At 57.7% G+C, this 266,089-nt stretch overlaps 20 protein-coding genes, 2 long non-coding RNA genes and 2 other non-coding genes across 82 annotated transcripts in view; 10 read left to right on the top strand and 14 right to left on the bottom strand.

The window, feature by feature from the left end:
- E4F1 (E4F transcription factor 1) overlaps nt 1-3,905 on the bottom strand; it is a 10,023-nt gene extending 6,118 nt beyond the window's left edge. For 5 of the 10 annotated variants that reach the window (XR_010836422.1, XR_010836423.1, XM_067012586.1 and 2 more), the window contains exons 1-3: nt 3,698-3,894; nt 1,110-1,258; nt 20-125 (exon numbers count right to left, since the gene is read on the bottom strand). Coding sequence is in view for 7 of the 10 variants with exons in the window: in XM_067012586.1 (XP_066868687.1) it covers nt 20-125; nt 1,110-1,258; nt 3,698-3,851 (409 nt within the window). In the remaining 3 variants the exon portion in view is untranslated. Of the gene's footprint in view, nt 1-19; nt 126-1,109; nt 1,259-1,900; nt 2,020-3,697 lie in introns of all 10 variants that reach the window. The other 5 variants (XM_067012584.1, XM_067012590.1, XM_059037123.2 and 2 more) reach the window with 5 other exon arrangements.
- A 5,514-nt stretch (nt 3,906-9,419) lies between these two features.
- On the top strand, nt 9,420-12,404 carry PGP (phosphoglycolate phosphatase). The gene is made up of 2 exons (XM_059037128.2): nt 9,420-10,267; nt 10,367-12,404. Exons 1-2 carry the CDS (start codon nt 9,628-9,630, stop codon nt 10,690-10,692), a joined length of 966 nt encoding a protein of 321 aa, XP_058893111.1. The 5' UTR covers nt 9,420-9,627; the 3' UTR covers nt 10,693-12,404.
- Nucleotides 12,405-12,497: 93 nt separating this feature from the next.
- BRICD5 (BRICHOS domain containing 5) lies at nt 12,498-15,259 on the top strand. Its single transcript, XM_067013008.1, is given in 5 exon segments — nt 12,498-13,790; nt 13,996-14,151; nt 14,226-14,327; nt 14,542-14,784; nt 14,787-15,259. Coding segments are annotated over 5 exon segments (744 nt in total). The 5' UTR covers nt 12,498-13,655; the 3' UTR covers nt 14,895-15,259.
- On the bottom strand, nt 14,859-25,597 carry MLST8 (MTOR associated protein, LST8 homolog). 8 transcript variants are annotated; one of them, XM_067013007.1, is made up of 12 exons: nt 25,472-25,516; nt 18,871-18,909; nt 18,579-18,661; nt 18,147-18,349; nt 17,970-18,021; nt 17,723-17,885; nt 17,202-17,277; nt 16,967-17,119; nt 16,288-16,428; nt 15,924-16,048; nt 15,595-15,758; nt 14,859-15,501 (listed from the first exon to the last, which is right to left on the bottom strand). In XM_067013007.1, the coding sequence occupies exons 4-12, from the start codon at nt 18,273-18,275 to the stop codon at nt 15,383-15,385; spliced, it is 1,122 nt and encodes a 373-aa protein (XP_066869108.1). In that variant the 5' UTR covers nt 18,276-18,349; nt 18,579-18,661; nt 18,871-18,909; nt 25,472-25,516; the 3' UTR covers nt 14,859-15,382. The 8 variants fall into 8 exon arrangements, with proteins under 8 accessions (XP_066869108.1, XP_066869105.1, XP_066869102.1 ...); XM_067013004.1 differs by lacking the exon at nt 16,288-16,428 and having other exon boundaries at nt 25,472-25,563; XM_067013001.1 differs by lacking the exon at nt 18,579-18,661 and having other exon boundaries at nt 25,472-25,489.
- Nucleotides 18,720-23,493, top strand: LOC136792566 (uncharacterized). The gene is made up of 3 exons (XR_010836518.1): nt 18,720-19,213; nt 21,664-21,826; nt 23,198-23,493. It is a non-coding gene; the product is annotated as an uncharacterized lncRNA (long non-coding RNA).
- LOC136792567 (uncharacterized) lies at nt 23,489-24,843 on the top strand. Its single transcript, XR_010836519.1, has 3 exons — nt 23,489-23,550; nt 23,932-24,053; nt 24,404-24,843. It is a non-coding gene; the product is annotated as an uncharacterized lncRNA (long non-coding RNA).
- Nucleotides 24,924-43,463, top strand: CASKIN1 (CASK interacting protein 1). Of its 3 annotated transcripts, none has more exons than XM_067013000.1 (20): nt 24,924-25,214; nt 31,229-31,280; nt 31,388-31,485; nt 31,693-31,838; nt 31,929-32,024; nt 32,144-32,274; nt 32,680-32,836; nt 32,918-33,026; nt 33,129-33,211; nt 33,377-33,494; nt 34,516-34,617; nt 34,722-34,810; nt 34,886-34,970; nt 35,056-35,147; nt 35,931-36,041; nt 36,120-36,221; nt 37,648-37,786; nt 37,865-39,916; nt 40,615-41,020; nt 41,348-43,463. In XM_067013000.1, exons 1-20 carry the CDS (start codon nt 25,121-25,123, stop codon nt 41,445-41,447), a joined length of 4,362 nt encoding a protein of 1,453 aa, XP_066869101.1. In that variant the 5' UTR covers nt 24,924-25,120; the 3' UTR covers nt 41,448-43,463. The 3 variants fall into 3 exon arrangements, with proteins under 3 accessions (XP_066869101.1, XP_066869099.1, XP_058892440.1); XM_067012998.1 differs by having other exon boundaries at nt 33,117-33,211; XM_059036457.2 differs by having other exon boundaries at nt 24,925-25,214; nt 32,728-32,836; nt 33,117-33,211.
- Nucleotides 43,464-43,688: 225 nt separating this feature from the next.
- Nucleotides 43,689-62,388, bottom strand: TRAF7 (TNF receptor associated factor 7). 7 transcript variants are annotated; one of them, XM_059037543.2, is made up of 21 exons: nt 62,187-62,388; nt 54,736-54,854; nt 54,422-54,479; nt 52,805-52,896; nt 49,735-49,851; nt 49,150-49,242; nt 48,949-48,982; nt 48,102-48,285; nt 47,867-48,001; nt 46,991-47,208; nt 46,836-46,909; nt 46,561-46,609; nt 46,347-46,474; nt 46,068-46,150; nt 45,353-45,392; nt 45,135-45,251; nt 44,927-45,049; nt 44,654-44,773; nt 44,436-44,567; nt 44,236-44,355; nt 43,689-44,064 (listed from the first exon to the last, which is right to left on the bottom strand). In XM_059037543.2, the coding sequence occupies exons 2-21, from the start codon at nt 54,814-54,816 to the stop codon at nt 44,050-44,052; spliced, it is 2,013 nt and encodes a 670-aa protein (XP_058893526.1). In that variant the 5' UTR covers nt 54,817-54,854; nt 62,187-62,388; the 3' UTR covers nt 43,689-44,049. The 7 variants fall into 7 exon arrangements, with proteins under 7 accessions (XP_058893526.1, XP_058893530.1, XP_066869095.1 ...); XM_059037547.2 differs by having other exon boundaries at nt 47,873-48,001; nt 62,187-62,372; XM_067012994.1 differs by lacking the exon at nt 62,187-62,388 and adding an exon at nt 55,179-55,338.
- A 583-nt stretch (nt 62,389-62,971) lies between these two features.
- Nucleotides 62,972-63,054, top strand: LOC131741957 (small nucleolar RNA SNORD60). The gene has a single exon (XR_009331304.1). It is a non-coding gene; the product is annotated as a small nucleolar RNA SNORD60 (small nucleolar RNA).
- An 8,289-nt stretch (nt 63,055-71,343) lies between these two features.
- On the bottom strand, nt 71,344-77,473 carry RAB26 (RAB26, member RAS oncogene family). 6 transcript variants are annotated; one of them, XM_059036739.2, is made up of 9 exons: nt 77,114-77,473; nt 75,936-76,046; nt 73,515-73,556; nt 73,356-73,422; nt 73,119-73,171; nt 72,707-72,772; nt 72,550-72,606; nt 72,383-72,459; nt 71,344-72,281 (listed from the first exon to the last, which is right to left on the bottom strand). In XM_059036739.2, exons 1-9 carry the CDS (start codon nt 77,306-77,308, stop codon nt 72,179-72,181), a joined length of 771 nt encoding a protein of 256 aa, XP_058892722.1. In that variant the 5' UTR covers nt 77,309-77,473; the 3' UTR covers nt 71,344-72,178. The 6 variants fall into 6 exon arrangements, with proteins under 6 accessions (XP_058892722.1, XP_066868709.1, XP_066868710.1 ...); XM_067012608.1 differs by having other exon boundaries at nt 72,383-72,480; nt 73,119-73,198; nt 77,114-77,472; XM_067012609.1 differs by having other exon boundaries at nt 73,119-73,198; nt 77,114-77,472.
- A 7,685-nt stretch (nt 77,474-85,158) lies between these two features.
- LOC131740502 (large ribosomal subunit protein eL42-like) lies at nt 85,159-85,476 on the bottom strand. The gene has a single exon (XM_059036385.2). It carries the CDS (start codon nt 85,474-85,476, stop codon nt 85,159-85,161), a length of 318 nt encoding a protein of 105 aa, XP_058892368.1.
- A 7,533-nt stretch (nt 85,477-93,009) lies between these two features.
- On the top strand, nt 93,010-140,948 carry PKD1 (polycystin 1, transient receptor potential channel interacting). 4 transcript variants are annotated; one of them, XM_067012822.1, is made up of 47 exons: nt 93,010-93,425; nt 109,626-109,697; nt 109,818-109,889; nt 109,975-110,144; nt 110,491-111,162; nt 111,261-111,444; nt 112,606-112,826; nt 113,164-113,279; nt 113,912-114,038; nt 114,383-114,630; nt 115,118-115,873; nt 116,728-116,859; nt 117,058-117,233; nt 117,463-117,596; nt 118,248-121,867; nt 122,094-122,243; nt 123,906-124,049; nt 124,138-124,417; nt 124,489-124,702; nt 124,786-124,957; nt 125,275-125,427; nt 126,146-126,290; nt 126,457-127,077; nt 127,346-127,502; nt 127,678-127,930; nt 128,034-128,229; nt 129,828-129,998; nt 130,078-130,221; nt 130,317-130,527; nt 130,628-130,754; nt 131,802-131,918; nt 132,000-132,049; nt 132,260-132,444; nt 132,528-132,621; nt 135,030-135,119; nt 135,517-135,629; nt 135,711-135,913; nt 135,989-136,183; nt 136,597-136,736; nt 137,140-137,252; nt 137,510-137,657; nt 137,783-137,908; nt 138,177-138,351; nt 138,440-138,730; nt 138,805-138,939; nt 139,015-139,320; nt 139,416-140,948. In XM_067012822.1, exons 1-47 carry the CDS (start codon nt 93,211-93,213, stop codon nt 139,887-139,889), a joined length of 13,008 nt encoding a protein of 4,335 aa, XP_066868923.1. In that variant the 5' UTR covers nt 93,010-93,210; the 3' UTR covers nt 139,890-140,948. The 4 variants fall into 4 exon arrangements, with proteins under 4 accessions (XP_066868923.1, XP_066868925.1, XP_058892354.1 ...); XM_067012824.1 differs by lacking the exon at nt 124,489-124,702 and having other exon boundaries at nt 124,773-124,957; XM_059036371.2 differs by lacking the exon at nt 135,030-135,119.
- TRNAE-UUC (transfer RNA glutamic acid (anticodon UUC)) lies at nt 132,998-133,069 on the bottom strand. Its single transcript has one exon. It is a non-coding gene; the product is annotated as a tRNA-Glu (tRNA).
- Nucleotides 140,949-140,950: 2 nt separating the features above from the next.
- TSC2 (TSC complex subunit 2) lies at nt 140,951-178,633 on the bottom strand. Of its 16 annotated transcripts, none has more exons than XM_059036375.2 (42): nt 178,513-178,621; nt 177,822-177,988; nt 176,687-176,773; nt 174,944-175,054; nt 174,002-174,146; nt 172,862-172,979; nt 172,406-172,454; nt 171,863-171,988; nt 171,460-171,533; nt 170,276-170,402; nt 169,319-169,462; nt 168,306-168,443; nt 167,296-167,399; nt 166,786-166,867; nt 165,521-165,676; nt 164,910-165,026; nt 161,185-161,307; nt 160,311-160,417; nt 159,965-160,115; nt 158,351-158,473; nt 157,727-157,861; nt 156,120-156,309; nt 155,169-155,262; nt 154,865-154,967; nt 154,508-154,602; nt 153,231-153,359; nt 151,637-151,801; nt 151,335-151,487; nt 151,084-151,196; nt 150,308-150,523; nt 148,769-148,972; nt 147,980-148,048; nt 146,596-146,726; nt 145,150-145,646; nt 144,809-144,884; nt 144,458-144,544; nt 143,343-143,529; nt 143,003-143,142; nt 141,819-141,897; nt 141,658-141,749; nt 141,482-141,580; nt 140,951-141,337 (listed from the first exon to the last, which is right to left on the bottom strand). In XM_059036375.2, the coding sequence occupies exons 2-42, from the start codon at nt 177,957-177,959 to the stop codon at nt 141,167-141,169; spliced, it is 5,445 nt and encodes a 1,814-aa protein (XP_058892358.1). In that variant the 5' UTR covers nt 177,960-177,988; nt 178,513-178,621; the 3' UTR covers nt 140,951-141,166. The 16 variants fall into 16 exon arrangements, with proteins under 16 accessions (XP_058892358.1, XP_058892359.1, XP_066868929.1 ...); XM_059036376.2 differs by having other exon boundaries at nt 151,637-151,798; XM_067012828.1 differs by lacking the exon at nt 141,819-141,897.
- Nucleotides 178,634-178,639: 6 nt separating this feature from the next.
- On the top strand, nt 178,640-184,690 carry NTHL1 (nth like DNA glycosylase 1). Its single transcript, XM_059036384.2, has 6 exons — nt 178,640-178,833; nt 180,080-180,318; nt 180,857-181,027; nt 181,938-182,097; nt 184,286-184,391; nt 184,472-184,690. Exons 1-6 carry the CDS (start codon nt 178,695-178,697, stop codon nt 184,593-184,595), a joined length of 939 nt encoding a protein of 312 aa, XP_058892367.1. The 5' UTR covers nt 178,640-178,694; the 3' UTR covers nt 184,596-184,690.
- Nucleotides 184,691-185,382: 692 nt separating this feature from the next.
- NHERF2 (NHERF family PDZ scaffold protein 2) lies at nt 185,383-196,773 on the bottom strand. 6 transcript variants are annotated; one of them, XM_059037908.2, is made up of 7 exons: nt 196,382-196,771; nt 193,694-193,894; nt 187,829-188,008; nt 187,323-187,476; nt 187,202-187,245; nt 186,772-186,834; nt 185,383-186,539 (listed from the first exon to the last, which is right to left on the bottom strand). In XM_059037908.2, the coding sequence occupies exons 1-7, from the start codon at nt 196,592-196,594 to the stop codon at nt 186,381-186,383; spliced, it is 1,014 nt and encodes a 337-aa protein (XP_058893891.1). In that variant the 5' UTR covers nt 196,595-196,771; the 3' UTR covers nt 185,383-186,380. The 6 variants fall into 6 exon arrangements, with proteins under 6 accessions (XP_058893891.1, XP_058893892.1, XP_058893893.2 ...); XM_059037909.2 differs by lacking the exon at nt 186,772-186,834 and having other exon boundaries at nt 196,382-196,773; XM_059037910.2 differs by lacking the exons at nt 193,694-193,894; nt 196,382-196,771 and adding an exon at nt 190,517-190,999.
- A 5,036-nt stretch (nt 196,774-201,809) lies between these two features.
- On the bottom strand, nt 201,810-202,798 carry NPW (neuropeptide W). The gene is made up of 2 exons (XM_067012582.1): nt 202,224-202,798; nt 201,810-201,991 (listed from the first exon to the last, which is right to left on the bottom strand). The coding sequence occupies exons 1-2, from the start codon at nt 202,706-202,708 to the stop codon at nt 201,907-201,909; spliced, it is 570 nt and encodes a 189-aa protein (XP_066868683.1). The 5' UTR covers nt 202,709-202,798; the 3' UTR covers nt 201,810-201,906.
- A 6,998-nt stretch (nt 202,799-209,796) lies between these two features.
- LOC136792520 (zinc finger protein 726-like) lies at nt 209,797-211,636 on the bottom strand. Its single transcript, XM_067012581.1, is given in 2 exon segments — nt 209,797-210,498; nt 210,500-211,636. Coding segments are annotated over 2 exon segments (1,839 nt in total).
- A 2,044-nt stretch (nt 211,637-213,680) lies between these two features.
- ZNF598 (zinc finger protein 598, E3 ubiquitin ligase) lies at nt 213,681-225,351 on the top strand. 3 transcript variants are annotated; one of them, XM_059038236.2, is made up of 12 exons: nt 213,681-213,913; nt 219,076-219,188; nt 219,871-220,000; nt 220,332-220,543; nt 220,623-220,840; nt 221,345-221,453; nt 222,073-222,278; nt 222,484-222,568; nt 222,676-223,454; nt 223,979-224,129; nt 224,245-224,389; nt 224,478-225,351. In XM_059038236.2, exons 1-12 carry the CDS (start codon nt 213,695-213,697, stop codon nt 224,829-224,831), a joined length of 2,721 nt encoding a protein of 906 aa, XP_058894219.1. In that variant the 5' UTR covers nt 213,681-213,694; the 3' UTR covers nt 224,832-225,351. The 3 variants fall into 3 exon arrangements, with proteins under 3 accessions (XP_058894219.1, XP_058894218.1, XP_066868681.1); XM_059038235.2 differs by having other exon boundaries at nt 221,345-221,462; XM_067012580.1 differs by lacking the exon at nt 219,871-220,000 and having other exon boundaries at nt 213,816-213,913; nt 221,345-221,462.
- Nucleotides 225,352-227,239: 1,888 nt separating this feature from the next.
- On the bottom strand, nt 227,240-231,565 carry SYNGR3 (synaptogyrin 3). Its single transcript, XM_059038270.2, has 4 exons — nt 231,327-231,565; nt 229,190-229,427; nt 228,797-228,939; nt 227,240-228,716 (listed from the first exon to the last, which is right to left on the bottom strand). Exons 1-4 carry the CDS (start codon nt 231,423-231,425, stop codon nt 228,507-228,509), a joined length of 690 nt encoding a protein of 229 aa, XP_058894253.1. The 5' UTR covers nt 231,426-231,565; the 3' UTR covers nt 227,240-228,506.
- A 3,597-nt stretch (nt 231,566-235,162) lies between these two features.
- Nucleotides 235,163-238,164, bottom strand: GFER (growth factor, augmenter of liver regeneration). The gene is made up of 3 exons (XM_059038271.2): nt 237,373-238,164; nt 236,825-237,021; nt 235,163-235,896 (listed from the first exon to the last, which is right to left on the bottom strand). The coding sequence occupies exons 1-3, from the start codon at nt 237,631-237,633 to the stop codon at nt 235,734-235,736; spliced, it is 621 nt and encodes a 206-aa protein (XP_058894254.1). The 5' UTR covers nt 237,634-238,164; the 3' UTR covers nt 235,163-235,733.
- Nucleotides 238,165-240,369: 2,205 nt separating this feature from the next.
- Nucleotides 240,370-242,902, top strand: NOXO1 (NADPH oxidase organizer 1). The gene is made up of 8 exons (XM_059038262.2): nt 240,370-240,543; nt 240,638-240,718; nt 240,900-240,975; nt 241,075-241,252; nt 241,425-241,606; nt 241,706-241,819; nt 242,446-242,563; nt 242,644-242,902. Exons 1-8 carry the CDS (start codon nt 240,478-240,480, stop codon nt 242,900-242,902), a joined length of 1,074 nt encoding a protein of 357 aa, XP_058894245.1. The 5' UTR covers nt 240,370-240,477.
- Nucleotides 242,903-243,255: 353 nt separating this feature from the next.
- On the bottom strand, nt 243,256-249,538 carry TBL3 (transducin beta like 3). 5 transcript variants are annotated; one of them, XM_067012748.1, is made up of 22 exons: nt 249,424-249,538; nt 247,881-247,932; nt 247,705-247,800; nt 247,570-247,617; nt 247,324-247,465; nt 247,150-247,234; nt 246,894-247,064; nt 246,734-246,809; nt 246,568-246,661; nt 246,301-246,482; nt 246,066-246,243; nt 245,907-245,965; nt 245,719-245,822; nt 245,097-245,244; nt 244,781-245,011; nt 244,640-244,710; nt 244,400-244,556; nt 244,262-244,320; nt 243,905-244,008; nt 243,729-243,800; nt 243,482-243,640; nt 243,256-243,398 (listed from the first exon to the last, which is right to left on the bottom strand). In XM_067012748.1, exons 1-22 carry the CDS (start codon nt 249,462-249,464, stop codon nt 243,289-243,291), a joined length of 2,439 nt encoding a protein of 812 aa, XP_066868849.1. In that variant the 5' UTR covers nt 249,465-249,538; the 3' UTR covers nt 243,256-243,288. The 5 variants fall into 5 exon arrangements, with proteins under 5 accessions (XP_066868849.1, XP_058894232.1, XP_066868852.1 ...); XM_059038249.2 differs by having other exon boundaries at nt 246,066-246,207; XM_067012751.1 differs by having other exon boundaries at nt 246,066-246,207; nt 246,894-247,014; nt 249,424-249,520.
- A 942-nt stretch (nt 249,539-250,480) lies between these two features.
- Nucleotides 250,481-252,176, bottom strand: RNF151 (ring finger protein 151). Its single transcript, XM_059038276.1, has 3 exons — nt 252,118-252,176; nt 251,693-251,789; nt 250,481-250,948 (listed from the first exon to the last, which is right to left on the bottom strand). The coding sequence occupies exons 1-3, from the start codon at nt 252,174-252,176 to the stop codon at nt 250,481-250,483; spliced, it is 624 nt and encodes a 207-aa protein (XP_058894259.1).
- Between the last annotated feature and the right edge of the window lie 13,913 nt (nt 252,177-266,089).

Raw genomic sequence — 266,089 nt, 5'->3', positions numbered from 1 at the left:
TGGGGCCAAACCAGCTTACCGACAATGTCAGGAGCATGGCTGATGTCTGCCGTGAGAGCAGCTGCCTCCACCACGATGTGGGCCACAGTGATGGGCTCCTCTGACCCTGCTGCTGCTGGCTCCACCTGCCATTGGGTGACAGGGGACAGAGGAGACTCGTCTCCAGGGCTTCAGAGCTCGGGTTTATGTCCATGTAGGATGGCTGGGGTGGGGCCTCTCATCTCCCCCAACGGACCACTGCTCTGAGCCTGACTCCCAGCCTGAACCCTCCACCCCAAGCCCAGGCGTCGGCCCCATCACTCTAATGCCTCCAGCCACCAAGGGCCCCATGCGGAGCCCTGAGACTCCAGGATGAAGTGACTAGAAGCTCCAGCTTGAGGCTCAGCTGGCTCTGCAGAGATGAAGGTGAGCACCTCCACCTACAGCCCAGCCAGGTGATCGGGGGAAAGGACCCCCAGGGATGTGGGGCCGGGGGCCTTCTGGAGAAGAGGACACCTCTGGGAGGGGCAGGAAAAGAGCACAGAGTCAGAGTGAGACAATTCTGGGCCCACTCCTCTGGACCACTCCCGGGGTGACCAGAGGCACCTGACTTCTCTTGGAGTCTCCTTTCCCACTTCCATAGGACGAGGATGACAAAAGAGCACCCAACCCACAGAGGTGCCGTGGGCTTCAGTAGGACTGTGCGTGTACAGCCCGAGTACACGTCAAGTGCAACAAAGTTGACCATTTTTATGACAGAGTTGTGGGATCCACGGAGCCACACTTTGTGGGATCCCCTGGAACCATATGTACAGGACAGGAGACAAAAGGTCAAAAGCCACCATGATATCCCTAAGCCAGGACAGGCCCTCAGGCTTCAAGAAAGGAGGGACCCCAGGCCCCAACTGTGCAGGCTTCAGCCAGAGGCTGCTGAGAGGGCCCGTATCCCAGGCCATCCGGGAAAGCCCAGAGCACTGCCAGGAGTCCCCCACCCACAGCCGGATGCCTGCCCTCTGCCCACCCCAGTGGCACAGGTCTGTCTCGACATGCCTCCACCTCCTCATCCTGCTGTCCGCCGAGGGGCGGGGTGGAGGGCATGCACGTGTGCAATGGCAGTAGGGGGATGCTACCTCCTGACCCAGCAGCGCAGCAGCAGTGGTGGCAGGCAGGGCCTCCTGGGGCACCCGCTGGCAGACCTTCTGGAGCTTGTGCTGAACAAAGTCCTCCAAGGCGGTGAACTCCGCCTGGCAGCGGCCACATCGGTGCACATCATCCTCATCTGCAATGAGCCTGCAGTCAGTGGGGCTTGGGAGGGATTCCAGCCCCAGGCAGACGCACCCAAGGGTGGCATCAGAACCAGAGGCGCCTTCCCCAGCCCTCCCAAAGGGGCTGAGAACACTCTTGGGAGCCCAGGGTGCCAGGCCGCTTCTCCGGAGGTCTGCAGCAGTGCCCACCCTAGGAAGAGCAGCATCCAGCAGGGGATAACCCTGACCATACACTTAGGCTGTAGGGATCCAAAGCCCCTACTTCACAGATGAGGGGAGAGAGGCCCAGGCAGCAGCTTGGAGGCAGAGGGATTCAGCCAAGCTGGTTTGGGGACAGTGGAAGACCAGGGTTTAAGACTGTTGGGGTTTGCATGTGCCCTTGGGCACCTAGTAACCAGGTCTGGGTCTGTTTCTTTATCTGTAAAATGGGCCGACTCAGTGTGTGTGTACAGGCTCTAGCTGAGAGGCCAGTCCTCAGCAAACATGGGAGAGGTGGGGCACCCTCACCCATGACCACTCTTTTCTCACTCTGACTTCGTGCTTCACTGGTTCCAAACAGGCAGCACCTCCCTACTCTGGCGAAGGCGCGCAGGGTGGGACTTCCCAGAGGGGTTCCACACCCCAGGGCCATGGGCCACCACACCTGAGCCCCTCACCATCTGGGCTGACCAGCCAGTGCCTGCCCCAGGTCCTGCAGAAGAGACTTCAGGCTCACTGAGTCCCCTACTGTGTGCTGGGCATCTTACTGGGGCCATCAGCAAATCCGGCCAGCACCCTAAGGAAATAGAAGTGACTATTCCCTCTCTAGAAAAACAACCTGAGATTCAAGGTCACCCAGCTGATGAGTGTTGGGGCCAGAACCTGAACTTGAGGGTCTACCCCAGACACCCTGCTGTTTACCCCAAGGGATGGGGAGATGCTCCTTCTGCTTTCATAAAAGTCTGCCAGTTCCCACCACCTCAGTGCAGTCCCACATCAAGGTCAAACCCAGGCCTGGAGGACAGAAGGAGCCCAGTTTATATCTATTGGATTAATGAGCAAAGGGCCAAACCACAGCCGAGACTCACAGAAGGCCACCTGACAGAGGGCGGTCCCCTCCAGATGGTTCACAGTCACAAGCCAAGCACTGAGGTGACTGTAACCTCCTAACCCTCCCACCCCACTGCCCAAGTCTGACTCAGCATCAGCGTGTTGCCATTGAAGGAATCCCCACCACAGAAGGGGACACACCCAGCCCCTGTAACACTGAGTGAGATAAGGCCCTGGGCAAGCCCAGCAGGGCACAGCAACCTCCAAAGAGACCCCTCTGCAGGTAGCACGGCCCCCCATGCCAAGCTACCTACCCAGGCTGGAATAAGGAGCAAGAAATGATGTACTGAGTATTACAAATCCTGTGGGGACAAAGACCACCACCCCGATATCACCACCAACCCCCTCCTGCCCGGCCCAGTCTAAAGCTTCCTGGGACAAGCTCAGAGGGTAGAGACCATAATTCTGTCTCCAAAAGCTATCAGTGCCCCTGTGTGTCCCCAGAACTGTTCTCAGAGATTCAAATACATCCTCTATTTTGATTCTCATCACCATCCTATGAGGCAGCAGAACCCAGAAGTTAAGAGTGGGTTGAGGAGTCACACAATCCTGGTATCCAACAAGTCCTTGGTAATTACTAGCTGGGTGACCTGGTCACTTTCACATCTTTGAACCTCAATTTTCCTCATCCACAAAATGGGAATAATAATAGTAATAATAATAATAATAATAATAATAATGGCACCTAGGGCTGGCTTGAGAATGAAAAAGGCTGATGCATGGTAAGTGCTCGATACATTATCCTGAACAATAGCATCCCTATTCTGTAAGGGAAAATGGAGGCTCAGAGAGGTATGTGGTTACCTGCCCAGGATCAAACAGCTAGAAAGTGGCAGGTCTGGGACAGAGCTGGCTGCAGCTTTCCAGCACTGGGCTCTGCTGCCTCCCCCCAGGTGCTGGAAAGACCCGAGGCCCCGCCCTCCCGGAGCCTCCTGTCACACCCCGGCCAAGGCCCCAGTGGCCCTTCAGGTGAAGTGGGAGGGGGCGCGGAGGAGGGCAGGGCCCTGTCGAGACTGGGAGGCGGAGGGGGGCAGGGCCGCTGGCCTGAGGGCGGGACAGGCAGTGGAGGCGATTGCCGAGGTCTACACTGACAGCCCCGGTGGCTTGGACACAGGTGAGTATCCACGGGTGGGCACTGGGGCCCACGGGGGTGATGGGCGCCCCGCCAGGGTTAGGCCTGAGGGTTTGAGGAAACCGGGGGGCTCGTGGAAGGCTCTGAGGGGTCCCGTGGGGACCTGTGAGGTCTGCAAGGAACCGGGCCTGTGAGGGTCTGTCGCGCCAGCAGCTGAGGCCGTCGGGGCCTCCACCAGCCAAGCTGAGCCGTCCCCACCCTGGCCGCTCCCGGCCCCGTCCGGCCCTGTTACCTTCCTCGCTAAAGGGCGCCGGGAGGCCGAGGAAGCCACCGGGGGCCAAGGCCGCCGCCGCCGCGACCCCGCCCTCGCCCGCTTCCTGCCCGGCTTCGGCCTGGGCTTCTGCCGTATGCGCGGCCGTTACCCGCACTGCCATCGCGCCCTCCATGTCGCAACGCGCCGCAGGAAGATGGCGGATTTACGACCGTGTCGTCATAACAACGGGCCGCGCCAAGGCTAGCGAGAAGACGGGAGGAGGGCGATGGGGCGGTGCCAGGGTGGGTTTGATTGGCAGGAGGAGGGGGCGGAGCCCGAGGGTGTGGCCTGGAACTGCAGAGGCGGGGCCAAGCTCAGGAAGAGAAGAGACGGGGCGAGACTGCTGGGAGTGCTGTAGTCACGGTAGAGGACTGAGAGGAGGAGGCGCGGGGCCTGGGAGGGCCCGCTGGGCGTGGCTGGGGCTGGGTTCCGGCAGCTCCTTCAAGGCTCTAGCGAACTGGCGGCGCCAACTGATCGGCCCTGAGCCGGTGCTGCCGCCGCAGGTACCCAACCGCGATCCGAGCTCGAGTAGGCCGCTGCCAGGACACCGCCCCAGCTCGGACCAGTAGAGTGGTGCTCGCTGCCCGCACCCGACCCCCTCGGGTGGCAGAACCTCCCCTGATGGTTGACCCAGTCACAGGGGAAAACCAGAGTTGGGAATGGCTCATGGGTAGCTTCACTAACCCTTTCATTCTTTATTTTATTTTTTTTTAACTTTATTTATTTGTATTTTTGTCTGCGTTGGGTCTTCGTTGCTGTGTGTGGGCTTTCTCTGGTTGCGGTGGGCGGGGGCTACTCGTCATTGCGGTGCGCGGGCTTCTCACTGCAGTGGCTTCTCTTGTTGTGGAGTGCGGGCTCTAGCCGTGCCGGCTTCAGTAGTTGTGGCACGCGAGCTCTAGATATCAGGCTCAGTAGTTGTGGCGCACGGGATTAGTTGCTCCACAGCATGTGGGATCTTTCCGGGCCAGGGCTCGAACCCGTGTCCCCTGCATTGGCAGGTGGACTCGTAACCACTGTGCCACCAGGGAAGCCCAACCCTTTCATTCTTTTGTATAGTTTTCAAGTTGTGGTAAGTACACATAAAAATTACCGTTAGTAACAGTACATTCACAATGTTGTGCAACTATCACCAACATGTAGTTAGAGAACGTTGTCATCATTCCAAAAGGAAACCTGTACGCATTTAGCAGTCACTCCCCATTCTCCCCTCCCCCCAGCCCCTAGCAAACCACTTTCTTTCTCTGTGGATTTGCATTTTCTGGACATTTCATATAAACAGAATTATACACGTCGTCTTTTTCATCTGGTTTCTTTCACTTTAGTATGATGTTTTTGAGGTTTATCCAGGTTGTAGCATGCAGCAGTACTTCATTCCTTTTTGTGGCTGAATAATATTCCATTATATGAGTAGACTGATTTTCATTTTGCACATTTGGGTTGTTTCCACCTAATCTACGATTGTAAATAGTGCCGCTATGAACATGTACATACAGATTCTTTTGATTCTTTTTAAGGTAGTATTAATTCTTTGAAGCTAAGTGCATTATAGGATTTTCTCATTTAAGATACCAATCATCCCCATTTTGAAGAAGAAACTGAGGCACAGAACTGATGGAACACTTGCCCAAGGGCAGACCAAAAATCTAACCCAGGTCTTTCCAGAGTCATGGGCTAGAAACCCACAGGTCCTGCTCTCCCAGCTTGGTTATTCTCTGTGGCTCAGCCCAGTGCTAGATTCCAAAGACTCAGGTGAATCAGACCCAATTCCCTCCAGGAAGGCCAATCTCCGGGGAAGACCAAGCATGGACACAAGGGCCTGGACAGAGAGTGGGCAGCTCTGCCCTGGGAAGGACACCAGCAGAGATTGTCTCCATGCTGGGGCTGCCCAGCTAAGGAACTGAGGACCCTTAGCCTGTCAGGAGCTGGGATGTGTGAGGCACAGATTGGATCACCAGAAGTCAGGCCGGGGTAAAAATGGGGCTGCTTTCTACAGGGGGCTTGCTCACCATTGCAGGCATTTAAGCAGAGAGTGACAGCATTTCAGAAGGATCCTCCTGACTGCTGTGCAGGAAAGGAAGATCTAGGATGGACAGTCTCTTGAGAGGGACAAACAGGCGGAGAAGCAGGTGGGTACTTATGGAGCAGGAGGGATCTAGGGGGCACCTGGGAAGAGAGGACCAGGAGGACACCTCACTTGAGGATGTGTGGGGGAGTGATGGGAAAGCCAGCATCAGAGAGGAAGAAGAAGACCACCAGAGAAATGGAGTGGGGGTGGATTTCAAAGACAGAGCACAGCCTGGGTGTGGATGGACATGAGGAGGAGCTGGCCCAGGGGAGACAGACAACCTGCCCTCCTCCATGCTCCAGAGCCTATGGGACAGAGTTGTCAGGGACGGGCCAGGGCTCCTACCTGGTTATTCCCTGGGGGTCAGAAAAGGGAATCCTGGCCCAGTGAGCTCTAGGCCCCACCTCAGCTGAAGCCCAGGCAGACCAGCAGCAACAGGAGTGGGCCTGAGGTCACTGGAAGGCAGAGTGGCCGGGGCAGGCCTTCTCCCTTCCCCAAAGTCCTCCTTCCGCCAGATGGCCTCCTTTCCCACCCTGCCCTCAGCATGGGCTCCAGCTGCACACTGTGTGTTTGATAGTCAATAATGGCTTCTCTGTGGCCAGAGCCTGACAGGAACTCCATCATCATTTATGATGGCTACTCAATCTCCCTTCCTTGTATGTACTTAAATCTATTCAACCAATCCCATGTTGAAGATTATTTAGGTTTCATCCAATTTTTTTTTTTGCCACTTCAGTCCTTTTTCCTTTTTTTTTTAAGGGGTTGTTGTTGTTGTTGTTTTGTTTTGTTTTGGCCACGCCGTGCAGCTTGTAGGATCTTGGTTCCCCAACCAGGGATTGAACCCATGCCTTTGGCAGTGAAACTTCGGAGTCCTAACCACTGGACTACCAGGGAATTCCCTTCAGTCCTTTTTCAATGACACCCTTTTTTGCTGTGAAAACATTTTCAATGGCTATTGGTATTTTCTAATACAGTTCAAATCCATGCAATGCTGTGAAGATTAGTGTCCTTGTACCACCTAAGTCCACGCCCCACTCCACCTGTGGTCCAGCTTCCTCATTGGGAGGACCCTGGTGCTATCCATTCACAGGTATATAATGAGCACCTACTGTGTGTCAGGGACACAAAGCGATTGATCATGCTGTGCTCCTCTCCCATCCAGATGCATGGCATCTTGTCCCAGGACAGTCCTCCCCAATAAAGGGCACCGTCCTTTCCAGCCTCCTTCAGGACCTTGTCCACAGCCATCCCCTCTCTTGATACTGGCCGTTCCATCTCTCCCACTATGCCAGCTCAGACTCTACAACCTACAGGGGATGTTAAACCAAACAGAGCTCAGCTTTGGGGTCAGCTGAGTTTAATCCAAACTCTGCATTGTCCAGCTGGTGACTCTCTGTGGCTCAGTTTCCTCATCTGTAAATGGGGACACTAATTGTCTCTGCCTCTCAGGGCTGTCCTGTGATTCTGACAAGGTAATGCAGGTAAGGAGCAGCACTCAGTACCTAGATGCTAACTGAGTGCCCAGTAAACCAAGGCAACCGGGCAAGTATTGCACCAGGCAGCCCACGGCTGGACAGAGCAGTGTTTTCTCATTCTGGACAGTGAGCCACATACACTGAATGTTTCTGGGTGGTAAAGCAGGATTTGTGATCTTCTGTCAAATCCAGTTCTTCCCAGGGTCAGTCGGCTCCACCAACAAAACTGAGTGGGAAGACACAGGGAGGAAGGTTCTGCTCCCCTCCTGGATAGTGAGTGCGCCAGGCAGGAACACTGCATATCCTGCCCTCGTGGCCATGGCCCCTGCCCTCCAGGGGTTTCCAGGCCAGCCAAGACCAAAGAACAGGCTGAAGCTAAACAATCAGGGCCTTAAGGGTACTGAGGTTACTGGCTTTACCTCATGGGTTTGGGGGTGAGGGGGGTCCAGAGTAGACATTATGGAGACTTGGGGCCCAAGAGAGGAGCAGGGATTTGACACGCTATGAGTTGGAGGTCTGGATCGCCTGTCACAGGGTAAGCGCTCAGGAAGCTGGGGCCTGCTATTCTGCCACCTGGCCCTCGTGAAAGTAATGAGGAGAAACATACACCTACTCTATGAACTGCCAATTCCACTCCTAAGTATATATCCAAGAGAAATGAGGGCCCACATCCACAAGTGAGTGTGTAGGAACAAGAACCTTCATAGGGACATTATTTACAATAGCTCCAAACTTGAAGCGACCGAAATGTCCATCACCTGGAGAAAAATCAGGGGAGTATGTTCTTACAGTGACCCGTGTGGCAATTAAAAAAAAAAACCAAAAACAGAAGAATGGATTTCACAGATATTATGTTGATCCAAAAGAAGCAAGACTCAGAGGAGTACACAGGGTAAGGTCCTGTAAGAGATGGTCTAGAACAGGCAAAGGTGGCTATGACTCACTCTATGGTGACAGAAGTCAGAAAAGCAGTTCGGGGAGGGGTAACCGCTATGGACTGGATAGTGACTTGAGGGAACTTTCTGGAGTGATGGAAATATTCTATACCTTGATCTGGGGTATGATTTTTATATACATATATAAATTTATTTATTGTTGGGTCTTCGTTGCTGCATGTGGGCTTTCTCTAGTGTCGAGCAGGGGCTACTCTTCATTGCGGTACGTGGGCTTCTCATTGCGGTGGCTTCTCTTGTTGCAGAGCACAGGCTCTAAGCACGCAGGCTCCAGTAGCGGTGGCACGGGGGCTCTAGAACGCAGGCTCAATAGTTGTGGCGCACGGGCTTAGTTGCTCCGTGGCATGTGGGATCTTCCCGGACTAGGGCTCAAACCCGTGTCCCCTGCATTGGCAGGTGGATTCTTAACCACTGCGCCACCAGGGAAGTCCTGGGCTATGTTTACACATGCATAACAGGGATTAAAAGTTCCATCAAGCTGCACACTTAAAATTTATGCACTTTACTGTATGTTACGCCTCCATAAAAGTTAATAATACCTAATTATGATGATAATAGCGACCAATTGTTGAGTGCTGTGTTCTAGGCACTACTGCCCTTCTCTTAGACCCTAATGCCACTGTCTTGTAATTACTCGTCCACATGACCACCAAGGCACAAGGAAAGCGTTTTTGTGAACGACTGGAAATGAGAACGCGACGCTTGTTGGGAAGGAGCCTGGGGCTGGCTCTCAGGAATGGTCGTAGTCGGCACACGCGCAGACACTATCCGGAGTGTGTCCACGGCAGAGGGCACAGCCCAGCGCCGCCCTGGCAAAGGTGCGGACGTGATTCCGGCCCAAAAGGGGACCGCGGCACGCCCCTCCTGCCGCGGTGCTGCGGAGAGCCCTGCTACCCCGCTAGCAAGACCGGAGACAAGCCAGCCAATCAGCAGCCGGCTCGGCCGGTGTGGGGGTGGGGTTGCAGGTCCCTGGATTAAGGGCCTCCGTCACCTAGGCTGACCAAGAACCTCCAATGGGCGAGCTGCCCCGCGGCAGCCAATGAACAGCAGGCTTACGTCCTGCGCCGACTCTCCGGCTCCTCCGCCGAATTTCCGCAGTGAGTGTCCCACGCAGAATGCCGTTTGGCTCCCTGCCAGCCAATCACCGCCCCGGTGATTGGCGCCCCGCCTAGGGCCTGACAGCCAATTGGCGCCCCGCCTAGGGCCTGACAGCCAATGGCCGCCTGCCTGCCCGCGTCGGAGCGCGAAGGACCGCGCTTCTGCAGCCCGCGGGAGGCGGGGGCGGATTGGCGCAGGCGGTGTCCAATGGGCGGCAAGTGCGAGGCGCGTGGCCAATGAGTGCGCCGGGGGCGGGGCGGGTGCGGCGGCGGGCGGCTGCGAGGAAGAGCTGGCGGTCGGTGGCGGCTGCGGCGGGCCATGGCGGAGGTGGAGGCCGGCGGCGACGAGGGCCGCTGCGTGCGGCTGAATGCCGAGCGGGCCCAGGAGCTGCTGGCCGACGTGGACACGGTGCTGTTCGACTGCGACGGCGTGCTGTGGCGTGGTGAGACGGCGGTCCCTGGCGCGCCCGAGACCCTGACAGCTCTGCGGGCCCGCGGCAAGCGCCTCGGCTTCATCACCAACAACAGCAGCAAGACCCGCGAGGCCTACGCCGAGAAGCTGCGGCGCCTGGGCTTCGGCGGCCCGACGGGGCCTGGCGCCGGCAGCGAGGTCTTCGGCACGGCCTACTGCACCGCGCTTTACCTGCGCCAGCGCCTGACCGGTCCGCCGGCCCCCAAGGCCTACGTGCTGGGCAGCGTGGCCCTGGCCGCCGAGCTGGAAGCCGTGGGCGTCTCCTGCGTGGGCGTGGGGCCCGAGCCACTGCAGGGCGACGGCCCCAGCGCCTGGCTGGATGAGCCCCTGGAGCCTGATGTGCGCGCCGTCGTAGTGGGCTTCGACCCGCACTTCAGCTACATGAAGCTCACGAAGGCCTTGCGCTACCTGCAGCAGCCCGGCTGCCTGCTCGTGGGCACCAACATGGACAACCGGCTCCCACTGGAGAACGGCCGCTTCATCGCGGGTCTGTGGGCCCCGGGGGAGGGAGGCTGGAGGGCGAGCGACGGGTGCCTCCCGGCCTCTGACCCCCGGCACTCTCCTCCTCTCCTTCTCCGCCCCGCAGGTACCGGCTGTCTGGTCCGAGCCGTGGAGATGGCCGCGCAGCGTCAAGCCGACATCATAGGGAAGCCCAGCCGCTTCATCTTCGACTGCGTGTCCCAGGAATATAGCATCAACCCGGAGCGCACCATCATGGTGGGTGATCGCCTGGACACAGACATCCTCCTGGGCGTCACTTGTGGTCTGAAGACCATCCTGACCCTCACTGGGGTCTCCACTCTACGGGATGTGAAGAGTAATCAGGAAAGTGACTGCTTGTCTAAGAAGAAAATGGTCCCTGACTTTTATGTTGACAGCATAGCCGACCTTTTGCCTGCCCTTCAAGGTTAAAGATTTAGTGTCTTTAATCTCCAGAATAAAAAAAATTGAAAATCACCCAAATTAATAGGTGGGGCTTAAGCATCACTCAGCTAGGTGGCTTCAAGTTTGCTTACTTGGAGTTAAGCAAAGGTACTAGTTGTTAACCTTGTAAGTAAATGTTTGGGGGGCGATTTTTATAAATGCTTATATTTTAAGATGCACTTTTAAGCTTGGAGGGCATTGTGGGGGTCCTGGGCCTTAGGTGCCAATTGGTCTTGCTGTTGGGTTCAGCATATGGATTCAGGTAACCTCGGGGCCTGCTAATGGGACTGAGGTGGGTCTAGGGGTGTCATGTACTTTATTGAAAATTTCAGGGATCTGGGGGAGGAGGGGCTGATTATTTTGACTGTTGTGAGAAACCCAGGGCCCCTTCTGTGTGGTCATCAGCAGAGGAGCCTACTGCTGCCTCAGCCCCTCACCTGCAGGTTGGGAGTGGAGGAAAGGGCTGGTCTCAGGTGGTGTCTCCCTGTCCATGGGGTGTGGGGTGCTGCCCTTACCACCACCCCACACTTCCTTAAAAACCACTCTGATGTTACAATTGAGTGTATGTTCCGTTTTAGATACCCAGGGCTGCAATTCCTCATGCACAATTGTGCAGTTCTGTAAACTCAGCCTGGCTAAACTTCATCTTTTCCAAATGTGCATATAAACCCAGGTGACTTGGACTGAGCATATTGTTTGCTGAGCGCCAGGAGGGTATGAATGCCTTCGTTGAACTCTGGGCTGCTGTGCAGGGAGCTGAGAAGCATTGGTACCAAAAGTTTTTTTAACTTTTGAACAACTTTGTCAAGTGGCGGAATTGAACCGTAAGCGTGTCGATTAATAGCTGTGCTCTGTCTTGTAGGGAAAATCCCACTGAAGAAGTCTCCGTGCCCCGCAGCCAGCAGTATGGCCAAAGGCATGTGCTGGCTAAAGAATGCTTGTCACCCAAGGCTCCCTCTGGGTAGAGAAGGAAAGAGGTGTCCCTCAAAACAGGAAGTCTTTTTACAGAGCATCCAGTAATTTCCTGTCTTGGTGGGGATGGGTGTCATATGTCAGTGGTCCATGAGGCCACCTATTTTGACCCTGGAGTCCCTTGTTAGTTTCCATCTGGAGGACTGGCAGGATCCACTGGCTAGCCAAGGATTTTTGGCAGGGGGGCGTGGCCTTTTCTGCCTGTTCCCTAAGTTGCTGACCTTTGAAAATAGTCCTGATAAGCAGACTCTTTGGCCGCACTTGTAGGGTAGGGCCTGGGAAGCTGTTCCTTTTGGCCGACTCCTTCCTGGTGCCTCGCCCTGCACCCAGTGGCATCTGCCCAGAGCCTGTGACTTTTTTCCTAGCCCCAGGGTCACAGTGCTCCTTCACTCACTCTCATAAGAGTGCTCAGAGCAATAAAGGGTGTCCTGAGCCTCCAGCTCCCCCCAGGCCTGGGTGTCTGGGGTTCGGACTCTGCCGTGGGCAACACAAGGGCAGCAGGTGCCTGTGAGGGTGGTGCTGACGTTGGCTCTGCGAGGTCGGCTCAAGGTGGGTCAGGATATTGAGCAGGCCTGTCAGGGCGTTGTCACCCACACCAGGAACACACGGCGGGTGCAGCAGCCAGCAACACCTCCTTATTCTGGGCGGTGGCCCGGGAGCCCTGTGCATCTTGTCTACACCCCATTGCACTGTGTGAACCCAAAGGTGTATTAAACTCTCAAACCCCAGCTGACTCTAGTGTTCCTCGCTCTCGCCTGGACAGCAGCCTTCACACAGAGGGTGCAGCTCTCTCACCACAGCCAGGCAGTGGAGAGGGCAGCAGGGCCGGGTACACTCAGTACAAGGCCATTCTGGGATTCCAGTTTTGAGAGTTGGGACACTGACCACAGCAACTCCACCCCACCTCAGGCCCACTGCAGAGAGTCAGGTTCTGAAGAATCAGGAAAAACAAGGCACAAAACCAGAGTATGAAAGGGCCATGGGGTGAAGCTGGTGAAGGAATGCACTTCCTGAAAGCTGCCAGTGCTGGGGGCAACTAACTTGGGTTCCGCAGCGTCAAGCAGCTAGAAATGCACGGCACCAGTCAGAGAAAGCCACGGTGGGCAGGGCACGGGTCAGTGGACATGAGGCTGACCAAACCATCCTGGGGTGTGCAGGAGATTTCAGGAAGCTGCCCTCACTGCAGTGGAGCCTCCTGTAAGCCATGCTGGTCTCAGGCAGGCACCTGGGGGGGTGCCCTGTGTTGCTGGGGGTGGGAAGCAGCTCAGCTGTGGTGCATGGGGAGGAAAGGGAAGTGGCACAGGGTCCCATGCCTGTCATTCATGAAACAGGCACTTGATGGTCTTCTGTGTGCCAGGCCCTGTATCCAGTCCTGGGAGTGTAGAGGTAACCCTAAAGACTAGAAACAGGCTTCTTTAGGAAAAATTAAATCTGCCCCCAACTAGACTCACTATTTAAAGTGGGCCAGGCCTGAGCTGCCCTCTATGCCAGCTGCTGGGTCCTGACTTCCACAGTGGCCACGCTTTCATGCCCTCCCATGCCCATGTGCTCTCTGGTCTGCACAGGCCAGGTGTTGGGAGAGCCAGGCACAGTGACGAGCAGCCTCCCCAGGTGACCTGTCTCTGACCCGGATATTAGGTAGCTGGGCTGGGGAGGAGGCAGGGGGGTCAGGAGGGGAAGGGGCCAGGATGATTGTTTGACTCATCGGAGGTGTCCTGAGGTTTCCCGGGCTGCAGCAGACAATCAGCGCATTGTCACCAGGGCTGCATCATGGAGCAGGGGAGCTGCTGGGCCGAGAGCCCCAGGTCTGGACCTGTCAGGGTGAGTGCCTCCCACCACTTGGTGCCCTCTCCTTGGACAAAGACCCAGGGTCTGTCCTGCAGGGGCAGGAGAAGCGTCCACCTCCCATACCTCCTCAGCCCCTTCCTTCTCTGAGCCAGCCTGTTGCCTGGTCTCCACTCCAGGCCCCACTGACTGCAATGTGCCTCCACGTGAAGACCAAGCCCTGCCACGGGGGCTGGAGAGCTCCTGGCCTGCTATTGCTGCTGCTGGCACTGGCCACTGGTGGGGCCGTGGCTGGAGGGCTTCTTGGCTTCGCTCACAGCCCTCTCAAGGTGAGGCCCCCTCTGGACCCGGGCAGGGCACAGACAGTGGGGAGGAGAAGGAGACCAGCATAGCCCACCTCTCCAGTGGAGCCAGGGCTCGGAGCAGACAGCAGGAGCACCAGAGGGGTGGCGGGGTTAGAAGCCTCGCAGCAGGGCTGGGAGAGTCGGGGGCTGCTCCAGCCTGGCCAGCTGAGCTCCTGCTTCCCACTCTTAGCCACTGCTATAGACGCTCCGTCTGACCCTCCCGAGCCCCAGGGTGCCCTGGTCCAACCAAACCGAACAGGTGGACGTGGCCCAGAACATGGCAACCATCAGGGTGACTCCAGCTCAGAGCAACCACAGCTGGGCAGTGCTGTTCGACGGGCAGAGCGTGAGTGGCCTGGGGAGGGGTGGGGGCGGGGGTGGATGTTCAGGTGGCCCTGCCTCACCTGCCTGCCTTCCCAGGGTTGTGTCTGTTACCGCCCCTCAGAGCACCGGGCCTGCTTCCTCCGCCTGATGGAACCCCGAGACCGCGAGACCCTGCAGCTGCTGGTGAACACCTCTTGGGTAAGGAGCCTCCAGCCAGGGGCCAGACAAAGGGTCCTGTGTGTGGCCTGGGCCCGGGGCAGGATGGGGCTCCAGTTTCAGGGGAACAGAAGCTCTATCTTCCTTTGGTTGAGGCTGCTGACAAGAGCCAGGGCAGGGCTGGCATAATGCCAGCATGTCCAGGGACACGTCGGCCCAACCCAGTCAGGGGCAGTGCGAGTGTCCTTCTCTGCAGCCCCAAAGGACTCGCAGCACCAGCCAGGACCCCCACTATGCCGAGGAGCTGCTGGCAGTGCTTGGGAGCCATGAGGTGGACCCTGCCCAGGTGGGGGCTTCCGTGCGGAACCTTTGTGCAAAGACCCCCATTTACTGGGCCCGACGAGCAGAGAGTGAGTTGGGGCAGGCTGTGCGGAGGGGCCTGGGATCCCGCAGGACAGTTGGTGGCGGGGTGGGGAAGGAGTCCTTTGGGGATCATGGAGGGCCCTCCCCCCAGGGCCCCAGAGGCAGCGGCTGATCTACCTATGCATCGACATCTGCTTCCCAAGCAACATCTGCATGTCCGTCTGCTTTTATTACCTCCCGGACTAAGCCCTTACAGCGCAGCCCCTCAGGCCAGCCAGCTGGCCGGTGCAATCACCAGTCCACGGAGGGTAGCCACTGGCAGGGCTAATAAACAACTCAACCTGGCCGTGATGGTGTCCTCTGTGGCCTCGGGACGCGAAACAGTGGCAGGGAGGGGAAGGAGGAGGCACTGGCTTGGGGTTGGGCACCAGCCTCGGATCCCCCTCAGCGGCTCTAGACCCTGTGGGTCCAGAATTTCTGAAGGGAATGCAAGCTGCCTAGGGTGGGCCTCCTGAGCCTCCTCACATCCTTGTAAGCAACCGGGGCTGAGAGAGTCCCAGGGTGGACCAGCCTGGCCAGTCTAGTCTGGCCAGGGACCAGGGTAGGTCAGTCAGGTCCAGCGAGCCTAGGATGGTAGAGGCCAGCCCATAGGGTGTCACTCTGATCTGGGCAGCTGAACAGACATCCAGCTGGTGCCACCTGGACAGCTGCCTGCAATCCCGAGGGGACACAGGTTAGCCCAGCACACTGTCATTGAAGGCCAAGCAGACAACAGCTTTCTGGTGGCCGCCGTACTCTCTCTTGATCTCTCCCGTCTCCACGCACCACAGCCGGGCCAGGTTGTCAGAGGAAGCTGCAGGGAGGGAGAGCATGGGTAGCAGCTCAGAGTGCAGCCCCAGGCCGGGCCAACAGGGGCGGGGAGGCAGGGCAGGCGGGCGGGACTCACCAGTGACTATGTACTGGGAGTCCCCCGAGAAGGCGCAGCCCCACATCCAGCCTCGGGACGACTCTCCAGGGTTGCTGCTCTTGATGCTCAGCTCCGTCATCAGGGAAAAGTTGGACGTCCTCCAAATCTTGCACGTCTGGTCAGCCGAGCAGGTAGCGAGGAGCCTGGGGGTGGGTGTGAGCATGGCAGGGGTGTCATCAACGGCCACTCCCATCCTGTACCCCCTTGCCATCCTCCAAGCAGGCCCAATGCATTAGGCCTCCAGCCCCAGGCACACTGCCTCCCCGCAGCCATGCAAGGGCTCCCGGCCCCCCAGGCCCTGCACACACGTGGAGTCTGGGCTGAAGCGGCACTGCAGGGCGTAGCGGGTGTGTGCTGGGATCTTGGTCTTGGGGATGAGCTGTGTCACCTCGTCACCAATGCCCCCAGTCAGGTTCCAGACATAGCAGTTCCCCTGTGGGGTAGAAGGGAAGTCATGGGAGGCCCGGAGCCTCTGGTCTGACAGGTGGGGAAGGATGCCCTGGCGGCAAGACCTAGATCCAGGGGCTGCCATCCAACGTTGTGGCTGTGCACAAGGATCTGGGGGCCAGGGGACATGTGACAGGCACATCTGGCCCTGCCTGCAGGGAGCACCTGGGTGACTTGGCCCCAACCAAGGGCCATACCTGATGAGCTGAGGGCAGGAGGCCATACCTGCCCTTCCTGAAGGATGCTGCTGGCCAACAAGAATGTGAAGAACAAGATGAGAGGAGGGCACCCAGATAGAGGGAACAGCAGGGCAAAGGCTTGGAAGTGGGCGGTCTGGGGATGTCGGGAACAACTGATTTGCTGAGACTGAATGGACATTAAAGGAAGAAAATGAGGCTGGATAGGAATCCAGGGGTCAAATCACTGTCCTGAGGCCCTGGTAAGGAACCTAGGGCATCTTGCAGTTCACCCAGGGGAAGGACACAGTCAGGCTGGTACTACTGGAGGATGCTCTGGTAGCAGAGGGAAAATGGGTTAGGGGCAGGGGAAGGTCACAGAGGAAGGAAGGAGGTCAGAGAGGCTGCAACCACTGTCGGGAGAGACAAGGGAAACTTGGACCAGGAGGAGACAAGGAGGAGAGAGGGAAACGGACAACTGGAAAGACTCTGGAGATGGAGGTGACTGGACTGCTGGGTGGGCTATGGCAGGTAGCGAGAGGCAACATCAGGAGTGATACCCAGATTTCTGGCTTTGGTGGCTGGGTCAACTGGAGCCCAGGACGGGGAAGCAGGACTGTGGGGGGAGGGGAGGAGCCAGAGGGACATGTGAGGAATAAGCCCACCTTCAGGGAATAAGGGAGGTAAGGGGCTGGGAGCCAAGCTGCACACCCGTCCCTGGGACTCACAGTGCTATTGACCGCAGCCATGTAGCTGGCATCAGGGTCGATGTGGGCCGATGTGATAGAGACCTCAGGCTCCGGGATCAGCTGCTCGTTGTGGTCAGTTTTCAAGTCCCAGATGTGGATGGCGCCACTCTGGTCACCCACAATGAGTTCTGCCTGAGGTGCAGGAGAGGTGAGGTGGGGCAGGACCCCTGCCCGCCAAAGCCCCAGGGTGCCCAGCCCTCTGCTTCCCCCTCACCTGGTTGGGGTGCAGGCACACACAGTTAATGGGCGCATTCACCTGGAAGATCCGCTGACACTGCAGGTTCCGGGACCTTCGAGGTGGGGGACACACTCTGTCTATAGTGGATGCCATTGGTACTCCACCGAAAGGCCCTTTCCCTGGACACTTATCTTGTCTCTCTACGATGGGAGCTGTCTCATAGGAAATACTTGAGAGGTTTGGCCCTCCCCAGGGGCGGCCTGAAGCCAATAACTGACCCAGAGGGGCATAAAGGGTGGCCCCTTGTCTCAAGGCAGGGCTCACTGTTTGATGCAGTTCATTCCAGAGCCACCTATTGGATCAGGCTGAGGCTCTGCTCATCTCTGTGGGTCTTCATCCCTGCCCTATCTTTCCTTACTTGCCCTCAATAAGTCACCTGCACAGAAAACCCCGTCTCAGCCTCTGCTTGGAGGGGACCTGACCTAAGACAGTCTCCCAGCCTGGCCCTCACCCCCACACACCCAGGCAGCAGACCCCTCCTGCCCAGTACCCCACACCTGAGGTCCCAGATGCGGGCGGTGCAGTCCTCCCCACCAGTGTACATCCAGCGGCCGTCCTCGTGGAAGCCCACAGACGCGATGTTCTTGTTGACCCCATCATAGCTGATGATGGGGTTGGGGTTATTGGAGTTGAGATCATACATGCGAATGTGCTGGTAACCTAGGGGCACGGGCCAAACTGAAGTGTGGCTGCGCCTAGATGGACCTATGAGAAATCAGGGGTTGGGGTCAAGGGTATAGGTACCTGCAGCAGCAATCATGCTGCGGTCAGGTGTGATCTCCAGCGCGTTCACCTGCTGGGTCTGTTAAGGAGGATAACAAACAGAGCCCATCCTTCCCACCGAAGGCCTTTGCCCAGACTGTTATCACTACCAGGCATCCTGCCTAGCACCACCTGCCCCAACTCCACAGTGGAGGATACGGAGTCCTGGTGCTGCACCGTTCGCGTACAGATCCCGCTGTGTGCCTGCCAGAACCGCACCGTGTGGTCATAGCCTGCAGTGGCCAAGATGACGGGGTCACTGCCCACCGTACCTGGAGACGTGTTCATGGTGTGGCTGCTTGAAAGACTTGGATCTACACAGGGTCCTAGATCTGACCGGCAGGGGTCAGAGATCAGAGCATCTGGAGAAGAGAGAGTTGTGCAGTGTTTAGAGAATACCCTCTATGTCCTAAACAGGTTACAACAGATTACTCGGTGCTAAAAAATAAAATCATCCCCATTTTAGATATGGGGAAACTGAGGCTCAGAGAGGTTCAGGGATACGCGTGACACCCGGTGAAGGACAGCGCCGAGCTCCAAGGCGCATGCTCCATTCCCCGCCCCAAGAACCCTGCCGGAACGCCACCCTACCCGCGGCCAGCAGGGGACAGTCACGTCCGGGGCGCCACTCCGCAGCAGGGCCGGGCTGCGCATGCGCAGCGAGGCGGACAGGCCTGAGGGGAAAGCCAGAACACTACGGCTGCGCATGTGTAGCAGGCCGGTGGCTGGACCTAATGGGCGGGGGCGCTTTCTGGCTGGACCCTAGAGCTCCCCGGTGCTCCGTCGACCACCCTGACTCCGTCCCGCTGAGCCAGCTTCCCCCGGGCGCGGTCTCCCGGCCACTGAAAGCCGCTTCCCAGCCCTCGCCCCGCGGCCTCCGTACCTTACTTGCTGCTCTGCGTTCCGCCACGGTCCAGGACGCCTAGCGGAGCCGGAGCAAGTCGATAGAGGCCGAGACCGAGCGTAGAGTTATCGATGAGCCATTAGAGAGACAGCAAGAGGAGTAAGGGGAGCAGGGACGGGGGAGGAGACTAGAGTTCTGGGGCAGGGGGCTCCTCAATTTGGGCCTCTGCGGTATCGGGCGGCGCCGGTGGACGAAAGCAGCGACCCCAGCCTTCTCCCCACTCGGGCACATCACCCTTCTGAGACCCATTCTCCAGGCCGCGTTGCACCATCCACTCCGTCCCATCCATCCCCTGATTCCCACGCGGGGCTAGGATTCCCAGGTAAATTATAGGACATCCAGTTGCATATGAATTCAGATAAGCAACATGTTTTGTTTTGCTAAGTATAAGTATATCCCAAATATTGCATGGGATATACTTACACTAAAAAGTTCTTCGTTGCCTAGGTGAAATTCAAATGTAGCTAGTTGTCCTGTGGTTTTATTTGCTAGATCAGGCAACCCTACTCTGGTCCCTTTCAGGACTGTCCAGCCAGGGTCTGACCCTTGGGTCCCCTCACTAATTCCAGTGACCCCTCAAAAACTGGGGTCCCTCTTGCCGCTTTTTCCATCCAGCCTTCCCACACTCTACACACGTGGCCTCATCTTCAAAAAAGAGAGTCCTTGAGACAGGCTCTCCCATGGTTTCTTCCCACCATGCTTATAAATGCAGCTGCACCCCGCCTTCCTTCCTCGGGCCCCGTGATCAAGGCCATGTCCTCTGCCTATCCACCCAGGCCCTGGGTCCCAGGAACCTTCCTTCCTGTACCTTCCCCACCTCCCCTCTTTCCTTCCCCTCAGCATTTCAACACCATAAAACAACTCAAAACTCTTTTTCCAGCCTGCTCTCTTTCAAAGATCCGTTCTCACTTCTCACTCACTGCTTGACCCTCTGTCATGTCTTTTACTCCCAGCTCTCCAGTGAAAATTTCACGAGGTCCCTGGCCATCTCACATTGCCATACCCAGTGGATACTTTTCCTTCTGCATCTCGCCACATCTGTCTGCACAGTGGCTGACAGCACTGCTCCTAGAAAACTCCCGTGACCACCACCCAGCTTCTTGCCCTGCACTCAGTCTCTTTCTCTGCCTTACCCTAAAGGCTGGTGGCCTCCAGAGTTCCTGTCTCTACACTATCCCTGGGGGCTCTTGCCCACTCTTCAGGGCTTTCAGTACCATCCCTGGTCCGGGGCCTTTCCACCCTGTCTCCAGCTCACATCCGGCTCCCTGTTTGACGTTTTCCATTGAAGGCCCCATGGACACCACTTTCCACGGCCAAGACGGTTCATGATGGACCTGCCCCCAAAGGCTTCCCCTTCTGTGTGCAGTGCCCACCCATGTATGACAGTGAGGCAAGATGGGCCACCACTCCCTCTCCCGGAACAGCCTCCCCACACCCACTCCTGCCCCCTCCAGGCTGTCCTTCACATTACAGAGTGGTCTTCTAAAAACCTAAGTCTGACCCCTGTTAGAAGACTGCAGGGGTCCCCCGTTACCCTCCAGACTCCTGGGCCCAGCCCTTGCCAACCCTGCGGCTTCTCTTTCTCTCCGCTCCACAAGCAATGAGTGAACAAAAGTCTCAGAATTCACTACACCCTCTCAATGCTTGCCCACACCTAGGATGCTTCACCTCTACCTCTTCAACTGCTGAACTCCTGTGGGTTTTTTTTGTTTTGGTTTGTTTTTTTTGCGGTACACGGGCCTCTCGCTGTTGCGGAGCCGGACGCACAGGCTCAGCGGCCATGGCTCACGGGACCAGCCGCTCCGCGGCATGTGGGATTTTCCTGGACCGGGGCACAAACTCCTGTTTTTTTTCAGGACTTTTCATAGCATTTTGAGAGCTTATTCTGTATGGGGGGCTATACTGGGTGTTTTGTTTTAATTGAGGTGAAATTCACATTACATGAAAGTAACCATTTTAACTGAACAATCCAGTGGCACTTAGTACCTTCACAGTTGTGCAAACACCACTTCTATCTAGTTCCAGAACATTTCCATCATCCTCAAAGAACCCCGTTTCCCCCACCGCCAGTTAAGAACTCACTCGCCATCCCCCCACCCCACCCCCCCTCAGCCCCTGGCAACCAGTAATCTGCTTTCTGTCTCTATGGATTTACCTCTTCTGGACATTTCATATAAATGAAATCCTACAACAGGCCTTTTGTGTCTGGCTATTTTCACTGAGCATAACATTTTCAAGGTTCATCCAGGTTGTAGCCTGTGTCAGTATTTCATTCCTTTTTATGGCTGAATAATATTCCATTGTGTGGATGGACCCCATTTTATTTATCTATTCATCTGTTCATTGATGGAAACTTGAGTTGTTTCCATTTCTTAGCTATTACGAATGAAATTTTCTGTACAAGTATCCCTTTGAGTACACGTTTTAATTTTTCTTGGGTATATACTAGGAGTGGAATAGCTGCATCATGTGGTAATTCCATGTTTAACTTTTCGAGGAACTGCCAAACTATTCTGAGCATTTTACCCACATTCTGCATTGGGTCCTCGCAATAACCCTGCCAAGGAGGAACCACCCCCTATTTTGGAGGCAAGAAAACTGAGGCTCAGAGATGTAGAGTCATGTATCCAAAGGCACGTGTCTAGAACATGGCAGAACCCATCCTGCTGGGCTCATCCCTCCCCTGATCTCAGCCCCTTCTGGCTGAGGTGACTACTTCCCAGGCAACCCCTGCACCTCATACATCCTCTTTATCTTCTTCTCTACGTACAGGAGCTCCCCAGGGCAGCTCCACCAGGCTCAGAGACAGCTCTGGGGAGTGGCAGATGTATATGTGGGCTTGGAAGCCTGGGAGAGGAAGAGCCCTGTGAACCCTAGCACCTGAAGGATGTCCAGAGCAGGATAAACCCTGAGAGCCTGAGAGCGGGAGAGAGAGGTGAGACCAAAGGAGGCCTGGAAGACTCAGCCAGATGTCTGTGGGGTATCTGTGGCCCAGGGGGGCAAGTCCTGAGCTGTCTGCCTTTTTGTGGGGACTCTGGGTGGAGGGTTGCACATGTCCCATGCCTATGGGTAACTGAGAGACCAGGCCAGGCTCCATGCCCAGCCTGAGCAGCCCCAGCATCTCTGCTGGGCAGGAAGGGGAGATAGGACCCATGGTTGTTGATCCCTTCTTATGTACCAAGCATCAGCTGAGCACTTTACAGAGGTGGCATCTTTGAGAAGATGGGAACCTTGGCAGCTATCATGCTTCATGCTCCCAGCAGCCCGTGAGGAGGGTACATTTGTCATCCCCATTTTATACTTAAGGGGCTGGGCATCAGGGCTCCGGGGGTCTGGGAGGGGTACCAGGGAGCCCCTGAGCGGGTGCACAGCTGGTGGACAGGAGCAGGGGTTGCGCTGCTGCCGGGGGAAGGGGGAAGTTGCCATGCATCTGGGAAGGGGGCCAGCCCAGGCTGCAGTGAAGCAGCAGCCAGCTCTACTCCAGGCTGAGCCTCAGCAATTCTGCTGGCTCAGCCGCCCCTCTTCCTGGGATCGTCCTCGGAGGCCTGACTTCCTGGAGGCTGCCCAAGTCCCACACCTCTGTATCCTCATCTCCCCAGCCAGAGTGGATGGCCTGCTGTGCTGCCCCCACCCCCAGGCTGGGGGGACCCCAGGAAGATTCACATCTCTGTTAACAGATGGACCCTTCCATCAGCCTTGGACTGCAGGCAGAGCTGCTGACCCATTTTACAGATAAGGCAGCTGAGCGTAGGGAGCTTGTCCCAGGTTCACTGGGCTGGCGGGTAGCTGATCTAGAATTCCTGACTCCTCCTAGGGCGTTAGCCTCACTTACCAGGATGAACTAGTAGACTCTGTATGGCTTTCTTCCCAGGTCTGTCCTCCAGAGGGTGGACCACACAGTTGCCCAAGCCTAGGTCTGAGGAGTGACTAAGGGCTACCTGTTTGTTGGGTAGAGTTGGAGCTGGAGATGGAAGTGGGCAGAGAATGGAGGTGAGGTAGCTGGAGGCAGGGGCCAGTTCATTTCCCAGAGCTATGCGATAATTCGAAACTAGAACTTGGCCTTTCAGTTCATGATGAAGGTGTATTTGTCAAGGTAGAATGACAGAATATATTTTATTTAACACATTATTAGCATGATTTATAACATCTGAATAGTTAGACATTTGGTGTGTGGGCCTCTGTTTGTACTCTTGCCCCAGGACCTGAAAATGTTAGGCTCAGGACAGAGTGGTTTGCCTTAGTCAGCCAAAACATGAATATAATGGTAAGGATAATAACTCTTTTTCTGTTTTGTTTTGTTTTGTAGTGTTTCCTGTGTGCTGGGCACACTGCTTGGCTCTGCAGACACGAAGATGAATAAAATGCAACTGCTACCCAGATGGCCCAGGTAGGGAGGCCCAAGAATATCACAATATCCATAGAAGCTATTTGCTGAGAACTTACTAAGTTCTGTGAGGTGCTTTATGGATAGCATCACAGTTAATCCTCAAATAATCTACTGGGATGTATCATTCCCCCATTTTATGGAGGGGGAACTGAGACTCAGAAAGACAAAGTGACTGGAAAAACAAACCTGGTAAGAGGCAGATCTGGGACAAATGAAGAGGCCGATGTGGGTTCAAATCTCAGACTCATGACCTGGAGACTCTGGGACCTCAGGTGAGTCACTTGACTTTTCTGAGCCTCACTTTCTTCATTTGTAAAACGGGCACAGTAAATCCAAGCTCATCTATGAAGTGACCAGCATGGTGCCTGACCCAGCAGGTGCCCAGGAACTGGTCACCATAAAGGGTGGGGGGAAGGGCCCTTGTGTTTAGGGACCCCTGTGGGAGCCCAGCACACTGGGAGGTATAGTCTTGCTCCCTAAATTTCACAGAAGAGCCCACGGAGGGGACTGACCAGCTGTCCAGGTCAGGGAATCCCAGTGCCTGCTGCTTGCCCTCCTCCACACTCTGGCCACCTTCTTACTGGACCAGCTTGATGGCCTGGGCCATAGGGAGATGAGGGGGTCCAGCCATCATATGTGTGAACCTTTCCAAGGTTCTAACAACCTTGCCTGGTTGGGATGATGATCTGCCCCTCCCTGCAAATGAGGAAACTGAACCTGAGCCGGGACACAGACCCCAACTAGTCTGTCTCTAGAATGCTGCAGCCATGACAAGGTGAGGACCGGAGGCTAAGGCCCAGGAGGTCAGAAGGGAGAGACCTCTGGGTGTGTGGGGGGTTGGGCGGGGGAGGGTTAGTGTCAAGCAGGACAGTACCCTGTGGGGCTGCCAGAATCTGTGCCTGGAGTCTGGGGGGTAAGCAGGCTTCTGTGGGGTTCAGATTGCTCCTGGGCAGGGCTGTGACCCTATTGGTGCTGCGAATGGGGGGACTGAAACCCCCTGGGTGGTGGACCTGAAGAGTTAACAGGCGGGGGGCGGCCCGGGAGCGGGCATGAAGGTGCAGTTGCGGGATGGGGAGGGCGGGTTCCCTGACACCGAATTCATTATTGGGAGATTCCTCTTCACAGTTCCTCGACACCTCCCACGGGAACCACGGGCCAGAAATGTCTGACAGCCCCTGGCGGGCCGGCTTCTGTGCCGCCGATGCCCGGGTATCTACATGCCCGGGTCCCCGCCCGCCCACTGCCTGAGTCCCTCCTTCCGTGGGTCCCGCAGCCTCTGGAAGCCTCTCTCAGGCTCTGCCTGGCGCCGCCACCGAGTCAGAGCTCAGTGTCCGGCCCCCCGGCGGCTGCTGTCCCTAGCCCCTGGCGGTCGCCGGGGCCACGGGGTGTCCGCAGAGGTCGGGCCTGAGCCGCGCGGCCCGCACGTGGGGAGGGGGCGTCTCGGGAGGACGGGTCCTAATGTAGGGGCGGAGCCAAGGAGTCGGGCGCGCGGCCGGCGCGGGCGCACCGAGGTCAGCGGCCGCAGAAGGGGGACCCAGGCGTCCGGGAGGCAGCGCCAGGTGCCGCGCCCCCGCCCCGCTCCCGCCGCCGCCGGCCCCCGCCCCGCTCCCGCCGCCGCCGGCCTCCGCCCCCGGGCCGCCCCCCGCCCGTGACGCGCTCCCCGCCCCCTCCGCGCCGGGAGCCCGAGCCCGAGCTGGAGCCCGAGGACAGCGAGGGGCGCGGGCGGCGGAGGAGGCTGCGGGGGAGGGAGGAGGATGCGGCGGGTGCCGTGGGGCCGCCGCCGCCTCTAAGCCGCGCCGAGCGCACGGAGCTCAGCCGCGTCGCTGCGGCCCCGGTCGCGCCATGGGGAAGGAGCAGGAACTGGTGCAGGCGGTGAAGGCGGAGGACGTGGGGACCGCGCAGAGGCTGCTGCAGAGGCCGCGGCCCGGAAAGGCCAGTGAGTGCGGGGGGTACGGGGGGCGCGGGGAGCGGGCGCGAGCCGCGGCGCGCCCCGGGGCGGTCTCCAGCGCCGAGCCCCCCACCTCACCCGGTGCAGGGCTGGATGGGGGATGCTGTCGGGTCCCCGGGGGCGGGGCGGGGCCAGCAGCGCCCAGACCCTCCGTCCGCGCCCCCAGCTGCCAGCACTGAAGGAGGGGCTGCATCGAGCGCCAGGCCGTCACCCGAGCCCCCCAGCGGTCACCTGGCGGCACCCACCTTCCAGGCCGCAGGCATTCGCATCCCTTTCTCCTGCCTCCGTTCCCCTCCCTTCCCGGGCTTCGGGCTGACAGCTGGAGGTCTCTTCTGGGCCTTTAAAGGGCGAGGCAGATTCCCCCCAACGCCATGGAGAGAGGGAGGGGCCTCTTGCGGTAAGGGGAGACCACAGGGCTGACAGTCTCTGTCAGACCCCCTTCCCACCCCATGTTTAATAACATGCTTAGTAGGGAAGGGGGGGGGTGGCAGGACCATGCTGGGGGTGTGGCTGTCCAGGCATGGCCGGCTGGGGGCCATTTACTGAAGGGGGAGCAGAGGCCCAAGGTCGCCCAGCCCAGGGCAGGCTGAGTTCGAGGCAGGTGCAGACCCTGGTCCTCTCTGGCTTCCCTGCTGGAAAACGAGACGGGTGGGAGGGGGTCTCCCACTGGCCAACCTGAGTTTGTTCTGTGGGGGTCCCAGGGGATGATTGGAAGCTTGGCGCCCTGATCCCAGCACTCATCCCAGCTCAGCCTGGAGCCTCCCCCGGGGACCCTGGAGATGGATGGATGGGCGTGTGGACCAGCCGCCTGTGTGACTGCGCACGTATGGCCGTGTCAGTGTGTCAGGGCACCTGTGCGGGCACAGGCAGGGCTCTGCTGGGTAGCAGGTGGGGTCTGCATGCCCCGACTCCCCATGCCACCCCCTGGGACTGTATGTAAGCCAGGGAGGTACCCTCCCCACTCTCCAGGGGAGATACTGAGAACTGAGACAGCCTCTGGGGCAGGTGGGGGTAGGTTCTTGAGCCCCAGGAGGACCCCTCCCACTGCAGCCCCTGCCTGGCCTCTACTATTTGCTCTGTGCAAGTAAAGAATTGCACATCTGTGCCTTGCAAGCACACATACACAGGTGGGCCCTGCCTTCCACACCGGAGGCCCAGGGGTAGTCTGCCAGTTAGGGCTGGCTTCAGGGCCTCGGGGTTCAGAAAGGGAGGGCTTTCAGGCAGAGGCAACCTCAGCTGAGCCTCAAAAGCAGGCTCAGGGATTGAGAGGTGGAAGGCAAGGCAAAGGCTTCCACCTAGTGGCCATCCGACCTTGGGCACAGGCATCTCCAGTCTCTGGGCTTCAGTCTCCTCATCTGTAGGATGGGGACGTTTGTGGTCCCTGCCTTGTAGCATTGTTGTAAGAACAACAAGTACATGCATGAAGCCCAGGCACTTAGTAAGTGCTCCGGTAGTGATAACTTTGGCCATTTCCTAGATGGCCCAGGGTGGTGTGCCGAGGAAGTGGGGAGCATCAGATTTGGGGACTCCTCCCCCTTCTACTCTGGCCATCCAGGGGAGGTGTGGGGACCTTTACCTCAACCTGTGTCTCCGCCTGGATCTCTATATTTGCCCCTGCATGGCCTGGTCTCCGGGTAGGAGACACACCTGCCCTGGAACCCGAATCTGGGCTCTCTGACTCACAGGGGCAGGCATAATAAATCAGATGGAGAAATCCCTCCATGAATTAGCTCGGTTGTCATGGCAACACTGGCCTGCTTTGGAGTAAGATGTATTTTGATTCAGCAAAGTACAGCTGGAGTTTGGGCCATGGGGTAGGGGGCATCCAGCGGTGCTCCCTGGGGCCCCCAACTCCAGAGATGTTCCCACAATTCTTGTTTCCACAGTCTCCTCCCTGTGCTGACACCTTCCCTTCACCCCACACCCCAGTGACACCCCAGGCTCTGTCAGCACCCCTATCCTGCCTGAAGGGAGCCTCCACTTACATGCACAGGCACCGTCACCCTTAGCAGTAATCCTTGAAGTGAAGAAGAGACTGCTAGGGAGGGAAAATACTGGGGTGGAGGCTGGCCTTCTGGGGTGTGGGCAGACACCCTGCCCTTCCTTCTGGCCCAACCTCCCCCTTCTTCCATTTCACTGAAGACTACGGCCAGCGCTCCTGTGCTCACTCACCTTGGCCCACTAAGAGTTCCTTCCAGCGTCTGGCTCAGAGCTGCCTGCCCTGGGGGATTTGAGAGGGTGCCTTTCTATGCTGGAGGCCACAGGGCTTAGCCAATCTGAGGTGGGAGCGGAGGAGGCAAGACCACATCCCTGTAGGGGACAGATGTGGCTCTGTGGACATGGCCTGTGGGTGGCTTCAGTGGTTGGAGGAGCATCTGGGCAGAGGGGTGGAGGGAGGCCACAAGGGTAGAGTGGAAAAGGGTCTGTGGTGGGCTCCCCCCAGGGCCTCTGCAGGTGGAGTTTGGAGGTGACTTCAAAGGTAGGGGTAGTATCAGGAGAGCAGTTACAGGGCTGGGGTGATAGGAGACCGGAGAGCCCAAGTCATGGGGGTGGTCATGGGCAAGGCATATGCACTATGAATGATGGCAATCTGTAGGACTTAGTGCCCTCATGGAAAAGGGAAAGGGGCTCCTGGGGCCTTCAGCTTATCCCCACTTGCCCTCTTCTCTCCCACCTACCCAGGCCCTTGAAGCTGTGCTCTGCTCCAGCTTCATTCAGGGCACCTATCTCCATGAGGTGCAGCCCCCCAGCCCCAGGCAGGCTGCAGTTCTGGGACCTTCCCGGGTGTCCACTGTCCCCATGGGAATTGGGGGTGCTCCAAGACCTCAAGCCCCCCTTCATCCAATTCCAGCACTATTCCTCTTTGAGGAGACCAGTGGCCGGGAGTGGGGGGTGGAGATGAACTTAGCAAGATGCTCCTTCTCCTATGGGGAGTGATCCCCTTCTGGATGGAGACACCCTCTCCCCACTGGTGTCTGTGTCACTTCCTGCGTCTCAACCTCCAGCCCCTCTGAGATTTCAGCACCTGCAGCTGTGACTGGGCGAGCGGGTGGGCCTGGCCTCGGGCTCCACTCCGAGCACCTGGCTCCGTAGATGCCTGGGCACCCTGGCTGCAGGAGGGTGGAGAGTGAGCTGGTCTGGGAAGTCTTGAGGGGAGAAGCTGAGAACTGGCTACATGGGAACTAAGAAGGGTGGGGGGCAGCAGACATTAGAGTTGGGGGGCAGAGCCTTCTGGTGGGGGAATGTGCTGAGTGTGGGCTTGAGCAAGGCAGGGGTGCTGGGGGACAGCGATGCCTGGGCTCCCTTCAGCTTCACGACAAAGGACCGTGGCAGGCCTGGCCACATAATCCACAGAGCCCAGCGCAAAATGAAAATGGTGTGGGGGGTGACTTGTCCAAAAAAATAATAGGACTTCCCTGGTGGTCCAGTGGTTAAGACTCCACGCTTCCACTGCAGCAGGCACGGGTTCAATCCCTGGTTGGGGAAGTTCCTCATGCCACAAGATGGGGCCAAAAAAAACCCCCCAAAACAAAAAATAACAATCTCGCCACAGCAGAGCATCCAGCCAGGTGTGGGGCTCTTCTGAGTGGCTGCACAGGTGACACACTTGAAGCCGGCCCTGGCAGATGGACAGAGTATGTGGGATGAGGGTACAGTTCAATCACCAATTAGCACCGTGTGTGCACCTGGCACTGTTTTAGCCACCAAGGATACGGCAGTGAGCAAAATAGATAAAAACCATTGTCCTCTTGGAGCTTGTAATTTAGTGATGGAGATGGACAATAAACAAGATAAATGGTGGTATGGGGGCTAAAGAGAAAAATACAGCAGACACGAGATGGAAAGGGGATTACCGTTTTATTTATTATTTATTTTTTATTTTTTGGCCACACTGTACAGCTTGCAGGATCTTAGTTCCCCAACCAGGGACTGAACCTGGGCCATGGCAGTGAAAGTGCCGAGTCCTAACCACTGGACCACCAGGAAACTCCCAGGGGATTACCGTTTTAGATGGGGAAGGAGGCTTTGATAAGCAGGTCTTAGATAGAGACCTGAAGGACATGAAGAGGGAATAATGGGGATAATTCAGGGAACAATGGCACACGCACGCGCACACACACACACACACACACACACACTGCACGTGCAAAGGCGCTGTGGCAGGGGAGACAGGTGTGTTGGAGTGCCATCAAGGAGGCTCAGGTGGCTGGAACAGGGGTGAGGAGGAAGTCGAAGTGAAAGGAGGACTACATCATACAGGGCCATTGTCCGGCTTTGGCCTCCAACCCCAGTGAGACAGGAGCAATGGGACCGGACCCATGTTCTAACGGGGTCTCCCTGACCTCAATGGGTATGGAGGATGGACTGGAGGGGACAGGGTGGAAGTGGAGATGCCAGGGAGAGGTGATGGCAGTGGTCCTTCGAGGGACGCTGGCCTGGCCCAGGGTGGTGATGATGGTGCTTGTGAGAAAGGGTAGGATTCCAGGTGTGCTTTGAAAGTATCTTGAAAGTAGAGCCAACAGCATTGACCGATGGAGAAGATATAAGGGCTCAAGAAAGGACCCAGGGCTGCCTCCAAGGTTTTGCCCTGGACCACCACGGGGAAGGAGGGGTGGCACTGCTGCCAACGTAGACAGCCGTTAGCATCAGCCAAGTGTCTGAGGCAGGGGGGAGGGGCAGGGGAGTGGAGACGCCTCTCATCCTGGAGCCTCAGCTCTTTGGCTCTTCACTGGAGAAGCCCTTCACTGGGGAGTGTGGGGTGGGATTCCTATAGGGCTAGTATTAGGAACTGCCACGTGCTGAGCCAACTCTGTGCCAGACCCTTCATGTGTTGTCTGGAGGTGCCCTTAGGCCTGTGAGGCTGGCCCTGTTAGACCCTTCGAGCTCACAGCCAAGGCCTCAGGGCTAGTAAGGGGCAGAGGGAGGATTTGAATTCAGGCCTGTCTGACTTTGTGGGCTTTGTGGGCCATTGGGGGACCCACACCCTACATCCAAAAGCTGAGAACCGAGGCTGGAGCAGCCAGGGCTGCTGTGGGTCACAGAGCAGGCCCTGCAGCAGCCCCTCTGTGACTCGACTCCCTCAGCCCCCTGCCCCCATCCCTGTCCTGAGCCTGGACAAAGGGGCTTCTGTCCTGCCAGCCCCTCCCTCACAGAGTGACTGACCCACAAATGGTTTATGTAACCGTGGCCCAGACAGGCAGGGGATTGGCCCAAGTCCGGCTGGACCTGAGCCCACGGGGAGAGCATCGGTGGGCTCCCCTCCTTTGGCAGGCGGCTGGTGGAGGCCAGGACTGGGGATGCCCCGAGAGGAGACTGGGGCCCCCAAGGGAGGGCTGGAGCCCCTTGGGCTTCAGGCGGGCTGACCCTGGAGCCTGCACATGCCCCCATAGATGAGGGGGCCATTGTAATGTGGTTGCTTGGAGGCACTGGCCCACTTGCCTGCCTCCCCATCCTTCCCTGCCAAATGGGGCTCATCTACACAGGCCAGGCCCGGGGCTGGGAGTTGGGGGAGGCTGAACCCTGGAAATGCAGATCTTCCCCAGAGATACCCCCATTTCCGGGTGTTCTAGCCTTCCTGGGCCACCCCCGTCCCCATCTGGGTCCTTCTGAGACAGATTGGGCTGGCTCTCTCCCTCCCACCATTGGCAGATGCTCAGCCAGCGTCTCAAGGGAGGAGGGTTCATGTGCACATGTGTGTGCCTGTGTGGGTGCAGAGCCCTGGCTTCTGTTCGCAGGCAGGGACAGGCCCTGTGAACCTCCCAACGTCTTAGTTCAGTGGGAAACCAAGGGCCAAAAGCTGGTACCTGATGCTGAGTGCCGGAAACAGGGTTGAATGAATGAACATTTCTAGACTAAAGACCTAGATAGCTTTGGCTCTGAGCCTGCCAGGGAGTTAGCCAGCTGCTCTCTGCCTGCTCTCTGTCTAGAGGGGGCTGGGATCCAGGTAGGCCTCAGTAGGGGCTGGACAGAGCCTTCCTCACCATGTCTCCTTCCCACCCCAGAGCTCCTGGGCTCCACCAAGAAGATCAATGTCAATTTCCAAGACCCAGATGGGTGAGTTCTCAGCCCAGGGAGATGTCAGTCTGGTATGGGGGTCAAAGACTCCTGGGGAAGGCAGGGTGCCTGGCTCCTTGCCCATACATGTCTGTCACCTGTCCCAGCTTTTCTGCCCTGCACCACGCGGCCCTGAATGGCAACACGGAATTGATCACCCTGCTGCTGGAGGCCCAGGCTGCTGTGGACATTAAGGACAACAAAGGCAAGGCCTGTCAGGGACCTCAGAGCCAGAGGCAGGGGGTCAAGGTCAGAAGTGGGGTCCCTGGAGGCCAGGATGGTCCCTCAACTGAGGTCTCAGCCCCGGGTCTTGGTCTGGGTTGAGGCAGGTTCTCATGGGATCAGCGTCGTAGAAGTCAGGGTTGGGTTCAGGATCAGGGGCTAGCTCCCAACTGCGCCCCCCTGCCCCCAGGCATGCGGCCGCTACACTATGCGGCCTGGCAGGGCCGGAAGGAGCCCATGAAGCTGGTGCTGAAGGCCGGCTCAGCAGTGAATGTCCCATCTGATGAGGGCCACATCCCCCTGCACTTGGCGGCCCAGCATGGTCACTACGACGTGGTAAGGACCGCCTCAAGGGTGACAGGGTGCCTGGGGCAGAATAAGCCCAACGGATGCATTGGGCCTGACCACGCCCTGTGGTCCCTGCAGTCTGAGATGCTGCTCCAGCACCAGTCCAACCCGTGCATGGTGGACAACTCGGGGAAGACGCCCCTGGACCTTGCCTGTGAGTTCGGCCGCGTTGGGGTAAGTCTCCCCAGGGAGCTGAGTGGGACTCCAACTTCTTCTCCTGGGGTGGGAGTGGGAGACAAACTGCAGCTCCCCACTCCATTCCTGGGCCCCCCTACTCTGACCCCTCCTTCCAGGTGGTCCAGCTGCTCCTGAGTAGCAACATGTGTGCAGCCTTGCTAGAGCCCCGGCCAGGGGACACCACCGACCCCAATGGCACCAGCCCCCTGCACCTGGCTGCCAAGAATGGCCACATCGACATCATCAGGTATGGCCGTGGGGGTGGGGGGTAAGGGGCACCCAGCCTTGGGGTTCCTGCTCCTGGCTTGGCAATAAGACAGGAGCAGCCAGGGAGCCGTGGGGATGTGGTCAGGTCTCTGGATACGAAGCATGCCTCAAGCCGCCCTCATAAAGGATATACTGGAGGGGGCTGGGGAGTTGTCTTCTGTAGCCCCACAGCCTGTGCCACTTGCTGGGTGACCTTGAGGAGACTCTAAACTTCTGTGAGCCTCAGTTTCCCCATTCTTAAAGTGGGCATCGCAGCACTGCCAACACTAGGATGAGATAAGAGTGTGAAGGGTTAACACAGGGAGGGGTTGTCGGGGATGTGGGACAGGGTAAGCTCATCCTCAGCCCCCAGGAACTGGAGCCCGGCTTGGGTGTGCTGGGGCAGAGGGCTCTCTGTGCAGGGCCCTGCCTGCTCCTCCTACCTCCCCGTCAGACTCCTCCTCCAAGCTGGCATTGACATTAACCGCCAGACCAAGTCTGGCACTGCCCTGCACGAGGCCGCACTCTGTGGGAAGACGGAAGTGGTTCGGCTGCTGCTTGATGTGAGTTAGGGGCCAGAGGAAGCTGGGGTCAAGTGGGGGTGTAGAGGGCTCCTGAGAGTCCTCACTCTCTGGCACATATAGAGCGGGATCAATGCCCACGTGAGGAATACCTACAGCCAGACGGCCCTGGACATCGTGCACCAATTCACCACCTCCCAGGCCAGCAAGGAGATCAAGCAGCTGCTGCGAGGTGGGCCCGGGTGGGGCAGGGGGGCAGGGGTGGGGCCTGGGCCAGGCTGGCTCACAGGACTGGGGGGTCTGCCACCTCCTGTGTCCCCAGAGGCCTCGGCAGCCCTGCAGGTCCGGGCGACCAAGGATTATTGCAACAATTACGACCTGACCAGCCTCAACGTGAAAGCTGGGGACATTATCACAGTAAGGATGGCCTGGAGCTGCTGGAACAGGGATGAATGGGACCTGGGATGCTCCCCACAACACCCGGCAGCAACTGGGGGGTCTGAGCAGGAGGCCAAGGCCACCCACCCACTTGACATGGAGGGGTGTTGCCCTGAGCATGCTCCCTCCACCGTATCTGGCCAGGTCCTCGAGCAGAATCCAGACGGCCGGTGGAAAGGCTGTATCCATGACAACAGGACAGGCAATGACCGTGTGGGCTACTTCCCGTCCTCCCTGGGTGAGGCCATCGTCAAGCGAGCAGGCAAGTCCCACCCAGGGATGGGCTTGCAGGCCAGAAGGAAGCAGGTGCACGGCGTTTTGGGTGGCAGGGCAAGGATTGTCAGCTCTAGCCATTGCTAGGTGTGGGGTCCAGAGTGTGTCCTGCCAGCTGTCTCCTCATCAGCGTCCCCAGACCCACTCGTTCATGTATTCAACAGACATTGCATGCCAGGCACTAGGAATAGATGGTATCCCAGATGGACGTCATTCTTGCTTCCAAGGAGCTTGCCCTCGGGGAGGGAGGGGAAAAGGGAACAGTGAAATAAATGTGGAAGGAAACGTACCAACCAGTGACACAGAGATTGCAGATGGAGATCCACTTTAGACAAGTGTGGACAGAGAAGGCCCTGAGAAGTGGGAGGGGCTGGCCACAGGCAGAGCATTCCAGGCAGCAGGAACCACACGTGCAAAGGTACTGAAGCAGGACAGAGTGTGACTGTGTAAGGGTCCAAAGGAGCCCAGTGTGGCTGACTTGGTGACAGAGAGAGAGGAGGCGCAGGATGAGGCCATAGGGCCATGGAATGGCTTCAGATGGGGGACTGGTGTGATTGGTTTACCCCACAGAGAGGATATGGAGATTGACAGCCCGGGTGAGAGGGCAGAGGGGGGCCAGTTAGGAGGTGTGCTCAATCCACCCAAGGTCATCTAGTTCCCTGGGATGAGGAGCCTGTACCCAGGCTCCTGGGGGCCTCCTCCCTCCCACTGCTCCCCAGGCACAGAGGGGTTTGCACCCTCCTGCAATTCCCTACTCCCACCTACAGGACCACAGGATAGCCTGGCCTGCGCCCCTCTCTGCCATGCTCTCCTTCTCTCAAATGTCCAAGGTTGGGAAGGGCCTTCTGAGGGTCCCTCAGCTTCTTGAAGACAGGGCAGGAGGAGGCTGTACTGACCCCCCAGGCACGTGTGTGTCCAGCCTCTGCTCTGCGCAGACTTGGGGGACAGGCTAGGGGATGCCCCAGGCCTGGGCCAGTCCAGGATTCAGGGAGACTGTGCTTGGCCCACAGGTTCCCGAGCAGGTGCCGAACCAAGCCCACCCCAGGGAGGCAGCTCAGCAGGGCCCTCTGCACCCCCCGAGGAGATCTGGGTGCTGAGGAAGCCATTTGCAGGTAGGTGGGGGCCTCTGGAGGGCAGTGGCGGTGGCACTTCTGCAAGGCAGCACCTGGGCTCTGCAGGGCTGGCACTAGCTGATGCTGCTCCCTCCTGCTGGCAGGCGGGGACCGCAGTGGCAGCTTGAGCAGTGTGACCAGTGGCCGGAGCAGCGGGGGCCACACCCTGCACGCAGGCTCTGAAGGGGTCAAGGTAGGTGAGTTGGTGGCAGGACCGGATGGCCTGTGTCTAGAGCAGCACTGGCCAGCCGGCCTGTCTGGGTTGCAGCTCCTGGCCACGGTGCTCTCCCAGAAGTCTGTCTCTGACTCCAGCCCCGGGGACAGCCCTGTCAAGCCTCCGGAGGGCTCTTCAGGTAAGAGCAAGGACACAGCACTGCTGGCCTGGCCGGGAGGTGGCCCCCGGGCAGCCATTGCCCCACCACACCCTCTTGTCCCCAGGTGCCACCCGGTCCCAGACTCCAGTGACCCATGCTGGGCAGGTCTATGGGGAGCAGCCACCCAAGAAGGTGGAGACAGCATCGGAGGGCAAGGTACAAGGCCTGGGCCGGCTGCAGGTGGAGGGGCGCCCAGGGCAGCCTGCCTGGCTTGGCTGCAGCGCAGCCAGGGCCCTTGACAGGAACGGCCCGTCCTTTTGTTGGTCTGTCAGTCTGTGTGTGTAGCTGTTGTCTCTTGTACACGCTGTGCGTGTAAGCTAGTGTGTCTAGGAAGTATGACACAGATGTGAGGTGAGTGGGGGGTGTGTTTATGTGTGGCTGGTGTGATTGTGATGCGGGCACATGTGCGCATGTGTGTGCGTGTGGAATGGCATGGATGTGAGACGAGCCAAGGTGTGTATGTGGGTGAGATAGGTCCTGTGTGCATGCACCTGCGTGCTAGGGCGGGCGTGAGCTGCTGGCTGAGTCCTCCTGCATTCCTCTGGGTAGAGCCCACCTTCTGGGGCATAGAGGGGCAGCACTAAATTGCCCTGCCTGAGGCCCCATTCTCAGAGCCCCTCACACGGGGCCACACTGCAGGGTGTCCCTGGTCCAGGAATGGGGGGGACGGTCAGGGAGGCCTGTGATGTGGACAGCGGTTGGACCCTCCTGGTGGAGATCACAGAAGGAGGCCGAGGTGCTGGACGATGCTCAGGAGAGCGGCACCCAGGACCACAGAGCGAGAGGAGCACCCGGGCCAGGCTGACGGGGCCCAGCGGACAGCAGATGGCGCTGAATGGTCTTCAGCTGAGCAGAGAAGGAGGCGCTGCGGTGGCTGGGGTGCATGCCTGGCGGGGGAGCAGGCAGGCGAGCCTGCAGCAGGTGCCTTGTGTCTTCCAGGGCGCCGAAGCTGTCAGCCAGTGGCTTGCCACGTTCCAGCTGCAGCTCTACGCCCCCAACTTCACCAGCGCCGGCTATGACCTGCCCACCATCAGCCGCATGACCCCTGAGGTGAGCTGCTCGAAGGCTGTCTACCAGCTGACCCAGAGATGGGCCAACCTTCTGCTAATGGACCTCTCCTCCACCTAGGACCTCACGGCAATCGGGGTCACCAAGCCAGGCCACCGGAAGAAGATCACTGCAGAGATCACCAGCCTGAGCATCCCTGACTGGCTACCTGAGCACAAACCCGTAAGGCCCCCTGCACCCCAGTGGCCAGTCCCAGGATGGGCAAACAGACAGACAGACAGCCTGCCTCCCTGGCTACAGCCCACCCCTGCCCTCCAGGCAGTCCAGAGAGAGGAGAGCAGAGGATGACCTCTGTTTGTCCATCAGGGGCACTGGGGCCCACCTCCCTGGGGCAGGGGCAGGGGCAGGGACAGGGGCAGTGGTGACCGCCTCTGAGGGCTGTCAGGGCAAGGGGAGCCTGAAGCCTGGAGAGTCCCCATCTCCACTACGTGCTCCACACTCAGGCGGCCACACAGGGACACTGGAGCCACCCGGCACCCCACAGCACTGCCCATCACACACACACCCAGACACTGCAGGGGGCCGTGGGAATGGGATGTGCTTGCACCCAGGCACATGTATGGGGAAGACGCCTGTGTGTGCTTTGGGTACACAGCATGCGTACGCTAAATACATTCAAGGCGCCCACTGGTGACTGCACACACTGGCTGACAGCCACACCAGCCGCGGCCAGTGCTGTCACAAACAGTCACTCTGTGGTGGGACAGGCTCTGGGCTGGGAGAAGGTGGGCCCGGGGCCTGTCACATCCATGCTGCCTCTCTGGGCCTTGCGCTGTGCTTCAGGCTCCCACCCATCTGTGAGGGAGATGCCATGGCCACCGAGAGCCCCAGGGCTGTGGGTTGGTGACAGGTGGGTTTGTGCTCATCCACTCTGCCTCACTCCACTCAGTCAGTGGCTCAGGGGTCCTTCCAGCCAGCACGTATGGGTCCCAGGGGCTTCACTTTGCTTGTGCACCCAAGGAGGTGACCGAGTGTGTTGTGTTGGTGCATAAGTGACATCCAGCTGGGAGTATGGACAGGTGGATGCCACTCAGGGAGCCACCAGTGGTTCTGGGTGAAGACCATCACGGATATTTGCCAGGCGTGTGACGAGGCTGTGTGACGTGTGCCTGATGCTGGTGGGGAAGTGGTGAGAGGGCGCGAGCGTGATTCAGAGGGGTGTCAGTGCCCGTGGATGGCTGGGATGCAGGGTGTGTGTATACACGTATCTGGTCGGTGGTGCTGTGTGTCTGTGTCCATGACGTGTGTGGTGTGTCCACGTGGATGCTGTCCCCATAGCTGCCTGGGCAGGTGAGGAAGCGCATTCTTCCACCGGAAGTGCATTCTTCTCCCTCCCCCAAGGGGTATCCTGAGGAGAGAGTCGCCCCTCTGTGTGTGTTTGCATATGTTCGCAAGTGTGTGTGAGCTGGCCTTGGGCTCCTGTCAAGGCTGCACTGTCTCCAAAGCTGACGCCGCCTCGGGCCTGTCTGTTTGTCCTTCCGTCTCTCTGTGCCAGGCTGGCCCGGTGCCCTCTCCTCTGACAGCTCTGACTAATAGGCAGGGTGTGGGCAGCCAGCTTGGGCTGCCCTCTGTGTCCCCTGCTCCATAGGCTAATCTTGCCGTGTGGCTGTCCATGATTGGCCTGGCTCAGTACTACAAGGTGCTGGTGGACAACGGCTACGAGAACATCGACTTCATCACTGACATCACTTGGGAAGATCTGCAGGAGATCGGCATCACCAAGCTGGGTGAGGCCCCACCCCGCCCCCACTGCCTCCTGGTCCTCACCACCCTCCCTGGCCTGACCTGCCCCCCACCCCACTCAGGACACCAGAAGAAGTTGATGCTGGCAGTGAGGAAACTGGCAGAGCTGCAGAAGGCAGAGTACGCCAAGTATGAGGGGGGACCCCTGCGCCGGAAGGTACCACAGTCACTTGAAGTGATGGCCATCGAGTCACCACCCCCACCCGAGCCTGCCCCGGCTGACTGCCAGTCTCCTAAGATGACCACCTTCCAGGACAGTGAGCTCAGCGGTGAGCTGCAGGCTGCCCTGACGGGCCCGGCTGAAGGGGCTGCCACTGCCGCTGCCCCTGCCCCTACTGAGAAGCCCTCCAACCACCTGCCACCCACCCCAAGGGCTTCCATGCGGCAGGAGCCCAGCCTGGGTGGGCGGGCACGGCACATGAGCAGTTCTCAGGAGCTGCTGGGCGACGGGCCCCCAGGGCCTGGCAGCCCCATGTCACGAAGCCAGGAGTACCTGCTGGAGGAGGGGCCAGCCCTGGGTACCCCCACCAAGGAGGCCCGGCCCAGCCGCCACGGCCACAGCGTCAAGCGGGCCAGTGTGCCCCCAGTGCCTGGCAAGCCGCGGCAAGTCCTTCCACCAGGTACCAGCCATTTCACACCCCCCCAGACTCCCACAAAAGCCCGGCCAGGCTCCCCGCAAGCCCTGGGGGGACCTCATGGCCCAGCCCTAGCCACAGCCAAGGTGAAGCCCACCCCACAGCTGCTGCCACCAATGGAGCGACCCATGTCACCTCGCTCGCTGCCTCAGTCACCCACACACCGTGGCTTTGCCTACGTGCTGCCCCAACCCGTGGAGAGCGAGGCAGGGTCGGCTGCTCCAGGGCCTGCACCTGTGGCCTTGCCTGCACCTGTGCCCACGCTGTGCCTGCCCCCTGAGGCCGACGTGGAGCCAGGGCGGCCCAAGAAGCGCGCCCACAGCCTGAATCGCTACGCAGCGTCCGACAGCGAGCCGGAGCGGGACGAGCTGCTGGTGCCGGCCACCGCGGGACCCTATGCCACAGTCCAGCGGCGCGTGGGCCGCAGCCACTCAGTGCGGGCACCCGCTGGCGCTGACAAGAACGTCAACCGCAGCCAGTCGTTCGCTGTGCGGCCGCGAAAGAAGGGGCCTCCCCCACCCCCGCCCAAGCGCTCCAGCTCAGCCATGGCCAGTGCCAACCTAGCTGATGAGTCAGTGCCAGGTGCGGAGACCGAGGGGGCTGGGACTGAGGACGGCCGGCTGGGGGTCCGGGCACAACGCCGGCGGGCTAGTGACCTGGCTGGCAGCGTGGACACAGGAAGCGCTGGTAGCGTGAAGAGCATTGCAGCCATGCTCGAGCTGTCGTCCATTGGGGGTGGGGGCCGGGCGGCCCGCAGGCCCCCTGAGGGCCACCCCATGCTTCGCCCTGCCAGCCCGGAGCCGGGCCGGGTGGCCACGGTGTTGGCCTCGGTGAAGCACAAGGAGGCCATTGGGCCTGACGGTGAGGTGGTGAACCGGCGCCGCACACTGAGTGGGCCTGTCACGGGACTTCTGGCCACTGCTCGCCGGGGTCTGGGAGAGCCAGGGGGGCCTGCAGATCACTGCCACTTAGTGGAAGATGGCGCTACCCGGCAGCGGCCTCGAGGTCCAGCCAAGGGTGAGGCGGGTGTGGAGGGCCCACCACTGGCCAGGGTGGAGGCCAGTGCCACGCTCAAGAGGCGCATCCGAGCCAAGCAGAGCCAGCAGGAGAACGTCAAGTTCATCCTCACTGAGTCCGATACGGTCAAGCGCCGGCCCAAGGCCAAGGAAAGGGAGGCAGGTCCCGAGCCTCCCCTACCACCGCTGTCCGTGTACCAGAATGGAACAGGCACCGTGCGCCGCCGTCCGGCCTCTGAGCAGGCTGGGCCCCCAGAGCTGCCCCCGCCACCGCCACCAGCTGAGCCCCCACCCTCTGATCTGTTGCACCTGCCCCCGCTGCCCCCGCCAGACAGTGATGCCCGGAAGCTGGCCAAGCCACCTGTCTCTCCCAAGCCCATTCTGGCTCAGCCCGTGCCCAAGATCCAGGGTTCACCCACACCTGCCTCCAAGAAGGTGCCACTGCCAGGTCCTGGCAGCCCAGGTAGGTTCAGGGAGCCAGCTGGGAAAGGACCCTCCTCCAGCTCCCCATGCCATGGTCTGAGGGGTTTTCCACTTCTTGGATTTAATGAAGGCCAGGTGGAGTGGGGTGGGAAAGTATCCTCAGACCCTCTCGTCCATCCACCCACTGGACCACTCCACCAATGAGAGCTGAGACAAGGGTGGATGGATGATCCTTACATTCCTCAGTGAAGGAGACACAGAAACCCATGAATAGCAGCACCTGTGGAAGGAGGACAGGCCCACGATGCTGAAAGACTAAAGGAGGATTCTGACTTGGCTGTAAAATGACCCAAGCACAGGAGGGAGGGGAGAGGCTTCCAGGCAGAAGGATCAGAGGTGCAAAGGCCCTGTGGCATTCAAGCAACAGAAGGGCCGGTGGCTGCAACAGGCCACACCTGGAGGGGAATGGAGGTGGGGTGCGGACCAGGCGGGGTTTGGAAGCAGTGACTCAAGCAGGCCTGCACAGGGAAGCACGCCCCCGGCAGCCTCAAGGAGGCGGGGGGGGGGGGGGGCGGGGGAGGCGCGGAGGGCTGGAGCTGGAACCCGGCCGGCAGTGCAAAGGGCGTTATCTCTAATCCCGGGTTCAAGGCAGGGCGCTTGGGCAGGGCTTGTGCCAGGATGGGTACCGCGCGCGCCGCGCAACCTCCCACCCCGGTGCGACTCTCCTCCTCCCCGCAGAGGTGAAGCGTGCCCATGGCACGCCGCCGCCCGTGTCTCCCAAGCCGCCGCCACCGCCCACGGCGCCCAAGCCGGCCAAGGCAGCGGCGGGACTGCAGTCGGGCAGCGCCAGCCCGTCGCCCTCGCCGGCACGCCAGCCGCCTGCTGCCCTCACCAAGCCCGCCAGCACGCCGCCCTCGCTGAGTGCCAGCCCGGCCAGGCCCCCGTCCCCCGGTATGCCCGCGCTGCACGTGCCCGCCAAGCCGCCGCGCGCTGCCGCAGCGGCAGCCGGGCCCCCCGCCGCGCCCGACGGCGCCTCGCCGGGGGACAGCGCAAGGCAGAAGCTTGAGGAGACTAGCGCGTGCCTGGCGGCGGCGCTGCAAGCCGTAGAAGAGAAGATCCGGCAGGAGGACGCGCAAGGCTCGCGGTAGGTGCAGGACCCGGTCCGGCGTGGGCGTAGATAGGTGGAGGTCTGTGCGCCCCCGCGGCTGGTGCACACCTGGAGGCTGCCCTGCGAGGGCGGGGCCGAGTCGCGCCGGGCCCGGTCTGGCGTGGGCGGGGCTCTACGAGCTGCCCCAGCCCCGGACAGAGGATACTGTGAGTGGGCCGGGGGCGGAGCGGGGTAGACGTCATGGGGAGGGCGTGGACTGATCCGGTCCCGCCCCTTAAGGGGGCGCGGCCTCCGCGAGGGGCGGGACATGGGGGCTGGAAGTTTTGAGCCGACCCAGCCCGTTCACGCTGCGCCCGCTCCCAGCCCTTCGGCCCCCGAGGAGAAGAGCACCGGCAGCATCCTGGACGACATTGGCAGCATGTTTGACGACCTGGCCGACCAGCTGGACGCCATGTTGGAGTGACGCGGCCGCCCAAGTTGGGCCCACCCCCGCCGCCTGGGCTCCGGCCCGCACACTGACCTTTACCTCAGGATGGGTACCTCCGGGGGCGGCGCGAGCGGGCAGGGCGGTGGACCAAGGGGGAGGGGCGCAGGGGGCAGCCTGCTAGGCGGCCGTGGGCACGAGGCGGGGGTGGGCCGTCCTGTCCAGCCCCCGCACAAGCACAACTCCTGCCCCTGGGCCCAGCTTGGAGGACTGCCTGGTTGGGGGACCCAAGGGCTCTGGGCAGATGCTGCTGCCTCGTGGGTGCCCTTCCTTATCTGCTGCTCCCTGTGCAATAACTGCTGGGCCACCTGCCCACCCACCACCAGGCTCTGCTCGCTGTGGGTGGAGGAGGGGAAACTCCTGAACCCCCTGCCCTGAGTCCAGGTTGGGTCCACCCTGGGAGGCAGCGGGAGGGGGGCAGCTGCTGTAGTCCCCTCCCCAATCTGTGGCAGAGCACAGGCCTATGCCCAGCACAGAACTGCCCATTGGGGACCTCTGCCAGCCACTCCAGCGCAGCACAAGGGGCTGGGGTTGGGCCCCCTGCCCCACTGTACCCCACTCCCTGAATATAAGCTATCGAAGAGTATTAATTTATTGGGAATAAGCTAAGGCAGATTTCCCCAGAGAAACAAAAAGTTATAACTTTAACAAATATATATTTAAAGAAAGAAAAAATATTATTGATTCTATAGAAAACCATTTACCAACTGCAAGGACGCTGGAGTCTAGCTCAAGACAAAAGCTGTTAGAGGCCCCGGCCATCTGTCTGTCTATCCTTCCCTCCCTCTGTCCAGGAGTGGCCAGACCCCTGGGCCCAGTAGCACAAACAGGAGGCTGGGGTCTGGGGGAGGGGTCTGTGCTCCGCCAGGGCCTCCCTTCTGCTCTCTCTCCTAACTTCTCTGCATCTGAAGAACTTGAAGGATGTGCCTTGCTCGCCGCTGGGCTGTGTCATCCACGCCGTGGAGACAGTGGGGAGGGCTCTGCCTCTCCCATGGGTGCTGGTGCCTCTCCCCTGGGCTTCAGGGGAGCTGTGTGCACAGCGTGGTGAACGTGGGTGCGTCAGTTGGGTGACAGCAGTGGGTGAAGGGCATGCATGCCAGGCTGCGTGTGGTGCGTGTGAGGGTGTGCCCAATCCTCCCTCCTTGGGGCCTTGAGCTGGCCCTGCGCAGCCAGCCTACCCCCGCTCCAGTTCCCAGACGCTCTGCTCATGGTCTGAGGCTGTGTCGTGTGGTCGTTCTCGCCTTCTCTCCCTCCGTCTCCCTCTTCCGAAAAGTACTGACTGGGCTCCTCTATCGTGTTTGCTGATCCACATGTGTTGGGCACAACTTTGACATTTCTTAACAAAAAAGAGAATTTAAAAGCACCGGGGCTTTCCTGGTGGCGCAGTGGTTGAGAATCCGCCTGCCAATGCAGGGGACACGGGTTCGTGCCCCGGTCCGGGAAGATCCCACATGCCGCAGAGTGGCTGGGCCCGTGAGCCATGGCCGCTGAGCCTGTGCATCTGGAGCCTGAGCTCCACAACGGGAGAGGCCACAACAGTGAGAGGCCCGCGTACCACACACACACACACACACACACACACACACACACACACACACACGCGGGAGAGGCCACAACAGTGAGAGGCCCGCGTACCACACACACACACACACACACACACACACACACACACACACACACACACACACACACACACACGCGGGAGAGGCCACAACAGTGAGAGGCCCGCGTACCACACACACACACACACACACACACACACACCGCCGAAAACCAGCGATTGTGATTCGGGTGGGCTGAGGGAGTCTGCCAAGGTGGTGCCTGGGTGTGTGGGGCCCCTTCCAGTGGTCATGTGCTGGCACATCCCCGGGTGGGTGGGCCTGGTCAGCTACCTGGCTGCTCCTCAGTGGGTGGCCCAGGCCAGGGCCAGCATGTGGGGAGGGGGGTTCCGGGCAGGAAGCTACTGTCAGCTGTCAATAAACAGCAGAATATGGAGCTGCCTGGCTCACTTTTTTGGGGTATGTACATTGGGGCAAGTGGGGGGCTAGCCGGTTCCTGACAGGGAGGAGAAGTCACCAAGAGTGTACATCCTGGGGATGTCAACAGGAGCCTCCTGTGGTCCCTGCCCAGCTTCCCTCCCACTGGCTGCTGGTGCCTGTGCTCCCCCCAGTGTCCTCTGATGGCCTCTTCCTCCCCCTGATGACCATCCCCACTCAAAGCCACAGTCTGTGCAGCTTTTATTTCAATCAGGAAGTAATCAAATTTATATACAGTCTAAAAACAGTAGAAAAGGTGAGTAAAAAGGCCCACAGTCCATCTGGAGTGGGGATGGAGGGTGGCCCTGGTGAGCGTCGTACCTGGCACCCAGACGGGCTGGGCACTGTCCTGGCAGTGACGATGACAAGGCCAAGCAGAGGGAGGCTCACTGGGCGCAGGGCAGGGAGGGCACCGTCTGCCTGGCTGAGTCTGCCTGCCTGTTCCCATGGGGCAGGCAGAGACCCCAAGACCAGCCCTGTGGCTCGCCAGACTTGGACAGGCCTAGGTCAGGCCCAGAGGAAGCCAAGACCTGGCCTGGATTCTGTTAGCAAGTCCACACCTGCAGGGGAAAGGCTCTGTTTCAGGTGCCCCTTTGGCCATCCAGCCCCAGAGCTAGCTGCCGTCCATACCTGCCCTTCACTGCCCACTGCCCAGGGCAGCTAGATCCCAACTCCCTCGCCCCCGCTCCCCCCATGCAGCCCCTTTGGATGGCCTGAGCCAAGGCACTGACCTTCACGGTGCTGTCCACAGCTCCTGAGAAGAGCCGGCCCCGGGACACAGCCAGCGCAGTCACACTGCCCTGGTGACGCAGCAGAGTCTGCGTGCAGATCATGTTGTCCATACTCCAGACCTGGGGGCACATGGGACATGAGGACTGCCCAGGCCTGGCACCCGCCCTGAGCCTCCCACCGTCGGTAGGCCAGCTCGCACCCTGAGAGACCGGTCATAGGATGCGCTGAAGACTTTGGTCTGGTCTGGCGTTGAGATGACCGCCAGGGCATACACAGTGCCAACGTGTCCTGTCAGGGTCCGCACCTGCTCCTTAGACTCAATGTCCCACACCTGAGGGGGCGGCACAGGCAGGTCAGAGACACAGATGGGGAAGACGGGCCCAGAGTCAGACCCTGCCCCTTGGCATCCACTCTTACGTGGATGAGGTTCTCATAGGTGCCACAGACAATGTGGTGATTCGTCACGGCAATAGAGTAGACGCTGCCGCCAGATGTCTGTAGGACGTGGATGCAGTCGAGGGTCCGGATGTCCCAGATCTATGGGCAAGTGCGTGCCACTTGGTCCCAGGCCAGGTGCCTCATCCCCTGGGCCTCTCAGCAGCCCACCCACCACCCAGGGTGCATGTGAGGGTCTCCCCACGCCGGCAGTGTGGGGGCAGGGCAGATGGAGCTGGCATAGGGAGGGTGCACCTTGATTGTCTGGTAGGAGCCGCTGTACAGGTAGCTCTGGGCGGCCACCAGGGCCCGTACCCAGTGGTTGAGGCCGGTGAGCTCCTTCTTCAGCTTCAGCTCGGTGCCCACAATGTCCCACACCTGTGGGAGAGGCCATGAGCACAGGCCTGGGGGGCAGGCACCGGCACCCTGCCACCCCGTACACACATACACCACCTTGCCTGACCTTGATGGCCTTCAGGGAGCCGCTGAAGAGCATGTTGTGTGAGGAGACCAGCGTGCACACTGGGTTGTCGTGGGCCCGGATCGTGTTCACCTTCTGCAGGTTTTGGATGTCCCAAACCTGGCGGGAGGGAGGAAGGGAAGCCTTAGGCCCTGGCTGAGCCCAGGCTCCAGTGGCACAGGGAGCCTGGGGGTCCCAGCCCACCCACCAGCCCCACTCACGATGATGGTGCAGTCGGCTGAGCCGCTGTAGAGCTTGCACCTGGAGAAGCAAAGCCAAGGTGTCAGGGTGTGAGAAGCCAGTACCCTCGCTAACAATGCCCTGGCCAGGCTGGGGGAGCACTGGCCACTGGGAATCTGCAGCCTGGGCCATTGCCAGGATCACTGCTGAGCCCAGCCTCGGTTTTCCTGTCTCAGTGAGGGGACCTTGGAAGTGGAGGCCCAGCCCCATGCCTGCCTGGCAAGCATCTGACAGCTGAGCTGGGAGGTAATTACCCCTGTTAGTGTTGCTGGCAGTCAAGCTGTTGCTTCCTGTGAGCCAGCATCTCTCTCTCATACACACACACTCACACACTCACGCCCACAACACGAAGCTTCATGACACAAGACAGGAGGGAAGGTCTAGAAGGGGCACCCTGGGAGTGAGGGGGTGGCCAGGCAGGCTTCTCTGTGGTGCTGTGCCCCGGGCTCTGGCTGCCTGAGGCTCTCCAGGGCCAAGGCTCTGCTCTGTGAATGTACAGCTTCAGAGATGGAAGGCCCACATGCTGCCACCTATGATTCAGCCCTGCTCAGGGTCGAGGGCGTCTCCCAGGAGGAGCAGACAGAGCCACTCTAGGACATGTGCAGCCACGGACTCAAGCTCACAGTCCACAGGACCTCCCATCCCCGGCTCCACATGGGCCCTGTGGCCTGTGGACACACGTGTGCCTGCACTCACCCCTGGATGCAGAGTGCCAGCACAATGCCATCATGACCCTCCAGCGTCTTCTGGCACTTGTAGGTGGTACACGTGTCCCACACCTGCAGAGACCAGGATCAGGGCAGGTCCCAGCAGGGTCAGCCAGGTGGCAGGGGGCACCATGGCAGGAATGACGTGAGCATGGGGGGAGGGGAGAAAGCCCCATCCATGGGCAGGCCTGGAGCCAGCAGAGGCTGGTGTGCAATGCCCACCCCTGCCCCACCAGGCTGCCAAGCCCCTAGGCAGGACCCTACCCACCTTGATGGTCTTGTCAGAGGAGCCGCTGAAGAGCAGGTCCCCCATTGAGTAGACGCAGAGACACCAGACGGGGCCCTGGTGACCCACAAAAGTTCCTTTGCACTTGAAGATCTGCTGCGGATCGTAGGCTGCAGAGAGATGGGGGAACTGGTGATGGGAGAACTGGAGGGGGCTTCGGGGATGGCAGCGGGAGCGGCAGTGGGCCCATACTCACATCCTAGGATGCCCATGTTCAGCCGTGCATTGATGTGGGACAGCTCGTCCTGTGAGGCCAAGAGTAGAGCAGAGGGTGGGGTGGGCAGGGCTCCACAGCCCTCCATGGCCCCAGGCCCGAGCTCTGCCAGGGCAGGGCAGATGCAGCAACAGCCCTCCCAGCACAGACACCTAATCATAAGTGGGAACAAGCCTCCTGCTGGGACCCAAGTTGAGAGATGGTCTTGTGTCCCCCACCCCACCCCACCTCCCTGCATCTGGCCCCTGCCCGCTCACATTCAACATGGACGCGTCCCTCCGGAACTCCATGAGGTCCTCGCTGAGCTTGCTCTGGTTTTCATCCAGGACATCTGTGTAGCAGGGACCAGGAGAAGGGTGTCAGGAACCAGGAGGAGGGGTGCACCCCTGCCACCTCTGGGCCAGGCTCTCACCGAACTTGAGCTCCAGACTCTTCTCCAGCTGGTCAATCTTCTCTGAGAGCTTGCCCAGCATGGAACGCAGGAAGGCGATCTCCTGGTCCTTCTGGGCCAGCGCCACATGCATCTCGTGGAAGCGGTCATCCGTCTGCTGCAGGAACTCCTTCAGGCCCTCGAAGCGGCAGGTCTCCAAGTGCGTCTCATACGTGTCCTGGTTTCCAATGAACGTGCACCTGGAGGGACAGGACAGCTGCCCTGCCCACCTGCTCAACTGCCTGCCCAGTTGGGCCCTTTCCTTTGCCTCCCCAACCCCAAGAATCTCTCTCAAATCCCACTTCTGTGCCCACTGCAGCCCCAATGGGCCACCATCCTCTGCATACCTGCATGCCCACCAACCCACCTACCCATCCTGCTTCTACGCAGCAATCCAGTCACTTCACTCCTGCTCAGAGCTCTTCAAGGGCTCCTCCACCACCTCACCAGCTTCCACCCTAAGAGCCAGCTGCTGCTTCTCCCACCCCCAACTCCCCTCTGCTCTCAACTCTGCCAGCTGCCGGAAGCCCTCACCCAGGTCTTTGCCTGGCTCGTGCCCACGCATGCATTCGTTGTCAGCTCGTGCCTTCCCCAACCACCCGCAGCTCCCTGACCGCTCCGTCCCCCATGTTCCCATGGTGCGCAGGTCTCCTCAGCACCTGTACCTCAGTTTGTAATTACACAGACGATGATGTGGTTCCCGCTAAGGTCGTCTCCCCAGAGCCCGGCAGACAGGCGGATCTCAACCAAGGTTTGCTGAAGGAGGGACCGTGAATGCCAGCCCAGGCCCACTCCCCACCTCGGGTCCACCCACCCCCACCCCGGGGCAGCCCCGTGCGCCCACCCCCGCCCACTCACCCGTACTTGGAGTGGGGACACTTGATGTGCTCGCACTCCTTGAGATGTGCCTCCAAGTTCATCTTGAGAAGGGGCGGGCAGCTGGGGTTGTTGGGGCACCGCACAGGCCTGTAGTCACAGCTGCCCTCGTGGTCCCTGGGGGAGGTGGGACGTGGGGCGGGGGGCTGAGTCCCCAGGGGCACCGGTTCTCAGTACCCCTGGGGGGTGGGGACTGGGGATGGAGGGGGGCACTTACTTCCGGGCGCTGAGCTTGATGGTGAAGGGACACCCTCGGGGGTCCACCTCAAAGACAGTGGGCTTCCCGCCCCCCACTGCCCGACAACCGTGCCTGCAGTGGATGAAGAGCTCGCCAATCTGCTCAGCCACCGCGATGTTGTTCACCACCACCGTCAGCTTGGCATTGTCCACGGGACACTTCTCTGGGGGGGAGGGCATGCTGACCCCACAGCCCACCTGGCCACCATCTCCCATGGCAGCCCTGCCCTGGGCACTGTGGCCAGGCTGCTCTGGGGAGACCATTCCCTGGTGGGCGGCAGGCCTGTAACACGCTCCCCCAGCTGGGTGGGCTGAGCCTCTGTCAGGGGCCTAATCCACCCGTCTATCTTCCCCTCTGGGGCGCCCGGAACAGGAAAGGGTGCACGGCTGGGCCACCAAGAATGACCACTGGGTGAGCAGGTGGTGGCAGAGGCCTCTCAGTTGACCCGAGAGTCTGGGGCAGGGCCAAGAGAGCTGGGGACAGAGCATGGTGAGGGCCAGTCCTGGGCCAGCACTAAGGCCTGAGACGGTGAGGCCAGCAGCCTTGACAGCAGGGGCAGCGTCCAAGAGAGTGGGTGCTGTGCCCAGAAGGCCCACCCACACCCACCGTGGGGCGGGCTCTAAGCTGTCGTGCTAGTCAAGGTCTTGAGCCTGGCCTGAACCTGGCCCGAGCAGTCACCCAGGAACCACTGCCGCAGGAGGACTAGGGAGAAGTGGCTGTGCAGCCAGGGTCTCCATCAGTGCTGGGCCCAGGCTGGACCTCCCAGGAGGGACCTCCCCACCGCTGAGGAATAAAGGTGGCCGAGCCTAGGCTGAGAGGGCCTTACCTGACTTCAAGGCGCATCTTCGACAGAAGGTGTGCTGTGGAGAAAACAGGCGGATTGGGGTGTGGCTGCAGAGCTGCCCCCACCCCGTGCCCACTGCAAAGGGCACCTGCTGGGCGGCCAGACCAGGCCTGTGAGCGAGGCCAAGGCTCCCCATGAAAGGGGCCTCATGGTGATGCACAGGTCGGGGAGGAGCAGCCTCACCCCACACGTGGTGATCACAGGGTCCTTGAACACACTGCAGCAGAGCTGGCAGCAAAGCTTCACCGAGGGCTGCTCGGCAAACACCAGCGGCTCCTAGAACAGGCAGGGCTGGGTGAGGGTGGGGCCTGGGACTGCAGACATGGGTGCGGGTATCCAGGGCACCCAGCCCCTTCCCCTGAGGGCCTGGCCTGCCCTCTTGGGGTGGAAGCACCTCGGCCAGGGTGTGTCCTGAGAGGAGGAGTCCGCTGAAGCCTAGGGCTGGGCCTGAGCTCCAGCAGACCTGAGCAGGAAGGATCCCTCCAGCCATGCCCTCACCCCATGACACCTACCCTCTCCCTGGGACAGAGACTAGAAAGGGCCCCACATGGGACCAGCCTTTCATTCCCAAAGCTGATGCCTGGGCAGCCCCTGGGGTGGGGAGTGAGAAGAACGTGACTGGGGGACCCAGCCCAGCCCCCCACGTCCCTGACATGGACCCGTGCAGATCAGGGGCCCCGATCAGGGTCTGAGGGGAAGGTGCCCCCACTGCCCCAGGATGGGGAGGGTCCCTTGGAGTCTGCACCGAGCCTTCCCGGCCACACCTACCGGCTCCTCCTCCTCCTCGGGCAGCGAGAACGTGGAGCGCAGGGACATGCTGGACTCCGAGTGCAGGGAGCGGACGGAGATGGCCGAGTCAGAGCGGCGTGGGGTGCTGATGGGGGGCTGCGGGGAGACAGGCGGCCGTCAGCTGGCTGGAGGGCCGGGCTTGGAACCCCGTCCCAGTGGGCGCCCACTTAGCCCACAGCCCGTGTGCGCGGGGAGCCGGTGTGACGCCCAGGCCCCGCCTGCCTGGCAGTCCTGGCCCTGTGGTTGGGACGCCTGCTCAAATCTGCCAACTTTCTTTGTGTAAATGGAGAGACTTCCTGCTATTCAATTCTACGAGGACACGCTCAGCTTGCTTCCTGCTTCCCGTGAGGGAATGTAGGCCACAAAGGGGACACCTCCACCAGCCAATCCCGCGGCGGGGGTGGCCATGGCCCCCAGACTGCTGGAAGGAAGGGGGTGGAAGGCTGGCCATGGGAAGCTGCAGGGCTTCAGGTGCCCGCCGGGCTCAGCCACCCGCCTGGCCGTCCTGGCCGGGGATGCTAGCCCAGGCCAGTGAGGATCCCTGTGAGGAGGCGGGGATACCCCCACCAAACCCCAGCCAAGCTTCTGAGAGCAGGAGGGGGGCCATGGGTACTCATCTCTGCCTGAGCCACCAGAAACACGGATCTGGGGGAGTGCCAGGGCAAGGGGTACTGTCCCTTCCTCCCCTCTGGGCTTGGAACTCTCCAGAAGAGATACTCCAAGAGCAATCGCTCCCCATGCTCTTCCCCTCCTGCCCTGAAGCTTCATTCATGAGCCATAAACCTCCTGCCACCACCCCCAGCCCACCTGTTCCCTCTAGGTCCCAGCCACTCTGGGACCTGGCTGCCTCTGTCTAAGCCTCTGTGGGTGTGGGGACTGTTGGAATGATCCCCTCCCCGCCAGCCCGGGGTGTGGGACCCACCGCGGGCAGAGGGAGGCTGGCCGAGCAGTTCCAGGGCCCGGCTTCCCCGAGTGGGTGCAGCAGAAATCAGTGTCCCCAGCATGCCCGCAGACAGGGACCTCCCTCACCAGGGCAGCGCCCACCTCCCATCACAGCATCTCAAGTGGCATGTTTGCATGGAAACGCCACATGAGGAACAAGAGGGGAAATCAGAAAAAGTGAGTCAAATTATCCCCAGGGCAGCGATGGAAACCAGAGGGTGAGAGCAGGTCCAGATAGGATCTGGGCTAAGCATACGGGACCTGGCCTGGCTCTGTTCTCCCCTGCCCCCCAAGCCCCCTATCCCCCTGCCCGCCTGCCCCTTGCAGGGCTCCCATTCCTCCTGAGTGAAGGGTCTGTGGCTGCCAGGCCTGGGCTGGGGGCAGGGTAGCTGGCCCTAAAGTATAGGGCCTGGGGGAAGACCCGGCTCCCCAGGGCAAACAGAGGGGGCAGCCTGTGGGGGCCAAACATCCAACAGAGATGGTGCCCAGGTGGCTGCGACTCAGGGCCCTCACAGCACACACCTACCTCCTTAGAGCCACCAAAACCCAAGGATTCCAGAAACCATAGGCATGGGGAATTCACTTCCTTCAAGGCCCAGCTGGGCAGGCAAGCCTTCTTTTCCCAGCCTCATTCCGTGGGCAGGTCACAGGTCCCGGAGACCGAGGCAGGCAGAGCCCAAGGGAGGGGGAGCTCGTGCTTAGGGAGGGCCTAGTGCAGTGCTGGGCACACAAATGTGTTTGTCTGAATAATTAAAAATACTTTTTAGGCTTCCCTGGTGGCACAGTGGTTGAGAGTCCGCCTGCCGATGCAGGGGATGCAGGTTCATGCCCTGGTCCGGGAAGACCCCACATGCTGTGGAGCGGCTGGGCCTGTGAGCCATGGCCGCTGAGCCTGCGCGTCCAGAGCCTGTGCTCCGCAACAGGAGAGGCCACAACAGTGAGAGGCCCGCGTACCACAAAAAAAAAAAACAAAAAAAACTTTTTTTCTCTCTATTAAATAGGAAACAAAGGCCTGGCTGCCCAGCATGAGGAGAAGCCTTCAGTGCTGGGAGGCTAGAAGGGCTGGAGCACTGGCCGGGGGCCGTCGGGGGCTCTGAGGGAAAGCAGAAAGCAGGCACAGGAGAGGTGAGTGACAGTGGGAGGGTGCTCGTGTCCCACCCCCATCAGCTGGGCCAGCCTTCGCTTCCTGCAGCAGTCCCAGAGCTGGGCGAGGACCGACAAACAAGGAATGGCCACTGTGACCCTGGCCACATGGCCTGGGCACTGACAGCCAGCTCCAACTCTGACCCGAAGCCCTTCCTCACTGACCCCAGCCTAGGCCTGTCCATCTTTCCCCACCTGCTGAACCCTGTCTCCCTCGTTAGGAACCCCAGACTTGGGGCCTCTGCCTTTACCCGGCAACCCACCCATTCATCCTCTGCTCAGCAACAGAGGAAGCTTTAAAAATGGGGATATGGGAACCTCCCTGGTGGCGCAGTGGTTAAGAATCTGCCTGCCAATGCAGGGGACACAGGTTTGAGCCCTGGTCCGGGAAGATCCCACATGCCGTGGAGCAACTAAGCCCATGTGCCACAACTACTGAGCCTGCACCCTAGAGCCGTGAGCCACAACTACTGAAGCCTGCACGCCCTAGAGCCCGTGCTCCACAACAAGAGAAGCCACCGCAATGAGAAGCCTGTGCACCGCAAAGAAGAGTAGCCCCCACTCGCCACAACTAAAGCCCACCTGCAGCAATGAAAACCCAACGCAGCCAAAAATAAATTTAAAAAAATATATGGGGATCTGACCTTGTTACCCTCCCGAATGAAACTTCTGTGGCTCCCACCCCCACAAGATGGAGCCAAACTTGCCTCTTTTCAGCCTGCAGGCACCACACCCTCTGGCTCAGCCACCCTCACCAGTGCCTCTCTCTGGAAACCCAGCCATGGGTGCTTAGGCCTCAGGGTGTCGCACATGCTGGGCTCGACACCAGCTCGCTTCACCCTCAGACCTGAGCTTGCGGCTGAGCCTCCACCTTCAGCTCCTGGGCCCTGGGCACCTGGAGGGAGGGCATGGTGGGAGGCAGGATCTGGAGGGGTGGGGAGGGGGAAGCGAGGCGCAGACCTACCATGCTGTCCTCCTCATCCCGCGGGGAATAGGCGAGGGAGCTGGAGGAAGAGGGCGTCCTGCGGTGCTGTTTGTATGTGCTGGTCCCATCGGCTGCGAAGAAAAGAGGGCTGAGATGCTGTGAGCAGGGCCGTGCGGGGAGGCCTGACCACCGTGGCAGGCAGTGGGCTCCTTCACAGATGGGCCAGGCAGGGGCGGAGGCTGGGCTGGGGGTTGTGGTTGCCTCCCCAGGTCTAACCAGTGCCTGCAGCTCACCCGCAGGGCTCAGCCTGCCCTGGACAGTCCCAGCGCTAAGCCCAGAAGCTCCCAGCCCCAGCCCTGCCACCCACAGGCAGAGAGGTCTGAGGCCCCTCAGCTGGTACGTGGTGGGGCCAGGATGGCAGCCTGGTGGTCTATGTCTCCTCTCTGCCCACCTCCTCCCCTGGTGCGGCCAGAATCTGCCGCAGGCCCACTTGGCCTCCTACAGGGAAGGCTGCTGAAGGCATGGCCCTCGTCCTCCTGCACATCACCCCGGCTGCCCAGAGAAGGCACTGGTCAGGGGTCCACGTGGGAACAGGAGCCAGCCTCACAGGCCCTGAAGGCAGTAGCCAGAGGCCTACAATGGCCAACACTGGTCTCAGGCCCCAGCCAGGGCCAGATGTCACAACAACCAGCCCCAAAGGCCTGGTTCATGATCCAGGCTTCAAATGGCTGCCCTGTGACTGGGCCTCAGTTTCTCTGTCTATAATGAGAAGGGCTGGGCGAGGCAACTGTTCATGCCTGGTCACTGGCTCTGACCATCCCTGACACTGAGGGAGTTGCTGGGTTGGCCACGGGCGAGACAGGCCCCCATTACTCTGCCCGGGAGCTTTTGACTGACACGACAGAGTGCTACATGGTTTTTAACGGTAGATAAGAAATTAAAGAACAATTACTCGGGTGATGCAATTAGGGGGTATGTATATTTGCTTTTTCCTCAGAAAAGAACATCTAAGAAAAAAAGAGGGCTCTTTCCCAGCCCCCGAGGGGGTCACCCAGCAGTAAAAAGGAGCCTGTGTGAGCAGATGTCCATGGTGGCCTGGTGACCCCACCGAAAAGTGTATCCAGAAGATACCGTGGAAAAGCAATTAAAAACTAATTAGCAGCTGGTGTTCTCCTACGAGGAGCAGAGTCCTGAAAAGGCAGAAGAACACACACTGCTCCCCAGAAGCACCAGTCCTGACAGGAGTGGCACAATGCCCTCATGTCTTCGGGAAGGAGGCTGTGCCCTCATGGTCTAGTTCCTCACCGCCTCCCAGAAAACACAGTGCTGAGGGCTCAACCATGGGACCAGAGTCGGGAAAGGATCCTGTGAGTACTTCTTATCACCTCCCCATGCCCAGCCTGTCCCCAGTCCTGACCTTTCAGAGCCTGCTAGAAGCCTGGGTGGGATGAGTCAGGGGTCACTTGATAAAGGACAGGTGTGCAAAGTGGTGCCGGAGAAGTCGGGCAGCCCACCCCAGAGATGCGGCAGGCGAGGCCCCAGGAGGCAGGTGCAGGAGGATGTGGGGGTGTGGGAGGAGGATGCGGCAGTGGAACAGGAGGGAGCAGGATGGGGGACTCCTGCCCAGCCCACGCTGGCCTGGGCTCACAGGCTCACCTTTTGTGATGGTGGTGACAGCCGAAAAGGCGGGCCCAAAGGTCGTTTCCATTCTGGTCTGGAGAGAGAACAGATGAGACTTGGCCTTGACCCCAGCGAGGATGTGGATACACACGGACATGAGCTGACATGCTTTCCCACTAACGAGTCCACATGCGTGCATATACTCGGACATGCCAACCACACACACGGCATGGCCCACCCAAGGGACCTCCAGGTAGGGAGAGGACTGCTCTGGAAGCTCTTCTGGGGCCTTGGGTATGTGGGGTGTGCACAGAGGCAGACCCTTCCCCGAGGGTGTCTGTCCCCCTTACCCCGGTGGCGGCGTCTGGGGTAGGAAGGTTGCTAGGCCCCCCGGAGAAGCGGTTGTAGCGGGCGCTCTTGCCCGAGCTCATGCTCTAGAGAGGCATCTAAGGTCCTCGGGCAGCGTCCCCTATGGGTGGAGCACAAATGAAGGGCTTTGGAGATGGTGGCCAAGCCCCTGTCGGTTGGTGGGGCCGCTCCACAGAGGCAGGCCCCCTCTGGCCAGTCCACCACAGGGCACGCTTCAGTCTCTCTCCACCACCGATCCCAACAAGGGCAGGTCCATGCGGGCAAAGTCCCTTCCCCTCCCTCCCGTCCCAGGTGTGCACAGGCCAGAGGAAAGGAGGAGACCCTGGGTGCAAGCAGGCAGCTGACATTCAGTTCTACCTTGCTTTAAGGCTTAACACTTTGGAAAAGCCCACCAGCTCCACCCCAGAGCTGGAGAGCCCCTCACCCCTGCTCTGTCTGCTCCTCTGGGTCCGAGGTCTGAATGTCCCTGTGGCCAAGGCTGGGTATACACAGCAGGACAAAGCCACAGGCCTGTTTCCTTCCAGGGCAGGTGTGGTCAGGCCGAAGCCGCCTGGTCTGCAGGATGTCGGGGATGCTGGCCATGCCTGCAGAGAACCTGTGGGGGATGTACCTGGAGCCCAGCCCCTCACCAGCCTCATCACATGCAGAAAGCCCCTTCGGGCGGGGGAGGAGCGAAGAGCTCCGACTCTTGACCTTGTGCAGGTCACCCACTCCAGGAACAAAGGGTGCCCCAGTGTGACCCAGTCTCAAGGGCTGGGGTGGCAGGGAGAAGGCACAGTGGGAATCATCCCAGGTCTCTGGTGACTCCCACCCAAGAAGAGAGGAGCTAGATGGGCCCTGAGAGAGCTAGCCAGGCCCAGGTGTACCCACAGAGTAGGAAGAGATTAGAAAGAAAAGGAGACCCAGTCAGCAGCTCACACTAGGATGGGACCCCAGGGAGAGCTGCTCCATTCCCAAGACAGCGCCCACCCTGTGGTGGGCTTATCAGCAGGCACCCCCTGGGAGCGGTCTTCCCCATGTCAGGACCCTCAACAGTCTGTAGCCAGGAGCACAGTCTCCCCCTGCAGCAGTCAGCTGTGTTGAGAGCCACGAGACCAGCGGCTTGAAGCCAAGCTCCCCACGGGGAGGAAGGCCACACGCTCAGGACTGCTGTCAACAGGCCCACTTGAGTTCTCCACCTCAGGACACCCCCAGCAGCATCCCCTGGACTGTGGGCTCATTGCCTGGAGCCTGGCCCAGCCATTAGACCAGCATCAGGAACTGCTCTAGGAGGTCAGGCTCATCTTGCTCCTGGGGCCGCGTGGCAGGCAGGGGCCCACGCTGTGGTCTGGAGTTCTGCAGGACTGTGAGGCTCCAGGGGGGAAGGGCTGTTAAGCTCCCCACACTGTGGGAGAAGGCGGGAGATGGTCTCTGCCCCCTACTGTGAGTCCAGCAGAGAGCAACTGTACAGTCCGGCTGGTTCTGGCACCTTCCACACCAGGTTCTCCTGACCTGGACCATCTAGTGACATCCATGCCCCACCCCCCCATGGCCAAGCAGTGTGACGTGGGGCCCACCCAATGGTCCCCCAACCCGGCCTGCAGGTCTGCAGGGAGGGGGTAGGCTCTCAAGCATACCCCGCCCTCTGCACTGTGCTCCCAAGCTGCCCACCCCTTCAAATGCCACCTGCACGCCACCCTCCCAAACTTTGAGGCTCAGGCATTGACAGAGTGGCTCTTGGCCCCTGCAGTTGGCATTGCCATGAGGCACCACCCCCACAGGGCTCTGAGCCCCTATGGGTCTGGCTAGATAGGGGATCCTGAGAGCTTGGCCAAAGCCCCCCGGTCCTGCCCACCACTCTCCCTGCTGTGACTCAAGGGGCTTGGCTGCCTGCCCCAGCCCAGGCTCTCTGGTGGCTTGTCCTCTCAGGGGAGAGACAAGGGCTCCTGAGAGTGGGCAGCACCAGGCCCTCAGGCAGAGGGGTGAAAGGGGCTTGTCCAGAGGCCCACCTCCAGCCCGGCTGTGAGTCTGCACGCTAAGCAGGAAGTCTTGGGGGCTGCCCTGCTTGGTGTAAGGACACTGGCTGTGGTGAGGCCCAGGTGAGGCCCAGACAGTGGAGAGTGGGAGCTCCAAGACTCGTCGCATCAGCATGAAAAGCTCCGCCCTTTGGGGAAACCCAGGGTTGGCTCCAGCCTTAGCACCACGGGGGCGGAAGTAGGAGGTGTCACAGGGAGGCCACTGGCTGACACTGACCTGGATTTTACAATTCATCTGCTCCTTCCAGTGCAAGCTCCCAGGGCCAAGAAGCCAGCTGCTGGTTTCAGCAAGCGGCACCCATGGTCCGGGTGGCCAGGACCACAGCAGGTGCTCCCCCAGGACCTCAGCCAGCCCGCTGCCCACCCCCCTTCGGTGCCGGGTGCCCAAGTGCCTGTTGCTGCAGCCTGGGAGAGCTGGCGTCTGGCTGTCCTGCACTCTGAAGTGAAGTAAACAGAAAGGCATGCAGGGCCCGCAGGGCAAAATGCAAATCAGGCCGAAAAGTCTGCAGACAGCCAATAGCGGTCAGGCCCTCAGTGATGACATAGGACCCGGTAGGGGACGTACAAGACTGGCCCCGAGAACCAAGCTGAGTGAGGGAAGGAGGGAGGAAACCATTTCCCGGTTCACAGGGTGTGCAGCCCCAGCCCTGGACAGCGGGGTGGGGGGAAGATCCTGCTCGCCCCTCCCACCCGGAACCAGAACCAGAGATTGCATCCAGAGCATCTCGGAATTGAGCAAGATGCCCTCCGCCTGCCCTCAGGCTGGTCCCTGGGGGCTGCATTTCGCAATAATAGTCTTCCCCAGTATCCTCTGGCTCTGGAGGCCAAAACCCCAGAAACGCAACAGCACATGCAGCACTCCCCTGGCTGGGGCTACAGAGAGGCTGGGCTCAGCCCTCCTGGGGGTGTGCCCTGGCCCCCCAGGGGAGGAGGTCTCTTCCCCACCCCACAGTCAGCCTGAGGCTCTTAGGCAGGCAGGAAGTTGTCAACTAGAGCAAGTATCCTCAGCCAACCCAGAGCCTAACCCAGAGCCTGGCCTCTCTCAAACTGGGAAAAGCCTTGGGATGGGCCAACTAGGGAGACCTGGGGTTGGGGAGGGTGAGAAAGGGCTTCCCCTCAGTCCTTCCCCACTCCCTGCCAAGTCCCCACACCTCCTGTTCCCAGGTGCCTCAGCAGAGCCCAGGGGAGGGACTCAGGGATTCTATCCCAGAAAGAGAAAAGCCCCCAGGTCCTGATGGAAATGGGGCTGTCCACCTTGGATATGGCTGATGGGAGAGTGGGACCTATGGATGCTTAGGGTCCGTGCAGGAGCAGCCCATCCCCTGCCTCGCCTGAGCCAAGGGTCAAGACCCAGGGGTCTTTGTCCACCCACATCCATGTCTAAGGGGCTCCTGGGGCCTGTGGTGCACTCACCACCCAATGAGGAACCAGAGATCTGCCCAGAACGCCCCAGCCCCTGCACTTCTCCACCACAGCCCCTCTTCAGGAAAGCCCCTCACCAGCCCCCTTCTCTGAGCAGCCTGCGCAGGAGGGCAGGCCAGCTCCATCGGGGCCCCTCCTCAGCCTGTCCCCTGGAGGGAGCCCAAAGGGATCTTCTGGGGCCTCACCCTCAGGATTGTGGGACATGACCCCCCTTTTCCTTAGGAAGTACCCAGAGGGGGTGTGGGTTAGGCATGGTCCCGTGGCTGGCAGCCAGTGGAGCGGCGGCCTAGGCTGGCCATGCCAGAGCTGGGGGCAGTGGGGTAGCCAGACGAGGCCAAGCCCCACCTCAAGGCAGCTCCTCTGATAGCCCTAGGCAGCAGATGTGATGGGGTTCCCTGAACAGCACATGCTGAGCCAGCAAGGGGGTGGACTGCCCTATAAATGTCATCAGGCCACACATTTGGCACCGACTGCCCCAGGGAGGAGCGTGGTTGGCTCAGGAAACCTCGGTCCTTCCTGCCACGGCACTGTGGGTGGCCAGCTGGCTGGACTGTGGCTGGAGCTCCAGGTGCAGCCCCTGGCATCACCTGCAGACCGCACAGCCCCCCAGTAAGCCCTTCCCTGGGCCCCCAGGCCCAAGCCCAGGCCAGGCTGCCAAATCCTATAGACACAGGCCTGGTTGCCATAGCAAAGCCACACACACTTCCCCTGGCTGTTTCCTGGAGTCCCCTTCATATGCCTTTTCCATCCCAAACAGGAAGGGTGTGATGCTGGGAACCCACTCAGCAGGCCCTGATCTGAGGTCTGCTCTGCCTCCCTTCCCTCCCAGCACTCAGCCCAGACCTTTGCCCTCACCTTGCTATCCTTCCCTCGGTATCCACAGCCCGGACTCCCCAGAGGTTTCAAAGCTGCCTGCCTAGACACCTGCTGTGACCTCCCCTCCCAAGGGCTCTGCCCCCTTGCACCCTCCACCCAGCCTCCTGGCCTTTCCTGTCCAGGTCCAGCCTTTCCAGCCTCCCTGGCCCCCTGTGCTAGAGGGAGGGAGTCTCTCCTGCTCTGTGGCCTGGCCTTAACCCCCACTTGGCAATGGGAATGGCTTCCCTTCCCCAGTGCCCTTGGGGCCAGCCTCATCTCCCCATCCTTTTTTTCCCACATCTGATGGCCATGTATGAGGTGGGAACCTGGCCCAGCCTGGGGGACATCCAGAGGGCTTCCTGGAGGAAGGGGTTGGCCAGATCCAGAGCAGGGAGAGAATGTTCTGGGAACAGGTGGTATTCATTCCCCCTATCTCAGTGTCTGGCTGCAGGGCCACTTTTTCCTGTCCACACCTTCCCTCCACTTCAGTGCCCATCCTAGCTTCGACTGCAGGGGCGGAACTGGGAAGCATGTCCCTAAATTAGTGGATCTAAACTCATGGAAACAGGCCCTGGGCCTCCGCCCAAGAGCCAAGTAGCCAGCAGTGCCCGGGCCCAGTCTGCACCTCCAGGCTCCCTTGGCCGTTTTCTCATCGCTCCCTGCGTGGCTTCTGTCTCCTGGGCTTCCTCCTTCTTGCTCCCCTGTAGAAGTCAGGAAGGGCACACAGTCCCTGGGCCAGATCTGGGTCTGGAGGTGACCGGGAGCATGGAGGGCAGAGGTCTGGCCCAGCCCACTCCTCCGTCTAGCCCTCGTGATCCAGCCCTCTGGCACATTCCTCCAGTCTTGGTGTCTGCTGGGCTGCTCCTTCCCCGCTGGGTGCCCTCCCTAGGTGCTCCTGGGATTGTTCACCCCTCCAAAAGGCTTCCAGACAGCCCGCCTTCCTCTGCCTACGGCGGCCAAGGGCCAGGTGTGCACAGTGACGTCAGCACCCCCCCAATGCCCACCTCCTACTTCGCCTGCTCCACCTGACTCCACACTCCTCCGGGGAGCAACCATACCTCTTCTGCCCCACAGCCAGTGTACAGCGGACACTGAAGGCATCTGTTGAGAGGGGTTGGTGGGTCCATCTTCATGGGTCTGAGTCAGAGGTCTTAAGTCCTAGGTGCCCACCCACAAGTGCCAGACTCAGACCTGAGTTCAAATTCTGCTTCTGCCACTTAATAGGTGTGCGACTCTGGGCAAGTTATTTGCCTGCCAGGTCCTCGGATTTCTCACCTATTAAATGGAGTGGATGTACCCAAGTCTGGAAGGAACTGTGAGAGATGCCATGTGAGTTAACAGTGAAGGCTCCACTGACATCAGCTCCTCCCTGAAAACTGAAAATGGAAGCCAAGAGGCCACACCGGACACAGACAGCCAGCGAGGGGTCACGGCCAAGGCTGACCAAAGCCCTGTTCCTTCTGCTTCCTCTGTTGCCGCAGGCAAACTGAGGAGCTCCACCTTGCAAGTAAGCCAGCCCCTCCCCAAGCCATGCCAGCTAGCGGCCAAATTACCATGTCTGGGCTGCCGAAGCCTCCCAAGCGGCTCAGGCCCTTCAACTCCATCTTCTTCCATTTCCCAAACTGTCCATTCCTTTGTCCAGCCAACTGGCTAAGGTTCACATCCACTGCAGGCCAGGCCCTACGCTCCTTCCCAGCCTGTCTCTTTCAGCCAGACTGCCCTTTTCCCTGCTCTCCCCCAGAGGGAGGTTCTGGCTTCCTGAAGATAGTACTGCTATAGGATGCAGGCACCTTGAGACACAGGGCCTGGGGTTTCTATGGAGTAACTTGAATGCGCAGAGCAGTGAAAATGGGAATTTATGACGGAGCGGGGGAAGGGGTGTGGGAAGGGAGGGGCCCAAGAAAAGGAATGAGGAAGAGAGAGGCCACATAGTTGGCAAAGGCCAGGGGGTGGGCAGGCCCCGCCTGTGTGAGTGTGGGGAGGGGTCTGAGGGATAGAAGGGTGTGCTGACAGGCTGGGCAGCATAGAGCTCTAAGCAAGGGACACAGCAAAGTAGGATGGCACCCCTCCCCCCTAGAGCAGGGTGCGATCCAGCAGGACCCCAGACTCATCCGCAGCTGACCACCCTTACCTGGCTCAAGCAAACCAGGCCTGGGCAGCCAGACCCAGTGAGAACTAGGAGAGGAGGGCCCCAACCCACACTCCTCTGCACACAAGCCAGCCTCCTCACTCTCCTACTTCCCCACTGAAGCCAGCAGTCCATCCTCCACTCACAACCAGAGGCTCTTTACTAGTCTTAGATCTGATGCCCTCTCTCCTGTGCTTAAGTCCTCCAACAGCCTCCCTTGTAAGCACAATACAATCCCCATCCTGCACTCTGGTGTGTCTTCACCAATTCACCTCTCACGACGTTGCCAGTACCCGCTGGTGTACGCTGAGCTTCCTCACCCTGGGCCTTTGCACATCTTGCTACCTCTGCCCAAAAAGCTCTTCCAGCAACTTTCCAGGATGGGATGCTCACTGTAGGTGCCCCCTCCCCAAGGCATTCGGTACTCTCTTTCTCAATACCTTGCTTCTTTTTTTCATAGCACCTATTACAAATCCCCATGACTGTGTCTGGATATTGTCAATCCCGCGCCCCTCTCTAGTTCACCCGTTCTCAAAGGGGGTACGCTTGGAAATGTCTGGAAACATTTTTGGTTGTCACCTCGGGGGTGGGGGACGTTACTGGTATCTAGTGGGTGGACACCAGGGATACTGCTCAACACCCTACAAGGCACAGCAGGGAATGATGGGCACGAAGTATCAAGAGTGGCGAGGTTGACAAACCCTGCTAGGAGAACTGGGATCATGCTCTCCGCAGTCTCCCCGCGCCTACGACACTGCTGGGCACCCGGCGGCGATCAGTAAACGCAGGAAGAAGGAATGAATAAAGGAGAGAATGGAGAAAGGGAGTGAGTGACGGACCAGCTGACAGACAGACGGACTGACGGGGGAGACCCCGGAGCGTCTCAGCCCCGCCCCCCAGGCCCGACCCATTCCCCAGACACCAACACGCCGGCCCTCCGCCCCTCCGCGCGGGCCCAAGGCGCGAGCCCCAGGCGCGAGCCCCAGGCCCGGCACGCCACTAGGACACTCACCCGCCCGTGGCCGCTCGGGAACCGCAGCGCCACCCTCCCGCTTCATCGTGCCCCCTCTACCGTTGGCCGGGAAAGGGACAGGACGTTCGAGCCGGAAGCGCTCGGGCGCTGTGCCCGCCGGGATTTGCAGTTCCCTGGCTCTCGGGGCCCGAGGCGGACGCCTTACTCGAGGCTCTTCAGAAACTACGACTTCCGGCGGCTCAGATGTTGCGGGGCGGGGTTGGTGGCTTCAGAATCACTCTATGTTGCAGATCGGACTCTGATTGGCTATGTATATCCGTCGCTCACAGTTAAGTTCAATGGCCTCTGCAAAAGGGTGGAGCTTCGGATGTCTGGTCCGGGAGATCGCCCCCAAAAGAAATGTCAAGGCTCGATTGGTGGAGACTTGGAGAGTAGAGAAAGGAGCGTATCAGCGGTGAAGAGAGGAGGTACTTCCGCTAGGATTGCCCAATCGCAGAGGTGGAGCAGTTTCTATAAAAGCTTGAGTCTCAGGATCGTCCGTTCTTTCCAGATCAAGTACGAGGTTGGTACGGTTGTTCTTCCTTGTTCCTTACGCCACGGTTGAGGGAGCAACCGGGCCCGGAGGGGGTTGGGGAAGTGGCCCAAACCTGCCAGCCAACCTAGCCCCCGGGTCCAGCCTCCGCCTGAGACACATCTTGGTCCTCGGCATTCTACACGTTTCTGCTTCCCCCTCCCCCCAGTTCTGCCGGGAAGTCGGAATCTCCAGATCTGCTTCTCTGTATAGGTAAGGCTGGGCTGGGCCTGGTTTCCCAAATTCAGTTCCGAGCCTGTGATGAATTGCTTTAATTTCTGACACCTCGTATGAAAACTGCACGCGCAGTCTGATTATTTTGCAAGACTGAGGCTTTAGGGTGCACCCCCTTGATGGAAGGGCCTGGGGGGTGAAAACAGGTCTTGCCGGAAATGGCAGGATTGGGCATCTGTCTGCATTTGGGCGGTTTCTGACTTTCAGGACTGTCGGTGATCCGGCTGGAGACCTTGAGGTAAATCAGCATCAGTCTAGGGGCTTTGGTGCCCTGACTCGGATCCCTGGATTCAAGGTAGATCGCGGGCCTTGCCCAGCTGCAGCTGGAGACTGCTGGCTTCTCCCTCCCTCTGCCTCTCTTCTTTTCTAAGGCTTCTCTCTTTGGCGGGAAGCTGGGATTTTGCGCCATTTGGGGAAAGGATTTCTTGAACCTCATTCCTAAACTGCTCCCGCAACATTGCTAAATCCAATGCTATGTCGGGTAGAATTCACAGGACTCCTTAGGTTTTATTTTTGTTACCAAGAAAGCAGGGTGGGTGAGTGACTTTGGACTCTTCTGTTGCCTAGTCTCCTATCGCATCATCTACCGACTCCTTTGCCCTCGTGCCACCTTCGATTGAGCCCAACTCCAGTAATCCCACTATGCAGCTCCTGTAATCAGAGACCTGGGGAATCAGAGAACCCTCCCGTTATTCTAGACAGTCTTCTCTTAACCACATCCCAACTCGTAAGGGGGAAACAGCCCTTTCTACTCTACAAGCACCTGTACTTCTCTGGATTCCCTTGGCCAATCACAAACTCTTCTTCCCTATGCCCTTCTGTACCCAGCGATACCCCAGGTTGAAAATGCTGGTCCTGCTGGAGTAAGCCATAGTGGAACTTCCTATCACCTAGGTTCAGGGAGAATATGCCCACTTAGGGAAGTGGCAGATGGCAAAGGCACAATCAAGAGTACATGCACCCTTCTTAACTGATTTAGTCCAATGCAAACAAAGACTGGGCCAATTTTCTGAAGACCCTAGTAGGTTCACGGGGGATTTCAAACCCTAACCCTGGCCCTGGATTTAACTTGGAAAGACGTCCAAATGGTCTTACCTACATGCTGTACCCATGAGGAGAAGCAGAGGATATGGGCAGCAGCACAGGTGTATGCTGACCAGTTTGCCAGGGACCAGTCCAACATTTATGTTGTTCGGGACGCAGTCCCAAATCATATAAGCCCATTTGGGATTATAATTGCCTGGGGGGGAAAGGCCAGACATCACAAGGTCCAATGCCTATTAGAAGGAATGAGAAGGTGCATTTGGAAGCCAGTCAACAATGAAAAGGTCAAGAAAGTGACCCAAGAGGAAGAAGAAAGCGCTGTTCTCTCTGAGGGACAGCTTGTGGAGGCTTTTTAGGAAATTTGCTAACAGATCTCTGCTCCCAAGGGTCAGTCTCTGCTGCCCTTGATATTAGGCAAAAGCTCCAACAAAAGTTAGTTAGGCCCACAAACTCCCAGAGGTGGCCTTTGGAATATGTAATAATGGAGATCAAACTGAGGAAGAGAATAGAACTCAACATGGAAAAAGGCAGGCCAAGGCTCAAGCTAAACTGATAGCTGTTGCTGTCAGCCATGCCTTGCAACCTCAGGGCAACCCAAAGGGGGCAAAAAGGTTCAACCATCAGTCCGGAGGCGAGACCAAGGGGGAATGCTTCAAATGCAAGTCACCTGGCCATTGGGCCCATGAGTACCAGAAGACACTCCCGGGCCTTGCCCAGTCTGCAAACAGACCAGTAATTGGAGATGGGTCTGCCCTTGGTCCCCAAGGGGAATGGGGGCTCTTGCTCCTGAGATGGCCATGCTGGATGACTGAAGCAGCCCAGGGATTCTGGCAGCTCCCCCCACCCCGCCCCCACAAGATGTCTATCTCCCTTGAGGAGCCCCTGGTGGCAGATAAGATCAATTTTTTTTTTTTTTTGCGATACACGGGCCTCTCACTGTTGTGACCTTCTCTTCTCCCATTGCGGAGCACAGGCTCCGGACTCGCAGGCTCAGTGACCATGGCTCACGGGCCCAGCCGCTTCGCGGCATGTGGGATCCTCCCGGACCAGGGCACGAACCCATGTCCCCTGCATCGGCAGGCGGACTCTCAACCACTGCGCCACCAGGGAAGCCCAAGATCAATTTTTAAAATTGTTAACAGGAACCACTTACTCTGCCCTGATTTCTCACGCTGGGCCTCTTTCCTCTAAAAGCTGCAGTGACTGGTGTCAATGGAAAGCCTTGTACCTTTCACTTCACTGGGGCTCTCACTTGCTATTTTGAACATGCCTTTTTAGTTTTGTCCTACCCCACTACTAGGGAGAGATCTTCTGGGCTCCCTCAAGGCGATATTACTGTTAGGAGGCCCCAAGCAGAGCAGCCCCTTATCTTAACCCTGGCTAAGGTAGATCAACACAAGAGCAAGGGCTTGTTCCCAGCCATATTCTACAAGCAGTGAACCCTGCAGCAAACTGGACAAAGGAGTCCCTAGGAGGGCCATAAATGCCCAACCTGCAGAAACTAGACTTAAGCCAGAAGCTGCTTACCCTAACCAGAGACAGTACCCCATTAGGTTCGAGGCAAAAAAGGGGTTACAACCCCTCATACATAAATTCTTAAAATATGGCCTCTTGGTTCCCTGTCAGTCTCAATGCAATATTCCTATTCTGTCAGTTAGCCTAATGGGGGGATGGATATAGGATGGTGCAAGACCTCAGCAGTAAAAGAGGCAGTAGTTCCTATACTCCCCCTTGTGGCCAATCCTTATAAGATACTACCCCAAGTCCTTGAAAACGCTAAATGGTTGACTGTTCTCAACCTCAAGGATGCCTTCTTTTACATCCCAGTTCATCCCTCATATTATCTGTTTGCCTTCGAGTGGACTAACCCCCACTCGGGCCAGATGCAACAATACACCTGGACAAAACAACCTACCACGGGTTTGGGGGCAGCTCACAATGTTTGCCCAGGCCCTAGGAAAGGAACCAAGGGAAATAGGTCTAAAAGGGGCTATGCTACAGTATGCAGATGATATATTAACATATAGCCCCACCGTGGAGGCTCAAGTGAGAACATCATTGAAGTTCTTAATTTTCTTGAGGTCCAGGGTTACAGGATCTCCCAGAAAAAGGCAGAAATCTCAATGGAACAAGTTAAATACGTGGGACACATTATAAACCCTGGAAGTAGACAGCTGTCGCAAGATAGAAAACGAGTATGTTAGGCCTAAGTGCCCCAAAGACGTTTCTTTTTACCTTTTTACAAAGGTAAAAAGGCAGGGTTTTGCTGACTCTGGATCTCCCAGGGTTTGGGCTAATGTCTGAGCTCCTATATGAAGCCATTAAAAGCCCAGATTCAGAACCATTACTTTGGGCTGAGGAACACAGGAAAAGGCTTTTAACAGTATCACACAGGTCCTCATTAAAGCTCCTGCTCTGAGTCTCCTCAATTTTAAAAAGCCATTCATTTTGTATGTGGCTGAAAAGCAGGGGACCTAAAAGAAGTTCTAATCCCCTAAAAGCTCTGTGGGTCGTCAAAGAAACTAGAAGTTCCTCAGCCAATAGGCTATTTTTTCACACAACTAGATGATGTGTCCTAAGGTTGGCCTGGCTGCTTTCGGCCAGCAGCTGCCACTATCAGTGGAAGAAGCTAACAAGCTTACCTTGGACAGCCACCTGGACCTTTGGAAGTCCACACCCCCGCCCCCCAACATCAAGTACAAAGGATTCTAGAGATCAAAGGCCACTGAACTAAGTACCAGTGTTTACTTCTTGACTCCCCAGAGGTAATCCTCAAAACTCCCAACACAGGCTTCCTTGGTGGCGCAGTGGTTGAGAGTCCGCCTGCCAATGCAAGGGACACGGGTTCGTGCCCCGGTCCGGGAAGATCCCACATGCCGCGGAATGGCCAGACCCGTGAGCCATGGCTGCTGAGCCTGCATGTCCAGAACCTGTGCTCTGCAACGGGAGAGGCCCACGTACTGCAAAAAAAACCTCCCAACACAGAAAAATGGAACCCTCTTACACTGTTGGTGGGGATGTAAGTTGGTGCAGCCACTATGGAAAACGGTATGGAGGTTCCTAAAACTACAGTTGCCATAGTATCCTGCAATTCCACTCCTGGGCATAATACCCAGACAAAACTAATTTGAGAAGATACATGCATCCCAGTGTTCACTGCAGCACTATTTGCAATAACCAAGATTCAGAAACAACCTAAATGTCCAGTAGAGTAGTGGATAAAGATGTAGATATATGCAATGGAATACTACGCAGCCATTAAAAAGAATGAAATAATGCCATTTGCAGCAACATGGATGGACCTAGAAATACTAAGTGAAGTGAGTCAGACATACCATATGATATCATTTATTTGTGGAATCCAAACTACAACACAAAGGAACATGTGAAACAAAAACAGACTCAGAAAAGACTTGTGGTTGCCTGGGGGAGGGAAGAACTAGGAGTTTGGGGGGAAGGAAAAATTATAAACCTATATACAGGCTCTAAATATGCCTACCTCGTTCTACATGCCAATGAGCTATATGGAAAGAGGACTTGAATGCAAAAAATTCCTCTGTAAAGTATGGGGCTGAGATCTCACAGAGGCAGCTCAAAAACCAGACAAATCAAGTAACAGTCATTCATTGCCATGGACACCAAAAGGGAATCTCCCAAATTATCAAAGGGAACAACAGGGCAGATGGAGAAGCAGAGAAAGCAGTCCTGATACAACAAATGACATTAATCTCATCCCTTACCCCTTCTAACATGCCCAGGTACTCCTGAGGAAACCTGGGAACAAGAAATAGGGTGAACTAAGGGAACAGAAGGCTGGTGGCGCATCAAAAATTGCTTTTTCTGACCAATGGAAAATTCAAGGGCTACATGATTTTTCTCCATCTGGGGAAGGATACTGTGTCTACAGTGGTTTTCTGCCTTTTAACGAGAAAATGACTCCCAGATATAATAAAAGGGTTACTCGAGCCTGTGCCCTCTACCACCCATAAATAAGGGGGCCATTTCAAGGCCCCCCCCCCCCTTTATGAGCCCAGTCCAGCAATGTGGGCCTTAGCCAGGAGAGGACTGGCAAATGGATTTCACTCAGATGGCCTCTTTCCAGAGCTTCAGATATTAATCTTTGTGGGTAGTTTTACTGGATGGGTGGAGGCCTTTCCCCCTAGGACAGAAAAGGCAACTGAAATGGCTAGAGCACTTCTGAAGGAAATTATCCTTAGGTTTGGGTTGCCCTGACACCTCCAGATTGACAGTGGACCTTCAATTCATAGCAGAGGTTACCCAAAAGACCCTAGGAAATAGATACTACCTTTATTTGTCCTGTAGACCTCAGTCCTCAGGAAAGGTGGAACAGACCAATCATACCCTAAAGAAAACCTTGGGTAAGCTCTTGTCAGGAAATATCAAAACCTGATAATAGCAGGTGGTGCCACCTGCTGCCAGCAACTCTTAAGCGTTGGGGCAGCCCCTAAAACAACTAGGTTGAGCCCCTTTGAAATGACATGGTAGGCTATTCCTCACCCTGGACATGGTAACCGCCTTAGAAACCCAGGCACACCTTAAATACATTATTAACCTGGGCCAGGTCTGAAGGGCTATTCAAGAATATGGAAACAGTTCAGCTCTCCCCAGATAACAGCCCCAGTTACTCCATTGTAAACCCTGGGTACTGGGTGCTCTTAAAGACCTGGAAAAATGAGTCCCCTGGTGACCAGCTACTCCCAAAGCAAAAGAGTCTTTATCAAGTTTTGCTAAGCACCCCTACAGCGGTTAAGCTTCATGGAGTCACTAGTTGGGTCCATCTACCCAGAATTAAACCTACTTCCACTGATTTGTTACAGGAACCTGAAGACCCACATCACAGCTATTCCTGTGAACCTGCCCAAGACCTCAAATACTTATTCAGGAGGGTGATCCCCAAGCCAAGTGACAACCGCATTGATAAGTAAACTCTCACTTTGACATTAATTTCTTTGGGGCTCTCCGGGTAACAAAAGCAAGATAAGTGACAGTAGGCTGGGAGTCTGTATTTGCTACTGGGCTCTTGTTTACTGCAGGATTTCTTTTAATGCTACTTGCATTCCGGTTGCTTCCTAAATTAGAACTCTGATTGATGTCATTATTAAGTTATTAGTCACCCTAACTTTTCTCCCCCTCCTTTGGGGATTCATGTCAGGGGAGTGAGGATCCAACGCAGTAGTAAATCTCTCAAGAATTATTGCTCAGGGAGAGAATCTGTCTCAGTGCTGGGTCTACCATCCCAATCCTCAAAGGAATGCCTATAAGCTTAAAGAACTAAGCTACACACCCAGTAATGACCTTGAACTTACTCTGGCTGAAGGTCCTGCAACCCCTGCTCCCCTCAGAGTCCACATCCAGCTCTTGGCATAGCTTCCATGCCTGGAAGCTTCCCTCTTGTTAGTGCATCCAGCACACAAAGCTCCCCCCATCAAAACATATTTGTCTTCTACTCTGTCATAAAGGTAACTCATCTTGCTGTCCATGCCAGAAGCCTGGAACTAAATTCTGCAATACACCAGCAGTTAACATCACCACCATTACCCCTAATTTTAATTGCAAAGACCAAACAGGCAACGCCACCCATTGGTTCCTCCAAGATCAGCTGGTCAGTGGGATGTGTGTCTCCTGGACAGGCCTGGCGCTAAGTGTCTAGCACACATCTTCCCCACACGTGGTACATGTTTTTTGCCTCTCCCAAAGCCTTCGAAAAGACTCATACACGTTTATTCAGTGGTGGGATTCTCTCCTCCAACTGTACTGGAACCCCCCCCCCCTTGGGCGGACTCTACTAAAGTGGTTTAATTCCACAACAGTACTGTCAGGCATGTGCCCCTCCCAGACATCTACTCCTTTGTGGTCCAGGTGCAAACTGACTGTCCTCTTCAAAAAACCCCAATTCCTCTTTCCCTTTCTTGGGATTAGCTGTGGCCTTTCCTTGTATAGACAGTGCTCTGTTTACAGGGCATGTAACGCTAGGCCAACTGAGTAACCAAACAAACCCAGGTATTGCCATCTATAACATCACCCACCCCTGGGGCAAAAGGGCAGTTGGTCTCCTTTCGGCAGGAAATGGAGCTGCCATTGCTTTGGTGGCCCCTTGGGGAGGCTTTGTTTATCATGAAGTGGTGCTCCACAATTTTTCAGATGCCCTGTCCTGAGTGAATCCACAGGGAATGCACTCACCAGACTCTCATTGTCTCTAAGTTCCTTGGCTACTAAAGTGATGGCTAATAGACTGGCCTTGGACTTCCTCCTAGCCGAACAAGGAGGAGTATGTGCAGTTTATCAATGAGACATGTTGCACCTACATCAATAACACTGGGTTAGTAGAAGAGGACATCAAGAAAATGTGACCACGCCAAATGGCTTCATTCCTTCAGACAGGGTAACCCAAGTGCTGACTAGACTGCAGTTAAGGAGATGTTACCAAGTGTGATCTGGTTCTTACCCCCTGCTTGGGCCTCTAGTTGCCATAATCCTTTTACTGAACTTTGGCCCCTGCCTCTTTAATCTGCTTGTTAAGTTTGCTTCCAGGTTGCAACAATTCCACATCAAGATGATGGTGATACAGGGATTCCAGCCATTCCCTGACATAGATCCTACTGGAATAACAGCAGAAGTCACCCTGGGGCCCCTGGACAAGACAGGGTGAGAGTTCCGTGGCCCCAATTAGGTAGGGTCCACAAGCCCAGTGCCAGCCTGAAGAAGCTACAGAAGACAGACCTCCACCCCTCATCCTGCCAATAAAGAGTTCTTGGGGTCCACGTCACTTGGGAAATTTGAGGTAAGAGATAGGTGGCTGAGCAGCTGCAACCATTCTCCTGCTGACACTTCAAGATAAGGTACTAGCAGGAGCTTTGGGCCCTGACTGGGTGGAAGACAAAGCGACTACAGTTTCCTCATTCTTGTGGTCAAGGGGATTTTCCAGCCCAACACATCTGTTTCACAGTCTTGGTCTCTTCTGGATTCTTGGTCTCATTGGATTCTTTCCTCAAAGAAGACATCTGTAAGTCTCTGAAGTGCTTAGCAATAAAGCAAAGGTGGTAAGTTGATTGGAGCACACGTGTCTTTATTTTCATGCCTGTTTGTACCCCAGAGGATTCCATGGGACGACTGGGTCATCCCTGGGCAGTCTCAGGGGCAGAGCATGAAAATGGAAGTTCACGCCAGTGACTTTCCACCTATTTGGACCACCTTCTCTGTTTTTACCTGTAAGGATAGGTTTTCTTGTGTACCTTTGCCTTGGGGTGGGTGGTGAACTCTTAATTCCTCTGATTCCTCACTAACAGTCCCTGAGCATTGCTTTCTTTCAATGGACAAGGCAGGCACTCCAGAAAACACAACTTTATTCACTAGGACTGGAAACAAAAGCTCTCAATCAAAACACTGACTTCAAGATTTTAGTACAAGGTGGAGTACCCTGCCCACCCCCCTGGCTTGACCTTGCCAAGCCCAGGCCCTGTATCAGCCTGCTGAGATGGTAGCCTGGTCAACAGGCGAGGGCTGGCAGTCCTGGTTTGCCTGACATTTTTGTGGCTTCCCACATTGTATTCACTGCATTACAAAGCCACAGCCTTGGCATCCTCCAAGGTAACATGAAAGACCTTGTTGATGTTTGAACCAGGGCCTCCTGGTGGGGGGGCTAGGCAGCTCTGGTCCTTGGGGCACAGATGCATGATGTGATTCGCGGTGAAGCCCTCTGCCCCAGGTGTGGGCAGGGGGCAACGTGTGCAGCTGCAGACATGGCTTTCTAGGTGTTTAGGCACTGTACACGTGGTGCGGGCACTGCAGCCCAGCCTGGAAGCTGGGCGTGCCCAGGAGGGGGTGGCAGAGCACCGTGGTCCAGAGGACCAGGCGCCTGGCAGTCTATACATCGTTGGGTAGCCCTCCTGTGTAGAAGTTGGTTGCTCTTCTGTGAAGACCTTGGGGGCACGGCCCTCAGGCAGCAGCAGGTGAAGGAGGGCTGCAGACCCTCTGGCTTCCTGAAGCCTGTTTGTTGGGACTGAGGCTCTGGATGGCTGCCCAGATGAGGGAAGGGCAAGGTTCAGCCTGGGATTCCTAGAAACAGACACCCTGGGACTGGCTGCTGGGTGGTGAAGTCAGGGATGTGTAGACTCTATCCAGTCTTCCAGGAGAACACCCTGGTGGCCGTCCCCAGCCAGGTTCAGGGTTTGCAGCAGGAGTGCCCCCGGCCCTCCCTCTTGACGTAGTCGTCCAGCTGAAAGCGAGGCTCACTGGGAGTTTTCATGCAGCGCTGCTTCAACTCCCTGTGGGGCAGAAATGACCATGGAATAGGGTGATCTGTACCCCCAACAAGGGGATTCAGACGCTGGGTCTGGAGGTCTTCCTGATAACTGCCAGGACTTACTTTGCTATGGCCATGAAAGCCAAGTCCACATTGAGGCCCGTCTTGGCGCTGGTCTCCATGAACGGCAGCCCATACTCCTGCAAACAGCCGTTGGCCACCTAGTGAGGACAGCTCAGGCCCTGCAGCCCCAGGAGCACTCTCTGGCTGCCCACCCAACCGCAGCTCACCTTGGCCAGCTTCTCCCCATCGTCCCTTTTCACCACACGCTCCTGGGCAGAGTCCACCTGGCACAGGAGTCTTGGTGAGAGTTGGCCCCAGCTCACTCCCCTGCCACCCTCCACCCTCTGTAGAGCCAGGGTAGATGAGACAGGCTGGGGTGCCCACCTTGTTCCCCAGCAGCATGAGTACCACGTTATGCTGGGCATACTCCTGGATCTCTGTCAGCCAGGCCTGTGGGGGGAGAGCTGAGGACAAGCTGGAGGCTGGGGCTCCTGGCATCCCTTGCCCCCCTCCAGAGCACACCCCACAGTGCCTGTCAGTGTCTGGCTAACAGGAGGGCCCCTGAACTAGTGCTCCCCACGTGCCGTGCAGGGGTGATCCATCAGGTACCTTATCTAAGGAGTTGGGCTGGTGGACTAGGTCTCCCCGGCCCCCTTCAGCTCACTCTCAACCTGAGTCACTGTACTTGGGTCCTCAGAATTCTCTGGGACCCTGATGCCATCTGTGCCTGAGGGAGGCTGGGGATGGAGTCAGGCCCCATCTCCCTGTCTCCGCCACCAGGAAGGAAGCCACTGACCTGGATGCTGTCGAAGGAGGCCTTGTTGGTGATGTCATAGAGCAGCAGCAGTGCTGGGGGCAGAGGGCCAGTGAGGACACCTGCAGAGCCCACAGTGGCTCCCCATCACCCTCACCCTCATGCATCGCACCCTTCACACTTCTGCCCACTCACACCCAGGGTGCCCTTCTCCAAGCAGAAGCCTAGGGAGTATGGCCCCAACTCCCTGGAGCTAGGTTACAGTGCCCATGAGCTCACCATGAGCGTCTCGGTAGTAGGCATGGGTGACGCTGCGGAACCTTTCCTGGCCAGCCGTGTCCCAGATCTGCAGCAAGGGCATAGTGCAGCTGTCAGGGCTGCCCATTCCCTTCCAGGTGCCCCCTGCCCTCAATTACCCCTCCCCCAGTCACCTCTCACCTGCAGCTTCACCTTCATGCCATCCACATCCAGAACTTTGTTCTGAAACACAACCAACCAGCTCCAAGGAGGGCCCAGGGCTGAGTGCACCGTCCTAGGCAGCAGCTAGACCGGTGCCACCCTCCGGTGGAGGGGGGGGGTGGATAGGGTGGGGGAGGCAGGCAGTGCCAGGCCAGGACTCAGCCTGGGACTGAGGGGCCCCGGTGTGACCCTGAATTCATTATCTCGGGCCTCAGCTGGCTCTGCCTCCAGGGCCCACCTGGTTCTGCCCTCTACCTACAGATAAAGCTTCCCCTTGAATCCAAGTCCTGGTGTCCACCCAGCTCTCCCCCATACCTCCAACACCTCCTGCTGCTGAGCCCCTCCTGGTGACCCGTGCACAGAGGGTGCCCAGGCCACCCCCGCTCAGCTGGCTGTCCTGATGGACTGGAAGGTTGCCGCCCTCCATGGCCAGCTGTGTCCATTCTGGGCCAGGTGGTTCTTCCTCTGCCCGTCCTGGAGGCCTGACACACAGCCCCACCAGCTCCTCTGCCCTGCAGGGCCCCCGGTCGCCACCCACCCCAGTCACTCACTGAGTCCTGTTGCTCTGCACCCAGCCCTTCCCCTCTCTCTCCTTTACCCCAGCTGCCCTCCTCCCCCTGGTGCCCAGCCCCGGTGGCTTCCCCGCTTGCCGGTTCAGCTTCAGACTGCACGCCTCCCTCCTGCACTCTGCTCCTAGGTCTCAAGGCCCCACTCCAGCCCCCTCTCCCAGGCCACCAGCACTTCTCAAAGCTCTGCACACACTGCTCCTTTTGCTTAGAGCCACTTGCACGACTTATTTGAAGTCACCCACCATGTGACCCCAGGCCCATTACTAACACTGTGCCTCAGTTTCCCCATCCACAAATGGGGGTAGCCAGGGTGCTCATCACATGGCTGCCCTGATTACTTTATGAGCTACTATATGCAAAGCACTGAGAAACGAGTCTGGCTTGGTACGAGCTAAAGTGTAATTTGAAAGCCTCTCTTCCCGCTCCAACGGCAGCTGCCTGAGGATAGGGCCCCATGCAGTAAGCACTGAGCCCAGAACTTGGCTTGGTAGTACACAGTGGGTGCTCATTATGTGCTTGGCTGATGATGCTCCCTAGCCAGGCCCTCCCAGTTCAGGACTAGAGCAGGGAGTGGCTCAACCCCGGTTCCTATCTGCTGGTGTGGGGACAGGAGCTGCTAACCACCAGCTGAGGCCCCAGGCAGCAGAAACAGCACCACCTCCCTCTTCATCCAGCACCTGCTGTCAGGGTGCTTCTGGGTCTCCCGGGAACTGGGTGCAGCCATCTGCCCTGCTGCAGGGAGGCTGGGGAGGACACCCCGCCTTCCCTGGCACCCTGAACAGGGGTGCAAACCACACAGCCTCACCACCTGCCCCAGAGCCAAGAGAGAGGTGAGAAGTGGGGAGGTGAGGACAGAACAGGCAGAGGACTGGGCCTAAACCTCCCCCTTCTGTCACCTCAACCCTTCATCCCAGAGGACTTGAGAGGCTCTGCCCCCACAGACAGGGTAGAGAATGGCTCCCTGGACTGGAGGGAGCCCCGCCTTCCCAGTCCCCAGAAGGGCGTCCCTGCCAGCCTTCTGCTGACTGGGTCTAATGAGAAAAATGCAAATTTGGGATTTGCTGAGATCTCCTCACCTCAGCACGTGGAATTTAGACTGATGCCTGAGCCCTGCAGGCCTAAGGCTGTGGCCCCCATCATTCCCCTGTGACCCCACAGTCTGCTTGGGGTGCTGGAGGGCTTTTGGGGAGCCAAGAGTCCTGGGACATCCCCCAGAAGGACCCCAGGACATAGCCCTCTAGTGGGGGGTGAGGTGGTGAGGGGGCTCCACCAGGGAAAGCAGCCAGGTGGGAGCATTTCCCATAAGCCTCCTCACCCAAGGGCAGGGACTTCTCCCTGGCTCTGAGACTGAGTGTGTGCTTCAATGCCACAGCCGTCTGTCTGGTATGGCCTGGGCAGGCCACCTGGCACCTCAGGGCCCCTCTGTACAATGGGGCAGCAATGCTGGCCTCCTGAGTGGACATGGGTCTTGAGTTCCCATGGGGACACCAGCATCCACCGCCCCCAATTCACAAGATACAGCCCCCAGGGTCGTGCCCCAGGCACAGGGGTACCATCTCTGCTTCAATTGTATACAGCCACCACCTCTCTCCAGGACCTTGAGATGTCGGGAGGCAGGCAGCTTGGTGGTTAAGGCATCCCACCTCAACCACCTTGACCATGGGAGCCAGGTGGTCCAGCCAGGAGCTCCACCTCATGAGCCTGTCGGTGCCACAGGGATAATGGAGAACCAGCTGCCCAGGGGTGTTTTGAGCAGCTCTTAGCTGGTGTTGGGGGCCCAGGGCACGGGCTGGGCCCAGTCAGTGCTTGGGACATCAGCCTCCACTCTTACCCTGAAGTCGATGCCCACAGTGGAGATGAAGGTCCCTGCCAGGAAAGCCCCATCCTTAAAGCGCACGAGTAAGCAGGTCTTCCCCACGCCTGAGTCTCCCACCAGCATGACCTGGGGCACAAAGAGCAGAGGGGACCTGGGTGCTGGCCCACCCGGAGGGGTGTCTGGTCTTCCCTGAGCTGGCCTGGTCAGATGGGCTGTGGGTGAGTGTCAGAAGTGGAGGGAGGTATCCTAAGTCTGCAGGTTCAGTAGGGCCTGGGGGAGACACAGGGCCTGGACTTCCAGCTTCCACCTCTAGAAGGTTCTGTCCCCTCTCCTGAACATTGGCCTGTCTCCATCAGTGGGGAGTGGGAGTAGCTGCCTCCATCCAGGGTGCTACCTGGACACCATGCTTGGTCTGGAAGGGGAGCATTTGGGGCTTAGTGGGGAGCAGAACATGAGGGTTGGCCGCTGGGAGGCCTGGGTGGGGGGCCTCTGTGCCAGGGGGCTTCTTACAATCCCAGCAAGGCTCTAGAGGAATTTGCCAAGTGAGGGTCAGATCTTGACATGAAGAGAGGCTCAGACCACATCTGTGGACAGGGAGGGGCAGTCAGGGCTCCCTCTCCTTCTCCCCTCCCCCAGCCTGTTGCCAAAGGCTCCAAAACCCAAAGATGGGCCTGCCACCCCCGTCCCCACAATTCACAAGCTTCTGCCTTGGCCTGAAGGAGGCTCCAGCATTCCCCACCAAACTGGCAAACCTCTTCTTAGTCTTGCCTCCTAAAGAGAAGAGACCAAAAGACCCTGGGGGTGAGAGAAGGCAGCATATGGGAAATGATGAGCGTGGGTGGGGGCAGGAGCATAAGGGAACAGGGAGAGGACACCTGCCAGGCTCTGACTTCCGCAGGACCCCTTGTCCGGCCATGTCAGCTAGGTGGGGTGTGGGGAGGGGAAGGGGGCAGGCCCTGCCATATGTTGGGTATCCCAAACCCAGGTTTGACAGCTGTGTGTGTGTGTGTGTGTGTGTGTGTGTGTGATGCACCGCACCAGCCATGCCAACTGCAGCTGCGGGGTGCCGCTCGAGCCAGCTCCTCGCCGAAGGTCTGCAGGGCCCTGCACCCTTTCCCCGGACCCCCTACCCACTCGGCTCCGGCCGGACGCCACCTGCTGCGCTCGCATGGGGCTGGGGGTGCCCGGCTCACCTTGAAGGCGACGTCGTAGAAGTCGCCGCCGCCGCCAAGCGAAGACCGGCCAGGCTGCGGGGGCCCGTTGGGAGGTGCCTCGGGGCCAGGGCGCGCAGTCCCGGGGCGCACGGGCCGGGACCCGTGGGTGGCGGGCAGTGCGGAGGTAGCGGCCGCGCTACCCCCCTTGCTCTTGGGGGTCTTTTTCCTGGACATGGCAGGCGGCTGGCAGGCGCTCAGTACGCTCCCGCTGCAGCCGCTGCGCCCCGGGACACCCTGCTTCCCGCGCCCTCGGAGCCAGACCCAGACCCTAAGCCGAAACCGTCCCGCGGCGGCTGCAGCTACCTCCCAGGCGCCCTGCTCCGCGCCGCCCCGCCCCCGCCGCCCCACAGCCCCGCAGCCACTCAGGCCCGGCCTCCCGCCGCCGCTACCAATGGCCGCTCTCAGGCGGGGCCATGCAAATGAGCTGGCCTCCCCGGGGGCGGGGTCAGGAGGTCCGGGCCCTGCCCTGGGTGCTCGGGGTCCGAGAGCCTCTGTCCATTGGGGGCAGCTACCTCCCTGCCCTAGAGCCAGCGACGCCCTTCCATATCTGCATCGGGCCTGGGTGCGGGTAGGGGGCGGTGGGTGAGGGAGGCAGTACCCGGCGTCCTGTCTTTCCTCTGCTGGCTGTGCACCACCCCGCCCGGCTCTGCCCCTTGCCCAGTGACCCCCACTGGACTGCCTCCGGGCTTGGGACAAGGAGAGTGCTGTGAGATGGGGGCACTGAGGCAGTGGACCTGCGTGGGATGGGCACCCTGGGATTCTGTCCCTTCTCCGCCGGAGATGCCACCTGGCCTGCTGCAGCACCGACCCCCTCCCTTCCAGGGCAGGAGGGTCCAGGAAGCTCCAGCACTCGGGCTTGGCAAACAAACCCGGGTGCGCCCCGCCGCTTGGGGCTCAGCTGACAGCTGGTTATCAGAGACAGGACATAGCGGCCAGGCTGAGCGGCAGGGCTGAGCCGGCAGGGCTCTCTATCCCGCAGCTTCTGCCTGCTGGGCTGAAGCTTCAGGATCCTTGGGGAAAGGGAAATCACTGTCAGTCAGTAGCAGGCCTTCTGAGAGTCCCCTCCCCTGGGGTTCTGCCCTCAGGGATCTGGGAGGTGAAGGAGGTGGGAGGCCCCTCTGCCAGGCTGTGGCTGTCTCCTTGGCTATCCAGTGCTTTCATGTGCTGATAATCCAAACCCTATGCTGGTCCCTGGCAGACTCCTCTCCAGGACCTGGCACCGGCTCCCCTCCTGGACTTCCTGGGGCTCTGTCCCAGACTCCCACCCACCCAAAATGCTCTGGGTTTTGAGAGTGAGGCTGAGGTGGTCATGGAATCCTGGGAGTGGTGAGCAGAGATGCCCCTCTCCCAGGGCTTGGGGGTAGCAGGTGCAGACGAAGGGCAGCCCTCCTGCTCTGTCCTCCTCCGTCCTGAGACATGACAGCTGTCACTGGGAGCCTGGGCCCTTCAGAGCCTGAGCCCTCTCAGCTGGAAGTGCCCAGAGTCCAAATAATTATAATGGGCAGAAGCTGTCTCAAGGGCTCAGAGGTCTGGGAAAACACAGATGGAAGGATGCCGCCCAACAAAGCAATTCCTCGAAAGGGCCTGGCAAGGCCCTGCATGGGAGAGGCTTTGGAAAGCTGCCCTTCACAGAGCACCATCATGTGCCAGGTGCATGTCATCTTTAGAACTATCCTGTGAGGTGGGTGCTGCTCTGATCGCCAGTGTTCAGATGGGAAACTGAGGCCCAGAGAGGGGAAGGGAGCTGTCCAAGGTCACCAGGCAGGAAGTAGCAGAGCTGGGATTTCTACGTGGGAACTCTGGTTCCAGAGAGCATAAACTGTCCCCGGCAGGGTTTGCCCAGATGTTCCCTGGAGACGGAGACCTATCCCTCAGGGCTCTGTCAGAGTAGGGGACCAACCTGAGGAAGCCCTCTGAGGGCCCCCTGGCGTCCTTTTCTGTCTCGCTCCTCTGGCTCCTCACTTCTTCCAGGCCAGATGCGGTTAGTGAGGCCTGCGGTGGGGGTGTTGGGTTCCCACTGCTGGGGCCCTGGGGACTCCAGGTGTCTCACTCCCAGGAGGCCAACGTCAGGGAGGTTGGCCCAGGGTCTTAGGTAGGGATGCCCACTGGCCCTAGCATCCTAGGCAGTGGGCTCCCTACGTCCCCTTGCTGCTGCCAGAGCATGGCCAAGGCATGGGAACCACAGAGGAGTTTGGGTGCCCTAGGGGTGGGGAGTCCTGAGTTGGGGGAGCTGCTGATAGGGTAACCAGGAAGAGAGAAGGAGGCAGGCATTCCAGAGAGAGTGGGAAGCTAGGAGGGGAGGGAAGCTGAGAGCAGAGGAGAAAGACTTGACCTTGCAACCTTTAAAATTAGGAGAATATATAAAAATCCAGGTCTCTCGTTTCTCTTGAAAAGAGGGAATTCTTGGTCCCTGCCTTGCAGCACCCCTTCTTGCCTTTCTTGCCTTCCTACAGTCCTCCGAATCTTTGATCATTATGTCTCTTGGTTCCTCTATTTGCCATCTGTCTCACTCTCTGGAACGTAAGCTCTCTGGGCACAGGAAACAGCTTGTCTTGCTCACTGTCATATCCCTGGCAGCTGGCTCCAGGCTGCAACAAACAGTTATTAAATTGGTGAAAGAAGTATGCGTTAGAAATGTGGGCCCCACTTCAAGAGGACACATCATTGCAAGTAAGGATTTAAGGGAGAACATGCCTCAATATGCAATGAGAGTAAGACTAGTGTGACGAGTAGTGAGAGCAAGGCTTTGTGGAGGAGGGGCATTTGCACTGGGCTTTAAAGATTGAGCAGGAGTCCAACAGCGGTGGAGATAGAGAAACTTGCCAGGTGGAGAGAGTGAATATGTTCAGGCTCAGAGAGCCAGCAGGTGGGCAGTTTGAGCAGAAGAGGCCAAAGTGTGGTCCAGTGGCTTGGAAGAAATGGGTGCTAATTCAATAGGTAACATAGGAGGGGGCTAGATTGTAAGGTGAATTTGAATGTTTTGCCTAGGAGCTTGGAAATTGTTCAGTGAGAAGCAGGGAGCCATGCATGGTTTCTGAGGAGAGCAATGGAGAGAGGGCACTGCTATAGGAATACAGGGAGTGGCCAGGAGGGGATGGATGGTGCAGCCTGTGGACAGGGAGATGAGTTTGAGGGGACTGCAGTAGCCCATGGGGAAGAAATGGGGATGGAGGGGACCTCCAGGAGAGATAGAATCTGCAGGCCCAGCGGGGAGGCAAGAAAGAGTCAGAGCCCCTGGGGCAGAGACAGAGGGTGCTAAGATGGATTAAAGATGGCAAATTCTTTGCTACTCTTCCCAGTGAGGGGGAGGGTCTATTTCTCCTACCTTGGCAGGAGCTGTGATTGCTTTGACCCATGGAAGTGACCCTGTGCCTGTTTCTGGACCCAGACCTTCCAGATTGTCAGCTCTCCCTTCCTGTCTTCTGGAACACTCATTCTTGGAACCCGGCTGCCATACTGTGAGAAAGCCCAGGTGGCCTCATGGAGAAGCCCAGGTGGAGAGGACCCCACTTGCCATCCATGTGAGTGAAGAAGACACCCTGGCAGTTTCCATGCAGAGCCAAGGTGAGCTGTCCCCACCGAGCACTGCATCCCGGCCACACTGCAGACTCTGAGCATTTGGAAATGTCTGTCACATGGCATAGAGAACGAGAACAGGTACCCAGCAAGGGGAAGAAAAGGGACCAGTTTGGTGGGAAAGTTCAGGAAGGTAGCTTTGGTGGGATCTGGGGATGACCAGATTCTCAGGATCTTCTAATCTAGAGAGAAGACCCCCCACAGGCCAGGCCAGGCCCCTGAAGCAGGGTTGGGAGTTGAAGTGAGCCCTGGGGCTGAGGTAGAGGTGAGGAGTGAGGTCTATGTCCTTGGGGAGGGGGATACAGACCTACAAGCCCTCAACCCTTCTGGCATAGGGCTGGCTCTGCTGGGCAGGGGAGGGGCTACATGGTTCCATATCCCAGCAAAGGGATGGAACAACCCCAGGCCTCACTTCTGGACCCTCACCCTAGCACCCTCTGCTGGCCCAGATTTCTGGTCCCTTCATGTCCAGGGCCTTCAGCTCCTACACCCTGCCCTCTGACTTGCCCTTCCAAGTGTCTGACCCCCTTGTCCTAGAGTGACGTGTGCCATGAGTCCCCAGACACGAGAACCCTCTGGAACCTATGGCCTGGGGCAGTCTCTCTCTGGAACCCGATTTTCCAAGCCTTCCAGCTTCATGCTCACATTCCCACTCACCCACAGTGTGTGGCCCTCAAGCCAGGCAGCCTTAGACAGGAATAAGAGTCCTCCTCGACCTTCGTCCCAGGCTCTGCTTGGAGCCTCCTCCTTTGGGCAAACTTCCCAGGCTTCTCCCACCCCAACTCTTGCTCCGCAGACACGGAACCACGTTTGCTCTCCGGTGGTTCTTGGGGGACTGCACTGCCTCCTCGCCAGCCTGTGAGCTTCCTGAGTACAGTGCCCATCGTACCCACTCCTGCCCTCACCAAGCACGGGAATGAGAGCTCCAGGACTGAGCAGGACAGAGTGAGGCTGGACTTCAGTGTCCTTTAGCAAAGGGGGAGGGACAGAGCCCCCAAAATTTGTACCCTCAGAGCACCTCCCAAGAAGACAGTCCTAAGGAATTCAGCTGTCTGCGACCTGAGGTCAAGGGACCCTGGCTGGGAGTGGTGCCAGAAGGCAGAGGCCCCGGCTGGGTCCCTGGCTTGCTGGCTGACCCCAGGCGTGTAGCATACACAGTCTGGGCCTGCTCCCCTCTCTGTGAAATGAGGGGGCAGGAGGAACTGATCTCCAAGGTCCCTTCCAGCTCAAACACCTTATGTTCTATGAAATCCATGTGAACGTTGCCATGGAGACATCAGAGAGGAACTGCAGCAGCATGGAATGTGACTTCCACCAGAGTTACTTGAGGAAGTGTCTCGTGTCAGAGGAGCCCTCCCCCCACCGCCCCAGAGGCCCAGGTGCACAGGGGCCACGCTGAGTGTCCTGCTCCCAAGAGGACACACCTACCTGCCTCACCCTCCCCCATGTGACACTGAGGCCCTGTAGGTAGTAAGGGGTGGGTGTCCATCCCTGCCTGAGGGGAAAAGGACCAATTGGTGGGAGGGCTGGAGCACAGGGCTGTTTCCCTGTAAGTCCTCCCTCTGTCCTTGCTTCCCACAGCTGCTCAGGTACTCACACCTGAATACTCTTGGTGGTCTCAGGACATAAAACGTGCCCGCTGCAGAGTGGCCTCAATCTGATCCATACTCTGCACCAGGGCCCCATGTGGTTGAGACCTCTGGACTCCAGCAGCACAGAACTCTGCCAGCTGCCTCATGGCTCCTGAGTATGACACGTGGCCTCATGGCAGGGGAGGCATCGATGTTGGTGTAAAGGAATAAAATGAACCCTGGTGTAACCATGACAACCACTGAAGTCTGCACACTTGGAGCGCCCCTGGAGTGGGCCAAGTGCTTCACTTGCAATGTCTTCTCTTTTCTCTTAATTATAAAAATAATATATGAGTTTTGCAGGCATGTCAACAGCACAAAAGGGAAAGGCAAGAATAAAAGTCCTCATTCCCCCACCAGATCTTGTCCTCCAGGAGTAACCACTATTAGGTTTGGTAATGGCTCCTGGGTGAGTTTCCTATTGCTGCTGTGGCACAAACACAGTGGAACAAGACAACTCAAATTTATCATCCTACACTCAGAGGCCAGAAGTGTGAGATGAGTCTAATGGGACTAAAGTCAAGGTGTCAGCAAGGCTGATTCCTTCTGGGGGCTCCAGGGGAGAATCCTTGCCTCTTCAGCTTCTGGTGGCCTCCAGCTTTCCTTGGTTCGTAGCCACATCACTGCAGTTTCCATTTCCATAGCCACCTGGCCTTCTCTTCTTCTGCCATCAAATCTCCTTATTTATTTATTTTTTAGCCATGCTGCACAGCTTGTGGGATCTTAGTTCCACAACCAGGGATTGAACCAGGCCCTCGGCAGTGAAAGTGCAGAGTCCTAACCACTAGACCACCAGGGAATTCCCAAATCTCCTTATAAGGACATTTGTGACTACATTTATGGCCCACCTGGATAGTCCAGGATCATCCCCCATCTCAAGATCATTAATTTAATCACATCTGCAAGGCCCTTTTGCCATGGAAGGTAACATTCACAGGTTCTGGGGATTAGGACCTGTATATCTTTGGGGTCCATTATTCAGTTGGAACAGGGCCATTTAAGTGTTCTTTTTTGGGACTTTGAAAGAAGGGTTCTGTGGCTGAACAGACCTAAAAGTCACTGGACTAAGAATTTATTTTTCTATCTTTGTCCAAGTTTTTTTAGGTATCCAAATTATGTTACTAAACACATTGCATATTTATGCATAAAAATGCATAAAGTACATTGAGATATGATCCTTGTTCTCTAAGAGTATAAATAAAATCATAACTATCTGATCTTTCCACATTTGATAGGATTTTCCCATTAAAAGATCTGGACTAGGGCTTTCCTGATGGTGCAGTGGTTAAGAATCCACCTGCCAGGGACTTCTCTGGTGGTCCAGTGGTTAAGAATCTGCCTGCCAGTGCAGGGGACACTGGTTCCAGCCCTGGTCGGGGAAGATCCCACATGCCGTGGAGCAACTAAGACCGTGTGCCACAGCTACTAAGCCTGTGCTGTAGAGCCCGCAAGCTACAACTACTGAGCCTGCGACCCTAGAACCCGTGCCTCCGCAACAAGAGAAGCCACCTCAATGAGAAGCCTGCGCACCACAACGAAGAGTAGCCCCCACTCCCCTCAACTAGAGAAAGCCTGTGCACAGCCAATGAAGACCCAATGCAGCCAACAACAACAACAAATAATAAGAATCCACCTGCCAATGCAGGGAACACGGTTTCGATCTCTGGTTCGGGAAGATCCCACATGCCGCAGAGCAACTAAGCCCATGCACCACAACTACTGAGCCTGTGCTCTAGAGCCTGCGAGCCACAACTACTGAGCCCGAGTGCCACAACTACTGAAGTCACACTGTCACTAAGCATGCCTAGAGCCCATGCTCTGCAACAAGAGAAGCCATTGCAATGAGAAGCCCATGCACAGCAATGACGAGTAACCCCTGCTTGCTGCAACTAGAGAAAGCCTGCGCCCAGCAATGAAGACCCAACGCAGCCAAAAATAAATTTAAAAATAATAAATAAAAATTAATTAATTAATTAATTAAAAGATCTGGACTAAGTGTCTTTTCCTGGCAAAGCTCTGATATATTTTCAATTTCTTCCTTTATTATTAGTCTATTTGGGTGTTTTATTTCTTCTTGAGTCAGTTTTTTTTTCTTTTTTTAAGAATACCACTGCAGGGCTTCTCTGGTGGCGCAGTGGTTGAGAGTCTGCCTGCCGATGCAGGGGACATGGGTTCATGCCCCGGTCTGGGAAGATCCCACATGCCGCGGGGCGGTTAGGCCCATGAGCCATGGCCGCTGAGCCTGTGTGTCCGGAGCCTGTGCTGCATAACGGGAGAGGTCACAACAGTGAGAGGCCCGTGTACTGCAAAAAAAAAAAAAAAAAAAAAAAAAAAAAAAAAAAAAGAATACCACTGCAAAAACTAACACACCATTGTAAAGCAATTATACTCCAATAAAGATGTTTTTTAAAAAAGAATATCACTGTATTTATTCTCATACAGGCAATTTTTCTATAACTTCAACATTTTCCTCTCGAAAATAGAACAAAAGAAGGCTTCCCTGGTGGCGCAGTGGTTGAGAATCTGCCTGCCAATGCAGGGGATACGGGTTCGAGCCCTGGTCTGGGAAGATCCCATCCCACATGCCGCGGAGCAACTGGGCCCGTGAGCCACAACTACTGAGCCTGCGCGTCTGGAGCCTGCGCTCCGGAACAAGAGAGGCCGTGACAGTGAGAGGCCTGCGCACTGCGATGAAGAATGGCCCCCAATCGCCACAACTAGAGAAAGCCCTCATACAGAAACGAAGACCCAACAGAGCCCAAAATAAATAAATAAATAAATAAATTTAAAGAAAATAGAACAAAAGAGTCTCAAAGCTTAGAACTGGATCACTTGGCCCTTTCTCTTCTTATCTCCTCCGAGTTCAAAATGTTTGCATCTCTTAATGGCCAGTATCCTCTTGGACCTGTAGTTGGGCTCAACACATTCAAGCCTCAGTATGATCTTTGTAGTTTTAGCCTTCTTCCAGAAAATTGGCTGTGTTTGCGCACCGTAGCCACTCTGCTTCCGATAATAGCGCCTCTTTCCCTGGGCATACAGGGAATTTTTGCCCTTCTTATACTGGGTCACTTTGTGAGGCTGATGCTTTCCACACTTCTTACAGAAAGTCCTTCCGGTTTTAGGTACATTTACCATGTTTGCAATAGAGAGGTCTTCACAATGAAAACTAGAAACCCGACGTCCGCATTCCTGAATTGTTCTCTTGAGTCAGTGTTTATAGTTTATATTGTTCCAATATGTTTTTAGATAAAAAGTTACACATAATTGTTTCGTAATTTTTCACTCTCTATTTCTGTGAATAAACCTTCATTCTCGATCTTAATGCGCTGTATTTTATTTTCATCTCTCTTTCAGCTACACTTGCCAACAGGTTTTTTAAAAAACGTAATAGCCTTGTATATTAAAAATAGCTCTTGAGTGACTTCCCTGGTGGCACAGTGGTTAGGAATCGCCTGCCAATGCAGGGGACATGGGTTCGATACCTGCTCTGGGAAGATCCCACATGCCGCGGAACAACTAAGCCCATGCACCACAACTACTGAGCCTGCACTCTAGAGCCTGCGAGCCACAACTACTGAGTCCGCGTGCCACAACTACTGAAGTCCATGCACCTAGAGCCCATGCTCCACAAGAAGAGAAGCCTGCGCTCAGCAACGAAGACCCAACACTGCCAAAAATAAATAAATACATAAAATTTAAAAAATAGCTCTTGATTTTATTAATCAATTCACTTTCTTTTAAAATAACTAACTTCTGTTCTTAGCTTTCTAATTTCCTTCCTTCTACTCTCTTTTGGTTTATTTTATAGTTGTTTTTCTAGAATGTTGACAGGGATGTTCAACTTATATGCTATTTTGATTTTTCATGCTCATCAATTTTTAAAAAGTGGGGGACTTCCATGGTGGTCCAGTGGCTAGGACTCCACACTCCCAATGCAGGGGGCCTGTGTTAGATCCCTGGTTAGGAAACTAGATCCCATATGCCACAACTAAAGATCCTGCATGCTGCAACTAAGACCTGGCACAGCCAAATAAATTAATAAATACTAAAAAAAATTTTTTTAAAGTAATGTTATCAGTTTCTCTCCATGTAATATAACTTTGCATCCCAGAGATTTGATAAGATGTATGCTCATTACTAGTCACTTCTAATAATCTGATTTTAATTATGATTTAAAATTATTAAAGTTAAATTCTAAAAGTTAAAGATTTAAAAGAGAGTATTTCAATTTCTACAGGGTTAGATTTTTAAAAATCAGCTTTATTGAAGCATAATTTATGTACACTAACATTCACCATTTTTAACTAAACAATTTGGTGAGTTTTGACAAATATATTTATTTAAGCATCACCATACTCATGTTATAATACATTTTTGTCACCCCAAATTTCTATGCCCCTTTGCAGTAATTCCCTCCCCCAACCCCAGCCCCTGGCTACCACTGATCTGCTTTTTGTCACTGTAAGTGGTTAGATATTTAAGAAACAACTTTATTGAAGTCTAATTGACATCCAGTAACTGCACATTTAAAAATATTTATTTATTTATTTAGGCTGCGCTGGGTCTTAGTTGCACCGTGAGGGATCTTCGTTCCAGCATGCGGACTCTTAGTTGCAGCATGCAGACTTCTTAGTTGTGGCATGCATGTGGGATCTAGTTCCCTGATCAAGGATTGAACCCGGGCCCCCTGCATTGGGAGTGTGGAGTCTTACCCACTAGACCACCAGGGAAGTCCCAACTGCACATTTTTAAAGTGTACAATTTGATAAGTTTTGACATAAGTGTACACACATGAAACCATCACTGCAATTAAGATAATGACAATATCCGTCACTTCCACATTTACCTTTCAATTATCTGAGTCGTCAGGATGTCCAGCCTTGTCTGAAGATTCTCTGCTAATTGCTCTTCAGGTGTCTACTCAGGTGAGCATCCCTGGGTTAGGGTGGGTTTGGGGGAGCCCCAGCTGTGGGCTAGACTCATGATGTGGTGGAGTTAGCAGGTGAAAGGACCCAGAGCACCTCTAGGGGGCAGTGTTTCCTAAGGCCATTTTATTGGCTAATCATTTCCAGATACTTGACAAAATACTGTTACATAAACTAGAACTTGTTAACTGTGCTGTTCAAACTCTCCATATCTTTACTGAAATTTTTAAAAAATTGTCTACTTGATTTGTAAAATTCCAAGGAAGGTGTAAGAAAGCCTCCACAATGATTTTGTGAGTTTTCAACAGTTTAGCTGTGTATGCAGATGTTCTATTTTTTGAGAATACAATGGTTCATTATATGTTCTACACAGATTATACCTTTAATTAGTGTAAAAAAAATGGACTCTTTCCCCATTTACTATCTTTTGCTTTAGGTTCTATTTTTCTAGTATTAATACTGCCACCCCACCCTCATGTGTCTTTATTTTTCTATTTCTTTACTCTCAGCCTTCTGGGTTATTTGTCTTAGCTGTGTCCCTGTAAACCACATTTACCTGGATTTAGTGTGTCTTCTCATTATGAAAATCCTTGCTCTTTAACAGGGGAATTTAACTCATTTATATTTATAACGATCATCCACATGCTTGGTCTTATTTTGTGTTCTGATTAATACACTGATCCACTATTTCCTTTTTAAATTCTTTCTTGCTTAGGCTGATCAGGTTTTCTTGTTTCTTTCTCCCCACCTCTAGTTTTCCCCTTTATTTTATGTTAATAGTTATCATTAACTATTAATAAAAATTTTTATATCTATATTTTATCAAGAATTAAACATCTCTCTCATGTCCCACTCTCTGAATCAGACAAGATCTTTGGCACATTTTATTTCCTCTGACTCACCAGGTGGTTTGTTGAAATAGTCTACAGAATTTGATTTCCAGATAATTAATTAATTAATTTTTTTTGGCTGCACTGGTGGCTTCTCTTGTTGACGAACACAGGCTCTAGGTGCGCAGGCTTCAGTAGTTGCAGCACACAAGCTCAGTAGTTGTGTCACACAGGCCCTAGACCATGCGGGCTTCAGTAGTTGTGGCTCAGGGGCTTAGTTGCTCCACGGCATGTAGGATCTGCCTGGACCAGGGATTGAACCTATGTCCTCTGCATTGGCAGGTGGATTCTTAACCACTGCGCCACCAGGAAGGTCCAAGATAATTAATTTTCTTCTTTAAACATATGTCTTTCCTGGGGACTTCCTTGGTGGTCCAGTGGTTAAGACTGTGTGCTTCCAATGCAGGGGTTGCAGTTTCAATCTCCGGTCAGGGAACTAAGGTACCACATGCCGTGTGGCAAAAAAAAAAAAAGTGTGTGTGTATATATATACACACACATATATGTCTGTTCTATTTTAGAAATCCTTTCCAAACAATTGCATTTACTCCACAACCACTTTTAAACCATCATTTAGATAATTAATCTGTTTTGCTCATTTTGCATCACTGTCTCTCTCTTTTTTTTTTTTTTTTTTTTTTTTTTTGCGGTATGCGGGCCTCTCACTGCTGTGGCCTCTCCCATTGCGGAGCACAGGCTCCGGACACGCAGGCCTAGCGGCCATGGCTCACGGGCTTAGTTGCTCCGCGGCATGTGGGATCTTCCCGGACCAGGGCACGAACCCGTGACCCCTGCATCGGCAGGTGGATTCTCAACCACTGCGCCACCAGGGAAGCCCACTGTCTCTCTTTTTAAAAAAAATAAATTTATTTATTTGGCTACGATGGGTCTTAGTTGCGGTATGCAGGATCTTTCGTTGCATCGCGCAGGTGCGTGGGCTTCTGTAGTTGCAGCACACAGGCTCTAGAGTGTGTGGGTGCATGGGCTTAGCTGCCCTACAGTATGTGGGAATCTTAGCTCCTTGACCAGGGATCAAACCTGTGTCCCTTGCATTGGAAGACAGATTCTTAACCACTGGACCACCAGGGAAGTCCCTACATCACTGCCTCTTATGGGTTTATCTTCCCTCATCTTGAGTCCTTGAATCTTATCAGTTTGTCATTGACTGGAATTAAAAGCTTGGGTTTGGAAAGTAATTTCTGTCCTTTCACTTACCTGCTGTGTGACCAGGCAAATTTCTTAACCTCTCTGTGCCTTAGTTACCTCATTTAATAAAGGGAATAATAATAGAATCCACCTCCCAGATTTGTGAAGAGTCAATGCAATAAGGCAATGAACGAATGGGTGAAGAATTGAAGGATGTGGGTTTCCTCCCTCCAATCTCTCAAGAAGTTCTCACCACTAATCCTTTCACTCCCTGTGCACACACTCTTTTTCTTTCTGTGTGGTCTGCTTCTCCCTCTCTGTTGACACTCTTCCCTTAGCCTGGAAAGTGGTTCAAGTCTCTCCCATGTTAAGAAAAACTTTTGGGACTTCCCTGGTGGTCCAGTGGCTAAGACTCCGTGCCCCCAATGTAGGGGACCTGGGTTCGATCCCTGGTCAGGGAACTAGATCCCACCTTCTGCAACTAAGAGTTCGCATGCTGCAACTAAGACACAGCACACCCAAATAAATACATAAATAAAAATATTTTTTAAATATATTTTTAAAAATAAAAAGCTTTTGCCATTGCTCTGTGTCCCTCTCTTATCCCTTGACTCTCTTTCATGTCTAATCGTCTAGAAACAGTGAAACAAGCCATGTCTACACCCCCTCACTTGCTACCAACCTGCTGGCATTTGTCTTCCTACCAGCCCCTCCACTCAACGTGCCCTCAGTAAAGGTCACTGGTGAACACCACGACTTCAGTTTCGTGCAGCCACATGGCAGGGTGGAGGCACAGGTCGACCCTGAGGAGTGCTGTCCAGTAGGGGTATTGACAAACTGGGGGACAAATGCTTGGCTTGCAGTAGATAGCTCATAAATGTGTCCCCTGAATGGCTGTGTGATGTGAATAAGCATGAGATGGGGGCTGGGGAGGCTTCCTGGAGGAGGAGGCACCTCAGCTGAGTCTGCATGGGGGTGGGATGGAAAAGCATTCCAAGCAAAGGGAAGAACATGGGGAAAGTCCAGGAGGTGTGAGGCTGTAGAGAGTTCTGGAAGCCCCAAGTGGAGGTACATGTGGGCCTGTGCAGTATGCGGGGGGATCAAGGAGGGACTCCCAGCTGCACCTGCCCAGCCCCGCTCTGTTCCTGTAGCCCAAGCCCCTATTGACTTCTCCCCTGTAGCTGTTCCCTCAACTTCCACACACTGTGCCTCAGTTTCCTTCTACTTCTCTGGTTGTCTCACTTAGACTCCCCTTAAGGTCTCCCTCCTCCCCAACTCTAGGTTGGGGTTCCCTGCCTCTGGATTCTTCCACCTGTTCCAGGGGCGCTCACCAACCTCCTTCCAGCTTCACACCCCACCTCCAGCTGCACTCTGGGTACCTTCTCAAGTGGCCCCAGCACCATCTGTCCAGAACCCCCTCCTCACATTTCCCTCCACATCTCTCCCTCCCTGGGACATCCTCCCATCCCCCATTTTCCCCCAGCAAACAGTTTCTCCACCCATTCTGGCTCCCAACCGCCAGGCAGGGCATCATCTGAGCCTCCTCCTTCTCCCACTTCCCCCACAACCAGTCCTGAGACTGTTTCCCACTTGGGCCTCCTGCTCCTTCCCCCTCCCCTTGCTTCATCCCATCAATCCCACCTTGGCTTAGCCCCCATGCCAGTGTTTCCAAACTCGGTTCCCAAGCACTCCCTCTGTGATTCTGTGTAACAAGGTTCATAGGTCCCAAAAGGTTTGGGTTTCACAATCCCTCCCCGTTAGGATGGAAGTTCCTCCTCATGTCTAACTTAAGTCCCTCTCCCAAACTGCTCCAAGATACTGATTTGGAGACAAAGGGGGTTGTGAGAACTGAATCTTGAGAATGGACCACAGCTGCTGGAGCAGGACCATCCCCTTCCCCTACCCCAGGCCACAGGTTGGAGATACTCTGTCTGCTCCTGGGTCGTTTGACCTGTGAGACATGGCTGGCTGTTCCCTGTTCATCCCTGGCCTGTGCCTGTGCTGGGGAGCTGTTCTTCTTTGGGTCTTTCCTGGGAGCTGGCTCTGAGCTGATGTGATCTCCCCCAGCCCTAAAACGTAGGTTTACTATTCTCATTACCCAGATGAGAAAGGGAGGCATCTGGGTGCTGCTTCATGCCCAGGTGAATAGCAGAGCTTCAGTGTGCCCCACAGTGGTCCTGCTTGGACTCCCCCAGCAAGTGGCAGCAGGACATGGGCCCAGCACCTGTGGGTTTAGTTGAGGTTTCCAGCTAACTTAAGCAGAGACAGAGCACAGAGAGGAAGCTGGGAAGTCTCAGGATGCCGCCTGACACCAAGTCTCCAGACAGTGGTACAGAGGCCTTGCTCACATGGGGGTCTGGGGACCCCCTCCCTGTGACCACTCTGTCCAGGCTCTGGGGGAGGGACTCAACTGCCTAGCGTGGGTCAGGTATCCACTCGGGGCCCAATGTTCGAACAATTTTATTATTTCTTCATTATTTTAAAAGTTGAGATATAATTCAAATACCATAAAATTCACCCTTTTAGGAGCACAATTCCGTGATTTTAGTATATTTACAAGGCTGTGCAATCATCACCACTATCTAATTCCAGAAGGTTCTCATCCCCAAAAGGAACCCCACACTCATTAGCAGTCACTACCCATTCCCCCTCCCTCCAGCCCCAGGAGCCACTAATCTACTTCTCGTCTTTATGGATTTGCCTGTTTTGGACATTTTTTTTTTCTTTTTTGGCGCGCGGGCTCAGCAGTTGTGGCTCATGAACTTAGTTGCACCGCGGCATGTGGAATCTTCCCGGACCAGGGCTCGAACCCGTGTCCCCTGCACTGGCAGGCGGATTCTTAACCACTGAGCCACCAGGGAAGTCCATTGGACATTTTTAAATAAAGGGAATCATATAATATGTGGTTCTTTTTGTCCTAGCTTCTAGCATGTTTTCAGGGTTCATCCATGTTGTTCGGCTTGGATTCTTCCCACCACGTGCGTTAGTTTCATAATTAAATCCTGCACACACAGAGGAACAAAATCTCCCTTGGCAGAGTCACAGCACGGAGTACATCGCGCTGTGAACAGAAAGAGCGGGCAAACTGCGGCCGGAGCGGGAAGACGCGTGCTTCCAGACTCGCAGAGTGCAGCCTCATGCCCAGCGGCCGGCGGGAGGCCGGGATGCTGAACTTCACCGCTCAGGTGAGGCCCAACTTGGGCGTCACCATCTTGACAGCGAGAGCTAGCCGCCACTCCTCGCCGGCGCCCTAGTAACTCCACGAGAGGAGGCGATGAGCATTTATTGAGTGCCTACTGTGTGCCAGGCGGGACAGAGGCGCTGGGAGTGGATGAGCGCGCGTAACGGGCGCTCGGAGGTCCCGGCTGGTGTCTTCAGTATTGTGACTGCTCTGGCGCTGAGTGAGGTCTGGGAGGCGCGCACGCGTCGGGGAGGGGGAAGAGCGCAGACCTAGGCCGCCGCTCCCTGGGGAGCAGAGCCGGAGGCCCGGCCCACTGCTTGATGCGAAGGGAGGAGCTCCAGGCGCCCCGCCCACCGCCCCCCACGCTGCAGAGCGAAGGGCGGAGCCTTGGGGAGTCCCGCCCCGGCGCTGTCCCCTCACCGCACCCAACAGGGCCGAGCAGGGGGCGGGGCCGAATGGAGCCGCGCCCCGCGCCGCGCCGGGAGGAGGAGGAGCCGGCGGCTGGCCCGCACTGCAGCGCCAGCGCGCGAGCGGACGGCTGTGGACCCAGAGCCGGGCCAGAGTGCCGAGCGGGCGTCGCGCAGGCAGACAGGCCGCGGCCGCCGCCAGATCCCTCTCCCGCGCCCAGCCATGCCGTGCGCGGGCCCAGCCTGAGCCGAGACCTCCGAGGCCGGGCGGGCTCGGGGCCTCGGGACCGGGCCGGGGCCATGCTTGCGCTGCCCTGACGATGCCGCCCGCCGCGCCCGCCCGCCTGGCGCTCGCCTTGGGCCTGGGCCTGTGGCTCGGGGCGCTGGCGGGGGTCCCCGGGCGCGGCTGCGGACCGTGCGCGCCCCCCTGCCTCTGCGGCCCGGCGCCCGGCGCCGCCTGCCGCGTCAACTGCTCCGGCCGCGGACTGCGGACGCTCGGGCCCGCGCTGCGCATCCCCGCGGACGCCACAGCGCTGTGAGTAACCCGCCGCCCGCGACGCGGGCCGGGTGGTTGCCATGGCGCCCGGCGGGCGAAAGGACTGGCGGCGGCCGGGGCCCGGCGGGGCTCGGGGCGCCTGCACCCTTCGGGGAGAGGCCGGCCGGGCAGGCCGCCGGCCTGGCGGGCCTCACAGGGCGTGGGCGCGTCCCCGGCCTCTAGAAGGGGAAACGGAGTGCGGGCCAGGCCTCTCCCAGGGCGAGGCTCCAGCGCAGTGAGGTCGGCCCGACTAAATAAGGAAAACCTGGGACCGGGGCCGGCTCTCTCAGCCCGCCTGGCCTCAGCCAGAGGGAAATAGGAAAATACCGGATTCTGTGCAGGCGGAGACGTAGCACCACCCGGTGGGGCTCAGCTAAGGCCAGCTGACTGGGGGCCTGTAGCATCGTGCGGAGGCGGGGCGGGAAGGTCTCTGAAAAACACTTAAACGCTAATTAGAGACTGATAGGATGCGGCTTGGCCTGGGGGCATACCCAGCACTTGGGAGACCGGGAGTAGGAAGCTAGGAGGTGGAGAGCTCTATCTGGGATGACAGTGAAGGCTCTTCGGAGGGGGTGGACAAGAATTTGATGGATGTGTAAGAATTGGCCTGTTACTTGAGGGGCGGGAAGGTGGGTTTAGGGCAAGGGAGGAGGGAACCATGTGTGCAAAGGCCTGGAGGCTGGACTTGGTCGAACGTGGGTGTAGGGATACACCTCCATTGTGGCAAATGTGGGGGGAAGGAGTAGTGTGAGGGAGTGGGAGCAGGATGGGTGGTGGGCTGGTATCATGAAGGGCTTCATTTGTGCAGTTTAGCGTTCTGATGTTATCCTGGAACAGTAAGGGGGTAGCATGGCCATGAAGGGGTTTAAAACGCTGAAAAGCCATTGTCAGGTTTGCATTTTGGCAGAAATAATAACAGGCAGTCTTTATGGAGAGCTTGCCTCCAGCGCGGGCCTGTGCCAAGCTCTGGTTGTGAACTGTCACACATAACCCTCATCCTAACCCTCTGAGGTGAGGTACAGTGAAGATGCCCATTTTACAGATGAGAAAACAGCCCAGAGGTGATGGTGATGTGATTTGTCCAAGCACAAGTAGCAAGTAACAGCCAGTACAGAGGCAGGGTTTGACTGTGAGGAGCTGAGGGTTGGATTGAAAGGGATTCAGGGGACTGAGATTTTCAGATGGTTGTCCCCAGAGATGGGGACAGGCCCAGGGCCTGCTTATCCACATCCCTCCGGCCCTGTTTGGGTACTTCCAGACACCTAAGCCAGGACTCCATCACTCCCTGGGTGCATGCTGGAATCCCTTGGTGGGGGTTTAACATCCCCAGGCTTATTAAACCTGGGATTTGGTTTTGTAATGTTCCCCGGGTGACTCCAGTTTGTGGCCACCTTTTATCAGGGGGACCCTCATGGTCAGTGTTCAGACGAGTTTGGATGTTGGTGGGTGGGGCAGGGGTGGGTGCTTCTCCTGGATGGTTCCTCCTTGGGGCTTTGCTGGGGGTTGGGGCTGGGGGTTGGGGGCAACCATGTTCTCCAGGGGCAGCGGCTGGGAGCCATGGGGCCACGCTGTCATCTTGCTCCCTGCCAGCTTAAGTGTTTGCCATTACGGCTGTCTCTGTGGAGGTGGGCTTCTGGCCTGCAGCCAATGCCCACACAGTCGTTTTGGATCCACCCCACTCCTTGTTTCTCAGTGCTGTGTAAGGTTACATACGTCTCTCGTGGGCTGAGAGCTGCTGGGGGGTCAGGCCCCAGCTCCTGCTGGTTATTCCCGCTTCCTCATCACCTGGCAGCATGCTGGCTTCCAGGAGATGTCCAGGAAATAAACGGTACTGGTAGCTTGGCCAGGGGCCTGGAGCAGGGTGCAGGCTCCCAGGCATAGCAACGGAGCCTGAACCTGTTGCCCTGCATGTGTCCCCTTAGGCTCTGGTCTTGGGTTTTGGAGGTCCAGGGAGCTGGTGGCCTGGCCTGAGCCAGCAGGATTCCCAGGGTTGCTGACCCTGCAGCATGTGATGATGGGACTCTGGGAGGAGGGAGATGGGGAATAGAGGAGACTTCATGTTCTTGTTGACACTCTGATGCTACCTCTGGGAGATTTCCAGAGGACTGGGTGCAAAATGGTAAAGTGGGCCCTTGGGTGCAAATGTTAAGGCCCCCTCACCCCGGTCCCTCAGGCCACCATCTGTGCTCTGTGGGCTGCTCCAGCCATTCTGCCTGCCTATCCTGCAAACCCCCTCCTCAAGGAGCAGGAGATGGGTGAGCCTTCTCTTCTCCAAGGGAACAGGGCTGAGCTCAGAGATGCCAGGGAGCCTCCTGGGTGAGGGTGTGCGTGTCCAGGGGCCCCAGTACCCCTGCCTCCTGGGTGTCACCAGCAGCCTCCTCTAGCGGGCTCAGGCCTGGTGTCTCTGTCATCAGTGTCTCGCAGCCACCCCTCCATTTGAGACTCCTTGGCCAGCCTGAGGTGCGGCAGGACAGCTGTGTCCAGACTTGGGTGGGAGGACAGGAGCTGGCTGGTGGGGGATTAGGGGCCCATGGGCCTCGGCATGCAGGATGGCCCAGGGTTCTGAGACCGCAGCCTTTCTTGGGTTAAGTGATGCTGCTGGGGGATGACAGCCTGAAAAAGATGATGTTACTCAGTAAAATGTTGTTGCTCTCCTATTTTTAAAGCTTTTATCCTGGAGAGTTTGAACATACACAGAAGTGGGAGTAATAGTGTGATGAACCTCATGGACCCACTGCCCTGTGGCCTGGCCTGCCCCTCCACACCTCCACCCCACCCCAACCCACTTTGGAAGCAAATTCCAACCATCCTACTTTTGATCTGTAAGCATTTTGGAATGTATGGTGACACCTCGATCACACCTAAAACAGTGCATAATTCCCTGATCACTTTGCATGTCCAGTGTGTTCAAATTTGTGGTTGTCTCATTTTTTTTAGTAGATTGAATTAGGACCCAAATAAGGTCCACGCAGCGGCAGTGTGGTTAGTTGATGTCTTTTAAATCTCTGTGGATGTGTAGGCTTTCCTTCCATCTGTTTCCTCTTGTGCGATTTATTGACGAAACCGGCTCCGACGGCACCTGGCTTTTGGATTGTGTCTCTGTGTGTCCCTCTGCCCTTGGTGTTCTTCGTGTATGTTGATGGTCGGGTTCAGAGCTGTGTTGTATGGTGAGCCACATTTCAAGTGCTCGAGCCCCAGAGCCAGTGGGCTACCGTGTTGGATGGGATAGCATAGAGAGTTCTAGATGTGACAGCACTGCTCCAGGTGCTGTCAGTCATTTTCAGGTGTGGTTGCTTTTGGCCGACAGCTTTTCAGGTGATGTAAGCTGCTAATTTTGGCCAGGCGCCCAAAGTGGGCCTCGTACTGTCTTGTGAATGTTTGGGTCTAGGACTAGGCTCAGAGCAGGGACTCAATAGGCACTTGGTTCGCTGATTAAAATATTGGGGCCTGGGCTTCCCTGGTGGTGCAGTGGTTGAGAGTCTGCCTGCCGATGCACGGGACACGGGTTCATGCCCCGGTCCGGGAAGATCCCACATGCCGCGGAGCGGCTGGGCCCGATGGCCACTGGGCCTGCGCGTCCGGAGCCTGTGCCCCACAACGGGAGAGGCCACAGCAGTGAGAGGTCCGCGTACCGCAAAAAAAAAAAAAAAAAAAAAAAAAAAATTGGGGCCTTAGGGTCTTCCATTGGCTGGGGGCACCCAGGGCCTCGCCCTTCCTTGCCTGTGGCCCTAAATAATAGGGGAGTCTCTGGGAGACTCAGCTCCCGGGGTCTGCACAGGACATGTATGTGAGGGAAGGTGGACATCAGGGAGTAGACCCCTGGGCTTGGCATGGGCCTGGCATGTGTGTAACGTGTTAGATTGCAGGTGTCATGCACGTGGCTGCCTTGAGGGCTGGTGGAGCAGCGGAGGGGCCTGTCTCTGGGCCCTCACCAGAGGGAGGGCCTGGCTGCTGTGTGCCTGGTCCTGTGCCAGGGATCTTCAAGGCCCACGTCTCTGAGGCTTTTATGACAGCAGAGCCAGTGTTAAACCAAAAGACAGATAGATGATGGTGAGGAGGCCGTTTTGGAGGGGCTTCCTGGAAGGATCCCCAGTGTAGGTGACATTGAAGCCAAGACTCAGTGCTCATGCAGGAGCCATGCAGGGGCTGGGAGAGAGCGTCCCAGATAGAGGGGACAGCCTGGTAGAGTCTCAGAGGTGCCAGGTGATGGAGGGGCAGGAGGTGGGGCCTCTATCGAGAGAGCAGGGGGCAGCATTGAAGGACCCATGAGAGAAACGTCATGATTGGCATCTTCTAGAAAGAATACTAGCTGGGGCGTGGAGACAGTGGGTTTCAGGAGGCCCTGGGTGTCCTGCGTGCCCAGCTGGTCTCACCCTCATATTCCCTGAGCTGCATATGATAGCTGGCACTTGGAAATGCAGACTAAGTGCACATGTAACATTAGTTTAGTGGTAAGACACAGACTGCAGATTTGTCTGAATTGTGGACAAGAGGGCACACACTGCCTTCTGTATGAGGTCCCCTGGCAGGTCAGGCAGGTGAATGGGGAGGCTTCAGCTTCATCTGTGACACCTGGAGACATGAAGGGACCAACACCAGAGCATTCCCAGTGCCAGTAACCCTCAGGAGCCAGGCAGTAGCTGGGAGCAGTGAGGACAGCCACCATCCAGGAGAGTGAACACACCTGCAAAATGACTGCAGGGTGGGGAAAACATATGCAAACCATCTATCGGATGAAGGACTTGTAGCTAGAATACATAAAAACCGTTATGACTCAATGCTAAAAATGGGCAAAGGATCTGAACAGACCAATCTCCAAAGGAGATACACAAATGACCAATAAGCACATGAAAAGATGCTCAGTGTCTAGCTTTTGGGGAAATGTAAATCAAAATTACAGTGAGATACCATTTCACACCCACTGGGATGTCTGTCACCAAAAGACAGACAATAAGGAGTGTTGGTGAGAACGTGGAGAAATTGGAATCCTCATGCATGGCTGGTGGGGATGTAGGATGGGGCGGCACTTCAGAAAACAGTATGGCAGCTCCTCAGAAGATTAAGCTAAGCGTAGGGTTAGCATAGGGCCCAGCCATTCTCCTCCCAGGTATATGTACACCTAAGAGACACGAAACCTATGTCCACACAAAAACTTGTACACAAGTATCCATAGCAGCATTATTCATAGTACCTGGAAGGTGGAAACAACTCAAGTGTCTATCAAGAGATGAATAGATACACAGAATGTGGTCTGTTCATGAAATATTATTCAGCCATGAAAAAGAATGAAGTACTGATACATGCTACAACATGGATGAGCCTTGAAAACATGTTCAGTGAAAGAAGCCAGACACAAAAAGCCACATGTTGCATGATTGCACTGATAAGAAATGTCCAGAACAGGCCAATCCATGTAGGCACAAGCAGACTAGTGTCTACAGCTGGGATGGGGGATAGGAGTGGGGGATGGTGGCCAAGCATTGTGGGGTTTCTGTTTGGGGGGATGAAAATGTTCTGGAATTAGATGGTAGTGGTGGTTGCACAACCTTGAGAATATACTAAAAACCACTGAATTGTAAACTTTAGAAGGATGAGCTTTATAGTATGTGAATTATAAAACAAATCTCTGAAGAAAATATCCCAGGGGTGCACCCCACTTCCGCAGCCGCCTTGTCTTCTCCACGGTTGCCATGAGTGGGAACTCTCTGCTGAGCCCTTTTCTTGTGATGTGTTGCCCCAATGCAGTTGGGTTAGAACCACACTTGGTTCCATTTTGCAGACCAGGAAACTGAGGCTCCCAGAGGTTGAGTCACTTCCTAGGGTCACGTGGCTGGTAGGTTGTGGCGGAGAGGTGATTTCATCAGCACACTCTGGGACATATCCCTGGAACTGCATTCGGGAGCCTGGGGTACAGCACCAGTGACCTGCTTCGTAAACAGACAGAGGTGGCGGTGGGGGCATCCCTGAGTGGGGCTGGGGCCCTAGCTGCTTGCCTGGCCCTGCCCTCCCCAGCCCTTCCCACCAGCTCCCTCCTTGAAATTCCCTTGGCTGTCCCTGCTCTGGGCCTCCCCACTGACTTTCTGTTTGGTTCCAGGAGGGAGGCAAGGAACACAGGAGTAGGGGACTTAGGCTCTGGGTCAGACCTGGTTCACATCCCAGCTCCTCCGCTTCCTGTGTGACCTTGGCTGAGTCACTCGGCCTCTCTGAGTTTCAGTTGCCTGACGTGCAAAATGGGTACCATGAGTGGATGAACTTTATGTGGTTCTGGGGCCTCAGAGGTGAGGGTGTGTGGTGCACCCATGGGACTCGGTTGATGGTGGCCACGATAATCATACTGTTGCCAGAGTGGCCCCCCATTCCCTTCTCTGTGTTCTCAGAGCCCATTACCTTATACCCAAGCATTGGCAGGAGTTGGGCCCCTAGGACCTGCCCTGCCGCAGAGCACACAGAAAGCCTGAGGAGAGGTGCTCCTGAGCTGGTGCACATGTGCCCATGGCTGTGTTGATCAGACAAAGTGCTGCAGCAGATGGGAAATGCACAGATGAGCCTTGGGCAGGCAGGCGCCTACACACCCCTTGGCACCCAGTCCAGGAGGCCCCATGTCCAGAAGCCTTCCTGCCTCTGGTCTGGCCTCAGAGGTGCCTTCAACGCAAAGCCAGGTGGCTGTTGGGATGTATCGTGCCTGACATGTTTCTCTTGTGTTTTTATCTGTTTTATGCATTTGTGTATTCAGTGCCTTCATGTGTGGATGTGTAACATGGTGAAGTTATGAGGCATAAACAGCCCTGTGAGCTCTCGTGTACACCTTGTTCTGTGCCCTGAGCTGAGGAGGCACCATTGGAATCTATGCACACTCGAGCTTCTCAGTGCTCCCCGTGGCTGCCTTGCTCACCGCAGCCCTCGTGTTGTCCCTTGAGGAGCTGACTGGTGCGGGCGCTTTCGGGGCAGGTGTGCCCAGCGTGCGCAGACTTGGTCTCCCTTTCCCGGATCTCTGCAGGCCCATCCTGTGGCTTCCACCTTGGAGGTTAGGTTCGGGCTCCTCTCCGGCTGCTCTGCCGTCTTGTGACAGCTGGCTGGGTGGCGGTGCCGCCACCTTCGCCCCCCACCCCGGGGGGCCTGTGCCATGTGAGTGGGCATGTGGGGACCCTGGCTCCTGATGGGGACCCCGGCTGGGGTTTGGTTTCAAGTGAGGAAGCCATTTTGGATGAGACACACATTTTCCTTTCCGGAACACTCTGTGGTGGCCAGCGCCACAACGGGAACCCAGCTGGGCCCAGCCCACCAAGTGCTGGAATGAAAACACCCCGCTCCGGCTGTGCTGTCTTGGGTGGCAGCCGCTGCCTGGGATGGATGCACTGGGGCTCACCCTCTGTGCTGGCCGGCCAGGCCGCATGCCTGCAGTCTTGCTGCCGGGCAGTCGCAGCTGGAAAATGAGGCTCACGTCCTTTCTTCCCGGAACACCTCGTTCTTTATGGCTTGGCAGCTGTCTCTGCCGAAGGGCCTGGTGGTACCCAGCCGCCCGTGCCAGGGACGGGGCTACATTTGGGGGCCACGGTGGACAGGGTTCTTTATCCTTCTGAGGTGCCCATGGGCCTAGGTCTGGCAAAGTGTGTCCCCAGTTCTAGCAGGCCTGGAGTCCACTCTGGGATCCTATGGGGCAGACCTGGAAAGGGCTCTGTCCTGAGGCGGGGCAGAAGCCAGCCTTGCCTTTTTGACTGAGGCGAGGAATGAGGGCCAGCGCTCTGGGCAAGGCTAAAAGCACCCGGGGCCTCCAGATCCTGCACCTCTAAACTGAGCCCTGTAGCCCAGTGGCCGTGCCCAGCGGCTGACTGGGTGACGGGATTGCTGGCCACGCTGGATGATGCTTCTGCCCCTGGAATTCTGGAGGCCATGTGCCGGCTCCCAGGCCAGGATGGGGAGAGCCCCGGCTACGTTTCTCCCTCACTGTTCGGACTCTCGGGAGCGACCACAGGGTGAGGACGGCAGCCTCCTGGAGCCTCAGCGTTTCCATCTGTAGAAGGGGTTGGCACAGCCCCTGCCCTGGCTGGCTGTGATGGGCCAGAGTGCAGAGGGACATCCCAGCTGAAGGCAGCACCTGGGTGCCAGCATCCCTGGGTACTGGTCCTTTTCCTCCCCTTGCCCTGAAGAGTGGCCCCAAATCCCCAGCTGCAGGTGGAGGGGCAAGCTGGGCCCTCTTCTGGGAGGGTCCCTCTTTCTCAGCCCCTCACCACCCCCCGCCCCCAGTCTTATTAATGCCCTGACGGTGGCTGCCTCTTTGTAGGCTGATCTGGGAAGGCCCCTCTTCAGGGCTCCCTTCCTTGTCCCAGCCTATAGTTCCAGGGGGTTCCTGGGCAGGGGATATCGCCACACCAGACGCCTGTGTCTCATCCTGGTGACGGTTCAGTCGTGGGATGGCCACGCCCGGTGAGGGAGCCCATAACATGCTCAGGGAAACACAGGCCACCTCCTATTCCGATGCCGTGGGACAAGGTGCCAGGGGACTCTCGCAGGCCTTTCCCTGTCTTTGCGGTCCAGACCGCCCTTCTGGGCCCTAGTTTGGCACCAGATGGGGGTGGGTGGCTCGGGCTGGCCCCTCCATGCCCCTTGCGCCAAGAGCTTACCCCCTGCCCACCCCTGCAGCTCACCCTCTCCGCATGTTTTTCTTCAGATCGGCTCTCTCTCCAAAACTTGAATTCATTAATTTAAACATCATCATTTCCGCCCCTGGAAGCCAGCCTCTCTCACCATAAATAGAAGGGAATGAAGACAGAGTGAGGTTACTAGACTCAAACTGACCCACCCCGTCCCGCTGCCAAAAGGAGCCGTTACCGCGGCGTCGAGTGGAGGCACTGGGAGCCGAGCGTGTGGGTGGGGTCTGGACCAGCCTGTGGGGTCCCAGGGTGCCGGGACCAGCCTGTGGCCTCTCATCCCTTCTGCCTCAACCTGGCTCCTGAGGGGATGTGTTGGGGGTCCCCCGTGGCTGGGCTGAGGGAAGCCGGTTTCCCTGGAGCCCTGGGGCCTCATGGAGAGGACAGGGCAGCTGAGGCTGCATTTCTGGAAGCCCAGCGAGAGCGGGAAGTAGGATCCCTGGGCCTCGGATGGGGAGTAGGGGGCCTTCTCCTGCCTCAGCTCTGTCCTGTCCTGCCAGAGGGAGGAGGCAGCTGCTGGCTCGGGCAGAGTGGTTACGTAACATCTGCAGGCGGCCTCTCCGGAGCCCATTCCCCCCCAAGCCCTGTTTCCAGCGTGGCGGCCAGCACCGGGTGGGGTGCTGGGCTGGGGCCTGGTGCTCGCCTCCACTGCTGACCACATGCGTCTGGAATGTGCAGATGTTTCCTTGGGGGCTCCGGCTGGCCCCCAGACCCCGCCTGGCATCTGTACTGGGGAGCAGGCACCATGGCACTCCCCCGCCTTGACAGAGAAGGAAACTGAGGCTGCTCGGGGCTGCAGGGCAGGGTCCTGGCTTATTTGCGGCCTCCGTCTCCTCAGCTCTAGGAGGCACTGCACTTGGAGCCACCCAGGGCTCAAAAACGACCCTCTCCTTGGCCTCCACCTCATACACCTCTTCCCACTCAACTTTATCTAACAGCCCCCTCCCCATCTCTCCCTGCTGGGCCCTGAGACACACCCTTCCCTGCCCCTCTGTGAGAACTAGGATGTGAGCAGGGGCTGGATGCAGGGGCTGAGCCCTATGTGGGGAGGTCAGGGGGAGCCACCATTGTCCACAGGATGGGGGGCCCCTCAGCACCTTCCACTGGACACCTCCAGCTTGGTGGTGGAAGCAGGGGTTCTCCCCCACCTCCAGCTCCTGCTCGGAATAGGAAAGATCGGAGCCAGAAGGGCACACTCCCCTGGGAGGCTGGATGTCTGATTTGGAAGGCAGGGGGAGTTGGGGCAGCCCAGTGCCGGGGGCAGACTGGGTTCTCAGTGACAGCTGGGCACTGTGGGAAGAGGAGAAGGAAGGCCCAGGTGTGGGGGCAGAACAGGGGTCTTCACTCCTCCCTCAACACGCTTACCTGTCTCGGGTCAGGAGAGGGAACAGGAAGGGACGGGCCAGGTATGAGAAAGCCCCCATCTCCATCCAGTGCTCTGGGCTAGCCTGGTCCCTGGTGCCCAAGGTGGTGACACGTGTCTTGTGCTGTTGTGGATGTGTGCCTGTCCCCAGGTGGTGTGTGTGGTCCCCAGGTCACCCCTCCCCCTGAGCTGGCCTGACCCCTTCAGCCTTGGGGTCCCTGGAAGTTGCTGGCTTGGGCCTTGGAGGGGTCTGGGAGGGTCCACATGGCCAGAGGGTGGACCCTGCTTGGCCTAGGACCTCTTGGGTGCTGGCTCTCTTCCCAGTGGGGGCTGGCCGCTGTGGTGCTTAGCCAGCCTCTGCTGCTTCTGCCAGCTCTGCTGGGCTCCTTGCGCTCCTTTAGGAGGCTCCCTGGGCTTGCTGTGTTCCCCACCGCCCTGCTTTGTAAAACAGAGGGAACCTGAGTGGGGGGCAGGGTGTCAGTGACTATGATGATGTCATGGGGGGGGTGCAGTGGAAACCCAAGGGGCTGGGGCTGGGGTGGGGCTGGCCCACAGCAGCCTTGGCATTCCCCCAGAACAGTGACGGCAAAACCAGGTGGAGGGACTTCTCTGGTGGTGCAGAGATTAAGAATCTGCCTGCCAATGCAGGGGATATGGTTTCGGGCCTTGGTCCGGGAAGATCCCACATGCTGTGGAGCAACTAAGCCTGTGTGCCACAACTACTGAGCCTGCGCTCTAGAGCCCGTGAGCCACAACTACTGAAGGCTGCGTGCCTAGAGCCTGTGCTCCGCAACAGGAGAAGCCACTGCAGTGAGATGCCCATGCACCACAACAAAGAGTAACCCCTGCTCGCCACAACGAGAGAAAGCCCGTGCACAGCAGTGAAGACCCAACGCAGACAAAAATAAATAAATTAAAAAAAATAAATTTATAAAAAAAGAAAGAATCCACCTGCTAATGCAGGGGACACGGGTTTGATCCCTGGTCCAGGAAGATCCCACGTGCCGTGGAGCAACTAAGCCCATGCGCCACAACTACTGAGCCTGTGCTCTAGGCCCGTGAGCCACAACTACTGAGCCCATCTGCCACAACTATTGAAGACTGCGTGCCTAGAGCTCGTGCTCTGCAATAAGAGAAGCCACCATGATGGGAAGCCCACGCGCTGCAACGAAGAGTAGCCCCGCTTACCGCAGCTAGAGAAAGCCCACGCGCAGCAACGAAGACCCAACGCAGCCAAAGATAAATTTATTTTTTTTAAAAAAGCAGATGGAGGTGTGGAAAATTGGCTGTTCAGGGCCTTGAGGCCGGGTGAGGACTCCACCAGTGTTTGTCTCCAGAGACCCTCCTCCAGTGTCCTCTCTGCCCCTCCCCCGCCACACTGTTACTCATGGCACGCCCCGTACGGATGCTCCGAGGCAGCCCTGGCTTGTGGTGATGCACCTGGCTTTTGCCCTGGTTCTGCCTTCAGGCCACAGGAGCTTTGCCAGGCAGGGTCTTTCTCTGCACCGTGGGCCCTGACCAGGCCCAGGTGAGTTCTGGGGAGAAGCGGCTCCGTGGGGCTGGGAGCATGGGGAGCACGTGGCTAGCACCCATGGTGGGGTGAGGCTGTCTTCGTCAGTCAGGGGGAAAGCCTCCCAGGGGCAGCTGGGCCAGGCCAAGCTGGATAGAAGGCTTAGCTGGGCCCAGGATGGCCAAGAGCCATGGGCCAGTAAGGCCAGGGACGATGGTGTCCTGCCAGGGTGGGCGCTGGCTGGGACACTGAGGTAGACCCGGCTCCCTTCTCCTGCCCTGGTTTTTCTGGCACCGCAGATGGCTCCCAGCAGCTGCTGCTAATGATGGATTTTCCAGAAAATGGGGTGTGGAAAAACATTGTAGGGATTTTCCTTCTTTCCTCTTCTGCTTGAGGCCCTGGCTGGGGAGCTGTCCCTGGTGCCCCTGTTGGGTGTCTCATGCCTGCACTCACCCTTGTGTCCCACTGTCCCTCAGTCCCCATCTCTGGATCATCTGACTGCCTAGGGCTTTTGCTTCTGGGCCCCTGCAGCCCTACTTCTCAGAGGTACGGATTCCACAGCTGTCCTCCCTTTAGCCTCAGAGGAGCCCCTGCTTGAGTCTAACTGAAGTTTCTCATGGCACAGCCGTCCCCACCTGGGGCATTGTATGTGACATTGAGTGGAGTCTGTCTGCCTTTTCCTGGTCTCCTGGCTTGCCTCACCCCACCCCGGGGATGGTGTGGATGCCCCAGCAGCCCACCTCTGGGCACACATGCTTGTGTGCAGTGGTAGAGGGCCTTGGCCTGTCCTGGGAGACACCGTGTGTGTGTGTCTCTTTTTTTTTTTTTTAAAGCAGATGAGACTGTCCCAAATTGTTTATTAGGTAGGAGTTTTACAAGCATTGCTTCCGTTAGCGGTATCAGCAGTGCTGGAGAGCGTTGCGCCTTCTCCAGGCTGCACGGCGAGAGCCCCACCGTGCTTTGGTGATCCACTGGGTGTCACGATTCCTTCTTGTAGCTTTATGGAACGGATCAGTGAGGATAAACTCAAAGAATTTGTGTGTGGAATCTTCGCCAACCATTAAGAATCCAGGGCTCTGCGGCCGTGCATTGGCATCGTGCTCGCTCCTCAGCAACAGACTGAAGGTTTTGAGCGAACTTCAGCGGCTTAACACAGTGATGCGCAGGCGCCATGGGCTCCCTTAGGCTTGGGCGGCTGCAGCTGCCATGCCACATGCAAATCCCATGTCTCCCATATCCTGCTGGGCCTGGTCTCCCAGTCTGTGTGCTGGATCGGCTGGCCAGGGTTGGGTGGGTCTGCTGTGGAGGGCACAGCACACCCCAGAGGAAGGCTGACTGCTGCCTCCCCCACTGCTCTTGGCTTGCTTGTGAGCTCCCAGTTTGGCTTACCCAGTGGCACCGCCAGATAGAAGGGGGAAGCTAGGCTCCGTTGTGAGGGGCAGAGGTGACCCTGCCAGAGGGTCCCATCACTATGTCCCCTGACCCACAAGGGCCTCTCTGCTTCTTGAGTTCCTGGGACCCATGCTCTGGGCATGGGCTCCCTGTCCGCAGCCTTTGGGGGAAGGGACCTGCGTGCACGCGCATGCATACCCGCCAGTATCCAGATGGGAAACCCAGCTGCTCAGTGAGGTTGTCTGGGGCCCCTGGCTCGGGCGAGTCGGGCGGAGCTCCGGCCCTGAGCCCACTATCAGTGGACAGTGCTGCTTTTTGGAGTGGAGGAGGCCTTGCCCTGACCTCCCTGGTTGGTGTGGCTGCTGGCCCCCCTTGCCCAGCCCCTCGCCGTCTGCTCGCCTCTGAAGCCTCCACTCTAGGTCCTGCTGGGCCTGTCTGCCCCCTCCTGCACCGACTTTCTCCTGCTTGAAGAGCAGAATGAAAGTGTGGGAAATGGAGGGGCCTGCCTGCTCTCAGGAGTGGGGTTATTACTGTGCACCCCTCCAGCGCTTTCTTTAGTTGAGTTTGAACAGTCACGGGGAGCGGGGGGACTGCATCTTGCAGCTGCGTTTCTCCTGCCTCTTTGGCTAAGCGGGTGTGTGAGCAACACCTGCTGACCAGCTCTTGTCACATCTCATGGGCGAGGGGAAAGACGGCTGTGCCTCGGGGCATGCATGTGGCTGTGCTGGTGCCCAAAGCAGTTGGACTCTCAGGGCATGCGGCGTTACTGGGTGGCACCCACATTGCCGTTTTGCGCTTGTTGCCGGGATAGAGCCTTTGCCAAATCAGGTGTCCCCCCAGCCGGCACAGTCAGGCCACTGGTCAGAGCAGTGATGGGGCTGCAGGTCCTCTGGGCTGAAGCCTTGTCCCCATCAGGTCCCAGCAGGAGCTCCAGCCCCAGCCCTGACCCTGTGGGACCCCCGTCCAGTCTCAGAGGTCCCACTGCTGGGAGGACCCTGCCCTTTGCAGCTATGTAGCTCTTTTGACTGTGCCCAAGGTTCTAGTCATAGCCCCTCTTGAGGAAGCCCCAGATTCAGGGGAGAACTTTGGTCTTGCCCACCTACTGCCTGTACCCTTCTGCCTGAGGCCTTATGATTTGGAGGCTGCCTGTGGTCTGCTGCCTCCGCAGGCAGTCTGCAGCCAGCATCAGCTGAGCACGTCATGTCCACATGCCGTCCACTCAGTGCCAAGTCTCCCGATGGCTGCCCCCTATGCAGAGGGGGAGACCGGGCTCCCAGGGGTTAGCTGAGTGCATCCACAGTCCCCCTTTCCTCACCCCCTTGGTGGGGGCTGGAGCGGGACAGGAGCCCCTTTGGGCCTGGCTTCCCTCATGTCACCTGCAGGCAGGTGGTGCCCCTCCAGAAGTCCCCCAGGTGGCCACATGGCTGTGTTGGAAGCCAGGATCACGTGAGCAGCCCGACTGAGAACTGGCCCCCAGCCAGTATTTGGGTATAGGTGGCCATGAGGCCCCATGTGGATAGCAGGTTCCCAGGAAGGAGCAGTGGTCAGGGGCTGGGGTGGGGCCCATTTCCTGAGCCTCATTCCAGAAGTGGTCCTGGACATTGTGAGCCAGGCAGAGGTATCATACCAGGCATCCCAGCACCACCCCTGGGCATGGTCTTGGGGTCTGGGCTGGCACTCAGGCCCCTGGCTTCCAGGAGAGCCTTGTCTTCACACCAGCCAGTTCTTATTAAGTTCTTGCTGTATGTGGGGCAGCTGGAGAGAGCAAAACCCATTCCAGAGGGTGGCTGATGGAGCTGGGCTTCAGGACACCCCTCAGGCTGGCACGGGAGCTTGGATTAGAGGGACTGTGAAGGCTGGGCGGGTGCCCAGTGATGGGGGTCTGGACCAGGCTGTGGCTCAGGTAGGGTGGGGGAGTCTGAATGTTTTAGGAGCTGGGTTGACAGGCCTGGAGCAGGCATTGACAGACCTTTGGCCTCTGTATGACTGGGTGGTCATCAGTGGGAAGGGCAGGCCTAGTGGGAAGGGCAGGCCTGGTGAGAGGCATTCTGGGGACATCACAGGGCCAGAGTGACACCTGGAAGGGCAGAGGCTCCAAGGGTTTGAGGCCCAGGCCTTGTCAGTTTGGAGACTATGGCGGGAGGTATAGACCTGTGGGAGCATAGGGAGGCCTGGGGAGAGCGGCGACTGGAGGTGTCCACTGAGTCAGGCTGGTCCGGGGTCCCTGCCCAGGAGGTGGACGGGCCGGGCGACTGGCCTCCACCTCTATGCCAGGTGGGGAGGTGGAATTGTTGGCTAGAGAGTGTATCCTCGGAAAGACTTGCGAGGGGCTGGGGTCATGTAGTCATTGGAGTGTAGTCACTGGTATGTCACCACCACGTCACCTGCACTGGGGGTGATGGTAGACAAAAAATGCTGTTGTGCTGTTTTCATTGGTGTTTCTCCAGTTGTTATGAGACCGGGTGTTTTTCTATGTATCTGTGACATTTGTATATCTTTCGTTAATCTTGCCTATTCTCATCTTTGGCCTTTTTTTTTTTCCCTGGAGTAGCTTGCTTTCTTTATGGTTTGTTAACAGCATATGTGGAAAGGGGATTATGGGCCTTTAATCCATCATCTAAATTGCTAGTGCTTTTCCCAGCTTGTAGTTTGTTTTCTGATTTTATGATATTTTGTGTGGAAGTTGCATGTTTTTGTGTAGTTGGATCTTTCGGCTTTTGATGTTTTATTTCTGCTCATAGTTTCATGCTTTGAGAACCCGTGACTCTTCACCATGTTCGGTTCTTCCTGAGGGCCTGGGATTATGGAGATCCAGCTCTAACTCTGGTGCCCAGACCCCAGAGACTTAGCACAGGCTGTCAGTACTGCTCTGCTGTGGGCTCGTCCACCAGAGCCCCCTTCCCGTTTGTGTGGTCTGTGCCACATTCCCCCCACCCTCCAGCTGGTAGCAGCTGGGCCCCTGGCCCTGGAAACCCCTGGGCTGCCTTGTGTGTTCTGAACCCTGTGTGGAGGGGTGAAGCCTGTCCTCCATGGTGCAGTCCTGCTGGGTGAGGGGGCAGGGGGTGGGAGGGGAAGGGGCAGGGCATGGGTGGAGTGCTGAGGGGCCAGCTCTCTCCTGCCTCGGGCTCTCCAGATGAGAGTTCATTCAGGTCTTCCACCTCTGGCCCTGGGAAGAGGGAGCTCAGAGGGTGGGAGGCTGCAGCTGGAGAGCATTTGAGGTGGGCCCGGGTGGACTCTGTGCCCTGCCTTGGGCCCCAGCACTGACCTGCAGCTGCTTTGCTCTCTAGAGATGTCTCCCACAACCTGCTCCGGGTACTGGACGTCGGGCTCCTGGCGAACCTCTCAGCGCTGACAGAGCTGTGAGTGTCCCCTCCAGGGCTGCTGCGGGATTCCATGCAGTGGGCAGGTGGCGGCTGCCTGTCACTGTTGCGGTTAAAGGGGCTCGCGTCAGACCATGTCGAATCTCTCCTTTCTTCCAGGGACATAAGCAACAACAAGATTTCTACATTAGAAGAAGGAATATTTGCTAATTTATTTAATTTAAGTGAAATGTAAGTTTTGTTGGTTTTGGTGGCTGTTGGCAGCTGGGCCCGTGGCCCCCACACCTGCCCTCTGAGCCTGCCCTGCCCCCTGCAGAAACCTGAGCGGGAACCCGCTGGAGTGTGACTGTGGTCTGGCCTGGCTGCCGCGCTGGGCAGAGGAGCAGCAGGTCCACGTGGTGCGGCCGGAGGCGGCCACGTGCGCTGGGCCCGGCCCCCTGGCTGGCCGGCCCCTCCTCAGCGGCCCCCTGTTGGACAGCGGCTGTGGTGAGTGCGGGTGGGCGGGACACACTTGGTCCCTCCCTGCCGGGCAGCTTGGCCACACAGCCGGCGGGAACCCTGCCGGTTTTCAGGGGTCTCCAGGTTAGGGTGGCAGATGGGGATCAGAGAACAGCTGCACGACAGAAATAATTACAGGGGCTGAGACAGACTGACTGGGGGAGGGGTCAGGGAGGCCCTCTGGACCAGGGAACCATGTGGGCAGGAGGCAGGGAGACCAGCCTGGGGGTGGGGGTGAGCGCCACGCAGCAGTTGGAGGGTCAGAGATGATGTGATCTGGGGTGTAGAATGGGGTGGGGTGCACCCTCGGGACCAGCCTGCCTGCCCCTTCCAGGTGAGGAGTACGTCGCCTGTGTCCCTGATGACAGCTCGGGCACCGTGACTCTGGTGGCTTTCTCAGCTGCCCACGAGGGCCCGCTGGCCCCTGAGGCCTGCAGCGCCTTCTGCTTCGCGGCTGGCCAGGGCCTCGCGGCCCTCTCAGAGCAGGGCAGGTGTCTGTGCGGGTTGGCCCGGCCTCCCAATGCCTCTTCGGCCTGCCTACCCTCCTGCTCCAGCCCCCCATTGCCCCCCGCCCCCACCTGCTGGGGGCCCACCCTCCTCCAGAACATCTTCCCTGCCTCCCCAGGGGCTGCCCTGGTGGGACCCCAAGGACCCCTGGCCTCTGGCCAGCCTGCAGCCTTCCACGTTACTGCCTCACTGCCAGTCAGCTCCACGCGCTGGGACTTCGGAGATGGCTCCCCTGAGGTGGACATTGATGGCCCGGATGCCACTCACCACTATGTGCTGCCTGGGCACTATCCCGTGACGGCCGTGCTGGCCCTGGGGGTCGGCTCTGCTCGGCTCTGGGCAGAGGTGCGGGTGGAGGCGGCTCCCATAGCCCTGGAGCTCATGTGTTTGGCCTCTGTGCATAGCGACGAGACCCTGAAGCTTGGCGTCCGAAACCGTGGTGGCTCCGGCCTCGAGGCCACCTACAGCATCGTGGCCCTGGGCGAGGAGCCAGCCCGAGGTGGGGCCACCCCGCCCCTGGGCCTGAGTCGGGGTGGGTGGGGCAGCCCTGGTTGGGCACACATCGATGCCCCGTCTCTCTGCCCTCTGACCCCCCAGTGGTGCATCCGCTCTGCCCCTCGGACACTGAGATCTTCCCTGGTAACGGGCACTGCTACCGCCTGGTGGTGGAGAAGGCGGCCTGGCTGCAGGCACAGGAGCAGTGCCGGTCCTGGGCTGGGGCTGCCCTGGCCATGGTGGACAGTCCTGCTGTCCAGCACTTCCTGGTCTCCCGTGTCACCAGGTGCCTGCCCAAATGCCGCTGGTCCTCGGAGAGGCTGGGAGGTGGGGGGAGGTCCCCAGAATGCTGGGGTGGGGATGGAGCATGAGCATATTGGGGTGTCTGGAGGTGCTGTGTCCGGCCAGCCAGTCTGGCTCTGGGGATGAGGAGCCATGTTGTGCCCGCGTGTGGCTGTTCCTATCAGCTCTCCCGGCACAGATGTGGACACGGGTGCCCACTGTGGGAGGTGCACCCCTGGCCCTGTATCCTGCCCCCACTGTCCCATAGAGGGCCCCTCCTGGCAGGGACGGGAAGTTCTGGTGTGACCACAGAGGCTGCTCTTCCTCCTGCTTCTCATGCTGCTCCCCCCGGGTGGTCACTGCTGCCAAGCGCTACCCATGCACAAGGAGCCTCTTGGACGCTCTGGCTGCCCGGGCCTGTGGGGGCGTGTGCTCTGTAGTGGTCACCATAGGTGGCCCTGCCTGGTCTCTACTCAGCCCTTAGCACCTGCCATGGCTGGGGGGTGGGATGGGGTGGAGGCTGGCCCCCCTCCTCTCCCAGGGTCCCTGTGTGGGAAGGGGCTGATTGGACTGTGGGTCACCCTGGACTTCCCGAGGGGAAATCGAGGCCCAAAGCAGTCAAAGCCCTTGCCCAAGGTCACTTGGTTCCCAGGTAGTAATGTAGCCCCAGCACCCAGCTCTGACCACAGCACCTCAGCCACCCCTGCTGCCTGTCCCTCTGTCTGACCCTGTCCCAATATTTGTCCCTGTCCTTGTATCTACAAGCCCTGCCTCCAGGAGGGTCTCTCTGTCCTGGCAGAGCTGTGGGGAGTAGCCTGTTTGGGGGCTGATATGTGGGTGTCTTGGTCCCCAAATGCCACACCTGGGGCCTTACCTCCGGGCACACACAGGTCTACGTGGCCTGGGCCAGAGTGAGGTGGAACCCCATGAGGGTCTCAGCTGGGCCCCTGGCCCTATGGGATGGGTGATTGATTGGGCACTGGTGTGGGCCTTGCTTGCCAAGTCATGTCTGAGCCTCAGTTTCCCCATTTGGAAAGTGGGGACAGAGGCAGAGCCTGCCTGACAGGCTGCTCTGAGGAGGGTGCCCCCAGAGAGAGGGCAAAAGGAGGGGTGCTTGTCTCTGGGGAGCCCACTAGCACCTGCCCTTCCCTCTGTCTGCCTGCAGGAGCCTGGACGTGTGGATCGGCTTCTCGGCTGTGGAGGGGGTAGAGGTGGGCACAGCACCACAGGGTGAGGCCTTCAGCCTGGAGAGCTGCCAGAACTGGCTGCCCGGGGAGCCACACCCCGCCACAGCTGAGCGCTGCGTGCGGCTCGGGCCTGCTGGGCAGTGCAACACGGACCTGTGCTCAGCACCGCACAGTTACGTCTGTGAGCTGCGGCCCGGAGGTGCGCTGGGGTCCCTGGGAGGCTGGGGAGCACCTGCTGCCCTGGCCCAGGACACCCCTCCTCCAAAGCATACAGGGTCCCCTGGCCACCCTGGGAGCTCCTCCCATCCTGACCAGGACAGCTGCCCCTGGCACCCCAGTTCATTCCTTAGCTGTTCAGTGTTTGTTAGGTGTTTGCTGAGTGTCTACTGTCCCAGACTGAGCCCACACTGGACAAAACAGGTGGTGGGAGCTAGGGGCTACTGCCAGGTGGCTCAGTCCCAGGTCTGGCCCCACCCTGGTCCCCCAACACACTCCTTGGCCTGAGAACAGCACCTCATTGCACACTTGCACCCCAGGCCCTGTGTGGGATGCAGAGAACTTCCTCGTGGGAGCACCCAGTGGGGACCTGCAGGGGCCCCTGAGCCCGCTGGTGCAGCAGGAGGCCCTCACAGCCCCCCGGGAGCCCGTTGAGGTAGGCTGGCCTTCCAGGCTTCTTGCCCTGGCTGTTGCAGTTCCCTTTAAAAAACAAGAAGCCTTTTTCTGGGCCTTATTAACATTCTGTGTCCAGTAGAGTCAGTGCAGAGGGGAGTAGCACCGAGGCCTGGCATTGGGAGAGCCCTGAACGCTCCTGAGCCTTTTCTCTCTGTGCTTGGGGATTTTTTAGAAATGAAGGTACAATTCCTGTTGCTCACAGATGGGTTTTTTTTTTTTTTTTTTTTGCGGTACGCGGGCCTCTCACTGTTGTGGCCTCTCCCGTTGCGGAGCACAGGCTCCGGATGCGCAGGCTCAGTGGCCAGGGCTCACGGGCCTAGCCGCTCCGTGGCATGTGGGATCTTCCTGGACTGGGGCACGAACCCGTGTCCCCTGCATCGGCAGGCAGACTCTCAACCACTGCGCCACCAGGGAAGCCCCACAGATGGTTTTGACCTGATTTTTTTCTCCTGAGTGACATTGTCTCCCACTGTGTGAAATAAGGCCAGTGGGGGCCTCTTGAAGGCCAATCTGGTGGCTCCTCCCCTCTGACCTGGTGGGTGTTTGGGCATCGGGGTGGGGCCAGCCGAGGGCCGGGGTCGGTGGAGCTGAGTGGCCCCCCTGCCCTGGCAGGTGATGGTGTTTCCTGGCTTGAGCCCGAGCCGCGAAGCTTTCCTCACTGCTGCCGAGTTCGGGACCCTGGAGCTCGGTGGGCCTGCCCAGCTGCGGCTGCAGGTGTATCGGGCCATGCGAAGAACAGGTGGGACTCCATCCTGGCATTGGTACTTGGGGGGCTCAAGCGGTCTCTCTGCACTGTGGTGTCTGCTGGTCCCTTGCCCACTGGATTGGTCTCCAGCCTCAAGGTGGACAGAGTGGAGTCCACAGAGATGCCAACTCATGCTGGGGATCCCAAGGATGGGTTTGGTGGGGAACTTGCTGGGGCTGGGGACTCTCTGGGATCAGTCAGCTGGCCTGGTGTGGGGAGGGTTAGAGGAGTGATGCTGGGGGCTGGGTACACTGCTTGGCGAGATCTCATGTCATAGCAGGGCGCCCTTATGATCTGTTAGCAAATTGGGGTACCTTACACCCCTCCTTTCCTTGCAGGGGCCCCAGAAAACAGCAGTGAGCCCCAGAGTAGGTCCCTGGAAAACAGGACTGAGTCGATCCCTACATGCACACCAGAAGGACACCCGTGCCCTAGATCCAACATCTGCCTGCCTCTGGACGCCCCCTGCCACCTTCGGGCCTGTGCCAATGGATCCACATCAGGGCTGGGGCTCCCTGGGGTCTCCTATGCATTGTGGAAAGAGTTCCTCTTCTCTGTGCCTGCGGGTGCTCCCGCCCAGTACTCGGTGTGTATCACTGGCCTAGGTGCCTTTTGCCTCCCCATCAAACACAAACAAAATGCAGATTGTTCTGCATAGCCCTCCAGGTCCCCTAACCACCTGCCTCCTGCCTCAGCAGTGCTCTCCTCCACTGCCAACTGTGAGAAGCTTCCACCCCAGGGCCTTTGCACTTGCCTTTTAAGGAGGACTCTACCCCTCTCTGGGCAAGGCTGGCCAGTGTCCAGAAGTCCCTCCCCTGTCTGGGGAAGCCCCACCCCTGCCTGCATCCTCTCTGCCCTGTGTGTTCTGTCTGTCCCCATCTTGAGTGCCTTGGAGGCCCCTGTGAAGCCTGGTGGTGTGTGAGTGAATGAGGAGTGTTGAGACCCCTGTAGGGGGTGACTCTGGGTTACCCCAGGGGAGTTCTGCCACCCACTGGAGCCCCTGGCCCAGTGCTGCCTACAGGCCTCTGACCCACTGTGAGGACCTGACACATGCCCACCCCTCTCTCCTGTAGGTCACCTTCCACGGCCAGGACAGCCCCCTGCTCCCTGGTGACCTCATCAGCTTGCAGCACGATGCCGGACCGGGCGCCTTCCTGCGCTGCCCCATGGCACTCGGCATCCCTGGATCCGAGGCCACGTACTTCTCCACCAACGTCTCAGCTTGGCTGGCCCACCTGCCTGCCCAGCTGGAGGCGGGCCCAGCTGGCCCTGCCTGCGCCCTGCGGCTGCTTGTTGCCACAGAGCGGCTCACCCCTCTGCTGGGCCTGAGCCCCAACCCGGGGCTACGGCGGCCGGGGCGCTATGAGGTCAGGGCTACAGTGGGCAACAGCGTGTCCAGGCACAACCTGTCCTGCAGCTTCAACGTGCTCTCCCGGGTAGCAGGTCTTCGGGCCATCTACCCGGCCCCCTACGACGGCCGCCTCTACATGCCCACCAATGGCTCGACCTTGGTGCTCCAGGTGGACTCTGGCACCAACGCCACGGCCACGGCATGCTGGCCTGGGGGCAATGTCAGTGCGCCCTTCAAGGCTGCCTGCCCTGCCACTGTGGCTGCCCTGGTGCCCGACTGTGCCCACGAGGCCAATAGCACCCTGTTCTCGGTGCTGGCGCTGCCCGGGCTCAGCGAGGGCGAACACGATGTGGAGGTTGTGGTGGAGAACGGTGCCGGCCGGGCCAACCTCAGCCTGCGGGTGAAGGCTGAGGAGCCCATCCGCGGTCTCCGTGCCACGCCCAGCCCCGAGGCCCGCGTGCTGCAGGGCGTCCTGGTGGTGAGTGTGGGCCCCCCTGCCCTGCCCTGAGACAAGGTGCCTATGCAAAGGGTGGCCTCTCCCCAGCGAGGAGAGCACTTGGCCGCCCGGGACAGTGGGCTCAGTGTCGGTTTCTGGGCAGGTCCTGTTCAGTGGCTCCTCAGGTGGTTTGTTAATTCCTAAGTTACTGGGAAGTCACCTGTGAAACAGTTGCTCTAAAATGCTTCTTTTTGCTCTCAACGTTTCCTGTACGAATTGTTGAGCTCTTCACCCACCTCTGACCTCACTGATCCTGGGTGTGTTTTTGGGGCCCTGCTGTGTTCCCACGTGGCTAAAGTGAGCGCTTTTTGAGGTTGGAGTCTGATGCCACTCTGGGAGGGGCTGTCCCTGTCCTGGGAGTACCCATCTCGCATAAGGCAGCCACCAGTTCTGCAGCCTTAGCACAGGGGCTGTTGGGCAGTTGTGTCCCCTTCCCCTGGCTTCCCCGTTCACACCTGTTCTATCAGGTGACTCAGGTAAACATCCAGAACCACGAGGCCCATTGAGACTCACGTGCCTTCCCAAATGGCACTGTGCTGTCCAGCTACGGGGGCCTGAGCAGGAGCCCTGGGATGGGGATGCACAGACTGAGGTGGGTTGGCTTCTTGTCACAGGTGTTGGGTTTACTTTACAGATGAGGAAACTGAGGTACAGAGAGGTCAGGATGTAACCAAGCACAGGCTCAGCCCCGCGCTGTGTGGCCTCCTTAGCCTAGAGGGAAGCCCCATAGGGAGCTATGTCCAGGCAGATAGACGTGGGTTGAGGGCACAGTTGGTCCGCCAAAGACCCTGGGCTGGGACAGGGCCATGGCCAGCTGACGCTGTGCCCTTCCGCAGAGGTACAGCCCCGTGGTAGAGGCTGGCTCGGACGTGGTCTTCCGCTGGACCATTGATGACAAGCAGTCCCTGACCTTCCACAATGTGGTCTTCAACGTCATCTACCAGAGCGCCGCCGTCTTCAAGCTCTCGGTGGGCGGGGGGCGTGGGCACAGGGTGGAGAGTAGGGTGGGGGGGGCGGGGGTTGGGCTGTCCGCTGCTCACCTGTGCCTTCTGTTCTGCTTTGCTCCCGAGGACCCCGTGGCAGCTGTGGGTGAGTGCGGGGAGGGGCTCTGTCCACGCTGCCCTGTGGCTGGCTGGTGGCCTGCTCACTGCCGCCTGTCCCCACAGCTGACAGCCTCCAACCATGTGAGCAACGTCACTGTGAACTACAACGTCACCGTCGAGCGGATGCACAGGATGCGGGGCCTGCGGGTGTCTGCGGTGCCTCCCGTGCTGCTCCCCAATGCCACGCTGGCGCTGGTGGCTGATGTGCTGGTGGACTCGGCCATGGAGGTCGCCTTTCTGTGAGTGTGCTGGGCCCCTGGGTGGGGCCCCAGCCTCCACCTCCTCATCTGTCAGGACGAGCTGGGTACATAGGACGTTGGGAGCGGCTGGGGGGTGCAGCAGGGCGGGTGGTGAAAGGAGGTGCAAGGAAAGGGGCTACAGCCGGGCCCTCCCCACCCCTCCCTCCTACCCCTGCCTCCTACCCCTGCCTCCTACCCCTCCCTCCTAGCCTGCTCGCTGCCCTGGCAGGTGGACCTTCGGGGATGGGGAGCAGGTGATCAGCCAGTTCAAGCCTCCATACAACGAGTCCTTCCAGGTTCCAGACCCCACAGTGGCCCAGGTGCTGGTGGAACACAACATCACACACACCTACACTGTCCCAGGTAAGGGGCAGGCCTGCTGCCCTGCCAGCCTTCAGCTTGGGTGAGCCCCACCTCAGGGACAGCCCCTCCCTGGGGGACAGCCCCCCTTGGTCCTGCCTCCCGGGATCCAGCCTGGGCTGATGGCGCAGAGCCCTCACTGGGGTGAAGAAGGGATGTCCAGGGTTGAGGAGTAGACTAGGCCTCTGAGACCCATGATTCAAGTGTGCCGGCCAGAAACCGGACCCTTCTATTCCCTCCTGACTCCTCCCCTGAGCCTTTTTTGGGGGAGAAGGGAAGGTTCCTTTTAGTCATTTTTGAAGTTCCAGAAGCCTCACACACAGAAATGCAGAGTAAACAGTGGTACCCCTATGATCCCAGCCCTGCCTCTGTGATCCCAGCCCTGCACCTATGCCTGCCCTGTCACCCCAAGGGTACTTGTACCTGGAGATGGTTGCTCTTCATCTTTCTGCCTCAGCCCTGCGTCTCACCCTGTGCTGAGAGCACCCGGGCCTGGGTCCAAGGGCGTTCTCTGTTCACGTTACAACTGGGGCCCTGCTTTGCGCCTCACCCCCACCCCAGGCCCCTGCCCACAGCACGGGGTTAGGAGACGTTCTGCTGAGTAGGTGGTGGCGGCAGCTCCGGCTTCGTCCCCATTCTGGGCCTGTCTGCCAGGTGAATACAACCTGACCCTGCTCGTGTCCAGTACCTTCGAGAACCTGACGCAGCAGGTGCCTGTGAGTGTGCGCGCCACCCTGCCTGCTGTGGCCGTGGCCGCAAGCAGCCGGGTCCTGGTGGCTGGCTGGCCTGTCACCTTCTTCCCGCATCCGCTTCCCTCGCCCGGGGGTGTCCTATACACGTGGGACTTCGGAGATGGCTCCCCAGCTGTAACACAGCCCCAGCCAGAGGTCAACCACACGTTCACCTCGAGGGGCGCATACCACATCCGACTGGAGGTCAACAACACGGTGAGTAGCACAGTGGCGAGTATCAGCGTCCATGTTTTTGAGGAGCTCCGTGGCCTGACCGTGAGCCTGAGCACGGCCGTGGAGCAGGGTGCACCCGTGGTGGTCAGTGCCACCCTGGATTCGGGCAACAACGTCACATGGACTTTCGACATGGGGGACGGCACAGTGCTCATGGGCCCTGAGGCCACGGTAGAGCACGTGTACCTGCGGGCGCAGAACTGCACGGTGACCGTGGGTGCATCCAGCCCCACTGGAAACCTGGCCCAGAGCCTGCCCGTACAGGTCTTCGTTCTGGAGGTGCTGTGGATCGACCCTACAGCCTGCATCCCCACCCAGCCCCACGCCCAACTCACAGCCCACGTCACTGGGGACCCTACCAACTACATCTTCGACTGGACCTTTGGGGACGGCTCGTCCAACACGACCGTCCGGGGGGACCCGACAGTGATACACAATTTCACACGTAGCGGTACATTCCCCCTGGTGCTGGTCCTGTCAAGCCACGTGAACAAGGCGCATTACTTCAGCAGCATCTGCGTGGAGCCCGAGGTGGGCAACATCACCGTGCGGCCCGAGAGGCAGTTCGTGCGGGTCGGGGACACAGCCCGGCTAGTTGCCTGCGCCTGGCCCCCATTCCCCTACCACTACACCTGGGACTTCGGCACCGAGGATGCCGCTGCCCGCGTTGGGAGCCCTGAGGCCACATTCACCTACTGGGACTCAGGTTCCTACCTGGTGACGGTCACCGTGTCCAACAACATCTCAGCCGCCAACGACTCAGCCCTCGTGGAGGTGCAGGAGCCTGTGGATCTCACAGGCATCAGGGTCAATGGCTCACATGTGCTGGAGCTGCAGCAACCCTACCTGTTCTCTGCTGTGGGACGTGGGCACCCCGCCACCTACCTGTGGGAGCTGGGTGATGGCGGGTGGCTCCAGGGCCCTGCGGTCACTCACGCCTACAGCAGCACGGGCTGCTTCCCTGTCAGGGTGTCCGGCTGGAACGAGGTGAGCCGTGGGGAGGCCCAGCTGAATGTCACCGTGCAGCGGCGTGTGCGGGGGCTCAGTGTCAACGCCAGCCGCACGGTGGTACCCCTGAACGGCAGCGTGAGCTTCAGCACCTCCCTAGAGGCGGGCAGTGACGTGCACTACTCCTGGGTCCTCTGTGACCGCTGCACGCCCATCCCTGGGGGCTCCACCATCTCCTACACCTTCCGGTCTGTCGGCACCTTCAACATCATTGTCACGGCTGAGAATGAGGTGGGCGCCGCCCAGGACAGTATCTTCATCTATGTCCTGCAGCACATCGAGGGGCTGCAGGTGGTGGGTGGCGGCAGTAGCTGCTGCTTCCCCACCAACCGCACGCTGCAGCTGCAGGCCGCAGTCAGGGATGGCACCAACATCTCTTACAGCTGGACTGCTCAGCGGGACAGTGGCCTGACCCTGGCTGGCAGCGGCAAAGCCTTCTCGCTCACCGTGCTCGAGGCTGGCACCTACCACGTCCAGCTGCGGGCCACCAATATGCTGGGCAGCGCCTCGGCCAACCGCACCGTGAACTTTGTGGAGCCTGTGGGGTGGCTGGCCGCTGCCGCCTCCCCGAACCCGGTGGCTGTCAATGCAAGTGTTGCCCTCCATGCTGAGCTGGCTGGTGGCAGTGGTGTCACTTACACCTGGTCCCTGGAGGAAGGGCTGGGCTGGGAGACCCCAGAGCCATCCACTACCCATACCTTTCCCAGCCCCGGCCTGCACTTGGTCACAGTCACGGCCAAGAACCAACTGGGCTCAGTCAACGCCAGCATTGAGGTGGCTGTGCAAGTGCCTGTCAGTGGCCTCAGCATCAGGGCCGGTGAACTGGACTGCAGCTTTGTGATGGTCAGTTCCACCGTGCCTTTCTGGGGGCAACTGGCCTTGGGCACCAACGTGAGCTGGTACTGGGCTGTGCCGGGTGGCAGCAGGCATGGCCAGCACATCGCCGTGGTCCTCCCTGATGCCGGCACCTTTTCCATTCAGCTTAATGCCTCCAACGCAGTCAGCTGGGTCGTGGCCACACACAACCTCACAGTGGAGGAGCCCATCATGGGCCTGGTGCTATGGGCCAGCAGGAAGGTGGTGGAGCCCGGGCAGCTGGTTCACTTTCAGATCCTGCTGGCCGCCGGCTCGGCCGTCAGCTTCCACCTACAGGTCAGCGGGGCTGGCCTCGAGGTGCTCCCTGGGCCCCACTTCTCCCGCAGCTTCCCCCGGGTTGGGGACTACACGGTGAGCATCCAGGCCGAGAACCACGTAAGCCGGGTGCAGGCACAGGTGCGTGTCTTGGTGTTGGAGGCTGTGGGTGGGCTCCAGGTGCCCGACTGCTGCGAGCCGGCCATCGCCACGGGCACCGAGAGGAACTTCACGGCCCGGGTGCAGCGGGGTTCCCGTGTTGCCTACGCGTGGTACTTCTCACTGCAGAAGGTCCAGGGGGACTCGTTGGTCATCCTGTCAGGTCGCGATGTCACCTATACCCCCGTGGCTGCGGGGCTGCTGGAGATCCACGTGCGAGCCTTCAATGAGCTGGGTGGTGTGAACCACACGCGCATGGTTGAGGTCCAGGACATCATTCAGCACGTGGCGCTGCACAGCGGCCGCTGCTTCACCAACCGCTCGGCCCGCTTCGAGGCTGCCACGAGCCCCAGTCCCCGGCGTGTGGCCTACCACTGGGACTTTGGAGATGGGGCCCTGGCACAGGACACGGAGGTTCCTTGGGCAGCTCACTCCTACCTGCAGCCTGGGGACTACCGTGTGGAGGTGAATGCCTCCAACCTGGTGAGCTTCTTTGTGGCGCAGACCACGGTCACCGTCCACGTGCTGGCCTGCAGGGAGCCCGAGGTGGATGTGGCCCTGCCCCCACAAGTACTTATGCGGCGCTCCCAGCGCAACTACCTGGAGGCCCACGTTGACCTGCGCGACTGTGTCACATACCAGACTGAGTACCGCTGGGAGGTGTACCGCGCCACCAGCTGCCAGCGGCCTGGGCGCATGGCCCGGGTGACCCTGCCCAGTGTGGATGTGAGCCGGCCCCAGCTGGTGGTGCCACGGATGGTGCTGCCTGTGGGCCACTACTGTTTTGTGTTCGTGGTGTCGTTTGGGGATACACCGCTGGCACGGAGCATCCAGGCCAATGTGACAGTGGCCCCTGAGCACCTGGTGCCCATTGTCGAGGGTGGCTCCTACCGTGTGTGGTCGGACTCTCAGGACCTGGTGCTGGATGGGAGCAAGTCCTATGATCCCAACCTGGAGGACGGTGACCAGACGCCGCTCAGCTTCCACTGGGCCTGCGTGGCCTCGACGCAGGTCAGCCACTTGGTGGGGCAATCGTCCTCCTGATACCCCTTAGGTCGTTTGTGTGAATGAGGCTGGCAGGCTCTTGGGTCCGCTTGATATGTCTGAGTGCCTGGTGGGCTTGATCCCAGCAGGGGGAGGGGTCTTCCCAACCATCCCCGGGCCAGGCTCTAATTGGAGGCAGGCCTAGGGTCTCACCCCTGTGTGCCCCCCTGCCCCGCCCCGTTACGGACTGCAGAGTGAGACTGGCGGGTGTGCGCTGAACTTCGGGCCCCGTGGGAGCAGTGTGGTCACCATCCCCCGGGAGCGTCTGCAAGCTGGTGTGGAGTACACCTTCAACCTGACCGTATGGAAGGCAGGCCGCAAGGAGGAGGTCACCAACCAGACGGTGGGTGTTGCCCTGGACCAGCACTGGGTGGAGCTACAAACCCCCAGGGTGGGGGGACTTCCAGAGAGGCTGAGTGCATAGGGCCCCTGCCTGCACATAGTACCGAGTACCCTTTTTTTTTTTTATATTTGGCTGCGTTGGGTCTTTGTTGCCACATGTTGTGGTGAATGGAAGCTACTCTTTATTGTGGTGTGCAGGCTTCTCATTGTGTTCTCATTGTGGTGGCTTCTCTTGTTGCGGAGCACAGGCCCTAGACGTGGGCTTCTGTAGTTGTGGCTCATGGACTCTAGAGCACAGGCTCAGTAGTTGTAGTGTATGGGCTTAGCTGCTCTGCAGCATGGGGATCTTCCCAGGCCAGGGCCCGAACCTGTGTCCCCTGTATTAGCAGGCAGATTCTTAACCACTGCACCACTAGGGAAGTCCCCAAGGTCCCCAAGCACCTATTTTTAAGGTTTTTTTTGTTTTAGTGTTGCTTTTTTTTTTTTTTTTTTCGGTACATGGGCCTCTCACTGCTGTGGCCTCTCCCTTTGCGGAGCGCAGGCTCAGCGGCCATGGCTCATGGGCCCAGCTTCTCCACGGCATGTGGGATCTTCCTGGTCCGGGGCACAAACCCATGTCCCCTGCATCAGCAGGTGGACTCTCAACCACTGCGCCATCAGGGAAGCCCTGTTTTAGTGCTTCTAGAAGTTATTGGTTTTAAGTCATTATTACTCTTGATGCTAATTCTACTTAACAAGATTCTTCTCTGGCATTGCTTTCTTCCAAAAAGGCCATAGCTGCTCGCGAAGCTTAGAGGCGCAGCACAGGCCCTAGTGGTTTGTGAGAAATTCACAGTCCCCGCAGCACTGAAGGCCAACAGTGAGGAGACACGTCCCTTCCCCAGAGCATGGTGTCCCCTCTCTGAATGGGGAGGGCCTGTTCTTGCCTGTGTGTGGAGCATGCTCTCTTTCCCTCTGTAAGCTGCCAGGAGGTCAGAACCACGTATGCTTGGCCCCACGTCACCACTCCTGCTGCTGTAATAGGAGCGGGTGCATCAGGCCCTACTGGTGCCCAGGATGGGGTGTCCGTCCCCCGTGCCAGGTTTCTGCCCGGATTGGCCGTCTGGGGCTGTCTGATGTGGACCCCGCCCCCAGTGCAGAGAGCAGTGGGAGGCTCAGACGGGGCTGCGCTGAGCTGAGCTATGCTTGTCCCCATGTGGATACTCGTCCATCTGTACCTTCATGCCTCTTTTCATATATCTGTATGTAGCCGAGCACCTGTCCAGTGCCTGCTGTGTGCCAGGCGCCCAAGACTGGCCCAGGGTGCTGCAGAAAATAAGCCCATCGTGGTCTGCGCTTCATTAAATTCCCTCCTCCCCCATCCTCCCCTGCCCGTCCCTCGCCAATCCTAGGAGTCACAAAACGACATAAATATCCTGAGTGAGGGCTGAGCTCATGGCCCCACGGAACATGGGCTTCTGGCTGACTTAGGAGTCGGCAGGGTCTGAGAGGAGCTTCTGCAGGTGGGAGGATGGCAGGGGCAGGGGTCCTGCTCTTCCATGGGTTTCGCTACCACCAACCACATGGGGCAGACTCAAGGGTCTGGGCCTCAGGAGCAGAGCCCCAATCTGGAGTCTCCTGGCCAGGGTGGGCATGCCTCTCTCTAATCCTGCCCGGCCTCCAGGTGCTGATCCGGAGTGGCCGGGTACCCATCGTGTCCTTGGAGTGTGTGTCTTGCAAGGCGCAGGCGGTGTATGCAGTGAGCCGCAGCTCCTACGTGTACCTGGAGGGCCGCTGTGACAACTGCGGCGGGGGCTCCGAGCACGGGGTGAGCAGGGGGCCCCGCGTGGGGACCTAAGGTGGGGGGCCTGGGGGAGACCCACCCCTGAGCACCTGCGATCTGGATGCTCTCTCAGTACTGGGCCGCGCGCAGCTTTAGCAATGAGACACTGGTGTTGGATGAGACAACCACGTCCACGGGCAGTGCGGGCATGCGGCTGGTGGTGCGGCGTGGCGTGCTGCGCGACGGCGAGGGCTACACGTTCACGCTCACGGTGCTGGGCCACTCGGGCCAGGAGCAGGGCTGCGCCTCCATCCATCTTGCCCCAAACCGCCCTCCACTAGGGGGCTCCTGCCGCCTTTTCCCACTCGAGGCCGTGCACGCCCTCACCACCAAGGTGCACTTCGAGTGTGTGGGTGAGTATGGCCATGGGGCCCTGGTGATGGGGGGCACGTGGGGACCCCGCTGATGCCCTGGGGGCCCACAGGCTGGCAGGACGAGGAGGACGCAGGTGCTCCACTGGTGTATGCCCTGCTGCTGCGGCGCTGTCGCCAGGGCCACTGCGAGGAGTTCTGTGTCTACAAGGGCAGCCTCCCCACCTACGGGGCCGTGCTGCCGCCCGGCTTTGCTCCCCACTTTGTAGTGGGCCTGGCTGTGGTTGTGCAGGACCAGCTGGGTGCCGCCGTGGTCGCCCTCAACAGGTGAGCCTGTGCCCGTGGAACAGGGCCTGGCCGGGGGTGGGAGGGGGTCCCACCACCTGTTCATCCACAGCCTCTGCCCACAGGTCTCTGGCCATCACCCTGCCAGAGCCCCCCGGGGAGTCCCCCAATGGCCTCCCAGATCTTACGCCCTGGCTGTACAGCCTCACAGAGAGCACGCTGCCTGGGCTGCTGCGCCAGGCCGACCCCCAGCACGTCATTGAGTACTCGCTGGCCCTCATCGCTGTGCTCAACGAGGTCAGTGCGGCCGAGGAGCCCCTCCTGCACTGGCCTCTGTGCTGGGGGTGGCCCACACCCCCTCTCCTGACCAGGGCCTCGGCACCATTCCCGCTCTGTGCAGCACCCACTTGTGGGGCCCTTCCCAGTGCCAGGCTGCCCCCTCCTCCTCGTGCCCCTAGCCCCCACGTGGGGTCCTGGGGAATGCCCCTTTTGCCCGTGACACAGAGCTCGAGTCGCCGCTGGTGTTAGGCAGCGGCTGAGATGCCTGCTCTTGGCTGGCCTGCACTGTGGGCGGGGCTGCCCATCTCCTGCTGATGGCTCCCCTGTGCCTGCAGTACGAGCAGGCCCTGGCCATGGCGGCAGAGCCAGACCCCAGGCGGCAGCTGCGCGCCCAGATACGCAAGAATGTCACTGAGACCCTGGTCTCCCTGCGGGTCAACACCGTGGACGACATCCAGCAGGTTGCGGCCGCCCTGGCCCAGTGCACGGTAGGACGAGACACAGGCCCTGCGGCAGCCCTGGGCCCCCAACCCTGACGACCCGAGAGCTCCTTTCCTAGCCAAGTCTGTGTGGCCACGTGCCCGTTCTCAGCTGTCCCAGTGTGAGCCATGGGTACCCCCCAGGGTGACCCTGCAGGGGTCCAGGGCACAAGGCCCAGGTGTGGGGAGGGGCGAGGCTGTTCTGTGCTCTCGCTGGTGGGCCTGTGGTTATACCTGACCCTGCCACCCTCCCCTAGGACTCAGCAACTGGGCTGGGCTGGGCTCTGTCTTGACGGCGGTGGGGGACTGTGCTCAGGATGGCAGGGGATTGCTGCCGAGGCCTTGTGGAGAAGAGAGGGGAAGGTCTTCTGGGTGGGGGTCACCCTGTCTGCAACATGGCTTACTTGGCTGTGTGTATGGCCAGGGGGCCACGTTACCTTGAACTCGGCCTGTGTGTGGGGAAGAGCCACTGACAGGCTCCTGGTAGAGATGCCCATGGATGTAGCTGTGTTTGGCATGGATTTTCCAGCTGCGACATGAAAGGTGGTTTGGAACGGCTCCACGGAGGTGGAGAGGCCGCCGTCACGGCTCCAGGATCACAGCGAGCGTGGCGGAGCTGAGCTGGGCTGAAGGACAGAAGTGGGGGGAGCTGCTGCTGAGTGGCCCCCACCTGGCCTGGGTCAACTGGGCTGGAGTGGGGCTGGACATGGTGATGGGCTCCTTGCAGGTGTCCAGCTGGGAATTCGTGTGCCGCTCGTGCCTGAAGAAGACACTGCACAAGCTAGAGGGCATGATGCGCATCCTGCAGGCTGAGACTGCTGCGGGCACCGGGACGCCCACTGCCATTGCCGACAGCATCCTCAACATCACAGGTGTGGGCGCCTGCTGCTCCCTGGACCTTCCCCCACCTCCCTCCCACCTCTACTCCCCTTCTAATCTCTGCCCCCCACCAGACCTCTCCCCCAACTGGACCTCTCCCCCGGACCTTTCCCCATGACCCCTCCCCCCACTTCTCCCCCTAATCTCTCCTATCTGTAGGCGACCTCATCCACCTGGCCAGTTTGGACGTGCAGGGCCCACAGCCCTCGGAGCTCGGGACAGAGCCACCGTCGCTACTGGTGGCGTCCAGGGCCTATCAGCTCTCATCGGCCCTCATGGGCATCCTCATGCGCTCCCGTGTGCTCAACGAGGAGCCCCTGACCCTGGCGGGTGAAGAGATCGTGGCACAGGGCAAGCGCTCGGACCCGCTGAGTCTGCTGTGCCAGGGCAACGCGTCGGGCCCCGGCTGCCACTTCTCCATCCCCGCAGCCTTCAGCGGGGCCCTGTCCAACCTCAGTGATGTGGTGCAACTCATCCTCCTCGTTGACTCCAACCCCTTCCCCTTTGGCTACATCAACAACTACACTGTCTCCACCAAGGTGGCGTCCATGGCTTTCCAGACACAGACCGGCACCCAGATCCCTATCGGGCACCTGGCCTCAGAGCGCGCCATCACCGTGAAAGTGCCCAACAACTCAGACCAGGCTGCCCAGGGCCACCGCATCCCTGCTGGCTCCGCCATCGTCCAGCCCCAGGCCTCAGTCAGTGTCGTGGTCACCCCCGAGAACAGCAACCCCGAGGCCGGGCTTCACCTGCAGCTTACTTTCATGGTGCTGAACGGTGTGTGGCGTGGTGGGGCCCTCGGTGGGCGGCGGCCTCTTCCCTCCTGTGGCCCAGCCTGTGTGGGGCAGTGGGGTGGCCAGGTGAACAGGCGTTTCTAACGTGCACCCCCAACTCGTGGCCTTCGGTAAAGTCTGTCTCCTGCTTCATGGAGCCCTGGGGGCCTGGCCAGAGGGCAGTGGGGCGGCTGGGGAGGGCTTCCGGGGTTGTTCCCTGGGGTGTGTGAGCTGCCTGAGCAGGGGTCTGAGCCTGCACATGCCACGCGCAGGGCACTACTTGCCGGAGGAGCCTGAGCCCTACCTGGCCGCCTACCTGCACACTGTGCCCTGGCCCAACGAGCACAACTGCTCCGCCAGCAGGAGGATCAGCCTGGAGGTCCTGGCAGGCGATGACCACAGGCCTTACACCTTCTTCATTGCCCCGGGGTGAGCACGTCCTGCCCTGGACCTGGGAGCAGCGGGACTTGTTGGCGGTATGGGGCTGGTCTCTGAGGGCAGGTGGACATGATCGGATCCTTACGTGCCAGGGCCCAGTGGCTCCCCGTGGGGTTTGGGGAGTGGGCCAGGCCAGGTCTGGCCATGACACCCCCAATTCTCCCAGGACTAGAGATCTGGGCGCGAGCTACTACCTGAACCTGACCAGCCACTTCCAATGGTCAACACTGGAGGTGTCCGTGGGTCTGTACACGTCCCTCTGCCAGTACTTCAGCGAGAAGGAGATGGCATGGAGGACAGAGGGCCTCGTGCCCCTAGAGGAGACCTCGCCCAGCCAGGCTGTCTGCCTCACCCGCCACCTCACTGCCTTCGGTGCCAGTCTCTTTGTGCCTCCCAGCCACGTCCGCTTTATCTTCCCCGTGAGTGGTGCTGCATCCTTGGACTGCTGGGGAGCCCCGGTTCCACCCTGAGCAGGTGAGGGCTGGGCTGCGCCCCTGGGGCCTGACGGCTCTGTCTCCCCAGGAGCCAGCCTCAAGCATGAACTACATTGTCCTGCTGACGTGCACTGTGTGCCTGGTGACCTACGCAGTCACGGCTGTGATCCTGCGTAAGCTGGACCAGCTGGACGTCAGCCGGGTCCGCGTCATCCCGTTCTGCGGGAAGGGGGGCCGCTTCAAGTATGAGATTCTGGTCAAGACCGGCTGGGGCCGGGGCTCAGGTGAGGGGGGCCGCCTTCCTGATGGGGACTCTTGTAATAGAGGGGTGGCTTCCAGCAGGGCTTTGGGTCACCATGGCTGTGCCAGGCAGCAGCTCGTTCATTTGCACAGCGACCTGTGGGCACACAGTGGGCTCGTAGTCCCTGTGGGCAGCCGCTGACATGCACAGCCGGGTGGAACAGCCTGATGATTGGTGTGGGAAATGATTATTAAATGGTAATAAGTCGTCCTGGTGAAAAGATTGTTTTCAAGGCATCAAAAGCTCTTGAACTCTTGGTTAAAAATGTGGAAAGAAACGTGATGATATGGAGTTAGTACAGTGTAACATAAAGTGTTAGACGCTGAGAACTAAAGTGCCTTATTTCTTTGTGGGAAACTTACCAAGAGTAGTTTGAGCAGCGCTTGCCTTCTCATCTGTAATTGCCACCTGAGGGGGTATCTTTGTGCCTCAGCCAGCGGACACTTTGCTGCCGACCTCTTATCGTGCTCTCCTCTCTGTGAACTACCTCAGAGTTCTTTCCACGTGAAGTTTTTGCCGGCATCCATTGCTATGTGACGTCTTCATCCTTTTTGTCGCAGCCATTGCTCTCACTCATGTTGGTGAGTTTGCTATCAGCGACGGCCTCTCCAGAGCCCCTGGGGCAGCGGCAGTGACAGTGGCCCCATGGTCGGCCGTTTCTTCAGTCGTGTGTTTGCCTTTGATGCAAAGTTCGCTTCCTTGGTACAATTTTTCATTTCTGTGCTGTGCTTTTATCTTTGTCACCTGGTTCTCTCTTTTATTTTTTATTTAAATGTTTTTGGCTGCGTTGGGTCTTCGTTGCTGCTTGCACAGGCTTTTTCTTGTTGAGGTGAGTGGGGGGCTACTCTTCATTGCAGTGCGCGGGCTTCTTTCTCACTGTGGTGGCTTCTCTTGTGGAGCACGGGCTCTAGGTGTGCGGGCTTCAGTAGTTGCAGCACACGGGCTCAGTAGTTGTGGCTTGCAGGCTCTACAGCGCAGGCTCAGTAGTTGTGGTGCATGGGCTTAGTTGCTCCATGGCATGTGGGATCTTTCCGGCCCAGGGCTCAAACCTGTGTCCTCTGCATTGGCAGGCGGATTCTTAACCACTCTGCCACCAAGGAAGTCCCTCTCTTTTATTTTTAGCTTTTAAATTTTTTTCTGGTTCTCTGTGTTGATGACCCACTTTTATAAAATGTCCTGTAGGTTTATCATGGGACATGGAGGCAACACTGCTGTGCACTTGGTGGTCCATGTGGGGACTGAGAGGTGTATGGTGACTGGTCACCAGCAGCCTCTGGGAGAGGTGACATCATCCATCAGGACATGCATCTCTTGTGTAGTGGACTGAAGGCTGGCAGCCACCTTCACGTTCCACGCTGTTACTCGCAGTTAAGGCACCACCACAACTGGCATTTGAATTGTGTCACTGGGGGCTGTTCATTTAATGGTTTGAGGCGACTGAGATCCGTTAGTATCAGAGCCGTAGGGTGAGGACTGCCCGTGCCTGTCGAAGGAAGGTTGTCAGGGCAGACTCGCCCGGGGTCAGTGTCTGGTGGTGGGCGGCAAACCCAGAGTCCTGTCCCCTGTCCCTCTGTCCTCCAGGAACCACAGCTCATGTGGGCATCATGCTGTATGGGGCGGACAGCCGCAGCGGCCACCGGCACCTGGATGGGGACGGAGCCTTCCACCGCAACAGCCTGGACATCTTCCAGATCGCCACCCCACACAGCCTGGGCAGCGTGTGGAAGATACGCGTGTGGCATGACAACAAAGGTCTGGGGGCCCCGCTGCTGCTGCCCCCATCCCCCTGCAGCCCACCCAGCCCTGACCGCCCTGCCCCTTCCCTCCACAGGGCTGAGCCCCGCCTGGTTCCTGCAGCACATCATCGTCAGGGACCTGCAGAACGCCCGCAGCACCTTCTTCCTGGTCAACGACTGGCTGTCAGTGGAGACGGAGGCCAACGGGGGCCTGGTGGAGAAGGAGGTGCTGGCGGCAAGTAAGGCCCTGCCCCGGTGGCGGGCCATGGGGTGGGGGTGGGGGGCTGGAGCGCCTGGCCCTGGGATCTCCTGAAGCCCTCCTGTCCCCGCCTAGGTAATGTGGCCCTGCAGCGGTTCCAGCGCCTCCTGGTGGCCGAACTGCAGCGTGGCTTCTTTGACAAGCACGTCTGGCTCTCCATGTGGGACAGGCCACCTCGGAGCCGCTTTACACGTGTCCAGCGAGCTACGTGCTGCGTCCTCCTCATCTGCCTCTTCCTGGGTGCCAACGCCGTGTGGTACGGTGCCGTGGGAGATGCTACCTACAGGTGGGTGCTGTGGGAGTCGGCACGCCCTCCCTCTGCCCAACCCCCAACCCCTCTTGCCCCACCCCCCCAAGCCAGCCCCATCTCTCCTCTCCTGCCACAGCGTGGGACCCGCATCCAGTCTGATCCCACTAAGCATCGACACCATCGCCGTCGGCCTGGTGTCTAGCCTGGTTGTCTACCCCGTCTACCTGGCCATCCTGTTCCTCTTCCGGATGTCTCGGAGCAAGGTGGGCGGGGCTCCTGGAGCATGGGCACGGCTGACCCTGCCGAGGGCTGTGCTGTTCAGTATGGCAGCCAGAGAGGGGTCAGGAGCCGGGGGAGAGATGCAGGGTGTCAGAATCAGGAGTGAACAGGGGTCACTGCTGACACCACCAAAGCAAACAGGACTGGCTGGGGAACCGGCTGATGCCCACGTCTCATAAGAAAGGGTCATATACCATGACAAGTGGCATTTCCCCCAGGAACCCAGAATGGACATCCTTAGCTGTATGTGGCTGGGGTTTTTTTTGGGGGGCAGGGGGGTTTTTTGGGTTTTTTTGAAATTTCTGGCCATGCCACGGGGCATGCAGGATCTTAGTTCCCTGAATAGGGATCGAACCCATGCCCTCTGCAGTGGAAGCAAGGTATCCTAACCAGTAGACTGCCAGGGAATTTCCCGTATGTGGTTGTGTGCGTGCGTGCGTGTGTGTGTGTGTGTGTGTGTGTGTATTTTTTTTTCTTTTTGGCTGTGTTGGGTCTTCATTGCTGCACGCAGGCTTTCTTTAGTTGCGAGTGGGGTCCACGGGCTTCTCATTGCAGTGGCTTCTCTTGTTGCGGAGCAAGGGCTCTAGGCATGTAAGCTTTCAGTAGTTGTGGCACGTGGGCTCAGTAGTTGTGGCTCATGGGCTCTAGAGCGCAGGCTCAGTAGATGTGGCACACGGGCTTAGTTGCTCCGCGGCATGAGGGATCTTCCCGGACCAGGGATCGAACCCATGTCCCCTGCATTGGCAGGCAGATTCTTAACCACTGCGCCACCAGGGAAGTCCCTGGTTGTTTATATTTAAGTTGATTAAAATTAGATAAAATTAAAACTTCAGCTTCTCCATTACACCAGTCACACTTCAGGAGTTCTGTATTGGCATGTGGCGGGTGGTTCCTGTGATGGACAGTGTAGGTGTAGAATGTGTGCATCTAGAACATTCTCCAGGACAGCGACTCTGCCTGCCAGGAGCAAGCATGCCTCCCCCCAGCAGGGGCCCAAGCTGCGTCCCACTGATCGCCTGCCTCTCCTGCAGGTGGCCGGGGGCCCGAGCCCCACACCAGCAGGGCCGCAGGCGCTGGACATGGACAGCTGCCTGGACTCATCTGTGCTGGACAGCTCCGTACTTGCCTTCCCAGGACTCGGCGCTGAGGTGCGGCCTCCCCAGGGCCTGCCCTGATTGGGTTGTGCTCTGGGCAGCCTGGAATCAGGTTTCCTCTGTGCTTCTCAACAGGCCTTTGCTGGACAAATGAAACATGACTTATTTGTGGAGGATTCTAAAAGGTGGGGGTCCCTAGAGAAAACGTGAGCCATCTCTCCTGTAGGTCAGCTGTGCCTCGCATGTGCCGCATCACATGTCCTCATCTGTGTGTCGTGGGGCTGTCCCGGGAGTGTTTGCTCAGCAACCCCGCATGTCCATGTGTGATGGGACTTGGGTTGGGTATATGTGCAGACGCGTCCCCCGGGCTCCCCTTGCTGACCTGTCGCCTGCAGCCTGGTGTGCTGGCCATCCAGCGAAGGCACCCTCAGTTGGCCAGACTTGTTGAGTGACCCGTCCGTCATGGGCAGCACCCTGCAGCGGCTGGCCCGGGGCCGGATGGGCCGCACGCCGGGCCCAGAGGATGACAGTCTCTCCCTGGTCAGCCCCTCCTCACCTGCCAAATACTTCTCAGCTTCAGGTGCGTGAGCAGGGGTGGGGAGGGTGGTGTCCCCCAGCTCTCCCCAGGAAGGCTCCAGGACTGACACATTTTGCTCCCTCCAGATGAAGACCTGATCCGGCAGATCCTGGCTGAAGGGGCTGGCAGCCTGGCCCCTACCCAGGACACTCAAGGAGAAACGGACCTGCCCACTGGCCTGTGAGTGCCCAGCTCCTGGGGGTGGGAGGCAGCAGGGAGCCCAGCCAAGTTAACCCTGCTCCCTCTCTGGGCCTGCCCTCGTGCTGTCTAGCCAGTGCGGGGCTGGGGTGAAGTGGTTAGGCCTCTGAGTCCCTCATCTGTTGAAAGACCTCGTGGGGTCACCAGGGCCCAGCCAGTGTTCCCTTTAGGGTGGCAGGAGGGAGGGATGTTTGAGTAACAAAAGGCCACCAGTGTGAGGCTGGCAGGACCTGCCGTGATGTGGGGTCGTTGCAACGGCTTTTAAATAGCTAATGTTTTTTCTTTTCGACACTATTTCAATTTCATAGTTTTTCTTTTCTTCTTTTTTGGCCGCATGGTGCAGCTTGTGGGATCTTAGTTCTCTGACCAGGGATTGAACCTGGGCCCTGGCAGTGAAAGTGCCAAGTCCTAACCACTGGACCACCAGGGAATTCCCTTCGGTTTTAATGTTTTTAAGAATGTCTCAACGTCTTGGCTGGTTTCCAATTTAGTAACAAAGATTCACATAGAATTACCTCATATCTCTTTCCTCATCTGTATCTATTTTAATATTTGTATTTCCATTCCTTTTAACTCTTCTAATTTTCAAGCAACCAAAAATTACTGACATATATGAACTTTCCCAGAACACAGAGAAAAAGGTAAATCTTCTCAATTTGTTTAACAAAGACAGATAACCATGCCATGATGGAATTTTAATGAAGGAATTGCCAATCAATTTAGAAACCTATGCTATGAGGAAGCCCTGGTAGTAATTATCAGCTGACCACCCCACCATCTCAAGCCCAGAGCCCTCCCTGACACCAGGTCCAGACATCCACCTGCCAGTAAGCAACTTCTCCACATGAGTGTCCAGGGCAGCACAGACTCGCACAGCAACACGAGATGTATCAGGAAAGGGCAGGTGTACTCTTGGACTGACCGAGACAAAACTCTTGGATTCATTCTCGACTCCTCTCTTTTCAAGTACTTCCTCACACGAGCCTTTAACAGATTCTGTCTGCTACTTTCCAGATTCGGAATCTGACCTTCTCTCCACCTGCCCTTGCACTTTCCATCCAAACATCATCCTCTGCCTGGACCATTCCAGGGCTGACTCAGCAAAGTCCTGTTCCTCCCTTACAGCTCACCTTCCTTCTCCCTGCAGCAGACCCTGCCACTGCCCTCCTGGAGTGGGGAGGGGGGCACATTGGTATGGGCTGTTGGTGGGAGGCCTCAGCTCTTCCCCATCTGAACCTCAGCACTAGGCTGTTTGAGCGTCCTCACAACATGGCAACCAAAGTGAGTGGTCCAGGAGAACAAGGTGGAAGCCATAGTGTCCTTTGTGGCCCAGCCCCTTATTCACACATGATCATTTCCACAGTATCCTCTTGGTTAGGAGGAAAGCATCACTGGGGCCATCCCGCAGGTGGCCTGCTGCAACTGGGCACAGTCCTCACGATGCTCCCCCAACCACACCTGATTTGGCCCCACCCCATCCCTGTCCCTCTCCTGCCACCTCTGTCACCCACTTCCTTTGACTATGGCTTCCCTTGCTCTTCTGTCCTCATCTTTTATATTTGCTGCTCCCTCTGCCTGGAGGGTTCTTCCCAAGACAGGAGCCTCACGTTCTACTTCCTTCAGGTCTCCTCTCAGATGCTTCCTGATCAGAGCTTTCCCTCCTGCCCCATGTAAATAATGTAAAAGGCATGGGAACGTGGGCACGTGCTCGTGCAGGGCAGAAACAGGCCTCTGTCTCCATGTCCTCCCCTGCTTCGCTTATGCTTTCTGTCTGCTTCCCCCACCAGCACGTGCACGTGACATGCACATGGACTGTGCTCTTGTCTCTCAGTGCGTAGAGCAGGGCCTGGCATCTAGTTAGGGGATGTCATGCTGGTTGTGACCGAAGGAGTGAACCCAATCAGACATAGCCTTTGCTCTCCTGCAGCTTAGAGTCAAATGTCAAACTATGTATTCTAGCTGAACCACTGATCCCGATACGACTTGTTTCTATCTGCATGTAAAATACAAACACACGTAGAGAAAAAGGACTAGAAATAACTATTAACACTACTGTTCTTGCATGATGGAAATCTATTTTCTACAAATAGTTTATGCTACTTTTATAATCAGAAAAGTCCATTTCAGGAAAAAAGTGTGTATTCATGTCTGTTCTCTCTGTGCTGTCCCACCTCCAGAAGCCATACACCTTTTATTCCCTGGGAGTCGCACAAAACCAGAGAGGTTTGCTGCCACTCAGCAGCAGGCATGTCTGGAGGCCCATTCTCTTCAGGGCACAGCTGTGCGGACCCGGCAAGTGTGTGCACTTTGTCCCTAGTTCATGGCTGTCACCGTCTTGCTCCCCTCTTTTCTTTCTCCCCCTTCTCTCCTCTCTGCTCCGGCTCCCGTAGCTGCCCTCTCTCTGTAGCAGCTCTGGAGCCTGGAAGGTCAGGTCGGGCGGCGCCAGGAGAGACAGGCAGCTTAGCATGTGAAAGACACACGTACGTTTCCTTGTCCAGAAGCCGGTCTTGGTTTTCGCGTACAGGGAGGCCTGGATTGCTGGCACAGAGATCAGGCTGGGGGACAAGGCTGGAGGCTGGATGGTGGCGCTGTGGGGGGCGATGGCTGCTGGAGCAGTGGCAGGATGGAGGGGCAACAGGTCACAGCGATGTGAGGCGAGGACCGGGTCCCGGAGGAGGTGACCTGGCCCCTCCCCAGAGTGACCAGTGGTGTTCTGGCCTCCAGCACCATATCCACCTGGCTTGGGGCAGTGTCCTCTCTCTCCATGGACTAGGAGAAGGGAATGAATGGGCCCAGAGAGGTGGGCTGGCTGTGCCTTGGGCGGCATATGTGGGTCGACAGGTGAGTGCTGGCTGCTCCCCTCTGCCTGTGCCTCAGGTGTAGCGCCCCTGGTGAGAGGAATCAGACGCTGATGCTGCCAGGCGAGAGGGGGCTGCCCAGCCCGAGCCTGACGTGGGAGCAGCCCCAGCCAGCAGAGCTGTCCAGGACAGGTGCTCTCCCAAGTCCCCAGGTTGGCCCTCCCCACCCCTTCCTCTGCGCTGCTGGTAACCTGTCTGTGTCTGCCTCCCCAGGGCTGGTGGAGGGTCTGCGGAAGCGACTGCTGCCGGCCTGGTGTGCGCCCCTGGCCCACGGGCTCAGCCTGCTCCTGGTGGCCGTGGCCGTGGGGGTGTCAGGGTGGGTCGGCGCTGGCTTCCCCCCCAGCGTGTCTGTCATGTGGCTCCTCTCAAGCAGTTCCAGCTTCCTGGCTTCGTTCCTCTGCTGGGAGCCACTCAAGGTAAGTGGGATGCAGGGGGGCCTGGCTGCCAGCCTCTGGCACCCACGAGCCCCTCTGATGCCAGCCCTGGTCCAGGTCCTGCTGGAAGCTCTGTATTTCTCACTGGTGGCCAAGCGGCTGCACCCTGATGAGGATGATACCCTGGTGGAAAGCCCGGCCGTGACGCCCGTGAGCGAGCGTGTGCCCCGTGTGCGGCCGCCCCATGGCTTTGCACTCTTCCTGGCAAAGGAGGAAGCCCGAAAGGTCAAGAGGCTGCACAGGATGCTGAGGGTGAGCTCAGGCCACACAGCCAGCGCCTGCCCTCGCTCTCTGGCCTCCTGGCCAGGGCAGCATCTCCCAGGAGGTCCTACCTTTCTCAAAAACCTCACCTGCACCCTCTTTCTGACCACCAAAGGCCCTTTAGCAGGTGGTGTAGGGCTCTGCAACTCCCGCCCCAACTCCCTCCCATCACCTCTTGGCCCATCCTCCTGCCCAACTCAAATGGCTGCTCCTTCCTGGTTTCACTGGGCCCTGGTGCAGCTCCTTGGCCTTCACGGACCATGTCTGCCCCCAGGCCTGGCTCTTGGCACAAGGCCCCCTGGCTGTGGGTACTTTGCTGCCCAGCGTCCGGAAGCCCTGCTCTGTCACGGGTGGGATGGGGGCAGGCTGGGTTCGGCTGATTCCAGGTCATCCCTGCCCCCCAGGGCCTTCTGGTATACATGTTCTTCCTGCTGGTGACGCTGCTGGCCAACTATGGGGATACCTCGTGCCACGACCATGCCTACCGCCTGCAGAGTGCCATCAAGCAGGAGCTGGACAGCCAGGCCTTCCTGGCCATCACCCGGTATGGACGCCCCCATATGCAGGCACAGGTCTGTCTTCTCGGCCAGGGTGGTGCTGATGCTGACCAGGGTCCACCTTGGTCCACCCCAGCCCCTAGGGGATATTGGGAAGCACCTCGATACATTTTTTGTTGTCAGAACTGGAGTGGGTGTTGCTGACAATGGGTAGAGACCACAGATACTGCTCAACACCCTACGTGCCCAGGACAGCCCCACAATAGTGTTATTGGCTCTTGAGTGTCAGGAAGCCCATGCTGAGGAACCAGGTTGTGTCCCCTGGGGTAGCACTGGCAGCCTCCCCCTGGCTGGGCCGGGGCTGCAGTAACAATGCTGTCTGGGCCTCTGACCCCTGGTGGGCACTGGAAGCTGAAGGATGGAGCATGTGACTCTGTCTGGTGTGGTCAGGTCTGATGAGTTCTGGCCGTGGATGTCCCACGTGCTGCTCCCCTACATCCATGGGAATCCGTCCAGACCAGAGCTGGGGCCCCCACGACTGCGGCAGGTGCGGCTACAGGAAGGTGAGCTGAGGAGGGGCACCCTGGCACTTACCCTTCCTTTTTTCCAAAGAGAAGCCTTTGGCCAGGGTCTGGTTCCAACTCCCTTAGCTGGGTGACCTCCCTGCCTCAGTTTCTCGATGTGTAGGTGAGACGGTGACATTTATCTTCTGGGTTGCTGGGAGGGTTTGGTGAGATCCCATAGAGCTCAGCCTAGGAGGCTGGTGAACAGTCAGTGCTCCTGGTTTGGCCGGGCTCATTCCCCAGCCCTCTGCTTTCAGCGCTCTGCCCGGACCCACCTGGCTCAGGGTCCCCTACGTGCTTAGCAGCCTCAGGTGGCTTCAGCACCAGCGACTACGGCATTGGCTGGGGGAGTGCTGCCCACAACGGCTCTGAGATGTGGGCCTACTCGGCGCCAGACCTGCTGGGGTGAGCACGGAGGGCGGGTCGGGGTGCCCAGGGGACAGGGGGAGTTCCCCAGAGGAGCCCCTCGTTCCAGCCCACTCCCAGGTTCTGCATGGCGCCGGCTCTGACACTGTCCTCCTCACTGGCAGCGTCTGGTACTGGGGCTCCTGCGCCGTGTATGACAGCGGGGGCTACGTGCAAGAACTGGGGCCCAGCCTGGAAGAGAGCCGCGCGCAGCTGGGCTTCCTGCAGCTGCACAACTGGATAGACAACAGGTGGGCGCCCTGCCCTCAGCCCCCTCCTGACCCCCGCCCACTGTGCACATCGGACACATCTGCGGTCCGGCTCACTCCCACGCCCAGCTTCGCTGCTTCCGATCATCCCCTGAAGGAGCCCAGCGAGCCCGCCTGCAGCCCCGCGGCTTCCCCGGTGCACGCCTCACCCTCCCAACACCTGCCCCCAAGCCTCTTCTGCGAGCGCATCGGCTTCTCCTGGCGCGTCCCCCTCCTTTCCACGCCGTCTAACTCCGGGCTCTCTGCGCAGGAGCCGTGCAGTGTTCGTGGAGCTCACTCACTACAGCCCGGCGGTGGGGCTGCACACCGCCGTCACGCTGCGCCTGGAGTTCCCGGCGGCCGGACACGCCGTAGCGGCGCTCAGCGTCCGCCCGTTTGCGCTGCGGCGCCTTAGCGCCGGCCTCTCGCTGCCGCTGCTCACCTCGGTAGGCCCCGGCCCGGCCCCGCCCCTGCCCCGGATGGCCCCGCCCCGGCCCAGCCCTGACCCCGCCCCGCCCCGCCCCGCCTCCACAGGTGAGCCTGCTGTTGTTCGCTGTGTACTTCGCCGCCGCTGAGGTGCGCGCCTGGCGCAGGGAGGGGCGTGCGCGTGCCGCGCGGCCTGGGACCTGGGCGCGGTGGCTGCTGGTGGCGCTGACGGCGGCCGCAGCGTTGGTGCGCCTGGCCCAGCTGGGCGCCGCTGACCGCCAGTGGACCCGCTTCCTGCGCGGCCGCCCGCGCCGCTTTACTAGCTTCGAGCAGGTGGCACAGCTCGGCGCCGTGGCCCGTGGCCTGACCGCCTCGCTGCTCTTCCTGCTTTTGGTCAAGGTGAGGGGTTGGGCAGGTGTGCCGGGGCGGGCCAGCGTTGGCGGGGTCGGTCAGCTGACACCCTCTGTCCACAGGCTGCCCAGCAGCTGCGCTTTGTGCGCCAGTGGTCGGTTTTCGGCAAGACGCTGTTCCGGGCCCTGCCAGAGCTTGTGGCGGCGGCCTTAGGCCTGGTGGTGCTCGCCGTGGCCTACGCGCAACTGGCTGTCCTGGTAGGTGCCAGTGGGGCCATCGGAGAAGGGTGGTTTAGCCCAGGCAGCGCCTCGCTCATGCCACCTTCCCCACAGTTGGTCTCCTCCTGCGTGGACTCACTTCGGAGCGCTGCCCGGGCTCTCCTGGTGCTGTGTCCTGGGGCTGGGGGTCCTGCCCTGTGCCCTGCGGAGTCCTGGCGCCTGTCCCCTGTGCTGTGCACGGGGCTTTGGGCCCTGCGGCTGTGGGGTGCCCTGAGGCTGGGGGCAGTCCTCCTGCGGTGGCGGTACCACACTCTGCGTGGGGAGCTGTACCGCCCAGCTTGGGAGCCGCAGGACTACGAGATGGTGGAACTGTTCTTGCGCCGGCTACGCCTCTGGATGGGCTTCAGCAAAGTCAAGGAGGTGGGTACGGCCCAGTGGGGGGGAGAGGGACGCACCCTGGGCCCAGCTGAGCCCAGGGCGCAGCCGGACTGACCGAGCCCCTGTGCCGCCCCCAGTTCCGCCACAAAGTCCGCTTTGAAGGGATGGAGCCCCTGCCCTCCCGCTCATCCAGGGGCTCCAAGTCTTCTCCGGATGTGCCCCCACCCAGCGGAGGCTCCGACGCCTCCCGCCTCTCCACCTCCTCCAGCCAGCTGGATGGGCTGAGCGTGGGCTTGGGCCGGCCGGGGCCCCGAGGGGAGCCCGAGCCTGAGCCCTCCCGTCTCCAAGCCGTGTTTGAGGCCCTCCTTGCCCAGTTTGACCGACTCAATCAGGCCACGGAGGACGTCTACCAGCTGGAGCAGCAGCTGCAGAGCCTGCATGGCCGCAGGAGCAGCGGGCCCACAGCCTCACCTCCCCCTAGCCCCTCTCCAGGTCTGAGGCCAGTCCTGCCCAGCCGCCTTGTCCGGGTCAGTGGAGGCATTGGCTTGGCTACAGGCCCCAGCAGGGTATCCCTGCGGGCCAAGAACAAGATCCACCCCAGTAACACTTAGCCCCAGGGGATCTGGGCTCATGCCTCTTCTCTGGGGTGGGCCTGTGGCTTCACTCTGGCCCCTCAAAACCAGAGCAGACACCGCTCAGTATTATTACCTTCTGCCACCCTCGAAGTTTCGGGCCAGGCAGAACAGCTGCACGCAGGTCCCCCAGAGAGCAGGCAGCACTTGTCTGTGTCTTTCTGTGGGCTTCAGCACTTTAAAGAGGCCACGTGGCCAGCTAGGACCCAGGGTCCCCTCCCCAGTTCCCTGTGGGAGGACACAACAGTATTGGACTGAGTGCCCGGCCTCTGAGATGCTAATTTATTTCCCGAGTCCTCAGGTACAGCGGGCTGTGCCCGGCCCCACCTCCTAGGCAGACATCTCCCCCTTGCTAAGGATCCAGGCTATGGGGGATGGAACCTGCACCTCCTGTCATCCTCCCCCCTAAATTATTACCTCCTCTGTTCCCCTGCTGAGTGCATTCACCTCCAGCTGCCGCTGTGTGTCTATTGTCTGTCAGTAATTTATGTGGGGTTAAAATGTATATATTTTTGTACGTCGCTTTATTTTTTCAATAGGGCCAAGGAGCCTGGTGGCTGAAACAGCCTGTGCCCACTGTCACCCACCTTGAGGGGGAGCTGGGACTGCAGAGCTGGCCTCCCTCCCCAGACACCTGCCCACATGGCTGGGGAAGCAACAGCCACTTCTCAGCTCCCATTCTGGCCTTGGGCAGATGCTGGGCAGAGAGGGTAGTTGGAGGGGTGCAACCATCCCAGGCCATTCTTGTCACCACCGTGGCCTTATTCTCCTCCCCTGCCCAGGCCTGCTGGTGGGTCTGGGTGAGGGGCAGCACCAGTGCATGGCACGGGGCCCTAGGGTGGGTAGGGGGAAAGATCTCTCCCCCGGGGGCTGGCTCCCGGGCCAGGGGAGGTAAGCATGACAGTGCACGTGAGGCTTTCCTGAGGGCAAGGCCCCAACAGCAGCCTGACAGGCCCCCTCCCCACTCCAGTGGGCATGGCCAAAGCTACAGCCTTGATCCCACCCAACAGACGAAGTCAAATAAATGAGTTGACTGACTGTTCTAGTGTCTGTGTCCACTCCGGTGTGTGTCCAAGTGCACAGGTCTGGGCCACACTAGCACTTTATTTGCACAAATAAATACCACCCAGTGTGCCTCATGGGGGCAGGGAGAGTCCGGCAACACGGCTGCTCAGGTGACGGCTGGGGTAGCCCAGGCACGTATTCAGCATCTCAGAGAAGTCCCAACGGGACCGGACACCAGCCCCTGTGCAGCCTCACACGAACTCAGTGAAGTCATCCACAGAAGAGACAAGGCGCTTCCGCTGGCCTGTCTCGTAGGTGGGTGTGGGCTCAACTGGGGCCTGTGCGGGGGCCTTGGCATGGCCAGGAGGGTGAGTCTGCATCAGGGGCAGGCTGGCGTTTGAGTAGTGGGCTTCCTCACGGATCTGAGGGAGAGGGAGCTTCGGCAGCAAGTCCAGAAGGGGTGACACACGCTCCCCAGGTTGGGTACCAGCACCCCCAGTTGGCTGTCACGTCTCGGAGCACCCCCACCCCCAGTGCCCAGCGTGCCCACGGCCCAGCCTTCCTACCCGGTGGCGGAGCCGCTTGATGTGGCGCAGTCTGGCAATCCACTTGGAGGGATAGGTGTCGGTGGGGTTGGAGCGGCTGTGGTGCACCTGTGAGGCCATCTGGGGTGTGGAGGGCAGAACAGTGAGCCCTGCACAGGTGGCACCCCACCCACCTCCCAAGGGCCTCCTCTGCTCACATTTGCATGCAAGGCCATCTGACGGGCCACGAAGGGCAGGTTTCGGTCAGACACGATCTTGGCCATGCTGGTGTCCACGAGGCCCTCCATGTCTGGGGAGACACGGCACTCACGTGGGGCTCAGAGCCCTGGGTGCCTCCCCACCTGGCCCCGCGCCTCACCTTTCCTGCACTGCAGCGACACCAGGTTGCACTCATAGTCCAGTGGGGTGATGATTACGTGGACAAAGTTGAACTGGCCCTGCCCAGACAAGAGCAGGGGTCACCCCAGCACTGAGGGCCACTTTCTGCCACCCCACACTTAGCCCAGGAGGGCAGCGGGCTCATTGGTTAGACGCTCGCTAACTCGGCACATGTCGCCGCCACCTGCACACCCACACTTCCTCTTCACCTGGCCTGGGGGCCACCACCCTGTCACCCCTCTACTGCCTCACCTACAGCCTGCATAAGCCAAACGGGCACACAGCTCCCAATCCCTCCACACTTCCCAGGGCTTCTATGCTGCCCAGCAGACACCTGCCTCACTACCAGCTGAGAGCAGCATGTGGAGCTCTGCAAGTTCCTGGGCTGCCCGGGATGGCACACGGAGCGCACCCACACCTCAGGCCCCTCCAAGGTTTTCTCCCATCCATGTGTGTGTGTGTGCATGTGCCGTCGCCCTCCCCCCACCCCCCCAACAGCTCTACAACACAGGAGGCCCACTTCAGCCTCCCCAGACACTCCTGCCTCTACCAGAGTCTCTGCCCCAAACCCCAGGAAGTCTGTGTTCAGTTACCTCCTCCAAGGCTGCTCAATGCACTCAGAAATAAATCCCAACGCCCCTGAGCACTGACACCTCAGACCCTGGGCTGCGCCAGGCACCTGCCCACTTGGCCTTGCAGCTCATCCACATGTGGCCACCCTGTGACAAGCCACCTGCACTGAGCCCGCCTCCTCCCCGCGGGACCTCAAGCCCCAGCGACCTCCTCTAGGAAAGGGGGTGATACCAGGCCCAGCCCAACCACTGAGCGACATGAGGGACGGACTGGGGGACAGGGCTCAGGGCTGTTACAAGCAAACGCTGCGTACCCGCCACCTGCCATGCACCCGCCAAGCAGAGTCACACAAAACCCACGGCAGCACATGGCTCCAAGAGGAAACCAACGGGTGTTGTCCTCATCACAGAAGAGGACATGGCCAAGGTGGGGGCCCGCCACCTCAGGGGAGTACACAAGCAGGTCGTGATGTCACCAACGCTGACCCAGCGGAGCTCGCTATCTCTGTTCAACACACAGAGATTGCGGCTTCCAGCCTGGGGGCCTGGGGTCCAGATCCACGCCCACCTGCCCTGAGGGCCCCTTGCTCACTTTGATGGTGCCGAGCTTGAAGTCCTCGCCAGAGTCATTGTAGACAATGGACACGAAGTCGTTGCCCAGGTGGCGCTTCTTGTCACAGCGGTGCTTGTCTACGTCCTTGGTGGGCATCAGGGTGGCAATGTGGAAGACAGCTGCAGGGCGGAGCGGAGCTGAGTGGGGTGGCACCAACCCAGGCAGGGTGCCAGTGAGGGCTCCTCAGGCTGAGGCTGGGGGCCAGGACAAGTGGCAGTGGGTGCAGCCCTCAGTGCCCCTGAGAGGAGGGCTAGGTTTCTCCGGAGGCTCCTGAGGGCCCGCAGGAGCCAGGAGGAGGCAGGCAGGGGAGGACACACACCTTGCATGATGTCGTCATGCCAGCAGTAGGTGAACTGGCCGTCCTCGCCGCACACGTCCAGGCCGCCCAGGTACACCTTGTCTGGCTGGCAGTCCTTGAGCTCGATGAGCTTGCCCAGCCCCGTCAGGAACTCTGTGTACCTGTAGGAGCCGTGCTCATTGGACAGGATGGCGAGCTCACTGTTGCTCTGCAGGGAGACAAGTGGGGCACGGTGGCACATGCTCCCAGGCCACCCCCCAGCCACCTGCTGTCCCTTGCTGACTCTCAGGACCCCAAGGGCTTGTTGCTGCTGGGGACCCAGGGGCAGGGTGACTGGTGTGGCTGGGTAGACAGCCCCACTTCTGCCATCGACCCGACTCAGGGCGAGGAAGCTTCAGGGTGGGGCAGCTTCATTCCCGTCGTTGCCCAGGTGTGTCACCCCGCTCCCCAACTCTCGTAACTAGCCTGTCACTAAACTGGGCCAGCTTAGCTTCAGAACACACCCAGAGCCCTCGGTACCCCTCTGTCCCCGCTCCTCCAACGTGCCTCTCACTCCACCCACTGCCCCACCTCTGCCAGTTCTCAGCTTCAGCCAGAGGGTGCTTTTGAGACTCAGGTATAGTCAACTTGAACCCTTCGCTTGGAACCACCTGAGGCCCTCCCGTCTCACTGGGTGCTGTCCGAGTTCCCGCCACAGCCCCACTGCTTCCCGCCCCCACCGCCCACTCCCCGCCCGGCACCCCTCCCCTCTGCACGGACCCTGGAGCGCACTATGCTGCCCCCACCTGCATGCGCGCTCGCCTCCCTCACTTCTTCCACGTCTGCACTCCATGTCACTTCCCTTGGATCAGCGACATGAAAAGCGTGCCGCTCTCACCTGCGCAGGCTCCCTGGACCTGCCACCTCCTCCTCCTCGGTCCTCGCCACTCCGTGCACCACGTGCTCACACACTACCTGTCACTCTCACTCCTGGGTACCTGGCACGGAGCTCAATGGGCACCCGACACTCCAGCGGCCCTGCAGTGACCAAGCTCTGCAGAGGACAAGGGCCCAGACCCCCACCCCCACCCCTGGTGGGGTGGCCGCCCGGCTCTGCCCAGCATGCAGGCTGGCCCCTGCCAGCCTGGCAGCCTCACCTGGCCTTCTCCCACGTACAGGACGGCAATCTTGTGTGTGTCATACGATGGGATCTGGTCAAGAAGCTGCACTGACCGCTCAAAAGACTGTAGCCAGAGAGCCCTGCCTGAGCCCAGGGCAGAGGCTGTCCCCTACCACCAGCCCTACCCAGCAAGCCCCAGCCCAATGCCTATCCAGGAGAGGCCTCTCCTCACGCAGGCAGGTTACCGCAGGCTGCCGTGGGGACCTGAGGCCGTAGCCCTCCACGAGCCTGGGCTATAGCCCCCACTGCCCAGCTCTGGGGAATCATCCCACTGTGCACCCCCAGCCAGGCTCCAGGGGGACCCTGAGGGGAGAGAGGGCCCACCTACCTCATTGGGCAAAAGGATTGGCTTGTTGGACTCATCACCGAAGAAAGGTGAGTGGTAGAGCTGCAGGAACACAAAGCTGCAGGGGAAAGAGCAATGATGGGGGCTGGGCTTGGAGCTACACGCCCAGGGCCAGGGTCTCAGTCAATACGGTCACAGCCCATGTGGAGAGCAGCAGGGCCCGAGCCTCATCACCCAAGGAGCTACCCTCTCCTGTGGCTCTGACCAGCCACGGGGCAGAGGATGTGCAGACCTGTACCCCAGCCTGCTCTGCCCTGGGCCCCTCAGGTACCACGCCCCCACAGGGAACACCCAGGCACTCCCACCAGGAGGACGAGGCTCACCTGGGGTTGATACCTGGCACCTTCTCGGTATTGGAGGTCCCAGCTCTGCTCCTGAAGGCATCCCTCTCCACCCTCTTGCCCCTGCGTGATGGGGCTGAATCAGAGATAGTGTAGCCTCGAGGCCGTAGCCCACTGGGGGAGCGGGGACAGCTGGAAGGCAAGGGACCCTCAGGCTGGGTGGGACCCTGGCCCTGGCTCTCTTCGCCTGGGGCTGACCAGGCAGCACCTTCCCTGTCCAGGATCCCTGACTGTGACCGGGCCTTGGCTTCAGGGCTCAGCCGGCCAACATCAGCCTTGTCCCCAGGGTCCCCAAGGATGTCCTGCAGGGTCTGTAGTTCAGGCGATGAACTTGACTTGCTCAGGGGCTGTGAGGGCTGGAAGGCAAGCTCCACAGAGGGCCGGGAGCCCTCAGAGATGGCCCGCTCGATGGGAATCCCCCCAGCAGCCAACTCCTCGGCGTGGAATGACTTCTCCTCCTGGCTGGAGGTCGAAGATGACTGCAAAGAGTGTATCCAAAGAAAATCTTCATCAAGAGGCACCACTGAGGGGACTTCCCTAGTGGCACAGTGGCTAAGAATCCACCTGCTAATGCAGGGTACAGTTTTGAGCCCTCGTCTGGGAAGATCCCACACGCTGCTGAGCAACTAAGCCGGTGCGCCAAAACTACTGAGTCTGTGTTCTAGAGCCTGCGAGCCACAACTACTGAAGCTCACGCGCCTAGAGCCCGTGCTCCACAGCAAGAGAAGCCACCACATCAAGAAGAGTCAGGGCTCTGAACCCAGAGGGCGCACCTCAACGAAGAGTAGCCCCCGCTCACCGCAACTAGAGAAAAGCCCATGCACGGCAACGAAGACCCAACACAGCCAAAAATAAATTTTAAAAAAAAGACAACAATGAAAATTCAATATAATAAAGAAAAAAGAGGCACCACTGACCCCACCTGGAGGCAACAAGGCCCCACCCGTCCTCCAGCCCAGGGCCATGGAGCTACCCAGCACTGAACTGATGGTCCCCCCATCCCCCGAAAGCACCTCCCTGGGCCCCACGCTCAGCAGAGGAGACAAGAGCCCCACAGACTAAAGGATACCAGAAATGAGAAGCTACATCCCTGGGTAGACCACTGGAAAACCCCACACTGTCTTACAGCAGGGACTTGGTAGAACATCTAGCCGTTTTTTTAAATAAAAAAAGGCAAGGGGATGGGGTGGGGGAGGGACAGTGGAAGAACTTTCTACAGTTCAGAGCAAATCAGTGATGTGCCACAAAACTTAAGGTGGAGGTCCCGCACCTGCCTCCACCCCCGCCTCAGCCCCCGCCTCCCACCCGACCCCCCCCTCCCTCTCAGTAGCTGGGCTTGAGGTCTACAGGCCCACCTGGCCATGGAGGTCCAGATGGCAAGCACTGACAGGGACCCTCAGGCTGGCTCTGGTCCCCGGCTGCACTCACCCTGCTGAAAGCTTCAGCGTGCCGATAGTGCCCGACTGTGCCTAGGGTTGCCTCAAAGTCTTCCAGTTCAGGGGGCTCCACTGGCAAACTAGCCTCGCCTGGACTTCCCTCCTCCAAAACTACCGCAGAGTCTGGAAAGACACACACGGTGCTGCTGGGTGCCGGCCCGGCCGCCAGGAGCTCACGTGGCCTCAGGGGTACCAGCTTTTCCCCCACGAGAGGGCACAGAGGCCCCCCAGCAGGGGACCCCCTCCCATCGAGCCAGCTGGAGGAGGGCACTCTTGAGTACCCTGGGTGTGAGCCCTAACATAGGGTGTCTCCTACATGGGCTCCCAGGGGTCAGGATGAGAGGACATTTGGCTCCTCTAGTCCACACCCACCCACCCCAGTGTCCACAGAAGCCACCTCTGCTCCTTCAGCAAGGCAGGTGGGCAAGGGCAGGCCAGACCCCCATGAGGAAGCCCCCTCCCTGCCTGAGACAGGGCCTCAGCTAAGGAGGAAGGCATGCCTACACCAGCCCTCAGGAACTGGGGAGAAACCAGAGCTCCTCCCTGCTTGGCCCCAGTCGAAAGACTGCAGTGGTAAAGTCCCTGTGTGGGAACACAGGCTCGGGAGCCATTCTGGAGAGTGGAGGCTCGCCTTCCGAGTCCAGACCGACTCCGAGCTGGGCGCACTTAGGAGAGCATGACGGCTCCAAGCCGCGTTTCTTGTGCCAGCGCCAGGGCGAGGGGGGTGAGAAGAAGCAACCGAATTAGCACCACCTGCACGCAGCCCCATACACGCGCAGTCCATTAGCCGCCCATGAGAGCCCCTCTGCCACTGCAAGCTCCTAGCTGGCTCCTGCCCATGCAGTAGGGCCTAGGTGGCTGGAGCCCCGAGCAGGCCACACCCTCCCTGCCGGGGCCTAGGAGCCATGGGCCAGAAGCCAGTCTGCAAGGCCCTCGGCCAGTCTACTATGAAAGGCAAATACGTCCCAATTTGTGAGTTCACGAAGCCAGTCAGACCACCAGAGGCCGGGTCAGGGGCAGCTCGGCCGAGCCCCAGAGCCAGGCTCGCACCCCAAAAGCTATCCTCTGTCGGCCTCTGGGGTTCAGTTGCCCAAGGTCACCTCCTCAGGCCTGAAGAAAGGGCTGGGAGGGCCTGTCTGGCTCAGGAACAGAGCTCAGCCATGAAAGCGCAAGACAGCGGGGGTTCCCGCTGGTAAAGCAAACACATTCGGCACCCAACATCCTCATGCGAGCCAGGGCCCTGCACCCAGAGGGCGACAAGAGGCTGAGGTGCCATCATGGAGGGGTGAGCGGATGAGGGATGATGAGTCAGCATCTAGGGGGCAGAGTTGTGCTCTTCAGCAAACACTGCTTTCCTTAAAGAGACACACGAATACCTGCCCAGGAAATGCTCCTGTGCAGCTTTCCTTGGCAACTGGACTGGTACAGGGAGGAGAAAGAGGCCACTGCAAGGGAAACCGTGAGCGACCAGTCAGCAGAAGGAGAGGCTATGCATAGGTCGAGCAGAGAGGACAGACACCACTAGTCCTGCACAGACCCAGAGCCTGGAGAAAGAGAGGGGAGGGCCAGCGATCGGCTGGAGGGGCGGGTGTGGCACACACGGGTCCCAGCTCTCCAAGCTGACTGAGCGGACATCTGGCGGAAGGAGTGCATCCCTCCTTCTCGTGAGTAGAGGTCCTCGGCCTCTAGGTGTCTGTCATCTGGCCACAGGGAAGGCCGGGGGTTGAAGGACAGCACGGGCCCAGCTGTGCAGGGCCATGAGAGCGCAGGCAGGCGCAGGCAGGCTCAGGTGTGCTCGGCACATCCAAACCCAAACCCAAACCCAAACCCAAGCAGAAGTGCGGTGGCCTCCTGGAAACCTTGGCACCGGGCACCCCGAGGAGGGTGCAGAACCAAGGCCTCACCTGGCCCTGCCCATGTTCACCCCATGAGTAGGGACAGCTGAGCAGGGCCTCGAGCTCACTGATTCATGGTACCACGCCTCCAAAGAAGAAGGTCGCCCCTGCAGGAGCAGTCCCCACTCTCTGGAGATGGGTGTCCCCCCCATGGCCAGCCTTCTTCTCCCAATGCCTGAGGCTGGCAGCACCAAGAAGGCTCAGGACCCCATCCCAAGCGCATCTGCCATCAGACAGGGCACACCAGATGGGCGAGAGGCCAGCGCTCACCTGTGTTAGAGCGTGGGGGTGGGGGGGGCTTGGCTGAGCCGGCCGCCGGCACCGACAGCGACTTGTACAGGGCCGTGTCGCGACGCTCCTTGAAGCGCTCGGCGGCCATTAGGGCATTGGACAGCTCCTGCAGGGGCGTGTTGTTGATGTCCGAGGAGAAGGGACTGAGTGGGTTCTCCAGGCTCATCAGCCAGCTGGTGTTCCCTGCAGAGAGGCAGCCAGCACCCTCCAGGGCTCAGGCCCAGCACATCCAAACAGCCATCCCCTCCCAGCCCTCCCCGGGCAGCCCCAGCCACACTGGCCTTTAGGGAACATGCCTCGTGCTCCACCAGGGAGTGACAGTGGGGGGATCAGGCAAGGCACGCCCCTGGCCTTGCCCTGACGCTCCCACCCCCAGTCCCCCTGCCCCGGGCCCTGAGGTCAGCGCAGTCACCAGTGGTTACTCGCCTCAGTGACAAGCATGAGGGGCCATTAGCTCACAGCACCTGCTGCCCCAGGGCAGTTCCCATACTCAGGACAGGCTCAGCCAGGCTCAGGGCCAGAGGGGGAGCAGCCAAGGCAACTCACCGCAGCAGACTCCTCCCCAAAGGGGGGTTCTGGGTGGGGCCCAGAGAGGCTTCTGGGCTCTGTCCACTCTCCCTTCCAGGCCCAGAGGACCACGCTTGGACTCGACCTTCCTCACTGAGCAGCCTCACATCCCAGCATCTCACCTGACCTCAGTCCACCTCCTCCCAGCCCCCCTGGTTTCCTGCCTCCCCCACGGCCATTCCCTCACAGGAACCGGGAGGACTGGGCTAACACACATGAGGAGCCTCTCCCTGCCCTGACCCCCATGGCCCCACTGCCCAGCACGCAAGGCCTCCATGGGGCCAACACCCCATCCCTCTCCTCACCACTCGGTCACCACTGGCCCCACACGGCACCTGAGATGCTTCCCAGGCTCTGGGCCTTGGCTGAAATGCCCCTGTGGTGGGCTGAGTTGTGTCCCCCCAAATTCACGTGCTGGAGCCCTAACCTCTGGGACCTCAGAAAATGACTGCATTTGGAAACAGGCTCTTTAAAGCGGTGATTAAGGTAAAATAAGATCGCACGGATGGACCCTAATCCATTCTGACCGGTGTCCTTAAAACAAGATTAAGGCACAGAGGGACGACCGCGTGAGGATGCAGTGAGGAGACGGCCGTCTAAAAGCCAAGGAGAGAGGCCATAGGAGAAACAAGCCTTGCCAACACCCTAACCTTGCACTTCCAGGCTCCAGGACTGGGAGGAAATAAATTCTGTTGTTTAAGCTGCCCAGTCTGTGGTGCTTCGTTATGGCAGCCTAAGCAGACCAGGACAGACCCTCTCCTCACTTAGCCATGGGACCTCCCCTCACTGTTCCTTTCTGGGGACTCGGCTCAAAAGTCACCTCCCAATTGCTCCCGTGGCCCAGTCTACCTGCCACTGGCTCCTGTGTGTCCAGAGCCTTTATGTAACCATCCCACACTATGGGCTGACAGCGGCCCAGGCCAGCTGAGCGCAGGTCCACCCCCGGGGTACCTGTGGGTCTCCGGACCAAGATCTCTGCCCAGCCCTGGGTCAGCAGGGGGACGTAAGCCGCCAGGTTTGTCTTCTCCTTCTGCGCCGGGAGCTGGGTGCTGGCTGAGGCCTTCTCGGGCTTGCTGGCTGGAGCAGTCTGTGAGCCTGGGCAAGCGGGGCTGCCAGGAAAGTGGGAGGCTGGAGCATCCAAGGCACCAACTCGAAGACCATGGCCCCCTGAGGAGGAGAGCAGGAGGACTGGTGACTACCACCGTCCAGTGGAAAAGCCACTGGCAAGGCCTGGTTGCTCCACCTGGGGCCTGGGCTGGCCAAGCCCTGAGCTGGCCAAGCCCTGAGCTAGTGCCCAGAGGCAGCTCGGCCATTCCTAGGCATGGCCCTCTTCCAATGTCAGTGTCGGCCTTGGTGGACCCAGGGCAGCAGGAAGGGCCCCCATCACCTGCCCCATAGTCAGACCATGGCTCATTTCAGCTACAGCAGAGTAAAAAGCTCTAGGGGTGAGCTGGGCTGAGGGCCAGGGCTGCTGAGGGCTCATAAGAAACACTGACCACAAGAACAGGTCCCCAGTGGCAAGGCGGCTTTGTGCACAAAATGACATGACAAAGGTCATGTCCCCCCCACCCCAACCCCATGACGAGGGCTCACAGACAGCACTCTAGTTATTCAGAAACTGGAGCAGGCCTAAAGCCAGCCACCTTGATCCTCAGCTCCCAGGACCTTCCTGAGCAAAGGGACTCGCAGAGGCACCCAGGAGGGAGGCAGGGTGGGCAGAGGCTCACCAGACATGGAGCGGACCCGGTCCCGGGCTCCACGGCACACCTGTTGCCCAGCCTGGGACTCCAGCTTGGCTGGTGCCTCCTTTGTCTGTCTCACGTGCACACTGGGATCAGAGCTGAGGACAGAAGGGTCCCCACAGAGCGTGACCAAGGTATTCCATGGGCTCCAGGCCAGCATGACACTATCGCATGCAGGCCTGGGCTCAGGACAGCCACCATCAAGGCCAGGCAGGCAGGGGCAGAAAGGTGGTCACCTCAACTCCGGGACGCCCTGCAGCTCTCCTGAGTCCAGGCCCAGCAGAGATCGGGTCCCAGTCCCCACGCTCGTCGTCACGGTGACAAGCTTGTTCCCAACCAGCCAGGTTTTGGTCCTGCCACCCGCCAGGAGGAACTCTCCCACGGGGGACCTGAAAGCACATGAGTGTCGGTCAATAACTTGCCTGCAGGAAGGAGCCCAATGTGCCACTCCTGCTGCCCCTTTGACCAAGTGCAATCACAGAAAAAAAGCTAGGCCCTGCCCTCTGGCCCTGCCCCAGTCCTGGAGCCCAACTCGCACCTCTTGGGGACTGCCGTGAAGTTGGAGAACACGTATCTGGCCATCATGTCCAGACACGTCTCTGTGAGCTCCAGGTGGAGATTTTTCAAGTTGTCGTCAGCCTGGGCCATTGAGTTCTCATCTGCAGACCCCAAGCTGGCACTCGTGAGAGATGTCTGGATCCTGCTGGAGGGAGGAGCCACGGCAAGGTCAGGGTGCCAGGTGGGGGCCAAGCCATCTACCACCGGGGCCAAAGCTCAAGGCATGCAGGTGCTGAGAGGGCTGCACTCAGAAAGACCCACCAGGGCGTGTGGCCAGTCGAGCCACAGCTTGGCAAACCGAGTGGACACACCATCCCAGGGGGAGGGCAGATGGGCTCATGGGACAGACCCAGGCCCGCTCATCGGAGCAGAGGCTTAGGAGATGGGGAAAGACAGGCTGTCCCCTCACCGAAGCGCAGAAGAGTCAGGTGATGGCTTTGTGGCAGAACAGTGTAGTCATGCAGAGACATGGAGACCACAGGACGCACAGACAAAGATTGCATTCTGCCCACAGGGCCACCTCCCATGGAGGACAGGAAGGGTCTGGGCTTCGTGTGAGGCTCTTCACCCACACACTTGGGCTGCCCTGGCCCTGCCCCAGTGACCAGGAGGAGGGGCTTGTGCAGGTTTCACTCTTGATACAAATTTCATACTCCCTTTGCCAAGTTTTGCTCATGACAAAGAATTTGTTGGAAAAGAGCTGAAAGGGGAGCCTCACTGACCACTCCCCAACCCCAGCTCCCCCCGAAGTCAAACCCCACTTGGTGGAAGCCAGCCTGAGACTGGAACCCCAGCCAGGAGTCAGCAAGGGGGTGGGTCTCCAAGCTGTGGGACGCTGAGGCCTGAAGGAGCTTCCAGGTGAGGAGACAGTGCAGCCTGGCCTGTCGGCACGAAGCAATAACCCCCCCACCCAGAGCCCACAACTGCACCCGGACACAGCAGGGAGAAGTGATGAGACTGCACCCCTGGAGAGGCCAAGCCTCCCCTGTCCGGCCTCTCGCAGGCTGGCCCCCAGCCCATCGCCCTACACAAAAGCCCCCATTCCCTCTCAGCTACAACAGAAAACACCTTTTCTAGAAAAAAAGCTCAAGAAGAAAGTCCACTAAAGAGGATATGAAAGAAAAGCCGAACCCTGGAGAGTGTGTCCCCACCTGACCTGCATGGGCGCTGCTTTCATTTGCAAAGGCCCCTGACCTCCAGGGACAGGCCTGTGGGCGCTGCCACTGGACACCCTCGATCTCACGGTGGTCACCCTGCTTTAGGCTCCCAGGCCGGCCTCTGAGGATGCTGTGCAGCCAGCCCGCGCCCATACGAGCCTTGGTGACAGAATGCAACCTTTCCACCCCTCTCCACCAGGTTCCCCGGGCCCAAGGGCAGGGCTTGGCAGGACGGGCCCCTGCGGCCCGAGGGCTGCCACTTGGGCTCTCCTCCAGCTCTGGCCAGGGAGGGCGTGGGCAGGAGATGAGGTCATGCAAGCAGCCCCATGCACCGCCACCCGGGTGCTCCCGCCTGGCAGCGCCACTTCACGGGCCAAGCTCCAGGGTCTGAGCCCCCCACCCAACAAAGCCCACTACCTGCGGACCACATGTTCAGACACACTGATGCTGCGGCACCGGAAGGCATCGGCTGCAGAGCTCTCCTTGAATTCTTTCACGGGTGGAGAGTTATTCAAGCCTTGTTTGGGGGGTCTGGCTATCCTCAAACTACCAGGTGAGGAAGGAAGGCCCAAGCCCCAGAGAGCCCAGCTCCCGGGAGGGGAAAACAAGCCATTGGAGGGATGAGGAGGAAAGGTCACAGGCCACAGGGTCAGGATGGAGAGCCCGCGGGTGAGATGAACAAAAAACCATGCCAGAGGCCAGTTAGCAGGGGGAAGAAACAGAAAACAAAAATGCATGAAAATACATCTTGTAAACATGACAGAAAAAGTAAGGTTTCACGCATGATACCAAAACAAAGAACATTAGTGCAAACTAAACGTGTGTGGACCGCACCGCACGGCAGATTCCAGGCTGTGCTGACCAGACGTCCCACCCACCCGCTCGGGACCAGGCGCTGAGGCCCTGAAGGTCACAGCTCAAAAAGAGGTCAGTTCTTAGCTCAAGGCCCCGGCCCCCAGCCACCAGGACCTTGAGAGAACAGCTTCTGACTTAGGTCACACTGACGCGGTCATTCTGGAAAATGCCGTATTCCCACCTAGGGAAAGCCAAAAAAGCTTGGACGGGAAGGTGGGGGACAGGAAAGGGGGCAGCCGTTCAAATGAAATGCAAACAAAAACACAAGGCCTAGCACGGCTCTTCTCAGATTTGGCAAAAGCGGCTGTGATGAAGAAGAGCATGTCCCCCATTAGCAATGGGCTGGGCGAGAGCTCGGGGGGACAGGCCACCCTGGCCCGAGGCTGGGCATCTGTGGACCCTGGATCCTCCCATCCAGGCCAGGTGTTTGGCTTCTCAGGAGTCAGCTGCCCTGATGCAACCCTGGGCTTGTTCAGCAGAGTCAGTCCCAAAACCTGACGCCCTAGAACTAGCACCTCAATCTCCAACTCAGCAAATCTGTACTCGCCTGTCACCCAGGCAGGACTGGCCACAACCCAGCACGCAGGCTTCACAACACCGCAGGCCACAGCAACCCGCTTGCTGAGGAGCAGCGCTGGCCTCTCCAGCCATGTGTGGGGCGTTCGCAGCCTTCTCAGGCCCCGCCCTGCTTCACAACCCCAGGGCATCTTGGAGCCCAGCACGGTCTGCGCAAGGCACGCCCTCAGCCCCAACCGGTACGCACCATGCCGGCCACAGGCCACAGCTTGCGGGCCTGCCCTGCCCCACTGACACCAGGCCCGCCCACGCAGGCCCCGCACCTCTTGGGCCTCTCGTTGAGACTGGTGCTCCGTGCTCTAAAGCTGTCCTTTTCAGGGGTGTCATCAAAAGACAGGAGAACGTTGGAGCGCAGACCCTGGCAGAGTGGAGCAGACCTGAGCCGCAGGCCAGAAGGCAGTGGCCCTCCAGGCACCCACAGGCTTCTTCCCTCCACACCTGCCAGCCCAGGTACACTGTGAGCCTGGGATGAGCTACAGGCCCAGGACAAGGGCGGCAGAATTGTGTCCCAGCGGCGCCCCACCTCTCTCTCCCCTGCCCGTCACCCTGATCCAGCCATGGTGAGCCAGCGGCAAAGCAGGTCCCAGCCCTAACAAGGGACACGGTCTCCACTGGCTTACCTTAGTGATATAAGGAACAAAATCTTTCCGGAAGGGCAGGCGGCACCTAATGAACCACATGGCTATGACGTGATGGGCCAGGCACACAATGTACTGATTGAACCTGTGACAAGAAGAAAAGATAAGTGCTGGAGGTCCGGCGTGGCACCCGAGGGAAATGAGCCAGGAGCTAGGGGTGCAGATCAGAGGTGCTATGGCCACAGGGAGCCTGTGTGGCTTTCTACTCCAAGAGGCCTGGCCTCCAGCTGGCCTGGGCCACAACCACAGACCTGTGGGTCTCACAGGGATACAAGGCAGAACTTACTTGGAGGGGTTGGTATACGGCAGGGAGATGGCAAACACACTGGCGTACTGCTCTGCTGCGAAGTTCCTGTAGAGGTGAGGCAGCCTGGCCAGAGCTGCAACACCAGGAGACAGCCAGTGAGGGAGCCCAGACGGGCCTGGCAAAGACGGGCCCATGGCCACAGCAGGGCAGGGGTTGCCAGAGTCCTGTGCTATGCGTCTAAAAAGCCAGTGCAGCTACTCTGACCCAAGAGGACGGCAAAGCAGTGAAGGTCACAACCCACCCAAACAGGACCTTCCCCTGTCCCTGGGCCTTGGCTCTCTACTCCAAGGGCTGGCAAACTATGGTTCCCAGGCTCAATCCAGCCAGTGGCCTCACTTTATGACCTGTGAGCCAAGAATAGTTTCTACCTTTTCAAAAAGTTGTAAGAAAAAGAACAGGTAGCCAAGGCATACCACATGTGGCCCTTTACAGAAGCAAAGCCCTGCCCTGCTCCTGTTGTCCACACGCCTGAGGGCCTGCTGAGGGCCAGACATGCATGAGGTACTAGGAAAGAAGGGGCAAGCGGGGCACCCGAAGCTCCTGGATGTCACAACCTGAGGGGTGAGCAGAGCCCCTCCAAGTTGTAGTGTGTGCTGAGGGGGGACAGAGAGGAGGCTCTAAGAGCCAGGCCGAGTAGGGACCAAGGTCAGGCAACAAGAGGCTTCTGTGCCATTTAAACTGACACTGAGGGGAGGAAAGAAGCCAGCCACTCGAAGGCCAAGAAGGAAAGCGTTCAAAGCAGAGGGGCAGAAGGTACAAAGGCCCTGAGGCAGCAAAGGGTGGCCCACGGAGCACAGCGTGCCTACAGGCAGCCAAGGTGAGGTCTGAGAAGGCAGCACGAGTTATTTCAGGCAAGGCGCAGCCCCAAACTCAAGGTCCACCTCACTCACACACACCCAGATACACACATGCGAAGCCACAGATGCTTACTCGACAGGAACTCGAGGAGTGGAATGGCCATGCTGGCCGTGGCTGAGATGTGTGTGAGCTTCACGACCAGGACAGGCAGCGCCTTGATGATGATGTCAGGCATCTCCACGCTGCAGATGGCCAGGGCCACCACGCACTGGCTGGCGCAACGGTAGATGAGGCCTTGCTCCAGGCAGTACACCATCTCCCGCTGTGGGACAACACGGATGCCTCAGACCAGGCCCACAACAGGCTGGCCCTCTGTGCCCCGCCCCTGCCCATAGAGAGCTGTTCTGGTGAGCCAGGGCCTGGTCTCCCCTCTCCCACTCCAGAATGTTCTATAGAGGAGAAGACCAAGACTCAAAAAGGCCAAGTGCCTTATCCCAGGTCTCAGGCTCCTAAGTGGCAGAGCCACCAGCAGCTGACCCCACCTGAGCCAAGGGGACAGCAGGGCTGCTCTGGTCAAGGTCTTCCTGACACCTTCCCACACACCCACAGAGGGGGGGGTCCCAGGTCCCCAGCCTACCCTGGAGCCAGGACAGGCTGGGCTCATCACCCCCTTGGTTCTGGAATCCCCAATGGACTGGCCTTTTGGCAAGGGGAGGATCTGCCTAACACAGCAAGGCCGCCAGGCTCACACCAACCCTGGGTAAAGTCCCCCATGAAGATGGCTCAGCTGTGCCCAGCAGGAGACAAGTGCCATCTCAGGCCACAGCCTCGGGACAAACCACCTGGTAGCTTAAGGCCCTGTGGATGATTCTGATTTCCTGCAGCCAGCCCCACACCTCGGAAACACTTTGGGCCTTGAGGGTTCTCAGGGAACCTTCAGCCCAGTGTGGCCAGCTTTGGAGCACAGCCAGTGAGAACCAGACCAGGCCACACAGGAGGAACTGGAGCTCACACTCACCCCAGGAGTCGGGGTGGGCAGTGAGGTCGGGGATGGCAAGTCAAGTGTGAGTTTCCAACAGCACTTTGGTCAAGAGCATGGGCTCATCGCCCAAACAGGACTGAGTCTGACTTTAGGCCTCTCACCTTGCTGTGACCTTGAGTGGGCTACCTGACCTCCCTAAAACTTCTGTTCCCTGATTGATGAGGGCAGAGTGACAAAAGTATCAGGAATTTAAAGAGAAAGTAAAGGTGACGGCTCACTGCAGGCCTCCCACCCAGCAGTGAATTAAGAAAACAGGCATTACTGCGTGTGCTTTTTGCACCTGATGACAGCTGGAGGTAGGTGGTGGGGCCGCCCTCTGCCCAGCTGCTCTGCCTCTCAAAACAGGCTCGGCGCCACCAAGCGGCTCAGCACCTATCCTAAAGCTGTAGCACAAGCCAGGCAATGCTCCTTAGAAAGAAAATGGCGCTGCATATGTGTGGAGGGGGAATATTCAAGCATTTCATTAAGCCCACTCCTCCCTGAGAGAACTCAGGAGCACCAGCGAGTTCAAACGTCTGCAGCTCCAGGATGGGCCAGCTGGCAGGGGTGCACTGGCCGCATAGGGAAGCAGAACCAGCTGCTCTTGCCCTGGCCCAATAGCCACCCGTTGGGAGGAAAACGCTGGGCCCCTTTGGCTGAAGCAAGCATCCTGGGGACCAGGCTTTCAAAGCTCAACCATCCCTCTCCCATCCGGTACCTGTCTGGTTTTATCCAAGTAGTTATGGTAAGAAATTAATGCGGTCAGCACGGGAACCACAGCGAGATGCAGGTCGGTTCTGGAGAACCCTTCTGGGGTGCTTCGGAGCCGCTCGAGGGTCTTGGGACCTGAAAGCTAACAGCCAAGGGCCAAATGTGAAGCCCTGCCCGGCAGCTGGGTCAAGCTGGGTGGCCAGGGGGCACGGGATGGCCCCTGAGAATGTAGGCCCAGCGGGAGAAGGGGTCAAAGCCCAAGGACCTTCCTACTTCCTGTTCTAGCCAGCAGTCTGCCTTCTCAGAGAAGTGGGAGGCTGCCCACTAATCTGCCAGGGAGACAGACCCCGGCGAGGAGGAGCGGGGGGAAAGGAGTTAAGACCTTGCTCAGTCCTGCAAACTCAAGCCCTTCACTGAGGCCCCCAATCCTCTGCCCGAGAGTTGGGATGGGAGGACAGGCTCCTGGAGGTACCATCTGCACTCCAGCCGGGGTCCGAGCCTCTGAGGGGAAACAAGTTTGTCTCCCAGGCCTGTCTTTCAGAGCTGAGGAACTATGCTGTGGCCCCACCCCACACACAGGCCACGGACCCACTGTGCATGACGCAGGAAAGGTCCGAAGTGGAAGGCGTACCATGGAGCAGAGGGCAGCAGATAGCTGGTCAACACTACACGGGGAGGTGAAGATGAGGACCTTGTAGCGCAGCGACTCGGGCAGCTTGCTGAGCACCAGCTTCAGCACCTTCCAGTCAGTCTCCTGCAGGAACAGGGAAGATGGGGTCTCAGGGTTGGAAGCTTGGTCTGGACAGCAGCGAGGCCTCAGACCTGCTCTCCTGTTCTCCACACAAGCCTGGGCCCTCAGTCCCTGCAGCTCGGGGAGCAGATGCCACTCAGAGAAAGTCAGCCCTGGACGGCAGCTGCTGTCTCCAAACACCAGGCAGGGCAGGAGGCCCAGTGCAGCACCGCCCCTCTCCTCTCAGCAGGACCTAGAACTTCTGCACGCCAGCTCCATCTTCCCTACCTGCCCAACGGTGATCCGAGGATGGCCTACCAAGGGCACTGGACCCAAGGGGCTCTGACGATGCCCACCCAAAGCACAATGAAGGTGGATCTGGAAAGAAGCTACTGTACTAGCTTAAAGAGAAGCAATGGGCTTCCCTGGTGGCACAGTGGTTGAGAGTCCGCCTGCAGATGCAGGGGATACGGGTTCGTGCCCCGGTCTGGGAAGATCCCACATGCCGTGGAGCGGCTGGGCCCATGAGCCATGGCCGCTGGGCCTGTGCGTCCGGAGCCTGTGCTCCACAACGGAAGAGGCCATAACAGTGAGAAGCCCACGTAACGCAAAAAAAAAAAAAAAAAAAGAAAAGCAAGTATTCCTCAACGATCCATGAGCCCAGATACCTGCCACAGGACCAAAGGTGACCCAGAGCCACAGCATTGAGGACAGGGTTGTGGCCTGCACGGACCTTCCCTGGTAAGCCCTCCCAATCTCCACTGGGGCGACCACTGCCCATAAACTACACCATGGCCAGGAGTCCTAAAAGCCTTTCCCCAGATCCCACCTGTGACACGGAGACCTTGAGACTCTCACAGGAAATCGACAAACCCCGGTACCCCCGGGGAACCTGCTACTGCCTCTCCATCCAGCTCTGCTTCCCCACCCATGGCCCCTGGGAGCGCCCCCCCTGCCTATTCCGGGCTGCCCAGCCCCGCCTGCGGCACACTGCTGACCAACCCTCCTCCCTCGTGCCCCACTGGGGAACAAGCCCAAGCTCCTCCACCTCCCGCCACAGGGAACTTACTCCCCTACTTCCAGGCTTTGCTTACTCCTGCCACTGGAATCTTCCTCCCCTTTCAAGACTACCCTCACCTGCCCCTCCCCATGCCCCCAACCAGATGTGACGGCATCCCCCGCTTCGGTCCCGCACAGCCTGTTGGTGCCTCCTCCCAAGGCATACCCCATCCTACAATCCAGTTATTTGTCAATACACCTCACTCTTGTACCAAAACCACCTCCCAGAGGCAGGAACGTCTCCTCAGCTCCACACCCAGCTTCCGGTGATGCACCACACACAGCAGGCGCTCAACACACAGCTACGGAACCGCTGTGAGGCCTTGAGGCAGACAACCTAGAAACAGGCAGCGAACCTCCCAAGGTTGCCAATGCGGGAGAAGAACTGTGGCCCCCGGGCAGCACCAGTCACTGCCTGATCTGACCTAATGCAGCCGGAGGGTCTGACCATCTCACCTGCTTCAAACACTGCAGCAGGACACGGAAGAGCAGGGAGTAGGGCAGCGAGCCGAGCCGCACGGCGGGGCCTGCAGGTGCCGGGCCAGGGGGCCCAGTGGGAGGTGACAGGGGGCCACCAGCCTTCTTCTCAGAGCCCCTCTCTGGCTCCCTGTGGAAGCAAGTGGGAGAAGCATTGAGGCCGGAGCTCCCACTCCACAAGGCTAAGGATGGATGCAGGCCCCAAGCCCCAACCCAGGGCTGTGCTTACGATGCTTCTGGGACCTTCCCTCAGACACAGGACCACCCCAGGGCGGAGGGCAGTGAGCTCCCCACCCCCCACCCGCCCCAGGACCCAGGACCGTACATGTAGTCACAGACGCAGTAGGGGCTGAACCTCACAAGCCCGTCCTTGCTGGGCAGGCCCAGGCGGTGCAGCGAGTCAGCCCGCAGCTGCAGAAGGAAGTCAAAAGCCTGCGGAGAGCGGGAGGCATGGTCAGGAGGCATGGCCCAACAGAGAGAAAGCCGCCACCTGGCCACACAGACCTGCGCAGCTCTTGGGAAAGGCTGCCGCGCTAACAGCAACCACGCCCTGACTTCATCGCAGACGGTAGTGCTGGCGGAGAGGCACAGGCACCCATGCATGGCCTCCTCCCTCAGAACCCGTGGAGGCTGTGACATTCCCACAAAAGCTGGGTAACGCAGCAGGCTCTCACATCCGGGGCAACAGGGGGAGTGGACATATTGAACCTGCCTAGGCATCATCGCACGGCCCTGGTATAGACAGCAGAGCTCTGTTCAGGACACTATCACTTCCCACAGCTATTGGTGGGTCATTTAACTGGGCTCCCCAAACGACAGGGGGCTGCCCCATTGGGCGGACGCTCTGAAAAGGACCGGGGCTTCCATCCCAGCGCCCTCTGCTCATCCTGGTGCCAGCTCCCATGGTGGGAGCTCAAACCAGTATGCCCTGCCCTGCACCCCCGCTGCCAGTCACTAACAGACTCCGTGGCACCAGGGGTCTGGGGCTCCAGAGCAATTCCCTTTCTCTGCCCCCATCTCAGGCCGCCATGTGACTGAGAGGCATGCAGACCACAGGCAAAGGAAAAAGCAGCAGGTCCTGGGGAGGACGCAGCCACAGCTGGTGCTAAGAAGGGAACAGTCTGCTGAAGACCCCTCCAGCCTGCAGCCACTGCCTTCACCAGGCCGGATGCAGCTGCTGGGTGCCCCAGGGAACATACCTGCAGCCGGATGCTGCTGGCAATGGGCAGGGTGTAGGTGTGCTTGTAGTGGAGCTGGATATGGCTGACAAGCGTCTCGTACACACGTGTGGCGTGGCTGGCAGGCAGGGCATACAGCTTGGTCTGCAGGGAGAGCATGCTGGTCACTGCAAGGGCAGGAGGCCAAACTGCAGCTGGGGAGTCAGCACCTTGATGCCCAGGGGGAGAGGCCAGGCAAGCACTTTGGAGGTAACTGGCCGCACCCACTACTCTTTAAAATGTACAAACATTTCAAGCCACCAACTCCACTTTGGGGCTTTACCCCACGGGTACGCCCATATGTGCCCACCCTTGGTGAGGGCAAAAACCCAGAAACAGCCACGTATCTGCAAAAAAACCAGAAACAGCCACGTATCTGTGTTATCAACAGGGAACCAGTTAATGAATCAGAGAAACCTGCCCAATGGCGCACAACACAGCAACACATGACAGGATCCACGTGCACCAACAGAGCACCTTCTCGATGCCACGAGGCAAAGCGGGAGAAACCAGGGGCAGAGCAAGGCGGGAGGTGTGCTTCCTGAGGGGTTATAAAGGGGATAATTCCCCTAGCTGCTGGGGCTGTTATTAATCCCACGGTGAGCCCATCTCCCCCACCTCTGCAAGGTCAAGAGCACCTCCTGACAAGCGAGGCTACGGGAGGCCAGGTGTGAGAGTTCGTGGTGCTGCCAGCAACCTGGTTTTGGGGGCAGGGGTTAAGGGGTGGTGCTGGGGCAGGAGGGACCCAAGGTACTCAGCTACAGCCAGGGGTCCCCTTTGTGGTACTCTGAGCCTTGGAGGAGAGCAGTGCTTCAAAAACGTATCACTGATGTTCTTTTTATTTACTTATTTATTTTGAATTTTTCAATTTTATTTTACTTATTTTTTTTATTGACATTCTTTTTTTTTTTTTTTTTTTTTTTTGTGGTACACGGGCCTCTCAGCGTTGTGGCCTCTCCCGTTGCAGAGCACAGGCTCCAGACGCGCAGGCTCAGCAGCCATGGATCACGGGCCTAGCCGCTCTGCGGTATGTAAGATCTTCCTGGACCAAGGCACGAACCCGTGTCCCCTGCATTGGCAGGCGGACTCTCAACCACTGCACCACCAGGGAAGCCCATATTGATATTCTTTTTAAAGAAAAAAATGATTAACAGAGTGGTGTCTCTTTGGTTCAAAAACAATATAGGGACTTCCCTGGTGGTCCAGTGGTAAATGCAGGGGATGCGGGTTCAATCCCTGCTTGGGAAACTAAGATCCCACATGCTGCAGGGCAGCTAAGCCCATGTGCCACAACGACTGAGCTCGTGCGCCTCAACCAGAGAGACTGTGTGCCACAAACTACACAGCCTACGCACTCTGGAACCCACGCGCCACAACTAGAGACAAGCCTGCGCGCCGCAACAAAGAGCTGACACAGCCCCCAAAATAAATTAATTTTAAAAAAAACCATAAAAGCATTATCCCTGCCTTCCACAAAAAACAAAAAACAGGGCTTCCCTGGTGGCGCAGTGGTTGAGAATCCGCCTGCCGATGCAGGGGACACGGGTTCGTGCCCCGGTCTGGGAAGATCCCACATGCCGTGGAGCGGCTGGGACCATGAGCCATGGCCGCTGAGCCTGCTCGTTTGGAGCCTGTGCTCCGCAATGGGAGAGGCCACAACAGTGAGAGGCCTGCCTAGCACCAAAAAAAAAAAAAAACACACAAGGGAGAGGGGAGGGAGTTGGACACCATGCTTGACAAAGCACAAGCATCTCAGGAAGCACACCCATGGACTCGGGCAGCCGCTGCTCTGCCTCCCCATTTTGGTGGGAAGAAAAGACAGAACCGAACTTTTTGCTACGTTTATGCTGTTCACGTGTTTTAACTGGACGTATATATTACTTTTTAATTACAAAAAAAGAAAAATGAAAACAGGCTGGCCCAGGACTTTGCTCAAGTAGTAAACACCTCGATTCTGTGGCACCAGGTCGCCAGGGCTCGATTTCCAAGTGAGGGCAATAGACCATCTCTTCTTCATTCTCCGTATAGGCTTCTGGGTTCATCCGGGCCACAGGGCTCCCCACGACCCCTCAAGTCAGGGCACAGGGAGCAAGGGGCTGCTATGGACAAGACACCAAGGAGGTGCCGTCCACTTTTTATCAAACTTTAAACTTCCACACCACATGATAAAAGTCCATCACGTATAAACACGACGGAAACTGTTCTACCATCAACATTTTACAAAGTAGTTTATGAACCAATTGATTCAAATATTACATTTTACACAATACTGATACTGGCAGGTGACCTTAAGTATAGATAACACCACAATGCTTTGCAAGTCAGTGATCGAGGGCGGTAGCCAGTGGAAGAGCCTGATCGTTGCCCTGCTGGGGACGTAAAGGGACAAGTCCACAGCTCCAGCAAGCCTCAGGAGCCAGGCGGTGACCGGGAGCATGTGAGGACAGCCACCACACAGGACAGCGAGCACGACGTGGCGAGAATAACTGGGAACAGAGAACGTGTGCAAATTGTCTAACTGATGAAGGACCTGTATCCAGGGTATGGAAAGAACCCTTACAACTCAAGAAAGACAAATAACCCAGTTTAAAAATGGGCAAAAGATCTGAACAGACATTTCTCCAAAGAAGATACACAAACGACCCATCAGCACATGGAAAGATGCTCAACGTCATAAGGAAAATGCGAATCAAAACCACAATGAGATTTCATTTCATACCCATTAGGATGGTGATAATCAAAAAAACAGAAAATAAAGAGTGTGAGTGAGGATATGGAGAGAATGGAAGCCTCATCCACTGATGCTGGGAATGTAAAATAGAGCAGGCCCTGTGGAAAACAGCCTGGCTATTCCTCAAACGATTAAGCAGAGTTACTGGCTGACTCAGCAATTCCACCCCTAGGTGGATCCCCTAGAGAAATGAAACACGTGTCCACATAGAAACTTGTGTGAGTGTTCACTGTAGCATGATTCACAACAGCCAAAAAGTGGAAGTGACCCAAGTGTCCATCAACTGATGAATAGATAAGCAAAATATGGTCTACCTGTACAATAAACTATTACTCAGCCACATAAAGAAATGAAGTACCAACATATGCTGCAACATGGATGAACCTTGAAGACATTATGCTCAAAGAAGGATGCCAGACACATGAGGTCACATATTGTGTGATTCCATGTCTATGAAATGCCCAAAATAAGCAAATTCACAGAGACAGAAAGTGAATTAGTGATTGCCAAGGGCTGGAGGTGCTGAGGGGAGAATAAGGAGTGACCGCTAATGGGTATGAAGCTGCTTTGGGGTAAATGTCTCTAATGATGGCTGCATAACTCAATAAATACAACAAAAACCACTGAATCATATACTCTAAATGGACGAACTGTATGATACATCTCAAAAAAGCTATTAAAAACAGACCAAACAACCGTGGGGCCAGAATGGACACCAGCCCTTCCCACCTCAGTGGCTGTGGGGAGACCTGAGGGGGTGGTTCTGGCACTGGGTCGGGAGTGTTTCCCACAGACTGGCTCTGGCTGGGCCTTGTCCACCCTTCCCTGACCTGGTCAGGGCTCTGACCTGGTCCCCCCACTGTAACGAGGAGTTGGGATCACACCCAGACTGCTCTCTGCGACCCCAGGGAATGCCCAGGTCTCCGAGGGGATGTGTCCCTAAAGAGCAGCACTCCAATGAGATGCAGAGGCCCACCTGAAGAATGACCAGGAGTCCCAGGACTGCAGTCTTCACATCCTCCAAGGAGGCCGAGTACACCACCACATCCCTTTCCTCCAGCTCAGGGGGTGGAGAGAGGGAGCGGGCAATCACCTATGGAGAAAAGATCTCTATTTAAATTCCCAACTCTAGGCTCCCTGAGGCAGCAACCATCAGATCTGATATTTTCTACCAAAAAATACTTTCTCCTTTATTTCTCAAGAGGAAAGATGCACTCCCCTCATCCAAGACATGGTTCAGAAACTGCAATGCATTTTGAAATTAAAAGGATGCTGGCTGTGCAGAAGGACAATGTGCCCAAACCCCACTCCCAGCCAGTCTCCCCTGAAGCCACAGAGCCATGTCCCAGGACCCCTGGGCAGCACAGCAGCAGGACAGTGCCAAGCAGCAACAGGCCCAGCCAGACCTCCCAACACCGCCCCATCTCTGCTAGAAGGGAACCCCATCTCAGAGAGACTCAGGCTGTCTCCCTGCAGAGAATGGAGACAGCGGGTCCAAAGAACACTGCTGTCCGCTGGGCTCTGCCACAGAGAGGGGTCCTAATGGCAGCCCAGATGCCCCAAGCCCCAGGTCCAAGAGGCTCTCACCTTCTCAATGATGTCCAGCAGGCTATTAAAGTGGTGGGTGTGGCAGCCTTCAGCCAGATCTACCAGCAACTGGGTGGCCAGCTTTCGGACTTGGTGGTCTTTATCCTCCGGGACGTGGGAGAGCTGTGAGATGACCACTAAGTTGATCAGCTCCTCCTGCACCAAGCACAAGAGAAGCCAGGTGAGCCACTGGCCATGGCCAAAACTCACCTAACACACCGTTAAAGACTTGGGACAACTGTGGCGGGGTGTGCGAGTGCCTGAGAGGCCCAGGCCCCTTCCAGGGCACTCTGTGCATCCCCTTGGCTCAGGAGAATGACGACGACTACACGTTGGCCCAGCCAGGGCATGGGCCACGGGCTCAGACTCAGACGTGATGCAGCAGTGAATGTCCCCGCTCCCTCTCTGTCATTCAACATCACAATTAAGAAGGATCCCATGTGGAGGGCTCTCTGCATGTGTGCCCTGGGGATAGAAAGACCTCGTCCCTGACATCACAGAGCCCACTATAATGGGGCAGCAGGACGAGCGCTTTCACGGAAGCAGGTACAAAGCGCTACAGGAGCAGAGAGCAGGACAAGAGCGACCCCAACACGAGGGATTCAAGAACCCAGAGGGCTTCCTAAAAGAGACAGCACTGAGCTGGACCTGAAAAAGAGTGAATTCCAAGGGACAGAAATGCAGGGAAAGGGAAGGCTGAAAGGGTACGAGGGGTGGGCAGGTCCTAGGGATACCAGGCATTCCAGCGAGGCCTCGGTGAGGAAGGTGCTGGGAAGCGAGGGGAGATGCAGAGCCCGAGCGCATCTCCTGGAGAAGACAGCCCAGTGGGCAGGGGCCACTGCCGTTTCTGAAACAACAGGCCCTGGCTGCAAACCTAGTGAAGGATGGACTGGAGGGCAAGAAATGCAGTAGAGAGGTTGGTAGGGGCTGGCACCACCCTGGCATCTGGTGATCAGCCCAGAGCCCGGAGGATGAGTGTGATTACAAAAATGAAAAGAAAATGTCCCCACGCAAGAGGGCAGGGACTATGCCCTCCTGGCCGCTCAGCCACAGGCCTGGCAGAAGACACCAAGGGAGGGAGGGAGGGAGGGAGGAAGGGAGGGATGAATGAGGAAACAAAGCCTGCCACAGAGAGGCGCTGGCAGACCCCAGGTCCCAGGCTGACCCCAGGAGGCGTACGGTGCCCAGAAAGGGCCACGCGCTGCCTCTCAGGCAAGCATCGCCCTGCATGGCTTGTGGAGGCCACCCTCGCACCGGATACATACCTCATAGAACTGCCTGTTGATGAGCAGCACGAAGGACAGGACGTCCAGCACCTTGATACGCACAGCGCTGCGCAATTCGTTCCTGGGGGCAGGGGCACACCTGCTGGGGCTGGGCGGGTGCACCAGCCACCGGCCTCACCCTCTGCCAGCCCAAGCAGCCCAACCTCCAATGGCTTCCCAGGGGATCCAGCCCCCAGATCCACCCGCCCCCGTGTCAGGCGAGACTGACTCCGTATCCTCCCCGCGTGGGGCCCAGCTCAGCAATATCCAGACCAAGGATGGGGTAAAGGGGCAGAGAACCTGGCCCTCAGAACTGGCCTCTTTCTCGATGACCACTCCACAGGAGGGAGTAAGCACAGAGGCCTCAGAGGACTCTGTCCTCTGGAAGACAAACCCTTTCCTGCTCAGTGAGAATTGTCACTTTCAAGAATCGCAAAGGCAAGTGCTAACTCTCAGTGTCCTGCCTGCAGTGCAGACACAGGGTCAGGCTGGCCTCCAGAGGCTGCCTACCTGAAAAATCTCTCCATCAGTAACTGCAGGTTGTGAATCCAGCCATCCTTTGCTGGATGGATTGACTGAGCCCTGTAGGTTATTAAGTTTAAGAGGGAGGACTCCTGTCAAAAGAAGAAAGACCTGGAGTGAATGAGCCGCTCTGCCCTTCCAGAGGTTTTTTGATAAATATGGCCCTATGCTGCTGGCCCAAGAGACCAGCCACCCCGAGGCCCAGGTAGGGAGCCCACACGATATAGGCCCTGCTGGCAGCAGTGAAGATTCATTTAAAACCCACATAACGTACTTCCCTGGTGGCACAGTGGTTAAGAATCTGCCTGCCAATGCAGGGGACATGCGTTCGAGCCCTGGTCCAGGAAGATCCCACATGCCGTGGAGCTACTAAACCCATGTGCCACAACTACTGAGCCTGTGCTCTAGAGCCTGTGCACCGCACCTACTGAGCCCACTTGCTGCAACTACTGAAGCCCACATGCCTAGAGCCCATGCTCTGCAACAAGAGAAGCCATCGCAGTGAGAAGCCCATGCGCCATGACGAAGAGCAGCCCCCGCTCGCCACAACAAGAGAAAGCACGCGCGTGCAGCAACAAAGACCCAACGCAGCCAAAATAAAAAAATAAAACCCACATAAAAGCCTTGCATCAGGCTGAGCCCTTCTGGCACCAGGACTGCCTGCCTTTCAGGGAGCAGATATGCTGAGCATGAAGCCAACTGGCCCCTCCCTCCGCGCAGGTGGGAGGAAATGGATGCTTAGGCTGTGATGTGCTCTCACAGACCCACACACATCCAGCCTCCTGACGGCCCGGCAGACTTCCCTGCTGGAGCACAAATCCCAGGGGAGCAGAAACCTGCCAGGGATTTTACTTCAAACTCATGGAAAACTTGCCTCCAGACCCACACAGCCAGACCTCTGGGAGCTGAGCAGCCCCTCCCCTCCCCCAGCAGCCTGACGTAAACCACCCTCTTGCCTGAGCACCAAAGGCCCCATTGTGTTGGAGAGGTGGTCTTACAGGCCTCTGGTCTGCACATCTCTCAACGAGCTCAAAGTATCTCTCCTGCGAGCCGTGGAACTCATTTTGATCACACAGCTCTTCCACCGTGGTCAGCAGGTCGTGGACGATGGCTCTGAGCTCTGGGCTGTCCAGGCTCTGCAACATGAAGGCACGGTTACACAGGAGGGATCTCAGCTCCTTTCAAGGACTCGGCATCCGAGTCCTCAGCTCAAATGAGCTGAATCCAGACACCCCCTCAGGTCCTCCCACTGGGCAGGGGGCACGAGTGCTATTCCTGCCCACTGGGGAACGGTGGGGCCCAAAGAGTCCTGGCTGTGCCCACACGGCAGGCCTCCACTACCAGTGTGTTCACGCCTCCCTCAGGCTCTCGCATCTTCTGGAGGCCCCAGAGGTGTGGCCTCCCAGACCATCACTCCAAGATGAAGCACTGCCTGACCAGCTGGTTGTGACAATGGTCTGGCCCAGCAGCCACCCGAGGGACAAGAACCCAGGCCCTGCTGAGTTCCGGTCCTTCCTCCCACGGGCCTGCCTGGCTGCCTAGAGCCCGTCCCAGTACCCCAGCCCCAAGCCCATGCTATATGTGGCCTCATCTCATCTGCAGCCCCTGCACCAGCACATCCTACTTCCTGCTACAATCAACGCCCTCCTCCAAAGTTCCACCAACTGCGGGCAGCATTCGAGACACTTTGGGAACTGTCTTCAGGGTCCACTTGCAGGCCATGGAGGCCACCTGGCGTGTTACTCTCTCGATCTTGATCGACACTGCCCCCCACCCCCCTTGCTCACCTATTACATAGTCCTGCTCCAACTGACAGAGGGGATTTGGGAAAAACAGCCGTCTTCAGTGGATGGTGAGTTGCCACCCAAGAACCATCAGAGAACACAGCCCAGCAAGCCCTGAGGGAGGGCCCTGGAGGGGCGGGGAGCTACCCCCATGGGTCCACGCCCCCCAGGAAGGGGCCCTCTGGCCAACGGGTCCGCTGTCTCAGTTCTCCCTGTGCCCACCTCACCTGGAGCTGCTGAAGCAGGCGTTCAACAATCTTCAGCAGGATGTCCCATGTCACGGCCTGGAGCTCCCTCCGGTACTTCTTGATGAGTCTGGTTATGGAGAGGACGATCTCATAGGACACCACCTCGTTCGGACAGGTCATGGCCTGGAACACGGCCCGGGGGGCACACAGCATCAGCCCTTTCGTGTTCATGCACAGGAAGCCCCAGCACGTCGCCCTTGGAACCTAGCATGAGATGCCTCGCTCCCATGCACGTCTCACGGGCCACAAAAGTAGTATCTCAGGAACCCAGAAGTGTGTTTTCTATGCTGGCTCCAAAGGGCCTGACATAGCCAGACCATTCACTTCAAATTCTGGGCCCCTGGCTTCCTGGCCTAGAGGAACCTGAAAGCTACCCTGATGCAAGCAACGCGCAGAGAGCACACCCTCCACTGCCCAGGAGTTGGGGTGTGGCCAGAAGGACCCCGTTAGGGGCAGCTGGGACATGACACAGCTCATCTGCTTGTCTGGTAAGATGAGGATGGTATGATTGCCTCAGCTCACCAGGCTGCCATGACGGCTACATGAAAACACGCAGTGCTCCGAACTCCACCAGGCACGGTGGAAACACAAGCTATTATCGCTGGCCTCATTCTAGAGCAAGAGCAAGTTTGCCACTTGACCAAGGAAACTGTCAAAAGCAAGCATGTCACTATCCCCAGGGGGAATCTTGAGCAGTCCTGATGCTAATTTGTAGAAAATGAAATTCATAAAATATTTGCTTGAGAATAAAACCTTCAAAGGCCTTACATTGCAACCCTACTTGCAAAGCAAGTGACTGCACACGTTCCCCCCATGCGCCCCCCACCTTCTGCCCCTGCAGCAGACTTCCCATCTGACAGGCCTGTCCCCACTGGGTGGGGCTGAGGTGAGCTTTCCCACCCTCGCCAGCTCACTGTGGTACAGAAGCCAAGTTACCTCATAAAATGACGGCAACACAGATGTTGGGGAGTTCTTGAGGGAGTAGAGCCGGTGGGCTCCCCAGAGAGCCATGCCAACAAAGAACACAGCTCCTCTCAGCAGTGGGGCGTCTTCCATGTAGGCTCTGAAAGCATTCCCCAGGAAGACGGGATATAAGCAGGGCCCAGCCCAGCATCTACCCAGGCTCCTGGCAGCCTCCCCGGAGGTCCCTACACTTATGAGGCAGAAGCAAAGCTGGGGAAGTGGGCTGGGCAGGGGACACGGGCCAGCAGCAACTGTGTGATTCATTCACGCATCCGCTCAACAGCCCTCAGCATCATGGTGCTGACAGCCTAGGAGACACAGGTGTGAACCAAAGGATCACGTAAATAAACACCAAGGTTCCAACTCAGATTACAGCTAAGAAGGAAAGCCATGGGATACGAAAGCAGACCTGCTCAGGGCGATCAGGGAATCTAACCGCAACACTACAATGTCAAGGACACTCAGGGAAATTCAACCCAGGTGGAAGAACATTTCAGTAAGATGAAAGGTATGTGCAAAGGCCCTGGGTGGGTGGCAGAAGGGCAACATGGTGGGAACGAGAAGCTCACAGGCTGAACAGGGCTGGACCATCTAGGCCTTGCCATTTGGTTTTTATCCTGAGAGCACTAGGAGCCAGTGCAGCTTCAAGCAAAAAGGGACACAGTCAGATCTGTGCTGGAAAAACTATGTGTGGCTGCTGTGTGGAAGAATGGACTTCAGGAGGCCAAGAGTGGGTGCAGGAGAGCAGTGAGGAGGTGAGAGCTGAGGGGGAGGGCCCAGGAGTGGACAGACGAGCCATCTCAGGGGCAGAAGGAACACCACCTGAGACGGTCTGGCTGTGGGAGATGAGGCAGGGCCTCGTGACAAGTGGGTGGTGAGACAGCCCCACTGGAGAAGGTCCGCGTGTGGGAGGGAGGTCGAGAGCTCAGTTTTGCATGTTCTGACTTTACTGGCAGGAGGAAGAGAGGACAGGCGACCAGTAGCGTAAGATGTTAGCCCTAAATCAGGGCTCGCTTCTGGAGCAGCCACCCCACCAGAACAGGAAGCTCCGCGTCAGCCTGTGCCAAGGCATAGGGCCCACAAAGGGAGCCTCCTTGAGGAGGCCCTGAGGCCACCAAGCCACCCTCACCCATTCCGGCTGGGCCACCCGCACTCGCCTGTCCTCCATGATGCGGCACATATGGTAGATGGCGCTGTGGCCCAGGTGGGTGCCCAGGAGATTGCGCATCAGCTGGGAAGCAAGACGCACCGTCATTAGACTGACAAACACGAACCCGGGGCCTCACACGGCCACCACTCTGAAGCCCTCCACGTCCAGCTGCTCTCCACCATCTCCTCCCGAACAGGGGCAGCTGAGTTCTCAAAATGCCACCAAAACCCTGACCTCAGCTCAGCCACTGGGAAAATGCCACTGGCTTCCCCTCAACAGGCCATTGTCTGGCCGCTCCGAGAATAAGACGGCTATTCATTGAGGACAAGATGGCCCTTGTCCTGTCCATAAGCCTGGCTTATCACTTAATCCGGGCAAGAACTCTGCAGGATGAGAGTTTAAACCTCTACCTTCCAGCAAGGCTCACAGAGCTCCTTGACATTGATGGTGCGGCAGAGGGTGACAATGAACAGGGGAAGGCTCTCGGCCGGCAGGCAGTTGTAGCAGACCACGGCGTCCAGCACCTGCAGAGAGACCTGGTGGGGCGGAAAAAGAGTCAGGCCAGCCCTGCCTCCTGCTCACAGGGAAGTGACACCCCCAGCTTCCTCCACTGACCATCCTTTGGTCAGCAATGACTGCCCCTCCCCTCCGTCAAAGCAGTCTTCCTGGGAACCAGAGAGTGAGCAAGCATCTGGGAGGCACTTTTACATCCCAGTCACAGTGGGTTATCCCATCATGAACTATGACCCCACAACAGATGTCATCCAACCGCCCTTACTTACAGAAGAGAGTCCTGAGGCTCAGAGAGGTCAAGCAGCTTGCCCAAGGCCACACAGCCAGTGAGGGGCAGCACAGGGCTTGACCCCAGGGCCTGAGGTCTCAGTTGCTACGCCATCCAGCCTGCCCAGAAGGACAGTGAAAGGGACTGTCCCTGGACGGGGGCAGCTACTGACCTCTATGTCCACGGAGGACACGGTCTGGACGCACAGCAGGCAGATCATGCTGTGGGAGGAAACACAATGTCAGCTGAGAGAACACTTCCCAGAGGCTGGGTGGCTCCGTTTTACTTCCTGGTTCCTCTACAAAGTCAGTTAAAAAAAGTGGATCATCCTCCCTCAGGGCTCCCCTCACCCAACCACTGCTCAGCGCTGAGTGTAGAGCACCAAGACCAAGCCTCTGCCCACAGGGTTTCATAGTGTTTCGAACAAATGACAAGTAACAGTAAACAAAACATCAGATAATATCACACATCTGCTACAAACATTATGTGGAAGGTGGCTTTGGCCACTTCCAACTTCTCCATTTATTTGATGGTTTTAACAGCTTTATTCATTCTATAGAGCTAAACTGCAGAAACAAGACAGCAGCACTGTGATCAGTGCATGTTACTGATCACATGTTTTTCTTACTGGACCATGGATGCGATATATTCATCGAGGTAACAGCTGTTGAATTTGATCAAGTTCACAAGCACCAGAAGAAATTCTGAGGACAGGCCGATGTCCATCCACTGCAGGACAAACTCAGCTAGGGGAGAAAAAGAGGAGAGCAATGTCCTTCCTACTCACCTCCTCCCCAGGAAAATGAGTCCCCATCACATTCACTGCTGGAAACAGCATCATTTGTCCCCACGGAATGAAAGGCAGGCCAGCACGAGGCCTATGGAGGCTCAGCTGGAGCCCGAGCAGGTCAGCATGTCATGGACTCTGGAATTCACCAGCTCCCAGGATGCATGAAGGGGTGTGAGCTGAGGCAGGGGCAGCGTTTGCGCATTTGATGCTCAGACCCCTGACCCCAATGCTGGGGGTGCAAACACGGGGCAAGTGTCTAGGAGGCCCCCATCCCCACAGAGAATCTCTCAAAGGAGACACAAGCAATGCTTGGTTGCCAGAAACATAAACATGGACAGAAAAGCTAACCACATTCTCACTGTCAGCACCTGTTCTGGAGGTGGACCAACGGCTGAGGCCCATTTCTGACAGAACAGCAAGGCCCAAGTCAGATTTACTTCTTCCTCTGCCTTCCTCTTCTCCCCACAGCAGTGACATGAAATCTCAAGACTCATGGAAACCTCACACCATAAGGATGACAGGGAGGATGGCCACCAAAGGGAAGGGCTAGGAGGCCAGACCGGGCATGAAAAGGGCAAGGAGGAAGACGCAGCGAGGCAGCCCCAGCCCCCTCAAAACCTCAGGGCACTCTGGATAAGACCCAACCTGAGGCCTGGGTCAGCAGCACGCTCTCCCAACAGCAAAACGCAGACCACCTCCTGCCTGCCTAAAAGGCACATCTAGGCCCCACTCTCCAGGGATTCAGAGCCAGCCTGTCTGGAGTAAAGCCCAGACTCTGCATTTTTAACAAGCTCCTGGGGAGATTTGGGCGGCTGATCCTGGTTGCACACAGATAAGCAGACCAGTGTGTTGCAGCGCCCTCTGTAGGCCACCCCTGTGAACTGCAGCACTCCCTCTGGGCCCAACAAGCCTTCCTGCATCCCATATTAAATTTGATCACCAAGGCCAGAGAAACGTCACACCCAAAGTGGCACCCACCCAGCTCTTCTTCCAAGTAGGTGATGTGTCTCCCATTGTCCGTGAGGGCCTTGAAAACTTCCAGTCTCTCGTGGAGGTCTTCGTTAGAGGGGTAATCCTTGATGACCTTAAAGAAGAGGGCCCTGAGAACGCCCAAGCGGTCCCCCTGAAGACAAAACCATCGGGTCAGCAGTCCCGCCAGGATCCCCCTGGGTTTCCCAAGCAGCTGTGAGAAGTCCAAGAAGTGCCGTGGGCTCCAAGACTCCCAACCCTGGGGCCCTTTCTCCCTCCCCGAGGAAGTGGCTGTGAGGGACTAACTGGGTAGGGGATCAGGCGCATTGGTCATCATTTGACCAGTGTGTGTGTGGAGCACCTACTACGCACCCAGGTCTGGGCACACAGCAGGAGCCAATGCACCCACCCTCGAGGGTGATAGCCACCTAACCAAGCTAAGAGTGGGGACTTCTCTGAGCAGTGGGGTGTGAAGGCATAACAGGCCAGGAGGAGAGAAAGCCTTCCAAGCAGGAATGGCGAGAGGTGGCCTGGGTGTTCCACCATGGCAGGAGTACGGTGAGCAAAGGGCAGGAGCCCACAGTGAGGGGCAGGAGGTCAGTGAGAGCAAGAAAACAACAGCTCACTCGTGCAAGGAGCCATTCTCATCATTTTGGGTGAACTGCCTCATTTACTCCCCAAAACGTCCCAGAAAAAAGGGAATGACAAGCATCACCACTTTAGAGGAGAGGAAGTGGAGGCTCGGGGGCTCCAGTGACTTGCCCAGGGTCACGCAGATACTAGAGGTGACACCAGCACACCCACTCGGGCAGTCCAGCTGCAGGTCCCCTGGGAACCAGCAAACCTGTGCCTGGTGCTCTTGCCAAAGACGAGGGTCTAAGCATGGCTCGCGGGAGCAGTCAGCACGTGGCCCGCCCCAGCTCCCCCCAGGCACAGAGCGGCCACCCTTACCTGTCCCTGCACGATGGCCTTCAGCAGAGCCAGCACCGCGTGCCGGGCCTCTGGCGGCCGCTCTGGCTGCAGCAAGTCCGAGACGGCCTTCCAGAGTGCTTCCACCGCGTGCTGCCCGGCAAAGAAGGGACAGGGATTGGTGTGCTGGCCCCTCAACTTGAGGGACAGTTCCATGGGCAAAGGACAGAGCAGAACAACATGGTCTTTTTACTTAGAACTCACTCCTCTAAAGCTCTCATGCACCTGTCACAGACCACAGCAACCACGAGCCTGACAAGGGGAACAGCTCCAAGCTACTTTGAACCCTCACAGGTCCCTTTAACCCTCACCAGGCCATGGTCTGAGGGGAGGGAGGAAAGCAGGAAGGCCAGGGAGGCTGTCCTGGCTGCCCCCAGAGATCAGCAAGGAGTCTCTGAGAGCTTGCTCAAGCTCCATGGGAAAAGCCACTGGAAGAGTCTCAGAACCAGAAGTACCACAGCGGTGCCCGGGCCTGCAGCCTGACCCAGAAATTCCATGCTCTGGATCTCCCCTGTGTAAACAAACCAGCTTCGGGCCACTCAATACCCCACCCCAACCCTGCCTCTGCTGCCTGGCTTGACTTGCTAAGAACTCTGTCCAGGCTTCTGGAATCTGCCTCCTAAGTCCACCCAGCCCACGAGGGAGCTGCTGGGTGCTTTCCCCTCAGCTCCCAGAATCAGTCTCTCTTGTGTCAGCTTCCCTGTTCCACGTTAACCATCCCTGACTCCCTCCAGCCAGAGTTTCCAGACCACTCACCCTTTCCCCGGGCTCACTCCTCTTAAGAGAACTAAAATGTCTTTTCAGTGTTGTCTGACCAACATTATTCGGTCATACGCTGGAATACACTGGAAGTTTTACTTCCTTTGTTCCATTCACAATACTCCTATTGATGCAACCTAAGCCACAAGAGCACACAGACACTGAGCCGTGGACTACTCCAGCCTCTTAGGCCTATCTGTCTATTCACTTGATGGCAGCTCTGACATGGCTCCCCTTTCTGTACTTATTGTACACAGACAACTTTAAGAACATAGATGCCTATCCTCACATTTATCCCTGGTCATGTGCAGCCTGCACGTTTCAGATGACCTGCAGAGGACGTAGTGGTCCCTCTCCCCCTGAGCAAATCTGAACCCGCCAGGTATGAGACCCATGTTTCCTCCTGTGTCACTCACACAAAAGTGGGTTGAGGCGAGAGCAGAGCCCTTGAGGAACTCTAACGGCAGGCAGCTTCTCACTCCGTCCACAGGACATCAGGAGACAGCCTAGAAGTATTTGCCCAAAACAAATACTCCTACGTCTGTGAGGCTGCTTAATACCACCCAAATCTCTCCCAGAAAGACAGAGACTGGTGTGCCTGGGCTTGTTCTCAGTGAAACCACATGCTCTCCTGACATTCCCCTATTTTTCCTTCCTGCGAATCTGTAACATGAGAGGACAAGTGAGCGTGCGGTTCTGTAAGCCACCACAAAACCGCTTTTGGATCTTCTAAAAGAGCCTAATCCCCTTGCTCCCCACCTCCACATGTGACTGGCCTCTCAGGGTTATGCTCAGGACATTTCCAGAAGCCTCCTCACCGCTAAGATGAAGACTAAATTTCCCTCAAATGGTGCATATCAGTTCATTAGTGAAGTCAGCTGTCAACTCTGCTCCTAAAAAGAGCCAAATCAGGCTTTAATGCAGCTCACATGAATCTCTCCAGGCACCCAACCGAGACACACCCACCTCTTCAAATTTCTTCGTTTTGGCAACCTCACAGATCTGCCCTATCACCCGGATGCGATTGTTGAGGCCACATTCAACACTCAGCTCCTGGAGAGATGAAAGAAGGAAAGACCAGTGCTCAGACACCAGGTCTCCTTACCTGCCAATCACAGAGCACTCTAGGAACTGCCCTGCCTTTCCCATGCTGGAGACCCACAGCAGAACCTTCTGAAACCAAGAATCACCAGAGTTGACTAGTCCACCTTAGGGGAGTAAGAACAATTTTTCTTCCATAGCTGCACTTTTTTATTGAAATAAAATTCACATATGATAAAATTCACCACTGTAATGACTTTAAGCTGTATAATCCAGTTTTTACCATACTCACAGTGCTTGCAACCAGGTCCACGAATTCCAGAACATTTTCATAACCTTAAAAAGAAGCTTCACTCCCCATTCCCTCCTCCCCCCAGGCCCTGGCAAAGGCTAATCTACTTTGTCTCGATGGATTTGCTTATTCTGGACATTTCATATATATGGAATCATACGTTATGTGGGCTTTTGTGATTGGCTTCTTTCACCTAGTATAATGTTTTCAAGGTTCATCCATGCTGTTGCATGTTATCAGTGCTTCACTCCTCTTTTTGGCAAATACTACTCCATCGTATGAAGGCATCACATTTTGTTTAAACCTTCACCAGTTGATGAGCATTTTGGTTGTTTCTGAATGGGAAACTTTACAAGTGCAAACATTCAACATTATTTATGGGTAAAGCACTGAGTAGGCACGTCTGTGAGATTCCAACATAGACAAAAAAGTGAAGCCTTACTTCTCCCAGGAACTCACACATTACCAGTTACCCCTGGCCATAACCCTAATCACCTGTGGAGACCATGGCCTTTAGGTCGTCTAGTAAAATAGGTTTTCTTGCATCAACATCTGAATACTAACTCAGGTGTGCTGGACCAAGTCGCCAAGATCCTGACTTCCTGAATTTCCAGAGAAAAGGCACATATGTCACCATGGTACTGGGGACAGCAGCCCCACAGACAGTCACCAGCATCCCATGTTGCACAGAACCTGGTGACAGACCAAACTCAGCCTTCCCTGCACCTCCCACTAAGCTAGCAGAGAAGACCCAGGCAGCTCACTCACTCTCAGGATTTCCGCCGTAATGATAAACTCCGTCTGTTTGCCCTCTGCAGACCTGGGATTTGGCCTTGGAGTTCCCAGTCCCAGTAGAATCTTGAACTTCTCCTTCAAGCCTGAATCTTTGCTTGCTGGCTTGGCCATGCTGGGCAGGGACGCATCAGAGGACTCCTCTGTGCCGACAATGAGACAGAGATCTCAGGGACGGCTCCACCCACCTGCCCCGCCGCGGACCGCCGCCCGCCCGCGAACCCTAGGTCTCCGGTGGGCACGACCTTTCTTCACTCCCACAGCCCCCGAGAGAATTCCACCACAGCCAGACGCGGTCCCGGCCAGAAATAAACCCGGAAAATGCCAGGCCGTCCGCCCGCCTCAGTGTATGGAGTGAGGGAGAGGAACTGGGGCCGGGGGCGGCCGCCGCGGGTCCAGGGAGCCCTGACGTTTGCCATCTCTCTTCTCCCCGTGTGGAGGAGGACTGTCGGGGGACGCTGGGGGCAAGGACCCTCTCGCACCCGCCATGAATAAAAACCAAGGAATGCTTGGAGCTCCAGAATCAGGCTGCGGTGGGCGCGCCCGAGAGCCGGGCCTGACACTGCGGGGGTCCGCCCCCACGGCCTCAGTGCCGAGCAGGCCTGGAGAGGCAGCCTTCCCCGCTGCCTCGTCGGAGTCGGCGGTCAGGACTCCTCGAGCCACTTACCACTCCCCGCGCCCGCAGCGCGCAGAGCAGTCCCGGAGCCAAGAACCGAGCACACCACAGGCCACAAGCCGCCGCCGGAAGCGCGTCCTGCACTTCCGGCAGCAGGAGGGCGCCGAGGGCCGCCCTCTGGAGGAAAGGCTGGGCGAGTGTTAGTCACGTGATGGGTCCCGGGGGCCGCCGGGATGTGTAGTCCGCAGGAATCCAGCATGAATGCGGTGGGCGTGAGGATGGTGACCCGCAGCCGAAGCCGGGGACCCGGGGCAGGTCAGCAGGGAAGTAGGGAGAAGCCCGCGCCGCTCCGGAGAGAAGAGGCGGCTGCAGGTAGGGCGAAGAGAGGCGGGGTGGGGGCCTGCAGGAGACTGGGGTCTGGGGCCCTGAGTTCCCGCCCTAAGCTCTTTCCCAGGAGACCGGCTGGGTTCAGGCTTTCCCACCTCCCCCACCTTCGTCCTGTTCAAGAAAGTTCTCCCTGTCCCACTAGCATGCCCTAGGGTACTCCACTTGTGCCAGGCTGATTGCGAGGCAAACCGGCCCTGTCCTCATAGCTGCTTCCAGCTCAGAGGCCCGATGCCAAGGACTCTCCCAGCCAGAAGTTTTCTCCCGCTGCTGCTAGAGGGTGCCTCTGAGAGAAAATGGGAAACGGCGTGGCTTTCCTTACGTTTACGTCGTTATTAGGGATCTACATAACGTCCTTATTAAGGACCTAATTTGAGATTCAGCAGTGGGTGAGAACGACAGGGCCCCTGCCACTTGTCCTGCCTGGAAGTCTGCAGGATTGTCCAGAGGAGGATTCCCACAGACACTCAAAGACCCTAGGGGTAGTCCAGACAAGATGACACACTGGGCAGAAGCATGGCTGGGGGGGGACAGGCACGTGATAATGCCAGCCAGGTAGGCAGGAGCTCTGATGCCAGGACAGAGTTAGGAGTTTTGAACAGGAAGTGACACAACTCAATTCAGATTTTTTTTAAGCAGATATTCATTTTTAATTATTATTTATTTATTTATTTATCTTTGGCTGTGTTGGGTCTTTGTTTCTGTGGGAGGGCTTTCTCCTGTTGCGGAAAGCGGGGGCCACTCTTCATCACGGTGTGTGGGCCTCTCACTATCATGGCCATTCTTGTTGTGGAGCACAGGCTCCAGACACACAGGCTCGGTAGTTGTGGCTCATGGGCCCACGGCATGTGGGATCTTCCCAGACCAGGGCTCGAACCCGTGTCCCCTGCATCGGCAGGCAGATTCTCAATCACTGCGCCAGCAGGGAAGCCCCTCAATTTAGATTTTAGAAAGTTCTCTCTGACAGTGTTGAGACTAGATTGGGGGCACAATGGTGGAGGCTGTTACTTAGTGTCGTCATGTGCTAAAGTGGATTTGGTCAGAGGGCCAACGGCATGAGGAAGGCTGACCTGGCCCGGAGCACATGCTGCAGAGGCCAGAGCACCCGCAGTTGTAGTAGGTGATGGGTGGTTGTTGAATAAATGATGTAGGATGAGATAGCAGGTAGGGCAGCACCCACACCTTTTCCTTACCTGTAGCCCTCACTGAAGGGACCAAGTGGTACTTTTTACAGAAGGTAGGAAAAGCTACAGCCCTGTGAAGCGTCAGCGGAAAGGTCAAAGACTGAATGTGGCCTACGAGGCCTCAGAAGGTGAGAAAGGAGAGGGGGCCGAGCATCTCCAGTCACCAGCCTGGGAGCCTCAGGACTGGCGGCAGCAGCTAGAGAACATCCGGACCATGAGGAGTGGAAAGGACGCGCCCGTGGACCAGCTGGGGGCTGAGCACTGCTATGACCTCAGTGCACCCCCGAAGGTAGGCAGGCACCCATCTGCCAGTGACCCCCTTCTGAACAAGACACTTGCTTCCTTTCAGGCCTTTAGCAGGGGACAGCTGGCACATCATGGGTGTTCAGTAACGTTTGCTGAGAAAGAGAGGGAGTTCCTTACACTTCACTGGCCCAGAGCCTGGTCCTAAGACTAACCTGATTCCATCCCAACTCTGCTACCCAGTGATGGGCCTCAGTTTGCTTGTCTGTAAAGTGGGCAGCAGCATTCTTTGCAAAGCAATAACGATAACAAGAGCAACCAAGGGCTGTTGAGCACTGACATTGTGCCGGGTGCAATTCTGAGTGCAGTAATAATTCTTTAAGCCTCACAGTGATCTTGCAAAGCAGGTGCTGTTATTTTCCACTTAAGTGGAAATAAACCACACACACACCCTTGACCCGGGTGGATAGGAGGCAGATATCCCATATACTGCCTGGGGTGACATGTGCAGATGAGTAAAGGGCTTGGCTGGGCTCAGCACCCAGGACCCGCCCCCACCCAGGTGCCTGTCACTGTGCAAGCAGGTGCGGAGGTACCAGGTGCTGCTGTCACTGATGCTCTCCAGCCAGACCAAGGACCAGGTGACAGCAGGCGCCATGCAGCGGCTGCGAGCCCGGGGCCTGACGGTGGACAGCATCCTGCAGATGGATGACAGCACGCTGGGCACACTCATCTATCCTGTGGGCTTCTGGAGGGTGAGCCCAGCCCGTGGCAAGTGGGGCTGGGGGTGCCACTGGCCTGTGAAATATATCAGACTGAGTGGGCTGTGGGGTGTGGGAGGCCAGGGTGGGCATCCCTGGCCATGGGGGCCTGGCTATGAGTTCCCACTGGAGCACCACCCCGCCCCTGCTGCCCTGACCAGCCCACAGGGGGCCTGGCCATGGGGCCTCAAGTCCAGGCGCTGGAGCTCCTTGGCCTTTCCTGTTTGCAGCCCACCCCTTCCTTCCTCCGCCTCCCTTCCCAGACGCCTGGCCCTTCTCTTCCTCACTAAGGCTGCCCACCCATCTATCCCTTTGTTTACTCCAAGCTTCCCTGGAGTGCACAACCCCTCCCCTCTGGAGTCCCAACAGGCCACAGAGTACAGGGTGGTGGGTGGGCGGGTCTGTTGAAGGCAGCCGGGTGGGTGGGGCTACTTCCCCTTGGCACTGGCATGGGCTGCAGTTCATCAAATGGGTTTTAAATAGCCCTGTCCACTCAGGCACAGGATGGGAACCGCCCGGCTGGCCTGGCGGCTGGTGGGGGAGCCCCAGGCTCCAGCCTTCCTTCCTGAAGGCCCAGGTGCTGTTGAGCCCATCTTTTGGCTTAGCTGGTCCTGCTTAGCCAGCCTAGTCTCTGGTAGGGAATGATGGGGCAGGGAGACTCAAGCCGGACCCCATGCACTTGTCATTGGCCCCAGGCAAGTGGGAGGCAGGGTCTAGGCCTGCATTGGGCCTTCCTTGGGCTCTCCTGCCCTTGGCTTGTTCCCACCTCCTGGGGGGACAGAGGCAAACAGGTGCTTCTGAGTGTGTCCTGGACAGCTGACGGTAGCTCTGGGCACCTGTGGGTTTCTTCTGGGCCTCGTCTTCCCAGGTCGGGCTATAGTCCTGACCTCCCACAATCTTTCAGAACAAGGTGAAGTACATCAAGCAGACCAGTGCTATCCTGCAGCAGCGCTATGATGGGGACATCCCAGCCTCCTTGGCAGAGCTGGTGGCACTGCCAGGCATCGGGCCCAAGATGGCGCACTTGGCCATGGCAGTGGCCTGGGGCACTGTGTCAGGCATTGGTGAGTGGCATACGCCCACAAGGCAGCAGTGGCCGGCTCCAGACTTGCTGGCTGCCATTGAGGTTCCCCACATCCTTGTGACCAGTGACCCCAGCTCAGGTCTCCTCATTCGCAACTCAGCCTGAAGGGTCAGAAAGGTGTTCCCAGCCCAGAGCTAGGCCCACCCCACCCAGAGATGGGTACTAGCAGGAGGAGTTCCTGTTTGCTGAGGAGCTCCTATAGCATGCTGGCCTCTGGGAGAGGCCCTAGATGGACTCGGGTCTGTGCTGCATGAGAGAGAGAGACACTGGGGTAGAAACACTGATGGGGGCATGCAGGGCACCTTTGGAGTTGGCCTGGTCTGGGGCATTTGGGAGGACTTCCTGAGGAGGTGATAATTCAGCCAAGAGCTGAAGGGTGAGGTGGACTGGCCAGGCCAAGAGGAGGAAGTGTATTGCAGGCAGAAGGAACAGCATGTGCAAAGCCGTGAGCTGGGGAAGAGGGCCAGAGCACAAGGCTCTGGAATGAGCATGGGCAGAGGGGGCAGGTGCAGTGCAGACATTGGGACCCCGGGGGAGGAGGAAGCGGCTGGGGGGACCCTTCCTGGAATCCCTATCCTGGGTCCTTGTGTTGCATTCTGGCACTGGAGGAGCTCCGAGTGGAGACAGACCCCTGGGTCGGGGTGGGACTGCTTCCTCAGATCTTTGCCCAGCGAGCGGGGGCTTCTAAGGCTGTACACTACAGGCCCAGCCAGCCCGGAAACCAGGGCTTGACCCATGACCTGCTTGTGTGCTCCCACCGTGGTGCTTCTCAGGGACTCATGCAGAGGAGCCAGGAGAGGTGGTGGGGATCCCCCCAGGGCTTCCAAGGCTTGTGAAGCCTGCCTCCTGGGGTAGGGACCCCTTCCCTGCAGTGCCCGCCAGAGGAGGAGGGCTCTAGCTACCTGATGATGTTGGAGCCCAGAAGCCCTGAAAAGCGGGAGCCCGGCCAGGCGGGGCCAGGGCAGAGCCTCCCTCACTGGGCTCCTGCGGCTGCCAGCCTCTCAGCAGATACTTGAGCTTATCTGGGCGGCTGTCCTCGGCTGCCCGTGTCTAGGAGTGGTCTGGCAGGTCTGTGGGGGAAGGGCCCCCTCCCGCAGCTGGTTGCAGCAGGAAGGAGTGTGGGAATGCTGCCCTATCTGGTTGTCTGTGGGCCAGGCCACCTGCAGGGAGATCCTAGGGAGGGTGGGCCCCACTTCCCAGGGGGTTTCCTGAGAGAAGAAGCCCCCTCGAGGAGAGAGCCAGAGCCATGGGATACAGCAGCCAATCCCAGCTCTGCCCTCCCAGCTGGGTGACCCTGGGCAAGGCACTTGGCTTCTCTGAGCTGGGCCACAAAGCAGGGGAAGTAGTTGCTCCCATTAGAGGCACAGGTGTGCAGAGCCCTCCTGGACCGGCCCACAAGTGTGGTGTGGCCCTGGGCTGGGCTTCTGGGTAACTTAAGGGCACAGTCACCTACATGTTACAGAGAAAGAAACTGAGGCTTGGTGGTGACCCAAGGGTGTGGCTTCTCCATCTACTACTCTCCCCGTGCCCCCGTTATCGTTGTTTGGGGCAGGCCCGAGCCTTTTTCCAGGCAGCCAGCAGCAGGGGAAGTGGGCCAGTGCAGGAACTCGCTTTCTCTTCGGCAGACATGATAGGAGGAGAAGGCAGGGGCTGCATCTGGCTAGGGGAGGGGGCCTCGGTGAGCAGGTGCCCAGGCCAAGCCCCAGGGTGGCCAGCCAGGGGGAGCTGGGGCTCTGGCTGGGTGCACGACAGCTGCACCTGGCTTGGCCGTGCTCCCCGCTCCATCCCTGATGGTGCAGTGGCAGGTGCTGGCTCTGCGGGCAGTGACTTCATGCCAGCCCACTAGGTCAAGCTGCTGCCACCCAGCCTGGCACCCATGGCCGGTGCCTGGGCCAGGAGGCACTGCTGCCTGCACCCCAGGAAAAAGGACCAAGTCCCCTGGATCTGGCTCCAGCCCCTGCCTAGCAGCAGGGATGGCCCATGAGTCTCTCTCAGGCCTGCGCAGTTCTGGGTCCTCCTCAGAAGCAGGCGGAGGTTGGGGAGGTGTGCAGGGGGACTCAGGCTTCAGACTCAGCCCCCCACCAACCCGCACTGGGAGCTGTGGCAGGGATGGGGCAGTCTGGCCCCGTGAGCCTGCCCTGTGTTCACCCTGTCCCGTCTCCAAGCAGCAGTGGACACACACGTGCACAGAATTGTAAACCGACTCAGATGGACCAAGAAGGCAACCAAGTCCCCGGAGGAGACCCGCAGGGCACTGGAGGAGTGGCTGCCCAGGTGTGCAGGGTGGGGGTGGGGCAGGGCGGGCTCCCCTCCCTCTCACCCTCCCTCCACACTGATGGCTTCCACCCTCACAGGGAGCTGTGGAGTGAGATCAATGGACTGCTGGTGGGCTTTGGCCAGCAGACTTGCCTGCCCCTCCGCCCGCGCTGCCAGGCCTGCCTTAACCAGGCCCTGTGCCCAGCTGCACACGGACTCTGAGGGCCTGGGGCCTCTGCCCGGCACCACTCTGGCCTCTTTGTGCCTTTGCTGGGGAGCCATAGCCTGTTTATAATAAAGTTTGGGGGCTGTTTGTAGTTAGGGTCTGGCTGATTTCTACCCCGAGGGGTGGGAGGCAGCATGCTGGAAAGCATGAGCTGTGTTTGCACCGGTGCTCACATGTGTCTGGAACAGGGCTGCCTGGGAGGCCAGGATGGGGACGTGACCATCTGGGCTGAGTGCTGGGGGGAAGGGGTGGCTGGGGGGTCGTGGGAGCCAGTTGCAGCCAGCTGTCTGGAAGCCCGCTGGGGACGCTGGAAGCCCAGACTGCCTCCCACAGCAGCTGGCTGGGGACCTGGAAACACACACCCCTTCCTGAACTTGTGCACCCTGAGAGCCCCAGCCTCTGCCACATGGGCCCCACCCCCAGTGTTTACAGAGCCACCTGGTCTCAGAGGGACACCAGCAGGCCCAGGGAGGGTACCACAGGGCACAGGGCCTGACCTGCGTGTACCTGCTGGGGGGCCAGGGGCCCAGAAGGCTTCACAGGGAGGTGCTGGTGAGAGGGCACAGCTCCGAAGCATAGGGGTCCCAAGTGCGCTGGAGAGATAAGCAAGAGGGAGCAGGAGCTGAGAGGGGCTAGCGGATGGATTTGGGGAGGGGAGGCTTAGGAATGGGACTGTTTCCAGCAGCTGAGACTTGGGGAGCTGCAGGCTGCCACCTCCCTGCCCAGACCATGACCCCTCCAACCCCCAAAATGAAGGCTCAGGAAGGACAGAGACAGCCAGGGTCCAAGGAAGGCCTGTTTATTCTGAAGGCGCGCATGTGCTATGGCTTATGGGGCAGACAGCGATGTCGGTCGGTCAGGTTCTGGGCAGGGGGAAGGCAGAGTCGGTGGGGTTTCCTTGGGGGAAGGCTCCCAGCAGGGGCCAAGCCCGGAGCCTAGGGTCCTTCCTGGGGGCAGGCTCTCACACAGTCACACCCCGAAGGCCTGGTGGGTTCTGTGCAGGGACAAGGGGCCTGTCCAGAGTCTGCCCTCCTCAGGGGCACAGGGCCTCTATCCTCAGGCCCCTCAAGGAGCCCAGGCCCTGTACCCCAGACCCCCCCACCCCAGGGAGGGCAGGAACGGGGCAGAGGGGCAGCTCTCACAGCCACATCTGGCATCCCCAGCACCCCCCAAAGCCTGCGTGAACACGGCCTGCAAGCCCCCCAACTCTGTCCCTGGACGTCCCTGGCACTCCCGCTTGGGATGGCTGCTGCGGAGGGGGTGGGGAGAAAATGGTTTGCAGAGAAAGGTTTGTTTTATTGCAATTATTTAGAGAGCACGTCCTGAGGGGAGTGGGGGCAGGGCTCTGGTATTAAGTGGAAACATGTGTGGAGCTAGAGCTCTTTCTGGAAAAAAAGCAAAAACACAAATTCCTTTAAGTCAGCAGGCCCAGGCAGAGCAGCAAGGGCCGGGCCCCACGGGTCACCACTGCCTCTCCCCCCTCTCTCCCGTCTCCCTCTCTCTTCCTCTCCCCACATCCCCTCACTGTCTCTCTGGGTATCTCACATCTCAGGGGCTCTCTCTCTCCATCTTGCTGCCACACTCCCCTAGCACCCAGTGGGTGGGGAGCAGGACGGGGTCTCACTGGGGCACAGGTTGGTTCTTGGGTGGTGGTGGGACCACCACGGCTTGGGGGGTAAGGATGCCCCCTCCAGTCCACTGAGGGGAGCTCTGGGCAGTCCCGAGGGGCAAGGCCCAAGGTCCGTGCAGGAGGAGCCCGGCAGGAAACAGGCAGGGAAGGCTCAGAAGTTGCTGAAGATCTCTCGCTTCCGGTTCCAGTCCATCTGCGGTGCCCGCTTGTTGACCCTGGTGGCTCTCACCTTCTCCTTGGCCTCGGCTGCAGTGGGGCTCAGGTGGAGGCCGCTCTCCTGAAAAGGGTCGCGCTTCCAGGTGCTGCCATCCTAGGGGCGGACACGGTGGGTGGGTGGCCAGAGTGAGCCCTGGACCCAGGCCCTCAGACAGGTGGCCTTTCCCAGGGAGTTCACACCAGAGGCCACCTGGCGGCAGGCCCAGGAGGGCTTCCTAGAGGCGGTGGCCTCACAACTCAGGCTGACAGCTCCACAGATGCCCGCCCCCAAGGCCTCAGGCCCCCCAGTGTGTGAACAGCAGTAGAGGTGGATAGGCACCCGCTACCTCAGTGTCCTTGTCTAAGCCAGGCAGGTCACTTCGGGACGAGCACACGGAGCCACCATTGAGCTGGGAAACCAAGGGTAAGGTGTGGCTTTAGGGGCCCCACCCAGGAGCCACTGTGCACACACAGGCTTACATGCACACATGCAGACACGCATGCACATGCCAGAGCTGCATTTATTCCTCCATTTGGCAGTGGCCACTGAGCCTCTACTACACCCTGGAGGTGCCCAAGTGCCCTATGGCGCTGGGGTGTGGCTGACCCAAGACAGATCCAAGGGTCATCAAAGCTGGGAGTGACAGGGCCAGGCTCTGTCTCACAACCATGCTACACAAGGACAGAAATCTTGGGAGGGGGTCTGTCAGGTCTGGGGACCCCCAGAGGTGCCCCTGTGGTATCCCGGGCTCACCCTGTCCACTCCCACCCTCTCACCTGGGCCGAGCTGGTCCCGTTGGTGACTGGTGATGGCAATGGACCTGTGGGGACAGTGTGTCACTGGCCACTCAGCCCCCAATGCTTTATCCCAGCACTGGGCCCCAGGGCAGCCGCCCACCTTCCACATGCTCCTCGGTGGGTGTGACCCGCAGCCGCTTGAAGTGCTCATCTGTTTCGGGGTCCACCACAAGCAGCCAGGCCTCGTCCTCCCGTGCCTTGATGCTGGCAACCACCTCCGCGTGGCGCAGCCCCTCCACATTCTGCCCGTTCACCTGCCGCCGCCAGCACGGGGTCAGTGCTGCCTGAAGGCAGGTCCCCACCAGCCCCCCAAGCCACTTGGCCAGGTGTGGCATCAAATATTCATCAACGCTGTCACCAGCCACGGCAGCAAGAGGAGCACCAGCTCAGGTTCCCAGCATCTCCCTCCTCCCAGTGAGGATCCAGGGCCCAGACACACACACACACACACACACACACACACACACACGCACGCACGCACGCGCGCGCTCGGAAGGGCACAGACGTAGACCAACATACGGGCAGGCACAGACACACACAGGGGACGTGGGCCCAGTCACAAAGAGAAAGGACACAGGCACAGACATATACACATAGGGCGGGTACCTCTATGAGTCGGTCCTGGGCACGGAGGCCAGAGTGGGCAGCAGGTGAGCCCGGGTCCACCGAGCGGATATACTGTCCGGGCCGGGACTTGTCACTGTGCAGGTTAAACCCGTAGCCCTGGGGGCCTTTTTGCAGGTGGCAGAGCCTCGGGCGCAGCTCCCTCAGGGGCCCGTTGACATCCTGCAGGCACAGGGATGCAGGGTGAGGCTCCAGCTCTGACCTCCCACCCTAGAGGCGCTGACCCCACCCCTGAGGCCTCCGGTCCCGTCCCCAGTGTGCAAAGGCAGGAGTGGAGGTGGTGGGAGGGAGCCCCAGCCCCACACTCGGCATCATGCCCCCACCTGACAGCATCTCCAGGTCTCAGAGACCAACACGGGGTGGGGGGTGGGGGCTGATGCTTAGGCTGCCTGTGATGATCCAGCTTCCAGATCCTGAACAAAGCCTTAGTCTCCAAACCCGCAAAGGACCTGTGATGGGGTCAGGGGCCTTACAGGGGTGTTGAGACAATCAACGGGCTCAAGGCTAGGGCTGAGCACAGACCAGGGGCCTAGGAGAGACAAGTGCGATAAGCTGCCACTCGTCAGTGTCCAGGAAGGCTTTGGGCCCCGCCTGTCCTCTACCCACCCCCCATCCAGAGTGTGGGGCTGGCAGGGTAGGGCGGTAGGACCGGGCTGTTTTGTTTATGCTCCCAAAGGTCTCCCTAGGGCTGATGGCAGTGCGGCTGTGTTTGCTTTCACATTCCAGAGCAAGCTGGAGCCGCCCCCACCCCCACAGGGCCCAGAGACTTGGGACACACGGGCTGGAGCCTGGGCAGAAGCCCCAGTGAGGGAGCAGAGTGAGGGGCCGAGGATGGGGCCTGCCTCCCACCTTCCCTGCCCTCCACGGAAGGCTCACGGTGCCCTGAGGGACCCCCACCAACACCCCAGGGCTCTGCCTCCGTTTACCTCTGGCATCCTGCAGTAGGTTCTGGGCTGGGGGTGCGGGAGGGCCGTGCAGGCAGAGGCCAGACCCCAGGACCCCCACCCAGCCGGGGCCTGAGGTAGTGACCACAGCGCTGAGTGGCCAGCGGCCACCGGTGCTCAGCTGAACATGGCGGTGGCCGGAGGGAGCGGGCGGCCAGCAGCTCAGGTTTCCTGGGCGCTTGGGGCTCAAGTGCGCGTGCAGATGAGACTATGCAGGGTGGGGGTGCTCACCAGGGCCTTTTCCTGTCCCTCTACCTCCCTGCGTGTGGCCAGTGACCCTGGGCCAGGCTGGGGGCTGTACTGAGGGAGGGCCAGCCTCCAGGCCTTCGAGCTCACCCCCAAACCCCAAAGCTGACTGTGGCCGCCCAGCTGTGGGACCAAGCGTGTCTCTCCTCACAGGGTGGTGCCTTACCTCAGTCTTTAGGCCCTCCCACCCCTGGGGAGCACCTTCTTCCGGTCCAGCCTGTGCCCCTTCCCTGACCCCCAAAGCCTGCCCCCTTGGAACCCCCCCCTGCAGGCCACCATCTGCCCCATAACCCCAGGAATTCCAGGGACTGGGCTGCTGCTCCTCAGTCCCCCAGGGGCTTGGCCAGGCATCCTGGGCTGAACTTGGGGCTGTGAGACCCCCAGGTTCTCCAGGAGCTCACTTATAGACTCAGCCCCTCTCCAGACACACCTGGAAGTACAGGTGTGCAGCTCTGAGGCGCCTCTCAGATTCAGGCTGTCAGAGCACAGGTCCCAAGGCTGGCGGGGGGCCATGCATGGCCGTGGAAGTGTGACGTGAGCACACCTGGTGGTGGAAGTGGGCCCAGGTGGCAGCGGGGCATCACATGGTCACAGAAACCAGACATCCAAACGTACACTTGCAAACAGGCTTCATGGACCCGTGTGGTGACCCATCGTGTGAAAGGACAGCCCTCGGCACGGGGCCCTCGGCACTGGGCCCTGTGGCCTCTTCCCACGCCCTCCACATGGTTCCAGGGAGTGGTCTCTCAAGGCCCCGAAACGGGAAGCAGGACTGGCGGAGGGGGCAGCTGGGGCCACGAAGCCAGGCTGAATGCAGTCATTTCTGATTCAAGACCGTACTGGCCATCTCCCTGCCTCAACCCAGCACGGCCGCCTCTCACCGCACAGCCAAGAGGTTTCTCCTAACAGCTGGCCTAAGTCCCTCTCCTTACGATCAGGGTCCAAGGAGCGCCAAACTTGGCACCAGACCCCTCAGGTTGAGGGGCTGCAATGGGGGACAGTGGGGAGACAAGGCTGGCAGCGTGGCGACCCAGCAGGAAGGCCCGCTGGGAGGCCCAGCACCATAGTAGGTCAGGAGGGGGTGCAGGCTGGGCCCAGCGCATTGCTCACATTCCTCGCTCCTGCCCTGGCTCAGAGCACTTCCTGTTGCCTCCCAGCTAGGCCCTCAGGCTTCCACAGGCTTCCAAGCCCTGATTCCCTACCAGGCAGCCGCAGAGCTGGACAAGCCCTAGTCTCCCGGCCATGCCTGTAACCAGACAAAGAGGCTGGCATGGGGGTACCCCTGGAGCCAGGCTGTACCACCCCCCAGATGGTGACTCACCAGCCCTGGCAGAAAAAGGCCCCCATTGTTGCTCAGGGTCCAGCCTGCTCACACCAGGGTCACCAGGGTCCCCAGCGTCTCCTCTCCCAATCCTGGGGGACAGAGACTAAGCTGGCTGCCAGTGTCCTCACTGCCCACCCTGCCCCCACCCCACCTGACCTGCACAAGCCTCCGGGATGGGCTCCGTGGAGGGGCTCCTGGGGCCGGGGAGGGTGGTGTGGCACTCCCAGAGCGGGCCATAAGAGGCGGGACAGAAGCGGCAAGCGGCGAGAGTCCAGCTGGAGTGGCCTGAGCTCTCCAGACAGCCCAGGCGGCCACCCCATTTATCCACCTCCCACTGTGGCGCAGGCTCCCCAGGGACGGGTGGGGACATAGGGCTGAGTCACTTTGAGGAGCAGGGTGGTGGCTGAGCCCCCCTCCTCTTCTCAGGCTCCAGCCCGGTGTCCCCCACCGGCCAGGTTTCCGTCCCAAGAAAGGAAGGAAGGAAACTGCTGGGAGGCCCTGCCCTGCTCCCAGGACCCAGGGCTGGGGAGACAAGGAGGCAAAGGAGGGGACCCTGACGTCAGAACATAAGACAGTCCTGCTGCAGCTCATGGGAGGATGGGGAGCAGGAACCAGGGAGCCCCAAAAGCCATCTTGTAGGCACCGTGTCCTGTACCAGGCGGTCACCCTCTGCAGGACTCTGTCACCTCACTCACTCTCAGCCCCCAAAGGCCTCCAGAACTGGAGGTAGAGGCATGGGCTGGCTGTGAGGGGGAGGAGGGCCCGGGAGCTATCACACCCCTGCAGCCCTGGCACCACTGGCTGCCCTGTCGCTGTTCGGGGCGGTCCCCCATCATCACTGTCACGATCAGCTGCACTGCAGCTGCGGCCACCCCAGCCCAGTCTGAACAGGGCTGAGTCACCACTGACAGCCCCCGGAAGGGAGGGGCCAGCCACATCACTGTCCTCCCCTGCCCACCCCCTCCTCCCTGCCCAGGACAGGAGGACACTGAGGCTGAGAGAGCCAGAAGGGCCCTTGGAGCCTGGACTCCCACCTCAGCCCTTCCCGCCACAGGGCATAGAGGGTGGGCCCCTTCATCCCCCACCGTGAAGCAAACAACACACATCTCTCCCCAGTTCTCCTGACCCACTGCTGTTGAGGCGCTATCAGGGCATAGCCCTGTATATAAGCATCACCCACCCAGGCTCCCTCACAGCCTGTGGTGGGCGGAAGCTAAGCCTGGTTTGTGGAGGTCAGTGGAGGTCCAGCTCTTCCTTCCCATGCTCTGAGCTCAGCCAATTAAATACCGGGTCTCTGGCTGGGAGGGAAAAGAGAGACCGTACCCTCAGGGACTCCCCTGACCTTATGGGGTCCCTGTCCCACTGCCAGCCCCAACCACAGAGGGACCTGCCAGACGGGCCCCACTCTTTTCCTCTAAAATTACACCAGCGGCAGGCTTTCCTGGTGGCACAGTGGTTAAGAATCCGCCTGCCAATGCAGGGGAATCAGGTTCGAGCCCTAGTCTGGGAAGATCCCACATGCCGCGGAGCAACGAAGCCCATGCTCCACAACTACTGAGCCTGCTCTCTAAAGCCGGAGAGCCACAACTACTGAGCCCATGCGCCACAACTACTGAGGCTGCACTCTAGAGCCCGTGAGCCACAACTGCTGAAGCCCGTGCACCTAGAGCCCGGGCTCTGCAACAAGAGAAGCCACCGCAATGAGAAGCCCACACACTGAAACAAAGAGCAGCCCCCACTCGCCGCAACTAGAGAAAGCCCGCGTGCAGCAATGAAGACCCAACACAGCCAAAAATAAAATAAGATGAATAAAAATAAATTTTAAAAAAAAGACACCAGCGGAAGACCCCTCCTAGGGCTTCCTGCAGCCCCCAGAGCCTGAAATAGTGGAGGGGGAAGGTCCCACCCAAGGACAAGGTGCCTCCCCACCCTCCAGATAAGGCCTGAGGGCAGAGTTTTCCACAGGAAGGTGAACTCAGCCATTTGTGTCTAAATCAATGGACAAACGCCTAGCGGGAGGGGCGCTTCCTCCTGGGGGTGAGATGCCCTGGGAAGGAGGGAGGCTCCAGCTCTCGGTTTGGGGGGGTGGTCAGCCAGCACACCATCCCAGGGCTCCCCTGAAATCACAAATCTGACCCTAACACCCCCTACTCTAGCCTTCAGTGGTCCTGAGGCAAAGTCCAGACTCCAGGACTTGGCACTGTGGCCCTAACCACCACCACCCAGCCTGCCCTAGAGCCACAAAGAACAAAAAAGGGGGGCAGGGGTTCATGCTCATGCCTGTGCCCAGGCTGCCTCCCCACCGGGAATACCATCCCCTCCAGGAGAAACACGAGGCCCCACAGGATCCAGGTCACAGGCATGGCCAGCTCGCCTGGGAGACATCCGGGAAAGGGACAGGGCAGGTGTCAGGGCCCCCTGCAAACCCAGAAACGTCAGATCTCACACCTCCACCAGCCCCAGGCCAATGGTTCTCAAAGTGGGCTCTGGGAAGCCCCTCAGCTTGAATCTTCCTTTAAGGAATTTTTCTCTTTAAAAAAAACAAAAAAAAGAATAAGAAGGTAGTAGGGGCACAAAAGACAGAAGGTAGTAAGGGCACAGGGCTTCCAGGAAGGCAGGAAAAGCAGGCTCTTCCTCCTGGCATCCAGGTGCTGCCCCAGTAGGGCCACTGCCCAGTCCCTGCTACCTAGAAAGAGACAGAACTAGACTCCCCACCACCACCACCTCCCCCTTCCCCAGTTCTTCCCCAGTTAGCTCTTCCTGTCTGGAGGGGGGAGCAGGGAGAAGACGGAGGTGCCCCAACCCCTGCAGACCCCGGAGCTGAGGACCCAGCTTAGAGAGTCTCCTCAGCTGCCACCATGGAGGAGGGTCAGCCCCTCTGAGGCTTTCAGAGCACAAGCAGGCTCCTTAGACAGACGGACAGACAGACACCCAACACAGGCACAGAGCTGAGCATGCTCAGTCCCAGGACATCCCAGCAGCCCCTCCCCAGGTTCCTCAGCCCCTAGGCCAGGGAGGGGGCGGATTGTCAGAGTGACCCTTCCTAGGACAAGTGGCTCTGAGGAGTGTCCTGGGGAAGAGGGCCAGAGATGGGGGGGCTGTGGACCAGGGCCAGGTTGCCCTGACACTACCTGGTTTAGAGCACAGGCTGAGGGCAGAAAGAGTGACTCCATGTAGCCAAGAGGGACCAGGGGCAGAGAACGGGCCCAGAGGGCAGCAGAGATGGAGACAGATACTTCTGGAGGTGACCAGAGGCAGAGACTGCTGTCAGGAGGACAAGAAGGTGGTTCTAGGAGAGCCCAGGGTGGTCTCTGTGGGCAGAGCCCACCATACCTTCTGGGCGACCTCAGAGCTGAGGCTGCCCCCTCGTGCCCAGTCCGGCTTTGGCTCCCAGGGGTCGTGGGCAGGCGGTAGCCCTCGCTGGGTCATCTCCTCGGTGCAGGTCAGTTGCCGCCGGCGGAGCTCTTCGTCCGTCTCCTTGTCCACCACCAGCAACCGAGTCTGCCCCTCCACGGCCTTGATCCTCTGCACCACCTGGGACAGGTGATTGGTGGGAGGTCACGGCCAGCACTCCCGGCAGCACATGGGCAGCAGCACCACCCAGAGCTGGCCCAGGGCTGTGGGCAGGCTGCGAGCCTACCAGGGGCAGGGGTGGGTGGTTGGATCGAGAGGCCTGCTGGCTCCGCCCCCCACCCCCACTCCAGCAGCTCCCTCCCTCTTCTCCTGGGGCTCTGGACAGGAGGGCCCAGGCTGCAAGGGCTGTGGGGGCCTCACAGGGCCTCGCCTCAGCCCAGGAAGTGACAAAGACTGACAAAAACGGTGCCCCGGCTGAGCTTCAGGTTTTCAGTATGCGTGTATGCATGTGTGCAGCCTGCACCCTGCAGCCCTCTGTTTCAGGGTGTCTCTAGGTCTGGGTTTGAAGGAGAGAACTGTCTCCCTGGGTCCCAGGCTCAGTGTGTTTGTGCCTTTTTCTGTCTTTTCCAGTGGTGGAACACGGTGGTCTAAACCCCTGCCTCTAGGCCTTCCATTCTCTTCCAGATCATGACAATGGACCTATTCCTACTGGACCTGAGGAGAGAACACCTGGGTTCCTGTGGCAAGGCACCTCCTCAGGTACCTACCCACAACCGGAAAGCAGGATTCAGACACAGCAGGGAGAGGTGGGGAGGGGCAGGTCCACCTGTGGGACAGGTGTGGTTACACAGGTGTCTGTGAAGTGTCTAGAGCATGTGCATGGTGACGGAGCATACATGCTAGTGTGTGCCCGCAGGAGGGGCAGTACCCACTGGGCATTGGGTAAGGAAGGGCAACACCCCACCCCTACCCTAAGGCCTGGGAAAGGACAGACAGGGCCCCCACCAGCTGCTCAGTAGATGTTGTCAAAAGATAGGAGGGTCTGAACCAGGACCATATTTGCCCCATCCCTCCTCTGTACCTGTCTTTCCCCATGAACCACAGAGTCACAGGAGGACCCCAGGACCCTGATGCTTCCTGACTGTGGGACCCAGACGAGTCACCCAGTATCCCCAAGCGTCAGTTTCTTCATCTGTAAAATGGGAGCCGTAACTGTACCTTCTCCCTCCCAAGACAGTGGGAAGGTCTCAAGTGGTACTGTGTGAAGTTCTTAGAGACTAGCACCCCGGGAGGCCTGGGATAAGCATTGCTCTTGGGGCAAGGGTGGCAGCAACTGTTAAACAGAGACCAGGTTCCAGCTCTACTAGGCCCTCTCTATGGCCTGTCAATCCAAGCTCCCTGGCCTTGACCCCCACCCTCTGGCAAACAGCCCATCCAGCTGACACTCTGGGTAAAAAACAGAAGGATGGCAGACAGATGGACAGACAAAATCTCCAAGGGTAGAAGTGAGAATTCAGCTCCCAGCCGAGCCAATTTACTAATCTCTAGGCCCAGGCTTGGCCACGCAGTCAGGTGCTGGGGGGACACAGAGGAGCCTGAGTAGAAGGGGTGGAGGAAGACTGGACCCAAGCCAGGTGAGTCCCTGGTCAGTGGGAGATGGACACCCCCCAGGAGTCGGAACCTGCAGAGAACCTCCCTCTGGCCTTTATCTTCAGCTGCAAGGGGCAGGGGGCTGCGACCAGTGACCCCTGCCAGGCCATCCAGCAGCCTCTTTGGAGAAGAATGTGCTGCCACAGCGGTGACTCCCACCAGGACCCAGACACCATCAGCCAGGACACACACTAGTACACTGGCTGCAGACACACTGACGACTACACATAGCCAGGTGGGCAGACACACAGGCCAGGACACATATATACACAGCCACACACAGGAGGGTATACACACACACACACACACACACACACACACACACACACACACACACACCCCAGTTCACACACATCCAGGCATGCAGATCTGCACACACACACACATATCTAGGGGTGCAGACCTGTATACTCAAGTGCATACAGTCCAGCACACACACTCACTCAACTGATGGAGGCACACACAGGTGTGCTCTCCCTGTGACATCCCCCGTAGGTACACACACGAGGGACCCCAAGAGGGACCTGCACATTCACAGACATACCCAGTTGTGTACACACGCACATGTGTACACGCTGATAGAAAAGCACCCGGATCCCCAGGCACAGGGAGACCCCCGAGGGGCCAACTCCTCCACACATTGCGCTGAGGCCGGAACAAGACTTAAGAGCGAGGGCTGGGACACGGAGGAGCCGCAATGCGGGCCCCTCCCTGCCAGGATTCCACCCCCCACCGCCTCGCTCCGTGCAGGACCGACCCGGGTTGGAGGAGGCTAGGAAGGAGGCCGGCTGCTTCTGCTTCAGCGGCCACGTCCCCCACCTCTCCACGGGAGCCCACCGCAGGCCCTTGTGCGATCCCCTCCTGGCCCGGAGAAGAGAGCTGAGGCCTGGGCGCAGGCAGCCCCGAGCTCGGTGGTTATTGGCGCCCTCCGCGCGCGCGGGGCAGGGACGCGCTCCGGGGATGGGGGCGATGGGGGGTGGCGGAGCGGTGGGCCGGGGATGGAGCGCAGGCACCCACCTGGTGGTGCGTCTCACCCTCCACGTTGACGCCGTTGACCTCGACCAGCCGGTCTCCGGCGCGCAGCGCGGCCGCCTCCGCCGGGGAACCGGGCTCCACGCGCCGAATGAACTGCCCGCGGCGGCCCTTCTCGCCGTGCAGGTGGAAGCCGTAGCCGTGCTCGCCGCGCACCAGGCGGCACAGACGCGGCCGCAGAGGCTCCGGTGCGGCCATGGTGCCGGCTGCCCACCGGCCGGCCAAAGGCTGGCCACGGCGCTCACGCCCGCTGCCAGCAGGCAGGGGCGCGGGGAAGGCTCGGGTGGCGGGGGGCGCGGAGGCGGCGGCGGCGCTGGGGACCCGGTGGTGGCCTCGGCGGTTCCCGCTCGGCTCCCGTCGCCTCCGGCTCCAGCTCGGGCTCTGGCTGCGGCACCGCCCCCGCGCCCGCCCCTTCCCCGCCCCCTCCGCCCTGCCGCCCCCGCCCCGGGTCCAAGACACCCTGGTCGTTTCTCTTGCCTCCGCGCTCCGCCAGCCCAGGGAGGCCCCGGGGGAGGCGTGAGGGGACCCCCGAATCACCAGGACCCCTCTGTCTCGCCCCCATTCTGGGTAGCCTTCTTGGCGCCAGCGCCTTTGCCTCCTATGCCAGTAACATTTATTGAGCACCTACTGTATGAGCAGCAGGGGAATCAAGGCAGGCCCCTGAGGCAGGAAGGGGGTGGAGGAAGGATCCTTAGACTGAGGAACCCCTATACAGTGGCCTGAGGGTAAGAACAAGGGCCACGTCTCTGCCCACCCTCCTGGGGAACCCCCCCTCCCCCTCCCCCCTCTCCCCTCCCATGCCCCGTTCCTGTATCAGAATCCCTCCTGAAACCCAGAGCTTCCCTGACCCAACACAGAGTCCCAGGATGGTCCAGGAGGCAAAAAGAGGGGTTTGAAACTGACAAGGCAGCAGCCCCTTCCTATATCCTGTAGGCCAGTGACTGAGTGACTTCCTGGCCCTGCACAGGAGTGATTGTGCCTATCTGTGCTACGTTTGACCATTAGGCATTCCCCACCACCATCCCCTCCCTTTGCCAGGGCCCCTCACTCCTGTCCCTGCCCATCCCAGGCCTGGTGGGTGACTGCAAGGGGTGAGGGAATGACATGCACTTGTCTGCCTGGAAGGAAGGGGTCTTTGCTACCCTCCTCCTGACCTAGGATGAAATGTGCTGACGGCTTGGGCCTCTGAGCACTAGCCAGTCAGCATTCATGAGAGCTGCTCCCTTGAGCAGGCCCCTCCTGCACCCCAACTCTTCCTCCCCTCCCCTCCCTCCACCTCCACCAGCATGAACGCCCCCTTCTCCCAACCAATGGACAGTCATTTATTCTTTGTGTACCTCTCTGAGTACATTTTACCTGGAACAAACCTAGGGGTCTCAGGCCATTTTACAGATCAGGAAACAGGTCTGGAGAGGGAAGAGACCCATGCAAGGTTCCCCAGTTCCCCTTGGGCCCAGGGAGGTGAGATCCCAAGTCCATCCTCTTCAGCTTTCTCTGTCACACATACAGGAAGACAGCTAAGCTGCAGGCTCACCCTCAACCTGCCCGTCCCCAGCCCTGCTCAGCACCCTACACATACCTGGCCCCCAGGGGTCAGGCACAGCCAGCCCAGACAGTTCCCCATGAGGGAAAAGCAGGCTCTGCTCAGGCCCAGTCCTTGCTGCTCCTTCTTCCCTTGCCAGTGCCCCCAGCCTGGGTTCCTAGCCCTGGCCCAAGCACAGGGCCTGCCTCTAGGCTGCCTCCTGGGCCACAGCCCCTTGGGTATCCACACCCCAGCTGCTGCCCCTAAAAGCCACTTAGGCTGAAGCGGTAAGGCTGCTCCCCCATCCCCACCTCTGAGTTACTGGATGATGCTGCCATAGGCTCCTGCCTGGCTAGCCACCTCCATCTGTCTGTCTGTCTGTCTCTCCAGAGGCTGCCTGTCTGGCCTGTGACTGGCCTCCCTGAACCCAATCTGGTACTGCTGTCCCTGGAGGCAGTGAGGGTGGGTATGGACAGTGGGGTCCACCATATGCCACCCCAGGTGGGGTTTGGGGTCACCCTATAGCAACCAGGACCACCCAGGACCTGCCAGGCTATAGCTTTGAGGCCACACCAGAGACAAGGGAGGTGACTGGAGGGGAGACCCCCAGACCTAGGGGAAGGGAAGGTAGGGACCCCTGATCCCTTGGGTCAGGAGGCTGGAGACCTCGTCCCCTTCTGTAGAACAGACACTCCCAGATCAGCCTTCTGCAGCCCAGGATTCAGCCTGTGAGTGAAGATGGATGGGAACAGAACACCACTGGAGGGTGGGGTAACCAAGGGATGTGGTCACAGCCAGGGGCCAGGAACACTGCGCCCCAGAATAACAAAGGAGGCCCCAAAGCAAAAGAGAAGCCAAGGAGGTACCAAGAAAGGTTAGCAGAGTAACAAAGCCAACATCAGAGTAACAAAGGGGACAGGTAGCAAAGGAAGTGGGTAAAGCAACAGAATAAAGGCAGCAGGGAACCACTCCGAAGGGAGAGCAGGAGTGAGTGAGAGGGAACGGGGTGAGTACAGAGCTCCTGGGGTGACAGAAGTGAAGAAAGGTGACCCAGCAGCTCTCTGGCCAAATTCTCCCAGGCCTCCTCCTTCAGCCCCACTGTGCGGAGGTGCAAGAGGAGAGAGGCCAGGCAGCAAAGGGAAGGGAGAAGCCTGGGCAGTGGCCCGGAAGTGTGCACTGAAAGGTGTTTGGACTGGAAGCTGTTTGGGTCGCTGGGGATGGGCTGGGGGAGGTGAGCATGAGGCCAGCAGCAGGTGGGAAGGAGGGCAGGTTGCAGGTGAGCAGAGGTCTGGGTGACCCCCACCCCCTCATGCTCCTGTGCTCACCCCACTCCTGCCATCCTGGTCCGCTGGGATGCGACAGAGGGAGAGGAAGTATGTCAGATCTTCCAGTCCTTCTCTCCCCTAGGTCCACCGGGTGTAGGATTGTCCTGTGCTCCTGTTTTGGGGGAGGGGGTTTCCTCTGACCTTTGAACCTACCTCCCTGTGGAGATGGGGCAGAGCCTGGGCCTGGGCAGAGACTCTTTTGGTGTGACTGTGGGCAGAGGCCTTGTCACTGCCAGAGGGAGGGCCGGAGCCGCCTCCCTAATGGGCATTAAGGGCCTCGCGCGATGACCAGGCGTCGCTTACGACCCTTTCCTTCAGACTTCGCCAGGCCTCTCTTCAGAGCCCCACATTGGAGCAGGCGATACCAGCACAACGGGAAGAGGGATGAAAACAAGAGACCCAGAGATGAGGGGGAGAGAGAATTGGAGAGGCTTCGAGGATCGAAGAGTGCGGAAGCGCATAAGGCCCGCGGTCGAGGACTCCCAGGTGGACTGCCCCGCCCACCCTGGGATGGCCCCGCCTACCTCCTCCCATCGCCAGAGGAGCAGAGTGCGACTGTAGCCCGAGAGAGCAGCCGCGCAGCGCCTCCTGCCGGCGATGAGTGGGATTACATCATCCGGGGAGCTGCCCAAGGTTCCACCTCTCGCTCTGGCTGGTCCAGCCCTGCCTAGTCGGGGATTGGAGTGACACCTGCGCCCTAGGGCTGCTTGCACTGCAGGAGCATAGGGGCACCATGGAGGTGGTAGCAGAGAAGCTGGGCCTCTGCTGAGCTCCTAACAGGCTCTACTTTCTCGTCTTGAATCTGGCACCAACCTCTCTGGACTGGGGTATCTTCAGGCAACATGAAATCTAGCCCCTAACCGAGTGTTCCAGCACTTGTGACCAAACATTTTCAGGCCACTTGGTGCCAGGCCCTGGTGAGCACTGGGGAAACATCACTGAGACCCAGGGAAACAGATTTGTGTACCTTGGCAAGGGGAAGCCCAGGGCTGGGGCAGCCTCCAGGAGGGGCATTTAACCTGGCCTGGGGCCCTGGAGTCCTCAGGCAGGGTGAACCACAGGGCTGTTCTGGAATCTGCCTAGAGTTCCTGCAGGCTGTGTGGGGAAGGGGAGGGAGGAATGAGACTGTGGAACAGGGCCCGGCCTCAGAGCATGGATTTCATTGCATGGGTGGTGGGAGCCCTTGAGGTGTTGTGCACTGGGGGCGACAAGGTCAGGACACCCATGTTTTGAAAGGCCAAGTTCAGTGAGGAGCAGGGGCAAGAGCACTGGCAGACTTGGGGGAGAGTAGGTTGACCTGCGTGGTCTTTGAATTCCCCCAGCGCAGATCCTAGAGGAAAAAAATACTGAGTGGAATCAGAGTAAATAAATTCTGGAGTCCGTAAGAATTGGAAGGGTGGAGTAAAACAGAGTACTCATATTAGCAGACCATGTGGAAGAAAGGTACACCCAGGAGATGAGAGGAAATTGCCAGTGGGAAGAGGCCTCCAGAGGGTGCTTCCAGAGGCCAAGGCGGGTAGTGTGGGAGCTGGCTCCATGTGGGCACCCCAAAGCCAAGAGCTAGACAGACATGAGGCCACCCCTCCCCTGTCCTTGCTGGGTGCCCCAAGGGCAGCCTTGCCACATGGCCAAGGGAGGACTCCAAGGGCAGACAGCATCAGGGCACAGTGACCAGGCACTTCAAGGTCCAGGACAGTTGTGGGAGTCTAAGACCACATTGAAGAGGGTTGAAGGGGAGGCAGAAGGGTGGAGTGAGGGGGGCACTGGAAGGTGACCCAGGTGGAGGGAGGTCCTTGCTATTCAAGATGGCAGAGCATATTTATATGGGGGGACTGGAGACAATAACTGGAAATGCAGAAGGGGATAAGAGGTGGAGGAGTCCCTGAGGAGGCAAGGGGGTCTCAGGTGGAGGGACCCTTCCTCCCTAGGGAGAGATCATGGCTATGGCTATGAAGAAGGGGGTCAGGGGTTTCCCACTTTGTCTCTGGTAGCCCTTGGCTGAGGGGAGGGAGGGGTTCCAAGGAGATCCGGGTTTGAAATGAATGCTGGGAGATGGGGGAAAGGCTGGATGGACTGCCAGGTCTTAAGGTCCCACCCCCTTGGGGAGGACATTCTCATCATGCTGGCCAGGGGGCATAGTGAGGGGACCTCCTGTGGGCCTCCTGTGAGGCTGGAGTGGGGGCTCCAGCTCAGCCCAGAGGGAGTGAGCTACTGCTCTCCTCCTCCTGCACACTTTGGTAAGTGGCAGCAGGACCCAGGGTCTGACTGCCCTCCCCCCACCGTGGGATACCCCTCCCCTCCTTGGGGACCCTGGGACCTGGTCTGATGACCTCACCCCTTAACAGGACGGGCAGCACTGGCAGAGAAGGGAGAAGGGGACCCAGCCCCCAGTAGAGTCTGTCTCCGTCCCCCATTCTGCCCCCTCAAGATCATACAGATGTGAGGGGAGCTTGCCCGGGCCAGCTGGAGGGCTCCTGACATTTGCCAGGGCGTGGGCGCGGCTGTTTGCGCCCCGAAGCTAGATGACAAAGTACACATCACGGAGGAAAAGGGTCAAACACCGGGGCGCGGCAACTAGGCAGGTTTTATTGACCAGACGGCCAGCCTGCTGGCAGAAGACATTCCGCCTGCGTCAGGCGTGGGGGCGCGGGCAGGGGCTGAGATCAGGACGGCTCTGGGGAGAGGCGGGGGCTGGCAAAGGCGGTTCCCTGCGCAGACCATGACTGAGCAGGAGACACTCCGAAGGCTCTGGAAAGAACAGAGGACCGTGGGAAGAGGGTTGTGCGACCTCCACTACCGCTCCCCCGACTCCCGAGGCTGGAAGAGCAGGGACTGCCCCAGGAAAGGCTTCCTCTATTGGGAGTCGGGGATGGAAAGGTTGTAGGGTGCCCTGTGGGCAGGCAGACGTGCGCTCCGGTCTCAGATTTCCCGAGACACCCTCGTCCGCTGCTGTCCCCGTCCCCTTCCTCTCCCCGCGTACCTGGCCTGCTCTTCAGAGGTCCAGGAGTAGGATCCCAGCCGCAGCTCCGGTTGGGGCGCGGACTTCGGGGCGCGCGGGCTGCGAGGCGCACTCACCGGGAGCGCTGCGCGGGAGCTTCTGCGTCGCACCTCCCACAGTTTCTGAACTCCGGAGGGAAGCAACAGAGCATTGCGGGCGGCGGGCCCCCCAGAGACGGTGGCAGATGGCCCCTGGGGGGACACGCCCAGGTCGAAGCCGTCCCAGGCAAGGGGCCCGGCAGCCGGGCGCAGTGCGCGGCGCCACACGTAGGGCGAGCGGCGCAGCCCCATTAGCAGGCCCGCGGCGCGGCCCACCGTGTGGTAGTGGGGACTCGCCACGTGCTTGTACCAGGAGGCGGCGGGCAGCGGCAGCAGCAGCAGCAACAACAGCAATGCGATCAGCCAGCGGCTCGCAGAGGGCCCCCGCCCGGGGCTCCGCACCCCCGTACCCCGCGCCAGGGTGCTCATGTTGACCACCGCCCAGAGGGCGGACCAGAAACTGGCTCAGTCGGGTCTGGGCGCGCAGTGTCGGGAAGCGGGAGTGCGGGAGGCTACCGGCTAGGAGTTGGTGCGGGTGGGTCCAGCTATAACTGCTCGGTGGCCCCGCCCCTGCTCGCCCCCGCGGTACCTGAGGGGCTCCCCAAGGGTAGGGGGAGGGATGAAGTGAGAGGAGGAGCCCAGACTGCGGGGCGGGGACGTGTGTTACTGAAGCACCCTCGCTGAGTGGGTCTCTAGGTAGAATTCATCTTGATGCTCTGCTGGGGGCTCCCCTGCTCCCCTCTCTTAGGCCCCTCTGCCTCTTCCCCACAAAGAGAAGAACTTCCAGGCATAGGGATGGCGGGACAGGATGTTCCCTGAGCCAGAGCTCTTGCAGGTGGGGCACAAGCAGAGCAAAGACAGGGAGGCCGGCAGAGCCCTACTGGGGTAAAGCAGGAGAGCTGATTGGTGGGGGCCCTCTGCACCACTCAAGACCCCTCTGTGTATGTCCCCCCTGGAGGGCTGTTCCCTGTCCTCAACTAACACAGCTATCAAATCTGTTCCCACACCCATTCCTCTCCTCCCTAACCCCTAGCTTCTCCCCAACAACCCACTTCCCAGCTGCAGCTGGCTGGATGCTTGCAACTGCAAGTTAGGCCACATCAAACCCTCTCTGAGACAGTGGTTAGGTTAGGCTCCCAGAATAAAGAGTCAGCCCCTCATACTGCCTGGGAAGGATAAGCTCTGCAGTCTTCCAGCCTCCTCTTTGGTTATGTTCCCCCCAAAAAACACTTTCTCTGGCCAGGACAGTCTCAATTCATTTGCCATACCCAACAACCCATGATTTTGCCCACCTTTGTGCTTCTGTGCCTGGGACATCCCATCCTTTTCAATCTGGCAAACTCCTACTCATCCTTCAGGATCCTGCTTAAATAGCCCTTCTCTGAATAGTGTCCCAGAGTATCCCTCTGTGCCTGCCTGGGCTTAATAGCCCCCTTCCAGAGGGCAGGGCCTGACCCATTCTTGCCTGAGTCCTAAACCAGGGAGGATGCATCCCTCAAAATAATCACACCTCACCCCACCCCCCAGCAACCACACCACTCACGGGGCACCTTCTAGATCCCAGACACCAGGGATCCTGAAATATCTTATTTTGATCTCCAAACAATGCCACAAGGTGGGACAATTATTGATTCCATCTACCAATGAAGAAACTAAGGCATGGGGAAAATTAACTTGTTCCAGGTCACCTGTTGGGTAAGCACTAGGGGGAGTGGGCCCCAACCTAGACCCCCAGCCTGAGAGTTCCAGTTTGGGGACCCCAGCTGCAGTGCTCAATGGAAACCTCCCATCCCCCTCCACCTGTCTCTTCAGCAAAAAGGAGGGGTGACCCCAGGGGAATGGGGGAACACAGTCTGAGTCTGTCCTTCCTCTCAGACCTGCATGTTGGAAGAGGAACACAGGGGCTGAGGGGTGCCGAGGATGGTGCCTGCTTCTGAGGCATGAGGGGAAGAGAGATTCTGGTGATCCCCTGGGGAGGTCTAGAAGCAGCAGCTGCAGGTCTCCTCACAAAGGCCCTGCAGAGCTGCTGAGAAATGTGTCCTGGAGCCCAGTGACCCAGGCTTGATGGTGGTGGGTGTGGGGGGAGGGGTAAGTGCCTCAACCTCTTCTGCCTCAGTTTCCTCATTTGTAAACTGGGGATAATCCTAGTCAGCTTGCTGTGAGTATTAAAAATCCAGGCTGGGACTTCCCTAGTGTGCAGTGATTAAGAATCTGCCTGCCAATGCAGGGGACACGGGTTCGATCACTGGTCCGGGAAGATCCCACATGCTGCAGAGCAACTGAGCCCGTGCCCCACAACTACTGAGCCTGCGCTCTAGAGCCTGTGAGTCACAACTACTGAGCCCATGAGCCACAACTATTGAAGACTGGGCTCCTAGAGCCCATGCTCTACAACGAGAGAAACCACCACAATGAGAAGCCCACGCACCACAACCCCCCCCACTCACCAACTAGAGAAAGCCTGCACTCAGCAACAAAGATCCAACGCAGTCAAAAATAAAAATATAATAAAATAAATTTTTTTAAAAAAGAAAAGAAATCCAGGCTGGGGGACTTCCCTGGTTGTCCAGTGGGTAAGACTCCACGCTCCCAGTGCAGGGGGCCTAGGTTCAATCACTGATCGGGGAACTAGATCCCACATGCATGCCACAACTAAGAAGTCTGCATGCGAAACTAAGACCTGGAGCAGCCTAAATAAATAAATATTTTTTAAAAAAATCCAGGCTGGGTCTTGACATCTTGACACTGTGCCTGGAACACAGTAGGTGCTCTATAAATGGCGTGGCTACCATCTAATTGCTGTTGCAGTTCTGGCGGCTGCCTAATCCCCTAAACTGTCAGAGAAATCCCTCTGATGGAGGAGTGACGGCGCTGGGACCAGGCAGGGAGCAGGTACAGAGGAAGCCACCTGCGCACCTGGAGGGGCCTGGAGGACTGCAGGGACCAGTGGGCTGAGTGGAAAGCTGCCCCCTCCCACCTCTGCCTCACTCTCCTGGGGCCCCTCCACCTTGAGAGCTGCCTGGAGTGCTTGGTGGGCAGGCAGTGCGGCACGAGCCGGCTGCCAGGGTCCCCTGCTGCTGCTGCCCCCTCCCTAATAAGGGGATGCAGGGGACTGCAGCCTGGGCAGACAGGGAGCTTCTGCAGGGAGAACGTCATCGATATGAAATCTGATCAATCATGGCCTATGCTGTAATGGATGTTTCTGCGCAGTTGGAAAATTTAAGAGAACTACAATTAGCAGCATGATAAATCTGAAAACGCAATATTGAGCAAAGAAAAAAATGCTCTGCACAATGATACGTTCAGTGTCTGAAGTTTAAATACCAGCAATCCCTCCCGCTTGTTTATGACTGTGAACCAGAGGGAGTGAAAATGTCAGGGTGCAGATGAAGGATGAAGTCCACATTGGGACAGAGCAGGGCAGCTGCCTGTCAGCTGGAGGTGTGCGGAAGGCAGGCAGGGAGGGAGCCCAAGGCTGGGTAAGGGAGAAAAGCACAGAACAACTTGATGGTCCCTGGTGGCTCCTAGTTTGCGGTGCTCAGGAAGAGAGGCTCTGTGCCCTACCCAGCCCTGACCCCAGGGGCCTAGGGACAAATGTCTCTGCCAGTCCTCCCCCACCCAGGACTCTGGAGCCAAAAGTCTATTGCCAGAGGAGGTAGTGGCCCTAATGGTCCATGAGAGCTGCCTTGTCTTTCTGGGGCTCACCACTCCTTTCATCCCCACACAGCCCCTTCTAGAAACTGACTGATCATGGCTTCTGACTATTTGCACACCACCTCCCCTGACACTGGACCAAGCCCTCCGGAGACTGGGACCACGTCTGCCTCATACTGATGGCCCCCATCCCAGGCACAGAGCCTGGCTGCCAACAGGAACCCCATCCTAATGACACAGTAAATGAGGAAATCTCTCCATTTTGTCATTTTAAAAATTATTATGTTTTATAATATCAAGGTCATATATAAGTCAAATGCTAGTATAAGGGACAGAATTAAGCTGTCTCTGTTCCAGGGGCAACTACTTCCAACTCTTTCAGCTATTTTTCCTAGTATTTGCCTCCATATTTTGAAATCATAAACTTAACTGCTACTCTAAAAATGGGTGGTCTTTTTAAGGAGGTATAAGATACTTTGAGTAAAGTGTGTACACCTTAACAATTGCATTTGTTACATATGCCTACACTTGTGTGCCCACAGCCCAGATCAAGGTAGAAAAGATTTCAGCTCCCTAGGGGGCTCCTTTACCCCACCTCCTAGCCAGAAGCCCCAGAATAACTCATCTATCACCTTGGATCAGAATTTTCTCAACCTCAGCATGATTGGCATTTGTGAGACTGTCCTGGGCAAGGTAGGATGTTGAGCAGCATCCCTAGCCTTTACTCATTTGTGTAGGCAGCAAAATAGCCCCTCTCCAAAGATATCTATGCCCTAATCCCTGGAACCTGTGAATATTTACTTTACATGGTAAAGGGGAATTAAAGTTGCAGATAAAATTGAGGATGCTAATCCACTGAATTTAATATAAGCAAAGCATCCTGAATTATCCAGGTGAGCCCAATGTAATCTCAAGGGTTCTTTAGCGTGGAGGAGGAAGGAAGAGTCAGAGAAGGAATGGTGACAATGGAAACAGAGGGTGAAGTGATGTGCTTTGCAGAAGGAGGAAGGGCCACGAGCCATGGGATGCAGGCTCCCCCTAGAAGCTGGAAAAGCCAAGGAAATGGATTCTCCTCTAGAGCCTCCAGGAGGAATGCAGCCCACCTGCACCTTGATTTTATCCCAATGAGACCCATTTCGAATTCCTGAATTCCAGAACTGTAATATAATGAATTTGGGTTGTTTTAAGCCACTGTGTTTGTGGTAATTTTTACAGCAACAATAGGAAACTAATGCATCAGTAGATGTCAATCCCACCCCACTCCAAAATGTCTCCAGACAACCAAAAATGTCTCCAGACATTTCCACGTCTCCTTGAGGCCAAAATCACTTCCAATTGAGAACCACTGAGATTATAAACTGCTGTTTTTAAATTTGCTTTTTTTTTAGGCATCAAATGGCTTCCTCCTAATTTATTAAATTTATTTATTTATTTTTGGCTACATTGGGTCTTCATTGCTGCGCGCGGGCTTTCTCTAGTTGCAGCAAGCAGGGCCTACTCTTTTTTTTTTTTTTCCGGTACGCGGGCCTCTCACTGCTGTGGCCTCTCCCATTGTGGAGCACAGGCTCCGCACATGCAGGTGCAGCGGCCGTGGCTCGCGGGCCCAGCCGCTCCGCGGCATGTGGGATCCTCCCAGACCGGGGCACGAACCCGCGTCCCCTGCATCGGCAGGCGGACTCTCAACCACTGCGCCACCAGGGAAGCCCCAGGGCCTACTCTTCATTGTGGTGTGCGGGCTTCTCATTGCGGTGGCTTCTCTTTGTTGTGGAGCACGGGCTCTAGGCGCATGGGCTCAGTAGTTGTGGCTCACGGGCTCTAGAGCACAGCCTCAGTAGTTGTGGCACAGGGGCTTAGTTGCTCCGCAGCATGTGGGATCTTCCCGGACCAGGGCTCGAACCTGTGTCCCCTGCATTGGCAGGCAGATTCTTAACCACTGCGACACCAGGGAAGTCCCATGGCTTTCTCCTAATTTAGATGAAGCTTTGGCTCTCTCCCACCCCAGTCACCTCACTTCTCATCTCTCCATCCTCCCAATATGATTTTATCATAATTTTTGGTTGACACTAGTCAGCATTTATATTATTCTGACCATGTAAATATTACTCTCTGCTGAGCCAAGTAGTGTACTATAATTACATTTTAATCTTGTTGATAGCTGTCTTATTATTTTTCTTTCCTTGTTTTTCTATATTCTTAGTTTGTTATTTCCCCCTAAATGCTCCAAGGAGCTCCAAGCTCCTTGCAATAAATTTTCCTGATTCTCAAGCACACAAGGAGATCACCCACCATCAGTTCCTTATTTACTCTGGAAATCTCCCTCTGGGAGCCCTTGGCCTCCTGCTCCAATCTGGATATCCACTCTCTAAGCCTCTGCACAGGCATCATTTGAATGGGGACATGGGAGCTAAATACTGTGTCCTTTTTATGTTGATGGCTTTATGCATTGATGGAAAGTTTTTCTAGGTGTATAATTTGTGGATGGAAATCATATTCCTTCAGAAATTGGAGAGAATTTCTAACTTCCAGTGTCCCAGGATTGTAAGTCTGATTCTCAATCCATCATACAGGTTTTTCTCCCTCCTTCCCCCCTCCCTCCTGAAGCTCTCAGGTCCGTTGCTTGACCTGTAGTATTCTGGTATTCCATGATGATGTCCCTCGCTGAGGGTCTTTTTTACTTGATTGGGTCCTTTCAACGTGGAGACTCATGTCCTTCAGCTCTGGCATATCTTGCCTTATTGGCTCTTTGATAATTTGCGCCTCTCCATTTTCTCTGTTCTCTCTGAAATTCCTATTAGTTAGATACTACACTGTCTGGATTCAGACTTCTATCTTCTTATTTTCTCTGTTTTCTATCTAGTTGTCTTGTTCTGCTTGCTGAGAGACTTCCTCAACTTTATCTTCCCACTTTGCTCTTGAACTTTTAGTTGTTGTAAGTTTTGTTTTGTTGGCCGCGCCATGTGGCATGTGAGGTCTTAGTTCCCTGACCAGGGATCGAACCCATGCCCCCTGCATTGGGAGTGCTGGGTCTTAACCCCTGGACCGCCAGGGAAGTCCCTGTTGTTATGTTTTTAATTTCTAAGGGCTCTTTCTTGTTCTCTGTTTTATGGTTGTTATGGTTGTTCAAGGCATCCTAGTCTCATTTCATGGAAGGAATATCCTTCTTGTGAATAGCATATATATATCCTTGGAGGGAGGAACATCTCTTGAATCTTTCTCCTCCTTTTAATCTCCACTGCCACTATCCAAGTTCAGGTCTTTCTCTCCTTTTCTGGGATTGCTTCTGTGGCATATATACATACATATATATATATATATATATATATATATATATATATATGTTTATGATCTGTCTAAAATTTCCTTCTGATCTCTGGATCTGCTTGTTTTCATCCCTGTATCACACACAGCAGGCTTTCCTCATGAGCGTGGAGATCATTGGTTGCCTGTCCACAGCTGTGAGTGAGACCCTGCAACACTGGTTGGCTGCTCCTTTTGGGGGGTGTGTGGCTTGCTGAGTGTGGGCTTCATTGTAGGGCAGCTGGACAGCAGGACAGCTTTTCTTTCTTTCTTTTTTTTTTTTTTTTTGACTTAAAACATTAGCAGTTTATTTTTCTCAAGTAACAAGTCTTGAAAATATTAAAACATTTTCCCTTCAGCGTTATCACATATCTTCTAAGGGTTAATGAATGAATAAAGGATTTCTCACAGTCATTGCATAACTTAGGTTTCTTCCATATATGCATTACTTAGAGGCTTTCTCACATTCTTCACAACCAGTTCTTTTCACTTAGCATTTGGTTGTATGTCTTAAAGATTGAGAGTTCACTGAAAGCTACTTTACATGGATATCATTAAAAGGGGGTTTACTGAGCATGAGTTGTTTCATGACACCAAAGGGGTAAGGATTTACTGAAACCTTGCCTGCAGACATTGCATTTATAGGGTTTTTCTCTAGTATGTATTCTTTTGTGTGCAATGAGATTACACTTTACACTAAAGGATTTTCCACATTGTTTACACTCATAGGGTTTCTCTCCCATTTGAGTTCCCATGTGTATTGTAAGGGACACATGCCTGCTAAAAGCTTTTCCACACTCACTGCACTTAAAAGGTTTCTTGTCCCTGGTATGGATTTTCATATGCCTCCTATGAGATAAGAGACCACGGAATGTTTTCCCACATTCCTTACATTCACGTTTCATTTTCATGTGAATTTTCTTGTGTAAAATGAGGAAAGATTTCACTCTGAAGGCTTTTCCACATTGATTACATGTAAAGGGTTTTTCTCCAGTGTGAATTCTCACATGTTCTTTAAGGCATGAATGATCCCTGAAGGCTTTCCCACAGTCATTGTACTTACAGGGTTTCTCTCCAGTATGAATTTTCTTGTGCATGATAAGGTTGGAGCTCAGCCTAAAAGCTTTCCCACACTTGTAAGTTTTCTCTCCAGTATGTATCCGCAGGTGTATCTTAAGAGATGACTTACTACTTAGGACTTTACCACAATGGCTACATTCAATGGATTTCTCTCCAGTGTGGATTCCCTTATGTCTTTTAAAATATGGGAAGGATACTGAAGGTTTTCCCACAATCATTGCATACTGGGTTTCTCTCCAGTATGTGTTATCTGGGTATGGTAAGCCTGGAGCTTCTACTGAAGGTTTTGCTGCATTGATTACATTTGTAGGCTTTTTCTCTTGAATGAGTCCCTGAATGTTGTCTGAGAAGTGAGCTATCTCGGAAGGGTTTTCCACAGTCATGGCATTCATAGGGCTTCTCTCCAGTATGAATTCTCTTGTGATGCATAAGGTAAGAGCTTGAGCTGTAGGCTTTCCCACACTCATCACACTTAAATGGTTTTTCTCCAGTGTAGGATCTCATGTGCAACTTAATGGATGAATGGCTCTGTAATACTTTACCACACTGATTACGCTCAAAAGGATTCTCTCTAATGTGAGTTTTTTCATCCTTCTTAAGGTGTTAGATTGAATTTAAGACTTTCCCCCAGTCACTGCATTCACAGGATGTCTCTTCTGTATGTTGTCTCTTATGCCCAGCTAAGTTAGAACTCCCGAGGAAGGCATTTTCATCTTTTTTACATTCATAAGAGTTTTCCTGAGGAAGAATTCCCTCAGGTGGCTTAAGATGTGAAGAATCTCTAAGGACTTTTGCAGAGTCAAGGTATCGATGGAGTTTCTTGCTAGGGTAAATTTTATTCTGAGTAATTCTAGATTTCACACTCAAGCCTTCAACAATTTCACTGCATTGAATGGGATTGCCTCCAAGAGTTTGTTCCTTCTTGCCATTGAGTGTATATTTCTCCAAAATACCTTGCTTTTGCTGTGGTTGTTTGGCTTTAAGGAGAATCAGCTCATCTGAACAGGTATCTTGGTGAAATCTTCTCTCTACTGTCTCCATTTCATCTTCCTGAGCCATCTGGGTGATGAGAGGAGGTTTGCTGAGTTGATGTCTCAGTGAAGCCAAGTTTCTATAGTTCTCCAGCATCACATCTCTGTACAGTTGTCTCTGAGATGAATTCAGCAATGCCCACTCCCCCTGGGTGAAGTCCATGGCCACATCCTCAAAGGTCATTGAGTTTTGTAACGCAGAGTGGAAGTTTTCCATCTCTGTGATCCTCTCATGGGCACAGGAAGGGTCTAAGACAAGCAGAGCGCATATAGTGGACAGATGTGGGGCTGCCATTTTGCAAGTTGGTAAGTAGTAAATATCCTCAGACAGAATCAGGAGAACAAGGATACTCCACTTATTGCTTATATGATCCACTCCAGGCAGGGCTTGAAAGACACAGAAATCCACAGGTCAGTGAGGTAAGAGCTTGGGCCAGGCTGATGTTCACATACATACAGCAAGCTTTCTGTCTCAGGACAGCTTTTCATTCCCTTATGAGGTATGAATATCTTTTTTCTGAGCTGGTGAGTTTCCTTAGTGGAAAATCCTCCAGTCTCCTGCTGAGGGTGAGTTGGAGGTGGATTGGGCCCAGGCCCCCAGACAATGCATGGACTTCCATGCACTCCTGTTTTCAGTCCCACCTTCAGTGAAACTTCTCATCGGGGTTCCCCCAAAGGTCTTAAGGATGCCTTGTAAAATGAGTCACCCTCCACCTTCTTTCTGTGACTCAACAATTTGCTTACATCTTACTGCTTGCTCCTCTCCTCTTCTTTGTGCTCATGGAAAGATAGTCTTTTATCCCTTTACTGTCCTTTCAGTGGGGTTTTGTGAGGGTGAGATGACACTTGCATGTGGCCAATCCACCAGGTTTAATTGGTGTGATGATCCCTGTTTTGCAAATGGAGGAAGCTAAAGGCTCAGTGAGCTGACCAAGGTCACCAGCAAATAAGTAGTCGAACTGGGGTGTCCAGCCCCCCTTTTTAAAAGAACTCTTACTTCTTTTGGCTGCGCAGCATGCAGAATTTTAGTTACCTGACCAGGGATCAAACCCGTGTCCCCTGCAGTGGAAGGGCATAGTCTTTTTTCTTTTTTAAAAATTTACTTATTTAATTAATTTACTTTTGGCTGCCTTGGGTCTTCGTTGCTGTGCACAGGCTTTCTCTAGCTGTGGCGAGCGGGGGCTACTCTTTTGCAGTGCACGCGCTTCTCATTGCGGTGGCTTCTCTTGTTGCAGAGCACGGGCTCTAGGCGCGCGGGCTTCAGTAGTTGTGGCACGCGGGCTCAGTAGTCGTGGCTCGCGGACTCTAGAGCGCAGGCTCAGTAGTTGTGGCGCACTGGCTTAGTTGCTCCGCGGCATGTGGGATCTTCCCGGACCAGGGCTCGAACCTGTGTTCCCTGCATTGGCAGGCAGATTCTCAACCACTGAGCCACCAGGGAAGCCCAAGGGCATATTCTTAACCACTGGTCAGCCAGGGAAGTCCTCTAGCCCATTTCTGATTCTAAAGCCCAAGCTCATCCACCCACAACACACCACCTCTTTTGTAGAAGGGTTCAGATACGGACTAGCCTCCTGTAAGAGCAGAAGGGAGGTCCTGAGTGTGCCTGGCCCCCAAGGGTAGTGAGGAGGCCCCCCAACAGCTGCAGAAACCCAAAGCCCCAGGATTCACAACCGTCCAATCAGCAAACCTGCCCTGTTTCTCTGCATCAAGCCTCCGGGCTTAGTTGGGTGGGCCCAGCCATGAAGAGGACAGGTTCTCTACCTGCCTTTCTATAGGGACTGGGGGAGACTGTTGCTAGTTCAGAGACTGATGTCACCACGTGTTGTCTTTTCTGATAGGGATTGCGTTTGTGTGTGCGCAAGCGCGTGTGTGTGTCCCAAATACAAAAGAAAGATCTGGGTTGGAAAGAGATTTTGGGCTCCTAATAGGGTTGCAATATTTAGTAAATAAAAATACAGGACTTCTGGTTAAATTTGAATTTCAGATGAACAACGAATAACACTTTAGTATAAGTATGACCCATCAACATTTGGAGCATTAAACATTTTGCTCTGGGAGGACAGAGCTGGCCCAAGACGAGGATCAGAGGAGAGCGGGGCCCGACGCCCAGAGCCCGGCACCGGACCTGCGGCTGACCTCCAACCTGTCCTCTCCGCCTAAAGCCCCCGGTGCCGATGGCACCGCTCTAGCCGGCGCCTCGCTGAGGCGGAAGTCTTGAGCGCACTTCCGCCAGGTGGGGCCGTTGCTGGGCGGGGGCGATGACGTCGCCCCGGAAGGGGCGGTCCCGCTTGGAGCCAATCGGTCCCGCGCCGCGCCGTGCCGTGCCGGCCGGGAGGGGGCCGGATCCCGGACCATGGCGGCGGCGGCGGCCCCGGAGGGGAGGCGCGCGGCCCTGGAGGCGGCGGTGGCGGCACCTGAGCGGGGCGGCGGGAGCTGCGTGCTGTGCTGCGGGGACCTGGAGGCCACGGCGCTGGGCCGCTGCGACCACCCGGTGTGCTACCGCTGCTCCACCAAGATGCGGGTGCTGTGCGAGCAGCGCTACTGCGCCGTGTGCCGCGAGGAGCTGCGCCAGGTGAGCTGCGCTGGCAGGGCCGCGTGTCGGGGCAACTGGGCGGGAGCGGGGGCGCGGCCGGGCGGGGCGGCTGGGCACCCGGCGGCCGGAAGGGGACTTTGCCTTTCTGGTGTCCGGCTGCAGGCCTAGTGGCGCCGGCTTCCAAAAGAGAGGCCTGGCGGGGCCAGCCGGGGCGGGATCCCCATCGTGGGGCCGACTTTGGGGCGTGTGGGGGCGGGAAGCAGGAGGTGGCCGAGCTGATTTGAAGAGGCAGTGGTCCTTGTGGGGACAGAGTCTGGGGGCTTTCCTCCTGAGCCCCGAGAATTCCTGCCGGGCCACAGGAGGGGCATGATCAGAGCAGGAGCTCCTAGACCTGCTCGTCTTTGGGAGATTATTCATCGGGGTCTCCATTCCGGTGGAGGCAACGGGGGAAGTGGGCACCTTCAGTGGCAATCTGTCCTGGAAGCAGAGGGTCAATCTGGGCGTTTCCAGCCTAGCTTTGTTTCTGGGCCTTTTTGGGTGACGCTGAGCAAACTCCTTCTGAGAATGGCATTTCCATCTATTAAGTGATGGTTGTACTCACCATCACCACCAAAGGGGAAGGCAGAACCACTGAGGTCTCCTCAGAGTGCTTGGTGGGTGGGGATAAAAGTGTTAGGAAGTTTTCCTCCTTGCCCGTTCCACCTGGTGGTGGGGCGGCGGGGTTTGGGGCGGGGGGGGGCTCAGCTCCAGAATGGAGGAGAGGGAGTTTCTGATTGTCCAGACTTGGAAGCCCTAGTGAGGTCAGAGAGCACCACGGAGCTTTCTCCCACCCTCCCCGCAATGCCAGCTGCTGGCTGGGAGCACCTAGCTGGAGCTCCCTTGGTTTGCTGTGCTTTGAGATATGTTTGCTTCCAGAGTTGTGAAGTTCCCCTGGTTTGTTCATGTAAAGCTTGGGCTGGTGACATCTGCCAGGGAATCTGACTTTCTTTTTCCTAGAAGTGATGCAGAAACGACATCCTTTCTTCACTTTTTTTTTTGAAAGTAGATTTTTATGTTAAAGGAGCCAAGAAAATGCTGTAATCCCATGAGCACTCTGTGGGCACCTACTCTGTGCCCTATCCGAAAAAGACACTTGGAGATGCTGTCAGTCTATAATGGGGTGCACAGAGATGCACCCGGACCTGGGAGGGATCTGGGGTGCAGGAGCAGTTGGGGAAACCTTGGGTCTGTGACTTAGTCAGAAGGCTCCTCCCAACTTCACCAGATCCTGCCTTGCCTTCCAGTCTTGCATAACGTGATGTGACTCTTGAATGGCCAGGTTTCCCAGCACACCTGTAGCTTCCTTCCAGGCAGGCAGGCAGGCAGGCAGGCACGAGTAGCGGAGGCCCCGGCCCTGGGCACTGCGGGTCTCACTGAGGAAGTAAGCAGACACCTATATATGGGTGCTGTAGCTAGCATCTGGCCTCTCTCATACCTTGTGGGTCCCATACCCTCCAAGGGCTCTGTGGCAAGGGGATGTGGACATGAGCTTTCAGCTGGCTCCAGCTGGGGTGTGGTTTGGCATCAGGTGCCCTGGCCAAGTCTGGCCTTCCTCTCAGGCCTGCTCCTAGTTGCTAGGCAGCAGGAGGGTGTTCTGGGAAGTTTGGGAAGATGATGCTCCTCTCCATTCATCCTGTTTCCCTCTCACTCTTGAACTCTGAACGCCCCCGTATCCCTTCCGTTCCCTTGCTGAGTCCTGCACTGTCCTCTGAATATGTCCTGTGTCCCATGCCTGCTCGGAAATCCCACAGCAGCCCCTAACCCCTGAACCCTGCCTCTCCTCTGTCTCTTTAATGGGACTAAGTCTTTGTAAAAAATTGGGAGGAAAGTGTGCCAAAATGCTTTTTGGGACAGGCCAGCTCCGTTTGCTGGTTAATTCCTACATCTTGACCTGGTGCCTCCCTGTGCCAGCCGGGGTGAGGAGCCAGATCAGTTAGATTGCCCGACACTTGCTCAGGGTGGAGGCCGAGGCAGGCTCCCAGCTGATGGGCAGCAGCAAGCAGCACTGGTCTTGAGGGCACGCTGGCTGAGACCGTTGTCAAGTCCTGGGTTCCTGTCTTCCCTGGTCGTATCTTTCCCACCGGCCACTTTCTTCTAAAAGACAATTCTTGTCTTACTTTCCACCTTGCTCTGATCCCTGGTGATGTCGAAGAGGCTTGATGGGGCTGCTGTACAAAGTGGGATGTGTCTGAGCTAGGAGGGGCCCTGCAGGCCACCTGGTACAGCCCCACTGCCCAATTTCATAGGTAGGAATTGGGAGGGGAAGCTGAAGGCAGGTCAGGAGGCAGGACCTGCTGACTCAGGTCATGTACTTCTGTTGTCCCTGCCCCCTCTCCACCAACCTGGTCTTGGCCCGCCTCCTCTGAGAGGACCTGCTTGTCCACGTCTGGCTCCTTGGGTCCCTGTACTCTCCCCGTCCAGCTGCTCTCACACTGGTCGTTGCTGACACCCATCCCCGTCCTCTCACTCACTCATTCTCCGTGAGTGCTCGCTGCACGCTGGGAGTGGGGAGCAGCAAGGCCCCAGGTAGAAACCCCTGTGGTGGGGGAGTACGAGGGGACTTGTGCCCCCATCTGCCTCTCCTCAGGACCTGATCTTCTTGGGGCCCACCCAGAGGCACCCTTACCCTGTTAGTCGTTTACTACCTGGCCCACTCAGGGGCTGCCCAGGATGGTCCCTCCTCAAGTATCTAGGCCTAGCCTGTACCTCTGTCCTTGGACCCATGATACCCTCCCATCAGGGTGATCACCAGGGTGGGTGGGTCTTGGGCCACATTGGTTGGATCCCTAGCGGGTTCCTGCCCATCCCTGGCCAGGCCACCACACCCTCATCCTCCTCCATCCATGCAGTTTTGTGTCTCACCTCATCCTCTGCTGAGGGCAGGGACACAGTGTAGCCATTCCAGGCTGCACTGCCATCCCATCATCTGGTGCAGGCCCGGGGGGCCCAGTCCTGGTCCCAGCCTGTCTGTGAGGGGCAGTTAGCATTTCCCCATCCCACCCCCCAGCTCCAAACCTGCTCACTCTCATTCTCAAACAAACACTTTCCCAAGCCTCTTCTGTGGTTCCAATCTCTTCCTGAGCCAACCCAGTGTCCCCCTTCTAGCCTGGCTCAGGTGTGCCCAGCCTGGGCTGCCCTACCAGACTGCTCGGGAGGGACAGACACCCGACCCAAGCTGACTATCACTCAGTCCACGGCAAGGGTGCTCACAGCCCAAGGAGAGACACCACCTGTGGTGGATCAGAGCAGACCTCTGAAAGGAGGGTGCCAGGGTGACGGGGTGGGGGTGGAGCGGGGGCCCTCCCAGCACAGGTTTCTCTGGGAGGGAAGTTGTTCCTCTGCTGAGTCTGTTGAGCTTGGATGCTTGTTGGCAGTTTTGGGGCTCCCCTCGAGGCTGGGAATATGGGCACCAAATCCCAGTGGTTAGTTCCTTGTGCTCTGTGCTCCTCCAGCAGCATCCTGAGTGGTTCATGGCCCTGCACCTGCAGGCACCTACCCCCAGGCAGGAACTGGGGTCTGTGCTGGAAAGGCACCCTTGGGAGTGGTTGGAAGGCAGGGCTGGATGTGGGCTTGCTCTAGGAGGGCAGATCCCATGAGAAGAGGCCAGTGGAAGGCTTGGGGACCTTCCCTAAGTCCCTTCGGGATCTGCGGAGAAAACCGGGGCAGAGGGTGCGTAGAGTGACCCTTTGGAGGCAGAGCCAAGACCTCCCTGTGAAGATGGGTCACAGGGTGCAGCTGGGATGAGGTGCGCTCAGCGTGTGGCAGAGGCAGGGGTGGGCAGCCATGTTCATCCTGCCCATTTTGCCAGACATGGTAACAAGGGGAAGAAAGGCCTGTTGGGGTGTTGTCCATTCCCCTCACCCTGCTCTGACCCTCCAGAATGGCTGTGGCTGGACCATGATGCTTCCCTTGGGCTCCTGTGGGGGCGGGTGGGGGCCAGGCTTGGTTGTCAGCCTGCTCTCCACACCGCCAAGCATGTCCTTACAAGTAGAGGCTGAGCTCCCCATCTCCTTCCCCAGAGCCCCCAGGGAACCAGTTTTAACCACCCTGCTGTTGGGTATGGTGTAACCACCCACTCTCCCCAGCTAGTCCCAAGTTCATGGCCACCCTGTTCCCAGACATCCTCCCTGACTGGGCCTAAACCTAACAGGGGTGATCTTGATGTGGCCTTTGCCAAGGAAAGGCTGTCCCCCTGGGTGTGCTGGTAAGGACTCTGAGCTGAGGTGAGTGGCCAGCTCCAGGCTGAGGGACAGTGGTGGATCAGAAAGGGGCATGGAGAGGAGATGGGCCAGTGTGGTCTTGATGCAAGGGGGAGGGGGCAGAAAGAAAGGGGGACTGGAGGATGAGGGAGCCCTGGAGGGAGCAGTGCCCTTGTTGACTCAGAGGGTAGGCCTGAGCCTGTGCGGGGGCTCTGGGGGCCAGGCTGGGGGCATTGGGACAGGGGTCTTGTCATCGTCCAGTGCCAGGGTCTGTGGAGAGGCAGAGCAGGCTGCCGGGCTAGGCCCAGCAGGCTTTACCTGAGAGTGCTGGAGACCCCTGAGAAGTGGCCAGGCTGCAGAGGTGTCCACATCAGCACACTAGCTCTTCTGTTTGGCACCCCCAGACAGCCCAGTTAACAGGTAGGAAGCTGGCCAAGAACGGGCGGGGGCCATGAACGAGTCCTGTGGGGGAACCCTTCTCCCCCTTTGCCATCATGGAAGCATCATGTGTGTGTGGAGGGTAGCCAGGCCTTGACGCATGCAATCTGGCCTGGTAGCATTCACCGTTTCCTTAGCTGCTCCTTGGACTGTGTCTCTTCTTTCTCCTGGTGAAAGTCATCCTGTGCCCAATACCCATGTGATTAAGCTCCGGTTTGCCTGGCTGTCTGATCCCTGTCTCTGCCCCTGGGGTGGCCTCTGTCTTTCTGGCAGGTGCCAGTTTGTGGATGAGTGTGGAGCCAGCTGCCCCCTGGTGGTGAGGCCAGCCGCTGCATCTCTGTCCTGGCAACCCTAGGTGGGCGGGCTGCGGTGGGGAGAGGAGCCAGGGCTGGCCCAGGCTGGCAGAGGGTGCTTCCTGCTGGGACCTGCCTCAAGACTCCCAGGAGGGGCCCTGAGTGCCTCCCTTTCTCCTCAGCCTGAGCGTCCATGGTCCGGCTCACCAGTCCCTTTTGCTTTCGGTTTCAGGTGGTCTTTGGCAAGAAGCTTCCTACCTTTGCCACAATCCCTATCCATCAGCTTCAGCATGAGAAGAAGTATGACATCTACTTTGCTGATGGAAAAGTGTTTGCCTTGTACAGGTGAGAGGAATTCTTGGCCTGGGTTTCTGAGGGTCTGTGGGATGTTTTGTGGTGGGGAAGGACACATCTTCGTCACCTCCTCTGCTCCTCATGTCCCTCAGCCGGGAGGGGGCACTGGTGTGGTACAGATGTCAGGGCCAGGTGGCTGGTTTCTATCATTGGTTTTCTCTACTGTAATGGGGGATGCTCACAGTTCCCCTCCTGGGGTGGTGGTAAAGCGGGCAGTGGGCGACAAGGGGTGAATTCAGGGAAGGCACACAGCCCTGCTTTCTGGGGCTCTTTGAGGTGCTCGGGAGCTCCTGCAAATCAAGCTCTTAGCCTATGGCGGAAAAACCTCATAAAGGGGTACAGTTATCTTGGGGGTGGTCCTCATCTTCCAGGTGAGGGGGCAGGTGCCTATGTGGGCTCAGTCATCATGTCCATCTGATGCAGGGGTCAGTCTCCTGGATCGTGGACCCAGCCCCACCCCCGTGGCCTTGTTCAGCTCAGGCCCTGGGCCCAGCACCATCTGGCTCAGAGTGCTGAAATGCACGGGGTGGCAGGAGTGACCATTCTCCTGGCTCCCGCTTCCAGGGCGTCTGCAGGGGTGTTTGGTGAGGGGCCATGGGGAGGTTCTAGTGCCCCTCTGGACAGTGATGCTGAGTGCCCTCGGGGGGACTGGTGGCTCTTGATGTCTCCTTAGGCAGCTGCTGCAGCATGAGTGCCCACGGTGTCCTGAGCTGCCGCCTTTTGGCCTCTTTGGGGACCTGGAGCAGCATATGCGGAAGCAGCATGAGCTATTCTGCTGCAAGCTGTGCCTCAAACACCTCAAGGTGAACCCTATCCCACGGCACCTGCCTGGGGATCGGGCATTCAGGGAGCACCTGGTGGAGGTGGGTGGAGGCCAGGCCCAGTAGAGGCTAGCACAGGGTGCTCGGCCAGACAGCTGTGAGCGGCTTGTTACTGCCTCTGGCCCTGGACAGGCCAGATCCCCAGGGTTCCCCAGATCCCCAGCTCTCCTGCTTCACAGAGCTTGCCAGGCTGCTGGTGTGTGGGGCTTTGGGGCAGAACTGATGCCACAGGGTCCCCTGCATTGTCGGGCTGTGGGAAGGGGTGGGAGGCCTGGGAGCCCCCACCCCATTCCCAGCCCCCCATTCCCTGCAGATCTTCACATACGAGCGCAAGTGGTACTCGCGCAAGGACCTGGCTCGGCACCGTATGCAGGGGGACCCCGACGACACGTCGCACCGTGGGCACCCGCTCTGCAAGTTCTGTGACGAGCGCTACCTGGACAACGACGAGCTGCTCAAACACCTGCGTCGCGACCACTACTTCTGCCACTTCTGCGACTCAGACGGGGCCCAGGACTACTACAGGTGGGAGTGGGCGCATGGCAACCTTGGGACGCCCAAGTGGGCTGGGCGAGGGCCCCTGCTGATACCCGATTCCTGGCAGCGACTACGCATATCTGCGTGAGCACTTCCGAGAAAAGCACTTTCTGTGCGAGGAGGGTCGCTGCAGCACCGAGCAGTTCACCCACGCATTCCGCACGGAGATCGACCTCAAGGCCCACAGGACGGCCTGCCACAGCCGGAGCCGCGCCGAGGCCCGCCAGAACCGCCAGATCGACCTGCAGTTCAGCTACACGCCGCGACACTTGCGCCGGAACGAGGGTGAGCGGGGCCCCCAAGGCAGGGTTCACATTGCAGAGCCCTGCTCTGGAGGCCTCAGACCCAGGTCCTGATCCGACCCCTCACATGTGAGGGGGGACAAGGGACAAGCCTGTTGAGCCTGTGTTCCCCCAGTCCATTGAGGAGCCCCAAGCACCTGAGCAAGTTGGGACAGGAAGCTCTTCACTGGCTCCTGAAGGGTCTCAGATCTGCTGTTCTAGGGTCCCCGGGACTCTTCCCCAGGTCAGGAGGATTACTGAGTGCCCACTGTGTGTAGGTCCCTCCTGGGACTGTGGGGCCAGCAGGCCAAGGCCCCTCTCCCAGCCTAGTTCTTGCTCTGACCTGGTGCCTAGACTAGAGGCGCAGGACCACTGTGAACCCTGAGAGGTGTCTGCGCCCATCCCCCAGGTTCAGGCGCTGTGGTGGGTGGGGAGGCCTCTGCTGTCTAAGCCGGAGCACTGGCCTCGGTCTGGCCTGGGCCCGTGACGGGCTGTGTGCTGGCCGCAGGGGTCGTTGGTGGCGAGGACTACGAGGAGTTGGACAGGTACAACCGCCAGGGCCGCATGGGCCGGGCCAGCGGTCGCGGAGCCCAGCAGAGCCGCCGAGGAAGCTGGAGGTACAAGAGGTGGGAGGATTTGCGTGCCGCCGGGACTTACATTCTCCTGGCACCACCCCTGAGGCGGTTGGCAGCAGCCAACATCTGGGCTGGGGATAAGCACCGCCGTCAGGGGACTTTGGCTTTCTGGCCTCTGGTGTCCTGGGCATGGCAACAAGGTCTGCTCGGTGTCCTCAGTGAAGATTCCTTCAGTTTCCCCTAGTTTTAGCCAGAGACACCAGGACCCTGCAGATTGGGGTGGTAAGGGGGGTCCTGGGTCATTGGGGGTTCAGTGCAGTTGTGCCGTGAAGACCCAGCGTGGCAGGCACGCACTCAGGCTGGGCAGCCCCCGATGGCCGGGTTGGATTGAGGCATCTGTGGACCCCAAATGCTACTCCAGAGAATAGTGCCGGGTGTTGCCCAGGGAGCCAAAGCTTGAGGCTGGCAGGATGATGGTCCAGCTCCCTCCACAGCGCCCTCTTCTGGCCAGGGAGGCTGGGCTGGCACCGGTTCCGCTGGCTCCTGGCAGGCAGCCTCCTGGTGTCCAGGCTTCCCAGGGGCAAGGCCCCTCCCCAGCCCCTCGTCCTGCATGTCACTGTAGTCCTGGGCCTTGCCCAGCCTGAAGTCATCCCCATCCCAGGGAAGAAGAGGACCGAGAAGTGGCAGCTGCCATCCGGGCCTCGGTGGCCGCGCAGCAGCAGCAGCAGCAGCAGCAGCAGCAGGACACACGCAGGAGCGAGGACCAGGAGGAGGGCAGCAGGCCCAGGAAGGAGGAGGCAGGTGCGCGGGGTCCTGAGGAGCCCCGGGGCCCCCGGCGCCCGCCCCGGACTCAGGGTGAAGGCCCAGGTGAGTGGGCCTTCCCTGTAGGCAACTCTACTCTGGTGCAGGAGGTGGGAGGTGGGCTCCTGATCAGCGTGGCGGTGCCCAGACTGGCAGGGCCTCCACCCACAAGGCCAGTGAGAACCCATGTGCTCTCCAGTCACTCCAGAGGGTCTGATCCTGCCCTTCAGCATTGGTCAGCCCTGACCTAGGGTTCTTTTGTGTCTTGTAGGCTCCAAGGAAGGCTCAATAAATGGTCCTGTGAGCCAAGAGGCCTTGCCAGCAACTGGCTCGGCTGCAGGAGCCACATTCCCAAGGTACATGTGTGCACAAACCGGGGCTCCTATCTAAGGTGGGTGGAGGGTGGGTGCTGGGCAGGCCAGGGCCGGGCAGGCCACTGACCCCTCTTCCCTCCTCGGCACAGTGCTCTCCCATCCCCCACTTCGAAACTCAAGGATGAAGACTTCCCCAGTCTCTGTGCCTCCACTTCTTCCCCCTGCTCTACAGCAGCTGCCCTGGGCCCCGTGGGGCTGGCACTGGCCTACTCTGTCCCCGCCAGGGGCAGGAGCACCTTCCAGGAGGAGGACTTTCCTGCCCTGGTGTCCTCTGCCTCCAAGCCTCGCACTGCCCCCACCAGCCTCATCTCTGCTTGGAACAGCAGCGGCAGCAAGAAGGTGGCGCATCCAGCCCCAGGGGCCCAGTCTGCTAGTGGGGGATGCCAGCCCCCCAGGAAGGCTGGGAAGGGGGGTAAGGGTGGTAAAAAGAGCGGACTGCCCCGCGCGGAGGAGGAGGAGGAGGAGGATGGCCGCTCCAGCCTCACCACCCAGGAGCTGCGGAGCGTGCCCACGACAGTCGCTGTCTCTTCCCTGCTGGCCGTGGCCTCCACCCAGACCTTCACCAAGGTCGGCAAGAAGAAGAAGGTGGGCTCCGAGAAGTCGGGTGCCTCATCTCCCCCACCACTGCCCCCTGACAAAGATGGGCCCCCCGGGGCTGAGCAGGCCCCCACGGCCCCCACTGGCAGAGCTGAGGGGTCAGCTGCTGTCATTGTCAACGGACACACAGAGGGGCTGGTCCCAGCTCGGAGCACCCCCAAGGAACCCCCTGGGCTCCCGAGGCCCCTGGGGCCCCTCCCCTGCCCCACGCCCCAGGAAGACTTCCCAGCGCTCTGCGGCCCCTGCCCGCCCAGGATGCCCCCGCCCCCAGGTATGTGTGCCTGGCTCAGGCCTGCTTTTGGGCATCTGGGAAGGGGCCAGGTTTTTGAGTCAGGCTGGAGCCCCTGGGCCCAAGAGGAGCATAGCCTGAGGCTGTGCAGGTGCAGGTGGGGAGAGATGAGCCTTTGCGGTGGTTTCCAGCTGCCTTGGAAACCTGGCGGCCAAGTCTGGATGCAGGCTCCATTTCTGTGAGCTGCGTGACTTTGGTCTGCCACATAACTTCTCTGCATCGTTTTCCTCCCGGTAAATCGGGGCACTCCTAGCACCCTCTTGAGATGAAGGCAAATGAGTTAACTTAGGCCAGGATTCTCCACGAGGGAGCACAGCATGCATACCAGCTCTTGGCATCATCAGGCCCTGGGCCTGCTTTGCGGGGGAGGTGCGGTTGTAGACAAAGCCTGACCCTGACCCTGGTGAGATGGGCAGCTTATGGGAAGTGGGGGACCAAGGCTTGTCTGCCTGGTCAGCAAGGGTCACGTCTTGAGATCTTCCTGTGTGCCCCCCTATCCTCCACAGGCTTCAACACCGTGGTGCTCCTGAAGGGCGCTCCGCCTCCACCTCCACCAGGTCTGGTGCCCCCCATCAGCAAGCCACCCCCCGGCTTCTCTGGCCTTCTGCCTAGTCCCCACCCGGCCTGTGTCCCTAGCACTACGACCACCACGAAAGCGTAAGTGTGGGTGGGCCACCTGACCTCATGCCCCTGTGGGGAGAGTGCCCTCACCTTGGGCCACTCCAAAGACTGAAGCCTCCACCTCCTCCCTGTGTCCCGATTCCAAACCCAGGCCAACACCCGTGCCACGGGCCTACCTGGTCCCCGAGAACTTCCGGGAAAGGAACCTGCAGCTCATCCAGTCCATCAAGGACTTCCTGCAGAGCGACGAGGCCTGCTTCAGCAAGTTCAAGAGCCGCTCGGGGCAGTTCAGACAGGTCAGGCAGGCGGGGGTGTGGGGGCCAGCCCGGCCACCTGGGGCCCAGGCCTGGGCCGGCTGTGACTGGGTCTGGCTCTGGGTGGCAGGGCGTGATCTCCGCAGCCCAATATTACAAGAGCTGCCGGGACCTGCTTGGGGAGAACTTCCAGAAGATCTTCAACGAGCTGCTGGTGCTCCTGCCCGACACGGCCAAGCAGCAGGAGCTGCTGTCTGCACACACAGACTTTCGAGGCCGTGAGAGGCCTCCCGGCACCAAGGCCAAGAAGAACAAGAAGAGTGCATGGCAGGCCAGCACCCAGCAGGCGGGCCTGGACTGCTGCGTGTGCCCCACCTGCCAGCAGGTGCTCGCGCACGGTGATGTCAACAGCCACCAGGCACTGCACGCCGCCCGGGACGACGACTTCCCCTCCCTGCAGGCCATCGCCAGGATCCTCACGTAGCTCCGGATGTAGCTCCTGCCAGCGCAGGCAGGAGCCGCCACACCCATGAGCCTCCTTTCTCCCTCCTCCTCCCTCTGGGCTGCCAGGCAGCCAGGTGAGGCCCTGGTGAGGCCACCCGCTCAGGCCTCTCAGCTGGCCGGCCTGCCAGGGATCACCAGGAAGTCCTGCCCCACCCTGTCAGCACATCGTCATACAGGAGTCCATCTGGTTTTCTCCTGGGAACTGGAGAAAGACCCCTGCCTCAGCAGCAGGCTGGTCTGGGTTTACATTCTCATGCTTTTGGAAGGTGCTGGGGAGGGAAGGGCTTGGGATTCCAGGACCTGTGTGTGCTGTCAGAGCCGGTGGCCATGGTGGCCCGATCTGGGACCACCTGAGCCTGAGGGCTACGGCACCGTGGTCCCTGAGCTGTGGGGCCACGGGTGCTGGAGTCAGATGTTGAGTGTGTTGTGTAAACAGTTGGTTGTTTCGTTATTCAAGAACGTTCAGGATTAAAAGCAGACACGAAATTGTGCTACTTGAAGTTGAATCTTTTTACGAGACTAGCTGAAACTGGGATCTCAAATTGTCTCTGACCTTTTATAAGACAGTTTATCTTCAAATAAATTTATTTTGCAATAATGCACATAGCTGAGCTTCTCTGCCTTCCGGGGGTCACCCCACTCAGAGTTGTCAGACACTACAGCTCAGGTGGTCACCAGTGAGTGCTGGGGCAGGGAAGACCTGTGGGGAGAGCTGGGCAGCTGGGCTTGCTCACAGAAAGAAGCAGCCAGCCCTGGGCTCCAGTCCTGGAGGCCGAGCACCGCCCAAGCCTTCCAGGAGTAGAGACAGCCATGCTTGACCTACACTGTGTACCCAGTAAAACTATTCTTCTAGAACCTGGGAGTCACACAGACTCGAGGTTTCAATCCATAGACCAATGAAAGAGCTACTAAAGATCAACAAGAAAAATTTAGAAACAGTGCAGGGCATATCTGAAATACTGAAAAAATAATTTGTACTTAATTATTTGGATCCAGTATTTTGAAAAGGAACCAGACACCCAGTGAACTCTCCCCTTTCTGCCACAAACACATATAAATAGGAAAAAAGGTCTAAACACATAGCTACATCCAAATAAGCCAACATCCTTAGATGAAAAACATGTCTTTCTAAAAGAAGCAGAAGGGGGCTTCCCTGGTGGTGCAGTGGTTGAGAATCCGCCTGCAGATGCAGGAGACACGGGTTCGTGCCCTGGTCCGGGAAGATCCCACATGCCGTGGAGCAACTAAGCCCGTGAGCCATAGCCGCTGAGCCTGCGCGTCCGGAGCCTGTGCTCCGCAATGGGAGAGGCCACAACAGTGAGAGGCCCGCATACCGCAAAAAAATAAAAAATAAAAAAAAAAAAGAAGCAGAAGGGGGTACCCCAGGTAATGAAGGGGACGTGGCCTGCAGTGGCGCCAGGCCAGAGCCACATGGCTGCATGGGCACTTCCTATCTGAAGCCGAGGGCCTGCCTGCCTGTGGCTGAGACTGGAGCAAGGTCCTGGGTGATGGCCACGCTCAGAACCCACTAGGAGACAGAGCCTTCACCCTTTTCACTCTCCATGGGACTGCCTAGAGGCCACCTGCATTCCCCACCACACTGGAGAAGTCCCTCATAGCTGATGCCCTCTTTGCAGACCTGAGCACAAGCAGCACCCTCAAAGAGTAACCTGGAAGATGAGCTATCTCATTAACAATATTGAAAAATATATATATTGAAAATACCGATTCTTAAAGAAGCAAGAACCGTAACAAATCCAGGCAACACAGCGGTGTTTGCTGTGACAAGCACTGCTCTGAGCTTTTTACACACACGCGCGCGCACACACACACACACACACACACACACACAGACACACAGGTTTACGTTAACTCTTCCCACACCTTTGATGAATGCAACTACTATTTTCCTTTTCCGGAAGGGGAGCCTGAGGCATAGACAAGCTGAGAGACTTGCCCTGAAAGAAAGACCAAGCCTGAACATAGCCAAGCCAGCATTCCAGCTCCAGCTCTTACCTGCTTCATTCAACCAGAATGTTGTTAACCAATAAGAAGTCAGAAATGAAAAAGTAACTGAGATAAGAATCCCAATAGACAAATTCAAAAGTAAACAAGACCAAGCTGGGGAAATCTCCAAAGGGAGTTGGCCGGGGAATGTGGCTCTCGATGCTGCATGGTACACATGGTGGGGTCCCAGGAGCAGAAGGCAGTAAGAAGCGGACATTTGGAGAAATCACGACTGCTTTCCCCAGCACTCTCCAGAACATGGGCATCAGCCGGGTCTCCACCTCTCTGCCCCTTTCTGGATTCTTGGCCCTGGTGCCCCTCAGGTCCCAACCTCTGGCCCTGGAGGGGCAGGAGTAGAAAGGATTCCAAGAGTGTCTGGGCCACAGTAAACTCATTTACAGTCTTTATTGTAAAGAAGCTGCAGTTGGAACATGGGACACTGAAAATACACAATCACGGATTGTTCTTTCAGAAGAGGGAGGGAGACACCCATATATACAAAAATTGTCAACATGTTCACTTAAATATCCACAAATAATTGGTCTATGCTACAATGTACAGGGTTGTCACTCAACTGCAACTCCAGAGGGAGGCATCTGTCTGTAAAAATGTAATGTGGCAACCGCATTTGGTATTGACTTAATGTGAAAAGCCAGCTTTGAGCAATGCATGAGTACTCAGCTATGCAAAGGGACCCCAACCTTGGGCTGGGCCTTAAAATGGGGTGCAGCGTGGGGAGCTGAGGGACTAGTCCAGGGAGCCGAGGTAAAGGGGTTTGCAGGGAATGGCTGTCTCCACGGCACGGTGGGAAGGTGAAGCCTTTAGGCCTCTCTCCTCGTGAGGCGCGTGTCCTGCTGGGCACCCAGGTGTCTGGAGCCTCCTTTGGGCAAGGTCTTACTGAAGGGCTGAGAGAGGGCTGATGCCTAGGCCTACAGCCATGTTGTGCTTTCCTGGCCAGAGCTGCCCGCACCCCAGCAAGGGCCTGGGCCAAGGCAGGTAAGGGCTGGAGCTGGGGCCACAGAAAAGAGGGGCTACTTGTGGGGAACTACGAGGTGAAACCTGAAGACTTGACCACAATCACAACATCCACAGGGCTGGGCTACTCTAGTGAGCCTGTGAGAGGAAATGGAGGGAGGCTCCAGACAGAGCACGTGGCCCTACAGGGTGAACCACCAGGACAGAGAAAGGACCACCACTACCCACAGGGACAGGGGATGGGGAACAGTGGCCACGGGGTGAGGGTGGTGTCCCTTCCGCCAGTCACCCCCAGTCCAGGGCAGCCCCTGCACCTGGCTATGGAGGGCAGCTGGACCCCTGACCCCAGAGTGTACAGGTGAGCCCTGCCTGGCTGGCTCATGAGGGGAATGGCCCGCTGCCTAGGCTGGTCCACTGGAGGCTGAAGGACACGTGCCCAGGGCTGTGCTGTTCTCTCCTCAGGACCTCTGGCCCTGGGCTGGGGACTAAAGGGACCAGAGAAACTTGGGGGGCACAGCCCAGGCCCACTGGAGGCTACCCTCTCTTGGCCCCAGATGGCCCACAGAAACCGCACGTTGCTGCTGGGCCAGGAGGACCTGAGGGAGGTCCCAGGAAGCCTTGGATCCTGCATTGCTGGGGCAGCCTTTGTGCCTTGGTCTGGGCCTGCTGGCCACTAGTAGGCAGGAACCTGGTACCCTTTGGGGCTGGTGTCCAGAGTCTCGGTGAAGGGCGGGCTCTGGTAGGTCTCGGTGCCCTCCACACCGCTGCCCACTGGATAGCCTGGGTAGGTCTGGCCCGACCCAGCACCCAGCTGTTCGGTGGCAAAGAGCGACATGTCGGTGCCCAGACGGAACCGCTGCAGGGCCTTCACGGTAAGCGCCGCCTGAGGGGGAGTCCGGGGTCAGCCAGGGCCGACCCTGCCCCGACCCTTACCTGGTCCCAGTCCCTGCCGGCCGCACTCACCCAGCTGAGGATGGAGAAGAAGCTGAAGGCGATGGCGGCCCGCGCCGCGTCTCCCGCCCGCGTCGTGCCCGGCCCGGGCGCCGTGCGCTGCCACTGGTTGGTGAGGAAACAAAAGCCCACGAACCACAGGAAGGACCAGAGCCCTGCGGGCAGGCGGGCGGGCGGGTCAAGGGATGCTGCAGCGAGGCGCCCGGCCCAACCCTGCCGGGAAGGAGAATCCGCAGACCGAGTACCCGACCCGTCCCGCCCCGCCCGGACCTGTCCCCCCCGCCCCAGTCGGCTGAGAATCTACGCGCTCCCTCTGATCCCGCGCCGAAGCCCGCCCTCCCGACTCCGCCCAACCGAGAAGGCCAGCGAGCTCCCCCAGGCCCCGCCCCTCACGGCCCCGCCCACCTGAGAAGCCCAGGTCGAGCAGCACGGCGCGGCGACGGTCGCGGACGCTGCTGATCTGCTGGAAGCGCACGTCGAGCAGCAGGAACGCGGTGCAGGCGAGGAAGGCCCCAAGGCCGAGCGCGATGCCAAAGCGGCAGGCACCCGCGTTGCCGTTGAAGACGCAGCGCAGCTCCGGGCCGCTGTCGGCGTTCACGTAGCCCTCGTTGACTATGGGCCCGAAGACGGCGATGGAGAACACCTGTGGGCGGCGGGAGCGCTCAGGGCGCTGCAATGGCCCCTTCCTGGTCGAGGCCCGAGGTCTCCTAGCCCACCGTGAGTGCCCATGCCCTCGGGAGTGTCCCTGCGTTCCCCTGCAGCACAGGATCTATCTCTGGGTGGGGGTCTTCGGGGACCTCCTCCCTTAATATCTACCTCAAGTTTAGTAAGTATGGACAAAACATACCATTTAGTGAGCATCAACTGTGCCCAGGCACTGTGCTTAAAATGGCTACATGTGTTTGCTCATGGAATCCTCCCAAACAACCACAAGAGTGCCACTGCTCTTATCCTCTTTGTAGATGGGGAAATCGGGGCTCCAACAAGTGAAGTGCCTTGTGGAGGGTTGCATGGTTGGTAAGAGCCAGGGCTGACATTCACGCTAGGTCCTCTGTACCTTGTGGAGCCCGTAGTGTCCCCCATGGCCCACTCCAGAGTGTGGGAACAGGAGCTTTCACCTGGACCAGTGATCCCCAGGCTTGAGTCAGCAGGGCTAGGGGAAGTAGATGTGGAGTCAGGCGAGAAGGGCGGGAGCATGGCGGGCGGGGGTGGGCAGCAGAAGGACAGCTGCACAGAGCTGTCAGCCAGGACCTGAGTGGAACCCACCTTCAGCATTTGGGAGCTGTGCAGCCTCGTTTCCTAGCATGCCAAATGTAGCAGGTACAACTCTTGGGGTGCTGGGGACAGGAATAATGCCCACCCAGCGTCCTGCACTTTGTGAGCACTTCAGGGATGATGGCCCCACATGACTGTGGCTAATTAACACCATCCATAAGTGCTTGGGCTTAAAAGGCGACACCGCTGACCTCTGGGGTTCAGTCAAACCTCAGTGCCCTGTGCCCACGAGGGCTGGAAGGCAAAGGAGTGGACCACAGTCCTTTTAAACCAGAAGCTGCTCTTTGAGCTCTGGGCAGCCCTATATTTCTAAAAAAAAGACCTCTAATTTCAACTTCATTTCTCTCCTTTCCAGCCCAGCTCCTAGAGACTTAGTCAAGAGTGAAACCAAGGTGCAAGATACGGACACGTACCCACAGATTGGTCCACAAGTCAGGTCAGAGCTGGGACCAGAACGTAGGGTCCCTATTTCCTGGTCTGGCCAGAGTCACTCCACCCAAGGGCCCCTGCCCCATCCTGGGCACTGCCCTCCTGGAACACAGGTGAGTACATGCCACCACCAGCAACCACCAGGTGGACAAAACCCAGAACTCAGCATTCCACCTTCCATCTCTCCTGACTGGAGGGACGGGAAGGAGGAGCAGGCCACTGGGCCTAAGGTTGCCCCAGTAGGCTAGGCTGCTTCTAAATCTGCCCCTCCCAAACCACCTCCAGGAAGCCTTCCCAGTGTAGAGCCCCTTCCAGCTGCCCCACTCAGAGGAATCCCAGAGCACACCCCCCAACTCACAGTTGCAACTGGGGGGCCTGGGAATGGCCAGCTCCCTTCGAAGGAGCCGGGAGGATGTGCGTGCAGAAGTAGGGGGGAGCCTCTGCCTGATTCTCTTGGCTCCGGTAACCCTTACTCGTGCTGAGGCTGAGCGCCTAAGCCCCTCCGCGAATCCCGCCCCCACCCCTGTGCCCGCTTCCAGGGTGTAAGCACAGGAAAAACTGAGCTAGGGCTGAGGAAGGGGATTGAGTTAGACATAAGGAAGAATTGGGAAGTGGGTGCGGCGGGCGGTGACCTCTCAAGGTACCCGGCTGTCGCCGCCGGCCCCTCCCCCGCCCGCAGGTGGGCGCGCCCTGCCCGGTGACGTCACCCCAACCTGCGGCCGGCGGGGGAGGGGCCGGCAAGGATGAGGATGGGGGCGAGGGGCAGGTGATAGGGATGAGGAAGGCGAGGCGAAGTGGGACGGGGTATCGGGGCGGGACTTGGGCCGGGGCCACTCACCCAGGACGCGATCCGCAGCAGGGTCTGGGGCCGCCGCGCGAAGCTCACAGGGTCCAGGGCGGCCCCTGCGCGTCCCGCGCCGAACGAGGCTCCCTCCATGGCCAGCCCGGTCGGGCCGCGTGCCCCCGGCGCCCTCTGTCCTGTCCGTCGGGCTGACCCCGCCCGAGGCCGCCCGGGGCTGCTGCCGATGCTGCCAGTGCTGCTGCTGCCGTCGCCGCCTTCCGGGAGTGCGCGCCGGCCGCGGCGGGGGCGCGCGGGGCGGGACCGAGCCTACACCCCTCCCTCTGGTCCACGCGCGCAGGGCTGGAGCCCTCACCTCCCTCCACCTTGTCCACCTTCCACTCTACCCTACCCACTCTCACCGCAGGACCAGGGTCCGAGATGGAGACCATCCGCCAGGTCCCCATCAGGAGGCGAGGTCAAGAGGCTGAGTCCCCCACGTCCACTAACAAGTAATCAGGAGTCAGCAGGGCAGGTGGACACTGGGCTCAGCCTTTGCCGTAGCCACGTGGGTGGACAGACCTACATGACCCCACTGCTCTGTACAGGACCCTTTCCTGAGTGCCTAAGGAGGTAACAGGTCCAAGGGCTCCAGCATCTCCCCCAGCCCTCAGGGAAAGGGAACCCAGCTTCCTGCCTCTGGTCCCCATAGACTAGAGGGAGGTTACTGGGGCCTTTCCCATGACTTCCCACTGCACCCTAGCTTCTCCTTCAGATCCTGTCCTCCCTAACAGGGAGAATGGCCTCTGCCCTCAGGGGCACTTATCCAGGCAGGCAGAGCCCAGAGGCCTACATGGGTGGGAGTTGGGGCATCTCTGCTCTTTTCCTGTGGCTGGATGTTGTCATTCCGAGGGTGCTCACTGAGCCCTGCACACTCCTGGGTCTCCCCAGCTGACTTTCAGCTGTCATTTTGTTTGTTTGTTTGTTTTGCGGTACGCGGGCCTCTCACTGTTTTGGCCTCTTCCGTTGCAGAGCACAGGCTCCGGACACACAGCCTCAGCGGCCGTGGCTCGCGGACCCAGCCGCTCCGCGGCATGTGGGATCTTCCCGGACCGGGGCGCAAACCCGTGTCCCCTGCATCAGCAGGCGGACTCTCAACAGCTGTGCCACCAGGGAAGCCCCAGCTGACATATTTAGTTTTGGGCCGAGGAGTGGGGAGAAGCATCAGAGATGGGGAGTTTGTAAGAGCGGGTACCTAGCTTCCCAGCACCCCCGCTGGGTCTTTTCCACAGATGGCCCAGCTCCAGGTTAGACAAGGTCCCTTCCTGCATGTTCCTTCCAGGCCAGCCTGGCAGGGGGCCAGATGACTCCTGTTTCTGTCTAGGACATTGAGGAAAGTCTGCATTTGTTGAGCATTTACAGTGCCAGGTGTTTCACCACGACCTGTGGAGGCAGGGGCTGTTTTACTGCCATTCTTCATATGGTAAATAGGCAAGTGGGAATTCCCTGGTGGTCCAGTGGTTAGGACTCACGCTTTCACTGCGGAGGGCCCGGGTTTGATCCGTGGTCAGGTAACTAGGATCCTGCAAGCTGCACAGTTGCCCAAATTAAAAAAAAAAAAAAAAGGCTCCCCTGTGGCACAATGGTTAAGAATCTGCCTGCCAATGCAGGGGTCATGGGTTCGAGCCCTGGTCTGGGAAGATCCCACATGCCGCAGAGCAACTAAGCCCGTGCACCACAACTACTGAGCCTGTGCTCTAGAGCCTGCGAGCCACAACTACTGAAGCCCGCGTGCCTAGAGCCCATGCTCCGCAACGAGAAGCCACTGCAATGAGAAGCCCACACACTGCAATGAAGAATAGCCCCTGCTCACCACAACTAAAGAAAGCCCACATGCAACAACGAGGACCCAACGCAGCCAAAAATAAATAAATAAATAAATTTAAACAAACAAACAAAAGGCAGACTGGTTGAGTTCCTTCATCACACGTAGAAAGTGAAGAGCTGAGATTCAAATCCAGGTCCCTACTGTACCAGGGCAGGTGTGGCCAGAAGTGCCACCCACTAGTTGACTCCATGACACTGTGCATCCAATCCTATTACCTCTCCCCTGTCAGTGAGTTTCCTCTGTCTCATGCATCATTCATTTCCCCCTTTTACTTGATCATTTACATCAGTGCCTAAACCTGCTCCATTCCTGAGCCCACTTCCCCTCCAGCTGTCACTGCTCCCTTTAGTCCCAGGGCAATGCAGGCACTGCCATCCTGTCCCCATCCTCCTAGGAACACTTCTGATGTCACCCTCTCCTCGTGTTCCTCCTACTTCATGGGCCCTTTCTTATTATCTCTTTCTGGTTTCCTCCTCTTGTTCCATCTGTGACCTTTGAGCCTTAGGGGTCCCAGGGCGCGGTCCTGGGGCTCTTCTCCCTGCTCTGTGCTCACTGCCTTGGTCACCATGCTAACAGCTTGAGCCAGAATTTTCCCTTGAACTAGAGTCCCACTCATCTTAGCCTGGATACCCTGGAAAACAGAATCTGTGGCAAAGTTAAAGTTTTATTGGGAGGTGAAACTTTGGGGGGTGAAACTTTGGGGAAACCAGAGTTAGGGAAGAAGGAAAGTGAGGCAGGGAAGGAGGGAAAGCAAACATGGAAGGCGTGCTCCTGAGCTGACCACTGCTTTGCTGGCTCCCAGCGCACAGGTGACTTGAGAAAGGCCAGAGACAAGCCCTGTGCTGGGGACGTCCATTTGTAGGAGGAAAGAGCAGTGACTTTTCTGTTGGTTGCTCCCTGCCTCCTATTTCTTTATGTCACCTGGCCCCTTGGGCAGCCCCTGAGGAAGCCAGCATCCCAGTGGGGTAAAGATGCCGAGGAGGCTGTGCCAAAGGTTGGCCCTTGCCCAGGGAGGAGCCGAGACACCATGGGGAGAGTTGAGAGCTGTACGACCACAGGGGTACGGTGCACTGTTGCTGGGCCATTCCAGCTGGGGGCCAATGCCTGGGAGCAGGTGTAGCTGAGAGGATATGTGAAGGCCCAAAAGCTGGGTCCAGGTCACCCCCAAACCTGCTCCACTCACAGCCTTTGCATTTCACTGATACACTGGGCAACTCCCTCCTTCCAGTGGCCAGAACCCCACAGCCACCTTGGGATACACCTTCAGAGTGTATCCGGTGAGGCCTCCCACTCACCCTGGGGCGAGCTTCCCTCTCGGCTGCCACAGGGGTGCCTGACCCCCTCCTCTCGCCCACGCCTGCCTCATTCCAGCTCAACAGCCAGAGGGACCTTTCAAAAGTCACATTTTGGGGCTTCCCTGGTGGCACAGTGGTTGAGAATATGCCTGCCAATGCAGGGGACGTGGGTTCGAGCCCTGGTCTGGGAAGATCCCACATGCCGCGGAGCAACTGGGCCCGTGAGCCACAACTACTGAGCTTGCGCGTCTGGAGCCTGTGCTCTGCAACAAGAGGCTGCGATAGTGAGAGGCCTGCACACTGCAATGAAGAGTGGCCCCCGCTTGCCACAACTAGAGAAAGCCCTCACACAGAAACGAAGACCTAACACAGCCATAAATAAATAATTATTTTTAAAATCACATTTTGCCATTCCTCTGCTCCAAACCCTCCACTATGTTCCATGGGAGCTGGGTGTTAAAACCACATCCTTGCTGGGGCCTTGACGACCTCCTGTCATGTGACCTCCCCTCACCTCTCTGATCCTCCCTTGGCTCCAGCAACTCAGCTTCCTTGGTATTCCTGGAACATCCCGGCCCACCCTTGCCTTGGAACTGCTCCCTCTTCCTAAGGAGCCAGAACCCAGATAGGAGGAAGCAGGAGACCACAGAGGGACGAGGGCAGGCCCTGTCCATCGTTGCAAATCCCAGCACAAAACACACTGAGGCCAGGTCTTCAGTCACTTCTCCAGCATTTTATTTTTGGTCTCAAGCTCCACGGAGCCTCCTCTGACAGGCCAGGGACGGCTCTGCGAGGCCATGTGCCAGACAGAAGGCACACAGCAGAGCTCAGCCCCCAGGCCTCTTTCCTGAAGTGCAAATGGCACACAGCCTCTGGGGCTACCGTCCCTGTTGTACCCCTAGCTGTCCCTAGCTACAAGGTGGGGAGACAGTGGCCTGGCCTGGAGGGGCGAGACAGGGCAGCCCAGCCAGGCCTGTCACCTTCCTGTGCAGGGAAGTAGGCAGCAGGGTGTCAAGTGGGCGGGAGGCCGAATCCTGAGGAAAGGACAGCCTAGGCTGCTCCTGCCTCCTTCACCTGCAGCACCACGGGATGTGGGTTGAGTAGGAGGCCATCGGGGTGCCTGCAACGGATACCTCCACTTACACTCCGAACCTGAGAGGGAAAGGGCTCCACGAGTAGTGTCTGGGGACCACCCAACTGAGACAAGGCAGGCTCTGGCTCTGACTTGCAATTTAATAAGCCCCACCCTCTCTGGCCAGGCCGCCCACAGGCTCTGGCTGCCCTCTAGTCACAGGAGCCATCCTTCCAACCGTCGCGCCAGCGCTCGTCCACCAGTGAGCAGTTGAAATCCGGCTTGCCTAGCTTGTGGTTCACCTCGTTGTGCAGGCGGCACAGCCACTGGGTGAAGCAGGCCCGAGTGCGAGTGTCTGGCTGGTTCCTGCATATCCTGCGTGGGGGGGCAGCACATGGAGAAGAAGGGCAGGCAGTGCTCCCACTGTCCCTGTCCCACCAGCTCCTTGCCTGCTCAATTCAGGGAGGAGAGCTGGGGCACTGCTGTGAACTACACCGAGAAGTGTCCTCATGCTCTGAATTCCCAGAAGGGGGCAGACCCTGCAGCAGCAAGGCCTGGTGGACTTGTAGGCATGCTCAAACCCTCACCTCGGGAGCTTTGCAAACCCTGTCAAGAGCCCTGGGCAAGACACTGAGGCAGAGGCCTCAACTGTACAACCTGATAACAATCAGGAATCCTCACCCAGCGTCCCTGGTCCCAGGCAGTGTGTGGAAGGGGTGGAGTTGGCATAAAGGCAAAACTGAAAACCAGATCTGTTTCTTAGCACCTGTGGCCCTGCTGCGTCAGCTCAGCAAGAAACCTTGTTCTAAATGCCCAGGCTTCAAACGGCAAGGGCTGCCCTGCCCCCCACATCCAGCCCAGAAACGCCATGGGTGCAAAACAACAGTTCTTGGGCTCCCCAATGAAGAAAAGGGGGCTCCTGGAAGCAACAGGAGTGAGTTCCCAAGGTCTTGAAATTGGCAGTCCTGCTCCAGAAGTTAGGCAAAATGGAGTTCTCCGAAACCTGCCAGAGCCTCCATCAGTGTTAAGCAAGGGATCTCATGAGGGAAGCCCTCCCCGGGAGCCTTGTGGCTGCAGAAGGAAGCAGTACCCAGCAGCAGCGCCAGACAGCTTGGCCTTTGAGAAAGAAGATGGCTCAGATGATCCAATCCCTTCTCTGTTGGTGGTCCCTGCTCTCGGCAACCCTCTGCCACCTCTGCATCTTATTTCTCTAGGCTCCCCTTTATAACATCAGCCAGGGGCCCCAGGCTCAGGCTCCACGTGGGATGCTCTGCTGCCTGCAGACTGTGCAGACACAACTTACCTTTTCCTTATGTCTTCAGCACACTCCTCACACGGGTAAAACTTGGAAAATAAATGTATGAACTGAGCCATATCTTGCTGCTGTTCTGGGGTGGGCAGGTCGGGATAGTAGGCCGCCAGGGTGTGGAGGACAGCCCAGCTGTGGCGGCCCAGTTCCTCGCGATCCGGAGGACAATCTTCCCTAAGCTTGCTGTCCCGCTGCGGAAGGAGGCCGACCAAGGGTCAGTTCGGTTTTCCCCAACCAGAAACCTACAAAGCTCCCCTTTTTCCCCCACCAGCCGGAGGCCCACTGACTGGAGACAGAAGTCCTGAGGCCGATCCAGCCCACATGTGGCTAAGAGCCGAAAGGCCAGGGCTACCTTGGGGGCAAAATTTAGGAACGGCCAAACACTGGGGGCAAAGTCTCTCAGGCTTAGGGCCTGTGGGAACGCTCGGCCTGGGCCCTGGGAAGTCTGCCCTGGGTGCTTGAGAACAAGGTGTGGGGGCTGGGGCTAGGAGTCAGCAGGGCTCGCGGGGCTCTGAGGGGGTGGCGGCCCCCTGCATCCGCACCTTCTGCTGTGTCCGCATCCACGACTTGAAGTCCACGCAGGCCCGACAGGGCCGCCTCCGGGAGGCGTCCTCGGCGACCTGAGAATCGGAGGCCGGCGCCTGGGATGGCATCCGGGCCGAAGCGGCGGAATCTCTCCGCCCCGCACCCCGGCCGCGCGCGTCCGTCACCAGGTCGTCCGTCACCTCGGAGCGCGCGCCGCCGGGCAGAAAGGAGAAGAGGCTCCCACCGCCGAAACTCCCCCGCTCGCCCGGCGCAGCCATGTTGCCCGCGCAATGCCTGCCGGGCCAGGTCGGCCTCCAGGCCAGCGCGCGCGCCGCCGCCAGGGCTCAGCCACAGGAGCCGGGCGCGCGCGCCGGGCCTAAGCCGGGGCCGGGGGTGGGGGCGGGGCCCGGGGCGGTGTCCGGCATGGAGGCGGGACTGGGTGCCTTGGTCCGCTCCCAGGAAGCGGCAGAGCCAGAGACAAGGGTCCGGGTAAGGACGCGCCAGAGGCCCGGGCTAGGGTGTGCGCGGAACCGGAGGCCCGAGTCCTGGCCGCGCCCCTGGGCCTCGTTCCACGGCCCGTGCCCGACCTGAGTCGTCCGTGGTTGCGCTCCCGCCTCCTCCAATAGAAGAGCAGCGTGTTGTGGAAGACGCGCCCTGGCCGTGCCGCGACCTCGGGCTGCGGCCTCGGCCACGTCCGTGTTGCGGCCCGCGATGCCCCCATTGCTCCGCTCTGACCGTCCCACGTGCCCGCGGCTTGGCTCTGTGCCCTCAGTTGGGAGAGCGCCCAGCTGGGCAGTGAGCGCACAGAGGGTGTGCTGTTGGTGCCGGGGGTCCAGAGGATCCACGTTGGCGACCGGCGCCACAGCAACGGGCGCCTGGCAACGCGGGGCGGGGCCGTGCCTGCAAAGGAGGAGGTGCGTCTCTGGGCTCCCGCGAGAACCAAGCAGCCCCTCTCTCCCCCGCCACCGACCCCGAATCCTACAGCCTACTTGAAGAGGTTAAACTCACGTCGGGAGTGGCCTCAGGGATACCTCTGCTTCCATATGTACATTAATTCATAATGCAAATATTTGTTTAGTGCCTAATCTGTTCTAAGCACTGTTCTAGGCACTGGTCAATGCAAGGAGCAAGGTTCGTCCGTCCTTGACCTCCTCAGCTCATAGTCCAGTGGTCAAGACGGAAAAAACAAAACCAAACAAACAAAAAGAGTCACACTAATAAATGTTCAGGTACAAACTGTGATGGGGGCCATGAACAGGGCGTGGTAAATCTGGGAGGCCTCCTTGAGGAGGTGACCCTTAGACAGTGGCCTGAAGGATGAGGAACCAACTGAGGAGGGCAGTCGAGGCCAAGGCAGGAGGGAGGAGGATCTTGGCTTCTTGCATGGGCAGAAAGGCCAGTGGGACAGGACCTGGGAAGGGTGGTGGGAGGAGAAATCCAGAGGTGGCCAGGGACCCACCAAGGACATCATCAACTGCCATGGCAGCTGGGAATTTATTCTGAGGACCCAGGGAAGGTGCTGGGAAGTTTTGGGCAGGGTACCCTGGCCTGATCCCAGTTCTGTTTTGCAAAGATTCCTCTGAAGAGTGGATTTCATGGGAGCAAGTGAGGAGCACAGGCTTTGGGGGAGGATGGGGCTGCTGGTAGTTGTCCAGGTGAGAGGTGAGGGTAGGGGGTGTCGAAAAAGAAAGAGTGGAAAGGATCTAGGTTGCTGGGGGTGTAGAGCAGGGGCCCTCAGTTGGCATAGGGGGAGGCCTCAATATCTTTCTAGGTCCCTGGCTGTGAGTAAGCTGGCCCGTCTCCCACTTCTCTCCTCTGTCTTCCAAGGGAGCAGGATCTGTCCCACCCTGTACCCTACCAGGCCAGTGGCCCCCACTGAGATTGGCAAGGTGACAGCTGGGCTGAAGGCACTTTGCAAAAATTAGGCCTATGTCCACAGGTGTTCCTTGCCTGGGCCAAGACTAGGGAAGGTTTGAAGGTTTCAGGAAGAGCCACTGGTTGGACAGATACACAAAGGCCTTTTGTCAAGGCCAGAGTGGTTTCCTGGAGGGATGCCTTAGAGGCTGACCCCTCCCTCGAGGGCTTGGGGTAGAGGGAGTCTCAACACAGAGCTGGTGGCTCCAACAGGGGGAAGAACCACTGTGTCCCAGGGCTGGATGGGACTCCAAAAATCTCCCCTATAAGGAAGCAGTCCAGAGATGTGGGGCACCTGGCACACCATCTGTCTGGGGATTCTAGGGCCTTCCCTTCACCACCCCAGTTAGTGGAGGGATGGTCACTCCTGATCTGAGGCTGTGTTTGCAGCAAACTATGATAAATCATGAATTCAGAGATGGCTCTCAAAACAGTCCTAGTCACCACCTCCCCCATCCCCCAAGCGCTGGTGACTAGAGATGGACCCTCTTCATCCTGCCCCAAGTCTCTCCACCACAGGGGAACCTATGGGGTAAAACTGTGACATCCGCCTCTAGGCAACACATAAAGAAAAAAAACCCTGACAATTAATATCCATTTAACACAAATTTCCTCCTCTGTGATTTGGGGACATTACAGAGACCTTTCCTCCAATGTGAGGATTAAGCCAAACAAAGCACTCAAAGCCTTTAACACTGGGTCACTGGTTCCTGATGACGACTGCAGTTAGCTCCCCAGGGAGTTCAAAGACAGAGCCAAAGGGCACACCTGGCAGGCGGCTCTGACCGATCTCAGCACTACACAGGGTGTGGGAGAGCCGGGAGGTGTGGCCAGGCCTGGCGGCACTTTGATGGCTCTTTTTTTCTCCTCCTCCACCCATGGCCAGACTCCAGCAGGAGGGCCTCAGGGCTCAGTCCCAGCCCCAGCCCCTCCACTCTTTCTTTGCTTCTCCTCCCACCCACGGAGCCCTGTGCTCCTGCCCCTCTACAGGCTAGGGGTGCGGTGAGGAAGCTGTGAAGGACCCAGTCACAGGCAGGGAAGTGCAGCAAGGACCTGGCAGGTCTGGGGCATTGCCGGGGAATTCCAAACAGTTTTCCGGGTACCCAAGGCCTCCCTTCCTCCCCATGTAGGCAGGGAGGCAGTGGGACGCTTGACCACACCTGACAGACTCCAGAAACCTGTGACGGAGATCTGGGGAGGCCACGGCCATGGCAGGCCCCCGGCACCCGGTGTTTGTGAGCGGGGCAGCTCTGGTACAGACAGACAGGCTCCAGGTCGGGACTGATGGGACCCCTGCCAGCCCCAAGGGAGAGGGAGGGAGTTCCTGGCCTAGTGCCTCCAAGAGGCCCCCAAACTTTCATCTAACAGACGTTCGCCTTTTCCGTGTGCTGGTCGGATGACGGCGACACCTTTGCACGAAGAAGCTGGGAGGAGTTCAGGAGACTCCATGTGAGTGAGTTTGGAGCCACCCTGACTTCCCCCAACTGCATGACCCACCTGTGACCACCCCCCATTGTCTGCCCTTGTGGCCACTCGGGCTTCCAGACCCTAAGATCCTGGAAAGGGACCCCCGCCCTCCCGGGGGAACCAGTGGGCCCTCGGAGACCGACACGCCCCTTCTCACCCTCAGAAAACCCTCAAGGAGACCTTTCCAGTGGAGGCGGGTCTGCTGCGGAGATCTGACCGCATTCTCCCCAAGCTTCCAGGTCAGGCCAGCAAGGATCCCAGGAGGGGCGGGGGAGGCAGCAGTCTGATGTGGGGAGCCCTGGGGTGTGTCTCACGGTCAGTCCCTATCCTGCCCACAGATGCATCGTTGTTGGTGCACTGGAGCCGCACTGGCCGAGGCCTTGCGCGCCTGCAGCTGCTGGAAACCTACTCAAGGGCGCTGCTGGCGGCAGGGGAGCGTGTGGCCCACAGCCCGGTGCTCACTGGCTTCTTTGCACCACAACCCATGGACTTGGAGCCTGTGCTGCCAGCTGGCAGGTACCTGACCCACCCCCAACTCTCTGTCAGCAGAAACATCTGGAAGATGGGGGAGGTGGGGTGGAGGAAGGGCCAATGAGGTGGGGAGGCTCGGAGGCTGGATGGACATGTGGGGGATGCCAGGCAGCTCCCACACTTCCCACCCACCCATCTCTCACCTGCACCCTCCCAGCCTGGTGATCCTGCTTACCCCGCAAGAGCCCCTGCCAGGCCCCACAGGCAGCCCTGCCATCCGCAGCCTGGAGGCTCAGAGGCTGCGCTGCCTGCAGCCCTTCAGCACCCAGGACACGTGGGGCCAGCCCTTCCATGCTCAGGCCCAGGAGGCCCTAGATGTGCTGCTGCGACACCCCTCAGGTGGGCCTGGGCGGGAGTCTGGGGACACGCCCTTCTGCCCCCTGGTATGCCAGTGGGCCTCAGGAACCAAAACACCCCCTGCCCTTATCTTGGGCACAGGCTGGTGGCTGGTGGCGAATGAGGACCAGCAGACAGCATGGTTTCCTGCTCCGTACTTGGAAGAGGTGGCTCTGGGCCAGGGACAAAATGGGGAACGGTCCTTAGGGAGCAGTGGTGAGACTAACCCTCCTCCCCACACGCACCACCACGGGGCAGTGTTGGGCAAAGCTGAGTCACAAGGAGCATGCAAGCCAGGGGAGTAAGGCCATGGGACGACCAGGGGGTGCCAGTGGCCCTGTAGTGTGTGCTTGGTCCCCACAGTGAGCCACAGCCCCACTGGGTTTTTTAAAATTTATTATTTTTGGCTGCACTGGGTCTTCGTTGCTGTGCACAGGCTTTCTCTAGTTGCAGCAAGCAGGGGCTACTCTTCCTTGCGGTGCACAGGCTTCTCACTGCAGTGGCTTCTCTTGTTGTGGAGCACAGGCTCTAGGCGCGTGGGCTTCAGTAGTTGTGGCTCATGGGCTCTAGAGTGCAGGCTCAGGAGCTGTGGTGCACTGGCTTAGTTCCGCGGCATGTGGGATCTTCCTGGACCAGGGCTTGAACCCGTGTCCCCTGCATTGGCAGGCGGGTTCTTAACCACTGTGCCACCAGGGAAGCCCCCCCACTGGGTTTTAAAGAGGTCCCTGGTGTCAGCAGAGATCCACAGGGGAGCCCGGAGGTGGTGATTCAGCAGGAGATGATGCGGGGACCAAGAGGTGGGATCCTGGCCTCTGTGGTGACCACCAAGGATCCATTCCCAGAGTCCCAGTTCTGTGCTTCCCATGCCTACGAGAGCAGCCAAGCTGATGAGCTGTCTGTGCCCGCAGGGGCACGCGTGCGTGTGCTGGAAATGTCAGACCGTGGTTGGTGGCTGTGCAGGTGCGTGGGGTGGGGCTCTGGTGGGCCCAGTCTAATAGCGACAGGGCCCAGTGCTAACCAAACCCCGCCCTCCCCCACAGGTTCCGAGGCCGCACTGGTCTTCTCCCAGCTGCAATGCTGCAGCCTGATGGGCTGGGCACACTCCTCAGCGGACCATGGCTCCACCTCAGGGTAGATGGTGGGGAGGACAGGGACGGCGAGGCCCAAAGCTCCCCCAAGTCCCCGACCCTGACGCCTACCGTGCCTGCCCGACCATCTCGGAGTGCCATTCAGAGCCGCTGCTGCACCATCACCCATAAGGCACTGGGGCAGGACCCAGGGTGTCACGGACCCCCTTGAGAGTGTGTGGCATGTCGTGGAGGGCTGCGCTGTGCATCCCACCGCTGGAGCGGCAGGCCAGAGGCTCCAGACCCCAAGGATGATGGCTGGCAGCCACATCAGCCTCAGGGCTGTGGGATGCGCAGTTGAGGGGGGGACTCCCTGGCTGGTGGGGCAAGGAGACTACACTCTCCCTTGTCTTCTGAGTAAAGTTCTCCTGACTGACCCCCACCCAGTGTCTGTGCTGAGCGGCAGGGACTGGGGGATCTTGGGCCAGAATGTGGGGGCGGGGCTGGCTGGTGGGCCCAGACTCAGGCTGGCTCAGGCAGTGGTCCAGGACCTGGGGTGAGACAAAGCCCAGACAGACACAGGGAGCCGAGATAGCGAAGTACATGTTTTGGTGCATTTCAGGGGGCCGCAGGGGCCGCGGAGAGGGTGGGCAGCTTCATGTTGTGCCATAGGAAATCCAGGAAGGTGGCTGCCTGTAGCATCCGGCTGAGCCGCTGAAAGTGCCGCTCTGGGGGAGGACAGCAGGCGATCAGGGTAGGTGGAGTCTGGCTGGATGGCCCCCTGTGCCCACCCGGGGCTGGGCCTACATACCGGTGTAGGGCAGCAGGGCCTCAAGTGAGGCCCGCACACCGTCGTAGGCCAGCAGCTCTTCTGGGGCCTCGTGCCGCAGGAGCACGCCCAGCACGGCCTGGGCTTCGTGGCAGTGCCGAGAGTTGGTGTTCCATGTGACACAGAAGCGCAGCAAGGCCTCTGTGGGTGACAGGGACCGTCAGACCTGCCTGCTGGGCCACCCCAGCCTTACTAGGCACCGTCCAGCCCCGACCTGACTGCCCCAGACCTTTCTGGTCTCGCCGCAGTTGGAGCACCGTGGCTTCCAGCTTCTCGCAGGACTCCGGGTCCCTTTGGATAGCTACGGGAAAAGGAGAGAGGAGACTGTTCCCCTGGGGAAGGGGCACCACGGGCCCGAGAGGCTACCCCCTGTCCCCCGCCTGTCTGGCCCGAGGCAGCACTGACCCTGGATAACAGTCAGCACAGTGTGGGGCCGGTCTAGAGAGATGGCCAGGCCCAGCGCCCGAAGGTACTGCTTGTCATGGAGCAGGTTGTCCAGTTCTTGCTGCCTGGTGGGGGAAGGAGGGGACAGGACCACTCAGGGACCTGGCTAGAGCTGAAGGCAGAGCCATCAGGGGCTGGCTGAGGAGTCTGCAGCCCGGGCCTGAGCACCCGCTGGGGGTGAGCTGTGTTGCTGCTCCGAGCCTCCGTTTCCCCAAGCTATAGAGAGAAGGGATGCCAATGTGCCCTACTCCAAGGGGCAGGGGTGGTGCTAATGCATGGGACTTGCCGTGCGGGGTTGGGTGGAGATCCCCAACTCACTTGACCACCTGCTCCTCTCTCTTGGCCTGCTCCTCTGCCTGCTCCGCCTCGGTCACATCCTGGGGTCAGACTGGGGTCAGATTGGCACACCCACGCTGTCCTGCCCACTGTCCCCCCACCCCACCCCAGGCCACACACCTTCCAGAGGATGACGCAAGAGTCGCTGGCGCCGGTGAGGGCATGATCATCGAGCCGGCTGCAGTGCAGCCCCCAGACCTTGTCCTCATGGGCATCCAGCGTCCTCACACACTCATTGTTCTTGATGGTCCAGAGCTTCACGAGCCCATCAGAGCCGCTGGGTTCAGGATTGGGAGGGGGCTCAGCCCTGGGGCCTGCCTCCAGCTCACCCCTAACCCTGCCCCGCCCTCACGCACTCACCTGGACAACAACTGTGTGCCGCGGCTCACAAAGGCCACCTTCAGCACAGAAGCATCATGTCCCTCGAACGTCTGCAGGGTGGGGAGTGAGGTGTGAGGTGTCACCAGGTGGGGGGCCAGGCCTGGGCTGAGGGCGGCTTACCTTGAGGCAGCTGAAGTCCTGCAGTGCCCAGAGCTTGACGGTGCCATCGGCCGAGGCTGTAGCCAACACCTGGTCCATGGGCGAGAACTGGACACACCAGAGGCCACGCCGGTGGCCTGAGAAGACACCCAGCAACTGGCACTGTGGCAGAGCCCAGAGTTTGGCTGTGCGGTCCTGTGACCCCGTGGCCAGCAGCTTGTCGTTGGGGGCAACGGCCACACTGTTGATGTCCTGGTGGTAGGAGCAGGCAGCAGCTCAGATTCCCATCCCAGCAAGTGCCCTGCTACGATCCCACCTGTGTGCTGCGTGCAGTCACCTTGTCGTGGCAGTGCTGTGTGGCCTGGGCCTGCAGGAGGACAGGGCCACCATCAGGGCCTGTGCTCTTGGATGGCAGGGCTTCAGGGATGGGCCACAGCTTCACAGTGCAGTCCTGGCTGCCCGTCACCAGGAAGGTCTCCTTCAGCCTGAGGCCCGATTTGGGGGAGGGGGAGAGACACCTGCTGAGCCCTGGCCAGCCCTGTCTGCAGCGCACCAGAGCTCAGGCCTGTTAGACCTTGGTCCAAAACAGAAAGACTGTCCCGGAATGTGAACTAATGTGCCACCACCTGAACACCTCTGGGACCACCTGCTTCCACTCAAGTCTGCACTGCCTGCCCTCAGTGCTGTCAAACCCGGGGACTTGGTCCCAACAATGGGAGCCCCAGGCCTAAAGAGCACCCTCTCCCCCTGGATGCTGCTAGTCATTGTCCCTGGTCTAACACCCCTCCCCTTTTATCCACACAACCTTAAGATCACTTCTTAGAGACCTCCTACAGTGGCATCTGAGGATGCCCCGGCCCCTGTCCTCTAGTCCACATTCCTAGGCTGGAGACTCTGAGAGCAAGGCAAAACCTGCCTCTGCCTCCATGACACCCCGGACCCCAGCCCTGAACCACTACCTTGAGCAACAAATGGTGCCCACGCTGTGTGTGTGTCCAGAGCCCTGAGCCACACAGGCCACCTCGCCCGCCTTGTTCATCCTCCAGACGCAGATGCTCTGATCCTGGGGATGGGATGGGTGAAGAGAGGCTGGGCTGGGCTGCCTGACCTGGGGCCCTGTCCCCCACAACCTCTCGTGGTGCTTCACCTTGGCACAGCTTACGAACAGCCACCCCTTCCGGAACACATCTAGGGCCAGGACAATGTCTAGAAAAAGGTGGAGGGGAAATGGCTAGAGAACAGCTGTGGCAAGGTAGGGCAATCCAGTCCTGGGTGAAGTCTCGGGGTGCTGGCCTGGCGCCCTCACCTGTGTGGCCATGGAGAATCTGGCAGGCAGACGTCTGCAACTCAAACACTTTCAGGCAGGGGCTGTTAGAGGCCACCACAACATGGGAGTCCTTGGGCCCGAGAAACCGGACGTCCAACACCTCCTCACTGTAGCCGGCAAACTGTGGGGGTAGGAGGGACACAGGCCGGGGCCTGTGCTGAGTGGAGGGCTGGCATCCTGGGCTGTGGGCCGAGCAGGGTCAGCACTTGCTCACCTGTTTCTGCAGCTGCAGGGAGCGGGCCTCATAGAGCAGCAGGTTGTGGTCGGCAGTGACGCTGAGGAGCAGGCCAGAGGCTCGGGACAGGGTGCAGTGGGTCAGCTCCCGCCCGGGGCCTGGCAGCTGCTGTTGTGCATGGACACACTGCCCAGAGGCCGCCTCCCACACGCGCAGCATGCCTGTGTGGGGACAAGGGCCGCTGGGACTCACGGGTCCATAGGCCTCCCTTACCCCTGCTGCCCGCCCTGGCCTGGCCCCACCCACCTTGGTCGCCGGCTGTCAGGAAGTGCAGGCCCGCAGACTTAACACCCAGCTCTGGTGCCGGCTCCTCTGGCAACAGAACTGCAGCCTCCACACTCTGAGGACAAGCAGGTCAGAGGTAGCAGCCCCGCATCCCACCCCGCCCCACTCAATGGCCCTGGCGCCCCACCTCAAACACTGGCACCGTCCTCGTGGCCTGAAGGCTCCGCAGGTCCCAAACAATGCAGATCTTGTCACGGCCTGAGCTGGGGGGAAACAGCCACCTCAGTTCCCAAGTCTCAGCTGTCGCCCTCCCTTTCCTGCCAAGGCCTGGGTGTCTGGCCACTGACCTGAGCATGGTGTGACCATCAGCACTAAAAGTCAGAGAAGTGACAGCGCTGTAGTGGGCAGTCAGCATGGCCAGGCACGACCGGTCCTGCAGTGACCACACGCGGATGCTGGTGTCTGCGGCTGAGGAGAAGAGGAGCAGGCGTGCGGGGTCCGGGTGGAAGGCCACCAAACTGCAGGCAGGTGGGGTGGGGCTGGTGAGCTGTGCCACCCTGACTGTGACGCCCCACCCACCTGTCCTCCACCACCCCTACTCACTGTACGACGCCTGGTGAGCCCCGAAAGTGGTGTGTCCCATAGTGCTGCACGATATCCCAGACACGCACGGCCCCATCACAGCCGCCTGTGGGAATGTATTTGAGGTGTGGGGGCTGTATGCCCAAAGCCCCCTGCCTGGCTCTAGCTGCCCCCTCTACACAGCCGGGGTCCTACCTGTGGCTAACAGCGTGGAGGTGGGGTCGAAGGCCATGGTGGCCACAGGCGCTGTGTGTATTGCCTTCCACAGGCGGGTGATGCTGCCCTCTTGCCAGGCCCACTGAGCCAGCAGCAGTGCCCGGCTGGCTGTCACCAGCACCTGGGGGAGAATGCAGTTCAGTTGGGGGCAGAGGCATGGACGTCGTCCTCATCAACTCTGGTTGGGAGGTACCGGAGCCCACCTCTTGTCCCCGTCCCATATACCTTATCATCAGGGCTGAGATCAAAGGCAGTGATGTCCTCCTGGTCCTCCTGGGGAGAGAGTGAATGCACAGGGTGCCATGAGAATAGGTTGCCCCCCCACAACAGCCCCTTACCCTGACCCTCCCCCGCCCTCACCTGTTCCAGGCTCTGCAGCATAGTCCCCGAGGCCACATCCAGGATGTTGACTCTGGTGCCACAGACACAGAAGAGGTGCTGCCCAGTCTGATCCAGCTTGTGACAAAGGGGTCTCAGTCAAGGTAACACTTTTCAGCCCCTGCCTGCCCAACCACTCTGATCCCCTGGGTCAGTACCTGCACCTTCCCGCCTTTGTAGAAAGGCTCGATCTTGCGCTCGACAGCATAGCTGGAGGAGAGACGGGGAGAGAGTGAACCACCCACCCCTTGGTCCTCAGTGCCCAGCCCTGCCACTAGGTGCTCTCCCAGAGATCAACCCAATAGGGCCCTGTCCTTGAGGAGTTCCTGGGTAGCAGCAGGGATGCAGGGGGCATGAGAGAGGGAGAGTGACGAGCTCTTCTACTGTTCCTTTCTTTAAATCTCTCAGCTGTACTGTGAGGTGGGTGTTGGTACCCCCATGTTACAGAAGATTTGGGACCCTGGGCTGGTCCGTGATCCACACGGGTCCCAGGGCAGTCCAAGTCTTCCCAGAGACTCCCCGGTATGGAGGAAGCCAGGTCTTGGGGGCCCCCGGCTGGCCATGAGAGACCAGGCTGGGGTACCAGCCCAGAGCAACATCCTCTTCAACATCCTCCTCAACATTTTCATCCCTGAGGTCCAGCCTGCCCCTTCCCCAAGCCCGGCTCCTTCCTCCACCCCACTCTCTGAGCAGATTCTCATTTCAGCAAAGGTGTCAGGCTGTCCTCTCCCCTCCCTCTCTGCTACTTCCATGCTGGTCCAAGCCACTGCACTCTCCTCTCCGGGGAGCTGCTCCAGCCTCTTCACTTGGTCCCCTATCACTCTCTCAAACCCTGATCCCAGAGAGGCCTTCTAGAACATAACTCTGTTCATGTCATTACTCTGCCTTAAAGCACTCCGCTCTCCTTACACGTTTACAAGACCCTGCCTCGAGAAGTGTCTCCTGACTCTTTGTGTTCACACGGGCTGTTCCCTGTATGTGGCCCGGGTCTCTCTTCCCGAATTTCAAAGGTGCCTGGCTGACTCCGCTGGAGGAAGCCTGACAGCCAAGATGAAATGGAGCCCCCCTGAACCCACTCGACCATCCAATAGATGGTCTTGGCATCAGGGCTTCCCCTTGCTAATGCGTGTCACGGGCCCTGAGAGAAACGATTTGCTTAATATGTTTATCCCACCAGACTGCTGCACAGGGCGAGGCTGAGTCTGTCTGATACCGGGCACTGAGTGTGGGAGTTGAAAAAGCACGGAATCGAGGGCTTCCTGGCCACGGAGGACCAGCCCATCTCCTGCCCTCTCTTCCTGCTCCCGGAAAAGAGGGACAGTAGATGAAACCCCCCAGGCCGCCTGCCCCAGAGGTGGTTCTTCTCCCGCTACCTGAGCGCTGGGGAGTACCGCTCCCGTCCAGGACCAGCCTCGACCTGTGCTCAGTTCGCCCCTTCCTCCCTCTCTGGGATTTCTTGTCCCCCTCTCCCTCCCCAAACCGGCTCCAAGTTTAAGTAGCGAAAGCCAGCGGCACCCGGCGGGACTCCAGTGCGCGCCCTCCGAGAGCAGCCAGTGCCGGCTCTCCCGCGAGGACGCCGCGGGCCTGTCCGTATCCAGCCCTCACCCCCTCCCCAAACCGAATGGGTGCAGGACCCACGCCAGGCGCCTTCGCTACTCCGCTGCGAAGCCGGCCCCCTCCCCCGGCGGCGCCCCGGCTCACTTGGACTTGAAGTGGCCCACTCCGGCCGCCGCCTCCGCCATGTCGCCGCTGCCGCCGCCGCGTGAGGGAGACCTGGGCGCCACCTCACACTGTCGACGCCGGGAGATGGCGTCACCGCCGGCAACTACGGTGACGTCACCAGCGCTACGGCCTCGGCGACATCTTTGCTGTGGGCAGCGGAGCGGCGTCAGGAAGCGGAAGATGGCAGAGGCGTTTCCGGCCTAGAGGGCAGGCTGTAGAACAACGTGGAAGCAGCTGGGGCTGACAGGCAGCGTGCTGGGGTCTCCAGCTGCCTGTCATTTTACTGGACGTTTAACAAGGTATTCGAGAGCTTCCATTGGTGGAGCAGTGGTTAAGAATCCGCCTGCTACTGAAGGGGATATGAGTTCGAACCCTGGTCCGGGAAGAGCCCACATGCTGCAGTGCCACAACTACTGAGCCTGTGCCACAACTACTGAAACCTGTGCGCCTAGAGCCCGTGCTCTGCAACAAGAGAAGCCACTGCAATGAGAAGCCCTCTCACTACAAGAAGAGTAGACCCAGCTCGCCGCAGAAAATGCTGTGTGCGTTTTTATTTATAAATAAATGTATTTTTAAAAAGCAAAAAAGGTATTCGTAGGAAGTGTTTACTAAAGTAATCCCAATACTTCTGCACCCTTGGCATTCTGGGATTTGGGGCAAGAGTGGTCAGGTGTGGCGAGTTAGCAGACAGAGCCTGTGAACCGGGCTCTGCCTTAGGGCTTCCGGTATAGTATGAGAAATAATGCAGGTAAATTAATAAATCGGGTGATTTCAGAATTGTTCAAATATTGATTGAGCATATTTCCACGTGCAAAGCACTGTTCTAGGCACTTTGGAGATACCAGCGAAGCCGGTGAGCCAGTGTGAACTGGTGGGAAAGAACTTGGAAAGGTCCAGGGAAACAGGCCAAGATGTCCCTTTCAGATGAGGTAATGCCTGGAGGGGGAGGCGTGAGGCTAATAAGCACAGCGGTGGTGAGGCAGCCAGGCCTGGGCTCTGCGTTTATTTACTCCCCTATTTACAAGGTAGCTTGGCCCTAGGCTCCCCACATCTCAGCCCCAATGCTGCCTTCTGGGGGCGCCTCAGCCTCTTCTTGCGGGGCGCCCAAGAGCAGGGCTTCATCTTCCTCCAGGAACTCTCCGAGCTGGGCCAGCTGCTGGCGGATGAGGTTGGCAGACCGGTACACCTTGCGCATGTGCCGTAGCAGGCACAGCACCAGGGTCCGGCTGCGCTCCTGGCGCTGGCACCAGGCCTCGCGCAGCTCACGGTAGCAGTTGTGGCTTGCCCGTTCGGCTGGGCCCAGGGTGGTCCCACAGCCCAGGGGGCAGCGCTGATGGGCACCATGCTGGCAATTCTGCCAGTGCTCGGCCAGGTTCCCACGAGGCACCCGTGACGTGCACCCCTCGTTGGGACAAGCCATCAGCTTGAAAGGGCATGAGTCCTGGTGCCCCTTCCGATGGGCCAGGGGGCACGTCACCAGGCAGCCAGCTTTGGCGTTCTTGCACTGGGGGTGGAGGAGAGCATCGTGTGAGCCAATCCAGGTGAGGCACTGCCAGCCATGAGCCGGCCGCCCCCCATAGAATCCCCCATCCATGGCATTCCACTGAGCAGGATCCACTGAACTGGGAGCCTCCCAAGCTCTTATGTACCACTGGCTTGGTGGAGAGAGGGAAACAGTGGAGCAAATGCTTGGAGGTGGGAAAAATCTAGATCTCTGAGAGGAGGGGGACAGGACTTGAGGTTTAGAGAACAGGGAGTTAGTTACATGGTTGGGTTGGTCTGGTGGATTGTTTGTGTGCCAGGTTTTTTTTTTTTTTTGGTTCCACCGTGTGGCTTGTGGGATCTTGAGCCATGGCAGTGAAAGCACTGAATCCTAACCACTAGACCATGAGGGAACTACCCAGTCAGGTTTTTTAAAAAAAATCTCAATTTCCTCATCTATAAAACTACGGGGTTGGAGAGTAATGGGCAGCACAACAGACACTCCATCCTCTGTAATCCCCATTTTATAGCTGGGGCTCCTGGAGCTCAGAAAGGTTAGGTAACATGCCCAAAGTCACACAGCAAGTAAATGGTAGAGAAGTGACTCAAATTCAGCCAAGTCTGATGACCTCAAGGAGAGCAGTCTGTTGGTGTAGAAACCCTCAGTTCTGAGGATGGGATTCTTTTCAACCCCTCTCCCGGCTCTGCTCCCCACCCCTACAGGGGTGAGGAGGGTAGGGTGGTGGGAGTGGGTGTTTTGAGCTACCTTGACTTCCAGGCGGCCAATGATCTTCTGGAGTTTATTCACATGGACCATCTTTTTCTGTTTCACCTCTTTCCTGCAGCACGGACAGGTCTTTTGTCTAGGAGACATAAGTGGGGGTGATTGTTGGGAGTGGGAGGAGAGCAAGTGGCAGCAACCTGCCTCCCCTGGTGGTCCCTCCTTCTCTTTAGCTGGAAGAGACCTAAGAGAGCTTTATAGGGAGCTCTTAGTTCTGAGGCTGGGGCTAAAGGCTGCAGATACCACAGGGTGACCAGACTCACATACATTAGTGTCCCATGAGATTTGGCAGCTGAACTTTATGGCCGTCATGACCCAGTGCTTGGCTGACCGTCCTCTCTGTTCTGGGCCCCAGGAATGGCTCCCAGCCCCACCCCTGCCCTCCCAGCCTTTTGGGTGCCCAGTAGCACCTGGCTAGCCACAGGAGGATGCACTTCTTGCAGAAGATGTGGCCGCATGGCAACCTCATCGGCCTCTTGAGAACTCCATGGCAGACAGAGCACAGGAAGTTGCAGTCGGGAGGGCTGGCGAAGAGGTTGAGATCATACCCACCACTCTGCAAAGGCCAGGCCAGCATCAGGGCCTGGCTGGGACCAGGATTTGGCTCCCCACTCCACATGCCCAGAGAAGGACCCCAGGAAGCTTTGGGTGGGAGGTGGGCTACATGAGAGCCCCAAGTGGAGGGCTGGGTCAGCACCCACTTTGAGGCGACAGCAGTGAACGTCAAGACCCCCCATGACTACCAACCTCCAGCTGTAGAAGCTGGCCTTGGCCTGGAGTTAACACTTGCCCAGAGGGACTTCCCTGATGGCGCAGTGGATAAGAATCTGTGCTCCCAATGCAGGGGGCCCGGATTCGATCCCTGGTCAGGGAACTAGATCCCACATGCATGCTGCAACTAAGAGTTCTCAAGCCTCAACTAAGGAGCCCGTGAGCCACAACTAAGACCCAATGCAACCAAATAAATAAATACTATTTTTTGAAAAAAAGACTTGGCCAGAGCCCTCTGAAAGGTTTCTGTGTCCTATTTGGGAGCTTGTACCCCACTGTGCACATCATCTTAGTGAGGAATGGGGTCCAGATCTGGACAGGTCTAAAAGCTCACCATGATCTCTGTCTGGATGGCAGCTCCACTGACCGCTGGGGCTCAGGAGCCTCCATTTCATAGCAGGAGCAGGCCGACATCACAGTGGCATTGTCCAGCTCAGGCCAATCACAGCCCTGGGCCAGGGCACCACCTAGCTCTTGCTCCCCTCTCAAGAGTCACAGGGCAGCCCAGACCCGGGATAGGTCTCTGGAGCCCCTGCCTTGCCTCTGCCTTTGAGGTGGCTGACAGCCATCTTCAAATAGCACTAAGGCTAGAACCAAGCTTCCAGGGGCTATTTCCCCAAAGCTGAGGCTCCAGCAGGAGTGCAGAGAACATAAGGAACCTCCACTATGTTCTCCATAGTGGCTGTACCAATTTACATTCCCACCAATAGTGCAAGAGGGTCCCCTTTTCTCCACACCCTCTCCAGCATTTGTTGTTTGTAGATTTTTTGATGATGGCCGTCTGACCGGTGTGAGGTGATAACCTCATTGTAGTTTTGATTTGCATTTCTCTAATGATTAGTGATGTTGAGCATCCTTTCATGTGTTTGTTGGCAGTCTGTATATCTTCTTTGGAGAAATGTCTATTTCGGTCTTCTGCCCATTTTTGGATTGGGTTGTTTGTCTTTTTGATATTGAGTTGCATGAGCTACTTGTATATTTTGGAGATTAATCCTTTGTCAGTTGCTCCGTTTGCAAATATTTTCTCCCATTCTGAGGGTTGTCTTTTTGTCTTGTTTCTGGTTTCCTTTGCTGTGCAAAAGCTTTTAAGTTTCATTAGGTCCCGTTTGTTTATTTTTGTTTTTATTTCAATTTTTCTAGGAGGTGAGTCAAAAAGGATCTTGCTGTGATTTATGCCATAGAGTGTTCTTCCTATGTTTTCCTCTAAGAATTTTATAGTGTCCGGCCTTACATTTAGGTCTTTAATCCATTTTGAGTTTATTTTTGTGTATGGAAAACTCCCGTTCTTTTAAATGTTTTTCAGAAAGCAAGTTCTCTTTTCAGTGTTCTCTGAGTGTAGGGTTAGATAGATGGGAAGAAGGAGAAATTTGAGTCAGGGTGGCAGAGAATGAGAGGCTCCAATAGTAACAAGGTGACAGTGTGGATGAGTTAGGCATATATAATGGGGGTGTTTCCAGTCTCAGGGTTAGGACTTATATGGTAACTAAAGGAGCAGTATGCAATGAATCTGCCTAGGAAAGAGTGGGGAGACCAGAGGGAGCTAGTAGGACAGCCCAGAACAGACTGTGACGCCAGGGCCCACTGGCCCCTATTTGTTACTCTGAAGACTGAAGTGCAGAGTGAGCTTTAGTGTGAAAGGAAAATGTTTATATTTCCTTTTCTTACCGATTTAAGCACTTGAACCTTGGCATTGTTTAGTGAATTTGAGATTACTCCTGGTGGAATATTGCATTGATTTAAATTTTCTGAAATAAAGAAGGAGCATCTTATGATATGAGTCGAAAGAAACAATGACTAGGCTGGGTTGTTTTAGCCACAGTCAGCTGGAGGATATCTTTGGGCAGTGTATGGCTCTAAGAGAAATCTCTCCCCTGCTCATTCAACGGAGGGATTTGAGTTAAGACATAGTCTCTCCCAGTCTTTTGTGTGTGTGAGGGTGAGTTCTCAAGGACCCTAGAACTAACTGGAAATCTGATGGACATTATATGTGCAGAGAATTGATACCAAGAGATATGCCGGCATATCTCCCCTCCCTACCTTAAGAAAACAGAAGAATTAAGCCCTGCTATTTTGATTTCATTTGCAATACATTGAACCCCCTAGAGTTCATCATAAATATGTACAGATGGCATTTTGCATCATATCTCTTGATGGTTATAAGGGTTATGAACTCAGACTCTTGAATTTCTCAAACCCCAGTATCTATGTGACTAGGTGACTTGGTCCCTGTTTCCTCTAAGTGTCATGATGCTGTTGTTCTGAAAACACCTAGTGGGCTGGATTTCATTTGGACGTGTAGAAGGGACATTTTGATTTGTTTTTCATGTTTTGCCATCTCAAGATGCTGAAGTCCCTATCTAAAAACAAAAAAGTGCTTTTCAATCACAGTGATCAGATGATACTCTGCTCACTGCCGTGTCACATTCTGGAGTGTGGTTTCCCATCTTGGTATCTTTCTTGTGACACTGACTCTTGTAGGTGTTTACATTATTATTTCCACATACCAACAATGGCAAGCAGTAATTTCTTCAGAACCACAGCTATCACATTTTGCACCTTGTCCATCTGAAAGAGGTGGGTGGAGCATTTTTGTTCGTATATCTGCTAGTCCCCCAGGTAGTCCTCATATCAGGGAAAGTGGTCTTGGTTGTCTCTGTACATATGGGCTTTTTTCCTGGTGGAAGAAGTTTGGTACTCGACAAGGCTATGAGGGGAAGTGGATCTTAATTTATCTCTCAGGCCTCTAATTCTTTGGGGATTTTCAAAGGCCCTTCAGTAGGTTTTGATGCCTTGGGTAGTTCCTTTACCAGTGTTTTTTGGGCTCCTATTATGTTCCAGACATTGCTGTAGGCACAGTGGTACAGCCACGTGCCCTCAGGCCAAATGTGAATTCAGTATTTTGGGGAGGATGGATAGTGCCTCCTTTGGATCCATTCTGAGTCCCTCCATGATCTGGTCCTCCTTGCTGGTGCTATGTTTACCTCCCCTCTTTTGCATTCCCCTCAAGAGGCTGATGTGTCCATGCGACCTACCCCTTGCACATCCTGTTCCCTCTACGTGGTACACACTTTTGCCCTCTGGTAAACTGCTCCTTCTTCAGGGCCGAGTTCAGGCATCATTTTCTCAGTGAACCCACAGTCTGCCTTCCATTTCATGCTTCCTCCACTCTGTCTTCTTCATGTTCAATTGACAGCCATTTGCATGAGTGTCTGTATTCCCTGTCAGGTGGGTAGTTATACGAGGTCAGGGTTCATGCCTTCTGTGATCCTTCCCTGGCACAGGGCTTGGCCTAACACATAGCTGCCCAGTACAGATAAGATGAAGCAACCCCAGGCTTGCACCGACTCCCAGAGTCTACCTCTCACATGACTCCCCACTATCTCACGGCTGACATATGGGACATAGACACAAGGTTGTTCACCTCTGGGTGCCCATTGTGTTCCTCTGTCCAGTGTGTGGTTGCCAGACTCTTAATGATGTGACTTAGTTATTTATGGTTTTAATCTGTTCCTGTCCTCCTGCTTAAACTAGAGGGTCACTCCTGGAGTCTGGGACCTCATCACCGTTTCATATTACAGATTTAGGTCTGGACACGTAGTGATGCTCACTAAATGTTCGTTGAATGAAAGTGTGAACATGTGGGAGATCAAATGTCTTAAATGCGGAGGTGGTTGGTGAACCTTCTGTAAGTTTCCATATCTCTTTCTGGAGCCTGGTCCCTGGGTCCCACCCTCGCTCTCCCCACTTCCCTACCTCCCAGGTCTCCTCTGGGGCTCCATGTGCTTGCTCTGTAGAACAAGGACTGAAAACCTCTGATGGGAAGTGTGAGGCTATGGGAGGCTGGATATCCTCCTGTGAACCAAGGCAAAATTAGAATCTAGATCATCTTTTCTTCCTTCCAGTGGACCCCCAAGACTTCTTGGTGTATGAGAATCACCCAACACTAAAAATGCACAGATTCTAGGCCTTCCTTTAGGTCACTGACTGAATGTGGCACTCCAGTAATGAGCTTGGGGAACCAAGTTTTAAGAGCTTCCCAGAGAGAACCTAGGTTTGGAGCCTGCAGTCCTGCTCCACGTTGTGCCTGTGATCTAGTCTGTGTGATCTTTTCCTTTGCAGAGTCCCCATTTCTCTGAGTGCCTGGCTTTAAAATAATTTCTCCCCTATTATAGATAAATGTTTTGAAAATCAAGTCGACTTACAGCCTCGGGGTGTCACTCTGTATTAAGAGCTGTCAGGAAACAAAATACAAGGAAAAATTATTTTTAAATAAAAATTATTAACCAGTTCTAAAGTAGAGTTTAGGTATTAGTTCAGTTGCTTCTTTTTTTTTTTCTTTTTAAAAAATTTTACTTATTTGTTTTTGCCTGCATTGGGTCTTTGTTGCTGTGCGCAGGCTTTCTCTAGCTGTGGCGAGTGGGGGCTACTCTTTGTTACAGTGCGCGGGCTTCTCATTGTGGTGGCCTCTCTTGTGGAGCACAGGCTCTAGGCTCGTGGGCTTCAGTAGTTGTGGCATCTGGTCTCAATAGTTGTGGCATGTGGGCTCAGTAGTTGTGGCACATGGGCTCTAGAGTTCAGGCTCAGTAGTTGTGGCGCATGGGCTTAGTTGCTCCATGGCATGTGGGATCTTCGCGGACCAGGGATCGAACCCGTGTCCCCTGAATTGGCAGGCAGATTCTTAACCACCGCGTCACCAGGGTAGTCCCAGTTCAGTTGCTTCTTAAAGTCACTTATAAAATTTATTTTTTATTTAAAAAATTTTATTTTTATTTTTTAACATCTTTATTGGAGTATAATTGCTTTACAAGGTTGTGTTAGTTTCTACTGTAGAACAAAGTGAATCAGCTATATGTATACATATATTCTGATATCCCCTTAATAAATACAGAGGAGAAAGAGCAAATTTAAGGTGAATAAGAGCACGTGAGTAAAACTTCCTTCTGATTTTCCTGTAATCATCCAAGTATTTCCCAAGGGCCTTCTCCATTATTCTTTGCATGTGATTTAAATTGGGTTTTTGATATTGCTTCCTGTGCTGATGAATGTTGAGGGGTTTGTAGTTACAGACAGTGACTCTCAATCTTGATGTCCACTATCAATTTGTCTTTTGAAATCTTGCATGCATGGGAGATGATTAAATCCTGCATTAATATATAACAAACATGAGTTAAAAAAATACCTTCACCACGCTACTCAGCAAACATGTCATATTGTGATATGACCAGCAAGGTCACAGGTGAGGCCTAGAGTGGAGATGACCAGTCTCAGGGGACTAGCTGTTTATTCTCTCCTCAAGGCTGAGCCTACCAGCCTGGTTGGTCTCTTCCTCCTAGGGACTCCCAGGCACTGTGGCCTCCAGGGTTTTGGTACTAGTTCCCCCTGCAGAACACTCTTCTTTCCATGTGACCTCTGCTCCTTCTAGTTCCTCCTCACAACTCAGTTGTGATTTGTTATTCAGCACTCACCCTCTGCCCGGTGGCAAACTTCTCACCATCCTTTTCCATGTCATCTCAGTAGGTGGCGTGGATTTTGTTTCTTGACAGGTGGTTGTAGACTATTTTGGTGATCTTTGCACCTAGGTTATTCATCTGTTGTAAAGAAGTCATCATTTAGAGTGTGGAGAGGAAGAAGGACTGCAGGATGTTACATTGTGAGATATCCATGCATTGCTTGGTTCTTTTATTTAAATATTTATTGATCCTGCAGTATGCATTGGTCACCTTGCTGGGTGCTGGTACAGCTGATATGACCACACAGACACTAATTCCAGACATTTCCCTTTATCTCATTTCCTTTCTCGGAAGGACAGTGAGGCATATAACACAGAGACACATTTTCTGTTACTCCTCATCCAGTTTAAAGCCCGTTTCTTTCTATGCTCTTGTGGCAGATAGCTCTGCACTTGATGATTTTGGGAGACTCTGGTAAGGAAACATTGAAATAGAGCTGAAATAGAGCCTGACACATAGAGAGGACTTAAGGTTAGTATTTTGTTGTAACTACTGCCTTCTACCACTTTTGGGATGGGGGGCAAGTGAATACCTCATATGTAGATAAACCCACCCCCTTGCACATGCTTTGACTATTGGTAAGTTGCTTCTCTCACTTTGGTCACCTGTAAAATGGGAATAAGAAGCTCTACCTCTCAGTGCTGTTGTGAGGACGAAATGACATCATGTAAAGACACCTGGTTTTGTACCTGGCACATAGGAGACACTCAGAAAACATTTGTCCTCCTGTGCCCCTGCTTTCTTCTTTTCCCCAGTGTAAGCAAGGACCCACTTGTATGACCATTAAGGGAAAATATGTATCCCATAGCATTTCCTCATATTTATCTGTGGAAGAATGTTCCAGAACCTACTTGTATTTCTACCTTCTCACACTAAGAGGTTGATAGACTAGACTTAAGCAAAGAGGAGAGTGGAGGGGCTTCTCGGGACAAAATTACAGCAGTGTTGACATTTTTAGGATCTGGAGGAAGGGAACTTCCAGGCACAGGGGATGTATTTTAGTTAAAGTGGGTCTAGAGAGAGAACAAGAGAAAAATCCCTGTTATCATGTGAGACTACCATCAATTTCAGTGTCTTTGGAGGCCTGGCTCTGATGTTGAGGAGTGAGGTGGCCCCGTGTGAGCACCCCAGTGGATGAGCGTGAAGGCAAAGGGCAGTTGGCCTCCCAGTCTCCATGTTGCAGGACTGTGGGGGAGTAGCGGGGTTTGTGGAGACGGAGAGAGGAGCCCCTTAGAGAGGAGGAAGCACTGCTCTCTCCAGCTGATTAGCCCTGAAGCAGACGGCTTGGTCCCCCAGACCTCTGATTTTCCAAGAGAAGCCACACATCTTCGTTTTTCAGGTGAATTCCTCCATTTAAGTAGTACTTCAAGTAACGTGTGTGTATGCATGTTTGTACGTAACTCACAGTTCTCCCAACCTTAGAATGACTTTCTTCTCAAGCAAGCTCGAGGCTCATCTTATCCGTGGAATTCTGGCCTCCATTGAATAATTCCTCTTCCTTTCATACGTTTTGCTCTTTGTTTATAAAATACAGACCCCACATGGCAGGAAAAGGTCAGAGAAGTATGAAGAAGGGAAAAGAGATTCTGAGTGACGGCACTGGTATTTCTCCTTTTTTTGTTTGTTTGTTTGCATAGATCTAATGTAATTTTTATTTTGCTTTTGAAAAATTAACAGTACCTTCATAAGCATTTTTGTACACCATTACATTTTTTGAAAATTTTCTAATGATCTCATGCTTGACTCAGATATTTCCTTTTTGTTCTTTTCTAGTTTTTTTTTCTTTCCCTATCATTAATATCTGTATTTCTTTGTACTTAAATATATCTATACTCAGGATGTTTAGTACAGATGGATTCACAGAAGTGGGTCCAAAACCTTGCCTCTCCTCATGGCCTAGATTTGCATTCCCTGGGCGGGTGAGTCGGCACTGTCTGTTTTCTTATGTATTGTCTGTTGAGTATCTAGACCTGGTGAATATATGGCTGGCCCCTATGGCAGGCTTTTAGGTGTTATGGTTGAAGCCTGGGAGATTCACCCTGTGGTGCCAGTGTCATGCCTTGGTCATAGTTGGCACTCAGCATTGACTGACCAATACTAGAGCGGGGATCTGAGGGAGAGGGTATGGGGTCCCTTTGGACAGGGTGTTCGGGGATGGCCTCCATGTCAAGTGACATTTTGTATCAGATGTGTGTGATATGAAGGATCCAAATGGGTGCAGGAGAATTGGAAAGTACACAGTATCTCAGGCAGGCAAGAGCATGAATGCAGACCTGGGGAATTTTAAGCATGGTTGTTACATGATTTGCTCAGCCCCCTTTCCTTTCCCTAATTGCCTCAGGAATGAGGCTTGAATGGTGTCAGTAGCCTGCTGTGGTGCTCATCTGTATTCGGGATTTTCCAGTCTCTAGCCCAGGCTCCTTCTCACTTATTATCTCATTTAATAGCTCCCCAAATTCTAGAGCCTATTCTCTGGGCCTCAGGTTTTTCCTATAATTTAGAGAAGGCCCATTCCTCTGTTAGGTTCCTACCACTCGATGTTTTGTGATTTTGTACGACCTGTCATGATCATGCTGTGGTATTCAAGAGTGTGGGAAAGGGAGGTGATTTTGACTGATGGGATGGTTAATGCCTGAAGTAGGGGAGTAGGGGCTGGAGTGGGGATTGGGCTGGGTCCCTGCCTTGAGGCTCAGCATTTTGCTGCAGGGCCTTCCCCAACTTCACTGTTCTCATACTGTGAACCTCAGCTACAGTTTCAGTTGCCAAAGGTCCCATTTTGGAATTGGCTGGAATGTTAGATGCATAGAACAAATGACATTGACCTTTTCCAGAGGGCAGAGCCTAGGCAGAACCTATACATGATGATAAGCAGAAGACAAAACCCAACTGTCCTGGGTCTTATTTTTCTTGGACATTTGAGGGAAATGGAACCATCTTTTAGGTGAAATTTGTGACACCTTTTGGTGGGTGAACTTTGATTTCAGTGCATCCATTGATTCTTTGGACTCAGAGAATGAACCCAACTCCAGAGGTTGGGAAGGGGCACATCAGAGATGCAACCTCTGACGGCCCTTGGGACCTCCCAGTTCTTTGTGTCTCTCTCCTTTAACTTTAGGAGGTGGGGCAGCCTTTGAATTCTGCTAATCCAAGATCCCTCCCAGTTCCTTGTGTCTCTCTCCTTTAACTTTAGGAGGTGGGGCAGCCTTTGAATTCTGCTAATCCAGGATCCGTGGGAAGGTGTTTCATACAGATGTGGTTTCTCAGGCTGGGCACAAGGACAGTGCTTGTTCTCAAGCTCTAAGTGATTTGACCTGCTGACTCTTGAAGGAGAGGGCCCTTTCAAGGTTGACCAAGGCTTGGCTGGGATCACAGTTGCAGGTCATAAGGAAGGGACGAATTCTTAATGACCTCTGTGTGAAGAGGTCTTAATAGGCCTGGCTGAGCCACAGTTGTCTTGGTTGGCATGAGGATTATGACCTTTCATGGGTGTTTCTTGAGTGACGTACACACACGGGTGTACATATTTATATGTTTATCTGCGTATATGTTTGTCCACGTCATCTAGTCCCCTGGGACTCATCAGTCATGTGTGGCTTTCCTTCCTCAGTTTCCTTCTCTGGTGTAATCAGTCTCAGATCTTCGCCAGTAATGGGAATTAACAGGGACCTCCTGTAGGGAACTTATATCCCTGAACACTCTTCAGTTGCTTGTGAAATTTGGGTTAATTTTCATTTCTTAGGGTACATGTCTTTCATGAGATTTTCAGTGGGCTTTGTAATTTATCAAATGTGAAAAATTAGTGTTTCAGGAGGAGGCAGAATTCTGTGCACAGGCTTTGGGGCCAGACAGACCTGGGTGTGAATCCTGGCTAGGCTACCTACTCTCGTGTGGCCTTGGGCTGTTATCCAACTTATTTTGTGCCTTAATTTCCTCATCCACAAAGTAGGGATACTGTTGTACCTATCTTAAGGTTGTCATGTGGATTAAATGAGATGAAATATGTCAAACAGTTAGCACCATGCTTGGCATATGTGAGTATTCCATAATTTATCATCATCATCATCACGTAATTTTGCATCAGTTTTTTCAGATTTTTTTTTGCCCACCTTTCTCTCAGCTTTTACACCATTTTTCTAGATTTTGGCAACTATTTACACCTTGTTTGCTACAAGAAAATATGGATTTGGGGGTTATGTTTTTTTAGCAAAAAGAAAATGGATTCTTTATAATGCTTTTACCAGAATGAAGGCAGGTATAGAGACATTGTAATGTCACTGAAGTTTTTTATTTTCAGTGGGAGGATAGAGTTTTCTTCACACATCCTACTACAAATATACATGTGAACATATCTTATCATGAATGCATGAGACATTTCAGAAGTCTAAGTATTTAAGACATGTTGTCGGATGTCTTTGTTTTGGCTCTCTTCCTTTCTCACCCAGTTGCCACACAGATGTCAGTGTGTTAGGCCTGTGGTCTCTGCTTTGTAAGTCAAAGCTGAATATGTCTATGCCTAGAGGAGCTTTTCATTCATTCCCAGAGGGGCTGCAAGTTGTTTTTTCTGCTTTCCCTCTGAGCTGCTTTACCATCCATCTGTTCCTGCACCTATTTGCCCCATAAGAATGGGAGCTCCTGGAGGGTTCAGGCATTGGATCTAACTCATCTCTATCCCAACATCACCCAGCACAGGGCCAGGCACAGAACAGCTGGTGGCATTTATTGACTGAATGAATGAGTGAGCGATGAGGGCAGCCATGGAAGGATGTACAGGTTGTGCACTGCCCAACTCTAGGTGGTGCCATTCAGGTACACTACAGTATGAGTGGTGCATTGTAGAGTTGTACGATATGTAACCAGCACAACAGTGCGGGGCAGCCTAGAAGTGAACCAATGAGTGAGCCAGTGAGCCCACCCACCCTTCCTCCCCCTGCCTCTATAGGTCTGGTTATATGGAAGCGCTGGGGCTGTGCCCTGACTTTGTTCTTTTTTGTACTCAGAGCTATAGAGTACCCTCTCTGGCCCACACTGCCAGGATTTGTGGCATCATTTATGGAGCAGCCCCAGCCCCTATATTACCTCTAGAAGCCCTTCTAGCCCCGACCTGCTAGAGTCATCCTGAGTGGACCCTTCTCTACTAGGGCCACCCTGGGCTGAATCTAGGTCAGGGTCTGAGGGTGGAGGTGGGGGAGTAGCACAGGCCAGGAGCGGGGGTTTTATGATAGGAACTCCTGCTGTCCCCTCCTGCCTCCTTCTGCACAGTAACTTCCAGTTCTTGAAAGCAGATTTCTAGTGTTTCCTGAATGTCAGAACTGGGAGCTGGGGGTCCTGGGTCCATGATGAGGCATAAGCTGGGAGTCCTGAAGCTCAAACTTTACGTCTAGGATGGTGGGTCACATTCTGTCAAATGTTGGAGTAGGGTTGGGTAAGATCAGTGGCCCTAACAATTCCTCGTGTTCGCCAGGGGAGTCCTCACCTCCAGCCCATGGGGAGAACTATCTTTATCTCTATTATACAGACAGAGACAATAGGCTGAGAGACCACTAGTGGCTTGCCTAGTCATGAGGTCATACAGGCAGGAGGTTCTGTCTGATTTTCTCTCTGCCTTGCCCCAAACATCCCTTCCTGTGCTGCTGTTTAAGAGTGGGAGTCTTTTTAAGGCAGGAACAAAGAAATGAAGGGCATCTCTAAGCTCTGCCCTTTCCCATCAGCCTCTTCTCAGGTTTACCCACAGAGGGAAGAGAAGAGGGCCAAGGGGGCAGGGTGACTCAAGGGGCAGGTTCAGAGCTGGCAAACGCCCCCAGAAGCACCTCCGTGGTTCCTCTAGTGGTTTTCTCTGCCCTCTGGTCTCTGGCTGCATCTTACCTTCCTGTCATTTAGCCAGCCTATGGCTGCCCTGGTTCCCACCCTCTGGCAGTTCACAGATAGCAGGTGCCAGAGGCAATAGCCCTGTTCTGGGGTTCAGGACACCTGAGTCCTAGGGTGGTGGATGGTCCAGGCTAAGGGTACAGGCTTTGAAGTCAGATGAACCCCAGTTGGAATCTTGGCTCTGCTGCTCTGGGCAAGTTTCTCTGCCTTTCTTTTGTAAAATGGGAAAAATAATAGCATCAACTTCATGGAGCTAATTGTGAAGATCACCTGTGTGAGGCACTGAAGCTCTCAGTGAGCCTAGGGTGTGGCTCCCTGAGGGATTCATGGAGCCCCGCAGAGCTCCAGTTTCCTCATCTGTAAGTGGGGCATCCCAGCCAGGATGGCTGTGAGGAGCCAGTGAGATAACGAAGGTAAAGGACTTTCCACATGGAGTGCCTCTTTTGCCCAAGCCTCAGCTTCTGCCTCTGCAGGATGGGGACAAGGCACCTGTAGGACCCCACGGCCCTTCTAGCTCTGACCTCCCACATGTGCCTCAGGAAGCTCCTTTTCCCAGCATTTACCTTGGAGGGCTCCATCCGCACCTGGTCGAAGGAGATGCGCTTGACTTTGGGCAGCAGGAGGCCTTGTTCTCTGAGCAGATCTTCAAGAGGGGAGGGTGGGGGAGCTCAGTGCCCTGTGGGCAGGGGTCTGTGGGACTGGGTGTGTCCTCCTCTCCCCCATCAGGCCACCCCACTCCAGAAGGTCAGGTCTCTAAATAGCTACTCTACCCGTTTATTAAAAATCTAGGGCTTCCCTGGTGGCGCAGTGGTTGAGAATCCGCCTGCCGATGCAGGGGACACGGGTTCGTGCCCCGGTCCGGGAAGATCCCACATGCCGCGGAGCGGCTGGGCCCGTGAGCCATGGCCGCTGAGCCTGCGCGTCCGGAGCCTGTGCTCCGCAACGGGAGAGGCCACAACAGTGAGAGGCCCGCGTATCGCAAAAAAAAAAAAAAAAAAAAAAAAAATCTATCTGGGGCTTCTCTGGTGGCACAGTGGTTGAGAGTCCGCCTGCCGATGCAGGGGACATGGGTTCGTGTCCTCATGTGATGCCCACACTTTCACTATCTATGGTTTCCCCATGTTAATAATGGAGCAATAACATTAGATCTCTTCCAGATATAGATCTTGGGATTTCATATTTCAATGTTTTGTTTGTTTATTTGTTTGTTTTGTTTTTTTTTGTGGTACGCGGGCCTCTCACTGTTGTGGCCTCTCCCGTTGTGGAGCACAGGCTCCGGATGCACAGGCTCAGTGGCCATGGCTCACGGGCCCAGCCACTCCATGGCATGTGGGATCTTCCCGGACCGGGGCACAAACCCGTGTCCTCTGCATCGGCAGGCAGCTTCTCAACCACTGTGCCACCAGGGAAGCCCTCATATTTCAAAGTTTACTGAGCACACCCTGTGTACCCTTCAGAGAGTATACTGTTCATAGTCCCTGTCTCCAAACTGGAGAGACAGTGAACACACAAAGTTAAATAAATGAACACACACAAATATACATATGTGTGTATATATACAACTTCGCACATATGACTTTACTCATACACACAGTGAGATCAGTATTTTGAAGGGAGCAGGGTAGAAATAGAGGGTTTTGGGTGGGGGAGAGAGAAAAGGCTTACTTTAGATATTTACATGTGGTGGTCAGGGAGCAGCTCTCTGAGGTGATGACATTTGTACAGAGACCAACAGTGGAGACAAGAGTGTTCCAGGCAGGGAGACAGCCTGTGCAAAGTCCCTGAGGTGAGCACCAGCCCAGCCTGTGTGGCTGGAGCGTAGTGGGTGAGGAGACAGAGCTAGAGAGGTGGACAGGAGCCAGATCTCACGAGGCCCTGGGGCTGCAGAGAGGAGACTGGACTTTATTCAGAGCATGATGAGGAGCTGCTGGGGGCTTCTGAGCAGTGATCTACCTGTATTTCTCCCTCATGTGATGTCCTCATCGACCCTGGGAACTTGCTCTTCCTGTTGACGTGTGTGTGTGTGTGTGTGTGTGTGTGTGTCCTTGCCACCATTCAGGCCACCTCCTCAGAGATGTCTTCATTGACTACAGTGTCCAGGGTAGCTCTCTCACCTCCACCACACACTTGCTGATCCATTGCTTTGCTTATTATAAAAAAGATACATTATTTTATTTATCTGTTTTCTTGTTTAGTTTCTATTCCTCCAGTAGACTTTGATCTGTGAAAGGGCAGG

Source organism: Kogia breviceps, chromosome 14 (genome assembly GCF_026419965.1).
Source record: "Kogia breviceps isolate mKogBre1 chromosome 14, mKogBre1 haplotype 1, whole genome shotgun sequence".
Classification (NCBI taxonomy): Eukaryota; Metazoa; Chordata; class Mammalia; order Artiodactyla; family Physeteridae; genus Kogia; species Kogia breviceps.
The sequence above is the reverse complement of the archived record's forward strand: the minus strand, read 5'-3'. Positions and strand labels throughout refer to the sequence as shown.

Bases quoted from the DNA above. Each gene is read 5' to 3' on its own strand.
- PGP (XM_059037128.2), top strand. From the start codon at position 9,628: ATGGCGGAGGTGGAGGCCGGCGGCGACGAGGGCCGCTGCGTGCGGCTG. The intron at 10,268-10,366 runs GTCTGTGGGCCC...TCCGCCCCGCAG, and splicing joins GAACGGCCGCTTCATCGCGG to GTACCGGCTGTCTGGTCCGA.
- CASKIN1 (XM_067012998.1), top strand. From the start codon at position 25,121: ATGGGGAAGGAGCAGGAACTGGTGCAGGCGGTGAAGGCGGAGGACGTG. The intron at 31,281-31,387 runs GTGAGTTCTCAG...CACCTGTCCCAG, and splicing joins AATTTCCAAGACCCAGATGG to CTTTTCTGCCCTGCACCACG. The intron at 32,275-32,679 runs GTATGGCCGTGG...GTGCTGGGGCAG, and splicing joins GGCCACATCGACATCATCAG to AGGGCTCTCTGTGCAGGGCC.
- TBL3 (XM_067012748.1), bottom strand. From the start codon at position 249,464: ATGGCGGAGGCGGCGGCCGGAGTGGGCCACTTCAAGTCCAA. The intron at 244,557-244,639 runs GTGAGTGCGTGA...TCCTGAACCCAG, and splicing joins GGCACACAGTTGTTGTCCAG to CGGCTCTGATGGGCTCGTGA. The intron at 244,321-244,399 runs GTGTGTGGCCTG...GTCTGACCCCAG, and splicing joins CTTGCGTCATCCTCTGGAAG to GATGTGACCGAGGCGGAGCA.
- MLST8 (XM_067013007.1), bottom strand. From the start codon at position 18,275: ATGAACACGTCTCCAGGTACGGTGGGCAGTGACCCCGTCATCTTGGCC. The intron at 18,022-18,146 runs GTATCCTCCACT...TAACAGACCCAG, and splicing joins CGGTGCAGCACCAGGACTCC to CAGGTGAACGCGCTGGAGAT. The intron at 17,886-17,969 runs GTACCTATACCC...CCGTGCCCCTAG, and splicing joins CAGCATGATTGCTGCTGCAG to GTTACCAGCACATTCGCATG.
- SYNGR3 (XM_059038270.2), bottom strand. From the start codon at position 231,425: ATGGAGGGAGCCTCGTTCGGCGCGGGACGCGCAGGGGCCGCCCTGGAC. The intron at 229,428-231,326 runs GTGAGTGGCCCC...CGCCGCCCACAG, and splicing joins TGCTGCGGATCGCGTCCTGG to GTGTTCTCCATCGCCGTCTT. The intron at 228,717-228,796 runs GTGAGTGCGGCC...ACTCCCCCTCAG, and splicing joins TCTTCTCCATCCTCAGCTGG to GCGGCGCTTACCGTGAAGGC.
- NTHL1 (XM_059036384.2), top strand. From the start codon at position 178,695: ATGTGTAGTCCGCAGGAATCCAGCATGAATGCGGTGGGCGTGAGGATG. The intron at 181,028-181,937 runs GTGAGCCCAGCC...ACAATCTTTCAG, and splicing joins ATCCTGTGGGCTTCTGGAGG to AACAAGGTGAAGTACATCAA. The intron at 182,098-184,285 runs GTGAGTGGCATA...GTCTCCAAGCAG, and splicing joins GGGCACTGTGTCAGGCATTG to CAGTGGACACACACGTGCAC.
- NPW (XM_067012582.1), bottom strand. From the start codon at position 202,708: ATGAGCACCCTGGCGCGGGGTACGGGGGTGCGGAGCCCCGGGCGGGGG. The intron at 201,992-202,223 runs GTACGCGGGGAG...TGTTCTTTCCAG, and splicing joins ACCTCTGAAGAGCAGGCCAG to AGCCTTCGGAGTGTCTCCTG.
- NHERF2 (XM_067013713.1), bottom strand. From the start codon at position 190,951: ATGAGCTGCAGCAGGACTGTCTTATGTTCTGACGTCAGGGTCCCCTCC. The intron at 188,009-190,516 runs GTCAGGTGGGGT...CTGTGCCTGCAG, and splicing joins CATCCCGGAGGCTTGTGCAG to GATGTCAACGGGCCCCTGAG. The intron at 186,540-187,322 runs GTGGGCGGCTGC...GTCCGCCCCTAG, and splicing joins CACCGAGGAGCATGTGGAAG to GATGGCAGCACCTGGAAGCG.
- NOXO1 (XM_059038262.2), top strand. From the start codon at position 240,478: ATGGCAGGCCCCCGGCACCCGGTGTTTGTGAGCGGGGCAGCTCTGGTA. The intron at 240,544-240,637 runs GTCGGGACTGAT...TTCATCTAACAG, and splicing joins TACAGACAGACAGGCTCCAG to ACGTTCGCCTTTTCCGTGTG. The intron at 240,719-240,899 runs GTGAGTGAGTTT...TCTCACCCTCAG, and splicing joins AGGAGTTCAGGAGACTCCAT to AAAACCCTCAAGGAGACCTT.
- PKD1 (XM_067012822.1), top strand. From the start codon at position 93,211: ATGCCGCCCGCCGCGCCCGCCCGCCTGGCGCTCGCCTTGGGCCTGGGC. The intron at 114,039-114,382 runs GTGGGACTCCAT...CTTTCCTTGCAG, and splicing joins TCGGGCCATGCGAAGAACAG to GGGCCCCAGAAAACAGCAGT. The intron at 122,244-123,905 runs GTGGGTGTTGCC...CCCGGCCTCCAG, and splicing joins AGGAGGTCACCAACCAGACG to GTGCTGATCCGGAGTGGCCG.
- TSC2 (XM_059036375.2), bottom strand. From the start codon at position 177,959: ATGGCCAAGCCAGCAAGCAAAGATTCAGGCTTGAAGGAGAAGTTCAAG. The intron at 145,647-146,595 runs GTGAGTGCAGCC...CACTCTTTGCAG, and splicing joins ACGCTGAAGCTTTCAGCAGG to TCATCTTCGACCTCCAGCCA. The intron at 141,338-141,481 runs GTAGGAAGGCTG...CCTCTCCCTCAG, and splicing joins TCAAGCGGCTCCGCCACCGG to ATCCGTGAGGAAGCCCACTA.
- TRAF7 (XM_059037543.2), bottom strand. From the start codon at position 54,816: ATGAGCTCGGGCAAGAGCGCCCGCTACAACCGCTTCTCCGGGGGGCCT. The intron at 46,475-46,560 runs GTGAGTATGGGC...ATCTCTCTGCAG, and splicing joins GAACATGGGCATCCTAGGAT to CCTACGATCCGCAGCAGATC. The intron at 44,356-44,435 runs GTGCGAGCTGGC...ATGTGCCCCCAG, and splicing joins CCTATGACCGGTCTCTCAGG to GTCTGGAGTATGGACAACAT.
- GFER (XM_059038271.2), bottom strand. From the start codon at position 237,633: ATGGCTGCGCCGGGCGAGCGGGGGAGTTTCGGCGGTGGGAGCCTCTTC. The intron at 237,022-237,372 runs GTGCGGATGCAG...CTCCTTCCGCAG, and splicing joins GGATGCGGACACAGCAGAAG to CGGGACAGCAAGCTTAGGGA. The intron at 235,897-236,824 runs GTAAGTTGTGTC...CCCCCCACGCAG, and splicing joins GCTGAAGACATAAGGAAAAG to GATATGCAGGAACCAGCCAG.
- LOC131740502 (XM_059036385.2), bottom strand. From the start codon at position 85,476: ATGGTAAATGTACCTAAAACCGGAAGGACTTTCTGTAAGAAGTGTGGA.
- ZNF598 (XM_059038235.2), top strand. From the start codon at position 213,695: ATGGCGGCGGCGGCGGCCCCGGAGGGGAGGCGCGCGGCCCTGGAGGCG. The intron at 220,544-220,622 runs GTGGGAGTGGGC...GATTCCTGGCAG, and splicing joins GGGGCCCAGGACTACTACAG to CGACTACGCATATCTGCGTG. The intron at 221,463-222,072 runs GTGGGAGGATTT...TCCCCATCCCAG, and splicing joins GGAAGCTGGAGGTACAAGAG to GGAAGAAGAGGACCGAGAAG.
- RAB26 (XM_067012608.1), bottom strand. From the start codon at position 77,308: ATGTCCAGGAAAAAGACCCCCAAGAGCAAGGGGGGTAGCGCGGCCGCT. The intron at 73,423-73,514 runs GTGAGAGGTGAC...CCCTTGCTGCAG, and splicing joins GCATGAAGGTGAAGCTGCAG to ATCTGGGACACGGCTGGCCA. The intron at 72,481-72,549 runs GTGAGCTGCGGT...TGTCCTCACTAG, and splicing joins ATGGGGAGAAGCTGGCCAAG to GTGGCCAACGGCTGTTTGCA.
- RNF151 (XM_059038276.1), bottom strand. From the start codon at position 252,176: ATGAGGTTGCCATGCGGCCACATCTTCTGCAAGAAGTGCATCCTCCTG. The intron at 251,790-252,117 runs GTGCTACTGGGC...TATGTCTCCTAG, and splicing joins ATCCTCCTGTGGCTAGCCAG to ACAAAAGACCTGTCCGTGCT. The intron at 250,949-251,692 runs GTAGCTCAAAAC...CTCCACCCCCAG, and splicing joins TTGGCCGCCTGGAAGTCAAG to TGCAAGAACGCCAAAGCTGG.